General features: G+C 40.9%; 2 protein-coding genes across 12 annotated transcripts; both read right to left on the bottom strand.

Moving 5' to 3' along the window:
* Positions 1 to 10,687: 10,687 nt before the first annotated feature.
* On the bottom strand, positions 10,688 to 178,285 carry BICD1 (BICD cargo adaptor 1). Of its 5 annotated transcripts, XM_059845911.1 has the most exons (11): positions 178,006 to 178,285; positions 93,371 to 93,583; positions 57,808 to 57,960; positions 54,267 to 54,704; positions 46,878 to 47,972; positions 41,115 to 41,266; positions 34,174 to 34,491; positions 33,013 to 33,203; positions 32,844 to 32,852; positions 19,440 to 19,515; positions 13,630 to 13,717 (listed from the first exon to the last, which is right to left on the bottom strand). In XM_059845911.1, exons 1-11 carry the CDS (start codon positions 178,216 to 178,218, stop codon positions 13,630 to 13,632), a joined length of 2,946 nt encoding a protein of 981 aa, XP_059701894.1. In that variant the 5' UTR covers positions 178,219 to 178,285. The 5 variants fall into 5 exon arrangements, with proteins under 5 accessions (XP_059701890.1, XP_059701893.1, XP_059701891.1 ...); XM_059845907.1 differs by lacking the exons at positions 19,440 to 19,515; positions 32,844 to 32,852 and having other exon boundaries at positions 10,688 to 13,717; positions 178,006 to 178,284; XM_059845908.1 differs by lacking the exons at positions 32,844 to 32,852; positions 33,013 to 33,203 and having other exon boundaries at positions 13,582 to 13,717; positions 34,284 to 34,491; positions 178,006 to 178,282.
* A 25,052-nt stretch (positions 178,286 to 203,337) lies between these two features.
* On the bottom strand, positions 203,338 to 232,860 carry RESF1 (retroelement silencing factor 1). 7 transcript variants are annotated; one of them, XM_059845902.1, is made up of 6 exons: positions 232,647 to 232,794; positions 232,206 to 232,296; positions 217,318 to 217,402; positions 206,493 to 211,791; positions 205,650 to 205,724; positions 203,338 to 204,516 (listed from the first exon to the last, which is right to left on the bottom strand). In XM_059845902.1, exons 4-6 carry the CDS (start codon positions 211,750 to 211,752, stop codon positions 204,374 to 204,376), a joined length of 5,478 nt encoding a protein of 1,825 aa, XP_059701885.1. In that variant the 5' UTR covers positions 211,753 to 211,791; positions 217,318 to 217,402; positions 232,206 to 232,296; positions 232,647 to 232,794; the 3' UTR covers positions 203,338 to 204,373. The 7 variants fall into 7 exon arrangements, with proteins under 7 accessions (XP_059701885.1, XP_059701886.1, XP_059701887.1 ...); XM_059845903.1 differs by lacking the exon at positions 232,206 to 232,296 and adding an exon at positions 223,916 to 224,093 and having other exon boundaries at positions 232,647 to 232,793; XM_059845904.1 differs by lacking the exons at positions 232,206 to 232,296; positions 232,647 to 232,794 and adding an exon at positions 232,839 to 232,860.
* Between the last annotated feature and the right edge of the window lie 11,264 nt (positions 232,861 to 244,124).

Raw genomic sequence — 244,124 nt, 5'->3', positions numbered from 1 at the left:
CTACAGGGTGAGGATCCTGCTGAGTCTTTTCCAGGAGGCCTTCTTGGCATGCAGGACAGTAACACACCACCTGCTGATGTCAGGGGACCACCTGTGGGAAGCACCAGCAGTGTCTGACCCCTGGGAGGCACGGCAGGAGAGAGAGGATGTGGTGGTTTTCCCATACCACACATGAAGTAGAGAAGGATCCAAATGAGTGAATCTTCTGCTTTCAGTGTCAGCAGTGAGCAGGGGAAGGAGAGAACCCGTGCAGCTGGGACATCTGCCACCATGTGCCAATGATCTCACTCTTTTGGTCTCTGTAATCATTCTCTGCCAGAAGAGGCTTGATATCTTACAGCCACCCCCTTCCAGTTCCCGATAGAAATGAAGCAGCCAGATCACCTCCTAGATCCTCTTTGTCTGCTTGCAATTGCAAACATTAGATTTGACTTCTGCAAACATTCAAAAAAAAGCACTGGCTCAGAGATAAAAGACTGGTTTATGTCCTGACTTCAGTCACCTGACTAGGGCTGGGCTTATGGACATGCATGTATCACTTATTACTGAACTTTGTACTTACCTCTTTAAACACAGAGCTTTGCTCCTGGGAGGAAAGCAGCTAGGGAAGCAAGGGCAAACACACCCTACAAATCTTATCCAAATGGTAGAACTGTGCTAATTTGCTAATTTTGCTCTCTGAGATGTTATCAGTGACTGGTAGCTTATTACAGTGTGATTCTGGAAAATAAAGGTCACCTCAGAAAAGAGACTCGTGCCAACTCCATGGAATCGGAAATTTGGTCACAAAAGCTCCTTTTCTTGAGAAAATCCCCCTGAAGCACATTGACATATTAAAAGCAGTGAGGCCTGTGATAGAAGAAATCCAGGCAGACAGCAAATTCACAGTAATTGCAAAGCATTTGTACTCTGCAGTGTGGTGCAGGGTTCCCAGAGTGGCTTACTGTCTCTCTCCTTTTCAGCGAGTCACACACAGACCTGGAGCAGCTGGTTCAAGCTGGCTCTGAGCTGCTGTACACCAGCAACTGCTCTGTTCCGCCTGCTTTGACAGGGTAAAAAACTTCCGCCCCTTTTGGCACAACCTTCCTCCTTTTCTGTACACTCTCAATCCCTCTTGTTCTCCATCTCCGGGCACAGACAGAGTCCTTTGGCAACGTCAGCAAAAGGAAAAACACTTTAAGTGTAAAAGGTCAATCAGAGATAAGTATTATCTTGGAACACATCACACTAAATGATTAAAAGATTAGTGTAATAACTGGAGAAGGGATCTGAGAACAACCAAAAAAAGATAAGTTTACATGTAGACAGTACTGTGAATGCTGCTTAAAATATATCAAGGTCAGAAAATGGCACTGCTTGGCTTAGAGCCTTGCAGCACACCTCCCACCCCGGGAAAAGTGCAGGCGGAGTTTCACACCCCTCTGGTACCTGGTCACCAGCAAGCCACAACCAACCCAGCGTGGGCAACAGCTGGGTCATCCAGCTCCGAGGCTTTTGTGGGAGCAGTGAGAAATGCAGAGGTGCAGACTTGATTTAACTGTACTATTTTTGCATGTGGGAGCAACAACAGAAGCCCTGCAGAAGCACACAGGGGTGGAGAAGGAGAGCAAGGACAGCTGGCAAGACAGCCTCAAGAATAAGTTGAAAGAGTGCTTCTGGTGTAGGAAAGTCATGGAAGCATTCATCTTGTGCTGCTGGAGACCCAAAGCATTCAGGGAAACAGGACTTTATAGGCAATCTTCATTTAGTTTGTGAGAAAACAAATGCAGCACTTTGAATGTAAACCATTGTTTTTCCAGTAAACCTCTTTGGATTAATATTTCACTAATGGAAGCAACCTTCAGACAAATTGATTTTCACTAGCTCCTCAAGAGAGAACATTTCTGTTGTTGCCATTGGTCAAGATTGTTTTTTTCTGCTGGAATTTAACTTTACTTTCTCCATAGTTGCACTATAAATCTATTCCATGATTCAGTTCAAGGCATCTAGCTTTGATTTCTCTGAGTACTACCTTGTGCTGTACCCCACAGAAAATCTGTGTAGTAACATATTTTTAGAGCATTAATCCACAGGACCCTGAGAGAGAAGATGTATGAACTCAGCACAAGAAGATTTCTAAAACTTTCTAAACATTAAAAACATCAACTTGTTTATAATTTATTTTGTACTGATTTAGACAGGAACTTCTCAGAGGTCTGAGAGAATGCTGCCTTTCTGTTAGGTATGAAACTCCAAATAAAAACTGAATTAGAATATAGGCTACAATATAGAAAATTCATATTAGATAATGGTAACCAAGCCAAGTCCTGCCTAAGTTATTCTTTAATTCATCAGACAGTTTGAATCTTCTGTGAACTGCATTTAAGCCAACAAACCAGTTCTGCCAGCAGGGAAGTATAATGAAGAACAAGAACCGGTAGAGCAGAAGATTGAGTAGGATACTAATTAGAGAAGAATTTCACTCATCTCAGACCCTCATGCACATTCCAGATGAAAAGTCTCTTCCAATGGCAGCAGCAGCTACAGTGCACAAAGCCACTGCAGTGTGTGACACTGATACACTGGCTAAGCAAGAGAATTTGAGGCAGATACTTGACCTCCCCCCAAAATTGTGATGCAGGCAAAGGCAGCACCCAGCACCCAAAGCCACAGTGGCACTTTCAGCCTGAGGCTGCAGGCTCTGCTTCTTAGCCTGGGGAGTGGCTCACTCAGAGGAGAGGGACTGAGAGCTGGTGCTTGTTCCCTGCACAGCACCCAATGTGTGTGTGTGTCTCAGAACAGGGTGGGGAGCCTCAATGTCAGGCATTATGCTGGTTTCCAGCGTTAAAAAATGCACTTGGGCTATTTTGTGACTTACTGCCATATCTTAGGAAGGAGCTGCAGGGTCAACAGCGGGAATTGGGGTCAAACATCAGAAGTAACCCATGACAAGAAATCTAAGAGGGGTCAGACAAACCCCAAGTATTAACTGCTGGAACAAAACTGCATGGGTAGATAACCCTCAGAAGAAAATCCCTGGCAGGCTTCTTTTGTCCAAACCATGCTTCTAATACAATATAATACAATACAAATCTCTGTACTGCCTTGCTTGACTGGGTAAGAGGGAACAATATTGTGTTTAATCTCTTTCTCCCTGTTGTCATTTTGGGCCCCATTGAAGATAATGATGGGGACTATCCAGCAGCAGGTTTTGTCCACTTCTAGCTACTGCAATAAAGAATCCTATTTATATCCCCCTAGAGCCAAGATTTCTCCCTCTATCACACAGATGGGTGCTAACATGTACCTTTGCAAGAACAGCAGTATGGTAATTAAAGGAAGAAACATCCCTGCTAGATATTGCTTTGTTGGTAATTTTGTCTCACCCCTTTTTTTGCAGCACAGAAGCATTTGGTATATTGCAAGCAAATTCTTGGAATTTACTGAAAATAGGTTGAGTTAAAGGTATCAAACACATCCCTTAGTTTTACTGAAGGATTGCTGCTTAGAGGGAGTAATTGCTCCCTCTAATCAGTTTTGTTAGGGAAGTCTTGCAGAGCAGCACTCATTTAACAGAGACTGATTGCTTTTAGAAGTTGGAATATTCTTTATTATCATTGCCAGGGATTAATGAAATGTGTCTCACTGTCCAATTGATGTCAGTCATTTCGATTTCATTAGCAACAGGGCTTTAGCTTTGACTTGCATTAACTACAGGCAAAACCAAACTTCCATAAGGTCATGTTAGCAGAAAGGAGAGAGAAAGCAAGCTATGCTCAAGAAAAGCAAGCTATGCTCTATTTCATCTTTTATTCTGTAGTGACAATCAACAGCCAGGTTGGAAAAAAAAGGGAAAAAAAATTTAGAAAGACCTGGTCCTTTGAGACACTAAGTGGGAAGATGCTCTAGGATTTCCTTGGAGCCTTCACTCCTCCAGGCTGAACAAGCCCACTTCCCTCTGTCTGTCTCCATAGGAAAGGTGCTCTGTTTGAAGAGTCATGTACTGCTAAGGTGCTGGATACATTAAATATTAACCACTGTCCCTCTGTGAATGCTTACCTAAAGAGTCAAGCAAAATGTTTTGGTTCTCTGCTTAACAAATCAACAAAGGTAGAGCATATGGCTGATAAAACATGTTGTGAAAATAACTTCCAGCTCTGGAAGAAAATATACCAGTCTCAATACTGCAATACTGCCCTAACATTGGTGGGTTTTTTTCTAGTTGCAAAAACCAAGCTGTCAGGTACTTCGTTTTACTGCTAAAAAGGCATATGGTACAAGCACAGGAGTTTCAGCACACTTCTTAATAATTTATGGTGACTTAAAACAGAAAGACTTCAAAGCTGTGGCTGCATTTGCAGACTCCTCTTAAGTTTTCCTCCCTTGTTTTCTTCCATTCTGTTCTGCATTCCACAAACTCCCTTGGATGTTTCTGGGATAAAATTTTATTATATGACTGTGAAAAGGACATAAATGTTACTCGTATACAACTTCAACTTGCTGTTTTATCCTGAATTTTAAAAAATAACATTCTATTCATACTTATAATTTTTAACTTATTTTTACCCCCAGTATCTAAGGTTGTCTAATTTTGGAACTTAGTACTTCAAACTATCTTTATAGTGTATATCTATGCTGGACTTTCTGCACTGCAAATAGCTGTACCTTTCCATAATGAAATCCATGTGTTTATATTCCAGCAGAGATAAACTAAGCACAATTGCACAGATGAGGGGTCTGAAACTCCAGAACCTCCATTTGTGCTTTGTCACAGATTTATATTCATGGTTTTGAGCACCCTTTTAATGAATTATAGTCACTTAAAAGGAAATTCATGTTCTTTAGCAGAATGAGATCATCTATATTTTACTGTGCTATCATTGTTGGGGAAAGAAAAGTTTTCCCATGTTCAGGCATTATTTTTGTCTTGGGTCTGGTGAGTCAAATTGCCATTTTGGTTTACAAGCCTGGCAGACAGTCAGAAGGAGAGCATAGGTCTACAGAAATTAAAACCAGCAAGAGGATGTTAAACTCCAGCTATTTATAGTGAATCTCTGTCAATACTAAGCACTGCAGAAATAGAAAAAAAAGCTCTGAAGCAACTCCAGCCCTTGAACAATGCAGGTTCTGGGGCAGTGTATGTACCACATGGAGTAAATAACTCACCTTCCAGCCCACATCTAAAACCACTTTGGTATTTAGTGTGTGCAGGGTGAGGTATGTGGAGAGGTGAAAGATTGCAGGTAATCACTTTATTAAGTGTTGATGTCTTCCCATCACACACTCTTAATTTGCCTATCTGCAGGTGAGAGATAACAGCACCCAATTTGCAGAGATGTTTTGGGAAAGAATTAATATGCATAGAGTGCTCTGAAGATAAAAAGAGTTACCCTGCATTTGTCTAAGATAACAAAAACCTTTGAAAGCCATGGTGGCTTCACAGAGGCATTTTCCTTTTCAGAAGTGTAGGAATTTGAGATTGTTGGTATTTTTATGGAGTGCATTTATGTAAATTCTGATGTTATGGTTTGCAAGGCTGAAGTTGAATCACAAACCGGTCACCGAATATTGGGCTCACATCCTCTCTCTACATTTGGAATTTGCTCTTCAAGGAAGCTCTGCACTCAATGTCACTTTCCATAACATGTTTCCAATCTGAGTAAATAGCCTCAGTTTTAATACTTCAACCAACATGACAGTATTGAATAGCAAAAATCAATTTCCTTGAGAGACATAATCAATGCTTAAAAACATTAGAACCCTCCACAGGTAGGAAATCCTATGAAATAACATAAATGGAAACAACTGTCTCATTATTTATTTCCAAAGTTCCCTGATAACTCAGTTAAAGATTATGAAGTTCCTTCTTTCCTCCCCTCATATAGAGCTTTCTCAGAAATAATATTTTCTCAATCATAAATTGTTATTACAATAAATTAAACTTTTTTTCTCTAAAACCAGCCAAGAAATCATATTCTTGAAGTTAGATACTTCCACTGTGATACAAGAGAATATATAAATAATAATGAAGGAAATATGTGTTTTCTAATATACCACTCTAGTCAAGAAGGAAAGAAAATCCATCTTGCAAAGGTCAATATGTTTTACTGGTTTATTAAGCTTCTGCTGATTTGACAACTATAGCACTGAGCCTTATTTTTGTGCAAAGTTAAGACTTTCTTATTCCATCCAGGCAATCACTCAAACCTTCTACTGAAAAGAAAGCTGTTGTGCCTGTGCCTTTACCATAAACCAATAGATGAGAACTGGCTTTATTCCAAATAATTTTTCCCAGGATGCACATAATTATGACAATCTATTTTAGCTCAATTTTTCCCCTCCATCTTGCTCTATATAAAAAATCTTCCATGTCTGTCATTCATGAGCTGCTAGAAGATGTGGGTGTCAGGCCCTCTCCATAATTAGTATCTCTGTCCTTATTATTGGTCAAATGAAGCCAAGGTTTCAACATTGTTCAAAATTATGGTGTGATCTTTTTCCTGCATACCTCACTTGCCAGTGACCTCTCAGTGTTTTATAGTGTTAGGAGAGTCAAACCACAGCTCCTGCTGCATTTAGGTACAACTGGAAGTGCTCTGCATTTCTTTATGCAGGATTTATTAAGGGAGGTAGCTAGAAACCAAGACTTGCTGCCACAGTCCCTGCAAACTTTAGCTTCAGGATCTTTCCCATTAAAATCTGGTGTGTATGTAGCAGAAAACCAACAGTTCGATGGTCAGAAGTTACCTCCTGCTCCAGAATATGGAGTAATGCTTCTTCCCAAGGCAGAAATTACATAGATATTATCTTTGGAAACAAAAGTGACATTTTTTGAGGGTTTTTTCAGTTTGTTGGGTTTTTTCCCCCCAGTTTATTTCAGTGACCTTACTCATACCATTGCCTCTCAGAGCCCTGCACAGGACCAGCTGAAGGGATGACACAGAAAAAGGAGAAGGAGCAATATGGATTAGAAGTTTCTCAAACCATCTTTGAAAACAGAACAAGGGGTAGTCCTCTGTGAAACTGCATTCAAAACACACTGAAGAAGAGAAGCCCACTTCAACTCACAGAAACCCTTAACTCAAAATTGAAAAAGAGGAGTAGCCAGTGTAAAAAATTCTAGCAGTCACACTTCTGCTAAATCATAGTGGAGCACTGTTGCCCAAGGCATTTCTGCAATGAGAAAAGGTAATGTGGGAGAACAACCCCTGCTAGGTGAGAAAAAGGAGAGACAAGTGGGAAGAACCCAGCCAAACACAGCTCTTGGACTCCATTTCTGTCACCATGAACAATCTGTGTTTCTATCCAAAGCACCTCCCCAGGCAGCCAAAAACCAACCCAGCTGTCCAACAGCTCCCTTTGAGTCAAACACCACAGCGAGCTGGGAGATGCAATCCTTCCTCCACAATCTTCCTGACCCACTTCTAAAAGCTGGACATTTTCTACCCCTCAGGGACCCTAAGGGCAGCAAGGTTCACTGGAGGAGCTGCAGCAGCCACCCTCCTGCCAGGGCTGAGCTCCTGGATCAATGTGGGGGGATTTTCACCTCTTTGCTTTCAGAGCATGGCTCTTCTGCAAGGGAAAAGGATGTTTCTTACTGTAAAATAGCAGGTATGGTGCAGCATTCCCAAGCAATATTTATGCTGACTTCAGCTCTTTTGCTTCATCCCCTGAGGATGGAGGACTGCATCTTACTGTGTGTCCTTGTGCTGAAAGTTTGTGCAGACGTTGCAGCATTTCAGAGATCACTCAAATCTGCTGGAAACACTACATGGGGACACTGTATTTTAGTATCTGCCTCAAACTCAGAAAACAGAGGAAGCATCTTGGCTTTAATTCTGATTCCCTTTTCCTTTAATGTTGATTTCCCTTCTTATCCTCTTTGATACCTTTGATTGATCTCTAAGAATGAAATGATTGTGAAATTCTAAGTCTAAGCACTGCAAACTGCTGTAAATAGAAGTAGACCAGACAGAATGGTGTTAAATGAACAAAAATGGCCAGTTTATTCACTGGAACAGTTATGCATTACACTGTAATTTTAATTGGAACATAAAGATGTAAGAATCAGTATATCAGCTTCTTTTAATTATTTTCTTCAGCACTAGAGTGTTTTTCCCAACCATTTGACTGCATGATCATATTACACATGTACAAGCACAGACTTTATGAATCCCTCACAAGGTATTAATCTAGGATTGTCTACAAGGACAAGGAAAAGTTAACATGAGAATTACTTCAATTTTAAAAATAAATGATGCATTTTTGGAAACAAGAATTATTTAACTTTTTTGCTTTTAGCATAAAGTAGCAACAAGAAGAGTTTCCAATATTCAGTCTTTAGCAAATGAACATATATACTTCTATATTCTTCACCACCTAGAAACACTTCATCATTTAACCCCAAGAAGGCAGGACAACATAATGTCAATTCAACATAGGAGTAGCTGAGTTATTACAGCAGTAAACATACAGTATACAAATTTGTGTTTGTCACAAACTCCACCAATGCTAAAACTCTTGAAAGGAACACAGCAATCTGTATGGTTCATTAAATACAGAACATCATGCAAATGGAGACATTCAATAGATTACAAAAATCACAAAACATCGGTTTTCTTTTTTTTTAATTGTTTACAAAGGATTAAGTTAATTAACCCTTTAACAGTCAAACCACAGGGCTGAAAATCAATAGGGAAATAAGTAATAAAATGGACTTAATTTAACCACTGGCATAGCACACATAGCCATATCTGTGAACAGGAGAAATGATAATAAAATAAGCTAGATTACTCTTATTTCTTGTTCATAGCTGATAAAATACCAACTAGCTATCAAGCCAGTCTACTTGAAACTTTTATCAAATGCTTCTCTTCATTGATTTTCCAAAATATTTTTGAAATCAAGCAACCACGTATTCAGATTAAAATTCCGATAAAAACTCAGATTACTAGCACTGAGAAAAAACATACACTCTTATCCACTCGTTTACAGCAAATCATGATCATCAAAACAAACAGCTTTGTAGAAAGACACTTTTGAAATACAAGGCTCTGTCACCCAGAGTCTGCCCACACATTAACTCCAGTAATGAAATATTGAATTTTTCCTTTACCTTTTGTCACATTGTCACTTGGTTGCCATTACATTTCACAAAGGGGATTTTCAAGAACTCCACAGGAAACAGATTAAAAACCAATAAGGATTTAAGCTGTGCACCTCCAAATGAAAGATACAGACTCCCTGTGATAGTTCTCTTGCCCTATTAGCAAGAGGAATATGCATATCACACAAGAAATAAGAATTTTCTAGCTTAGTTATGGATATGGAGAAGCTACATGATGTTAACAATGTCATGCACACATTTTCCATTGCATATTTTGATGTATTTGTGCCTGAAGGCAAAAGGCAATTGCTTTTTTATTTTTTTGCCACAGGATGCTTAATTACACTAAAAAAAACCCTTAATGGTTAAAAAATGTCTGAAGAGTATCTATCCCTTTACAGACTCACTGCACACACAGCAAAGGAAAACTGAAGAAGAAGTGATGACTGGAATTTTTAAAGAGGTAACTATAGCAATTATCATACTTCAAAGGTAAAACATCAGTCCCTGCCATTCTCAAACGAAGATTTCCGAGGAACAAAAGAAAGAAATTTTCTGTAACTTCAGTGGATATGCATCTTCTGCCAAAGAAAGGAACAGACCTCAGAAAGGCTGATGTCATCTATACCTTATAATGATGATGGTCAGTCCAGCTATCAGTGGAGCTGGCAGCACAGCTACTGACTTTGGGAATGCAGGATGAACCATAAGGTTGGTACCAAAATTAGGGCCCAGACTCTGGGTACTGTTCCCAGTGGGATAAGGACAGGGTCAGATTTTACTAACAGCTTACTTAAGTAATTCCAACATAGTTATGGTGAGCAGCCTTCATAGGTGAGGTCTATTTCATAAGTGAGGTTATATTTCATAACATAATCTCCTTTATGTACACAAATTAATATGGTAAATGGCTTAAACAACTTTGTCCTTGTTTTTAAAATAAAAAACAAACTGAAAATCCACTTGGCATTAAAACTTGCAGCATTAACTACAGTTTCATTCTATGAACTCTGCTGTACAGCTATGATTACATTAATTTACTGTGAAAAATGTGGATAGAGAAAGCACAGAGATGCCAACCTGTCAACCAGATCAATCAGAAAGAATATCACTACTGTCCCCATTTAGAAGGCAGAAAATTCTATACAATTAGCATGAAAAACAGGTATGTCTTCTTTCTTTAAAGCCCCCATATATGTTCTGACTGATAGAAAATATATTTTTCCATACTATTACATTTTACAATTTATTTTTCATCTTTTTCTCCTTTTATAATATTTTTTTTCTATTTCTTTCATTTTCTTCTTTTCCTCACACATTTCCTATAAACTGGATTTCCACAAGCAGATCATTTCACTGAACAAGGAATAATTTTTCACTACATCAGAAAATAAAACCCAAAGCAAAATGCTCCTGTTTTGACCTAAATGACCCTATTTTGAGTAGGCTATTTCAAACCCAAAGAAATTTCAAGGCCATCATAGAGAACAAAAGCTGTGTTTCAGACACAAAAGTCAGAGCAGGATTTGAATTGCCTCCTTACTGAGTAGAACACATAGTAGTGTTTCTAAGTATACTCAACCATTACAAATATATGTATCATTTTTCTTAATCCTTAAAAATCAGAATAGATATCAACACAACATAAATTAATTTTAAATGGGCAAAATGTAGTATTTTGCAACCCTTAAAAAACCCCAGGCTTTTGTTTCTGGATTTGTCTGCATGTAAATATTTCCTACAAAAATCTCTCACAAAGTTTTATATTATCAACCAATATATAACAAAGAAGAGGTTTTCATCTTAAGTTCAAGGTATGTATTTTATTTTATTTTATACTGGTTAACTGACAAAAGTTGTCCCAGGGACCTACAGAGTTTTTAAAGTTACAATGCAATAACTACAACCATTTGTACATCAAAGTTGATTTGTTTCTAGTTCTCTCACATTTCCAACAATTACATTTTATTATATATTAAAAAATGTAACTTGAAAACTTAGGAATTCAAAATTTAAAACTTAAGAGAATAAAAACATTTATTTCTATAAAACAGAGCCACAACTTCTATACCACTGGATGTTCTTTCATAACTTTTGATCCACATGGACATGCATATGTTTCTAAAGTGTCTTGATACCATTTTTTTTCCCCAATAAATTTGTATCTATATAGAAAGGAAATGTATTTCACTGAACTACTGCTTAACTAAAGTTTAGGAAAATGCCTTTGATTTGGATATGAAAATAGGAAAAACTATTCCAAGTGCAGTCAGTGGTAACTGCATTCAAAGTGCTATGCAAACTCCTTCTCTTATTAACAGTATACAGTAGCTGTCTTTGTTGGACACAGACATTCTCACACCAGTCAGACAAGGTCAGGAATCTGGAGATGCTTTTTGAAAGCTGAATTTGCCTAGGACAAAATACTGTGGGGATTTTTTAAAAAAATCAGAATAGCAGCTAAACTCAGTGTCAGACATCATGATGGAGCTGAACAAGGTTGCACTTGACCCTTCTATGACAAGACAACAGGCAGTTTAATTATGATACTGAATAGAGATGTAAAGGTGTATGAGAAGAATCACGTGAACCCCATGGAAACCAAAGTCAAGACACTGCCAAGTGTTATCTGTTTGATCTGATCAGGACTGGGGATCAGTTTGTTCCTATTTTCTCTATCTCTGAGTGTTTTGTTACTATAGCTCAGCTGCTTTGCCAAGGTTACACGACAGACGTTGTTGATGACATAAAATATTTCTATTTACAGCACCTTTGTTCTTGGTACTATGGTAATAATGATTTGTTAGGCACACTGAGTGGTCACTGATTCTTTCCTCTGCTGATGTTTTCTGTATTGTAACATTTGGTAAGCACTGTTACTAAAAACACTGACTTCATTTCTCAGATTCAGGCAGAATTTGAAAGAATTGTTCCAGCCACACCTGCAGCAATGTTTTTTCCCCAGCTGCCCCATACCTTAGGCTGTACTGCGTTTCCCACTTGTTGGTCAAACATGTGCTGCAGAGAAGAAATAAAGACATGTGGAAATATCCAAGCCTCTCTTCTGTAAATAAATTAAGGCCACCTAACAAAACAAGGAGCCTGCTAGTTACCAACAAGTAGGCAACACTGCAGACTCATTTCTCCAGCTGATGACCGGATGGGAAACCCACAGATGCTGAACCCTCTGTTTAGCCCCTTCCCTTGCTGCCAGGTACTGTGCAAAATAAATTCCTCTATCCTTGATTTTGTTCTGAAACTCACTGCTTTTAAGAAAAAAACAGGCTTACTCAGCTTTTACAGGAAAGAATCTTTAACTAGGAACACTGTGCACTGTTGCGATAGAGTCTGTGTAGTGTTGATCACCTGAGTATTTGTCATAAACTGACATGAGCTAAGGTTCTGTGTCTGTTGATTTTTGGCAAGGAAAAATGCACTACAGTAAAGTCCTGCTGACTTTGATCCACACCATCAACCCTACCTGCAGGAGCTCTTTCTCCACAGAATACTTCACAGGAAATGCACACGACTTCCCCACTCAAACTAGCCTTTCCTGGTAAGGCCTCGAGCTAGGATCCTGAATATGGGAGTGGGAGGAAAGAATGTTCTCAATCAGCACACAGCATTTTACTTATTTTAGATTTTCTTTCTCAGATACCAAATAGAAAGTAATCCCAAAAAACAGCACCAATTCATGATGCGAGAAGTATAATTACAATGCAAGCAAACAACTGAAAACAAACCAGTACATTATCCTTTCATCTCCTTCTTAGGCTTAATAATTATCTTTCAGTGAAGAGCTAGAACAAAACCAGAAGCTAGTGTAATAGGAATTAAAAAAACAAGTGCATAAACAATATCAGTGCAGCAGCAAAATATACAGTCATTGTTAACATTCCAATTCAACCCATTTCCAACATTTTTGTGCAATAAAAATTGGCCATATGCTGGCCAATGCAACAAGCCTTTTTTTAATATTAACACCGTCATTCTTCACTGAAGCTATTTCTGCTTGGATTTAAAAAATAAAATTAGTTAAATACAACTCTCACAAAAAAAAAAAAAAGACTGTATTTTATAAACACAAAATTCTGGTGCAAATAAAGTAAGAAATAAATATCACACCCTTGAAGACAAAAAAAAATTTGAGCTGGTTCCTATGGCTGAACTTAGAGGATGTGAGGGTAGGATTTTTGTAACATATTTTTTTAACATTGGCTTAAGTCTCTCATCATTTCAGAGGTAAAGCCAAGCAGCTGGGAGGAACATTTTTGTTGAGATGTTAAATTTCACTACACTTCAGTTGTGATAGCACAGTCTGAGTACAATCAGAGGAACCATAAAAAGTCTTCTTGATAGGTTGGGCTCTGTGCTTTGTGTTCTTCTTCTCAACCTTCCCTCAGTTGCCAGAGCAGGGGATATGAATCCAGACTTGCCAATGGAGCAACAAGGCAGGATTGTCCACCCACTTGCCGGGAACAACCCCAACCTTTGTTGCACGAGCTTCACACTGTTTGCATTTTCTCTTACGTTGCATATGAAGATTAGGGGTAAGGAGGAGGCTTAGAGAGACAGTTGAGAGGGGCACACTGAGAGCTGGAATGTGGCTGCTCTTCTGGAAGAGCATTAGGACTGAAAATTAAAAAGAAAAGAGAAAAAGTGCTTAAAATACAAGGCAAACTTTTGACAAGCATGTAAATAGTACAGGGCTGGAAATGAACTTCAAAAGGGGGTGAAGCCTCATCTCTAAATCCATATCCTCAGACACACAGCATACATACAGAAAACTCTGAGTGCACAGCAAGTCAGTGAGACCTGGATGTGTTTGTGAGGTGGACCAGATATCCCACTTCACAATTCCTGTACAGATTGCTGTTTGCATGCTGGGATGACAAAGACTGTGGAGAAAAAAATGCATCTGTGAAACGGGAGAGCAAATTTGAAGGACAAGATGCAGGTGCCATCTTCACATGAGTATTAAAGATTTTCTATATGCAGCTGATTCACTTTTTGAAATGAAGGACAGGCTGGAAATCAGGTTTCATAGCTCTGTGAAAATCTGATGTCTTACTGAATTTGACCTATTTACTAGTTCATTTGTACAAATACAGCGTAGCCTTCTTCATCAGGCCCCTCAACCATTACATATTATGTAATTTACACTCCTGAAGTGTGGGGATTTCTTATGTTTCTTTTTATTCAGGGTTTTGTGCTGTTCAAATCCTTTTCATTCTGTCATATATTTCTGTAATTTGACTGTTTTTCATGTACAATTTGTCTGATAACAGCATTCACCTATTAATTCATCTGTCTAGAGTGCATTTATAGCACTCACTGGCACACAGTGCAGAGAGGTCTGAACCATCCTTACAGGGGCTGAAGTAGCAACAAAGAAAAGGGGCAGCTAACACAAACACACCCCACTTCTTGGGGCAGAGCTGTAGAAAAACAAGATACCAAAACAAAATGCAAGAAAATTTCATTTGTAAAGAGAAGGAAAAGGAAAAAAAAGGAAAAAAATACCAAAACTCCAAGTTCTTTAATGCGTCTGGGAAGAATTTTTTCCCCTAATGCTTCAAATGTTCTACAGCGTTGAAGTTATTCCAAGCTCAACACTGTGATGTATGATAAAGCACCATCATTTATGTCTCTGTCTTCAAGAGATTTTGCCTTTTCTGTTTTCCTCCTTTAGAAACTGTGCTTTTACCTATTATCTCTGCAGCACAGACTATTGGAATTCTGGCTGAAGGAATGCAATTAGCCTATTGCTGGAAATGAATCAATTTGAAATGCCAGAGGTGTTTGGAAAAATGCTACTGGAAATGCCAGCAGTACTGAAAATGTCTTTAGTTTCCACACACAGCATTTACTTAAGGAAACAAAGAGGTGACATTGTGTTTGACTGAAGAAAGAAAGAAGTGTGCACTACCACCATTAAGTAACTTGATGGCAATGTCCACATTTTCAAATCAGACAATCTGGAAGGCTTTGACCACAAATACCCAATTCTACAGGAGCTACAGTTCTTGCACCTCTGGGCTTATTTGAAGATCATAAAAATGCATGTTTTAAGTTAGATCCTGTCTCCCAGTAATGCTCCTGAAGATGAATTTCCCGATTGCAAAATAGGTGGTGAGAGGGTTAGAGAAGCTCAGGATCCCACAAGCTTTGTTTTATGCTCAGCTGTCTAACAGTTCAGTCCCAAAGTGTGTAGTGTTATGGACTATGACCTCTCAGAAGAAGTAATTCTTTCCATGGCTACATCCATCCTTTCCTTCTGTCATATTCTGCCACATGTAAATGCAGCACCCACAGAGAGATCTCATTGAGATCTTCACCTGCTCCACACCAGCGACTGTGTCAGGAGTGATTGCAGATTGACCCAAAGGCTCTGTATTTATTCTCAAACTTATCCCCTCACCAAGAGCCAGCTCCTGGCTTCAGCACCTCCTAAGTTTTCAAGATAGGCTTAGGAAAAGCACTGGCCTTAATTCCTTCAGAGACAGAAAACTGAATTAGAATGTTAACATCCCATTTGGGGAAGACAAGCAAGGAGGTGATTGCACAACTCCACAAAGACTGGCTTACTCTTCTCCCTTGCTGCCTTGTTTCTTTTCAAACAGGACTCCTATAATTGCCAGAGAGGAACAGAAAATCAACACACACATTCCTTGCTCGTTAGCAGAGATGTGTTTGTCTGCTGGGGCTTCCTTCCTAACTTTAAAAATAAGCAACAAAAGATGCTCATGCTCCAAGTGAGAGGACTGGTGAGGAAATGGCTGTAGTTGCAACTAGTTATGTACAGCATCAGTGGCCTGAAAGAACCTCCTTGAGACACATAAGATTCTCCTCTACACAAATATAAACAACCATAATAACTCTATGGCATGACCTTCAGTACAAAGCCAGCCATGACTGTAAAAACTGTACTACAGACTATCCCAGGCTATGCTCAGATTAGTAATTCTAAGCCCTGTGCATGAAGTTATATAATTTTTTTTTCCCCTGGTAATTCTGCATTGATTCTTACTTTGAAATACAAGCACACTTTGTGCACAGAAGAAATTGAAAAATTTGTCTCGCTATTTCCTTTTCAACCAATAATAAATATTAAGGGCACTAGGAAGAGAAACAATAAAGTCAAGGCTATTAGGCACCTTTATAGCAGCATATATAACCACATCACCAGCAGCTTCAAAAGATTCAAATATTTTTCTAAAACTCTGCTGTTATACCTTCCTCTCTTCAGAAACACAATCCATCCAGTTCATTAATGCAGATTGCTGTAGCAGTACATAAACTAAAAATACATCAGAATCAGGAAGTGACACATGGCATTCAATGTGCTTTTTATGGCAGTAGAGGTGCTGCTGGCAGCAGGTCCTGGAGCTGAGCTATCAGACACACAGAGCAGAGGATGGCTGGGCAGATTAGTAACACAAAGCAAGACAGAGACATGGAAGAACTTGAGTTTTTGACTATAAATAGAGAATAAGGAAGAACATTGCTACATTTACCCAATGGTAGATGTGTAGTTTTAAAAACATTTGGTTTTTACAGAATTTTCGTGAACATCTCTTTAAATGCTGATATCATTTGGGATGTATTCATTCAACTGATGAATAAAGTCTGTGCAATTTTTTTTGTCTGGCTTTATGCAGCTCTTTTATTTTTTTTCCCTGGCACACAAAACACTAATCACTTATTTCTAAAATTAACTGGAAAATGGTGTGCAAAGCCCTTCAGTGTTTGTAAGTAGTCTGTTCTGGCTTAGAGATGTCATTCACATGCAACATTGTCTGGCATTGATTGTAACAAATCAGCAAAGGAAAATATAAACAGACCTATGATATCTTCAGAATGCAGAAATTTTGCATGTGTTAAGCTGCATGTTTTACCCTTTTAAAATGTATTTCCTACTTTATATCAATAAAAGCATTATTTCATATTAAAAGGCAATATTAATTTAATTTGAGGTACTGGGGAGTTGTGGTTTGTTTTTTTTATTAATAGATAATTTGGGCCTAGAGTTTTGGCCTCTGATAATGAAAATGAGGTTTTCAGTGCATTCAACAGAAACCTGAATACAATCCAAACATTGGTATGGTCTTTTTAATATTGGATAATGGCAATATTTTAGTCTTGTCTAATACAGTCCATCAGACAGGTAGTTACAGGTGCTGGGAAGGGGAAGAGCATCCAGAAATTCTCAGGGCAGGCCTGGATTTGGTTGCTTGCCCCATATCCCTAGAACTAGAAACTGAGGTGATGCATGGAAGGCAGAGTGAGACTTTTGTGCACTGTTGCATCAGTTTAATTTAAAAATATCTCTTAAGGAAAGTTCTCTGCAATCAAGTTTCAATTGAAACATGCAGATTTAAGCAAAAAGACCACTGTAAAGCTAAAATGAATTGACTACATCTGCCCTGGAGTCCCATTTGGCTTGAAACTGCCTTGCTTATCTAGAGAGCTTTACCAAAGCCTGTGTGCTGGAATCACAATTACTAAAGATGCCAGAGTTATAAAGTCCCCCTTAAAAACCACAGTATAGCTAATGAATGAGGGAAAACTCTCTGTGAAACTACCTGTGCTATGGTCAGGTGTAATAAATGGTTTGAGTACAATTAGACATTGCAGGATGTAGAAAACATCTGTGTGAAGCACAAGCCTTAACCAGCTCTTCTTTAGTCCTGGGTGAAATGCCACTCAGAGGTCACATTACTGCAAGAATTGTGTTGGAGACTTTAAAAAGCAAGCACAGCTCTCTCTTAAAATGGGTGACTTCAGATGACAAGGAATGGTGGGACAAGCTCCTGGCTTCCTTCTCTGCTGCATTTAGAAAATCCAAACCTCAGTAAGTCTAATTGATCCTTAAATGCCCTCAAATTTTACTCCAGATTTCAACTACTTTATTTAAACAACTCAACAATTTATGTCATCATGCTGACTTGCATTAAATCTGTTGTTATGCTTCACTGCTTTACAGAGCTGGGCAGGTGATGTGGCTGAGGCAGGCAAGGCAGCAGTGTGACTATATCAAAATCAGAGTTGCTTTGGCTTCACCACATGGGTACAAATCTAGTGGTAAAAAACAACAGCTTGACCTGAAAGTCAATTTTTCAGCTAAGTGTGTAAGATGTGTGCTGTTTGTAGGGTGACTGAACTGAAGTTTTTAAAATATTAACCATATTTTAAATTATACCTTAGAACAAGGTAACATTTGCAGATTTCTGAGAAGAATAATTTTAAAATTACAGAAGCAATTGTTGATTCACATTTAGAGAGGGATGGTATTTGAGCATATTCATCACTAGGAGAGTAGCTCTGGAAGGAACAGAATAGCCTTTAATTAAATTGAGTTAAAATAAGATTTGTTGATGTTAACCATCCACGTTTCCAAAGCACTAATTGCTAATCTCAAATTGCTCTAACACCTAAAATACAGCAGCATCATTTTACTGCCATATTAAGGACTTTAAATGTAACTTGGAATTTTTTTCAGTGAGTTGTGAAACTCCAAACTGCAAATCAGTAAATTATATTTTCCAGTTATAACGAGTTTACACCAACTTCTCAGTAAAATTTTCATATTCCTCTTACATAGTGAAGAAGATAATAGTACTTCCACTTTGTAGGCAATAAAAGAGAGGCACTAACTTGGTCACTGCAGTTCAGGCAAAGGCCTCAAAACAATGTAAATTATTTCAAATGAGAGCATAGACATAAGTGAATATTAGCACAGAATGTGCCATGAACAGATAAAATTATTGTAATGTCCTTTTGCTTTGCTTAGGTTTGGGGTTGTGCCTTGATTAATGCACCCATCCCAGCAGCATGATGTGGCCTTTGCACCACCTATAAGCAAGGACACCAGGAGTTTACTTTTAAATACAAGAATAAAAACTGATTGCCTTAGGTCTGAGCTTCCAAGTCAGGGAGAACTTAGAAGTGTCTGCTAAAATCTCACAAATGCCTTTAAAATCCACCTTACAAAAGAGACGTCTGCACCTACCCCTGAAATTAAAAGTCCCCCATTTAAGTAAACCTTTCTAGCAACAAAATAAATTCATTACTACTTTAGCATCATTGAGAAACTGCATCAAAATATCAAATGAAGGCTGCAAGATTCAGCTTGGCATTTTTTCCATATTTTTACAGGGAAGTAAGTGCATGAATGCTGTGACTCATGTTGGTACTGTCACTGCAGAAATTATCACTGTTCCTCAAGCTGTTAAAGGTTTGCTGTTAGAGAAAAAGTGAAGAGCTTTTGTCTGAGGAGGAGGAGGAGGAGGAGGAGGGGGTGGCAGGCAGGCATGCAGCTCTGTGCAAAGAGAGGAGAGTTAGTGGAGTTTACCTGACAGTCTGGCAATCTGGCCCCCTGGCTAGTTGTGAGCCGTGTGGCGGTATGGAGGCAGCAGGCTGCTGACAATCTACAAGAAACTGATAAATTAGACATATATACAGAGAGATTACAGAGCAAGGGTTAGTAACAGCACTACACAGGCTAGGCATCTCAGGGAGAGATTTAGTGAGGAATGTGCTCTTGGTGCCTTATCTGACAGAAACACCTTTTTTCTGATAGCAGCGACATTGGCTGTTGCCTTTTTCTCCTTTTCAGAAGAAGCACTGCAAACATTTTGGTTTGTTTTCCCTTAGCACTGACAAATTTTTGTTTAGGCAGACAGCAGTAACAGGCTGTATTCAGGATCTGGGTTTAAACCTTGTACTTCTCATTCTTCTGCTCATATCTAACGTTAAAAGCGTCAATAAAGCTACTCAAAATTTACCCAAAAAACTCATATCCAAATAAGAACAATTATGTCATCTCATTGCAACAAACAAGAAAGAACTGTAAGAAAATATTTTTAATTTCTGAACAATGCTTGTGAGATTGGGGTTTTTTTGTAGGAAGAAGGGAGAATTTGATACAGTCAGTTTCATTGTTTTGTCTCAATTATTTTATCAATTCCCTGTCAAAGAAGTTGCCACATTAATCACTTGCAAAGCTGTATTATGGTTCTTAATTTATTAAACAACAGTAAAGCCAAATAATCCTTTATTGCTATGTTTTCCTGTGACATTCAAAACATGAAGACAGCTTTAAACTGGATAATACTTGTGGGGCTTCATGGAAGTAGTTGAACAAGGCAACCCTGCTTTCTAAGTCAGTGTTCACTGAGATTTCCAGATCTCAAGATTTGCTCTTTTTCCCTGCAGCATTCTGGCCTTTCATTCCACTGTCAGTGGAATGATTCAGATTGTCACACAACAGAGACATCAGGATCTTTTCAAACATTAGAATCTATGGGTGAAATTCTAACCCTATGAAAAATTACTGGAGATTATTTTTTGTTTCCAGTAGGACTTGCAGACCTATCATCCTTCCTGCCTGCTTCAACCTGATTCTCCCTGTTTGATGGAACAGGGTTATTTTCCCCTAAACCTTAAAAACAAGACAAGGGAACTCCACATACTTGGAAAGAAATTGATTTTTTTTTTTTAATTGGCTGCTACTTAAAGCTCAACACCAATATTAATTTCTCTTTACAAGGTAGATATGTTTCCAAACCCCCTTCTATTCTTTGCCTCAATCAGTGGAAGAACATGCAAGTAATTTGCTGTCAAGAGTGTTGAGATTACATCAGGTACTGCAGAGCAACACATCTTCATAGCACAGTGAGCATCATATCCACTGTTACAACATTTCCCTTCCATACCAGCCCACAGGGCTCCTCCCTAGCTCCTGTGAAGATCTGTGCTGACCTCCAGTGGGTAAGAAGCAAGTGTACCCAAATCACTGGTTTCTTCCTGCTTCAGCACAGAGAAGAAGTGCTTGGACCTATTTTCTAGAAAAATAAGTGCAGAGTTTGTGCTGGCACCATTGTGTACAGAAGCAGAAATGGAGTAAGAAAGAATACTCTGGCACTCCCATTTACCAGGATTGTCACTATAGTCCTCACTGCATCTTTTAGCAGAGGAGTGCAAGAGCTGGCAATGTATTGGAGTCATGAATAGAAGGGCCTGTCATTTCAGCACAAAGCTCAATTAAAATAAGAGGTGTCTGAGGAACAGACAGATCAGGCTAACTGCAGACAGAAAATGATGGCAAAAAAAAATTAATTAATGCTTTATTCTAAAATAGTTTGCAGAAGTCCAAAGTAAAGTCATGCCTGACAGGGTATACAAGGTCATCAGTGAGGAAAGAAATACAGAATAGAATGCTGTGTGATGAAAAGGTGCAGAAAGGTTTCACCAATACAGAAGAAATTGTTCTGACAGGTTTTTCCAGAACAACACAAATGCCTGATTTATGATCCTGTTCTAATATCTCAAACAGGGTGCAAATATTCTATGATGCATCTTGATCTGCTACACTTGGCAGAACGCTTGAATAGTGAGCCAGGCTCTGGGAGGATTATGCAAGCTGGGTAATAACTATTTCAGTGAGCATACTCCCTTGGCTTTGTGTGAAACACTATTCTAGCTGGCATCAGCAAAGCTCTTGCAAACTGGCTCACGTTTACATCAGGACCAGACCTAGTGATCCACATGTCTTAAGATGACTGAATTGTCCTCCCACATCCTCCAGCAGTGAAGTTTCTGAGGATTATGCTGGGAAAGAGCTAAGCAGAATGCATATGGCTTACATAGACACATTTCAAATTCAAAGGAGCTTCTTATCTACTTATGTCCAAGTAGCTGTGCAAGAGCTAACTTTATTCCTTCTATATTTAATCCTTTTAAATATTTTGGAGGATTTATAACACCCTTCTGTAATGTCATGACAATCATAAAATTACTTCTTTCTACTAAGGAATTCCTGCCTGTATTAAGTAAATGTTTCTTTCTGAAATACTCTACTGAAGGTTAAAAGTCTCAAAAAAGTCTTTACTAATTCTAATGTCACATCCCATAAAGACAAGGTAAAAAAGAAATGTTCATTTTTTACTAAAAAAAAGTAAAAATAAATTTTAAAATCACATTGAAAGACCCCTGTTACTTGTACTTTTCAAATATCAGGGCCTGTCAGTCAAGCTACAGAGTGAAAGGACAGTCTGTCATTTATGTAGAAGTTACTTGGGGTACAGACACAGATTACACTTTTTTCTGTGTCTTCTGACACTACCACCAAGAAAATCATCAATAAAGTTATTAAATACAGACTATCTTATTTCCCCATCATCTTCACTTGCTGTTAGGAAATAAACCATTTTGGAGCAGGGGATGAGTTGGCTGATCTCAAGTCCTTTCACAATTCCATGAACCTATAACAAAGAAATTCATTTTAGTGCTCATTTCAACCAGAGATGGCAAAGAGGAGCTATTGTACACAGAAATTCACATGCCAGTTTTCACTGAATTCAGCAGGACCTGTGCCTGCAGAGTCTTGTGACAGTATCCAACAACACCTACCACTGGCTCTATTGGAAATGTGAGCTTTGACTTGTGCTATATGTTAGTCCTGTTTCAATTTTTTCAGTTCCTGACATTTTAGCCACTTGTACAAAGATGATGTAAAGGGCTCAGAGATTTCCTCTCTCACAGATTAGCTACTGCTGATTTTCCTTTGGAACCTAATGCCTAGTCCTAATCAGGCTAATCAGCTCCTGATTAAGAGCATTTAAAAAAAATTAGGCGCAGAGAAATTACATCTGCTCACATGAGCACTGAATGTGCTGCTATAAATTATCTGCTGAGAGCAAATCTCACCAAAAAGAGAGTATTTTCCTGTGCTTCCCTTTGGCTCAGCCACAAAAACAACACAGTTCCCTGGTGTCACAAGATGTGCTCTGCCCTCCAGTCTGTGGACTGGGTGACTCTAACCAACACAGGTCTGCTTTATTGGGTTATTTCTATCTGAGATGGGCTTGCCTTCTGTTGACATCAGCAATGTCCTCAGTGAAAAATCTACGTGCAAGCATTTCCAGCCCCACCTGCTCAGGACCCAGCTCACTGCAATGAACATTTCAGCACATTTTGACTCTCAGTAAATTCCTAATCTCTACACAGGGCTCTCAAACAGCAAGGCTACTCAGAATCCCAAGATTTTAACTGCACTTTGTTCAGTTAATCAATGAAATTTTTTTCCTCTTTTATCTGAAAGGGTAAAATTGAGAGCCAAACAGTAAATCAGTCAACAGGTACTGTTACATATTTTGCATTTCTGATATGAAAACATTGGGAAAAATCTATTATTGATAAATGAATATCTGTCAATATATGTTTATGACCAAATGTGAGACTGAGGCTTTTTCAGGATGTTAAAACAAACCTTTCCTAGCATCCCACTGATCACTTCAGGCCAACAGAAACACCTTCTTTCTTAGGTAAAAGTTTTCAGGCTATCTGACTTTGTGTCAGGCTACCCAATGTCAATTAAACTTGCTCCACCAAGTCTGAGGAATTTGATAACATGTCTACGAAGCTCTTATTGAAAATCTACTTGCAAAGAGAAGCTGTCTCCATTAATATGGCCACAAATTGTTTTCATCCCTGAAATGTCAATTTAATGGAAAAGAATGAAGGGGTAATAGCATGAGTTGAAAGTACTGGGCAAAGAACAGATCAGCAGCCTTCTAGTTGTGCAGATGTAAAAATGTGTCACATCACAGAGTAAGACCTACAAAGACAATCAATCAATCCTCTCTGCTCAAAGGTGAGAAACAAGGAAAATTTCCAAACCGAAAGACAATATGTGAGATATCAAGAAGAATAGGGCAGAGGGTATTAAGATGCTTGCCCTTCTTGCTGAGATTTGTAGAGATGCTTTCAAGCTGCAATCTGACAGGATGAGGAAAGTCCTCCAACTGTTTATATACAAGAGCGACAAGGACATAGTTTATACAATTATTTGACCACTGTTTTCACTTATAATTTAGTTTCATTTTTTCTAATGAATGCCAAGAAAACTTTGACCTTCCTCAAGGCCAAGAGGAACTTTAAGAGGCAATAGTTATCACAAAGAACAGCTGGTGAGAGGACAGCTGTGACTTACCTTCAGAAAAAGCCACAAACAATGGCACAGGTCAAAGATTAGAAGAGAGTCTCCCTTCTCCTGCTTCCAGGGTCAGTTTGAGTCTGTAAATAACACAGTTACCTCTGCCCTACACACAGCCTCAGCAGATCAGTCTGTCAGCTGAAAACTGGACACAGCTCCATGTTTCTGCAGGCTGCCCTGGAAGGAGAGGGCTCTGGTGGAGCAGCCCCTGGGGTTCCATCTGGAGCCTGGCTGGCCTAACTAACTCAAGCTTGCTCAGAGCAGGATTGACTCAGCTTGTCCTGTGAGCCAAAGGGGCAGTGCAGGAGGACTGGCCCTTGTGCAGAGCCATTCTACCACTCCAGGAGGGCCAGCCCCATCCTGGCACTGCTGCACACTGGCAGCCAAATCAAATTCACCAGGTGCTGCTTAGCTCCTGCACACTTTCCAGCACCCACATTATGTGTGATTTCCCACTGTCTCAATTCTACCTCAGTTCCATTAAACTGAATAATGGATTACAGCTTGGAGATAGAGTGTCAACCAAGTGTCTTTTTCACCTTTCTTCATGGTAAAGATAATCTACTATGAAATTCCTGTGTTGAGAGTGCAAGTACACAGGAAACCCACATCTTAAGCTTGCTATTCAGGAAACTTAATATATTAGATTACTTTTAATTGGAGAAGTTGCAACAACAATTAATTCTTCCACTACTTATTTCTTAGTCTTCTTAAAAACTATTTGAAGAATAGGAGATATGAGCAGGCTGCTGAACTCCCATGAACTACCAATATCTATACATTGCCCTAAGATGCAGTAGGATGCATGTAAGATCCTCATCTCCTGTCATCTCCCCATGCCCATTTTCTTTTTCTTGCAAAGCAGGCTCAGGAATGTCCCACTGTTTCTACAATCACAAGCTCCTGACACAGACTCTCCTTCTGCTCCTCCTCTGAGCACTTTAGGACAAGCTCAGGCAGAGTTAACCCAACAGAGGGCTTGCTGTTAAATACTCTCAGGAGTAAAAGCAGGTAGGGAGTTTAACTGCTATTTTCTTCTGGCATTTAGGGAAATGCTCTCTGTCTTGGTGATTTCCACAGGCAGACTCATGGAGCATCACTAACCCCTTCAGGCCCTGCCTGGCACACAGCACAGACAGCCCTGGCTTAGTAGGTCACTGCTTCAGGGGTTTTCCAGAACACGTCAGGTTTCTTGGCTATGTCCTAGTGAGTTCTTTCATCTACACAGCAGCTATGCTATATGGAGTGCTTTTACCCTTCATTTCCTTATTCTGCTTGACTTCACCTGTATTTTTTTTTTAGACCTGAATTATCCAAAATCTAGAGAGCTGTTCCCCCATCAGTTCACTTGCTTCAGTGGTAATGTGCCTGCTAGCTCAAAGTATAGTGATAAAGCCATATCCCAGCCTTGCCTTTTCCTGTAGCTCATATTAAGAACAGCTTTTAAAAATGATATAATACCTCATTGTTAACAAAATTAGTGAAATGCATTTTTCTCCAGTTACAGGCTCAGAGCATTAAGAGGTTTCTTGCCAGCTCTGTAGCCTTTTTCACACTTTCTATATCACGACGTGCTTATGTTATTTCTCAAATGGTTTCTGTGAATGCTTTAAATAATTCCTCATTAAATCTACTGAGAAGCTAAATAATGGGTTAGTAAAACAGCAGAAATGGAAATGGCATAAGCTGAAAAATATATCTTCAGTTCCTTTCTTTCATATACAGTTCATAAAAAGCACATTTAGAAAGGTCTGATGATTCACAAACACTTACTAAAAGACACACATTTTAAACATTTCAAAAGAGGAAAAGAAAGGTCTTAACATTACATAAATCATCACATTTCAATCTTGTTGTTTACCATGGAAACATAAGGACACATTTCAGGTCACAAAATCATCCAGAGCAAAAATACTTGCACTATTATATGGATAAAGAAGGGCCTCATCCAAAGTTTGAAGTCGGGAACAGTAACTTTAGTAGGCTTTGGAAGAAATAACGTAAGTTAAGATTATAAGGTTCTTATACCCCTAAAAAATGCAGGCAGGGAGATACTTACAATCAAGGACACTAGTCTAGTTTAAAGAATTGCTGTGAGCTGCCTCCAAACACCACAACATCCCAAGGAACTGCTCTATTAGAGAGCTAAAATGTCAGCACGTCTAATTTAAACAGACTCGCTTCCCTTTTGCCTAATTTATGAGACAAAAGGCACAATATTGAATATTCCTGTGTATTTGATGGCAAAATTCAGCAAGTCATGAAACCACAAACCTTGTCATAAAAGAAGATAGAGATAGATGACTTTTGTCACCAACATTGTAAGGATATTTAAATCTCTGTTTTAGTTAATTGATAGGACTGGATTCCAAAGCCTAAAATTTTCAGAGAAAGCAACAAATATCTGGTGAAATGCCTTAAAGATTTGATGTGTCATCTGTGTACTTGTTTAGCTAGACAAAAAAAAAACCAAAGAGAAGTCTAAATAAGACTTCACTGGAGAACTTCAACAAATGATGCTAATGGAAATCATTCCATACAGCAATGATGTCATAGCTTAGAGAGAGAGAGAGAAATGTCAATAACCTTTTAATGAAAATATACAGCAGTAAGGCATGGATTTCACTGCAGTCTTTTATTATTATTATTATTATTACTTAATGTCTTGTCAAACAAATTAGGGCTTCTATGAAAAACAGATTTTATTTCAAGATTGCTTTCTTTATAAACTGAAAAAACATAAATAAAAAATAAACTAAACTTGTAGAACTGCAGTGAATTCATGCCATAATAGCTAAATCATATTGAAGTAGCTAAATTATATTGATCAGCATGAAATGTATGGGTTTGGTCTCATCAGTGGCAACTGGAAAGCTAAATGCAAGAGAGGAAAAGCACAGAGTGAAAAGGTCCTGTTCACAGTGGCACCAAGAGGTAAAAGTACATTTAGCCAGCTGAATTCTTCATCAGTTACAGCCAACCAATGTCCTTGGCAAGGACACTGTTCCTCAAATTCAAAAATGGCCTCCACAGGGACAACACACCATGCCTGACGTGGCATAAATATGCACTGCTCATTAAGCTGAGCTAAATGAGCATATCTGATGCAGGACATGGCCCTGAGAGCAGGAAGATATATACATGGATCTGTATATATGCACTGACACTGCTCATCAAACAATGAACACACACAGACACAAATATGGCATGTTTACAGAACCCACAGAAAATAGGACAATGCAGAACAAAAAAGAGAACATAGATAACAAGTAAGTAATGATTGAATTATCCCTTTTGTGAAGAGCATCATATTCAGGTTTAAAAAAAACCCCTTACATGTGACTTTTTAAAAACCCTATTTAAAAAAAAACATATAAAATCCATTTTTCATGAAGAGCAGAGACAGATTAAACCAATATTTCACGAGTCTCACAACAGCCAGTGGCCTTTCTGGTTGCACAACCTCAGAGAGATCATCATCAACACAAGTACATTTCCAGTAGATAAAAATACAACATACTTTCTTAGGACAATTGTCCATGGACCTCTAATGAAGCAAAGGGCAATTTGTACTCAGACTAAATTTGTGTTACCAGAAAAAAGCTGTGGATTTTTTAAAAAAATAATGGTTCTGAAGAACTTCCATGCTTTGGATTGCTTGGATGAAGGAAATCAAACTTTCCTGAGAGAACAATTCAGAATAGACCAGCCTGACTAGTTAAATATTATATGGCTGCATATTTAATATAATAGTAGTGGTTTGGTTAACCACCTGTTCTGCTTTTCAAGAATAAACTCTTTCAATTAATGTACAGAAAAATCCACATTCTTAAGAGCTCAGTATAAAATTATCTGACTTAAAATCAGCACAGAAAGGAGTATCTAGATCCTAATCCTGTTGTTTTTCCTCTTCATCAATCTATAAAATTCATTCCCAAAAGAGAAGTAAGAAATCTTTAAAACTCCTCACTGTGTGACCTGAGCAATCACAAAGATCTACAAAGCACTCCCCTGGCAAAATTCATTTCTGAGCTGACAGTGTTCCTCAAAGGACTTCCTCCACAACCATTTATAAAGAAGTGTGCTTTCTGTGTTCAGATTTCTGACAGTCCTGCTGTTTCAAAATTGAGACATGCATAAAAAAAGCAAAGTTGAGATATTGGAGCAATGCCTCCAGCAGCAAGGCTTAGAAATCTGTGAGGCACTTTCATTGGTACTTCAGCTCAAAAGCAAAGCTGAAACTGTTTTTGGTAAAATATTCCTAAACAAACAAAAAATGTGCACAGCTAAAGACCTTGAATGTAAACCCTTTTCATCACACAAGGAAAGTAGACATAAACCTGCTATCAAAAATGTATTTCCCTGACCTTTACACAGGCACACCTCTCCAGACAGCCTCCTCTATGCAGAGAGGTGGCAGCCTGAAAATCTCTGCTCATTTTCCCAACCCCTGCATCCAACAGGGGAGGGAAAGGGAGCTTGTACTCACAACACCCCTTTTGAAGAGGATTTCCCATATCTTCACACTACTTAAACAAGATGAAGCAAGAAGGAGGGGCAAAACCAACAATCTTGTCCCGCATGTCAAGTTCCACTTCTAGGTTATTTAAAGAAAAATACAGAAGGAACATGAACTTCTGATTACACAAAGGATAATAATTTATAGAATATTTTGGAAAGTCACACCTAAAACACTGCACTTTAAAAAAGCTCAAAACCCAGAAAGAACAAATATTTTAAAATAGCATGAGAGTGTACCTCATCCCTTGAGCCAAGAGGTGTTAATGCCTCACATGGCCAATCAAAAGCCCTTAATTTCCTATAACACTAAGTACCACCCTACTCAGAAGACCCTCTGCTCCTTGTTGTGTTAAATTGTGCTTGTGCTACATCAAACAGATCAATGCATTCCCAGGTTTCTTACCTATTCTTCACATTTTAAACCACTCTCAGTGTAAAGCCAAGTAGCAAAGACAACTCTTAAGCAATTTCCCTTGAGCTCCAGCTTAAAGATTTCATTATAAGACTTCCTAGGACCTCAACATTTGGGTCATTGAGATTTTTTATTTTCATTTTCCTTGTTAGATTTAAAAAATACTTTCCACCTACAGATGCTGTAAGTTAGTTCTTGGTGACACTCTAGGAATTGCCATTGGGATAGAGTTTTTACAAATGAAGTTAAATTTTATGGTAAGAATGCAAACCAACAAACAAGAGCTAGTTATTTGTATCACATTGTGATTCATATTTGATCTGCTGTAAGTATAGAGCTACGTCAGAAATTAATCTTGGATTATTTTTTTCAGTAAGAGTAACTATTATATACTCTTAATTATGTATGGTAGGTGGTGAGCTCAGTGCCTGAGCAGTTGCTATACTATTATGTGGCATTCTTTGTGCTGTCTTTATCTTCCACATCAGTCTCTTCTTGTGGGAATTAAATGCCAGGCTGTAAATCACTCTTGAAAGACAGCTGAAAAGCAAGCGTGCTTTCAGGTTTCATGTGCTTTCAGAAATGAGTGACCCTATAAAACCACCTAATTTTTCAGATTTGTTCTTTTTTGGGTTTTTTTAAGAGGTTTTTAGAAGAGGCATTTTATGAAATGGTTTGTAACAATGAAGAACAACTAATCTAAACCTGGAAAAATACAAAATTTTGACCATAGCCAGCTAGCATAGTTCTGTTGAAATCCATGTGTCTATCCTGGCTTGGGTCTAACAAATATCTGACCTCAGCTGGGCTTGGAATCTGAGGAAAATGTGTAACAATTAAGGCTGCTACGTTCCTTTTTCTATTGTGATTAAATAAAATAGATATGACCATACAGATTTCTCTAAAAGGAAGGATTGCTCATTTTGATCTCATTAACTGTATTCCTTCAAAATACGAAATACTTTACTTTTTACAGTGTTTTCCTGGGTGGGATTTTAAATACTAAGCATAAACAACAGGGGAAAGAAGCATCCACCACCTTTGGTTTGTAGACCGTTCCAACAAAGGAGATTCTCAGGTTTGTCTGAGTGAGGACTGCAGCCTTTGGTAACTTCTCAAACCTTTTACTTCAGGTACATCTTCTACATAAGGATCTTGAATTAATTTTAAGCTAAAATAGCAGAACTTCATATTAAATTTTTGGAACTGCCATGCTAAAGTGTCTGCCAGAGGAAAAGAGTGCTGTCGAGGCAGATACTACAGGAGACCTTTTTAGTCTTGTTCTTTCCTTGAAGAGGTTGAGAGAACCATATTTCATATTTGGGACTGCAGCATATTAAGAGGCACCTAGTGACTTCATGTTCAAGGAGTTTAAACACAACTGCAAAGGAAAGGTCATTTTTCAGTGTTACACACTGCCAAACCTAGCACTAGGCTTTCTATATGCCCCGACTTTTTAATGTAGTTAGGAAAACAAATACAAACACATCCAAAGGTGGGCTGGAATTGTGCTGGGCACATACTGGCTGTTATCAGAAGAACAAAGACTTGAAAGAGTAAAAATACATGTCAGCAGAACAGAAGCAAAGAAGAAACAAACAACAAAGTTAAATGCATGCCATTACCTAGGAGAAACGGAACATGATACTTTGGAAAAGCACCGAGTGGTATTTTTAGCCCCTACGGCAGTTAAGAGCCATTAGTTCAATTAGAAAGCCCAGATCAAATCGTCTGCCGCAGCTTTGTGTCAGAGGTACCTGCATGCTGATCTAAAGCCGAAGGCATTCAAGTGGAAATGGAGCGGGACATGACAATCTCTCGCTTAAGAGGTCTTCAATTCAGCTGGTCTTCCTCTGCCAAAAGCATCTTTCCCTCTCCAGGTATCCAGCAGCAGTCAAAGTAAAGGCAGCCTCTTGAGCCAAGCACCAAGTCCAGAAGAAGGAGCAAGAGGAACACAGGCACAGCTCGCTACTGCACGGGGCTCATGGGGCAGAGGAACCTGTCCTGTTTGTCCTGCCACCAACTTCAGGTATTTTGGCTCTTGGTCTCCATCTCCAACCAAACACATTGCCAGTTAAAGCCTCCCAGTCCCCACATCCCTGGAAGCTCATGAAAGGACAGGGAAGCTCTCACATTACACAGGTGAAAAATTCTTGTGAAGGAAATAATTCACAAATTTAAAAGAACAAAACCAAAACGTGTTTCTGTTTAATGTAGGTTTGATTAATTCTCACTCTGCTCCTTGGGACTCAGCCTCAAGCCAAGCTACACTTTGCTCTACAGTGTTTGAGTTTGCATGCTACTTTTTTGCACCCTCACTGATGAAGAAGCAGGTGTGGGTTGCTACACTTTTTGCTGCCTTGCTTGACTACAAAAATCGTCTGAGAACAGAAGCTCTTTGTGAGAGAAGGCTTTTAAACATTCTCAATAAAAGCAGCCGAATAACATTCTTCACTGTTCCTTACTTTCAGGAAACAGATAATTAGACAGATGGTGAAAAAATCCTACTTGGTGCATCATTCCTTTCATCTGTTAACAACAGTAAGAAATCTTCCAGAAACTGGTAAAAACAATGATGAATAATTCCCTGCCTAATCTTGAACTAACCTTGTCCTGCCAACACTGGAATCTGAGTGCTCAGAAAAATCTCAGGTTTGGACCTGTCAGTTTCATGGGCTGAGACTAAAGCATGTGATGATATAAAATTCTGACAAATGCATTCAGAAAGCTGAGATTGTTGCAGATTCATAAGGACAACTGTAACATAAATCAGTGACCCTGTCTCAAGACCTTTATACTTTAAATATGTAGAGATGTACCTAAAGTGACAGGTAAGACTCCAGACAAACAATTTTCTGGACAATTCTACCATTCAGGCTGCTTCATCCTTTGGTCTTTGTTACTGGACAAAAAGACTGTGTCAGCATTTCTCAGTCTGTGGCCCATGTATCTGTGATGTTCCATGAGATATCAGATGCTTCTTTCCCCCCACTCCCACATTTTTCTCCTCATGAGAAAAAACTCAGCTCTTTGATTTATTTACTGCAACACACCCTAGGAGAATGTCTTGTTTAGACTCTCTGCAGTTTTACACTTGTCCTCTGAGTGGGTGTTACTTGCATGGCACTACTCAAAGGCAGCTCTGACACTGATGGCACTAGGTAAGAAATATAACCTACTACAGGGTACTGCTCAGCTTCCCAGAATAAACATTTACTCCAGCAGAAACTACTTTTATGGGTTTTAGCTTTCATATTTTCTACTTATGCTTTTTGTGTATAACATATTATAAAACCAAGAATTAACAAAATTACCACCAGACAAGACTGTGCCCAGTTGAAATCAAAGGGTCTTGCTCAGGTGCAGAAGACAAGAAATTATTAGCTGTTCGCTCAGGAGAAGAAAGCTATCACACCTTTGAAATGTCATCCCAGTTTGCATTTTCCTTCTACGCCTCATTCGAAGCAGATGCTACATTTTGGCAGGAAATTAAGAGCAAAACCTTCCTGCACAGATTAATTTCATGACTCAATTTGTATAAAATAAGCCTTCTGTGAGTTGAACACCACCCTTTGGAAAAACCTGACTGGATGCTCCAGGGTGAGAAGAGGGGTGCTGTGGAGGCTCCTGCACACTGCCAGCCGCTCCCTCGCTGGCCCTCACACATCTGACTGCTCTATCCCGTGGGATTTGTGTCTTCCAGGGGGGGACTACCAATGCCACCACCAGGCTAAGCTCCACCCAGGCACAGGGGGGCAGCCTCTGTGGATGCCAGTGGGACTGCACCCACTATACCACAGCAGGACTTCCCACACTGCATCTGAAACCACTTTGGGCTGCTGCGGGCAGAATGTCATCTCCTGCCACCCGTGACCCAGGAGGAGACATTTTGCTTTTCAAGGAGGTGCCCAAATTAAATTGCATCTGCAGTGCTGGGAGGGTCCCCTGCTCTGCTAACCACTCAGCACCACATGCACCCAAGGAAAAAATGTTTACCTGGTATGGCCACGGTTAACCTTTTTTCCTTGCTGAGACGGTGCCCATGGATGAATTCACTCATGGAAGGGGGGCCCCTCAGAAGATATGATTCTGTGGAGGCGGGATGAGGGGGGGCTCTTAATAATTTCTGGAGGTAGGTCCCTGAAGTCCTGGGATGGCTCTGATCACAAAGGGAAGGTGAGAATAGTCTTGCAGGAGATCCAAGAAAAATACATATGGAAACAAAAGAGTTTTACTTTAATTACCTTTCAAAGCCTCACGAATGACAATATCATCTTAACTTGCTTAACAGGTAAAAATCAACTACAGTTGACACCCCGTGTCATTTCCAGAGCAGGACACCTTGCCTGCATTGGAAATCCTCCTTCACCTTAGGGAAGGAGGACATGAGGTTGGGTTGTATTTCAGCATCCTCAAGCCAGCTTGTACAAGGTTTCCTGATTGTTCTCTTGGTTTTGCATTGTGATTAGAGCATACAAGAAAAGGGGATGATTATCTAGGACTTCTCTACAGAGTCCTCTTTATCTTCAAAACCATGGAGATGCCCACACCTAGAGAGTTTTGGCAGGGGCAGGCACAAGACATGACTTCACTGCTTGAACAGCAAAATATTTGCATTAGGTTATGAATGGCAGCCATCCCTTTGAAAAGGTTTCTTGCTCCCATGTAGAAAAATTGATCTGAGTGAACACATTCATATTCTTTTCACACTGATAAAGAACAAGCGAGCACCAGAGCTTAACAAAGAAATGCAGCTTCTTTCATGTTAAGCACTAAAATGCTCATAGAGCACAATCCTTCTTTTATTTCAGATGCTCATTATGGAAAACCATAGGGAAAACTTAAAGAAAACTTGGTAAAGAAAATACAGTCACACTTAATATTAAAGACATACAAGATGCACCAAGACACTGACAGAATATAGTTCAAAACACTGCATTCAGAAGGAGGAAATAACAGTGAGTAGGTGGATCAGAACCACATGTTGCCAGCCTTTGAATTTCATACTCATATTCTCCCCACCTCCTTCTCCCCAGTCAAAGGACGGAAAGAAAAAAATAAAAGTAAAAAAAGGAATCATTATGCTTATAATTCAGTGAACGACTTTAATGCAAGTCTGGCTACTGCACTGTACTGTAAAGATCACTGCATGCATACCTTTTCCTCTGAGTGCCACTGCTGACCAGTAAGTTTGGTTGCTGTGGGCCCTGACTATGCAGGAGGAAAGTGTCTATGCTTGGCACGGTGGCTGATGCCTCCTCACTTACTTTAGGGCTGCCGATCTTGCTCTTTCCCAGCTTGCCTTTGCTGCGGCGCGACTGCTCGTGGTCGAACTCTAAATCCTCCAGTCGCTGGGTCAGGGCAAGCTTTTGCTGGATAGCCATGCGCAGCAGAGAGTTCAGGGTCTTCTTCTCATCCTCCGCAGCCGCCAGCTGCCTCTGCATCTCATCCAGCTGTGTGACATACTCATCACACCTGCAGAGACACAGGCAGAGATCTGGGGAAATGGCCCAAGAACCAACTCTACCAGTGAGCACGTTACCAGACTTCTGTTACAGAGCCAGACTCAGATCCCAGCTTTTGCTGCCCCTAATCCTGGCAGCAGGCAGCCTGAATTCTTCTGTTCCCACTCTGAATCAAGGATCTGAACGTCAACACTTCCCATTCAGCAATGCAACCTGTGCTTATAATAACATAGTCTATGACAATGTAACATGTTTCTGATGCAGATAAAAATCCCAGGTATGGGATTATTTCCAGTTCAGACCACAAATAACAATTTTGGGTGCTCCTTCTACCAGTAAGTAACCATAGACAAGAATGCTACCAATTAGAAAATACTATCTTCCACAGGCAGTAATATCCACTTCAAGAGAGTATTACAAAAAAGACTGCAAGTAGTTTGAACACTTGACACATCAGATTTTGTGAAATGAGAAACCTTCCGTTATTTACCCTTGTTAACCACTTACTACCAGGATTACCATTAGTTACCATTGATTAAAAGGATACTGTTAGGAAACCCCACACCTGGAAGATATTTCACATTTACTGTTGAATCTCTTGGAGGTGTGTTCATCGCTACTCCATTTTAATCCTCAGCCTTTTTTACCCACATGAAAAATTATCTTTTCATTTGCTTTAGATCTCTGAAAACTAAAACCACCTTTCTTATGATTTTGCTCGATTTAAGACCAAGTTTGATTTATTTTTGCTTTTAGCAAAACTTCCCAAAGTTAACAGGAAAAGCAAGGCATTTCAAAATTGTCTTGAAACACTTTTTGAAGTGAAATAGCTTCAGCTTTATAGCAATAGACCATCTAATCAGTAAGACCAAAGAGCTATAAAAATAAATGTATCCCAGCAGTGAGATGCTTCACAGACAGCAGTACTGCCTGACCATCAGACATTTGTGGAAACACCCAAGGATTTTTCATGTTGAATGATGCAGCTTTCACCAGATCTCCTTCCCACAAGATCTGGGTGAATCTAAGTAGCTTTGCTGTGTAATTGCAATTGTGTAATGGATGAGGATGTAATTTTATCAGTATCACTTACAGAAAGCAAGCATAGAAAACTATTTTAGTCTTCCTTATCAAAACGTGTGATGCAATAAACCCTTGAATTATTGTGAACTAAGGGATGAAAGTAATTTCTCTGAAATTTTAGTCTTCCCCTTGGGAAAGAGAAACAAAGTATACTTGAAAATGTGTAGTTAGTTATTCTTCACACACAAATACTTACATATATATTGCACTTCCCTTTTGAACAATTCAGGCACTGCAAGCAAAATTACTGTGCCAGATACAGCTTCCTCTACAGTTTCAGTATTATCTTTCTTCTACAGGACCTTAATAAGCATGATTGCTGCTATCCAAGCCTTGAGGAAAAGAGGTACTTATGAAATTCCAGTTGGCTGAAAGCCAACTTGCACACCTATTTCTGCTCCAAACTGTGAGACGTATGTCGATGCTTAAGTCAGTTTCCTCGACAGAGACATGAAAACAGCATTCTAAATATTATAGTAATTCCTATTTCAAATTAATTTACTTTAATGTCTATGTTATCAGAGTTTTAAAGCCTCATTCTTGTAACCAGATGGGGCTTGTATCATTGTCCTTTATTCTCTCCTGCCTTCCTCTTTGTCCAAGAGACCTTATTTGTTTCCAAACACGTTTGCTGTTGAGAATTTTTAGATGTAACAACTGCAGCAACACCTGTGGCACACTGCCCCTAAAGGAATGAATTGCCTTCCATTAATATGCCAATATATCAATTTTGGGTTTGGAAAAAGTTTTTCTGATTTTTCTTAGGCATTAGAAGGTGGGTTTGGTATTTGCACATCTGATTTGTAAAACATCCCAAATGAACAGTTAAGAAATATGTGCCATGAAGGTGGATATTACTAATGCAGTCTTAGATGAACTTGCTATAAACTATATCAAGCTGTCTTGAGAAAACTGCATATACTAGATGCTATTAGCTGGTCTCATACTTGAGACAACACCAATCTCATGAATATATTTTCCAGCTGTTCTGATTAATTACATGTCCTCATGTCCTTCCTAGAAGTGCCCCAATAAGAGCAAGCCCGCTTTTTTTTTTTTTTTTTTGAGAAAGTTTAAAAGAAAGGTTAAGCCTAAATCATGCAAGTAAAGGCTTCAATTAACTTTAGAAACTGCTGAATTAACAGCCTCAGATCTCCTGGAATTTTGCAGCAGAGAAGGTTATTCTGTTTAGTGGGAGGTAATGACTGCCTGCAGCCATAGCATTTCCCTTCACTGAGATAGTCCCAGTCATGTGCAAGTGTGGGATAAAAGGAGAAGTGTTTCCAATTAAAAAATAAAAAAGCATTGCACACATCTATATTGCCCTTCACCCACACATTTAAAAAACATTCATCAAGCCTCACAGAAGGAAGAAAAAGGTTAAGGATCTCCTAAGAGAAAAAGATAAAGAGCTCCTAGGAAAGATGACTTCTGGCATGGCAGAGACCATTGCAGGGCTCCAGGATACTCCAGGGGTCTGAATGGGTGTTTCAGGAGGGCTCAAACAGAGATAGCAAAAGTTAGGTTATGTCCTCCTGAGCCAGAACTCTTCCCCAATTTCCCTCTTGCCCCAGGACAAGTTGTAAGCTGCAAGTGACTGTTAAATAAACAGCACCGTTTCCTTGCTGTCTGCTGGTGTACTCAGAGCAAAAGGCAAGGTTTCACCTATTTTTCATTTCTCTCATCTCAGAAAGGAAGCAGACAGACACATAAGCCCACTTATTTTTTATGAACTGATCCAAGAAGCTTATATAGGATTTTAAGGGATTTCTGGTTCCATCTATCCCTCTCGTCTAGGAACATAAACCAAATACCAAATCAGGCTTATGTGTAATTTAGATAACATAAATCATAGCAGAGCTTCAGCTAAAACCCAGTGACACTGACAGTGACAGGTCCTTGCTCTAACTAGATAATCATAATTCTCTTCTGTTCAAAAATGTTTTCTCAGCTCCAGGATCTGTTCAATCTTCCTACTCAGTCTCTTCAGCACACATTTTTCTTTTAAAATTATCATAAGAAAATATTTTGATGGATAAAGAATAAAATCCATGCACGCAGTGTCAGGACTATGGCAATATTTCCTGCTCTCTCCTGTTACACACCTCTGTTTAGGCTGGGAAAGCAGGCAGTGTAGGGACTCAGTGAAGTTTGCTTCCTGAACAGCTTGAGGATCCTATTTAAAAGTAATTCCTTCTCTCCTTCAGCTCAGGACTTTCTCTCTCAGGACCACACCTACTCTAGATTGGAAAACTAATGTTTTAAATAATTATTTATTGTTCCTCTGGATGAGTGCTGCTCACTGCTTCACAAACACACACCACTATTACCCTGGGTCAGAACTCAGGGTGAGAGTGAGGGGAAACAACAGGAGGGGCAGGAAAGGCTTCTTTGGGAATTCCTCATTTTCTCTGGGAATACCAGAAGCAGCCCATGACAAAATAAGCAGGTTAAAGGCTGCACATGGCACTGGCATCTAACAGAAACTTCAGCTCTGTTTTGCCAACCCCTTCAATCCCTCAAAAGTGGTTTTATATGCTGTAGTTTTCTTTTTCTAAGAGAAGTGTTCCAGGAAATATTCTTGACGGGTCTGAAGCACATAAATCTCAGAAAGGGATCACAAGACTAATGAAAAGGGAAGGAGGAAGCTGTAGAGATCAGAATCTCAGAGATTTTTTTGGGTCAAATAAGCTGCTCTAGAAGGAAAAAGGGCAAAAGTAGAGGGACAAGCAGGACAGAAAGACTTTTGAGACAAAGAACTGAAAAAAGAGCTTAAGGAATTAAGGATGAATAGGGAAAACAGAAAAAGAAGGTTCCTGCTTTCTGCACAGAGGGGCTTTGGAGGAAAGTGTCAACTTAGCTGTTCAGACCAGAAACAGAAGTGCTGTGCTCTCCTTATGACGTGTGCTATGACCTTTATCTGGTGTATTTGAGGAAGGAAACACACAGCTCCATACAGCACCAGATGAACATCCACTAGGGGACCAAAATGATGCTTTATGGAAAGAGAAAGGATATTGTTCTATCAAACAGTATCAGCAACCATTTTCAGATCTATAATACAATTCTACTATCAGAAGGATGATCTCCCTATGGTACAAATCCAGGAGTAAGTACCATGTGATGCACTATAACCATGGAAACCACTGTTTTATTCAACTAAAGACTAAACAATTGCTTTTTTATGCTGAGGGTTGCTACTGCATCTAATGTTACTGCACAAAAATCTTACAGCCTTGTATTTTCAAACAGATTTCTCCTCTTCAAAAGACTTGTAGAGTATATCAACTCTCTGTCATTTAAACAAATGCTCTTCCAAATGGACTATTTGGAATGAGTCAATGATTTGACCATTTAGGAAGATTGATTTAATTATAAAGACCATTAAACTCCATGCTAGGGAAGAAAAATGAATGTTTTACAACAGAAAAATCTATAGGAGTATAATGATGTGGAAGACCTTGTAGTGAATAATTTTTTATAACTGTGCTCAAAGAATACTAGGCAAAACTTAGGATATCAAGGGCAGGGATATGTCCCATAGGCCATACATTGAGTGTTTAATCACTACTATATGGAGTTTACCAACAGCAGTAAATTCTTTGGGATTTATCGCTACTAACATTAGAAATTTTTAAACTAAAAATGTGTAACACAGCAGGTCACACAGACTCCTTTAATAGCTCATAGAAGAGGAAGAGAAGTTTCTTTACATCCTACACACAAGACATCTAGAAAAGATACCTGGATGAGTGGCATCACTGAAACCTAATTCTTGTGGAGGGGATGCTGCTTGCCTCCCATCAGCTCCAGGATATGCCTCGAACCCAACTGAAGCCTGCACTCAGGATGCCCAAATTGGGTAAGGAGCATTCAGTACACCAACAATCTAACATTCCCTTTAACTTCTAAAGCTTTGCAAACTACTTTTATCTCACATGTTGATGATTTATGGCCCATTCAAGACCCTTGTTTTGCTTTATGCTCACGATGCCACTCCTCTGCTCTGGAGTTACCTGCCTTCCATGAGCTCTTACAGAGTTAGAACATTTCTGTGTCTCCTAGAGTAAGGAGCTTGCACAGAAAGGTCAACACATGCATTTCCAACACACACACACACACACACCTCTCCTTTGTGGAAGAAAACCTTTAGATGCCAATGAAATCAATCAGGCTACCTTGGTTCACACCACCTGCTGAGCTGGGTCTTCGTTTCCATTATGTCGCTACACGCGCTCCTCTGACGAAGGACCTATGATGAATTTGCACACAGCACCAATGTCACGACATAGAAATGCCCCTTTTCTCCTTCCTTCCCACTTCTCCCAGCTGCTGCTGCCACTGTCACTAAGCCAAAAAGCACCTTAGAAGGCTGGAAGTGGTGAGATGTCACTGCCAGCAGCACTGATGAGATGGTGGCAGAAGGCACAAAGATGTCTTATCATTTATGGACTAAAGCACAAACAAGAAGTCTGTACTGTGTTTGACCAGAAGGGGGGGGGGAGAAAGTCTTTGTGTATTTCCAAAACAAGAACTTATTGATGAAAATGCTGAAGCTTTTAAAAAAAAAAAAAAAAGATTTTTAGGTAACCTTTTAAAAAGCAGCTAAGATGAAAAGACACAGGCTTAAGCTGTGCCAGGGGAGGTCTAGGTGGTCATTAGGAAGAATTTCTTCACAAAAGGGCTATTAGATATTGGAGTGAATTGCCAGGGAGGTGGTGGAGCCACATCCCTGGGGGTGTTTAAGGAAAGCCTGGACTTGACTCAGTGCCATGATCTAGATCACAAGGTGTGTTGGGTCATGGGCTGGACTCATTCTCAGAAGTATTTTCCAACCTAGTTGATTCCATGTAAAACCAAAAGCTCTTCTGAAGAAGATGTGGGAGAAGGAAAGATGAAAGTTGATTAATTACTGTCCTGCCAGCAGGAACTATGTTACAGAAGATAAGTGAAGCTTTTATCCTGTGAAGGAGAAGATAATAAATTGAATATCACAGTGGAAGAAAATAAGAATTTATGCTGGAGTGGGAAATTACAGTGGCCTTACAATTATTAGCACTGGATTATAGCATAGGCTGGTTGATTAAATAGATTTTACTACTGGTAAGTAATAAATCTCACTGTAATGAAAATGTGGGGTTCTGAAGATCATCATTAACCATACGATAGCTTTACATGACAGAATCACTGCGTACTTCTGAATGGGAAAATCAGCCACATAAATCCACTATTTGATTTCCACTTTAAAAAACCCTATAAATGCAAATATTCTGTAGCTATATACGCTCATTTATAACACTTTACTCAAGGTTGTATTGACACTGCTATTCTTCAGCTTTATTTTCCAAGACACACATCTCAGCAGCACTTGAAAGCCTGCAAGTTTTGCACAGTGTGCATTCTAGGACTCATTCACCTTCATCCAAGAAACCCCTGACCATGCAGAAAATAATTTCTCTATCCTCCTAAGCACCCAACAGACACAGCTAAGTGTGTCTTAGCACACACATGTTTACAGTGCTGGGCCAGATGGTGACACCTTTCCCTTACCTGGTTGCAAACATTGCTCTCAAGGATGAGAAGGTTGCTGCATCTTCCTTCAGAGCCTTTAGTTCATTCCGTAGCTTGGTCATGGTCTCAGTCACCATTGCTTTTTCATTTTCATATTTGTTCTTCAAATTGGCCAGTGCCACTTCAGCTGTCTAAAATCACAAACAAGGATAGGTGCTTATGAGACAGAGATCTGAGAACAGCTAAAATCCCATGCCTGATTTTGAATTTGATGTCCTTCATTCACACTGTAAAAGAAATTAAACCTGATCTTCACTGGACTGCACACTTTAACTTCTGCTTTTAAGTTGCACTCCATGAAAGCAGGAAAAGGAGAAAGCAGCTGAAAGGACAAAGCCCATTTCAATGGCAACTGGCAACAACTCAGCACCTCAAGTATCTCTGCAAAACTGTGCAGCTGTATGTGGAGTAAAGTTACTACAGGAGCTGCTACCACCTTGTTTGACCTGCAATAAACAACCAAGTGTGTCCCCTGGCACTTTGCAAACAGGACACAGAGCACATGAGGCTCAGCCTCTGCAGCCATGTTGTCAATCACCGTGTTTGGCCTCAAGCCTCCTGCTGGCTGAGGCTTTCCTTGGGCACAGGGATGGCCAGGACCTGGCAGCCTGATTTATGCCTGAAAACTGGCAATGTTCACTGCTGTGCCAACCGGCATTATTTTAGCAGTTTTAACCACTAAAAAAAAAAAGTGTAAATTACAGTTTTCATTTGACATGAAAGAAAATCTTTGCATTTGTCTGATTCCTAAATTTTTGCTGCACCCTTCTTTCTGTTTTCAATTTCATCCATTAAATTTCTTTCATTTATTATTGTACTGTTTTTGTTACATTTGTCTTATATCAGCAAGACTTGAACATTCTGCATTACTTATGAATTTATTATCATTTTGAAATTATTCAAAATACATAGTTTTAGAGAGGCTTTATACCTGCTGCTGCTTGAGACATTTAAAAATATTGCCTTTGAATAAAATGAAGAAAAGTTTGCTTTCTTTTACATTTATTCAGAGGGTGTTATGGTTTTTTTTTCCACTTCATTTAGTGCATAATAAGTTGCACCAATTCACACAGGCAATCAATTTCATCTGTTGATCTTATGGGCTCTTGAGCCACCACCAGGAGAGAGAAGGTTAGAAGAACATTAGGTTGAAGCAACTAGCAAGGGAACAGGACAAAAGATGGCAATGACCAAACAGTTGGAAACCTATTTCAAACCCAGTTTTCTGAAACTCAATACATTTCCCACTAACAATGCCTCTTAACAAAAGCGCACATGAGAATCTCCTATAAATTAAAACTTTATTCATTTGTGTCTTGTTAAATAACAGTGTTAAAATAATTAATTTTTAATTGTATACTCACCAATAATATTTTCTTACTTTCACACCAATTTATATTAAGAGAACAGATTTTTAAAGGGTAGTACAACCACCTATCATTTTAAATAGATGTGTTTTTCCAATCCAGATCTGAAATCATCAGCAATACATGTTAAAATTCTCAATCACTTAGGGATCTATTTAAATCAACTCTGCTTTTTTCAACCTTGCTGATATATGCTTTGGTGCAGTGTAGGATGTTGGACACCAGCCTAGGTCTTGGCAGGATAAAGCAGAAATAATCAGCTTTTTGTCTGTTTTCAGCTGTGACCAAAAACATTGACTCATATATTACAATAATTTACACATCACTGAAACTGTGCACAATGATCAGACAGACCATGATCCCCATGTTTTAGTTTGGATGTCAGGGTAAGTTAATGGATGTGCAACACTAGAGATGAAAATATAGTTTGCTTGGAGAATAAAAGTAACAGAGGAAGGATTGGGTCAAATCTTCAAACATTTTTTCTTCCTATTAAAGTTTCCTATAAAACAACATAGAGAAAACAAAGCATAAGTTTCAAATCCTATGGGAAATACTTCATGTCTCTCCATGCACCAGCCAAGCTGCTGAGGATCTCTCTCCTGAAAGTCTCCTAAGTGAAGAACAAATGGGCACAAGTGCTCTGCTAGAGAAGCAAATAAAACTATAAAAAAAGGTGGGTTTAGTAGCAAAAGAAAGAAGGGGAGCACAAGCTGAGGAAGCTTCTCTTGGAAATTTGGGGAGCCTGAAGAGACAGGAAACTTGCCTGAATCCTGAGAACACCCTTAAGCCTGAATGTGTAATGGAGAGTGAGAAAGGGGATAGAAGAGGAACTCAGCCTCCCTGTATCAGAGACACTTAGATTGTCTGGTCACCTCAGCTGGACTGTCACACTGTGCCAACCTAACAGGGACAAAATGAACTGAAGACACAGCTTCATGTTATTCCTCCTCCATTGCCAGCTCTTGTTGAAATTATTTCTATTTGTTCCCCACCTCAGCCAATCCCCAAAATTGTACCCATTGAGCCATATATGCCTGGTGATGCCTGGTGCCAGTTCCATAGGATTATCTAGATTTAGGTAATCTAGAACAGTGTATACAGAGCGTTCTCTGAAAGGAAGGATGGGATAAATAAAAGCCTTAATCTCCAAGCAGTGGGTGCCACAAGGAAGCAGATGCCAGGACCTGGCATTTTTTTAAAGCTGCAGTTAAAGAAAAAAAAAATTGAATCAGAAAAATCAGAGAATTTTTTTCCACATAAAAATGCAATCTCACAAAACGCAAGTAGATGGGGAACACAAGAAAAAAGATGAATGCACAGGAAAAAAAAAAAGCATGAATATTCTTCAGTGAAGTAAATAATCCAACAAGACAGCAGAGGTGCTCATGACACTCTCTTGTCAGACCAGTCATGCTGAGGAACTGGGCAAGTGAAGTGCCCAAGCTCTCAGCCAGCCACCTGCAGACATGGGATTGATGGCTCACTGTGCATTTACTGTGGAGAAGAAGCCACCTGGAACTGATGGCTCACTGTGCATTTACTGTGGAGAAGAAGTCACCTGGAATTGACAGCAATGCCAGGAGGGAACAGAGAACTCCAAGGCCTGGACTCCAGCAGGGTGTGAAATAGCAGTGGGGAAAAGAGAGCTGGGGAACACACAGAGCTCAGTTCCCTCCCCAGCCCCAAAGCCCAGCCCTGGAGGTGAATAGGTGAGGTCAGCACACACCTGAGCCCAGGACCTCAAGCACTGCCAGAACTAACAGGGTCCTTTCTACCCTCCTTTGTATCCTTACAGAAGAGATGTTTGCCCAAACTCAGCCCAAAGGTTGCCATGCTCATCCTGAAATCTGTGAACAAATCTCATTTTCTAAGGCAGCTTTGTATCCCATTTACTTTTTATCAGCAGTGTGAGAAGCAGACCAGCTAAGATAATTATTAATAAATATTAAATCCTGCACTGATAGGATTTTTATGTCACACGTGGAAGCAGAAAACTAGCCTGTATTTTTAGAGCAGAAGTTGTACATGGTACCTTGTCTTTTCATCAAGCCTCTCTTTCCCAGTAAAAATTCTACTGTGATCTGTCCATATAGCATCAGCATTAGTTTATAGACAAAACTCTGTATGTCTGAGGTTATCAAGGTATTTTTTCTGAAGGACTTTAATGGGTATTGCAGTTATGGAAGCTGCAGACACCATAGTTAAAAGCTAATGCAGACATGAAGTTCCTGCTGACTCCATTCTGTCTCATTGAACTATTTATCTTTGAAAACAACTGATCAGCTTTCCATCAGAACTTCAGGGTATTAAATTCCCTTCATAGGCAACTTTGCTTTCTGATTAGAAATCAAAATCAAACCCATTATTGAACCAGTCCTGAAAGTTACTGCATCATTAATTTGATTTTACTTTCTCATTTATGCTGCTTGTTAATGTTTATTCCAGCAGTCAGGTGCAGACACGGTAATTTGGGCTATGAACAAATGGATACATAAATCAAGACAAGGTAAGCAAGTAAGCCAGCAAGACCTATGTGTCTGGCTTTCTTGAGCTATTGATTTAATAATCCATTTTCATGGACTTAGGTTTGCACCTTCTTACACCAAATCTTGCTCTCTTTCCTGCTAGAGCTTTGTGATAATAAAATAATATTTATAAATAATATTTATTTATAAAATAAAAATGCTTATTTGCAAATTCTACTGACCAACACTACATACCAACAGTGCTTCCCTAGTTAAGGGTGTTTCTTCACTGAAGCACAGTCCAAATACCAGACCCAAGAAGAGTCCCATAAGGGACTCTTTTGCTGCTTAGAAACTTCCTCTTTTGAAGGGGAAGACCTCAAGGGAATAAATTTTAACTTCTCATTTTTTGAACATGAGTCAAAACATGAATTTGGGTTCTGGGATACACTTGCAGCTGGCACATAATGAATGACTCTTCCCCTCTCCAACATTAAATTTCTCCTTCCCTTTATGTTATTATGTCTTTTAGCTTGAAAGTTTGAGGAAGCTGATATCAGGTTTGCATGAACAAGTATTGCAAGTTTCTGTACCCAGTTGTACAGTTACCAATATCTATGCTGTTATCTAATAAATAAAAGATTAGTTAATAGCAGCTCCTTAGTCAGCAAATCTATCTTTTCCATTTCAGTGAGCATGCCTTAGGATAATGCATTATTTCTGACAGCAATAAAAGAGTGAGACTGAGATAGATCTTCTGGTAGCAGCAAAAAATAAATGATAGCTCTATGCTAATGGGAAAAATCTTTAATTCGGAATCACAGAATGTATACCCACATACATCAATTCCATCTAAATTACATTTTAATTACATGGAAAATTTACATATAATTGCTCAGAGCTATTATTTCTTAGCTAGAGATGGTATTTAATTACTTGAGTTAATATTTAACATGTGTTGTATCGAGGGGGGGGAATACTATAAAAGACTCAATATGTGTTGAAATATTGCTGCAATTTAAAAATCCCCAGTACCCTGTGCAGTTACAGATACACCAATCAATTAAACTTGAAATTGTAACTTCAGAATAGTTGACTATTGGGAATTTTAACACTGAAATCCCATCACTGTCAGCAGCTAACAGAGTGCCAAGCTGTTAACCAGGATTCAAGCCCCCATGTGGTGATCACTATACTGTTTTCAGATGGGGAAAGTGCCAGGCTACCTAGAACGAAACCACTGCCACTGCAGCCTTTTAGCATTCAGATTTAATTCTGGGCAAAAGGAGATGCATCAAAGTAAATAAAACTGTTTGCATGTTTAAATTTAGATTTTTTTACAGTGTTTTCAAACCTGGAATCTAATGGATACCAAGTAGGTATACTACACAAAGAAAATTGACAGTACTCTTGAAAAACATAGCAATAAGATGGATTTCTTTTGGGATTTAATATCAAGTGCTGTAATTTTTGGATTCTTTTCATTGGTGAAACATCAAAAATAAAATGGTTGGATGAATTCCTCTTAAGATTTGAAAAATTCCTTGAAATAATTCCTTGAAGATTTTTATTTTCCTAAATAGAAGAGCGTGCCACTGAGAGCCTCTCCAGGGATGTTCTATTTTGTTTTCCAACCAAAAGTTTGTGATAATACCAGCAACATGCCTGGGCAGTAGCTGATCCCTACCTACACCTCTGATGAGTGAATGGTGGCTGCCGAGAAGGCAGAACCGAAATGTTTAAAGAGGAGGCTGGGAGGGGAGGGAACAAAGGCGTGTCCTTGCTGTGAGTGAGTGAGTGGCTAAATAACCTGTGAGTAAAGCCTCTCCACCAAAATACCCCTGGGAAAGCTTGTAATTGACCTGTATAGATAACAGGCTTTCCTGAGTGCTTTAGGAGCCCCTTACCTGCTTGTTGGCTTTCAGCACCGCCCTCAAGGTCGCGATCTGCTCTCGCTTTGTACTCAGGAGCGACTTGAGCTTCAGGATCTCCTCCATTAAGGCCTCCTTGTCCTTGTCGATCATGGGCGCCAGCTCGCGGGCCGCGGCCCGCTGGCGCGACAGCTGCAGCGACCGGTCCACAGCCTTCTGCAAGTGCTTGATTTGGTCCCTTATTATGGCATTGAGGTTGTAGATGTTCATAGGCTCTTTGCGGATGTCACTGGTGTCAGAGACGGGCGAGGAAGGAGGGGCTGTGATGACAGGAGAAATAGAAGGTGTTTTTGTGGGGCTCTGCTCCTTGCCGGGCTCTGCGGCCTCTTTTGTCACCTGCTCGGTCGGGGTCCTGGCTTCCACGGGCGATGCCACCCCCCGCCTGGCAAGTCGTGGGGAAAGGAGACCTCGAGGGTCATCGGGCCCCTTCAGGCTCCCGCTGCGGGTGACTCTGCTCTGCCTGTAATAGTCCAACATGACCCTGTTGGGCGTCTCGTTGTTGCACAGGCAGACGTGGTGGTAGAGCTGAGCCAGCTCCTCGCTAAACGTCACCAGCTCATCCTGGGCAGTGTTAAGGGTATTGTGGTTTTCGTTTGCTATGCTTGTCATCCTTTGTAACTCCTTCTCCATGTGGACCACTTTTTCCTGGCTTTCCTTGGTCGACTTCTCCAGGCTTGTCACCTGCTCGTCATACGTCTGGATTCTGCTCTCATACTTGGCCTTCTCTTCAGTGTAGTTTTCCACATACTTATTATATTTCTCCTTTAAGGCTTTGATTTCTGCTTTAAGGTCTATCACCTCAGTAACAGCTACTTTGTATTTACATTCCAGGATCTCCAAGCCATTGATGTCCACTTCGTAGTCATGTGCCTCCTCGCCGGAATCTCGGCCCTTCTCACAGTCAAGCTCAACTTTCAGCTCCTTGTTGCTCTGCAGGCCCCTCATGGCGTTGACGTGCTCCGTGAGCCTGTGAACGCGCTCGTGCTGCTCTGTCAGGGCTCCCTTGGTGTGCTCCAGCTGCGTCTGAGACTCCTGGAGGTTGGCCAGCAGAATGGCCTTCTCCCGCTCCACCTGCAACACAGCCAGAGTGAGAAACCCAGGATCTCATCCTACCCATGCTGAGCACCAAACTCTGCAGTCCCACTCACCTCTTCCACCCCACCACTGCCTGCAGCTTGAGGGCTTCTGAGAGATTTTAGCCATGTACACCTAAACCACAAAATTAATTTATAGAGCACCGTGTAACTCTCAGAGGTTTAGGAAGTCCCAGCCTCTGTTACAACTTCCAATATCACTAGATCACAACTTTATATGTTGCCCAGTGAAGAATTACCAAGTGCCCAAGCACTGTCTCATCAGCTAGAGTGATGATACAGGATTTATTAGGATATATGTTCCCTGAACACAGAAACTGCATCACTGTCAGCTGTAAGCCATTTCTCAATAGAGTTTGAATTTATATTTCCCTTTAACAGTTCTACCAACCTTTCACAATACCCATTTATATCTTTGAACTGCTGCACACTTCCATTAATGCAAATGCAGTAAAAAACTAGCTGTGCACATTTCCACAGATTGAATAATCTACTGTATGGAAATGTAGCACAGATCACACAGTTAACACTGAGCACAGGCAACTCCCAGGACTGCCCATCCCCAGCACTTATCTGTAAGCAAAATCCATCTACTTAAATGCAAGCCAGAAAAAGTAGGACTTGTAGTGTAACTAACAACCCACTGGTTGTGACCTAGTAAGTTTCCTTCCAAATATCCACATAGAAAAGTGGACATTGAACAACAGAAGATATCATGAAGGACACCTCTAGAAGTTTTAATGCACAGCAATTTTAAAGCAAGTGAACAAGACAAATGTACAAGTTTGATCTGCTCAGGTATTTGCTACTTATCATAACACCCCTGAAAGACTTCCAAGTTCTAAGTGTAATGCTCCAACTATTTCCTGTGCCTTTGTCCTGTTCTGAGGTGTCAATTGAGAAGCAGAGGAATGCTTGCAGAGATAAGATCCTTCTTCCTGTCATGACTTCTACAATAAGACCCTGAGCCTACCAGGTTTACTGACCTTCTCTTCCCCTGTTGCAGTATCTCAGCATACACAGTGAAAATAGCACTTCCCTTCATAAATGCTGGAATTATTAATTCTGAGAATTTAAAGTTTTCAGTTAAGAAGAAACCTTTAAGAAAAAAAAAAAGAAGCAAACACAAACTTTCCTTCCCTATCAGTAATATGTGAAGAGAATCAAATTAGCCACCACGAATCTTAGTAAAGGAAAAGAAAAGCCTTTGAGAAACTGAGAAGGTGTTAACACCATCTCAAAAAAATGTTCTGAGCAGTGCTTCAAACTCTTGTTTCCTCTTAACCAGGCTTTTGAGCCATGGCTGCTGCTCAGAAGTACTAAGATACCGAAGCACACAGTGATCCCTTGGTTTCACAGACAAGTTCTCAAAACGTGGCCTCCACTAGGATCTGCAATCAATTGCAGGCAGAAATGTACAAATAAAAATAGAAGCCATGATAAAACATCTAAAAAAATCAGCCTACTTTTCTTGTATACAGGGGAGTGATGCCTTAAGAATTAAAAAAACTGGGCCAAACCTCATCATTATTTTATGATCCAGGGAGAGTTTCTCTCTGTAGATATGAAGTATTCCACTTTTGGCACTACATCATCAGTGCAGAAGAGGACAGCCAAGAACTACAAGTATTTTGGCATCCTTCTCCATTTTTCTTTCCCCCAGTATGTCTGCCACCTTCATTGTTGCTCAGCCCCCATTTCAGCCCACTCTTGTTGAGAAAATCCAAAATAGGTTAAACTTCCCTTTTGCCAAGTGCATCTTAAAAGTGACCACTTTCTACAGATCTCCTGGTCAGGCCCGTCCTGGGGACCCTCAGAGATCAACCCAGCAGGAGTCTCTTTACCAGCTTTCCTCTTTTTATCCACCAAGCTGCCTGCCCCAGGTCTGCTTTTCCTAGAAACCTTCAGCTGAACTCCAGTTGTTACCACTTGGAATTGCAAGCTTCAGTGTTAGTTACACTGCCCTCAGCAGATAAAGGTATTTATTCCTTCAGGCTGGTAAGGTGAGCTATGCATATGCACAAAAAAATCTGGTTTTTGGCTGATGAAAGGGGATCATCTCACCTGATAGTGAGAAATTGTAGTGATAATAAAGAACCACATAATATTACACACCAAGGGCAGTTGGCTTATTAAAGTGTATGGATCCACTGTGGGCATGTTCACATCAAAGAAGCCAATTCACTGTAGATTGCACCCATGTAATAAATATTTATTTATTGCACCCATGTATAAATATTTTTTTTTAATACTATTTATTATAATAAAGCCTTTTCTTTGAGAAAACACCTGTGTGTTAAAGCAGCACAGTGCTTCAGTGCCTGCTTAAATTAATCAGACAGAATTGATCCTGCAGGACTACTGATCTGAGCCATTATACTTTATCGGGAAGAAAAACTATAGCAGAGCTAATTTGGATCTTGATGATAATTTCTCTTCTGAACATAAATGTGTTCTGGAAACACTCATTTCAAACAGAAAGGATTGTTTCCAAAGAAAACATTTTAAACTTTTAAAACCCATATATCAACTTGCACAGCAAGCAAAAGGAAATACACAGACCTACTCAATTTTATTCATTCTGGACCAGCAATAATGGATTAAGCTAATCCCCTTCTGTTTAAAACCATAAATACATGCTTCTACTGCCAAGAGAAAAACCCCAAAGCTCCAGCTCAGTCCTGAGCACACCTTTTGCATATTAATGACTCTGCTGTTCCCAAATATGGTAATAATATTTCCTGTTCTAGACAATTCTATACTCTTATTTCCACCACAGCAAACTTATGGCAATTCCAGGTATTTCTCAGCCCAGTTGGTGCATTTTTTGACACTGGAACTGGTAGCTGCAGTAAGGATTTTTATCATCTTAAAATGAAAATAAAAGCAATTCAAAAGTAGCTGTCTCCTATTTTGCGATGCATCCTTCCCTTCAGAGATTTCAGCTTGAGGAGATTTCCTTCCCAATTTGCATCTATAGTTTGCAATTATGGAAAGCAATTTAACCATAGCCATTTATGTCCTCACCTTTTTTTTTTTCCTTTTTTTCAACATCAGAATTTCAGTGAACAATTCCTGGGGGAGACTGGAACAAATTAACATGAGAACTCATCTCAAGAACCCTGAATTTCAGCTATAGCATATTTGCTACGGAAGTACAAGGCAGCTGAAGAAGAGTGTCAGAAAGTGAGCTGCAGTTTTGTTTTTCTGCCCTTTTAAAGAGAATTTTATCTAAAGTTTTCTAAATATCATACTGGCCTCAGAAAAAGGGAAAGCATGACCATGGGAAGAAAAGAAGTCCTAGACTTCAAGGATGAGATATTTTTTTTCTACTCGACAACAAACGGGAAGGAAGAGCACAAAGCCCTGAGCTTTTCTAAGAAAATCTCAGAATATGAAATTTTTCAGCAGGACATTTGTTATACAGAAGATATATGTATGGAAAGGGGATAGGTGCAATTAAATCTCTTCAAGGACCAGCACAGCCCATGAAGCAGCAAAATCCAAAAGCTGTAGAAAGAATTTTATTTGTCATGCTGTTTCAGTGAAGTCTTCTTTATAAGATGGAGCAGCAAAAACAATTTGCCAGACACCCTTACAAAATGGCAAATCTGAGGTTTACTTTTATCCTAAAAAGGAACCTGATGTCCTATAGTCATAAAAATAGTTCCCAATAAATGATCAGTTCCTTCAGAAACTGTCCTAGCGCAGCCTCTTCACAGAAAACAGGAGGAACTCACACCAAATACTGAGATACAGCTGAATGAACACCAAATGGCAAAGACACTGTAGAGGGGAAAAAAAAAATCCAATTTTGCTGATGATTCACCTCTTGTCAGCTTTTTAACCTGATTAAGTCTCACATCTACCACACGGAAAACTTTTGGCGGAATTTTTCACATTTAATTTGTATGATCCAAATTTAATTTGCGTGACATGAACTGATGGAACTCAACAGAGGAGATCACTTTGTAAACCATCAGCATTTTGCAGTGACTCTTTATGGTATCTAAAGGAATCAGGCTTTCACTGAGGTCTAGTCTGTCTTTTTAAACCATGAACCTTTTAACAGGATGTAAATGCCAAACAATGGTGGCCACCATTGGCACAGATGTGCTGGGGCCCAGCACCAAAAAATGCTACAACCAAAAATAGTTATAATTTCTTTTATAGGCTCCTAAGTTTGTTCCTAGTGACTGTGAGAAGGCTGCTTCTTTGTTTAAGAGATATAAGTTTTTAACTCAGAGAAGATAAAGACAATTATATATCCTTAAAGCAGAAATTTGGTAACTCATCATGCTCAGTATTTAATTTAATAAAATGAAATAAAAGCATAATCAAAGCAACCTTTTTTTTTTCATTTCTAAGCAGTTTTCACTCAAAATTTACATTGCATATAAATTATATACATTATATGCAGCATTGTAAATTGTGGTTTAAAACACAGTGTTTTGAAATGTGAACATTTCAAAGCATTTCTTTTGAAACTATGTTTTTAAAAATTTAACACTGTATTTCTGAATCAAATTAGAAGCTGCATATAATGTATATATTATGTATACATACATATATGTGATATTCACATTTTCTGAAAAGAGTGAGACATAATTCTTTCTCCCTGGATTTTTCCTGGGGAAGGCAGTGAGAAGCTCAGAGAAGAAAACAATTCTTATCTCTACTTGCTGCTCCTGATATTTGGCACATGTGGAAAGTGTTATGGAGATTGTTTACTGAGAGTGATTTGTTAATTGGATTTGGCTGATGGTTGTTTGGACTGATTGACCAATTAGGTCAAAGCTGTGTTGTGACTGTCTGGAGACAGTCACGAGTTTTTCTTTAGTATCTCTTTAGTATGGTATATCTTTAATATAGTATGGTATTAGTGCAATATAGTATAGCTTAATAAAGCAATTGTTCAGCCTTCTGAAATCATTCCCTATATTGGGGTCGCCCTGCATCAATACATATATATATATATATATATATATATATATATATATATATATATATATATATTAAAAAAAAAGTATCTATTATATATATTCAAGTATATGTTCTTCCAGGTGCATATATATATACAATATACACTCCGTGTTTACTTTAAAACTGGAAAAGTTTAACAGAATTTGTCATGTAAATGAAATCCTGTATTTGAAGCTTTCACCCTCAAATTATGTATGCTTTGTGTCAAAGTTATTGGTGCAAAGCACTAGATATCATCTATGTTCGCCATGTCACAGCTCAGATCAAAACATCCCACAGTGAATTTGGCAATGAGATAAATAAAACAATTAACACTTCATCAAACAGGACAGACCACATAGGGATTTGTTGTTCTCTAGCAAGCACTGAAAATTGGTTTTGCTCTACTTCACTTCCAAACAACCTTACACATTTCAAGCAGATTTCCTCTCTTGAGAAGAGGTGCTTTTCAGAAGCCCGAAGCTAGAAGATGCTGGGTGTTTCCTTGACAGTGCCAAAACCTTTCAAGCTGCTGTGGCAGATGAGATGCTCACCAGCTTGGGCAGCAGGACCCTTTCTCTGCACGGCACCGCACCCCTTCTGAGATAATGGCAACACTGGGGCTGGCAGCTTGCGTTTTCCTCTGGCACACATCCCAGGCTCCTGCTCTGGCTGGGCACGGATGAACAGGGAACAAGCGCTGGCTGGCCCGGCCCGAGGCACCCCCTGCAGCCCGCGCATCGCCGGGACTGCCAGCGGGACAAGGGCGCTCTGTGACAGCCCACACGCCACATGCTCCCGGAGCACGGCTGCGGAGAGGAGCGCTCCCCTCCTTTTGTTCTCCCTGACCGCCTGCCAAACCTTGCTCGAGCTGAATTCAACAGCAAAAACTCCCTCTGACTTGCAAGGGACCATAATCAAACCTGTAGATGCAGGTATTGTAATGAGGCTTCTTTCCAGGCAGCTTTAGTCGTATTGAAGAATACCTTATTTCCTTTGCAATTTCAGGGACATTTACCACTATGAAAGCAGGAAAAAAGGAATCCAACCTTCTGTAACTCCAGCATCTACATCCCTTTCTCCCCTTTGCACTAAATATCTGCTCAGGTCACACAGACTTTTGTGCAGGCATGTACTCTGTTTACTAGGTGTATTTCTGGCAATACCTGGATATAAAAGAACACCAAAGCAGAAATCTGGAAAATGGACACATGGTCAAGAACATCACCAGGAATGATCACTGCAAAACTGGCAGGAGGGTTCATAGCTTGGGTCTGAACACTCCAAGAACATTAAATTCAGCCCTTACCTGCATGAGCTGCTGCTTCAGTTTCTGTATCTCTGATATGTTGAGCTCACTGAAGAGGTCAGAGACGGGGTGCAGAGACTCTCCTTTCCTGCTCGTGGGAGTTCTGTAGTCACCATTGAGTTTCACGAGAGGCCCGTGGATGTGTCCGTTCATTTTGTCATCATTGTTGGGCTCACCCCCGTCCTCTGCAAACTTCAACCCATCTACTGATATATTAATATGGTTATTATACATACTATCATTGAGGTTGATATACTGGGAGAGTTCCTTTCTCAGGTTGTTCTTTTGCTCTCTTTCATTTTTTAAAGTTTCCAGAGCTTCCTCCAGCTGATGCTCAGCAATCTCCTTCAGCCGGATGGCATCTTCTAGCTGGCTATTAAGCAACACTGTCTCCTCCTCAAAGCGTTTAATCTCATGCTTTAAGCCTTCGTATTCAACCTGAATTAGACAAGACAAAGAACATTCATAATACTAAAACTTGAGTTGTGGAAACCTGCCATTTATCAGCCCTGTTGAGATAAGTGTTAGAGAAATTATGGTTTGGAACACCAGACATTGCCTGCTGCTGCAAAGAACTGAGTGAGCAAAAAGTGCAAGTGCAGCTCTCTCTGTTAAATACTCCAGTGCTCACTTTTTCAGCATGTGATACTCAAGAAATAGAAAACCTCTTTCTGAATAACTTATGATAAGCAATGAAATTTCATGGGAAGAAGGCTGTTTATTAGCAGATGTCATGGTAATAGCAGATTTACTGTGAATTGCCATAAGCAATGTTGGTATATCATGGTATTCATACATCTTAGGTTAATATAGCCTGATATATGATTTACAAATATTCTGATGATGACCTCATATCTCAATTCCTACTGGATGTAAAGTCACTCAGGCACAGCTAGTCTCAAGTATCTTGGTAGTTTTCAAAAATACAGATGGAAGGTACAAAACCAGTACAAGAGCCTCAACTCTCTTCTCTGTACTTTACAAGGTTCTCCATTACCCCAGAGGTATTTAATTTTAAAAATTTAACAGGAATCTATTTGTACAGTCAGTTTAAACTCTAAGATGCCCCCAAATTGCTAGAGATTATTAAACTACCAGAAGAATGCAGCAAACAGCTCATGCAGCCCCACACAGTCCCTGCACTGCATGTAGGGCTGTCCCTCTGGAGCACACAGGAACCTGTTGATCCGACCACAGGGCCTGGAATGTGTCCCAGTGACACCCCTTGGCAGCACTGGAGGGGCTCACTGTTCTGTCCTGCTCCACACCAAGGTGTGGTATTTTATCAAGGTATTTATGGACATTGTGAGCTGAGCTAAACAGCAGCTTCTTCTCTGTCCTTTACAGGCAGCTCCCTCATTCAGACCTCTCCATTTCACCTCACAAGAAACAAAGCCTGGAAAAACCGAGCCTAGTTCAAAACCAGTTCCTCAACAATACCTAGACAGTGCAGGAGACCCCCACTGCAGAAAGCTTCCCCTTTGCTGTCCTTCCTCATCTTCCTTTTCACTGTTGGAAAACCTCACAGCAATGAAAAGGAAGAGCTTTGTTTGTCATCGTCCATGTCTACACTTGACCAGCATTCCTGGTAAAAATGATGACACTTGGATTTTTTTCTATTTAATTCTAATCACGTTAGTTATTTGCATCTTAATAGCAAAATGAAAAAAAAAAGCCTTATTATCAGGTGAAAGAATTCAATGGCTTGGTGAAAGAGGGGAAAAAATACCGAATTTTCATGTTTCCATAAAAAGCCCCAATTTTTTGCAGTTGATACTTTTATAATTCAAACACATTATCTGCAAGCTTAATGCATTGTATAGAATATTTTTTTGTTTGACATATATGGATTTTTAATCAAACTAAAATTAGATAATAGCAAAAAAAAAATATGCACCATTCCTATTGAAGTAGAATATCAGCCTGTCAAAAGTCTTCGACTCATGAACCTTTGGAAAGGCAAACTTAAAAACCAAAGCACTAATCTTCAAACCCAGGAACTGGAAACATATCAAACAACAAAGAGAGTCCCTAAGTCATAGTGGGCATTCTTAAATAGAAAAGGAAAATCCATGAGAGTTTCAAATCTACATCTGTCAATTTAATACCTTTCCTTACTGGAGGAACAAGTCCATCTGGAAAAATTGTGAAATGCAATCAAGTAGCTATGTTTATAACTTAAATACATGAAAAAAAGCCAAACCCATCAAAACAACCAACACTTTTTCAATTTTAAATACACATGAAAGCTAGAGGTCTATATCTCTATCTCTACCTTCTCATAGACTCTTACTTTAAAAAGCTACAAAAAACCCCAACATGTAGATAATGACATTTTAGCACTAAGATTTATAACATATGGTTTTGTAAATTGAACCATTAAAATATAAAATGGTCTTAAAATTTTATCTTGTAGATTAAAGTAATTTTAGGAATCATAAGTGCATGGATCTGTGATGCAAAATGGCTGATTTTTAAAGCCCTTCAAAACGTGGCAATGCTTTTTCTCTCCACAGACTGTTGGCATTTGGTTTCAGTTAGAATGAAATATTATGACAAATATTAACACCTGCAAACAGATTTCATTTTGGGGGGAAACAAGGACAGTCCATAAAGGGGTCGTTTACTTCCTGAAAATGTGAAAATGTCTCCTATGAGGTTAAGGAGAAAAAAATCCATGCCTCAAAGGAGGAATTTGCTGTCTGGGTAAATAACTCTGGCAACAAAGATGATCTGCTATGAATTCCATTTCAGGAGTATGAAGGACTAGGAATCTTCATAAATAAGGAAATTATGCACCCATTTCTATTACCTGTGTATTCCCTGCAGCACAGCTCTGTTGTTTTAAGTGTTTCAATCACATTTGTGCTGCAGCAGTAAAAAAGCAGTAAAAGAGAGCTGAAATAGCACTGCTTATTCCTACAGGAATAAGGCAGCTTTGTTCTCAGGCTGCCATCAGAAACTGTGACAGGGCTGGCTCTTCCACAGAAGCCCCAAGAGCACCAGGCAACAGGTCAGGACACAACCAGGAGCTGCAGTGCAGAGTGACACTCTCAGGGCAGGTGAGGAGAGGGTGTTATGAAGTGCAATGTTATGATGGCCTAGACAGCATCTAAAAGGCAGGAAGTGTTATACCATCCAACCTGGATATTTTGATTTTCATCAACACAAGTTAACTCTTCTGACAGGAGACCGAATCTCTTTTGCTCACTTTAATTGACAACTGGCTGCTGGACATTGAGCTCCTGAGAGACAGGAAAAGCATGAAGTAAAAATATATCTCTTTTAATAATTCCTCTGTGATTCCATAGTTCTGCAATGAAGTATTTCAGTTTTTCAGAACTGAGATAAGAGCCTGCCCATATTTCAAAAATGGGCACTAACATCATTTTAGAATAAGTGATTAGCAAAAACCCAGCTGGAAAAAAACCCCAAACATAAAAAGGAACTTCTATCAAACTGCCCTACGGGATCACATAATAGAAACTGGAGAAAATAGTGACAATTTACAGTACAGTGCCTTGAATCTTTCCAGGCTTACTTGATTCTGCTTCAGTGTGGACACCAGTTTCTGTAAAGTGATGTTTTCCTCTTCCAGCTCAGTGTAGTCCTGCAGCAGCCTCGCCTCTCGGAACTTGTACTCTCGAATCTCATCTTTCATCCGTATCCTCTGCAGCTCCACCATCTCGTTATTCTGGCAGGAGAGAACACAAGGACATTACAGTCCACACACAGCCACTTTAATGCTGAACACTGCCTTCAGAAAGGGCCAAACAGAAATTAATCCTGAAATAGAAATGATTCAACAGTGCACATCAAAACACCATCACCTATTAATTTGAGGCCAAGCAATCATTTCAGGTGGGTGCTGGCAATGCAGAAACGAGAATGTCTGATAGAGAAGCCTGATTAAAAGAGTTTCAAGATTAGAGGCTTATTGAAATGGAAACCCTGGAAAGGCTGTAGCATATCTCATTAGTTTCATTGCTCTCCAATACAGCAGGATTTAAATAAAATTACCACCTGTTTTCCACTGTAGGATGCATTTTACAATCATACAAAAAAGCAGTGAGCACTGACATCTGTTCTCAAAAGACATCTGCCAGGGAGCAAGGTGCACCCACATTTGCATCTGCAGGCATTAGAGAGGCTCAGGGGCAGGCACAGGGTGGAAAGCACTTGTCAAAAGCCTGCCAAACACCTGGCTTGCTGAGCAGGATCACACCCAGCACTCTGGCAACGCACAAGGTCACCATTTTATCTTTCCCATTAGCACATACAGAACCCAGACAGAGAGAGAACATGAGGGATCAGTTTCACCAAAAATCGATTCCATCAGATTCCAGCTCTGAGTTTGTCATCAAAGGTCAGGTTATTCTGGAAAGACTCTGCTGGCATAACCACGATGGAATGGGCACTACAGGAAGGTGGAGTTAACACACAGCTGGTTGGGAGGAACAACCTCCTGCCCTGCTTTAAAGAGAAGCCTGCATTTGTCTGATTAAGAGAATGGGCATGGTCAATCACATCTCCTTTCCTGCAGGAGGATTCTGAGCATTGCCATAGCAGAGAGACCTGACTGATGGGGCAGAGTCCCCTCACTGCTGATGTGCCAAGAGCACACCTGGGAAGCAGTAATGAGTTTCTGTAAAAGATTCCGGTGTGGAGAGGGTGAACCACTGGCCTGACAGATACCTGAAAAAAAGTCAAAATTTTAAGCAAAAATTGTAGTCAGGGAGCTCTAAATCAAGAAATCTGCACCACTCACTCTGTGGTACATGAATGATAAAACCCTACCTTCAAGGATAAACAAAACTTCACTTAGCATCTTGGTTAAATAAGTACAAACCCCTGGAAAAGAACTCCGCAAAGCATGAAAAAAAATATTTTGATACAAGACGTGACAAAAGAGTTTTCAAAACTGAAAACTTTTTGTTAGAGAAAACTAAAAACCATCACCCTCCTCCTAGCAGCTGATTAAGAAGAAACTACCTGATTTCTGAACTGAAAACACCTGAAAAGATTCCCAGCAAAGAGTCACAGAGCATTAGCTAAAAGTAAATATTGCTGCATCCATCACTGCCTAATAAACTCTGAACAAATTGTAAGAGCAAGACCACAGATTATTTCAAAAGGTGAAGGCATTTTATACCCCCAGGCTGCCTTTATACCTTTTGTTTCTGCCAGCCCAGCTGCATTCCCAGCTGTGGGAGTGTGTGTCACTCTGAGGCAGTATGGGGACAACACCAAATGCTCAACTCCACTGTGTCAAGGGTAAATTAAGCTGCTCTGCAACTCTCCCAGTGTTTGAGGATGACCAGCCCAGGGAGTGAGCTGGCTGGCATCCATCCAACACTGCCAGGAGCCCTGGGAGAGGGAGCATCCTTACAGGATCCCAAAAGAGCTCAGCCAGCCATTCCCAGTGGCACTGCCTGCACCTCACTGGGCTGGGACCACCACCACCACCACCACCACCAGCAGCCAGGACAGATCCGCTCATGATCCAAACTGCCTCTGCCATCAGCACTGCTGAGGGAAAGGAGGACCTCCCCAAAAAGCCAGGCTGGATGGAGCCTTGAGCACCCTGGTCCAGCAGAAGGTGTCCCTGTCCATGGTGGGGGGTGGTGGAACTACAAAAGATCCTTTTTAACACAATCTACTTTCTGATTCTGTGATTCTAAAAGGGAAGAACAAAAGAGGTGGCCAGAAACGGAGGACATGAACAAGGAATTTTACACAATCTTGTTACAGTAGTTCCCTGACAGACTACAAGGTGGGGTAGTTTGAAAAAGCCTTGAAAATTAATTCTGTAAGATAGGAGTACTCCTTTGTCCCTCCTGTCATAGCAAACTGCAACAGAAAACATGAGCTATCACCTTGCTGGAGTGCACCACTATTTCTTTAGAAGAGATACCACATTTCTCCACCATTTATAACTGCTGCTTCCTACATAATCTTCGAGATATAAACAGAACCTTCTACTGTTCTCCTCTTCTTACACACAGAGAAACTCTTTCTGCAGTTCAGCCTCTATTTGTCCTCACTCATGGCATTTCATCAAGGAAGAAAGAGCAGAAAAAAGGAAGACTTGCCTGTTGGAGCATCCCATGTGCCATGTTCTGCCCAAACACTCTCTGCTACACTTCCATGGCCAGGGCCAAGGCCTCTACTGGAAGCAATCCCACTGCTCTGACACAGGGGTAAACCAACTCAGCACATTACAGAATAGAGCATCACCTTTTCAAAGCAATATAAAATGTGTATTTTGTCACTGCAAACACCCAGGAGTAATTCTCCATGCTTCAGATCCCTCTCACTACTTGCAAACATCTGCATTATGCTGGCAAACACCCAGTTTGCCAAAGCAGTCCAGGGCTCTCTCTGCCTGCCAGGAAAGGCAGTGATTCCACTCCACAGGCCCAAAACCCAGTGTTTCTGTGGTTTATGAGTGAGTAGCCACAGGGCATGTGGAGGGCCATTCTGATTTCCTTTATGTAAGACCTCTGTGTATTTTCTGGAAGTGAATTAGCCCTGAACCTATTTAAAAAAAAAAGAACCATGTTGAGTTTATTCTCTTTTACTGTTGGTATGAAGGATATATTTATTTTCATCAAATGCTTTGATTGAATATATTAACTTCTCACAACCCTATTGTTATTTTGAACAATTCAAAATACACATTTATTAAGCAAAACATTTGCAGTTTTAGAGGACAGTACTTGCTGTACTGATACAACAGCAAGAAGAAGCAAATTTTTATCTGGTGGACTTGTATGAAAAGAATATGAAAGGATTTAAAAACACAAGGCAGAAGGATTTTGCCAGCAGGGCTGTTATCGACATGAGCCACTAGAGGACAATGTAACTCAAGTTATCAGCAAAGTAACTCGTAATTAAACTTTGCTGCTCATCAAGCACTGAACTTGCAGGACAAAGCAATTGAGCCAGATGCTTTTACTAAGGCACTGCCTCAGGACTTTTTACATTCCCAGAGAGAATTCCCCTAAGAACTATGTACTGGGTCTGCAAAAGCCAAATTAATCCAAGAGGTGGAGCTGATGACACACGAGCAAAGTTTTAATGGCTGGAAATTATTTTCAATCCCAGCCGCGCAGCTGAACATGGTGCAACAGCTTTAATGGATTGGTGCCAAAGAAGAAGGAAAAGGCCTCTCAGTGAAACTATAGAAAACAAGAGAGTCCTTGTCAGCAATGCATCTCATTATACATGAGCACTAATTGTGGAAGATGTCAGCCCCACAGCACCTCTAATGAACGTACACATCACAGAGCAGACCATGGCAAAGGAAAAACAGGAGGCTCAGTCGAAACAAAGTCTGTTCAGGTCACTGCTATTCGGATATATTTTCAGAATTGCAATACATGAAAAGGGAAAGACATCTCTAGGTTTTGCAGAGCCAAGGACCATGTCCATATACTACCAGCCATCAATCCTGACAGGTCTCTGAATATCACTGGAATATTAAATGAAACAAGTTTGTACTTCTTAGCAAATTGAACATAATATATGCTCAGAGAATATTAAATAACAGAAGTTTGTACTTCTTAGTCAATTAAATGTACTATATGCTAATATATTATTCATTTTTGATTCAGCCTAGACTTTCATATGCCACATACAAAGATTTTCATGGCTTTATTTCAGATGCCACACACAGAGCACGTTGGATTTATCATGTGTGGATACACTGCAATACAGTGTGTAATATTAAATAATTGCAAATGAGAAGATACTTTAAAATGAAGGAATGGAAGAGGCTAAGGTTGAAGAGTATGAAAAAACATACAATTTTCATGTCAGAATACTCCTAAGTGCTACCCCAGGAAGCCACTTGTGCTCCTTTGGCCTATCAATTCACCTAAAAAAAACAAACTGGGCAAGGAAGAGACCCCTAAAGCTAAGTAAGTACGCTCATCTCCAAGGTGAGAAGTGAATTGTGAATTCCAATGGTTTCTGGTTTCCTGAACTATGAAAAAATACACTGAATTTCTTGGGAAAGTGGTAGCCTTCTTGCCTTTCTTTTTAAGCCTTTTTTTTTAAAGTGAATGCATTCTCATTAACTATTTTGGTTCCCCCTAAGCTGAAATACTTAAAGGACTTTTTTATTACTTTGTTTTTATTTTGCCTACTGCTTTTTACCCCCCACAAAAATTTGTGGAAGTAGTGTTCAGGCTTTTTCCATCCACTCTGTCCAAACAAATCCACTCTGTTCAAGCAAATGTTCAGAGACTTCAGGTCCTTACTGCAGTAAAACATACTGGTTTTCACACTGAAAAACAGCCTTATAAATCATCCATTAATTATACACCCTGAACTACCCAGACTAAATCCCTGCTTATATATTGGAACATGCAAGCCACAGCATGATGCTCTACATAACTTTTTAATTTTTGGAACTCACAAGAGAGCAAGAGAACAATGATACATGGTATAAACCCAAATCGTCCCCTTCCAATTTAATGGCATTGTTTTCTAGCTGATGCAGGATAAAAACCCATTTGATCTGATGACAGTTTTATTGTACTAGTAAATTGAATATAAGAGAATAAGAATAGTAAATTGAATATAAGAGAAAGTTTATGCTCAACCTAATACCCATGATCTTATGTGTTTGTTGACAAGTCTCACTGTAAATTTGTCTGCCATGTTTACTTTATTCTGCAGAGGAAAATAAAATATGTATTTTTTATGAAGAACAGCAAGAATGATAGAAAGTTTAATTTAACAGGGCTTGAGAGAAGAGAGAATGAAAGTGACAACAGAAGAGCAAAAACATTTTCTTTGTCATCAAGCATTTTAAGTCCCCAGAGTCCTTAAAGTTTCCCTCCTTCATATACAGAAAAACTCAACTTGAACTCACAGAATGGTATTTTCCATGCTTCCAGATATATTTAAATACATAAATGGATTTTGTGGATGACCTGAAGTGACCTTATCTGACCCTTTTGCAGAATTTGCACCCCAATCCTCCTGATTCATACATGCAGATGACCAGCTAAGCAAGGCTGGACCATCTCTTACAGAACTAATTTTGCTATTTCAATACATCTCAATCTCTACATCCAAAAATAAATTATTTCAAAGATATTTTCATGACTGTCAGAAATCTGCATCTTCCTTTTGAACCTGAATTTTTCTGGTCTCATCCTTCAAAAAGCTTCATTCGGGTGGCTTTGTTAGACTTCATGATATTGTATCTGCTCTAAGCAGCTGTATTGGCATCCTACTTTAAGAACACAAATTCAGCTCCTATTGTCCAAACCCAGAAATCACTAACTTTTGAAATTATATACAATTCTGACATTCCTTGGCTTTAGATATGTCACTCACTGTCTAAAAACCAGGAAACCAAAAATGTTATTGTGCACAAGATATTTTTGAAAATGTATCTGTGGCATAGCGTAAGTACTTTGATAGTACTTCATTCTATAAGAATATCCACTTTCTGTGGATATTCTTATAGAATGACAGTACTATCAAAGGGAAGGATGAAAAAAAGCCTTATATCTGTTGGCTATAGCATACAGATTAGAAGCCAGATTATGATAATGTAAATTTCAAGTTCCCTCACCAGCAACAAATATCAAATAAAGCATTTAAACATACATCTAATAATTTATTCATCTGAAATGCTCAGTGCATTTAATTGGAATAGCTAAATCTAAAGAAGTAGGGTGAATTTGTATCAAGGGCAATTAAATGGCCCTTTTATGTACTTATCACAGAGTTTGAAACCCATCGTATTTAACATTGTATTTAATCATCATATTTAATATAAATCCTGCCCCATCTAAATCCCTACAAAGTAGCTATTTTATTGACTTTCATGAATAATTATATACAAAAAGATAGCAATGCTCTGGTGGTTCAGGTATTAAATTTTCCTGCTGAGTATCATGGCCACATAATATTAAGATGACTTCTTCATAAGATGGTATGAACCACAAATTATGCATATTATCTGAAAAATAATGGTTTGATTTGACTGCATTTATAGCAATTAATGCATTACTCTTAGTATACTCATTATACATAATGAGTAATACTTAGTATTACTCATTATACATAAATTATCTTTTAATGCATTAATTATATTTATAATTAATATCAGCAATCTGTTACAAACACTGCTATAATATTCTTCATTCCTTCAAAAAATGAGAAACTTCACCAAATTAAATTTTATTAAAACAGTGTGAGAGAAAATTCATACTCCAGGGTTATAGCACTGTTCAGTTAATATGACTCTTCTAAATCTCTGTGGAATAGCTTCATGCATGAACACATGATCACTGCAAATAGCAAAATATCAATTAGCTGGAACAAATTTTGCCATGAGGAGGACATTGTGGATGCTACGTGAGCATCCAGACAAGTCCTCCTCCTGCAATTCCCACCTGATGTACTCAGAATAAACCACATGGCCTGTCAGGGATAGCAAGGGAGAGAGCGTGCTGGAGGAGGGAGGATGCACATGAAGACCAAAGATCTGACAAGATCCTGTTCCATCACCATCGCATCAAGCACTGCCAAGGCCTCTGCTACACCACCTCCATAAGTGCAACATTCACAGATCTTTTAATAACCTCCAGCATTTGTGACTCAACCACTTCCCAAAGCAGTGTGTTCCAGTGCTTGACAACTCTTTTGGCGAAGAAAATTTTTCCTAATATCTAATCTAAACTGGTGCAACTTGAGGCCATTTCTTCTTATCCTATCAATCTTTAGTTGGGAGATGAGCCTGACCCTCACCTAGCTACAACCTCCTTTCAGGTAATTCTGGAGAGCAATGAGGTCTCCCCTGAGCCTCCTTTTCTTCAGGTCTGCACACTCTGAAGCAGGGGCTGGTGCTTGCTCCACATCACCTTACAGAAGCAGGATGTGTAGTACTATAAAAACACCAAACCTAAATTGCTCTTGACAGATTAGTTAAAAAAAAAAAAAAAAAAAAAAAAGAAGAAGGGGTGGATCTGGGGCATTTTGGACTGAACGGATTTTTTTTCCCCCCAGTTATAACCTTTCCTATTATGTTGTCACTTTCTATATACAATTTAAGAAGCCAACAGCAGTGATTCTACATGACAATGCCTCAAGGGGCAGGCTTTTTGATGGAGAAGCTGCACAGGCCTTTTCAAGCTCATCAAGAGGCCAAGAGCTGGTTTTAAAGCCTAACTGATCACTTAGGAGAAGCATCTGCCAGTTACATGTATCTATCTCTTTGAGAGGCCATCTGTCTGGTCCAAAATGCCAAATCTCCCTCCCGACCCAAAAGGGGCACTGGCTAACCAACAAAAGAAAAGTTGTGCTAACAGGGTGTGGGGCTGTGATCAGTTTAAGCTCATCAGTCCCACAGGCTGTTCCCAGGTCCTGACCCTCCCCTGGGCCAGTGCTACCTTCCACATCACCAGCCAGACCAAGGGCAGCCACTCCAGAAAACAAACAAAGACAGTTTTAATGGTGCTCATAGTCCCTGACTTTGCTGACAGGCTGGAAACACAGGCACTGGTGTTAGCAGGAGGTAGGCAATAGGAAAACATGTCATTTCTAATTTGGGTATGCTGGCTGCTCAGCAACAACTGTATGACCTGGTCCAAGTTCCAGAGGTGGAAACCTGGCCCTATTGCTACAGATTATAAAATTTTAGGCTTCATTATGCTGGGCTGGTATGGAAAAATGCATCCTTGCTTTCTTCTGTCTTTCCCTAACTTTTGCTGTCATGATGGACTCAGAGCTCCCTGTGGTAACCTGTCTCCACGTGTGAGAAACAAGGCTCACTCCTTAAAATTTTTAAAAGCTTAATAAGGGATAAAAGGGACAGTAAGCAGCATGCTGGGTGCTTGGCAACTACCAGAGGCATGTCACTTTGTTCTTCTAAGTTCTTCTAAGCCTCCTGATGTTTACATTCTTGTAATAAACTTTCTCACTCAGTTTTATGTAAATAATTATTGTTTTAAATTCTTTTCTGGAGGAGGAGAAATTTGATGGACTGTTGGTTTGTCCAGCGTCATTGGAGAGTTGGCACTGTCACCCTCCAATCCACTGTCACTTTTGAAAATCTATAAAGGTTGGAGTCAGAAATTAAACTTCCCTTCTTTTTACCTTGGAGGTTCCAGTGTCTGTGTTGTTTTATTTTGTGTCCTACAGCGACATCAGCACATCAGTTAGCTTAAAACAATTCTCATATATTTTTTTTTCATTATATTGGTTTAATGTCTATTCATGCAGATAATACATAGTCAAACATTCTTTTGAGTTTATACATTCCAGGAATTCTTTTGCTTGGTTCAGCCTTTGACTTGTCTTCTTAAAGGACATGCCATACTGCAGATGAAATTTATATCATTTATTTCTTCATGAGGCCCTGTTCTGTGGTTTGACAGTTCTTGATAACCAGAGGGAAGGCGGTAAATTCCTCCTTGCATGCTTTCTTTCGTAGTTTATTTTCCTAGTTCTTGTCAATGTTATCTTATCATACAGATAAGATACTTCACAAGTACATTAAATCAATATTATCTAATTTATTCTTATCATTGTCAGTCAGGCAAATAAAAGCATTAGCTACTTCTGCAAAAGTAGCAGAAGTAGCTAATGCTTTTCCTAATGCAAGCTAATGCTTTTCCTTTCTGCAAAAGTTAACATTTCAATGCACAACATATTATCTCTATTTTAGTATTTTGCAAAAGCCTAAGCTATAATATATGCTTATCACACTAATATATCGGCCACAAAAGCTGACTAACTATACTATATTAAAGCAGTTAAAAGTGATTACAAACTGTACTAGATCAAAATTATTGTGATTAATAATAATTTGCAAAAGCCAATACATAATAGCAAAAGCCAACAACTCCAGGGTTATTTATACCACAGGCATGCTGGGCAGTGGCTCCACTGTCCCATGTTTCAGGCACAGAGCTCTGCTCCTTGCAAGTTTTCCATTCCCCACAGTGACTGCCTCTCCTCCTCAGGGCTTGGAGCTATTTTAGCTCCAGCTGGCTGCCAGCTCAGTCCTGCCTTCCCTCTATTCCTCACAGCAGTAATCAAGCTGTGCTGCTGAGGGATGCAGGTGCCAGGTCAGGGCTCTCAGCTCAGCCTCCCCAACCTGCTCTGCCTTGAAGTACTACCCAAGCTCTGCTTTTCTCAATTTACACACCAAGCCAATCTTTGGTCTTGTAAACACCAGCTAGACATTGCAACATCCATGTCTGAGAGCAAGTGCCTCTGCTCTGCCCTGCTGTAGGCAGTATGTGCTGCAGGACTGGGTGAGAGCACAGAAAGATGAGAGAGGTGACATGCAGAGCCAGGGCTGACCAGCAGTACCAATAAATTTGGTCCCTGGGTCAGTACAGGTAAATTAGTAGAGGGCTGAGTTCAAATTAATCAGATATGTAACTAGTCCTGATCCTCAGCTTACCAAAGATCATAAAAGTAATAAAAACTGGATCTCAAAGGGGCATCATCTAGTAGTCCATCTTTCTCAGGATAAGAGCAACAACATCTATGCCATTCCTGATATCCATCTAATCTCTTGTTAAAGACTTCCAACAATCCCATCAACTTTCCCAGACACTTGCTTCCTGGCTTTACTTTTGCTTTTGTCACAGATCTATTCTGAATTTTGAATCTGAAAGACAAAAACAATATTTCTTCTCCTACCCACAGAAGGCAAGAAATAAATGCATCTGTTCCTCTCTGCAGGAGACTTCCATTCACCTACTCTATTCATCTTCAGTCATCTCTCTGTCCTCTACAACCAGAAGAGCAGGAAAGAAATGAGGATTCCAGATAGTTCCCACCACAGAGCAAACTCTTCAGATGCCCTTGCATGACATGCAGGGAGATAGGCAATGATCTACAACAAAAAGTAGATATTGGAGGGGGGAAAGTAGAGGAGACCCCAAATAACAGAGTATTCCTTCACTGTTCCTCACACTGGAGGAGAAATACATTGAAAGAGAGCAAAAATCTTCAATACTTTATAGAAAGTGGAGTGGAAAAGTGGCTAAAGGAGATAAAAAAACCTCTTCACAGGTACAAATATATTTCAAGGGGTCATCTGCTGGCATATTCTCTATTGTGCTGCAGAGGAGCTGTGAGAGCTCAACATCAAAGGAGCTCTGTAAGCCCATGCTCATAGCAGAGCGTCCCTCAACAGAATTATTCCTGCAGATCATCAGCTGCAGAGGTGTTTTAAAAGCTCTGTGAATCAACACCCACCACCCTCCCAATGACAATAGGCTCTTTCAAGTTCTCCTTGAAAAATATCAATACAGTATAAAGGGTTGCTATAAAAACAGGAACAACAAGAAAGTTAAACTTCACTAATTATTTTTCTCCAGATGGGCAAAGACATGGCATCTTTAAACAAACACATCTGAGCCACGAAATTTAAATATAATTACATGGCCAAATCTGTCATTATTAAGGGAGAGTACTTCCTCAAAGTCAGGAGCAATTGCAGTAATTAAAGTCCATGTAACATTACCCATCTGCTGCAAAAAGCAGCACAGCATTCTGCAGCCTATTTGACCTTGTGTGCAGAGCACCCACCCCCACTAATTCTTCTGTAGCATGAGCAGAAACATCAGTTCAGAAACAGCAGCTGATTAATATTAAAAAGATGAACATGGCTTGATGACTAATGGCTTTTTTTTCCATCAGAGGCTTACAGTTTTTATTTTAGAGCATATATTTGAATGACCTAGGTAGCAAATCAAGTAAAAGGTAAGTACCTCATCTCTGTAAACCACAAGTTTTAGAACCAAATTTTACACATAATTTTTACTCATTACAACACACATGGTGATCCATGAATACAAATACCCACATAAAATATTTGGTAAAGTAAATTGCACTGAAGGTTACTTGAATTTATTTATGGTCAGTAAAAATACCTGTACTCAGGAAGTGTGGCTGTAACAGTGTAGTACTCTTTACTATTGAATATAAATTGGTTTGAAACCCAATCTTGGCTTTTATAATCTGCCCTTTTTTTTTTATTCTAACACAGACCATAAGTTTCACACTCTTATTTATACATATGTGTATGTGTACATATCTTACAGTCAACAGTAATCATTTTCAGGCTGACAGTTTTCTATCTTTTCCTTTAAAGGCTGCACAAAGAAGATCTTGCTGCTCAGCATGCAGGACAAACACAGATGTAATACATGCCATAAGAACACAGTGCAAGGACTGACTATTAATGCTGCAGTTCTCACACAGATTATTGAAGTATGTTGCCTATGGCTGCACAGCCTTAGAATCAAATTATTCCTTTAGGAATTGAATAAATACTGAGTGTCATTAACTTCCTGTAATGCATCAAAATGGAAAAAAAAAGCCATAAAATCTGTATTTGCTCAGGGAGTAAAATATCAAGCAAGTTATGGGACTGTTTAGCAATGGTTATAAAAATTACGTTTAAATCTATTTTTTTCTACTCTCTTGTGCTCCCCCTTAAAACCACTGCTGTTTTCCTTTCATCATTTGTTTCTACTAGACTTTCACCCAGCTCACAATGGGTGTTAGCAGAAGCCTTCTGCTAAAACAGATCATTGATACAGTAATAAAATTCAGATGAAAGAAATAACTGGGAACACCCAGAAAAAACCCCGGCAAACAGCCCTTCAGAAATCTAAAGATAAATCCACCTAAAGCACTGATCATTTTCTATAAATACACTGTGGCATGAGGAGGACAGTGGCAAATATCAAGTAATCTTGATGATCATTATAGCACATGTGAGCAGAGAGACTCAGCAGCTCTGGGGGCTCAGCTGCAGCAAGAAAAGGAAGGCGTTTTCTTGTCCTTGCTGAAGCTGTGCTCAAGGACCTTGATAAATGAAGAACTACTTTCTTTCCAGATTTATGGAAATCTAGAAAAACACATCCATATGAAAAGCAGAGGGGAAAACAGGGAATTTCAAAGACATGTTCACCTAAGCCTCACCTATGTCAATACCAGTGTTTCCAAATTCTGAACTGAGCCTTCTCTCAAGCCTTCCAGCCTGTCAGTGACAGCTGGGTGAAATGGGGATGCCACACTGGCCCTGCTGGTGGCCCTGGCAGCTCGGTGGCCTGGGGAGATGAGGGCAGTGTGACAGCTTGGCCATCCAGCCCCCAGCCATGCCCCCAAGGTGCAAGGGCACCCATGGATAACAGGGGAGTGCTGGACTGTAAATCTCCAGGTACTGCTCATGAACTTCTTGGCAGTGAAGGATTGCAGTCCAAAGTCTTAATGACTCCCTGTGCTTCCTACCCCTACCATTAGACAACTGCTGATTGAAAGCTTAAGCTCCCTTTTTTTTTTTCTAACTTATTTTTAATATAAAACACAACAAAACATTAGAGGATGGCTCCAAATTCATCAGGGCTCTTAAATTTCCTCTAAGTTCTTAAAGCTCTCAACCATGGCCTCAACATGCCATCATTACTAATGAAATTCAGCACCAGTCTGAGCAAATAACTATTTGCATGCAAGTTTTTTAGTTCTGATTCTGTTGTATGCCCACTGGCCTGATATGGCACAACTGAACTCAGTTACACACTGCAAAAAAGTGCAGCAGAATAATCAACCTAAAAATGACAGCAACCTCAGAGAGAAAAAACATCACACTTGAACCAGGTCAGAATTTAGACAAGCAACAGGAATTAGATGAAATTTATGAAGTCCCCTTTGTTAACTGATCAATATATTCAATCTCATACCTACACAATTGTGGCCTATGGTCAGGTTTTTCATCACTGAAATACTGCTACCAGTGTCTATAGGGAAAACAATCCAGGCTGCAACAATTCCTTGGGCTCTTAATTATTACATTGAGGGTGAGTTTACCCAGCATATCAATCAGAGAATTGACTTGGCATCTTCCTGACCCTGTGTGCCTCCCTACAAATGCATGTATGGATCATGGGATGCACAGCACACCTGCACCATGCTCTCTGTGCAGGGTAATGTAGGACATGGCCAAATACAAGGGCAGAATGGGAAAAATCCCCCAACAGAACTTATAGTGTAGTCACAGCTTTTGGCAGTGCATTACCCCTTGTTTAATAGTCTGTGCCTTTGATCACATCAGAACTTCCATAGCAGCTGTTTTTTCTTCAGCCTGTACAGGACCTCTTGTGAAAGACAGAAAAAACAAGGAGAAGAAATTAACCCTGCAGCTACATCTGTCTGTTCTTTTCCTTCATCCTCCCTCAGTTAATGGAGGCTCCTTAAACTCAAGTGGCCAAACTGCCCCAGTATATGAAAATTAAGTGCTACCCATTTTTAATATTCCAGAGTAGGGTGGCCATTGCTTTGCAGCAGTTTGGTGTCTGCTGCAGGAGTGCTGTAGCTGCAGCAAGCACAGGGAAGAAAGCTGAACTGCTCTAGGAAAAGAAAATCCCCACTACAAATCAGAGACAATGATTATGCACCTTGAGAGGTACCAAGTCAAAACCCCTGCATTTCCATAAAGTAAGGAATTGTTTCTATGTGCAGTTCAAAGCTTCACGTTTAAGCTAAAAATCCATTTCTGGCCTTGGTCCTCAGAAAGTGGGAACCATCACTTTCCCAGAGGACCTTCCCAGCTATCCATCCATCACCAAATGGAAAGCTTTTGAAGACAGCTCTCTCAGAGCAACAAAAGGACAAGACATGAGCCTTTGAATCCTAAATTATTTCTCACCCCACACTCTTGAGTCCCTCAGAGATCAGCTGAGATTCAGGAGCATCTAGACAGAATGCAGATGTGCTATTGTTAATTGGCCCAGCACACTATGGTATCACAACCTCTTCTACCAGGACCATTTTTGTAAAGAAATGCAGCAGAAAGCCTGACTATTTTCCTCAGTCCATCCCATTAAGAAACTGGAGCTGCTGTTCTGACTTTCATTTTCTTTTTTCTCATTTTCTCAGGGATGTGTTTGGGTGACCCAGAGAAATTCCAGTAAACCTTTTCTTAAATCTAAACATTGTAATGAAAGCTTTTCCTGCCCAGATTTGTTCTAAACTCAGTAATAAAAACCTACCACCCTGTTTAAAATCACCACCAATTCCATTTTTGCTCTCACTACCATTTCTGGTCCTTTTCCTTCCCACTAAAGACTGTCAAAATGTTTTCTTCTTTTGCCCCTTCAACCTTTACTTCTTATTCACCATTTTTTCAACAGAGGCATCAGTGTGCTAACTTGCATCAAATACTAATTTCTCCCCAATATCTGACAGTTGGGTTAAACAGTGCTTTAATGAAAAACATACAAATAATGTTTAATAGCTAAATTCAAAGTTGCAAGGAAATAAAAAAGGATTGCTAATCTTGCAAGCTGATCCTTTACCAAACCTGATCAGCAAAATGCATTCATATCTCAATCTGGACAAACGTTTAAGCTGTTTATTCATTTGCTAAAACAGAACAAAATATCATGCCCTAGTAACAAAGACCAATAGCAGCAGTCTCTGTCACTGTTGTCTGTCCCATGGGCAGAGAGACAAACCATTCTCTAATAATCCTAGTGAACCTCAGGATATCTTGTGGCAATGAAATACCTTTTTTTTTTTTTTTTAAATTAAAATTTTCTCCCAAGTTCTCCCTTCATTTTAAGATCATGGGTGAGAATACATATTTTTAACATATACCAGCCAGTGTGTGTTAATCAACCCACATTAAAAGCATACAATGGAGACAGTCAATCATAATATCATATATATGACATATGATAGATATCCTTTATATATATTATAATAGGGTTGGGTTTTTTTACAAGGCTCTGAATGTTCGCTTCAGATGAAGGGTAATAAATCAAAACTAGTCAGAACCTGACTAGTCACAAACAAATCTTATTTTCCCTTTATTGTAGAGCTCCCTCCGCACATTTCGCTTCGGTGTGACCAACTAGGGTAAGAGACACCCCATGCCACCAGCACCATCCCCTTTCTTCTACACAGAAATGCTAAGTTTGACCCAAATCCAGAACAATCAGGAGAGGAATTCAAATAGGAAACTTTCACACACTGTTGTTGCCCTGTTCTTCTAAGTTTTCTATGTTTACATTTTTGTAATGGAGTTTCTCACACACTCTTCATGTAAATAATGATTGTTTTGCATTTCTTTCTGGAGAAGGAGAGAATTGATGGACTGTTGGTGTGACCAGTGTGGTTGGAGAGGTGGCAGTTTCATCCTCCAATCCATGGTCACTTTTGGAATTCTATAAATATCAGAGTTTGGAAATAAACATGCCTTTTTTGCCTTGGACATCTCAGAGAGTGAGTGTGTTCATTTCATGTTGTATTGTGACATCTGGATTACAAAAATGTAAACATCAGAAGGCTTAGAAGAACTTAGAAGAACAGGGCGACACAGCATCAGTTTGGTGAGCTTTGAACAGGATCCTGCATTTCTGATGAGTGCAGGACAGGAAGGGAAGGGAAGGGTAGAAAGGGCAGCAGGTCTCAAAGCCTACACCAGCCTGGGCACAGCAACTTTCCTGCACTGGCCCAGAGGTCAAGCACCAGCTCTGTGCCAGGCTCTGCACAAAGCCCAAGGGCTTCTCCCAGCCCTGGCCAGTGGCTCAGAGATGGCCCCACTGGTGGCAGTGCCATTTATTTCATCACCACAACACCGGGGCTGAGTGTGAATCACGTTGATAAGGGCAGTCAAGGCTCTGTCCAGAGCTCAGCACAGCTCTTTGAAAACACTGAAATGCCACAGTATTTGTTTCAGGCAGGAACTCTTCTTTGTTTTCCAAGGTGAAAGGGGACTGTTTTATATAAGGCAGTTTCCATTAGTATGGGCTTTCACAGGAGAACAAAAGCCAATGATGCAACTTTTCCTGCCGAGAATCTCAATTAGAAACTTGGATTTAGCATGGGTACACAACTTTGGAAGTAAATGGGAAATGGAACAGAAGAGCTTATGTAGAAGGGCTTTCCTAAAGTGAAAAAAAAAAGTCTTTAAAGAGAAAACAGTTGTAATAACCTGTAATTGAATAACAAACAAAAAAAAAAGGATGGGAGATTCTTTAAATACTCCATCAGGGAAAGTGCTGAGTGTTGCTAGTGATATCCATGTTTAAGCACACAAGATACATGACAGAGTTTGGGTCCTCCTTTGCAATACATAAAGAATAAACAAACAGATTGATACTAGCTCTGTCAAAAGCTCTTCAATATTAGGAACACTAATATTGAAGAAAGAAGATTACAATTTTTGAACTTTGGATAGGGTAGGCAGTACAGTTCAGTTAGTGTTAGGGGTACAAGAATCCCAAGAATTTCGGAGTTTTAGGATCAACCAGCATCCTCTTCATCCAAGCTTCCTCCCTCATCTCACATAGATCACCAAGTGTCAGAGAAACCAAAAAATCTAAGAGGGCAGCCACTTACTAAAAATGGACATCAGTGCCTCAACATCCCATTACAGGAAAAAAATCACCTCATTTTTTTTATTATAACAAATCTGTACAAATTAAAACCCTTTCAAAACAGTGCAGATTTTCTATTATCAGTCAAAACAATGCATGCACTTGTATAAAGAGGTGAGAAATTGGCAAAACATGTCCTGGTTAAAAAGAAATAATATTATTTAAACAGAATTTATTTCCACAGTATTTTATCCCTCAAAAGAGTAAGAGAAGTGTGTGCTATAGGAACAGATTGGTAAAATTATCTCACCAAGCAGGCAGGGAGCTGAACAGATGGCAGCACCAGGCATCACTAGACCTCACTTATAGAGATGATCTTTATCACTTCCATAAGATTAGAAAATTACTCTCCTATGAAATACAACATTCTGAGGGTGAGGCAAAAATATTTTTTTGTTTTCCATGGAATCAAAGATTATGGACTGCCCACCATGATAAAGTCAGTGGTTCTAAAAGGAAATCCCATACAGAGACAGCTCATTTCTGTTAATTTGTCTGCTGGTAGCAACTTTGAGTTTGGTTTCTTTGTAGGCAGGGTGTTCTTTTGGAGAAGATTATCTTAAGCTGCACATACACCTTCATCTTACCCATAAAAAAGACAAGTTTAGAGCATGCTTTACGTGCCCAGCCACAACATTTGTGACAGCATTCACAGGGAGCAAATCTCTTTTGTCACAGACGGGAAACCATGGCTGGGTTAGGCACTTTTTGAATTTATAAAATTGCTTCTCTCTCCAACCAAAGCACTTTTTCCCACTGTGTGTTTCATACAAAGCTTCCTTCTTCCTGCCTGTTTATCCCATCCTGCCATATGTTGCAAAGGAGAAAGGTTTTAATTACAGCAGTTACTGAAGCACTTCCCTGCCTACAAAGCACTGCAGAGTCTTTTCAGAAAAAAAAAAAAGGGTTTTATCACTATTATCATTAACAGCTAAAAAATGTTAATTTAGAGCTCCATTTGTGAGCTCTAAATGAAGTGCTGCACATAGATGACAAAAAAATTCATTCAGTTCTATAGAATGGAAAAGAGAAGCACTGAGGGTTTGTGTGAGTTTTTAACTTTGACTTAGCAAGCCACCATGCAAATGGTTAAACAGCAACATGGAGCAATTTTCAGAAGCAATTTCCAAACAATGAGGCAAGTATATGCTAGATATGGTTCAGCTGATGCCAAACAGGAAGGGGAAAAAAAAGCACAAACACTTAAAGTCTCAAAAACGTATCTCTCACATAAACACTAGAAAAGTAGAAGTCAAATAAGACCACAGACTGGAGCAGAGCTTCTCAAGTCTGGTCTGGCACCAAGACGCTCCCTATAGCCAGCTGGATGTACCTTAAAGGAAAAAACACCTTCTGGGGTAACTCTCACAACGTAAGGAGGCTGGAAATGTTTTCTGTGCTGCAGAATTTTAGACCAGTGCAAATCTTGCATTCATTTTTTGACAATAACCGTGAGGTTTAACACCCTTGAATCAGGGGAAGTGCACAAAGCTGAGGGATGGTGATTTTTCTATAATGGCACAGTGCTGGAGGGCATAGCCACTGCATTCCTGGAATAAGGAGATTCTTGTGAAATACAAAGCTGTGTTTTGTGTCAAGTAAATACAGCAACGTGTGTATTTGTGATTGTGATTATGTGTGGAGAGCAACCATGGGACAATTACAAAGATGAATTCTAATAATAACTGAGGAAGGTAAAGCATGGAAGAAAGCCTTTGAATCCATCCTTTGTTCGCAATTAACCTTTCTAAGTTTTGAGTTGATTTAGGAGCATTTGAATCAAAGTTTTAAGATGTTGCTTTTTGCCAAGAACTTTCTGCTTGTAGGTAAGCCTTAAAGAGTTTTGCAATCATAACCTTTTGAAGTATAATTTTAGAATATTGCTTGTAGTAAGGATCTTTGAAACTATAGTTTTGGAATATATAAAAAGGAAGCATGCTTATCTCAAGGCCCTAACAAAACAGTGAAAAGCAGCTTGAGAAAGGGAAGATGAACATCAACTCAATGATTGATAGTTTCAACCAAGGGAAGCTGGACATCACTATCATAAGATAATAGTCCTTGAAATTAAAAGCTGGACCCACATCTGGAAGCTGGACACCACCAGCTGGGATACTCATTTCGGGATGTACATCCTGAGAAGATTAAATCTCAATAGTGTATGGAACTGTGACATAAAAATTGGGAATAGAAACTGCTGAGAAAGCTTATGAGTACCCCTATAAATACCTGTAAGCCTCAACCATCGGTGTGCAGTTGGAGGGAAAACTGCCCCCACTGTACCCAGCGCTGTATTGCTCATACTTTACCATATTAATTAATAAATTGATTGTTGCTTGAATATTGGCCTAGTCAAGTTCCTCATTTAGAACATTCTTAATGAAGTTGAAGATGCAGTATGTAACAGTACATGCCCAAGTTTGCCTTCAGGCTATTTTTACACCAAAAGTAGTTGAAATGCACTTATCTGGCTGAGTAAGGCATGAAATTATTAAAAGTATAAGGCTGTAAAATACACTGAAAGTCAATAATGCACAGGTAAAGAAAGGAAGAGAGTCCTCCTGGGAGGGGATGAACAGAACAAATGTTTGAGTCCACAAGAGAAGGTAGATATATAGCTCTCTCTTTACTCAGAAACAACAGCAAGTGACATCTGCAAAAGCCATCTCCTGGCTGAAAAAAATACCTGGAATCAGCTTTAAATGTTGTCTGTTTTTTCCATTAGCTCCCCCTAAAACAATAGCTCCAATCCTACTTACCTTACACAGCAGCAATCTTGACAAACAAACAAAAGCCTAGCATTCCATCAGTCCAGAAACAGGGCCCAGATACAACCTCTTCATGTTCATTATCCTCATCAGCAAAGATGCTCTGTTAGTGCTTTTGGTTTTCTTCATATCCATGTCCCCTCATAAGTCAACTGCTGTTCTGCTTATCCACTCCCAGAAAAGCCACTCTGGAGCCACAGGAAATTCATCCATCTCCTCTGGGAGAAAAATCCTCTTCAAATAAGTCCTACACGCTGCCAGTCAGCCACTCAACAGCACAGGAAACCTCTGCTAGCACCACATTTCTGACAATCAGTGCTCTCTGAAAGCCCAGCCATGCACTAGGGAGCTCAGCATACCCAGCCACATCTCCATCACCACAGGTAAACCTCTCAGGACAGCGACATCTTAAATCTGGCTGGATTTCAGGGGTGAGACATGGCTTGGACTGTGTGACAATGATATGTAATGAACAATTTGCTTTAGAGGCAGTTTGAGGCCCCTTTTGAGAAAAAATAAGTAGGTAAGTACAGAGAAAATGTTCACCTTGGGAGAACTATCACTGCTATTAAAAGCATTTGCTTATTCTTTATCTAGCTGCAGAAGTTCTTGAAAGAAGTTACACTTTTATCTTTCAGCAAAGCTTCTCTCTCCAAGGTATGTGAAAGTTCTGGATACTGGTGCTGCAATGGACTTGCTGTCCAGCTGGCCCAGTGCATGAACATCACTCAAATCAGCAGGAGCTGCAGCACAGGAGGAAAGCTGAGGGTGAGAGACACTTCATAGCACACATGCACTTTGCTGATGGCTCAAATTACTGCTTCAGTGCTTATTGGTATTTTCTAAATGAAAAGTAGTTAATTTTCTATGAAAATACTAATTTTTTTTTTTTAAGTCTATCCTCTGAAGAACAAGAAAGTGCTTCCTAAAACCAAAATCAAAGGTCTACTTCATATACAATCTCTCTCAGACCAAATTAATTTTCCTCACCCTTGATTGAACAATAATAGGCTATCAAGGCTGTGCAATAAAACCCCACATGAGAAATTGAAAATTACAGCAAGAAAAAAAAAATCTCTATCTAGCTGGAGAATATCCTAGCTGACAAAACAGGTTCCATCTCTGTATTCATGAGAGAAAGCAGCAATAAATCATGTTTAGAAGTTAACCCCAATCATGCTGAAATAATGAAAGTCTTTAATGGATTACAAACTGGACATGGAAAGAGAAAGCCAGAAGAGGAGAAGGCACATGGCTCCTCAGCCCAGCCGACCCTGAATTATGTGCTTCAGTGGAGGAAGTGACATGTGTGTATTTTACTTTACTGTTGTTTTCACAACCCATTTTACCATCCCATTGAATTACACTTTTATAGAGCCTGAACTGTTTTTCAGCTGCAGCACTAGATTTAAAAACAACAGGACCTTCCAGCCCTCAGATGGGAATGATGCTTGGAGCTGCCTCCACTATTACAATGCACAGGTAAAAGAAGTGATTCCCTTAGAAAAAACAGCATTTAAAAAAAAAAAAACTGTTAAAGAAAAATGCTTAAACACATGTTACAAAAACTGACTGTGGTTATAGGTTTCAGTAATAAGACAAGTATTGCAAGATGGTTAGCTTACAAACTTTGCTGCAGTGTTGGACAGAAAAGAAACAGTCATGGCTAAATTTCCTTAAGCAGGGGCATGTAATAAAGAAATCAGCCTATTTTGGTTTTAATGTCCTGGAATTGCTTACAACCCCTGACAAGAAGGTCAGTGCAAAAAATATCTGGTTTTGATATGAAAAACAGAATGATAAACCAGACCTTGCATTTGCTTCTTGACAGAAAGAAAGATTACCTATCCAGTTCACTCTGAGTTATTGCCAAGATTTTTAATGAAATGACAACAAGGATGAAAACAATCTCCAATATATTTGCAACCTCACAACTGGAAAGCAAGGAGCTTTCCAGCTGCAGTCAAAACCCAACATTTTTTGCTAACTATCCTGTCTTTTAATATGTGATCATGGCTCTTTCTGCCTCAAGGCAGAGTTACAGAGGCTGTAGCAGTTGTTCTGACTGTGCAAAGAATCAGTATTTTTGATATTCCTGAATGCAGCTAAGAACAAAAATATAGACTGTGGTAGGGTAATTCAGCATTTCACCTTGCAACAAGCAATTAAGAGGCATGAAAAGGAAATATGATTCCCCAAACTATATGGTAAAAGAATGATTAATTTACATAAATGTTGCTGAAGCTGAGCTGATGGTGGATTTGCTTTGTCTTTCTGATAGCTGCAGTGAGAAGCTGGGCAATAGCTTGCATTGAATTCCTGAAAACTGGTCCTTAGCTCACCCAGGCAATCCACAGCCTGAACTCAGCACAAGGCAGGTGGTGCAGCTGCCCTGTGTTAGAGCTGACCACAGAATAAGAGTTCATTACTCTTGATAACATGCTAAAAGATGGAGGTTTTCTTAAACAGAAACATCCCCAAGGCTGTGCATCTCATTTTAAGTTTAAAGACCCACCTAGTTTTGTTTTTCCTTTCTAATACTCTAAAATTTTTCACTTTTTGAACTTCAAAACATATACAGTCATTACTTCTTTCCCTTGAAAATGCTAATATAATTTCAAGTGAACTAACAATAGAGAAGTGTTTTTAAATTCTATTAGCAATTTAAGATTAAATTTTACTTATAGCCAATAAAGTGATTTATTTTAAAACAGTTATGGCAGTTATGAGACTGGCATAAAGCTCCACCTCACAACAGATTTGTTTGGAAGAAATTACGTAGGTTAAGAGGAAGAAAGAATAATTCTAGAGGGCAAGAAAAGTGGCAATGCAAAACTCATAACTGGCTTTTTAAAAGTATTTATGATGGGTAAAAACATATAAATGCAAACAGAATACACGAAAGCTGTTAATGGGCTGACTTCAAATCACCACTGACATTTACAGAGCACTGGCAAACCAAGTTGCATAAAAACCAGCTGTACATCCTAGCCTCCAAAACTCAAATATTCTGATAATGACTCAAAGATCTTCAATAAAATCAATATCAAGAACACACCAATCATATAAATCTACATCTCTAGCTATGTCTTATCTGCTTAACAACTTACTGTGCAATAAAATGGCAATGAGAATTGCTGCCAAAGTAAGGTCAGCTCCAGCTCTACAAAGTTCCCGTGAACATCTTGCAAAGCGGTCTGCAGATTCAGAGCTTCTTCCTCAATGCATTTCTGTCTTGGATAACAAACCAAGGACATAATTTTCCTCTCACATTTGTGGAGCACACCAACAGAGCGAGCACACCGGCAGAGTGACTTGATATTGACCAAAATATCAAGTTTTCCCCTTTAATATATTCCCATTTATTTGACAACTGACCCCCATCCATACCTATCTCTTGCATTTTTTACTCATTCTTCCCTACTTTTCTCATGTGTCTCTGTGTGCCTTGTTATAGATGGATAATAAGACGATTGGCTTTTATAATTAAGGGATAACTATTGTGTGAATATTAAGAAAAGCTTTAGTGACGTATAGCTACGTTATTGTAGTTTAGATGTCCTCTGTTCTCCCCATAGTTCCCTCTTCCCCTCTGTACTGTGACCATCAGACAGCCAGGGCTGTCTAGGACAGGTAGAGAGAAGGCTGCACATGTGTCCCTTACCTGGGGCAGCTGGGAATGGAAAAGTTCAGGGGGTGCTTAGGGGGTGCTTAGGGGGTGCATGGCAGCACCTGACCTCCAATACAGTGACAAGAAAGCAATCTCCACTGATAAATGGCAAAGAAGAGCTGACTGACAGACTTTGGGAGGGGCCAGGGCTGGCTGATGCAACCCCCAGGGGTATAAAAGGCTGAGCATCCAGCTTGAAGATGAACTGGCCACGTGGTGTACACGAGGAGCAGCTCCCAACACTGCAGCTTTTTCCTTATGTAGTCCTTCGCTGTATTTTTGTTAAGTTTTACATTTTCAAAGTGAGCAGTTGTTTCTCACAGCCTTATTTGGGAAGGGCAGATAGTCATGGCATATGAGAGAAGCTGCTTGTGAAAGAAACACTTTCCTCCCTCCACACTGACCCAGGATTTTGCCCTTGCCACTTTAATCACATCCAGCTACCAAGCAAAGAACCAGAATCCTGTATCTTCTCACTGCTGTTGTGTTGTTACTTCCCTTAGGAAAACAAGACACGAGGGACCCAGAGAAACAAGTGCAAAACCCCTGTACCATGAGCCAAACCTCACAGTGTTGCACTAGTGAAGAACAGCATTGCCTCTGGATGTCCTTTTCGTGACCAGGTGTGCAGGACTGCTGGGAAATGACCCATTTTTAACCCACCTCACTGTGAGCTGACTCTGAAATGCCACAGCCACTCTTCAGGGAGAGTTCACAGCGAGTGTCAGCGCAGACAGCCCGACCATTTCACTGAAGTGAAAAATCACAGCTCTACCATGCCTTCAAGGCACATTTAGCTGAAAGAGCCAACACACTGTGCTTCAGGAGGAGAGGAAAGGCCACACAGGCAGAATGAAAGAGCAGGGAAGGCAAAAATTGCATTCATATCTAGTCCTACCTATTTGATGGGGATTTTTTTAACAATAACATCATAGAAGCAGACAAGCTCTGATTATGTAGGAGCATCTGCACGTACACATCTAAAACATTTGCCAGCAAAAGTGCATTTCTCTCAATCCTGAAGCTTAAGAGTGGATTTGACCACCACAATGAAAGGGTGATAACACTGTCTGACCTCTGCCTGACTTGCTGCCCATCTCCTGGATGCTGACTGGCACTGACTGTTGAGAAAAACTAAAAATAACCAGCTTGTGTCATATATTGTAATAAGGGCAAAGGGAAAAAAAGAGGTGGCATATTTGAGGCTCTTGCTGTTCACCCTTCTGTCACCTTCCTCTTAGAAAGTCTCCCCTTGAGAACAGAGTTTGTTGTAGAAAGCACAATTAGTAAAGATGATGGGAGCCAAGAACTTATTAACGATTTCATACCAATGACAAACTGGTAATGAGTTTGAGGTTTGGAGGCAGAAGTGGGAAAATGAAGAGAAGAACCTGCCCCACAGAGGACCACACTTAAGGATAGCCTCAGGCTGCAACATAGAACAGACCTCAGTTTTGTAAGATGTACTCTGAATGAATCCAAATGAGAAAACACCAGCATAAAGAGCACAAAAATATAAACCCCAAAGATGCTGACTTTCCTCATATTTTTCAGGGTTTCATAGGTTTTGATTCTACATGTTTCTTTTTGTTGGTGGAGGATTTTTGCTAAAAGTCACTTAGTAGTTGCTTACAATGTAAAGGCCTAATTTAGACGTGTTTTGCTCCATCTCACTCTGATAGCACCTCACAAATCATGCACTTCTGGGGTCAGGTCACAAGCAATGCTCCATGCCCTGGCAGCCAAGACATATCCCCATTTCCCAAAATTACCTACTGAAATCCCAGGACAAACCCTTACAAATAAATCAGTATTGATTAAAAGACAAGAAAAGAAAAATGGACTGAAAATAAACATGGTATTAAACAAATAAGAGCAAATGCTGAAGCTCAAGCACCTTGGCTGGTAATTATTGTTCACATGGGATTAGACCCTAAGGTCCAAGTAACTAATCACAGCTCCAGTAGAGATCATTGGGTTTATTCAGTTTTGTTTGGTGGATCTCATCTCTGAACCAATGACCAGTCAGTGCCATCCTTTCTGTACTGCTTAAAAATGAGCAAAAAAGTTCAGGAGGAAGGAGAACAGGCAGTGATGCATCCACATGCAGGGAACAGGAGAAAATCAACAACAGAAGGTGCAATCATGCAGGGCTACAGTGCATGTGTGGATTCCCAGGAGAGGAGAAGTGTGACCACACCACTTGTGTACTGATGGCTGGGAATACATCCAGATTACTGGTCTGTAATCCCAATGAGATCCCAATGAGTACTGAAGGCACTCAACGATTGCCAGGCACATTCTAACACTGAATGACTGGGAAGAAGTCTCTTAGGGAAGCTTTAACTATCTTTTTTTTTTGAAAACTGATCAGGATATTAATTTTTAAAAAATCAAAGGAAACTAATTAGAACAAGAGCAACAAACATACCTTCATTTGTTGTTTAATATTCTTTATCAGTGACACATCATCACAATTTATGCCCTCAGGCAGTGAGGGCTTCCAGCAAAAATTTATCCTTTTCCTTATGCCTTTACTTTATCTGAAAGGCTGCTTAAGCTTTTGGACTCGAGTTTCAGAAAGTCTGGCACCCAGGGTATTTTTCTTTTCTCATTTAATCCCAGGCTAATGAATGAAGTCACAAGGTACAAGTCAACACAGCTCCTGAGCTCTTGCTCCTGAGAATCCAGATCACATTGTAAGGATTCTGTAAAAACTGGCAACACAGCTAATCCCAGCAATGCCAAAAACCATCTTACTCCACACCAGTTGAATAGACAAAAGCCCAAGTTATTTTTAACCAGCAAATTAGTATTGAAAAGAATGAGTCAGCACAAGAAGTTCTTGAGAGGGCTTCCTCATCTAGAAACAAAAGCCGGCCAGAAAATTTACACATTTTAAAAATGTAGAGGCCACAAGGAAAACCAAAATGTTTTGAAAACTTCAGAGAGCTGCTAGTCCAATATTCAAGCAGCCACTGGTGTGTGATACCAGGGAAACAGGGATATTATATGAAGATGATTTCCCTGGCACCCCCTACCAGCCCTGAGCACTGGGACTGGATCTTCAGGTGGCAGGAGTACTGATGGCCCAATCCTCCATGAAATGTGCCTCCCTCTTCTTTAAACCCAGGTAACACCTCTGGCTTCCAGCACGTGCTCACTCAATACCCTGCACAAAGGGGGACACAAAGGGCTTGGAAACACCACCAAGGCACAAATAAGGGGTCATTCTTCCTAAGAACTTATGTAAGACCCAGCACTGCCAGATCCTGATTTGATTAATTACTGCCCAAAGATTACCAAGGGCAGCTGAAAGTGCACCCTCTTTCATTTGATATTTGAGGCCCCTTTTCTGAAAGAAGGAGCTGGGAATTTGAGTATTTTCAATACGGCACTCTGTATTTATGCAACAGTCCCTTGGTTATGCTCCATTATCCCACTTGGCCTTTTTTTGACCTCCCTAGTGTCCATTGTTTGACTCTGCTATTCCCAGCAGAGCTAAACGCCTGAACCTTGCCAAAGAAAACAGTGTCATGAATGTGTCAAATCCCAAACTTGTATCCAAAATCCTTCTTTGGGCTCATCAACTGGAAACACAACCACCCAAAGATGCTTTTGGTGGCTTGCAAGTATATTTGAGGGTAAGAGGAGCAAAGCAACAAGTTGGTTACCCTAAGAAAACAGTGCCACAACAAAGTGTATTTATCCTGAACTCTTGACCTTCCTGTTCTATTACAGTTGGTGCTTATGAGGAGTATGAACTTGGAAATACAACCATATTATGAGTGATTATGGCAATTTAGGATCACAAACTGCATTTCAGGAAACAAAAAGGTGAACCTTACCACAGCCACCTTGGGTTTCACCTGACTGGTTTGTCAGCCAAATTGTGAAGCAAGAGCCCAAAGAAAGCATTTGGTGGTAACTAAGTCAGAAGATGGAGCTGAATGGCAGATCTGTAATTAAATCTTTGTCTGTTAATCGGAACACTCAGAAGCAGTTGACAGTGGTTTTGCTGCCTATACTCAAAGCTCTTTCTCTCACAGAGAGACAGCATCAGTTTATTAGTATACCCATTAATTTCACAGCATGAAGAGAGATTTGGTAGGATTACAAGTCACAGCTTGCTGTATTTTTTTGTCTCCAAGGCAAAGAAAATTATTTTGTTTCTTTTCAGAAGTCCTGTGAACAGGGAAAGTACATGTACAGAGCAGAGGAAACCATTTAACAAGCTTTCAAACTAAGCCCCTGAAATTTTTCCTGAAAGCAGATGGAAACAATATGTTTTTAGAAAATTTTTCAGCCTCTTAAGGCAAAAACATCACCTATTAACACTATCAGCAAGGAAGAGAGAAACATTTTTGAGGGTGGCCTGGCAGAATCTCCCTGTGGCAGACTTTTCTTAACACAGAAGAGAGAAAATAAAAACACCTCTCAGGGGGCAAAATAACACACATTATAAGCCTAATTTAGAGCTGGTTCCAACCAGTTGACAGTAACTTCCAAAACAAAGGAATGTAAATACTGTCAACTCTACTGATTATGCTCAAAACACCATAAACTGAGATGTGAGCACTCTCCTGACAGGAGGAACAGTTCTGCCATCTCTCTATCACACCTAGCTCCACTTTGTTTCCCAGACACCTGACACTCACCCCAAAGTCATGTCCATGGCCTGCTGTAGCAGCCCTAGAGCTTGCTCTGTCTCACTCCTATAGCTTCTTTTCAAAAAGCAGTGCTTGCATTAAGGTCCATTAAGACCAAAACACCATTAACAACATCCATGTTGAATACTTCAGCATATTTTCTTAATTATTCTCCCTCTAAAAATCATAGAATCATTCAGGTTAGAAAATACCTCTAAGAGCATGAAGTCCAACCATTAACCCAGCATGGCCAGTGCACCATTAAACCACATCCACAAACAAAACATCTATGTGTCTTTTAAATGCCACCAGGGTTGGTAACTCCACCACCTCCCTGGGCAGTCTGCTCCAATGCTTGAGCACTCTTGTGCTGAAGAAATTTCCTCTTCGTATTCAATCTAAAGTCCCCTGCCTGTTTCCTCTTGTCCTACTGCTTGTTACTTAGGAGAAGACATCAATCCCCCCTCACTACAACTTCCTTTCAGGAAGTTGCAAACTGTGATAAAGGCTCCTCTGAGCCTCCCTTTTATTCACACTAAATACCCCCAGCTCCCTCAGCTGCTCCTCACAAGGACTTGTGTTGCAGACCCTTTTATCAGATCCGTTGCCCTTCTCTGGACTGGCTCCAGCACCTCAATGTCCTTCTTGTCATGTCCTTCATGTCACAAAACTGGACACAGGAACCGAGGTGTGGCCTCACAAGGGCTGAGTACCAGGGGACAATCACTGCCCTGCTCCTGCTGGCCACACTGGTGCTGACACAGGCCAGGTGCCATCGGCCTTCTAGCCGGCTTGGACACAGCTGGTTCTTGTTCAGCTGCTCTCAACCAGCACCCTCAGGTCTTTTTCCACCAGGCAGCTTTCCAGCCACTCTCCTCCAGGTCTGTGGTGATGCATGGGGCTGTTGTGGCCCAAGTGCAGGACTTTGCCTTGCTGAACCTCATTCTGTTGTCCTCAGCCCACCAATCCAGCCTGTCAAGGTCGCTCTGCAGAGCCTTTCTCCCCTCCAACAGAGCAACATTTCTGCCCAGCTTGGTGTTGTCTGCAAACTGGCTGAGGGTACACTTGACCCCCTCGTCCAGATCTCCATACAAGGCCCTTGCTGCAAGTTCCACCTTAATATTAGCAAGCAGATAAATATTTATAATGCAAGCTTTCTTTAACTGGTGTAGATGCCAAAGGAAACTTCCACTCTGGAGTAGATTGAGTGGGATAAGGCTGTGGATGCAGACACTGGAAAGCAGGGGACAACACCACAAGGGAGCAGATGAGATCATGTAAGGATCTCATGTGTGAAAAATGCATATTTTATGATTGGCTTTTCAGAAATATTTAAATTAATATTATATGTGTTATGCTAGAAAGTTATGCTGTACTAATTTTTTTAAGTAGTGTGTTAAATATAGTTTTAGGTTATGACATAAGGTTAAAACAGAAACTATGCTATGTAGGATACTTTTTTCTAAAGAAAGGACTCGCACCGAGATAGCAGCCACAGGACACCTAAATCTTTCAGAGAAAGAGAATTTATTGCTCCCTTATCAGAAGAAACAAACTTCTTCCCACCTTGCTCAGCCACAATGACACTGTCAGGATTAAGAGGAAGAAGCTGACACTGACCAGACAGAATCCTTTGTTTGAATGGAATTTAGGCATCATGTATGAGGTGTATGAATATGCAACAGGCTATTGCTTTTTAAGGGTTAACCCTCTGTTAACGTGGGTCCTTTTTCGGGCTTATTTTGCCTAGGAAAAGGTACCCGGACTGTCTGTAACTCTTGGTTTCTATTGTCTCACATTGTCCTAATCCAAATTGTCCAAATTATTATTACTCTAATTATATTACTATTTTTATAACCATTTTATCATCATTAAACTTTTAAAATTTTAAAAAACAAGTGACTGGCGTTTCTCACATCACCTCACTTGGTTGCCCAGAGTTCCCTCCCTCCAAGAGCTCAGCAGTCAGGGCACCCACCATGGGAGAGCCAGGCTGCAGGCCAGGCTCTCTCTGAGGGATGGGGACAGCCTTTGCTGAGGGCTGCCACCTCACACAGGAGAGGCTGGGGTTCTGCTCTCTGACCCAATTAATATTTAAGTATTTCTTACCCAACATTAATTGAAAAAGGGACTAAAACTTGTTCCCTATTGCCATCTGAGTGGCTTAGCCTTTAGGCTACAGTCGTTCTCATCAGCCTGCTCAGTCCCGCAAAACACCACCTCCCAACAATGTGGAACAGCTTCATCTGCAGGAACAAAGAACCTGCCAAACAACTGCTAGGGCACTTCCTTCAGAGAAAGAATGGATTCACAAATCCTAGGACAGAGAATAAGCTGGAGCCCCAAACCTCGCCGCAATCACAGAACCAGAGAGTGGAAGGACATCACTGGGTGAGGTGGCCAGCTGGGAAACCTCTCCTTGGAAGACCCCAGTAGCTCCTACAGCAGTGCCCAACATGCAGCAACAGGGTAGTGACAGACCTCAGGCCAAGCCAGACCTTTATATGGACAGAAAACTTGACAAAAGGTAGAAACTGAAGCACGTAATGTGTGCAGAAGCTCCCAGCAGTAGATGACAACTCAATGTACAAAGGACATAAGGACAACTGTGGCATTCACATTCCATGAAAAAATCCCTTTGCCCAGGATTTTTCTCCGGGGAAGCTGAGAAGCCTGAGAGAAAAGGAAAACAATGATTATCTCATTTGCTTCTCCTGTGTTGTGCTCACATGTGGAATGTGTTTGGAGACTGTTTATCCAACAGGTGATTGTTTCATTGGATTCTGGTGTGAGCTGTTTTGTCTCATTGGCCAACTGGGGCCAGACTGTGTCAGGACTCTGGAAAGAGTCACAAGTTTTCATTATTATCTTTTTAGCCTTCTGTAAGTATCCTTTCTGTGTTCTTCAGTATAGTATAGTATTCTTTAATATAATGTAGTATAATAAAGTAATAAGTTAGCCTTCTGAGAACATGGAGTCAGATGCATCATTCTCTCCTCTGGTTGGTGGACCTGCATTTACTGTGTACTCCCTACATTGTACAGATGCACTATGTACCCAAATCTAAACCCAAAGCAGCAAAACAAGAATCTGAAATTGGTGTGTTTGCCTTGGTTACGCCATGACAGGGTTTTGGCTACAGGTGTTCACATTTAAAGGTTTTAGGTTTTACTCAAAATTGTAAAAGAGAAAAACCCCTAATGTTTCAGATTGAAAAAAATATAATTTCTAAATAGGAAACAGCAAATTTTGATTTAAACCATGTTTAATATAGAAAGTCCAGTTCTTAATATATAACTTTTTAGATGAAATCCAGCTTGAAGACAATGACTGTAAATTTTTTCTGATTTCAAACATCAGTTCCCCTCAAAAAAATCCAAGCTACCATGCCCACACATTATCCAATTAGCATGAAGTGCAAGATTTTTGTACTGCAGAAGCAAATAATTGTTTAGCTCTTGATTTCAAGGGCAGCACAACTTCACCTTAGACATTTTTTTTCACCTGCTTTCAGAAATAATACATCACGAATTTCTATTTTTCTCTACCCCCACTCTTCCACTGCCCTCTTCCCTGTTTTTGCCCTCCAGACACCCAGGTACGTGCTGTTTCCATGGCCCATTAATATTGCCATCACATCAACCCCCCTGTTCATCTGTTATCTCATGGGCTGCAGGTACCCAGGTGCCAATTTCTTTGTGCAATCCCCACAGCTGTGGCTTTTTAGTAGGGAGCCTGTGAGTTTTAACCCTTTTCTTCCTGGCTTTCTCCTTGTCACTAATTTTAATGGGAAGAAAGAGCTGATCCATACATGCCAGCCCCTTCAGACACCAAGACATTCACCTACCCACTCCAAACAACTCATCAGCCTATGTTGAAACACCTACAAACCTTGAACCATCACTCATCTCCATTTTCTACACTGTCACCTGCTTCAGTCTTTGCCTCATTCTCTTTCCCCTCCATTGCCACTTGTTTTTAGTCAGATGCTCAGCTCCAAGGTATTCAGCCTTCCCAGGATGGAAGAGTATATACAGACATCACCTCTATATGGAGATTTCCTGTTTCTGGGCATGGAAAACTTTCTCCAGCTTCTGAGCTGGGTCATCTGGGCTTTCATAACCACCTCTGCCAGTTATCAGCTTCTCAAGGTGGTGATTACGTCTCTATATACCAATAAAATACTTATGGTTATCATGAGAAGAGATTTTTCTCTACTGCTACAAATGAGAAAAAGTTATACATCTTCCAACTGTAAGTGAACAGTGCTTTTAAATAGGCAAAAAGCAGACTCTGGAAAATTAGAAAAGGGTAAAAGATTGTTTTTAAAAGATTTTTTTACAGAAAAATATTTTTTAAATATTTATAATAAATGAGAGCTATTTGTACACTATTAGAGAAGGTTATATGATCTAATAACCATAATGATCTCTCCATACAGAGAGGCCACCACCATGAACTGTATGATGCCTAATACAGAAACTTTGTAAATCTAGTCTCTGACTGCTAAAATATTATCTCTCTGGTCTCAGTTTTAAAATCTGTATAGTTTTGGTTCAAACTAAACAGCCTACATTTCCTATCTGAGGTCTTGGTGGGAGAAAAAATTCTACCAGCTTTTCAAAATGTATATTTTATTTAGTTAGGTGATAGTTAATAAGATTCCTATCCAACTCTAGGGATTTTTATTACATCAAAAATAAAGCTGGTGGTGTTTTACTCTTTTAATCATTTTAACATGAAGTAGAAATCTATCTATGTTCAGAGACTGCTGGTTCATTAATGCCCGTGAGGGTAAAGCACATGATCAAGTTCTCAGAAAACCATATTTTCCAAGATAGGGGTACTGAAATCAGTTTGTTTGGTTTTGCAGTCTGAGGTGCATAATTCTGCAGAGATCTGAGCCTGATACATTCCCTTTTATACCAAGGGAGATCCAGGTCAAGCTGCCCTGCAGACATCAGCTGTGACTGCAAGGCAGATACTTGCTAAAAGTTATGAATTTTTAAACTCCAGGACTATGGAATTCCCAGGACTGCTAAAACCCATCAGCATTCATGGGAGTGTATTTTGCTGGTTCAGAAAATGCTCATACACATTCACAGGACTATGGATTTCTGTGCAAATTCAGAGAGCACAATGAATTCATCAGATAACTCCCAGGACAGGCTGGAGAGTGGAGAAGCACTGAGTGTTATTATTTAGCAGTGTGATACCAATAACAGAGGTCATTTTTTGAAAACTCACCTATCAGTCTTCAGTATCCTAAGTGGATGAGTGCATGGAGAAACTACCATACATTTGTGTCATCCATGCAAAAACTGTTCCCAGAACCACACAGCAGTTATTCAAAACCTTTCTATTAAGACTGAAGGTGAAAGGAATTACTTTTTTGCTTGTTTGTTTAGTTTATAAAATATTTTATTAAGGCCTAAAATCAGCCATAAAGCATGTTTTTCTTGAGGGGAAGACATATAGGGCAGAAAGGGGAAAAGACAGGATACAATCAGGTAACTTCTGTCCAGAATCTACCCATCTATCTTTGCATCATTCAGTACAGAGGCCCACATAAAAATTATATTTTTTCTTCCTCTTCCTTTTTTTTCTCTAATTAGATTCCCAGATTTACTGCCTAAAGAGACAAATTGCTTCCTCATTGTAGCAATCCACCCACACAGCACCTAATTCTGGTTTTACCCCAAAACATACCAGACACTTCATACTTTTTTTCCCCTCACCTTTGTAGCTGTCAAGAATTGGGGTAAGTTTAGTCTGCTTTTTCCTGCTTGCAGGAGGCAGAACCAAGCAGACAAATTCATAAACACTTACAGGAGAAGGTCATGTCCTTTCAGCAGGCACTTGGATATCACAGCCACAGGACCAAGGGATACCAGGCTGAGCGCAAGTGAGAATCCTTTGAGCACAAGGTGAAATACCAGCATAATTCAGTGTGAAAAGGTCACAAAGAGACTGAGGTAAATGCCAATCACCCCCTATCTCTTATTACTATTCAAGTAATTAATCATAATAGCATGTGGGGGAATCAACTGACAGCACTAATTCCATGTATGCTTTGTACATTGATTGTAGTAACACAAAATTAAAGTTCCACCTAGTCAAGGACTTGATACTTGGGATACAACATCATCTTAGTAATAACAATCAGTTTCTCAGCCTTATTTTTACTCGAGTAAATTCCTTTATTGCACTTTAATTAACTACTATGGCTTGATTCTATTTAGCATTAGAGCAGGAAATAATTGCAGGTGGCTTCACACTAGCAGTTACCATTATCACCAAGGAAACGAGGACAATCAATATTCCAGGGAGGACAGGTACTGAAACTGCCTCCTGAACAAACTGCAGATCAATAACCACGATGGAAAATGGAAGGGAGATTTGCATTTGAAGGAGTCCCAGAGGAAAAGAATGGAGTACAAAGACAAATATGCATTTTTTTCTAACTTGGTTGTTCATTTGTGTCTGAACCCCAAGTCATCAGGGCCTGCAAGCTAAACCAAACAGGTAGGGCTGTCAGCAGCTCCTTGTCTAGCAACAAAAAGATTTTAGGATAGGATTTTAGGACAAGCAGATCAAAAATAACTAAAATTAGATTTGATTTTCTTTTGTTAACAACTGCAATAGCAATCACAATCACATATTTTAATTGGAATATGGGAACAGCTGGCACTTCTTCCTGAAACCTGACCTGTATTATGGGCAAGTGCAATAAAAATGTTCAATGGGATTAAAGGCCTCAGTTCCAGGGATACCCTGTTCCAGGGCTTTCTGTAGGCTAAAAGGATGCTATTCCATCCAGCTACGAAAAACATGTTAACTGTTAATATTAACGAATTAATGCATTAAGTAATCACTTTCCAGATTCACATAGGAAATATCTCTTTCAGCAGCTGGACAGTGGGGAGAATCCCTATGTCTAAGTATTCCCAGGGAATGCAGGCAAGATGTGGGCTCATTTCCAAGTGCTGCCTTCCCCTGCATGTAGTTGTTCTGTTGCATTCCATAATTTCGAGATTCCAATGGGGAAAAAGGCAAGTTATTAAATGTTACTTAATTCTCCATCAAAATTATTCAATGTCTCATATGGTCAATTATTACACCTGACTTCCTTACTGTTACCCATTTTCTAAGCATGAGCATGCATTTTAATTTTGCCTTACATTAGAAGAAAACCAGCAAAAGCTTCATCTAATTCTAGGCAGTCCAGAATACCTGAGAAATTACATAAATGCTGAGAAAGAGAAGAGATGCATGAATATTAGAACAGTGCAGAAAACGTGTTTATGTAAAATTCGGTACTATAAAATACAATGCAAAATGCTAAGGGTGCTTAGGAATTACAGCTTCTTGAATTGGGTTTTATTATATTTTTAGGGTGGTGGTGGTGTTGTTTAAACCCAACAAAAGTTATATTTTATAACATAACTAAATTGTAGCCTTCCCAGGCCATGTCTCTGTTTCTGGGAATATCATAGACTGGGAGGTGAGCATTTTAATTTCCTGTAATATTTTGTTTACTCAGAGCCATGTTATCTGTGATACCCTAAAGAAATTCAGCCCCATTTACCTCTTTCAAGTCTTGGACAATAGCAGTGAGCCTCTCATTCTCTGCCTGAACGTTGGTGACCACAGCCCTGCTCTGCTTGAGCTCGTTCTGCATCTCCAAAATCTTGCCCAGGTAGTAGGCTTCCTTTGATGCAGACTCCTGGAGAAGAGTCTCTTCCCGCGTTTCCCCATCTTCAGCCACTTTGCGGTGAACGGAGAAGGACTGGCCAAAAGCCTGCAAGGGGAAAACAGAGCACAGTAAAAACCTCCTGAAGCAACAATTATCAACAGTAGAACAATTAGAACAATTATCAACAGTACAGAGCAGCTGCACAGCCAGCAGGAACGGGATAGATCTGCAAATCCCAAACTCTGACCTAATAAACACTGTCCCAGCAGCTGAGGCCACCATCCTACCCAGCTGGAATGAAGCATCTTGAGGCTGCTCCCATTTGCAGTCTAGATTTATGGCCCCCATCCAGTTGACCACCACTGAGCTCAAGATGGTGCTCTGCTAACTGGCCATTAATTAGTGCCAGTGTTTAATCCTCCTGCACAAGGTCAGCCCCTAATTCATCAACTCCTTTCCTCTCTGGTTCCGCAAAATAAACGCGTGGTTTGTTTTGGCTTCAAGAGCATAAACAGCTGACCAATCTCACTGAATTGCTTTCCATTTCCAACAGCCTTTTCCTATAGGAGCTCATCTTCTGGTATGGAACAATGTTCCTGGAAGAGCTGAGAATCAAGCAGTGGCCATCTACACCTCTGGGATGCTAAACACAGACTGTGTGAGCCCTTTCATCTCATTTATACTCAGTGGTTTTTGCTTCTGTTGGATATTTAACTGTTTGAGAAGTGTTTAAATAGAGAGAGAATTTCAGTGCTTGTCTTCATGTTACTGGCTTATACTGATCGATTTAATAAGACAGTATTCCTCAGTGACCATTTCTGATGTTATTTTTGACAGCTCTGGAGCAACCTGGAAGAAAGCAAACTACAAGCCATGATAAAAGACATGATGGAGGTATCATTTAACTACAAAAAATGGGGGGAAAACCCAGCAATAATACAATAACATTAAAAAAATGTAATAAAATAATAGACACAAAAAATAAAAATAGCAATAAAATATAAAATAAAATAAAAGCAAAACCAGATTTGAGTCTATTACCTTTTTTAAAAAGACACTTAGTTGAAAATGATGCGACCTGATTCTGGAGAAAGACAAAAAAGGGCTTCTAATGTGAATAACATTTAGCCTAACACAGGCAGAAGTTCTCCCACGTATCTTAAATCCAAGTGAACACACCCGAAAGACCACCATTATTTTTTTTTCTCCTAATATGTGAGAGAAATTTGAGTCATGGTAATATGCTATTTCAGTGAAAAATTATCCCTAAAAGCCTCATTTCTACCCAGTTCTCCAAAACCACAGCACACATTTGTACCCACTGTAAGCCGTGGCCTCCTTTGCCTTGCCAAATTAAATCCATTGTTTTACTGCTGCTATTTATAGTCTTTCAGAACATGTTCTAAGCTTTACTGGCAGTAGAAGTGAAGCAACCCTTAGAAACTTCAAAGTAAAACTCTCTTCAAAAACTTCTCAGCTTTTAAGTCTACTTCACTTGGAGAATCCTGTGAACTCAGCATTAAAGGATTCTAAAAATATTCAATAATGTATTAACCCAGCTGTCTTCTCAAAAAGCTGTAAGTGACTGAAATAGCAAGCATCAGCAACTTGCCAAATAGGATTTTCCAAATAACAAGAAATTCAATTAAATGAAACTTAAGCACTGATATCTGTGGATCTAAAACAACTGTTTTGGGAACACTGCTAATAAATTATCTTCCTCTACATACTTATGGCTCACTTTTCCTACTTTGAGACTGAGCAAAAAGCACCAGTCAAACAAAGACCCTACAAGACAAATGTAAAAGGGGTAAAATCAAAACACAGCAGAAGAGCAGGACTTGCAGGGGTGGAGAAGCTCATGAATAAATGTTACCTGGAGCCCTCCCTCTATCAGAGAGCTACAGTTCAACACCAGTACACAGCGATGACAGCCTTCCAGATGCAGACCAGGTTTTCCCTAATGTACTTTGAAGGTGTACTTTTAGCATATGTGATGTTTGAGAACAGCTATGAATATAGATTTTGGGGACAGTGCACAACATCGTGGAAAATTACTGTGTACCTATCACCTTCACATTCTCTGAAAAATCCCTTTACCCAGGATTTTTCTCCTGAGAAGCTGAAAAGCCTCAGAGAAAAATGAAAACAATCCTTATCTCATTTGCTTCTCCTGTGTTGTGCTCATGTGGAATGTGTTTGGAGATTGTTTAATTAGATTCTGGTGTGAGTTGTTTTCACTCATTGGCCAGCTGGGGCCAAGCTGTATTAAGACTTGGGAGAGAGTCACCAGTTTTCATTATTACTTTTTAATCTTCTCTAAGTATCCTTCCTGTATTCTTTAGTATAGTTTAGTATTCTTTAATACATTATAGTATCATAAATTAATAAATTAGCCTTCTAAGAACATGGAGACTGATTGATCATTCCTTCCTTCATCTGGGGGTAACCCAAATACAATATGTAATCCACATTTCTTTCTACCTATGACCACAAAAAATATATAAACTTTTTTTTTCCTATGAAACCAGTTTGAACACTACTGTATCACAGAATGGGTCAGGTTAGGAGGGAACTCTATGTGTCATCTAGTCCAACTTCCCTGCTCAAGCAGGGTGATCCCTGAGCACATGGCACAGGATTGCATCCTGATAGTTCTTAAATAGCTCCAGTGAGGGAGACTCCATAAACTCTGGGCAATCTGCCCCAGTGCTAAGTAACCTGTGTAGTAGAATTTCTTAATAATTTCTTTGATGGTCAAGCCTATCCCAACTCATCCATATCAGAATATTTCTTTCTTAAACTGCTATCAAGATGTTAAAATCAGAGGAAGGAAAGCAAGCAAACATAGTTCACTTTTGATATTGATGGTAATTATGCAGATCAATGCAACAAGGAGATGAACATGAAATACCTTTTAATTATAAGCAAGCAAAAAGTTCAGCTTCTCTATTTCATAGCCTGGACAGAACACCAAAAGGTTTAAACTTTCCAGACATGTCCACTTAAAGTCTTCCATGAGATTGATCACTTTTAAATTAAATCACATATCAATACTTTTCAGCTGGTAGCCAAATATTTGCTCTATTTTGATTTCATATTTTAACAATTTGCTTAATACATTTACTTATCTATAAGACCTTACAACCTTGTTATGATGTGAAATATTTCAAGTAACTGTGCTCACATGAGAAGGTGATGACCTGGACTGCAAGTTAAAGGAGTTCACTTGGAATTGGGTCACGTGCTGGATACAAAATGGTTGGCTGAATAGATCTTATAGTGCTGAATATGTGGGAATACCAGCCTGCCATGGAAGCCTGAGTGGAGAAACAGCTTTCCTGTGACATGACACCAAGGGAGAAGAAAAACAATGCAAAAGCAAAGCAGATGCTCCCTGCATTCACCACTGAATTAGGTCTTGGTATTTTCATGGCATGGACTCAGGTATTCTGAGTAGGTGCTGTACTATGCAGTGCAGATGTATCAGTTAATTACCATTGCACTTTTCAGCATGGTACTGCTTGCTGGGACTCCCCATTAAAACCACTCAGAAATCACTATTGGTCCCCTGTTGGCTGTTGGTTTCAGCAATCACAGCATGGGGATTTCCTGACATCTTCCAGATTCAGGTTTGGACCCAGAAGGGGCTGTGTAGTCCTTCAGGGCTTCTGATTCCTTGAGAAACCCCCTCCCAGAGTGGGCACAACAGCTCAAACCATAGGCAATCAATAGCTCAAAGACTGAGGCAAGTTTACTGCTTCAACAAAGACTGTCCTAACAGAGGGCAGTCAGATTTTCACCTTACACTGGTCCCATCACTTCTCTCAAGATTTCTGTTTGGAAGGATGCTCTTGATTGAGTTAGAAGATGCTTTTTTCAAAAATCCATTGTAAAAGACAAGTAACAAGACGCCATTAAACTGTATACACATGTATCTCCTGAAACCTCAGAACTGTGTAACACTACCATGACTTTCTAAAGGCATCTTAAAATTGGAACTTGGAGAACAATAAAACAGTGATCACTACTTGAGGTTGTGATAAAGGATGGTAAAAGTGAGTGCACACAAGGAAGAGGTCAAATTTGATCATGCAGAAAGGTGTAACTTTGGAAGAAAAACACCATTTACTGTTGAACTCTAAGTAACCCCAGATAGAAATTCCAGTGTCAGAAGCAAACAAGTATGACAGAAATAATGCTGTGAGCAAAATGGGCACAGATCTACAAAGGAACAACAGAAAACTGACTGCTCCAGACATGTCATTGTTATGTGATAAATATAAACAGCAGTATAAAGCTAATGTGCAGTGACATAAAATGATGTCTAAAACAAAAATTATATTTACCACTTCAAGAAAGAAACTAAAAAGAGAAGCTAGATTTTTAATTTAGGTGTAGAAAGCAGCACACATGCAAAAGATTAGTTTAAAACTTAGGTAGGTAATGAAGGCTGCTATTTCTGAATTTCACTTTTATTTTTACTAATAACCTCCTGGGGCTGGAATTCTGAAATGCTTAACAGAAATCCATTCTTCTACTCTGGGATAATTAATAAGCAGTAAACACGACCTGACTGCTATCAGGTCAAGCAGGCAGCCTGCCTTTATGGCTTTGACACTGACTGTAGTTTTTTCTGATGCATAATGCAACAGCACAGAACTTGTTCCGATGATGACCTATCTGAGCTGCTGACTTGCTGCAAAGCAGAATCATGTATGTATTATGTATTAGTTACCTCCACATTCATAGCACAAAAGGAGGGAAAAATTATCCAAGAGGGTAGCATATTTCCTAGTCAAATGTTAGTATGGCACCACAGATGGAAAGTTTTGCTCAGGATGCTATGGGTTAATTCCAGAACAGGCCTTATTTTGTTGCACAGCTTGAATGCCCATTTATACACGAATATTCCTACAGTCATTTGCAATCCTGTGTCCCTACCTCAGACTCTTTTTTAAAGTTTACTACAGATGGGTATTTTTCTAGTGGGTTTTTTTTTTTCAAAATTCATTAACAAAAAGCTCAAGATTCTTTGAATTTTTTTTTCTGCTAAGGACCAATCAGTGGCAGACAGGACTGTGAGAAAATCCCCTCTAGAAAAGGCTGAGCAGCATCTAAGCAGGATCTGCTCCTTCCCTCAAACTCAGTTGGTACAAAGCTGCTTCCTCCACAACTTGTGATGCGGCACTGAATCTAAACCCAACATGTTTCTCAGCGCTGCAACAGCAAAACACACCCTTGCAGAGGTGACTGATGGGTTCTAGTCAGAAAGCAGATTGTATTTGCTTTCTTAAAACTTTACCAAGTTTTAGACCTCTAAATTTTGTCATAATGTAGACTAAATCTTTATGCAGCTGGCATGACCTTCTCATGTTAGCATATTCATTTAAGATGGCTGAGACAGGTCAATAGTTTCCTTTTGGAAGCCAATACTGAAGTTATTAAAGCCCTCAAAAGCAAATACTTGGCACATTGCAATCAAAACACAGGCAGATGCATGCTTAATGATGACAGAAGAAAAAAATTAATAGGCATTGTGTGGATAGTGCATGTGAGATGGACAGCACATGCAGGGAAGCAGATTGAAAACTCAAAACCAGATTGAGAACACAGCCTGAATCAGCATGGGCTTATAAGCAAGAAAACTAGATCATGAACTTCTAGGTTGACAGGCTAGCTGAAAACAGCTAATTGCCTGATTCCTCCTGTGTTCAGCAAAGCAGGATACTGAACTCTTCTGCAGAGGCAGAAGACTGAGCATCTACCTCATTGCTAATTTAGCTTTCAGCTAAGAACATGAAACAAGGTTCCTAGACTTAACCTGTTCCCCAGTCAAAAGGAATGAGACAATTGATCAAAATTCCATTGTACCCAAGCACCTGGCTAAGCACTGGGAGTTTCAAAATTTCCAGACTCAAGATGATCAGTTTTATGCTCTATGGAACAAAAGATGAATGGGATTTTTGTGTGTTTGAGTTTTATTTTCTTAATGCAACAACATACCTTTGACTTCACAGACCCCATCTTGCAGAAAAAAAAAAAAAAGTTAAATATTTTGCAGTCAATATGAAGCAAGTTAAGAAACTGGGGGTTTCTTATCTGTTCTCACACCAGCAGTCTGCCTTTTGAAAATGGTGAAAATTAAAATTTAAAGGACACTTTTTTCAATTCATGTTTTGCTATAGATAATTGAGGAAGCTCAGGTTCCCATTTGAAAAGTGTAGAGGGGAGTATCTGCTGCTGAGTGAAAAGGATGTTGGAATAGATCCATTCATGATCTGAAATAAAAGATACTATGGTTATGATAGGACAAGAGGAAACCACCCCAAGCTGTGCCAGGAAAGGTTCAGATTGAACATCAAGAATGTCTTCACTGAAAAGGTGGTCAGGCATTGGAACAGGCTGTCCAGGGAGGTTGTGGAATCACCACCCCTGGAAGTGTTTAAGAAATAACTGGACATGGTGCACTCAGTGGTATGGTTTAGTTGACATGGTGGTGTTTGGTCAAAGTTTGGATTTTACCTTAGAGATCCTTCTCCAACCTCAATGACTCTATGAGCATGGTACAGGCAACTGAGAAATCTATAAAGGATGCTTGAAGAAGCTACCACCTAAAGGCAAAAAGCATTTAGCTTTATCTCCAAATACCAGCTAATTAATTCAACTCTATGCAATAAAAATGCAAATGCTGTTGCAATGATAAAGTCACACAAGTCAATATCTGCATAAGAGATTTCACTTGCAAAAGGGACTTGCAAGCCAAGGTGATGGAGGTTTTACCCCTGCCAGAAATGCTAAGGAGATCAGATACATGGAAAACATAACTAATCCTGAGTCTATTTACTGATGTAGAGCAGTAGGACAAATGTCAACAATTCATAGGCTTCTCCCCAAGGACTATTTGGGTAAAAGAATGAACAGCACAGATGCTTCTGTTTGTTCTCAGTGGATCCCTTCAGTATCTACAGTCCTCTTGAAATTCTTATATCAGATGCTAATCAACAAAGCCTTCAGAAAACACAGAGAGATTTATATTCAGCTCAGCTACAGACACAGCCATGCTCCTGCAGTCCCAGTACACAGTGTGCTGATTTCCATCAATATGTGAGGCCTCAGGCAACCACTCTGCCTTTTTATAAATAAGGAACAAAACCACTCCTAAATGTGATGGTTAGGAAATATTTATAGAGAAGAAGAAATCTCTGCCATGAAAATGAGCATTCAATGCCAATATCCATTGTTCACCTGCAATCCAGCAAAAGGGGGAGTGAATAAGAATTTCCATTTAATTGCCTTTAACTGCACTCTAGATGAGGATTTCAATTCCCCAGCCCTAAGCATTCCCTCCAGGCACAGAAAACACAAGAAGAGGGAAGCTTGTAACAAAGAGCACCACTTATCTACAAGGCAACAAATTAGTTTCATGCTGGTAATTCTAAAGCAGCTCTGTTCAATATTCCTATGGCCAATAATTAAATTATTTCTATAAACAAAATAATTCATATCTTGTTAATGAAACATAAGGAGGCTTACAATTTTGCACAAATTACTATCAGACCAACATCCAGCTATTACAAAATTTCAATTAAAACCAGTAGAAGCACTACCAGAACAAGCATGTAACACTATAAAGAGATTTTTAATTTTTTTTAAACAAAATGTGCCCAAAGGCAGAGGTAGAAACCAGCCTTCCACTGAGACCTTATTACATTTGCACTGAGCACCAAAATCCCATTTTTACAAAACCTTAATTTTTTCTTTTCTAACCGATTTTCTTCTCTTTTTCCAACTATGAAATGACTGAAATAATTGCAGTTCTCTCTCCCGTGCTTGCTTGAATAAAGCAGCAAAGAATCAATGCCAAAATGCAGTTCTTTAGGAGTTGCCAGCCTGCTGGGACATTCCAGTTATTTCACATTAGCTCCCCATATGTAAACTTACATTCCATAGTCAGACCACATTAATGGAGCATTTCAGGAATGGTCTAAGCAAAGTCATGCCAGTAGTGAATAACAAGAACAACCCAGTTGCTTGGTGAATCAACTGAAGGGGGACAGAATAGAGAGGCAAACCCTCCTCAGCAGTGCACAGGAAAAGGGCAAGATACAAGGTCACAATCTGACACCAAGGAAATACAGTGAAAACAAAGGAAAATCCACCCTGAGAGTGGCATGGCAGCAAAATAAGTGCCCAGAGCACCTGTGTACCCTCCATGCTTGGAGACTTTCCAAACTCAGGGTCTTGTCTTTGAACTTAACTTTGAACCTCAGTCAGGTGATGGACAAGATCACCTTCAGGAACCTCTTCCAAACTAAATTCCACTCTGATTCAGGGAGCAACTCTCCGTGCTGGAAGGACTGGCAGACACTGCACTTCCCATGGACCATGCAGCTGAAAGAGCCATGACTCACAGCTGGCCATTTCCTTAGGTATCTTCAACACCAGCCTAAAACTGGAGATGACCAAAAGCAAGACCAATGTGGTTTTACTGTAATAATCAAATCTGATTATTTTAATGGAGCATACAGATATGAAGTTTTAAGGCCAAGAACACAAAGGAACCTGGAATTTTAACTACTTGTGCCACCAGCACCCTCAACAAATTTTATTGCAGCAATCATAAAAATCTGACCCTGAGAATAAGGCTCCATCTAATCCAAATTCATAGTAACAAGGGAAGATGAGTCTTGGGCCTATAGCAGTCAGGGCAGAAAAAGGTCTGAAAAAATTCTTCCAAAATAAGAATTTCATTAACAACTATACTTACAGAATACATGTTTTCTGTATATCCTACTAAAGTAATCACACTCATTAAATTTAAAGCCTTAATTTGCCTGGAAACCCTTACACTCCTATTATCTGCAGCTCTTTGTGTGAATTGCCAGCACAGCAGTTCTGATTACTCCATAGGCAATTAATAAGAATTAACTCTCTCCTTGTGATCACACATGACTCAATGTCAGCATGTGGAAATCAGAGTTGTGCTCAGCAAGTACCTTGGACAATGGAACACAGGGAAAGAGCTGCACATTCCCATTCCTGGAGATGGAGTGTAAGCTGGCAGGAGGCACACATTAACTTTTGGAACAATAATTTTTTAAACCAAACGTTTGAAAGGAAAAGGACTATCCAGAGATTTCTGCTGCTTCAGGCATTTACAGAAACTCCTAAAAAGTTAAGTTGGAAAAACCTCTAAATAAAAGCATGCCATTCAGAACAAGAAGCCAAAATTACAGACCTATCACTTATTTTCAAAGGAAGGTTTAGTTAGAGTGCTGCCAGCCACAGAATTACCACAGGGAGCCTTATGCTTCCATTGGCATTGATCAATGCAGTGCACACAGCTGTTTCACAGAATGCTCTTGCAGCTGGGTGCTCACTGCAAGTTCTGGATAATCTCATGTCTCCAGAGCAAGTGAATTTTTAAGGTACACGGTGATACCAGGTACTGATAATCATGTTACAACAAGAGTTTGCCTATTCAACCCCCTCAAAAATGTAGGCTCAAAGAATGGGATTGCCATAAATTGTTCCACTGCAATGCTCAGAGAGCTTTAATTCATTTTGCATGGACTAAGAAGAAAAAACACTAAACAAACACAAAATACCCAATTCAAAAAAAACCTGTCCATTTATCCAACCATAGCTAGGACAGCAATGAAAGGAACTTGGTGCACACTGCTGGCCAGAAGATCTGTTCAGGAGGAGAGAGGGATGTGTGTGACACAGGAGGCTGCGTGAGAAGGTGGAATGCCTGGCACTGCTCCAGGCACTGCTGCACCCACACGTGTCTGTCTCAAGCCAACCCAACGAGAAATTGAAGAAGACAGACTGTGCCCCACGCTGTGCATTTGTAAACCTACATGTCCAACTACAGCAGGGCTCCAGACTGATCCCATTTGTCAGCCCAACACAAGCAAAAGGCAGCCATCCAACAAAGATTTGGCTTTACAAGTAAGAAATCTGCAACCCAAGCCATGTGTCCAGCCACAGCTTCCCCAGTGCTTTTGCTCAAGGCTCAGCTCTCCCTGCACTACTTGCCTTTTCCTGCATGAACACAGAGGAAGTCATCTGCAGAGAGGATGGGATTTGAAAACCACACACAGAACAATGAGACCAGGAATCAGAGGCAACATCCAGGGTTGCAGCCATGTTTATTTGGCTCCTGTCTTAGGTCAATTAAAATCTTAAGTAGTTGCCAGCCTCATTCCCTGACACTGTCAAACACATAACACTGCCTGAGGATGAAAACTCTTGTTTGTGAAACATTGTCTCTCAGTGAGCAATTTGCAAAGGATAACAAGTTTAAGAGGATAATATGCTTTTGCTTTGTCAGCAGCTTTGTCTCAGGGTGCCCTATCTTCCCGACAGCAAGATAACCACAGAAGCCTACACAAATTGAGTTTCCATAGCTTACCTAGTTCTACTGAAAGAGTGACCAGAGATTTCACTGGCTTCAGTGAAACCCAGATTTTCCCCTTGGGTATTTATTTCTGGATGATATATTGTATTATGGCTCCTGATTCACTGCATTTGCTCACGTAGAAGTTGCCAGCAAATTACAAACCTTTTAAACAACAAACTTTTGAAAATCAGCAAAACCTGTCACTCTGAGCTCTTTTAGCAGCCACTTTATCTTCACAGAGGCTTTCAAAACCACTTCAGCATCACCAGGATTTTCCCTCTAGAATCTAGCTTTTTCACAGCAGCAGTTTTCATTAAATAGGAAGGCTTCTCTCCTCCCTTGACACTCATCCACGGGAGCGTGGCTGGTGTATCAGTGGCACAGAGAGAACACCACCTCAGCCAGCAGCCAGCTGGGGGTGCTTAGCTGGCTGCCCAAAGCTGTCCCGCCGGGATGCAGGAGCTCTCCCTTTCTTTTCCAGAAAGGAAGGTTTCACACATCCCTGAACCTGATACTTAGCACGCATCCCAGCAAAGGGTGATGGCCATTTGCACAACTGCAGCAGCAGAATGCAAATATCAACGCTCCCTACAATGGACATAGATGGCTTCCTACTTTTCTAACGAGATGTAAAGCAAAACAATTAACATCAGCGCCAGTGAAGTACAAAAAGATATTTATAGGTGTCTGCACATGTGCTCACATGCACACCAAAGGAAACAGCAGAACAGGGGTTACAAGGAAAGTTTGCAATTATTTGCTACAATATTATAAATGTGATTTCACATTAAAGAAAATGATGAACAAGCCGACCCAAAGATATGGTGCTAAGATAATGAAGAAAAGGAGTGAAACCATAACATATCCAGATAAAGACAACTGTGACACTCTTCTGGAGGAATGAAATAAAATATAATGCATAATACCAAACCTGCCATACACTCCTAATGCACAAAACTAGTTTGTCATAACCAGTCAGAAAGACGCATGCTAAGGACCTGATGTCCCTGTCCCTTATCACAGAAATGCTCCTGATGTGACCACCTGTGCACACACACATGTGTTCTTGAGAGTAAGAATGCATAGAAGTGTGAAAGAATGAAATCTGTAAAAAATAGGAGTGCAGGTAGATGGAAGTCAGACATCTGATTCATTCTGCAAAATCAGCAACACCTACACACTCCATAAGGTCTCCAGAAGGACAAATAGTTTGCCCCACTTGGGATATGACTTTTTTGTAAGTTTATGGTTAGAGAGCCAAAATATTTTTAAAGACCCACTGTAAGACCTCTTCATATTACCAGAAGTACACTGGCTCACCGGGCAGGTAACACAGTGAGTACTTTGTCAAAAGCACACCTCACAATTCACAAGTTTTAATTCATTCTCCAATGTTGTAGTGAGTGGTGAAGCTGAAAAACTGCAGTCTGGAGTCAGTGACACACAACTTTTCTTCCTTTTCACATGTGTGTGGTCCCTGTAGCACATCACACCAGCCTGCCATGGCAGACCAACCACCACTGCTGCTCCTGTGCATGCCTCAGATACTGTGTGGCTGCTCTACACAATATTATAATCAGGGCACGCAAAATCAACGTGCATATGTATAATATACACTCAATTGTAAGTCTGTGTAAATGCACTGTCATGTTCTTGAAATATTATATGCACCCTGTACAAGAGCTATCATTCCACTGATAGAAAATAGTGGAGCAAATCATCCAAGAGAATTTTCAAAGCAAAGCCCATCTTCCAAATTTGACCACTATCAGCGATTGATGAACATGTGTTATGATTGAGACCCTCTAAGAATTCCAGGTGAGCAGAAAGGCTGGTGACACTGACCATGGATGGAAGGGACACAGGATGCTCTGTGCCATCCTGGGCTCACCCAATGCCACAGCAGGCAGGGTCCCAGCATCAGGAGGGATGCAAGATTCCTATCTCTCACTATAATTCCCATCTGCCATTGGATAACTTAGATACCCAATGGCTATTTATATTTCTTACCCAGATCCCAAAAGAACCAGGATCACCTCAGTGCAAAACAAACTGTAAGCAATTTCCATTTATTGTTAGCCTCTCATACCCTGAGTTATGAAACACTTCCATTACTGAAAAAGCATTTCTAATCTACATGTGTAATCTATACTGTATCATATCTGATGACTCTTTAGATTAAAAAATACTATTACAACATGACACCTGACAGGGATGCAGCTTGCTATAGGGATGCTCATTTTCAATTCATTGCTTTACAAAGAGCTTTTCAAGAGAGTCAGACAAATCCACATTGGAAAGATATGTCAGTTAATTGAAGTATTTCACATTTGAGGGGAACAAAGAGCTCCCTGTTGACTCCCACTTTGAGGCAATTCCTGAGAGATTTGATGGTTTCTTTTCTGTTTGTCTTAAACTTGAACCTCTGAGCTGCTGCACGTCTATGAGTTAATTTGTAGGGAGCATACATCATTGGAAAAAGAAGCACTAAGTGAAAAAACAGTGTCATCAAACAACAAATTTCAGAGATATGAGTGGATTTTTTGGATTCATAGATACTCCCTTGAGTCAAAATATCATTGCAACCACTTTTACTATTGGGAATCTTAAGCCAGACTTCTAAAAACAGTGGTAACTTCATACAAAATCTGTGCAGATGACATTTCAGTCAAACTTCAATCAGCATAGCTTAGAAGGAAAAAATCAGGGAACAAAGAACAGAATTAACTATTTCTCATAAATTTAAAGTATAAAGTTAGCATACATTTCTGCCCTAATGCAAATTTAAAAGGCCATCAATATGGAGAATTCAGACTTAAAGTGCTAGATCTCTGAAAATAAAACAATTAGAATTCCAAGGGAAAAAATGAACTCAACACATCATGACTCTGCTGCTTAAGACAGAAATAGCACAAGGACACTGTGCTGTGTACCTGCACATACACCTAACTGCACACCAGTGCTGGTGATTCCAGAACACTCCAAGATGCAGATTGATTTATTGCCAGATGAAGAATTGTTTGCACCTGCTGGGTTAATACAACAATCATTTTGAAAAATCATTAGCCTGTGGAACCATACTTATCATACATCAAAACTATGATAAACACTGACCACGGAAAGGAGTAAAACTACACTTCATTGATCTAAGGACCCACAAATTAATGAACTACACCAGTTATGTCAACTTTTCTCCTAATTTGAAAAGCAGCACTGCGTTCATGGGGCTGTCAAAGTATAAATTCAAGGTCACCAGCCACCAGGAACCACTGGAGGGATCCCTGGGAAAAGGAACACATGTGCCAATGGGAGGAAATATATGCTAATAAAATTACTCTGAGGAAATGGTTATCATAGGAATCTTTCTTCCAGGAAAACCTATTGTGAAAAATGCCAATCACTTATTTTCAATTTTTAAAAGTTTAATAGTAATAAAATAGTTTAAAAATAGTAATAAAAATCAGAGCAATAAGAATTTGGACAGAGTTCAGACAATAAAGGACAATAAAAAACAAAGAATTATGGAAGTCCAGGTGTCTGGCACTTTGCAATAGAAACACATTCTGCTAACAAAGGATTAACCCTTAAAAGCAATAGCCTGTTGCATATTCATATATCTCATACATGATGCAAACATTCCTTTCAAACTAGGGATTTTTCTGTTTATTGTCAACTTCCCCCCCTCATCCTGTAAATCAATCACCTTGGTCCCCACGAAGTCTGGCTTTTCCTGATAAGGAGGCAGTAATTCTTCTCTTAGGATTTTGGTGTCTTGTTGCTGTTATCTCTATGCAAAGAACTTCTTGGTTATCTTATCCATTCCTTGAGCTAATTACAAGAAGTATCTTACATCACATAGTTTCTATTTTAATATTATGCTATAGCCTAAGAACTATATTTACCACACTACTTAAAAAGATTAATACAACCTAACTTTCCAACATAACACATACAGTATTCACTTTAACATTTGCAAAGAGCCAATCATCTAATAATCCTTTTTTCACACCTATGAACACGTATGTAAAAACCAGCACAGGAACAGGAGCCTTTTCTGTCCTCAACATGTACAATATTACAGAGGAAATATTCCCTCATGCATCCAGCATTGAATAAACAATTCCCGCTTTTTAATGCTAATTGGTGTTAAGGAATTCTTTTTACCAATTTTTGGTAACTATTTTTTTTATTTAGAAGACTGTCCAAGATTCTAAAACTGCTTTGAAAATAGCAACTCATTGGGGTTTTTTTAGGGTTACTCAATCCATTTTTGCTAACATGCTCCAAGTAAATTCATGCAGATCTGTTTGGTAGAGCATGTTCCAGCACTGCCATCTCACAGCTGAGAAACACAGGCATGTGACAAAAACATGCCCAGAGACATCACAGGAACAGCCACAAAGGAGAGAGAAATCAAGGATCCAGAACCTCCTCACAGCCATGTCTAGGGTAAAACCCACCACGTATTCTAATGACAGAGAGATGAAAAAGTTAATGGAAAACGGGCCAAAAAAAGAAAAACCAGCCATGTAATATAGCAGAAGGTATTTGAACTCCTGCCTTTAAAAATTCTTCTAGACAATACCTGGCATGCTGCAATTTATGACTCTAAAACTCATGGAGATACTAAGACTCAAACTGAACACATACAAGGTTTATTAGGCTGTGCTCAAAAAAAACCCCATCATGTGGGGGGATTAAAAGAAAAGCAAAATGTTCAAGTGTTTAAAATATCTGACTTCTTGGAAATACAGCCAACAATTGAGACAGCTCTGCTGTCTTAGCAGTATATTTATTATGAGGCTAGTCCCAAGGGGGTGAAAAGGTTAAATGTCTGAGCCACTATGAGAATTACAGGAGGCAGGAAACTATTTCATTAGATCCCAAGATAATCATGTTTCATTGCTGACCCTGGCAATGCAGCACAGAACACAAATATTAGAATGACAGCACACAGCAACCCTCACTGACAAATAGGTGCATTTTGAGAAAAACAGGGATTTGAGCTCTGAACTTCAGTGCAATGTAAGAGAGAAAAGTCTGGGGTTTTGTCAAGGTCAGAGTAAGAAGATAATATATTTTTTTGTGTAGAAATACTATAATGCCATTTGTTGAATGTTCTGTTGGGCTGGGCTTCACATAACAAAAAACACTGAAAATCACAGAAAACGTGGCAAGATTTCATCTTGTGATACCAGCATAAAATTTGCTTCTATTCAGGCTGAGATTACATGCTCAACATAGAGCAAGGTTTTATATGCCCCATGCTATGCAGAAGATTAGACCAAACTTTTGTGACAATTATTAAAAACTGAATGATTCTCAGTTGTAACCTACATTGCTGGAAGTATTTCCTACATAAAAAAATTCAAATGGTGGCACAGAGAAATGCATTTCTAATTAAAAAGTCATTTATTAGCTTTCTTTTAGAGGGATCACCAGTGACAGCAAGCCTGTCTAGCAACACTAATTCCTTGCTGTGGAAGAAGGTAAGTTAAATACCTTTGAACATGTTACTCAATCTAAGAAACAGCAGCACTGCACAGGAATTACCAGCCTGCTTCAGCAGGGACCTGGCCAAGTCCCTTAAATGGACTGAAGAGGCCACTCAGGTCCTGTGACAGGCCACCTTCTTGGTCCATCACACCTCTGAAAGAAACCCAAACTTTTCAACTATATTGTGACTACCACTGCGTGAAAGAGGGAACATAAAAAAAAACAAAAAACAAAGAAACAAATAAAGAAAAGTCCATTTTTCATTTCTGCTTTGATAGAAGTAACTATTTATAAACTTTTGCTTGCACTGTTTCACTGCAAGGTAGTTGGAAACATTCAAGTCATCTATATGATTGAGAGCTATGAAATTACCCAGGGGATGGTAATCTGACCAGTAATACCCTGAAAACACAGACTGAACGGTCTCCATCCTTTCTCTTGTTGCCTCAGAAAATGAGCAAAATAAATCCTCAGTTAGAAGCACAGCCACAGAAGTTGAAGGAAATTCAAAGAGCTAGATAGCAACACCTGTACATCACATCTTGTAGGACTTTAGAGCATACTTGTTCTCCTCACACTGGAACAAATAACCCAGATGCAAAAATTTTGTTACAGAGCATATTATTAAATACAGAGAGCCAGGGATCATGAGCAAAGCAGAAATGAGCAAATTACTACTGAAATGAAATTAGATGCCAATCCAGTTAAAACTGTACCAAATTTTGTTAAGCATTTAACAGGGAGACATGAGTGATCTGCAATGGAAGGGTAAAATACAGATCAAAATCAAATTGCTCAAGGAACCAGAATAATTGATGACAGGGTTGGGCTCAATTCAGAACTGCAAGCTAATCTAATAACTAAAAATGAGCTAATAAGATGGACTTGATGAGTCCTGCAGTGCTTTAAAGGCTTGGCTATAATATCAAGATTGCCTTAATGCTGTACATCCCTCAGATCTCACATTTTCTTACTGCTCTTCACAAAAAAGTGACTGCTGGGAACTGTAGCTGCATTTGTGCTCAAGAACAAGTGGGATCATGATTAAAATGAAGACAGCTTCAAACTAACAGTGTAAAAAGGATGAAGTCACCTTTTAAAGGTGACCATTACCCCAGCAGATATAAGGAGCCCTCTTGGGTGAACTTGCAGATAATTTCTCAAAGATTGAAACATTTCACAGGAAGACTGAGATGAATTTTTGTATGCTTTTTTCAAAAGGATGAAGAAGAGCTAGTTCAAGTGATAATCTACTATAACAGATACAAAAGATCCTGTGATTTACTCAAATTGGGCAATAATAGAGCCCAACCCAAAAGAAACACAAAGGTGGGAGTGTCCAAGTGGATATATACTTATCACTGGTTATACCCCACAGGGCCACTACAGATACCTGACAGAGCTGGAGGGACTGCAGTTCAGCACAGAAAGCAGCTCAGGATCACACACAGCTCTGCAGTCTGGTCAGAGCTGCAACAGGCAGGAGACTGAATCCTAAATACACACAATAGTCCCAAATCCAATAGAACAAGCCCTAAACCTTTCCACTTCACAAACAGTTTGACTTGCAGCTAAATCACTATGACCACATTAGCCAGACATAAGTTTTTAAATTCAATAGAAAAAAATTACCATGAAATTTTATTGCCTGTATTTGATAGCAAATTGAGAAAATTGATACAACAGTCTCTTCCAGCCTACAGATTGCTTCATCTCTGAGCAGTCATGGCCTTTGAAAAACATACCTGTATAAAGCTTATAAAGCTCATTAACCTTTCTCTTTTTACAAATTTAGCACTGAAGAACCTATACTGGTAACTACTGAGTTGATCCCAGTTAACTGAAAGTAACAGTCTAATATAATTATTCTGACACTGTTGCTATCCTCAAAAGCCTATCTTAGCTGAGATATTAAGATAATTCAACAGCAAAGAATGCTTTCCATGTAGAAATCAGTTGTCCATGATTTTCACAGAAGAGAGGTAAAAGACAGGAGTTACAAGTTCAGTAAAAAAGAAATATGAACTAAACTCTAAATGCAGGAAAACTTCCTCTGTAACCACACTCATTTTTCATCACCTCTGTGCATCAGTCCTCTCCACTACTCAACTAAGTTAATTATTCATTACCTAACAAAAATTCTTCTTCCTCTTCAGATGGCTGAAACTTACAGATACCCCTTCAGTATGAATAAATGATATTGACAGGAATGTGGTGTTCACAGGGCCAGGAGGATGGTGGAGATCGAGCAGTGCCTAATTTATACACTAAGTAGGTACCACAGCAATCATGGCTTTATACATCCCCACATCATTTTGATAATGGCTTTCAATACTGAAATGAAGGCAGTACCCAACATTTTCCAAAGAGCAGCAAGTACCTACTTTGTGCCTCAAAGGCCTTTGAATTTTAAAGCCAGGCAGTCAGTGCTTTCTAAATATCAAGTCCTCTGGAACCTGGTTTCAGACTGGGCACTCATAAGTAATTCATTGCTGTTGTTATTTTGGAAGCTTCCTGGAAAGGTTAATGCTAGTTAATATTTCCCCTCAAAAAATGGAGCAGAAACCCTTCTCTAATCTAGGACACTTCATTCTTTTAAATGTGAAAAAACACATTAACCTTTCACTTTGAAGAGTCTGGGATCTGATAAAGGGAAAAAATCCAAATCCTTTCCCCATGCTCATTTTGACAATCTGTGGCTGTGTAAACATTTCCTCAGTTCTCAAAAGAGGTGATACCATTATCATATACTTGGATTTTATTGTTCAATTTATCAATTAGGATATGGCAGGCATGTTTGCAACCTGGTTGCCTTATTTGCTATGGAACTTCTGTAAAGGGCAGTCCCAAAACAGAAGTTTTTAGCCTGTTTTTAACTAGACACATGCTGTAAAGATTATTAACAGCAGTGACAGCAAATTACAAATGTTTACACACTAAAGGAATAGCTCTTTTTAAGTGGGATAGCAAAAACCATTTTGCTTAAAAAGAAAAGAAGCCAGAAACTCTATGTTCCCTCTAACTACAAAAAAATTTTACTTTGTAAATACTTTGTGTGCACGTCATCAGTTGATGCTGCAATTGTGTATTTTTACTGACTTATCAAAATGCCTCAGAAAAATCCACAAATCTTTGAGGGTAAATCACATATCAAGAAAGACAGAAATGCTATTGTGAGTCTCTGCTGAAACAGCTGTGGTCCCAATAGGCAAGCAAAAAAAAAAACCACAACAGTAAAATTATACAGTCAATTTTAATGCTGCTGAAATAGCCTCACAATTTGCAGAAAATATCCCTGATTTTCCCCCAAAGTACTGTGCATGTCATCTGTGATTATTACTCAAACCATAAGGGTTGGTGCATTTCTGTACACAGAACTTCAACTGGCAAACCCCTACTACAGAGAGCAGTTCTGAGATAAACTAATTAGATTTTAAGCTGTTAAAGCACTGACAGTAAGTGATGGCTGGGGTGCTTGCCCTATTATTTCTGCTGAACCAGAAAAAAACCCTTATGTTAATAACAGTACATTACTACAAGTGTTTTGAGATAAGACAGCACCTGTAATAAGGAGGTCCCATTAGAGCAATCGCAAAGTGCTTTACAAAGGTCCCTGAAAGATCAGAAGATGTCAGTGTGTGTGTTAAAAGCCAGCACTGGTGACATTCACTCAGTTTATAGTGAAGGACAGCACTGAAATTACAAAGCTTCCCAAAAACTAGGTAGAAACTGGTAGAATAAGCAGAAATCAGTTTCCATCACTGACCTTTGGACATTATTCTATAAAATAACACAGTATCTTATTCACTAAATTTCTCTTGCATTAAATTGCTGTATTTTCATTTCAAATTACAGTTATGAGGAAAGCAGAATGAGGCAAAAATAAATTCTATTTCATACTTAAATGTTTTATCAAAAGTCTCTGCCATATCTTCAGCAGTTACAAAATTAGAGCCTAAAAAACTATCATTAGTTTAAATACTAGACAATGCTACTACAACATTGTATTTATATACACACACCCCCACGTAAATATATTTCTATTAGGCAAAAAAGATGTTAATGCCAAAAGCCTGAACCTATTAACAGGACAGAGTTCCAGAGGTGGCAGCTACAGATGTGCCTCACTTTCTTTACTAGGATTGCAAATAAATTATTTAAAAAAAAAAAAAAATAGGGTGCTTGGCTGAATAGCTACATTTTGACTGTTAGCTTCTGTCTCTTCATGGACAAGGATCAATAGCTTTGGCCCAAATTTTTCCCAGCACATGTGACCATGGCAAGAGAACCCAGATCTCCTCATCCCATGGGAAATTATTGGTATCAGCTGTAAGGTAGCAGGAAGGATAACAGACAAATCAGCAGGAAATGCTATGGGAGATGGGAGAGAAGAGAAGAAATGAACCACAGTACGGCAAGACAGATCCTCTCAGACCCTTACCATTCCCACTCCTGTGATATCTGCTCTGAGCAAGACTAATCCTAATTTTGGAGTCCCAAGATACACAGTGCTGTTAGAACCCCAACTGAGCTTTGACTTCAAAAGAAAGGTGCACTGAATTTATAGAGGTCAGATATTTTCCCCATTTTCTCACTAATAGCACATCTAACACCCATTTTGTGAGAAGAGCAAGCTGCTTGTCCAGGATGCACAGGCTCTTTCATGGCAATAGCAATTAATCTCCTGACATGGCAGAGACAGCAGCATATTTGTGCATCCTAACAGCCTGATCAATGTTATTGAACAAAGATGCTGCCCCTTCCAAAACTGCATCTGAAGGAAATATCCTGAAATGCTTCTTTACACCAAACCCCTCTTTAGCATAGGTCACACGTGATTTTTGAGGCAAAATAAGGAATGAGGCTCAAACATTTAAAGTCACATTTCTTCATCCACAAAAACATCTCAACACTTCAGAGAGATGGGGTGCTAGGCAGCTTCTTATAAGCACAAAAGTTGCTGACACAGATAGCTAAAGGAAATTCAGTTTCAAGGCTGGTTAGATTTCAATTTTGATTTTAGCCTATTGAAAAGCACTGCAGAACTACATTTCAGAAAACACCAGAAGAAAAAAAAAAGGAGAAAAACACTGAGTAATTCTGAGCACATTTCTAACAATTGCAGACCAATTCTCTGCTTTTACTGATGAAATGCCACTCAATTCCTGCATGCCAAGGACTTCGTATGAAGCTGAAACTTAAGTCTGGAATCTCACAGCACTCTAGGTAAAATGAAAAGCTTCTACAAAGATGATCATTCCCCTGCATTAAAACTGCACCTGCTATGTGGGTCAGGTGGAAAACACATGCCCGCACTGTCAGCATGGTGGGCAAGTGAGCCTGTAATCTGTCATTTTAACACTAAAAATCAAAATGTCTTTGACAAAAATTAAAAAAGAAAAATCAGGTATTTTGCTCTCCATTTACTGTCCCTTCTTTCCTTGCTAGGAGACAGAGACCCATCAATTATATTTTCAAGCTGCTTTGTGATATGTGTACTTTCACACCTAATTACTCTGCTTACTCTATCAGCCAGAAAACATCTCATTTCCTTTTGCAGGTACCCTCTGGGTTTATTCACAATATCTTCTATAATGGTCTGGGACTGAGTTTATCTTCCCTGACTAAACAAGCTGGTTTGAATCACCTGTGCATTTCTACCTATTACTTCAAAATGTCTTTCCTATTATTCCATGGAGGTTTCATGCCTGCACAGCCTGTATTTTCTGAGCATCAAATTGACAGCATCAGATTCTTCAAGGTTTAGGAATATTTTTTGGTTTCCCTGTATACATCAGCAGCATCCAAAAAAAAAAAAAAAACCAAAAAAAACCCCACAAAACAAACAAACAAAAAAACAAGCTGAAATGCCATAGCTGCTTTATGACAATGGTAAGGAATACTTTTCAATATTCATAGATAGTGTTATGCATGGATATGTATGCATCTGAAGCAATTAAAAATAGGGATATTTACTGCAGTGAGAGCGTGCAAGCACATTTTAAGTAGTTGGATCTTGTACTTCATTGAGATGGGGGAGGGAGGCAGGGGAAGGGCTGCTTTTAAGAACTCCCCTCCCTGCTTGGATTTTGTCCAAGTTGACAGCCTGTAATATAAAGTAGCCTAATGAAATACTATTTTCCATGCATATATTAAGCACAGATCGCTTTTAACTTCTTTTGGAAAAGAAAAAAAAAAATCATATGGCTTATCTACAGAACAACCATACTTGGATATTATATCCTGCACATTTCAAGCCCATTCTATAGTTGGTGCTGCTCACTTCCATAGTTATTTGCTTTGCTACTTTAAAGAATACATTTTTCATTAAAAAAAAAAAAAAAAAGCCACAACAAAGAAGAAGTGTTTTCCCTCCCACTCACTCCCCTATACAATTTATTCGTTCAGCAGTCCTGGAAATTCAGTGGGGAATTGTAAGCCTTCTGTTCAGCTACAGACCAGCTCTAGGGACACAAATTGGAGGGGGGAAAAAAAAAAAGCATTTGTGAATTGTGGCTGCCATCAACAGCAAACCTGACTGAATGACCCTTCTGACAAATTGCAGAAAATAAGGTAAGAACAAAGAAAATAATTTTCTTTACTGATAGATGCTAAAGAAATAAGATAACAAAAACAACCTGATACTTCAGTGAATTAGGCAGATCAATGAAAATGAGCCCTGTATGAGTCAGGAAATCAAACCAATTGTTCTGAATCGAAAATGCTACAAGTGACTACTGTACACATCCTTTTGCTAAAGGAAGAGAGGGCACAGCCTTCCATCTGCCAGGGGAGGAAGGCCAGCCTGTGACATTTGCCAGTCCCCTGCTGCTTGGCTGCTGCCTTGGCCATGGGTGGAATAAGAAGCCCACAGGGGGGGTACTGGCTGCACTGCTTACATCTCCAACAAGAATGTTTCTAAGAAGAACAAGTGACTGAGCCTAGAGGAGCTCAGAGAGGTGCCTCCTCAGGTGGGCACAGGAGACCCATGGTCCAAGGAGCAGACTGACCCTCTGCACTGGCAAGAGCTGCAGACCCCAAGAACATTCTCCAGGCTCCAAGGGAAGAGTGAGCATGAAGTGCCACCCACAGATAAAAAACTGGCACAACACCAATATGCTCAAAGTACAGTTTCTTAGCTAGAAGAAGTCTGGGCAAAAAACACTTGCCTTTTTCTGCTTTGGGTTGGGTGTTTCATTTGCTGTTAGTTATGAGATTTTATATTTTTTTACATTATCCTATGCCAAGATAAAAGCTACCTTGTGAAAGACACAGAGGCCTCTCTGACAGCTCAAAGAGAGAGGCTGTCCTTGTATCAGCAAATATGTATGACAATATCACTGACAGCACATAGCAACGTGAGATATAAAACACAGCTCAGTGTTTTAGATGCACCCAGTTAGGTGGGAAAGAGCTAGCTCAGGCACCAAACTGAGTGTGAGCTTTGCTTGGTATACTGCTCCCCCTCCAACTCTCAGATGTTTGCAGGTTCTTGGCTAAATTAGGTTTCAAGTAAAAGATAAATCCTACAGTTTTTCATACCTACATCCTGCATTTACAGGGCTCAGGGTAAGGAGTACATGGATTTTGAGATGCCTAACCTTAGAAAAGGAAATGCATCTGCCCACCTGAAGTCATCAATGCTACAGAGCAGCTGAAGGTAATGGGAAGGAGAGAACAAGATAATTTCTAATGATGTTTCCAACAAAGCTTTTCCAGCTCGTTCCAGAAAGCCAAGAAAGGAGGTGAGAATTAAGCTAGGCAACTGTTGTTCCTACATGAGAAAATATCCCTGCCAAAAAATGGATTTCATAGTCATATGAACTTTATCCAACATGAGAAATTAGAATAGCTGCTTTTGTTATATCTTCATTGCTTATTCAAGATTATTTTTACAATCCCCCATATATTGCTGTCTTGGAACAGAGATTTACCCATATGGTTCTGAGATTCAAGAGAATCAGTTTAGATAAGCAATTTCCTGCATTTCTCTTCTTCCAGGTACCTATAAGAACTTTACTGTGGAGTGAATTTAAGTCAATTGAGAAAAAGATTATATTTAGGTTTGTTACCCACTCACCCATTAAGAGAAGTAATTTCAGAGCTGTGAGGCATCCCTACATCATGCACTCAGAGCCATTCATGGCCTCTCATTTAGGCAGTTGAATTATGTAAAACATCATTACGTAAATCTTTAAGAGTTACTGGGATCCACAGATTTTATCATGCTATGTTTTCCTTTAGGTCACGAAACAAAGTTTGATTGAGTAATTGCTAAGGTCAGGTAACACAACTTAAAGAAGGATTAATTCTATTCCAGAGGCAGGGTCTCCCAGCAGGGAAAGATCACCTTTACATCACCCCTTCCAAAAACTCTCCAACCACAAACAAACACACCTCCCCATCATACAACTTTCCATTGAAGATGTTCCTTCTGTATTACAGAAACTGCTAACAGCCTCTATTCTATAGATATGATTTACAGATACATGTTCTGTGATACAAAAACCTCATTCCTAAAGCAAGTCAGATGCAGCAATTATTACACCCACTTACATAAACACATTGATCAAAGTCTTTACAGGAAGCTGGATTCAGCCCACTGCCTTGGGCCCAGCATTAATCACAGGTGAGGTCACATACACTGTTCAAAAATCTTGACTAGGAACTCTACTTATGCTTTGAATTTGCATAATGAAACAGCTGCTCAACTCCCTAGCAGCTCAAGAGATAAGAATAAGTATATACACATCAATCTTGTAAAATGTTGTCCTTCAGAAGCACATTAGAAAACAAACATTCATTCTTTTCATGTGTCCCCCCTTTTCCTCTGCCCCAAACACAACTAATGTTTCTGTCAAACATGATTTTTATCTTTACCTGGACCTAGAGAATGACAACTATCCTGAAGCATCTCAGGACTAAAATGGATTTTAGAAATTTCAGCCCTATCAAATTTAAATGGAAGCTCAAAACATCTCAGCTGATGTTTTAAAATGCAGATTTACTCTCCTACCTGATAAAATATACAAACTTAATGGCCATATGAAGGGGTAGTGATTTTATTCAGCACGTAAGATGAATGTAAACATCACAGAAGTTCCCTGCACTAACACTGTCAGCAATATCATTGTTCTTAAAGTGTAAGCAAAGCATGTCACCCTAAAAGGATAGAAAAAAATAGGAATCAGGTTCACTTCAAGTCACAAAGAACAACAAAAGCAGTGCAAAAAAGATTGAGCATTAGTAGAGCAAAAGCAGTAGCATTGCAAAACCTGTTTTAGGAGCCAAAATGGCAACGAGATTGATCCAGTTGTTTTTTAAGTGGATTTTCAATAAAGATGCAAAAGAATTCTCAATCCAGGAAATCACTTCACACGAGATAACCTTAGCATTTAAATAGGCCTCCAGGTTTCCACGGCACTAATAACAAAGAAGATGTTTCATTGGATTGGGACAGAACTCCTTATTTCCTCCTTGCAGTTACTCAAGTAGTTATTTCAGGCTGAATGAGGCCTGGGTTATTCACAGACAGATTCACTATTACTTGATAAAAAGACCAGTCAGAAATACCAACCAGTCTATTATCCTGGGTGGTTTTCACAACCCTAAAACTGGAAATTTCTTAGTTATTACAGGGGATAATAAAGCTTTCAGGGAAACTCACATCATCTCTAAATACACCAGTAATGCAGTATCATCTATAAACAATCTTTTTTTTTTTTTTTAATAGACATTTTAAAAAAGGTGGTATAACACAATTCTGGGTACTTCTATTATATTTAATCTACCCAAGCAGTATTTTGGAAGAATCAGATAATGGGTGACTACTTTCAAAACAGCCAATCTTCCAGCAATGTTTTAGAGACAGTAATATGCAGAAATGACTATTTCACAGAAGAAATGGGTTCTTGGTCTGTTTTACCCAGTGAAGCTTAGGGTTCAGTTTAATACAGAGAAACAAAGGCATGTCTGCTTTGTAACAAAACTCCATGCTATTAGGAAATTAGGGAACCATCTCAAAAGATTATGGTATCTTTTCTGACTAATTGAGTTTTATTTGCCATCTGCAGCAGTAACAAGAGCATAACTTAGCACAGCTCCAATGAAAGAACGAGCTGAAGCCATGTAAGCATAAAAATTCAAAACAAGCTAATTTGTTTTCCTCCAGCAGCAGCAACAAATTTAGGAAGCATATAATCCTGAGCAAAACATGCACTCAAGTTTCTACCCACTCTGTCCTACTGTGCCATCACAGCCAAAGCCAAGCACTGTTTCAGGGTCCTCACTCTGCTGACCAGCTCCAAAAACTTTCCCTCATGCAGTTCTCTCCCAAAAACCCACCCAGGTAGTTTTTATTGCCATATAGCATATCTGCTAAATGGAAATAAAAGTGAAACAGATTTTCTTTAAAAATTTTATCATGAGCTATGTTTAATTAGTCAAGGAACATTTGAGTGTTATTTTAGCTGGTTTTGATTTAGATTTGTGTTTGCCAAGTGTCAGTAGAAAACCCTGAGAAATTGCCTCACTGTGCCTGCAGAAAGGAACTCCATGTACCCATACCCCATATTTAATATTAATTTATAAATATATTAATTTCTAAATACTTAACAGTCAAAGAACAAAATTCAATAAACAATTGTTGTCATTTAACTAGAGATGAATGAGATATCATAGAACAAGAGAGATATCTGGAGACAGATGGAGTCTATACACCCAGAAAACTTTATTAATACGCTGCAGGTACAGCAAGAGAGCCATTTCATAGGCTTGCACACCTCAGAAAACTTAATCAATAATAATTGTCTAATCAGGACAGCAAATTTAATAAAGCACTGTTCAGCTGGATAAAACTTGTGATATCCATTAAACAAAGATAGATGAGATATTCTGGTAGTAACTAAAAGAAACACCTACACCATGGTGCAATAAACTGCATGGACTTTGGGAGTGTCTATTAAAGAATCTTGGATGTTACAGTGTGTATAAATACCTGTAAATTGTTTCTTTGAACATGGGAAATAAATTCCTGCTATGTTTCCAATCTTGACTCAAAATTGTTATTAGGAATGTTCACCTGACAGGTTTTTGCTGTTGGATTTAATCTAAAACAACTTCTCTTCAAATTCACAAAAGGTTATTTTAACCTCTGTACTTTGCTCTCAATAGAGGAGAGAGCAGCATAGGATTTCCTCTATGGCTTCTTCCAGTGAAAACAACAAACAAAATAAAGTATCTTGAAGCACTGTATGTAACAGAAACAATTCCAAACATTATCAAGAAAATATCTTAATGTGAGTATTATGTATTTACTGAGGGGATCCAGAATAAACCCCTAAAAAAAGCCACATCAATATAGCCAATGAATGTTTTATATTTCTGATGCAATCCAAGCTTGTTTATCTCAGTGAAACTTCCTGTTTTCCATGCATAACCTCAAATCACTTCTCCTGTTAAAAAAATACAAAATAAAATACATCAAGTTCCTTATTTTAGTACATTCATCCATTTACTCCTCCTACAGGCCAAACTACAGCAGATTCAAAGTGAGCAATGTGGAAAATGTAATAGCTCTGTGAATCAATAAGGGTGAGTATAAAAGACAGCCACTGCCTGGAGATCGTGGTCCAAGGATTCTTTCTGCTGCACCTCTCATTTATCTAACACCTACCTGTGATGAGAGCTTTTCCCTGGGCCAATTTATTCTTTTGTACCTTCTCTGGTGTTACAGTCAGCTAAATTACAGAAATGGAGGCTACAAGAGAGAATGGCATGAGAAATATATTTGCATTGATTTTGCTAATACACATCCAGCAGGATCAGAGAAAGCCTCTGGTCAGCTGGCAGGATGTTTCACCCAACTCGCATACTTTTGGCACATGTCTACAATTCCCCGTCTCCCTCCTTGATTAAAAAGGCAGAAAAATACATGAGTGAAAGCAAATTTTTTTGCAACGTCCTTCAGGAGAGACGCAATATGTTTGACAGTTACCTAATCTGAAAAGTTTTCTCTTCAGAAAACACTTAATGAATCACCATCCCTCACTTTATCCAAGGAGGCATATGCAGAATAATTTTCATCTTTAATTCAGGAGTGTAGAGCAAGTAACAGGAGAGTTGCAGCTGCTGCCTATGCACCCATTTCTCTTATTTAGAAGTCACGTGTACTCAAAAAGCATCTATTGCATTTCAAATACTCTCGTATACTTCACCACAAGACTCATGTTAATCTGATTGCAAACATTTTATGCCTTTATTAACATAACTAATGTTCACTGTATTACTGCTATGGCTCATGGAAGGGAATAAAAGCCTATACTGCTGTTCTTAACCCATCTTTGAATTCTGACCTAGGGTTACAGCCAGCCACTCCAGCAAAGGCAATGGGTTGGCCCCCAAGTCCAGCCACAGCCAACAGCTGCGGGATGACATTGTTGAGACATATGAACAACTGAGATCCTACTACTTGCCAGTAAGGAGAAGTTTGGGGGGTTTAGGGGGTAGAATTAATTTCAAAGTCTAGAACACAAGTTTTTATTAACTCAAACGTGTTAAGCCTTTATATGGAACCAAAACCTTCTGTACTTCAAAGTGATACACATCTGTTTTAATAGTCAGTTTAAGCAGCAAAAGGAAATGATATCCAGGTAATCTCTGGAAGATGATGCTAGTAACATGAGATTATAGAAAAGCACCACAAAAGAACCCCTCCAGTGCCTACAATCTGTTTGTGGAGCTACCATCCATGAGACACGCTCAGTATGACACCTGTCGATTACAAGGAGTACAGATTCTTTTCCATCAGTTACTTCATAAGGATATAATTCAATTACAGCCAGAAAAACACAGCAGCAAAGTGCCCTCTGCCTGTCAGCTTCTCTCTGTGACGAGTCTAAGCACTAGACAAAAATAAGGATGGAAATATAATTCATTCTCGTGAAGAAAAAGGATTTGATTACAGCACCCAGAGCCCTGTACCAGCTCTACACATAAACCTTGATTTAATTGGCAGAAGTGGAAGATTTAAGAAGTCATTATGGTAAGTACAGAGACATGAAACAAGAAACTCCTAGGCAGTGCTTCTGTCTAGAAGTAAAAGGAAATTAATACACAGAATAATGAGCTTTTCTGTTACCAAGGTTTTGATGGTGACATAAGGTTATTGCCTTGTCAGATATTTATCAAACTTGAGTGTCCAAACCCACAGACAGCAAACAGAAGGGAAGCAGTGCAGTAAAGGTCCTTGGGTTAGCCTGAGCTAGCACAAACATGTAAGGAAGAAGCCTTGCAGTCTTTGTCCAGGGCACAGATCTGCCACAGCTGCTGGAGTGGCTGATCAATATTCCCTTCTTTAATTGGGATTCACATCTATAAGGACAGCACTGATGGGCTCATCTCACACACAATGTCTTGCAAAAACTCCTGCCTTAAGTGGGTTGCAGCCCAATCTATCTTGAAGTTGAAAGACAGTCCTTGAATACTTAAGATTGGAGTAATACAGATGAAAAAATAAAACAAGCTGTTACCTTCTTGCACAAAAATCCCCCAAGTAACTCTTATTGCAGTTAGTTTATGGATGAGGAGCTGGGTATTTAATTCCTCCCTCTTCTACATGCTTCAGGGGGCCATGACAATGGAATACAGCTGAAGTTACTCTCAAAGCCTGTTGTTTCCTCAAACTAATTCCTTCCGTCACAATACAGACATGTTTTCAGCCTGTTGGTAGGGGAGAGGGCTCCATGTTCATTATCCTCATGTCTAAACTCTTAGTTAATATTTCTGAAAAAATTCCTAAACTATACTATCGGCAGCTCTGACAGCTCTGTTTTTCTCTCACTCTAAAGACAAAATTCGTATTTCCTTTTTATCCTGAACATCCTCTCAGAACTGGTATTTCCAGTACCTTGACTGAGACACTCAAAGGCTTCAGCAGAAGTTGATGATTTTTACGTCTTGCAAACAGAGCTGATAAAAATCACATTTAGTCAGAAGAGCCACAGCACATGGATCATATCGGATGGATAGCTCTCAGCATGACTGGAGTTTTCAGTAAACACAGCAAATGACATACTAATAAAGCAGATGATAGATTTGGCACTCAGAGGGCTTTTTTTTTTTTTTAAAGTCCCTTCTTGTTCTGCTGGAAATCTTTTCCTCTACAGCACATAGAAATCAGACTAAGGAAAGATAAAATGCTCTCCCAAGGACTGTTCAATGACATGGGCAGGCTTCCACCTGGCTCTTCACTGATCCCTCGGCTAAAAACATTAATTACTTCCAAACACCATCATGGAAAACCATCTTGAAGTCCAACCTAAAATCCAGCCATTTAGTTCTTTAGGAAGTATTTTTATTTTCTCCTGCACACCCTCCACATCCCAAGTCCCCAGCCATCTTCACATTCATAAGGACTGCAACCCTGCAATCTCACTGAAGACAAAATGCCAATCTGATTTCAGCTCCTGAGGCTCTGCACTGATGGCTTATGACAAAGTAATCCAGGCATGGCATGATCTCAGGACCTTAGATCTGAGCTGGCAGCCCTGGGTGATGTTAGGTCTGCTGCTCCAAGCATCTCCAGACAGAAGGACAGAAGCATCCCTTGGGTGCTTCCAGTCCTACACTGCTCCTGCCCTCCCTTGCCCTTCCCCTTCCTGGAGCTGCCAATATCTCTTGCTTGCTCTGTTTGCAGATCTGTCTCTAGCTCCTACCTGAGTTTGAACCCTGACCTGCAAGTTCACCAATCCTCAGGACTTCCCTTGTCACAAGAGCACCTCAAGTGCTGCTGCTGCTTCAGGGATTGCTCCCCATGACACTCTCAGTCCTTTGTCCTCAGCCTGACCCTTTTGTCCTCCCTTTTGTAAAAGTGTCTCTGACTGAACTCAGGCAAAAATAATTTTGATTTTAAAAGGCAGGAGAGATGAAAATCAGCTCTTTGTACTCACTCATTATCGGATTGTGATGATAATCTGTTTGCTTCTCTTCAGATCAAGAGATTACTTTTTCCTTTTCAGGCCATGGTAATAAAAATGTTTTCTCTTTCTTTTAACCATTTGAAAAACACTAGTAAAATTTAAAATAAGGACTCGGCTACAGAACTTGTCTGTTCAATTTAAAAGCAGACTGGACCCAAAATCTTCAGTTTAAACAGTATTGAGACATGCAATAGTATCTGTGCACATGTACACATAAAGACACAAAACCCACAAATCTCAGCCATACAGAATAAGGTGCACTCCAAAACGCCACTGAAACCACTGATTTCACCTAAATCTAGAGCACATCATATATCACTACCACTTGCATAAACCCTGATGAAGAGATTGTGGATGCCAGCAGGAACCCTTTGATTTACTCTGGAGGATTTTAACTCAGGCCTCAGTGTTGTCCTTGAAATATCCTCATTTTCTGCCTCTGGCCAGCAGGTGAGCTTGAAATGGAGATATATGGACATCAGATGACAGATAAAAACATCTACACCAAAAAAACCCGGAATTTATTATGTTTAAAGAACATACACATGCAAAATGCATAATCACCTACAGTTAGTCTCCTGTAACTCCCAGCTTCTCCTGAAAGAATAATTTCCATCTGCTTTAACAATATCTAAGATCAAAGACTGGCTTGATTGCATCTTCTCAGCATGAGAACATTGTGACACACACAAGAAAGTCAGAAAGTCAAATTTGGATTTTAAGCTCAACATAACTGTCAAAGCACTAAATCCTGAAAGGCAGCCTTTACCTCAGTCCCATCACCTGAAGCTGTCCTCAGAGGCAGAGCCAGTGAGAGTGGAGGGTGAACAAAGCTCAGCCAAGCACTCCCACAGATAGAGAGGAAGGGAAGCAGGACTTTTGTTTCCCTACTCGGCCATAACTTACCTGAAGGCATGGGATAGCACTGTTATTGATCCAAAAGATAAACCATTCCATCCTTGACAGAAGGAATGAATTCCCATTAATTTTATTCTTTGCCATTACAGTTTTAAATCTAGGACTGGGTCACAGTTTTACCCCAGACAGCAACAAAATCCCAAACTGCACCTTTCTCACTGCCCTCCAGTGGGATGAGGGAGAGAATTTGAAGGGTAAAAAGGGAAAAAACCTCATTGAGATTGAGATAAAAGACAGTTTAACAACTAAAGCAATATCCATACACACAAGCAAAGCAGAACAAGGAATTCATTCACCACTTCCCATTGGTGGCAGGTGCTCAGCCATGCTCAGGACAACAGGGCTCCATCACATATAACTGGCTCGGGAAGACAAATGTCATCACTGTGACCATCCTCCCCCTCACAATGCTGCTGCTCCCCCCTAGTTTATACACTGAGCCTGATGCCATATGGCCTTGGGATCAGCTGCCCCAGCTGTGTCCATTCCCAACTCCTTCTGCAGCCCAGCCCACTCACCAGTGAGGGTGGGCAATAAGCAAAAAAAGGCTTTGACTGTCTGTCAGTGTAGGGGGATACACTATAAGAAAATAAAGATAGTGTAGAAAATAGTCTTACCCCTAAGGAGCTGCAGCAGGGCCAATTATCAAAGATTAGGAACAGGCCTGACTTTACAGGCCACAGCTGTAATCAGTGAGAAGAAGAGTGCTATAAAGAGTGGGGTGGCTGGTTGAGAAGGGAACTGGAGTCAGTTGGCTGCTTTGTGAAGAAGAAAGGGTCAGTGCTCTGAGGAGCTGCCCACGAGAAGCACCAAGAAGGTATGAAACTTTTGCAATAAGGAGACAACAGTATGGAACCCCTGCAATAAGATGACAACATGTCAGCCCTGCTCAGCAGTAACCAAAACATCCCTGAGTTATCATCACTGTTTCAGTCACAAACACAAACAGCCCCAAACCAGCTACTCTGAAGAAAATCTGTTCCAGCCCAAACCAGGACATTCTGTTTCTGCTTAAAAGGGAATTAAGGACACGCATTAAGCTTACTAATAGAACAGTTAATTGCCAAGAATGATACTAATGAACTTTACTACTGAAGAAAGAAGAGGAAAAACACAGAAAATTAACATTTTAAACCTTATAATTGCAAGAAGAACAAATTCTCATGTTTAACTGAGGATACAAGGTTTGAAGTAGCAGTAGAACATTATCATGAAGTTGAAATAACAGCCAGACTTCCTCCAACCACATGGTAAAGCACAGTGATTATATCATAGATGGCAGAGAACCAAGAAGCTGTACCTCACCAGCAACACTTACATATAGATCCTTAAACAGGGTAAATTTCTCATTCTACCTCTCCCATTAATTGTCTTGCTATATTCCCTCATCTTTCCATAGGACTCAGAGCACTACTTTAGGAAATGTATCAAACAGATCCTGACATTAAATTCTTCACAACTTGCTTCTTGAATATGCTTGCCAAAATCAATTATCAATAAAAGTCAAGAAGATGCAAAAAGTCAAGGAGGTGCAAACACAGAAATTTTCTGCTTATGAGCTTCATCCTCTACTTGCTTTAGTGGATGCAGAACCAGCCCTTATTTTCTGTCAGGACCCAGGACATCCCTCTGACTGTCCTGAGCAGCCAAGACCCCTGCCAGGGGTCTCAGAGACCCTGGCACAGAGCCCAAAATTCCTGTGGTTTTGATTATGACCTGTGGAGCAAGTTACCAACCTTAGATAAAGATCTGCAAGCCACAACAAATTAAGTAGAATGAAGGTGAATTTATCACGGGGTGAAAAATAGATTTTTGGGTTTTTAGAATGGGGATTCAGGGGAGCAAGATGGAGGGATCTGGGCATGTCCAGCCTTACTACTTCTTTTTCTTCTTGGCCTCCATCTTCTGCTGTGATGTTGGCACTTTTAGATTGGTTTAGAGTAGAAGCTCACCGACTAACATAGGTGATAAGTATCGGAAAGTAATTGTAAACATTGTATATGTAGTTTTTATACTAGTATAAAGACATAACACCGCCCGGGGCAGGCAGAGTGCCTCTGACTGTCTTGCTGAGCAGACCTCAGCAGGACAGGAGAAAGAATTTTATAGATAAGATGCAATAAACAACCTTGAGACCAAGAACTGAAGAACTCTGACTCCTTCTTCAAGCGTCGAGCTGGGAAAAGGGACTTTCAAACTTTTCTCAGGGTCACTCTGACCAGCTGGAGACCCCAACAATTTTCCAGGAATCTCTTGAATCATTACAGTGAACAAGTTACAGACACGAAGTACTGAAAACAAGCTGATCAATTTTTCTTTAATGATTTGCAGAACCATGTAGAAGCATGCAAACCTTCAAAGTGCACGTTCCCAAGACCTATTAGAATGCTTAAACCCAGATCTCTGGCAGTTCAGCATCTGTTTTTCCTCATCTTGCAGCACATCACTTTTTTGCTGTTAAAAGATCAATAGCAGAATTATTAGATCAACACTGTATTTCCTACATAATTTCTCTTCTGCACTATTTCAACAGAGGAAGTGCTAGACAGTCTTTTAAATGGGAGACTACTCAACTACCTAGATCTTGTCCCAGTCAACCTGGAGGACTGGCTATTAAGACAGTGTTATCCCTAAATTCATACCAAAAATCACCCCCCATGGAAGTGTTCTTGCAGACTGCAGTGCCCATGACACACATGATGTCCTCCCCAGTCTTCCCAAGAAGGGATTAAGTACCCCAAAGCCTGGAGAGCACTTCACATAAGAGGAGTAGCACAATGCAAGGACAGATGTAGGGAAGCAGGTTCTTAGCAGGTTCTTGCACACACAGGGCACCAGCCCTGTAACCCTAATAAGGCGGGGGGGGAAGTTAAATACACCTTTTCCCCTTCCACAACCTCCTCTTGTTTTCTAAAGAAGCAGCTTTGTTTTACACACCTTAAACAAAACACACACCTTTGCTCTGCCTCAAAATCACCCATTCACATCAGTGAGGTCTAAAAAGATGTGGCTAAAGAGCATCAAAAGAGTGCAATTAGGAGGAGGAGACAACAGGTTCTGTTTCACTTGACATGGCACTTGCTGCATTTAGGATCATCTTTAGAAACAGATCAAAGAACAAGGAAAAAATTTGTAAAAGCCCTCAACTTCATCCTCCAAACTCACATAAATTCTGAGCTATTATCACATTTTTGAAGTCTTATTCAAATTCCCTTTTTTACTGCAGTAGAAGCAAAAACAATAAAAGGGAGAAAAGCATACTGGTATCTTCCAGAAAACATTCTTTTCAATATTCCAAGTAAAAGTTTATCCAGCTGCTGAACACAGCATTACATCCTCTGCATCAATGAACTCCAATTTAACTTTTGCTCCACATCTAACCAAGGAAGGAGAGCAAGACCACAGCATCTTAGGTTCTTCGTTAATGCATGCAGGGAGCTGCAATGCCCACAATCATCTGAGAACTGGAGAGTGGAAACAGACTCCTACTAAAGCTGTCACTGAAGCACAATATATTAGGTGTTACCATGAATGGAGTGTACATCAAGAGAGAGTTTCATTTTATATGACATGATAAACTTCCATCCTAGTGAATTAATATGGTGTTAAAGACGGTGTTATAGAGCTCCTGCATCTGCATCTTTCCACAAGAAATTCATTTACAAAACCATCTGAATATCATCTGTCCCTAAGAAAAGAAGAATGAAAAAATATTCCAGCAAATAAAGTTGCAGGCTTGGCAAAAGCAAAGTATGAAGCTTGCATTTATTAAAAAGAAACAGCTTTTCTTTCTAGTACTTACATTTCATCTTCTTCAATTCTGCATCTCAGAGAGCAATAAAACAAAAACCAAGTATTTTCATTTTACCAGCTACCCACAGTTACATGTAGTAAGTGAAATGAAACTTCATTAACATTAAAAATTGCCCTTCATTAAATATTAGCTTAGAGATACTGATACAAAATCTTCAAATTAACCATATCATGGTATACTGGGATGGAGTTGAGTTCCTTCACAGCAGCCCAGATGCTGCTGGGTTTTGTATCTGTGACTAAAAGACTGTTGGTAATTCACCAGTGTTTTGGCAAATGCTGAGCAGTTCTTGGAGAGCATCAAGTCTGCCTTTTGTTCCCCAATCCCCTCCTCAGTGAGAGGGCTGGGCAAGAAGCTGAGAGGGAATACAGCTGGGACAGCTGACTCCAACCACCCAAACTAGTAACCACAGAACACCAAACTGGGATTAAACTGGGGACAGTCTGCATCACGTAGCCATCACTTACCAGTCTAATGCTGGGAGGTAGTGAGTGATTTCCTTTGCATCCCAGGTTTATTTTTCTCTTCCTAATCAGAATTCAGTAAATCAGTATTCCTTTTCAGTTTGTTGTCTGGTTTAATTCTTGTGGCAGTGTACAAGAGGCCACAGAACTTTGTTGTGCCATGGAATAGAAGAAACTCACAGGGCAGTCAAACAGGAGCATCTCCCAACACTCCCTAAAACCATGCCCCAGGAAGTTAGGGAACATCCATTTCAGGGAACAAAGCCTGTAATTTAAATCAGAGGAGCCAGCAGCTCATCTGCAGACAGACTGAGCAGGGCTGCTGCAGTTCAGCAGTCACAGCCCAGGCTCTCCTGACACTCTTCATGCCAAACCAGTGAGAGTTTGCCTTCACACAAGGCTATCAAACAATTCATTCCATCAGACCACGTATCAAACTGAGCTCCCAACTATTCCAAGTCCTCATCAAGCTGAAGATTCCTAAGTGAATGAGACTGAAAATTCAGTTTCCTTCCCAGCTCTGCCTCTGATCACGACATAAACTGAAATCCAACAGACCAATTAGCAGAGGAGCATGCATTGCCACAGCCCAACTGCTGGGTTCCACCTCCAGCACTGCTCCACCTCCTGATGCAGGTGTCAAACTGCCTGGGCAGGCTTTAGGTCTCTGCTTGGCTACTACCAGCTATCAGATCCCCACAGCACAACATAATTCCCATTGATGTAATCTTTAAAGCCAGAACTAGCAGAGTAACACATACTGCTCTCCAAAACCACATCAGCAGGGTTTTTTTCTTTACTGACAGGCAATTTTAAAAAAACAAACATCCCTTTTACTACAACAGAAAAATGTTAGTAAACAATTGTTACTTCATATCAACATACTATGCTTTATCTTGATTTTAGGAAGCTAATGCTCTTACCTACAAAAATAAGTAATTGTAAGCAAAGTACAGCAGAGTCCAGGTCCTCCATGCCTACTTCTCCTCTGCCTTCACTTCACCTCGTTTATTCCATTTCTCTCTTGAAGAGATTACTATCTATTTTATACAGCACCATAATCTTGCACAGAGATTACAGGACCCAACAAAAATAAAGGCATTATTAATAATAAAATAATAACTTATATCACAGTCAATCTTCATCTGAGCAGTTTTTTAAATCTCTTCTGCACAGAATTAAAACCTTCTAATTATTTATATACAGCATATGTACATACATATTTGCATAACTATGCATCTGTGTATTTAAATACTTCTATATATACACCCCAGACACATTTGACAGATATAACCTACAATTTTATAGATATTGTATATTAGAACTTTAAAAATTTACATAGATATACATATGCTTCATATATATTCTACATATATAATGGTGACTGGTCACCTGCTTCCTCCAGACTGTAAAATCCATTTCTCTGTAGAAAAGCAATTCCTTTTTCCAAAGGAAAAACCCCTAAGGGTGGTGCCAAAAGCAGAAAGTGACAGCAAAGTCCAAGAGGTGAGAAGACAAACAAGCACACTTGCCAGCAGGAGGGCAGAAGCAGCAGGAGCAGAGGCCCAGAGTGCTGGGAGTCTGTGTGGATGCCACCCCTGCACCTGGGAGCCCCAGCCCACACCCTCCCTGTGGAGGATGACAGCAGTGACTGGAAAGCCCATAGAGAATGCTCCAAACTGAACAGCAGGAAAGAGTCCAAAATGGACTGTTCCAGAAAGGAAATTCTGCCTTAATAACTTTCCCACCAGCCTTACTACCTCCCTTTTCAACATGCTGCTTTATAAGCCAAGGATGAGGCACTAAAATGGTGCATTTATGGACTTGGTGGTGCTGCATAAGCTTATAATTCAGCAGACTTTATGACTGCAAGTCATTTGTATTGATTTATTTACTTCATTAGTGAGGGGAAGATGTAATTCTGCACTGATGGAGAATCAAATTGAAGGAGGAATAGCTGATTAGGCGTTTTAAAATCACATTCCGTAGTCAAGTTTTATAATGGTGCATCCAAAATTAAATACTAAGAGTATAAACAATCTAAATCTAAAGTCAGAAACTTAAATCATTGATCTGATCTGTAGACTAAAGAGTTATGCAGCTGCTTCACAAACTCTCACTTCACCTCCCCTTCTTGACCAAGTTTTTCAAGATGTGCTAATGTAATTATGAAAACTCTTTAATTGCATGAACAACACTGCAAGTTTTAACTCCTGGGCTTTGAAGGTACTTTGTTGATTGAGACCAACAGTCTCCTATAAACATAGCTGGGAAGTCCCTTCCTACCAGCCACTGTACACAATACAGTAAAAAACATTGTGCCTTTGTATCCCAAACCATTTTGGCATTTTCCTTTGATGCATGTTGGAGTAATTATCATTAAAGCAATGATTTGGCAAGCATGAAATATCACCTTTAAGTGTGAAATTCATCTTCCCAGACTAGGACATGTAAATATTTAATTCTAAGTAGCCAAAGTTAATACAAGAAGTTGGAAAAAGATGCGAGTCTGTGAATAACAATACTCACCACCTTTCTGTTGGGTGCCTCAAAGTAGCATAAAGAGATAAAGAAGCATTATTTTTTTGATTTAGCTATGGGGAAAGTTGGGTGCAAACTGCTCAAGGCCACAGAGAGACAGACGTAACTAAGGAGCAAAGCTGAGGCTCTTCAGTCCCACCCCAGTACTCTGCTATTGCACCACACCTCATCATGCAAATAACAGAGGCAACAACAGAGAAATCCCCTGTCCTTGATCTCCCCGGCATCACCCTTCCTCTGCTGGCTCTCTCCAGACCTCTTACCCACCTACCTTCCCCTTTTTAGCTCACTCAGCCACCTGGCAACATTGTCACCGTATTGCAAAAGTTCCATACCTTCTCCATGATTTCTCATGGGCAGCTCCTCATAGTACTGACTCCTCCTTCACAGCACAGCCAACAAACTCCAGCTCTCTTCTCACCCAGCTAACCCACTCTTTTATAGCACTCATCCTCATTGGACACAGCTGTGGTTTGTTAAGGGCAGGCCTGTTCCTAATCTTTGGTGATTAGTACAGCTGCAACCCCTCAGGGGTGAGATGACCTTTTGCAGTATCTTTATTTCCTAACATTCTATGCCCCAACATGGCAAGGCCAGCCAGGAGCATCCCAGGCAGCACCATGGCCAGGGCAGAGAGCAGTGCCAGGACACCCCCATGGCTGCAGCCTCCACCAGGCAACAGCACTGCTGGGGACAGCACCATGGCAGGAGATCTCCTGAGAGACTGAACTTCTCAGGAGGGCTGAGTCAGCCCCACCACTACCTCCTGGAGATCCAGGAATGGACACAACCAAACATGATGTCAGCACTCAGGGAAAATAATCTGTCACACCAACCTAATGCAGCCTGAATCTTTAATGCGGTATTGATTTCGCTAATGTTCCTCCGTGCTGCCATCTGGAAGCAAAACACTTCTTTGTTATATACTAAACTACACTCAGGGTCATGCAGGACAACAACCAATATCATTACGAAGGTTTTGTTTTGCTGCTAGGGTTTTTTGAACTTTGTTGTTGCCTTTTTTTTTTTTAAGGAGCAAAGATATTTTAAATCCTGCAATCAAAGGCAGTCGCTAACACTACTGGCACTAAGAAAACAGCTGGTCATGCCTAATTCCAGTCATTGGTCTTCCATCATCAAAGGAAAAGACACCTCCACATGGCAGGCATGTCCTAAGAAAGAGGGCAAGGAAGGCTGGCAGAGCTGCAGGAGTTACAGAATGAGGTGCTGCAACACTAAATCAACATTTCAGTTCTCACTTCAAGGGCTCTTGTGGTCAAAATATTTGTTCTTTTTTTCCATCTTTTCTCACTGTGCAAGTTAAATACTATTTTTCCCATCAAATGGCTAGTCTTACATTTTAAGCTTGCTCAATTTAAATATGCTGAACATTTACCACTTTCCACTGATTTGGGGAGAGGTGAGTTATTTCTGTCACCACACTGCAGACACAGGAAGCTCAGAACTAATTGCAGAGATCCAGCAAATTCTGATGGCAAAAGGTTTTGCTACTCAACTCCTTCACCAAAACCCAAACCCTTCTCTTCCCAATCCCCTGTAGGACCAGGACAAACTTAAGCACAATTCCTTTCCCTCCCTCAAATCACAGCCAACTCTCAGCCACCTTCTACCACCATTATTAAACAAAATTGTTTCTAATAAGGAAAAGAGAGGTTAAACTTTTTTTGGATGCAACCCTGTCAGTCTAAATAACTGTCTTTTGCCTAGGTCTTAAAAACAGCAGCATTTGTGGTTATTCATCTTTGCCTTTTATGCTGTAAGTGCAGGCAAATGAGTTTGTTATTCACCTGTTTTCTGCTAAATCCCACCCATCTCATTATGATGCATTTGGGGCTGTTCCCTACTTCCTTCCCCACATTTGATACTTGCTTCCCCTCTCATTAACCTTCTCAGCAAGCAGCAGAGGCCACAGCAGGCTTGGAGCTATAACAATGCACCCATGGTCCACCTGCCTCTTTTTCTGACATCCAGAGCTGCCCCAGAGCAGGATCCCACTTAAACTGGGGCAACTAGTCCTTTAAGTGCTGAGAAAAATCTTCATCTGGCAGACAGTTGTGATAACTCCTGTCAGTGAATAAATTATGAAATGCCTTTCAGAAAAGTGTTATAACTATAGTTAGAACTTACAAGATGACTCAATGCTGAAAAATGATACCCCCATCTGTCAGAGTCAAAAAGCCAGGAAACTTCATTTAGAAATCATACAACTTTCCTGCCAAATCTCTTCTAAAATTGTACCCTGCCTTGTTCTACAGCTCAGAACACTATTTTTGGATGATGCCTCACTACAAATTCAGATTACTTTGTTTTCTTTACACTTTACCTGGCTGCAAACAGGTAATAGCCTGGGGGATAAAAGTAATTATCAGTCATCAGTAGAGGGACCTCTGCCAGATGGCCAAAATGAAGGATGCACTGGGTTAAACACATTTCACCTCTGAGGGAAGTTAACTATGTTAATGTTCTTCTACTTCTGTGTACTTAAAAAAACTATGGCATTCATAAGCTGTCCTATTTTCTTCAGAAATGCATGCAGAAAAAGAATTTTGAAGAATAATGATCAGGAGCAGTCAAATTTTAACATGTTCTCTCAGAAGACATGCTTTTTTGGGTATCCACAGGGAAGTTTTAGAGGGTTTTTTGCTTCTTTTTAAAGGTGGCAAATGCTTTTCAGCAAAGAAATCCTTATGGACACCCAAGTCCCACTACTCCCAGGAGTTCCTGCTGTAAAAGGATGAACATTGATACAGTACACTTCAGAAAACACTTCAAAAAATAGCTACTTTGCTGTTTAAATGCAATCCAAATAGTTACGTTATCACTGAACTGAAGATGCTGAAGAGAAGATACATTTGAGAAAAGTTTATGCTGCAAGTATAAGACCTGAAATGTTAGGTATGACAACCCCAGATCCTCTGTGATGTTCAGAAAAAGTGATTTTATTGAACCATTTTACTCTTTCCCCCCCCCATGGAAGAAAAATTTAAATTTCAAAAACATCCTAACATTCACAAAGTACTGTCTCTGCTTCCAGGATCTGTGGTGACCTGAAAACAGTTTAGTGCTTTGATTTGGGCTGGGTTTTGTCACAGCTGTGCAGGAGACAGCACCAGTGGGTCCTCAGATGCCCTCCACCTCTCCATTTTAGTTAGACCAGTCAGATTTGCTCCTCCTTTGTATCACAACTCAAGTGTTTCAAAGAGACCATTTCTTTTTCACTGAAGTGAGCACAGAAAAAGAAAAATAATTGGAATATTTTGCACAAAGGATTGTCTGGGTCATAAGAGTCAGCACACCTAGAGGAAAATGAAGCCACTCATAAAACAAGAACCTTTATTCAAGAAGATTCTATAAACAAATTCAATCCTTCATAGTTTATGAAGCTGAGTCACAGGGTTTCTACAGTAAAGAAAGTTTAAGTCTAACTTAAAAATTAAAAAAAAAAAAAAAAAAAAAAAGAATCCATGTACTGCAGTACCAGCCTTCACTCCTACCATTTAATTCCTCAGAGCTTCCATTGCTTCCAACCTTTCAAGGGATCAGGTAGCTGCTGTCTCACAGTACTTAGATTTTTTTTTCCCATTTTACATGCAACCAGATTAATAATAATTTCTTAAAAAATCACAATTTCAAGGGGAAGCAAAAAGCAAAACTGAAAACATTTCCAGTAGTTTCACAGGACAACCTAAAGGGAGCAAGAGAGCTTGGATAGGCAGAAATGTCAGCAGTGTAATTCAATCAAGATGTACTCTGCAGCACAAGTAATGTGTTTCAGGGCACCTTGCAGTAGTAAAGGAAACCATTTTAGAAAAGTCTCCTTCACATTCCAGCTCAACAATATAAAGAGCTTCATAGACCTTTGCCATGGGTAGAGTTGATAAAAGAAATTGAATTAACCATGCTAGCTCAATTAAATATACACAGAATTAGGCTAGAAGAAGTAGTGAAAAACCACTACAAAGCTGATTATATGTCAAGCATTAGCTACTAAGAACATTAACATCATTAATTACTAGAATGATTATTTTAAATCTGGACAATTAATATTTCCTTCTGTAGGTCTCCATTATTGGCACTACCTTGAAGTAAATGCTATCAGCATTAATACATTACTTTGAGAGTTCTGCTTTTGAAGTGTTATGTATTATTTTAAATTGCTTTCTTTTAAAGAAAAAAAATATGGTGATAAGGTTAGTTCAAAACCAGGGTTTTTGACATGTCCATTTTGCACATACATATCCTGTAACAGACCAGTTTCCAGCACCCTAAATTCCCACGGGCCATATGAGCAGGATCAGACTTCTACCACATGTTTGAGGGATGACAACTTGTTTTTCAATGCTGTACTGGAAAACACTTTGCTATAAAAAACATTACTTCATATGCTACCATTCCTAATGAGCTGCTGGCAATATTTGCATTATTTAATGCAAATTATTTAATGCTAAGCACTATGAGGTTCAGCAAATCATGCAACTTTGGGCAGGGGGGGGCTGACAGCTGGTCTGTGAGCCAAATTAGCAGAAGAGGAGGTAGATAAAAATTCATGTTTACCCCTGAAAAGAAGAAGAAAAGGTCACTCACTTATCTCTGTTCTCTTGTTTCCTATGTAAGTTTTGTTTCCCTAACTGCAAATATCTCTAACACGTGCTTCCAGGAGTTTTGTAAATTCTTGCCCAATATGTTCACGCAGATTTTGCTTTGTACCAATGAACATAATGAATTTTTAATTGTGACCAATGATTTAATTGCACCCTTTGTCAAGAAACACATTTAGTTAAGGAATGTATAAAAAAGGAGAAGAGGCAGCAATAAAAAAGCCTTTGCTACATTGCTCAGTGTATCATTTCTGTCCATCTCAACTATGACACAACTTTTCTTTAAGCTCACCACTGAGCTTCCATTACCCAGCACCCATCCTCAGATGAGCTTCTCTGCTTCCCAGCCACTTCACTCCCTGGGAGATGCCCATTTCACACCCTCATTCCTCTGCAGCTGATATTCTGGGGCACCCAGAGCTACCCCAGGGCAGTGGGGAATGCTGACCTATTTTGTATGAAGTAAAGGGCCTGTCTCTTCCTGTATTTCCTGGTGCCAGCCTTTTTCTTCTGATCTGCTCTGCAAACACCCAAAATAGAAATCATTTAAAGAGTCCAGCTCTTTAAACGGTTGCTAGGTCACATTCTCAAAGAAAAGGCATAAAAGATTTCTAAAGTCTTCCTGAAGCTTCTGAGCCCTGTGGCAATACAGACACAAAGTGTTTGCAACCTAACAAAAAAAATTACTTATTTTAAAACTCCTATTGTAAAGCTGCTGCAAAGCCTCTTGTCATTAATTATAATTTGGGGTTTTTTTTAGCCATGTTTCAGAGATATTATTTACTAATGTAAGCTAAGCCAGTAGCCAACAGGTTCACATAGGTTTAAGAAATCCTGCTTGTTATTTCATACCAGTTTTCAAAAAAAAAAAATCAAAGCAATTTTGATTGAATAAATACAGCTTTTGAGCAAAGATGGTGTGTTTGTACCTTCCACAAGCAGGCCAAGAGGTGCAGCTTAACAGAATAAACCAAGCTCAATCTGCTTCCATGAAGAGCCTTCCCTGGTCCTGCTCCTTGTCTTCCCCTGCCTTGCACAGCCCCACCATCAGCTGGATGCATGGAACTGTGCTAACTGCCAGATCAGGGATCCCAAAGAGCCAACCCAGTACACAACTCAAAAAAAAAAAACAAAAGAAAGAAGCCTTAAATTCCCTTTTTAGTCACCAGTGATCCTGTCTACTGTTTGCTGAGGTCAAATAAGCTGGATCTAGAGCCCTACCTGCTTTACCTATAAAAAAGCAGAGCTCTCACCTGTTTCTTTCAAGGCAGCAGCTCTAAAGTAGCCCTAGAAACATAAGGGATGGCAAGAGGATTTGTTGGCCATTACTACTGTAAACCACAAAGTCTACAGAAGAGCAGTGTAATTCACAGGTATTTGTCATACATTCACTTGTTTTCTGCCTTCAGTGAGGTATGAAAAGCTGTACAAGCCAGGCAAGAACCCTCTTTTACTCTCCAGGAGCCAGCAACAGCAGAGCCCCAGGGAATCTGCTCATGAAGAGGCAAAGCATGCAGCACCAGGTCCTCAGAACACACTCTAGCTGGTGAGGCCAGGGCTTTGAGCCAGAAATACCCTTTCCCTATTTAACAGCCTTCAGTAGATGTTCCTGAAACCAATTTTGTCACTGTGTGAACCAATGCAGAGAGCCATGTGACAGCTACACAGCCCAACTACCCTGTGCAGAAAAGCATTTCTTCCCTGTGCTTTAAACCTGCAGCCAACCAGTTACCCTGGATGCTGCCAGCTCTTCTGCTGGAGAGCACAGCAACATTCACTCCCCAGGCACCCCCTGCCTGGCAGCCACAGACCTCCATCATATCTGTCACTGCAGCTCCTTTCCAGCCTGAAAAATTATACTCCTGACACTTTCAGGAGCCATTCTTTGCTTTAATCACCCCTGTTGCTCTTGTCCACATCTCTTCCAGTTAGGCTGTCATTTCAGAGATGACCACACCTCTTAATTTCAGGTTTGGGGTGGGGTTTTTGCCCACTACTGAGGGGCTGTTTTCATAGCAATGTCCCTTACAATCTTAAGGCATTACTGCTGAAGGTAAACTGGCAGTTCAAATCAATACATAGATTTTCCTGTGACCTTCTGCTGCCCGGTTGCTCAACCTCATAAAGCCTGTCTGCAATTTCTCAGACAGGTCCCATCTGACTGCCCTGCATGCTTAAGTATCAGCAGCAGCTCATTCACTTCACTGTTCCTGTCTTTTCCAAGTTACCCATCAATACATCGAGCTGCACAGGCTCCAGCAGAGACCTCTGCAGCCCTTGACTGGTGGCTTGATTTCCACCATGAGATTTGCCCATTTTACTGATACCTACATTCTGTCATTTTCATCCATTATTAATTCATTTGAAGATTTACCTTGCTGGTCCACTGCAGTGTTGGGTTTTTTTTTAGTTTTGGTTTTTTTTTTTAATGAAGTGTGGTTGGTGATTTTGTCAAATACCTATGGAAAATCCCAATATATCACCTCAGCTGACATCATCTTTGTTCACATGTGCACCATGTGCTTCAAAGAGCTCCAATAAATAAATAGGGCAAGCCCTGCTGTGGCAAAAGCCATACTGACTATTCTGCCATCTATTATGCTCACCCAAAGGTGAATTCTGTTGTTAAAAGTAAACTCAGTCTCCCAGATAAGGACAATGGGCTTTCTGGGCTTCCCTGGAAACCGCCTCCCTCTTGCCCTTTACCATCCTTTTAGTCTTCTGAAAGTGCAAAATCATATTAAGTGAATCATTGAAGTGAGCAGTTACATATCACAAGTAATTTTTTCTTTCCTTCAAGGCACACCACACTACAGTAATGACATGTCATAATCTATTTTAGTTATGTTATTCCTCCAGTCACCTTTTCTACAGGCACCAAGACAAATCCTTTGGTACCTGCCTCCCTCCTAGGGGAGATTTCGGGGCATTTAAAACTCCCACATTGTCCACTGGGATGGCAAAAGGGATAAAATAATTTGATTTTACTGTTGTAACTTACTTCTTTGGATGTGTCTGAAACAACAACAGATATGCACATCACAGAAAAGGGTCTGTTAGATAAATTATTTTCCTTGAAGTCTCCTGCACTATGTCTTTAAACCACCACAAAGATTTGACCCTTAACTACTCCTTTCAGTATTTGTTTAGAAAAACCAAAACAACCAACCAAAAAACCAAACACTGCTAACCAAAACCAGCCCCCACAGCAAATATTCTCCTTTTCTGCTCTCTGAGTTGTCTTTAACTTCTGGTGGGGAGTCTTCTCATTTCTGGTGCCCCTGCAGAGATGCTGAATTTATGCACCCTGTAGCTACTACAGGGCAGCTATACTGTGACATTTTGAAATTGCTCTGCATGCTCAGGAACCAGATGCTGCCTCTCCCCTTACAAATCCCCTCCCTAGTTCATCCATGCAGCTGCCACTGACAGTGTTTAAAGCCTATTGGCAGCATCCCATCCCAATATGACACAGCTGTTGTGCCCCATCCCTTTACAGTCTCCCCCATTTTCCTCCACAGCACTGATGGTGATAGCACAATCCTATTACCATGTCTTTTCTTTCCTATGCCTGAACTCACTGGGATTTTCTGTTGCCTATAGCAGGCTGCTGATCTGATTTGACTTTAAACTTCAAAATACAGCACAGCTTCTCTGCCAGCTCAACCTCCTCCAGCTCTCTGTGTACTTTGACACTGCATCATCCCAGCATTTGTCACCCTCCTGCTACATTTAAGATGGATTTTATATCAGTATCCTCTTTTAAAGAGAAACATATAGTTGTGCATTTTAGTACTTCAGTTTATGGGATTAATGCAGAAATACATAGGAAATGTATCAAAATAAGTTGATTTTGTTTTCCTCTGGGCATGTTTAAGTAGCACTTCATTGGGTTCCACCCTTCCCTCCTGTTTCCTACCTAGCTACTGATAAAGGACAACACAGGACCTGCACAGAGCAGGGCTGAGGAGTTACTGCCTAAGGTTTGTTTCCAGAACCTCTGGATTCACTGCACCATGGACACAGGCAAGATGCCTTTGCCACTGAGTGCTCCTCTTCCCTTTCCCCAGAACCCATCCAAACACCTTGTCATGCCCACCACCACCCCCATGCCCAACAAGCACCTCACCAGGCAGTCCTTACTTGAGTAACATAAGTTTAATGTTTTCCCCTTAATTTAGCATGTCCTCCTACTTCCAAAAGCCTGGGACTATATTTTCAGTGCAATGGCACATGTTACAAGAAGAGCTCATGATCACACTCAACTGCCTCACCAGCCTCCTACTGCTACTAGGGCTGCTGCTTTAGAGATAGGACTGGCATGCCTCAGCCCTGACAGGTTCCTAAATGAGCTTCTCTGCTTCCTTTCCCCTTCCCTCAGGAGCACCAGCACTGCTGACCCAAAAGCAAACTCCCCCCAGAAAGAGCAGTGTCAGTGAGCCCCTCCATTCCCCAGCTTTCCTTCACAGCAGCCACCCTTGGCTCAGGAGAGCTTTGGCTCCCAGAGCCCTGAGCTGTTCTGAGAAGCAAAGATAAACCATGTTTTGCAAAGTCAGAGCAGGAAATTGAGAAGCACAAACATGAAAGTGATAAAATATCCCTACTTTTGCCTGGCAGCAGATACTCCTAAATCCCCAATGACACCCTACACTGAGCCTTTCATAAAAATTACAGTGGCATTCCATCGTTGTGAACAACATAAAACCAACCTAAAAGTACACAGCAACACATCCTCTGCTGCTCTGAATGATGTGTAATGTACAGACAAGGTGCTGTGAGAAAAGCCACAGCTCTCCACTGGCACCAGAACTTGGAGGAATAGGGAAGGGAGTGGACTTGACTGTCACTGCACTTCTTTCTCCACAACACTGGCTCTGCAATGGTGCCACCATGAAAGACAGACATCACCTGTATGTAAGTCTTGGGGTGCAGCAGGAAAGCCCAGGTATCAAGAGTAGGAAGTGAATGTAAAGGAATCTTTGAAAGCAGTTCTTGCTGACATTTACAAATAACTCAATTATTCATGCCACTGAGTGCAGGAGGAGGTGCTGACACAGGTGATTGCTTGGATGAGACATTTTCCAGTCTCCACTGAACCTCTGCTTTTAGATCCATGCAAGAGGCCTTACCCTTGGATAGATGGTACATGAAGTGCTCACTTATCTACTCCATATCTAAATTGCTTAAATTTTTTTAACTCCTCCAAGACTCTTGTGTGCTTATCTGATAAAAAGAGCAGATTGCCAGTTGTTAGAGAGCTCTTTAGTTCATCTCTGATACTCAGTAACATCCCTCCAGGTACCAGCAGACCCATGCATACTGAAGGAGAAGTTTCCTTATTGATTTATCCCAGACCTCTGATCCAATAAGCCATTTATCACTGCCAAAAGGACAGGGACAAATACATTTAACATGATGTGCTAAACACCAAGGCTATAAAATGATTGAACCTCATTTTCCAAGGGGCTTCTGCTCAACCTAAGAAATGTGGAAGCACAAGCTGCACCTGTATGACAGCCATACTACAGTTCACCTATCACTTCTCCACACAGGAAGAAGTTGCAGGCACAGTACCAAAAAATTATTTTTTAAAAAGAAAAACAGTTGGGTTAAAGTCTCTTGGTAATGTGCTTCCAGCGTTGACATAAAGCCATATTTTCTGAGGTATATGGCTCTTTTGCAGGTGGCTGTAATACCCTTGGAAAGCCTAGGAACAGACCTAGTGACAAATTTGGAATTTCACAAATTACATGTATTTGTGGCAGAAATGTAAGCTAATGGAATTTTAAGACATCTCTAAAAAAAAACACAACAAAACATTAAAATACCACACCAAGAACACAAACTATGCCTTGCTCTCTGCCCAGGCTTTATTATATACCTGTAAGCAACAATGTTTTATCCTAGAAGCCCATTTTAAAATAAGTCCCTAATCAGACCAATCATGGGGTTCCCCAATTAACTACATGTCTAAGCATAACATTATCCAATTCATCTATGGACATGGTAAAACCTGCAACAAATCTAAAACTCTGACAACTTCCTAGGTATATTAGAATATTTAATTTTATTAAATGAATGTAATTTAATAAATTCACCTATTCTTATAAAGATATTACATGAATTTCAAGGCCACACAAAGGCAGTCTACACTGGAGTACAGCACAGCTCCTGATTTTGCCAGAGCACTACAAAATATTGCCAGATGAAACAAGCATCTTTCTTGCCTTGGAAAGCTTCTTTACTTTTCACCATTTGTTCTTCTACTCTTTAATTAGAGTTATCACATTTCCTTCCTCACCTCACTTCTTACAGCCTTACTAACATAACCATTACTTTGAAAACCTACTAAAAGTTCTAAGCTTTTTCTTTTTTTTTTGCAGCTTCCAAATCCAATAATACTGCTGTGGTCAGGATACAGAGTGCACACGTGGCTGATGCCAGAAGCATAACCATCACTCACTCTGGAATTACTTATTTTTCAAGACTACTTATTAAGTTTAGCTTCACAGTAACAATTTCTTTGCCACACTTCCTGAAAATCAGAGGAATTCTGTGAAGCTGCATTCAGCTATTACAATTCTTAAATAAGTAATTGAACAGATGCACAAACAGATCACATCACCTGCTGTGTAACGACACTGCAGCAGGATGCTCTGCAATTCTGATTAACACATTTTAGTCTAATCATTATCATACTCAATTGAAATAATTTCTATAAATGTATTTGATTTGCCATCCTTAATCCTGCAGGACAAAGTTGTATAAAGGTTCAATTATACTCCATAACTCCTCAGATATAAACATTGACTCAGTCTGGAGCTAGGATTGGATCCAGCTGCACCCAGGCTGCTCTGTGAGGAGGAGGTGTTGAGAAAGCAAAAGGGTCTTTCTGCACCTCATGACTCATGGGAGGCTCTCCCTGACCAACCTGTGAAGCTCCCACTCTGCCTGCCACGCACCCATCCCCCAAAAAAGCATTTGGAGTTCCATACACAGCTGCACTGAATGCAAACCATCAAACCTCAGCCAGTTTGGACCAAGCCCTCCATCCCTGACACGAAATTACCCAATTCCATTTTAATTGGAAAAAAACCACAACCACTTTGAAGAGAACAGGAAATAAGAAGCAGAGAAAATTTTGCCATGGAAGGGTTTTTTGGCTGGTAACACAGCAAGTAGCTCATTTGGGAAAGTCAATGCACAACTAAAAGTATATTAGGTATGCCAAATCACAATACAAAGCTTTAATTATTGTTTCCAAATATTTTTTTCGCCCTTCAAATGTTGTAAAGGTCACTTCACAATAACCCAAACATGCACAACTTGGGATGGATTAGTCACAGCAGTATGCTTCAGATTTAGCATTAATTAGATTCTCCCTCTTAGTTGCTCCTTATATGTTCTGTCTTTTAGTTTAAAACACCAGTGTATATCAAACCTTCAAATCCCAACTCCCAAATACTGCAGATATTCCTATTTAGACAGCAAACTAAATCCCACCCCTAAGGTTCCTGCCTTGCTCTTTTCTGATGGGCAGGTATTCCATATTCCAGCTTGGAAAAGCAGTTATTTATCCAAGAGGAGCCAAGTGCAGATTAACAAGTCAAGAATTGTTTCATCAGTTTATTTTATAGCCACAACAACAACAATTTACTCGTTGCAAAGGCATATTATATTAAGAATAATGGAAGAATGAGCCATAAATGAGTTTTTAAAAGGCACAGTGTCTCAGGGCATTTGGAAGAAGGAGCTGGGAAAAACCTCAGGAAGTTTTATTAATTGTTACTAGCTGGATCGCTGTAACACAAAAGCTCTTGCTATGCTAGATACTCTTTAAAAATACTAAGCTACAAAGCATCCCATGTTTCATTATGAATTATCAAACTATATAGGCTGACAGAGAATAAAGCAACAATATTACATCCAAGAAGTATCATTAAATCTTTGTGTCTAAACCAAACAACGTTTTCTGACCACTGAAGCCCACAGTTCTCCTCACTGCACAGAACAATACCCAATTTCAGACATGCTGATTCTTGACCATGAAAATGCCTAAGAGCAAACCTGCTCTGCAAGGGCTGAGGTTTAACTATGGACAGAACACAATAAGAGTGGAAACATCTTGAAGTGGCAACTCCTGGAGATTTCTAAGAGATTTTTCCAAAAGACAGAGGTTTCCCTGACAGCCAGCATTCTCAAAGATGCATTTTCTAAATTAATTCACTAACTGAGCTGTATCTTCCCTCCTCTCTGTCCTTTCAGCAAGGTTTGCAGGCTAAGAGCACAAAGGCAGTAAAAGCACTAAGCAATCAAGAATCCTCTTTAGAGCTAACAAGCATTCCTAGAGACCCTCAAAGCCTTTAGAAATGCTGAGTTCAGCTGAAGATGGTTCAGCAGGGTTTATTTTGGCACATCTGAGATGGCTGTGGAGCAGACTGAGCTGAAGAGGGCTACAGGAGCAGCTGTGCAGCTCAAACCACACTCCAGCACCTCCTCTGCAGCACCAGGCTCATCTCAGGTACCACACAAAGGAAACCCCAGCTCAGGAGGAGATCACACAATGCAAGCATCTGGAATTTTCCAGAGAACACAGGTGCTGTGCTGCCTGTGGGATTCTGAGGTTCTCCAATTGTTCTCTCTTTACAGGTGTTGTCAATAGCAGCAGGTAAAGGATTCACAGGACTTGGAGGCAGAGGATCAAATCCCATACAGGCTTTTCCACGAGAGCTTTTAAATTTACAATTACAATTCTTGTAAACAACTCCAAGACAATTTAAAAATGTACTGTGGATAAGACTGGGCTCAAATTTTCAGCTCAACCTTCACATACCAAGACCTAGTTTCCTTTTTCCAAAACCCTTATCAGAAAATTCCTGCAGCAATCAGGTGTTACTTCCAAACAACTTGGATTTTCACCTTCAGATCAGCCTGGAAGATACAGGTGATAACAACTGTGGGTACAAACCATCATTAACTATCCTCCAGATCAGGTACACAACAAAACATCTTAGAGGGTGACTAGAATTCAAACTATCTAGTATAACAGGCTTTTGTAGAGGATATAAATTAGAAGTGAGGATGAGCCATTAATTTCTGATATTGCTTAAAATTCTCCTAAAATATCACACAGTAAAGAACTCCTTATTGTAATGGCTGATGCTGGAAAATTATCTAGCACTGTGGAAGAGCCAAAACTACTGAACAACAAGCTACAGAAAACCCCACCTAATTAAGATCTGTACTTCCCATTCAACCCTCCCAAAAGCATTGATCCCCAGAAATACTATTTTCCATCAGCTCAAGATACTCATTCCTCTGACTCCCTGTGCATCTCTCTCATTAGGTCTTGGCACATTTGTCCCCTGGCCTCTTATTTGGGAATGAGCAGCAAGTGCACACAACACCCATCCTGCCACAAGCATTCCTTTCTTGCATTGAGGTAAAAATCAGAAAGCAAGAAGCTCTGCTTCTTCAGGTGGCTTTGGTGCAGAGACCCAGGCTAAGAAGCAACATGCAGCCTTTGCTCCCAGCCACCCTCCTCCAGGCTCATGGGGGCTCTGTTCCCAGACCCCATTTCTCCCTCCTGGGATCTGAATATCAACAAATTCCAGCAGGCACTCCATGGTGTCTCCCTCTGCCTCCATAAGCACAGACAAGTTGGTTACAGCAGCAGCAACTGCTCTGATGCATGCTGGGATTTTACTGTCATCCTTTGTGACCAAACATTCACTAGCACAACTACTTCTGGCAGAGTTTTAAAGCATTGACAAGTCAAACCTTTAAGTAACTGAGCCCCTAAGTGCCCAACTCTGTTGATGCAAACAAGTACTTGCAGATATCCTGGCTGTATCTTCAAGGCTCAGGCTTAAGAAGTTGTGTTTTGTCACTAAAACCAGGGTAAAGACTCAATTTAAAAGAAATAAATGAAAAAACCTTCACTGTTGCAAGATGGGGAATATGTAAAAATTTTCTTAAGAAAGGATGTTCTTTGATGTTTGATTGGTGCATACTTTCAAGCCTGATCAACAAGAATGGAGATCTAATCCATGAAACAGCAGCTAACAAGGAAGCTCTAAGTGACTTCCAGGTGTTAGAAAAACAGAATACTTGTTGGAAGACTTGCCTTGATAAAGTTCTGGGCTTGATATGCTTCTGTGATCTCAGACCTAGGGGTAGGTTAACAAACCTTGGGAAGAAGGATGTCCACTGACAGCAGACAGGAAGAATGCAGAATTTATGGGCCACAAAGTCTTCAGGCAGAATTCTCAAGATAAGGAAGAAATTGATGAACCCAAGAAAGCAACTGTGCTGAAATCAGCTTCAACAGAGTAAAAGGTAATTCCAGCAGGAGGAGATCAGGACCATCAGCCCAAGAGGACTGAAAGACTGAGCATGTGGGCTCATCAGCAGGAGAAGCAAGAGAATCAGTAACTGATAGAAGACAGGACTTACTGTTCATAGGCTACAAGTTACATAGCTCTCCTAATAATTACTGGTTTTTCCTTGCTAAAATGCAGAAGTAGTAAAACATGTTGATAGCCAATGTGCTTAATTTGTGGAATTCCACCAAGCACCTTGGATTGAACAACTCTGAAATAAATAATCCATGTTTCTCTCCAGTGTATATTTGTTGGCTTGTGCCACACCACAAAAAAAATCAGATTTTTGCAGACAGCACCATCACTAAAGACTTTAAACACTTTTGATAGCATCTTTAATTTTAAACAAACATATTATTTTCCCACTTGTCAATCGTAAGTCACATCCTAGTATCCATTGCCTAAGAACTAATTAAGTTCCATAAAGTTTTTTATTCCTTCTTATGTGGATAAAGACACTTGAAATAGTGAAGAGAAAAATCAGGTATTCTGATAAACATGCACCAAAATCTCATTATTTCCCAAAATGACAGGTATGAAGTGAATCTTACACATGGATTTACATAAGGACTTATGAGCTTCAGAAGTTCTGACTCCTCATTGGTATTCCAGCAACACTGCATTGTCTGAGGACAGAAATACTAACACTTCAAGAGAGCAGCAGAAAATAATGTTGACATTTCAGTGTGGTAAACAAGATTCAGCTGGACAATGTGGTTTGCATACATTCATCATCCTCCTTTAAGCAACTCATTCACCAGATTGAGTCTAAATGGCTTAAACAACTGGATACACAAATCCTTTTTGGTAAACCAGGCAGTCATTGCTGAATTCTCCTTCCCACAAGCAAGTCTGTAAAAAAGCAGAAGGCACATGCTTCAGGGAACAAGCTCCTGCCATGAGACAGAAGCTGCTTTTTTTCCTTCATGTAACCCTGTGACTGGCTCAGCTGGCATCACGGGACCAGAGTAACTGCTCTGTTCCAGACTATAGCTTGGATTGCAGTGTCATGGAGCCATCCCTTTGTCTGGCAAAGGCCTGCTGAAAGTGTGGGAAGCAAGGAGTCATCACTGAGGACTCCAGTGCCACCACCACCACCACTCTGGTTAATTCTAAAGTGCTTGCTTAGGGTAGGGCTCCTTTCCAGAAGCATCTCAGCAAGAGAGTTGGAGGTGGCTGGAACAAAACTGGAAGCATTTTCAGGAAATCAGCTGTTTGGATGATGAGCAAAGAGATCCAGGCAGAGCTAGTGAATTATGTAGGAAACACAGAAAAAGAAAACCTACTGCCAGGGTAGGCTGCCATGGCTGCTTTACCTTTCTCCATTTCCTCATGCAGTCAGACAGAACCACTGGCTCCAGCATCACACAACCATCTGCTGCTTGATTAAAGAGTTGTAAGCAGATTTGTTCTCCCATCTCCCATGAATTCAGGCATTCCTCCTGACTTATCCCTTCTGTATCATTTGCATGGCTACAGATAGAAAGGGGGGTGCTTCCACAGAGGACATGGGAGAGAGCAACAGTCTTGGGGAGGAAATGGAAGAGTACAGCTAAGCTGGAGAAATAAACCATCCATTGAAAGGCGTTCAATGCAGAATAAGCTACAATAAGATATGAGGTTTAACTGGCAGAGATTGATTCCACACATTTTTTTCTTCATCTCTTTCGTATCTTGCTGGAAGGAAAAATTATATTTCAAAGAACAGCTGTTCCAGTTTCTGCCTTTTCCATAAGAAATCTGAAGCACTCAATTCCCACTATGATCCATTAAGCCAGTGTCTGACTGGAGACGTACTCATTAGAGCCCATTTCCTCTGCCTGGATGCACGAGGACTTCAAGCATAGAAATGATACAATATCACCCACACAAAAAAGAGCAACTTAATCATCTGTCTTGATTAAAGGAAAAAAACCAATAAACTAGTTAAAGCATTTGTCAGTCCTGTTATCTTCCACTCCATTCACACCACCCTTCAAAACAGAGTCACTGCACAGCCTCACAGACCTGACTCTTTCCTGGTGCTGACAAAGACTCTCACCTACATGATGATGGCATGGTCCTCATGGGCTAAAAGCTTTGAGTTTGGCCAGAGCCTGAAGAAGGAAGATCTGGAGTTATGTACAAACCTGTTTATTCAGGTACTGCCACCACGACCACACCAATGTGCAATTCTCTCCTTTCACAGTACCAAAATCTCTATTTGCTCTGCAGACTCTTTTTTTTATTTTTATTAACTTGCAGTATACAATCTGGCATGCAGATGCTTTAATACTTTATTTTTGTAACAGTTTATAGTCTGCCTCAAGATTATCCAACCACAGATTTCAATAAAAGCCTACCTTTAAGCAGATAAACAGTCCCAACAGAAGAGCTTGCAGTTCTTTGTGGAGGTTTTGGCAATGCTACTGAATTCATTTGGTCAAAGCAGGGCAGCAAGAAAAAGCTCACAGTAGTTTTGCCTAACAAGTATTTGTAAGATCAGCCCTGCTGATGCAAACCTGGTAAATAATCAAGTTCTCTACTTAACTGCATAGTGGATTGCTCAATAGGCAACATATGTCTCCATAAAAGAAAATTGAAAGGAAAAATAATTGGAACTGCAGAAGAAAAAAATATAAACTATAATCACATGGTCCAGTGTTATCACTCTAATAGACTGTGCAATGCTATTAGTCATTGAAATAACCATGTTATTTTAAGAGCACTACAGAAAGTTGCTTGTTACTACTGGCAAAACATTCCATCCCCTAAAATCAAAACTAAATCAAAATATTGTGAAGTTTTAAATCAGCCAAGGTGAAACCCCCTTTTGCTGCAGCTGAACCAAACAAAAACAGCAAATGTGCTACTTCCATTTCAGATAATCTCACCTGAAGAAGCTAATGCACCTCTTGTTTGTCACAACAAAGGAGTTACAAACATATCAAGGTCTCCTGTTTGCACGGCCAGTAAAGTCCTTTGAAGCTTTGTGGTACATCAAACCTCATCACCAAAACCCACAAACACAAAGAGTACTTTTCCACACAACATTATTTTTTTTTATTAAAGTATGTATGCAGCACTTACATGTAAATGATGTTTTAGGAACAATGGATACATTAAGAACTACTGGTGCAAAAAGGTGTACCCTGGGTCACCTGCACTTCATCTCCAGGACATCACTAAACTAAAATGTAGAGAAATAGCAGCACTTGGATTGCCAACTGATCAACTAGTAACTAATTAGTTTCCAATTTGACTGTTTACATCCTTACTGAAGCAAAACAATTGCAATATTTTATCTTGTTTTAGCAAATAACCATTTACAGGCTATACAGAGCAGTGTTCTAGTTAACATGCTATGCTTAAATTAATGACAGATTTGAATGCTAGATTAAAAAAAAAACAACCAAACAAAAAGAATCCCACAAAAATACCCACAAGACAACATATTTATGTGATTTAAATTATGGTCTGATTGCAAAGCTCATTAGCTACAGAGTTCAAAACATACCAGCATTTCTGTGCTGTGTTAACAAATCAGGCAGTTATCTTCAGACTCACAGGCTAAATTGCACCTGCATACAAATTTAGTGGGTTGCACTGTCAAAGCTGAGCTACCCCCAGTACAGAACTACCAGTACTCAAAGGGGTAAATAACCAGGGGGCTCATAAACTAAACAGATTTATTCCTGCTTCTACCCCCTTCTACAGCTCAGGCAGGGAAGCAATTGCTCCTCTGCAAACAGTCACTTAGAAAAGATCTTCCCAAAGGGCTCGTGGCACTTTCCAATTAATTCCTCCCTCTCAAGCCCCTTACAGGAAAATTCCCCTGGAATCTGAGCCAAATTATTCCAGTCATTCCTTTCCAGCTGTGCAGTCCCTTGACAGGAAGCACAATGGAGTTGTTATGCCTACATTCTATCCAAATGGGAATTCCATGAAGACTGAGCTTGTTGTCCCCTTCACCAAGTACACTTACACCTTGACTAATGATGGCCACAAGCCTTTAGCCCCAAAAAATTGTCTTCTGAACTTACTCAAGATTCTTCCTCTCTTTCTTCCTTCTGCATCAGATTGCACAGCACTTTTTTTCATTTGTAAGTTTCCTAAGTATCAAAGTAGATAGTACAAACTTCCACACCCCTCTCTGGACAAACAGGACAGATGCCTCGATGAAATTCCTGTGATAACAAAAGAAAAACTACTTTCTGATGACCTGCAAGGTCAGGTGATTCTCTACAGCCCTCCGTTCACTTCTTGTGAGAAAACAGTATGGCTAGGGAAAGTGATACTGGTGATGGGTAAGCAGTGACACTGCAACTAAACTATCAATTTGAAAAGGTTTTTCAACAGAATTCCTACCCCAACACCTGTGTGCTTGCCTGTAAAAATATATTTATTTTGCTGCTAAATCAAATGTATACTTGAATTTGTTTCCAAATGAAAGCACATTTTTCTCTTTAAGTGAGACTCCTCTTAGCTTCCAGTTTATCCAACATTACAAAAACTATTTCAGCAAAATTTAAGTGTTTTCATACAAAAAACCTGAGCCATTAACAGTTTCACCACTGGTTCATAACCTGAAGAGCCACCCTGGTGAGGCCCCACATGGGACACTGCATCCAGCCTAAGAAAGATGTGGATCTGCTGGAGCAAATCCAGAGGAGACCACAAAGGTGCTCGGAGGGCTGGAGCAGCTCTGCTATGGAGCCAGGCTGAGAGCTGGGGGTGCTCAGCCTGGAGAAGAGAAGGCTCTGGGGAGATCTTAGAGCCTTCCTGTTGTGCTGTTGGGTCCCCAGGATGAGGTAAGAGATGAGAATTTGACTCCATGTTCTCAGAGGGCTGATTTATTATTTTATGATATTATATTAAAAGAAAATTATACACTAAAACTCTACTAAGCTATAGAGCAAGGACACAGACAGAAGGCTGGAAAAGAATGAATAATAAAAACCCGTGACTGACCAGAGTCCTGACACAGCTGGCTGTGATTGGTCATTAAGTTAAAACAATTCACATCCTGGGTGAACAATTCTCCAAATCACATTCCAAAGCAGCAAAACAGGGAGAAGCTGAAGCTTCCCAGAAGAAGAATTTCTGGCGAAGAGATTTTTCACAAAATATCACAGTGACACCTTCCAGTGTCTAAAGGGGCTACAAGAGCTGGAGAGGGACTTTTTACAAGGGCCTGGAGTGACAGGACAAGGGGTTGACTGCTTTCAACTGAAGGGAGGGTTGGATTGGATGTTAGGAAGAAATACTTTGCTGTGAGGGTGGTGGGGGCCTAGCACAGGCTGGCCAGAGAAGCTGTGAATGCCCCACCCCTGGCAGAATATTTCAGGCTGTAAAGGGCTTTAAACAACCCAATCCAGTGGGAGTCAGAGCTGGGTGATCTTTAAAGTCCCAACCCAAACCACTCTATGATTTCAAGGACATGAATGATCTCCTAGCCCTGTGCAGGGTTTAGATCAGTGAGGTGTTACTCACCTCTGGTAGAATCCTGACAATCACCTGAGTTACCATAACATTGATTGGAAGTACACAAGCTGGCTGGGGGTAAAATTAGAGGAAGCTGAAAAGTTAAATTGCACTGAAGGAGTTCAGTGCAAATACAATGCAAGTTGTACTCCTGTTCATTTCTTCTCAGAAAAAGGCTGCTTAAGAAAGTGTGATTCAATTACCATCATTTTTACCTTGGCAGGCTTGATTTGAAACAGATATGGTGCCAATGAAAAATGACTTTTGCATCTTAAGAGCACTGAGACATCTGCTCTTCACAAAGTTGCTCATTAAAGAACTGCCAGAACTTCTTTCAACCCTCAGCCCATCTCTGCTCCTCCTCATTAAAGGTGATTCCCACTCCCAAAAACCACAAAAATACAAAACAACAAACAAACAGAGAAAATGAAAGAGGATAGCAACGGCACTTTGCTTAGTTTTGAAGTGTAGCACTCCAGGCTTTTCAGATCACCTGGGAGTGATAAAGCCATGACAGCATTGGCTCATTTGACATTTTCTATCCCAAATGAATAAATTTAACTGCTCAGAAAACTCAGATTTGTTCGGATTTAAGCTTCAGTGTTCCCAAAATGGAATTCTTCTGTCCAAGATAATGTTCATTATTTTAGACTGACATTCAAAGACATTATATGAACACACAGATTTAGATACACACCACCACCCCCATCTTAAAGGGGATTTGGTTAAGAAGTACATTAGTACCCAAAAACTGTTTCTCTTCTTAGCTTAGTTAATTATCTTAGTGTGATACACTGCCAGTGATATAATGGTGTAGATAAATACACCATTATTTTGGAGGAGGTTAGAGGGTTGGTTTGTGGGTTTTTGGGTTTTTTTTAATTCATTGTGTAGCTTTACAAAAGTAACTCTGCAACCTTTTTACAATACTATTTAAAAAAAATCTAAAAATCCTTATCTGCAGCTATGGAATGAGGAAGAATGAAGATATGGAATCAGTCTTTTTCATGCTGCTCTTTGAAAGATTTTACTACAAGATTCATACCATTATATCTCAGATATGAAGCAGTTCTGTTCTTCATAATTCAGTCTTTTGAAAAACAACAAAAAGATCTTGGAAATTAGCTATCAAAAAAATCTTCATTTTCCCTCAATTTTACAGTATTATCCAGGGAAAATTGCATAACTGCAGGCAGATGATATACAAGAGATGAAACACAGGGTCAGACATGCTTTTTCATTAAACTTTCACCATTTCCTATTGAAGGCTACAGGCTGCAGAGGCTGTTCCTAATTAACAAGGCACAGGTCTGGTGCTATTCAGTATTTTTATGAATAATGTTAGCAGCTGCAAAAGCTCTGAAGAGAAATGAGACATAGCAGAGGATGAGCAAGTCAGCATAAGTCTCTGTATGGTTCTTTGTCAGGAAAGAGCAAACATAATCCTCAGATGTATAGAAAGGAATTAGGAAGCAAGAATGCAATTTTTCTCCCCTAGTAAGGTATTAGCTGCACAGATGTAGGATTAACCAAGAGTTCCCATAACTCACTTAAAAAGGACACCAAAAATCAGAGATGATGCAGAGAATTACAATTCTGTCTCAAGGTTATATGAAAACTCAGCATTGAGGGTAAGGAGCTCACTCTGTTTTCGAGATGAAAGCCAATAGCTGGGTAACATAACTACAACATCCAGTAAAAAGAAAAAGGAAAGAAGAAAATCACCTCAGGCAGAAATTTAAGTGTCCTTGAGGCTTTTTATTCAAGCAAAGAAAAGCATAAGGAAAGGAAATTTTCAGCTATAATTTAAAACCAAACACATTGAAATCTGAGATTAGGTACAGAGTTTTTAATCAGAGGGAGTGAACTACTAAAATTAATTGCCAAGGAAACAACAGTCAAGCCTGCCTTTTAATTTCTTCACATGCAGACTGGATGCCTTTTCACAAGATGCCCACAAGACAAATGCAAACCATAGGGTTCAGCACAAAGCTAAAGCAGAGTTACACTCCAGCTCTTACTGCCCAGGCTACACAAGCCCTAAGCACTTTTTAACCCTTGCACTCCATGAATTTGGTCACCCAGCCAAGAGCAAATCTGAATGGTAAGTACTTCAGATGGGATTTATCTTCCCCAGCATGAACTCATCTCAAAGTCTGCTGCCCACCCCAAACAAGGCAGGAGCTCCTCACAGCAGGAGCACTTCCAGAAGTGACCTTGCAGTCCAACTGTCTGTCCCTCCCTCTACCTCCATTAGGTAAGGGGGCACCCCAAAGGCTACTCATGTAACATCTGGGTGGAAGAAGGTGAGCCAGATGAACAGAAGCTTTGATGACAGGATGTAACACTATTAAAGACAAACCCATTAATTGGTTACTCATTTCAATCAGAGCTCGTGAAGACAAACACAAAAATTCAAATACCGCTTTACATACAAAAAATTAGCTAGTGAAGAAACATTTCCTCTTCTAAAACAATCCCATTAATTTATTTGCCACTTAAATAGTCTCTGAATACAAGCCAAAGAAATATTTTGGAAAATCTAAATAGCTGTTCATTTAGATGCAGTTTTCCAGAGATTTACTCCAGACACTTGAGAGAGAAAATCCTAGTAATTGGAAAAAGAGGATAAAGGCACTAAAGAACAGGAAATTAGAGAGACTAAAGTGGCACAGCAGGAAGGACAGACAGATACACATGCATCAGCAATGTTTTGTGATTTAAAACCATGCAAGAAGCATGTTTTGTATGATCTTTAGAGATTATATCAAAGGACAGACACAGGGTATTACAAGTTTGAAAAAGAGCATGCTAGAGGTCGCTCTTTGGCCTGAGGAAGTTACACAAAGCAAGGTTTGAAACATGAAAATTACAGTTATCCATTAAGCCCAGTTCTGTTAACAGTCCCCTGGTTTTGAGGGCACATTTCTGCACTCGTGCAGGGAAGGCTCTTGAATTCCAGTCCCTGAGCTTTGGAACACATCTACAATTAAGGAAAAAAAAAAGCCACCCAGACGATCTCACACCCACAAAAATCCACATATTCCTTAGAGTCCTTGAAAATACATTTGTAGCTTGAAAAGAATGACAACATGATAAGCTGACACTGAGCACACAAACTCTCATCTTCTGAGAGGCAGTAAAAAATTCAGACAATGCAGTAAACAACAGTGAATACTGTCACGCCCATGACTAGAAAAATTGCCTGCAAGCTGGTGTTTAGAAAAACCTGCTACAATGGAAATTAAACCAGTATGAAATTACTTTTAATTCATACCTCCAGCATTAGTGGCCTCCATAGTGCCCCCTGACATTTAAACCTAAACGATAATTTGGAACAATCACATTTTAGGTTTCTAGGAGTAGTTTGATCCATCCAGGCAAGCAATAAGGACGTGACTAGAATTTCAAGCTTCCCTATAGACTCTCCTAAAACACAGGTCTTTTTAATGGAAAATAAAACAAAACCATAACCTGGCAGTATAACTTCTACTAGGAATGCCCTGTCTCACCAAGAATTCTTTTAATAAAAAAATGTGTTAATATGACTGCAGAAAATCATTCTTTTCAGCACAATTTCCATTTAATCAGAGCCAGTAGCACAAGGACTTGCTGCTGGGCAATAACCCTAAATATGTGTAAGCATTCAACCCTGTTTTATTTCATAGAAATCATCATAAACTTAACAGCCTGTGCTATCCTTAAGGCAAACCTTACATATTTAATATATACACATAGGCAGAAACAAATGGCACAGAACATAAAAGGTTGAGGCCTAAAAACCAGGCTGCTTTATGTCTGTAACAAATTTTGCACCTTAAACTATCACTTAAAAATCTCTTTGAAGACCATCCATGATGAACTGAGAGCTGCATCCAACAACTTCTTCCGGCAAGGGGAGGTACACAACACAAAACCCTTAACACAGAACTCAAGTCCTTTGACCAACCCATCCAGTGCCTTACAGAACACAGAAGCCTCATCCACCAGATCAAGGCAGGAGGGAAAGGAAACACCACCAAAATATTTCATTTCATACACTCACTCCTGTAGAGCAGGCTACAAATGTTCACATGCATGCACTGCCTGACACAGAAACATCACTAAATTGTCAGCTAACAAGCAGGAAAGTCAATCTCTATTTCAATTCTATCACATATCTGACACTTGGTTAGCCCAGAGGATGAACTCAGACTGCAGCCAAAATAAAAGCACAGTTTTGTGCTGAAATTACTAAGTCCTCTCTTCCACTGTTGTCTTTCTTTCCCTCAGAAAAGAGGATAAAAACTTTGACATTTTAGGATTCTATGCTTAGAATTTTATGGGAGAGCTTAGAAGAGAAAAAGGACTCCTCTAAATACCATTCCCAACCACTCACCAACAGATAAGAAAGTCACAGAGTTCACCCCTTCCCACACAGCCTCAGAAAACCAGGATTCCAGAAGCTCAGTTACCACCCCCAAGTTACAGCTCCACTGCTGAGCTACTAAAGCTGTAGGACAGAAGAAATAACATTATTTAAGCCCTTACTTACCCGACCAGGGCTGAGAATATTCTGATGCCTTTCAGGAGGCATCAGAAGAAGCAGCACAGCCAAAACAGATACACAGCAAAGAGAAAGGCTACACAGGACCAGGCAGCTCCCACAGCCAGCATTCCTGACCACACAGGAAACAATGCAAAGCCAGGTAAATATACACTGATAAAAATGCAGAATCTCCTCCCAAGGTAAGCAGGACTCACAGACCTGATGAGACTCCCCAGATATCCCATCACAGCCAAACCCCACTGCTCTGGCACTCACCCAGCTGGCAAGCTTTGCCAGGCCAACTCTCCTTGGGTGCTCTCCCTTCTTCCCTGGTGTGGCACTCACATTCTCTGAAAAATCCCTTCACCCAGGATTTTTCTCCTGGGAAGCTGAGAAGCCTCAGAGAAAAATGAAAACAATAATTATCTCATTTGTTTCTCCTCTGTTTTGTTCATGTGGAATGTGTTTGGAGCTTGTTTACCACAGGTGATTCTGGTGTGAGTTGTTTTCACTCATTGGCCAATCAGTGCCAAGCTGTGTCAGGACTCTGGGGAGAGTCACCGGTTTTCATTATTATCTTTTTAGCATTCAGTAAGTATCCTTTCTGTATTATTTAGTATAGTTTAGTATAGTATTCTTTAATATATTATAGCATCATAAAATAATAAATTAGCCTTCTGAGAACATGGAGATTCATCACTCCTACCCTCGTCTGGTGGCAACACAAATACAATACTCTGGCAGGGAAATGAGCCTCCATAGGACAAGCACAGCCAACCAACACAACCTCCCCAAAAGCCCCAGGAGCCCTCCCCCAGGACAGCAGAAGGCACAGCCCCCCTGTCAGTGTGAATCCACCTCCACCTGCAGCAGCAGCAGCCCAGGAGTGCTGCTCCCTGCTCGGCAGCATCACTCCAGCAGTGGGAGGCTGAAGCCAAGCAGAGCAGGCAGCTGGGGAGATGGTCCATCTCATTTCTTCACTGCAAACATGGCAGGGTTGTTTATTTATTTGTTTCAACCTCCCTGAAGCATCAGAAACCTTCAGAACAGCAGACCCTAAGCCACAGCTTAATGACAGCTCCTCTGCTGGCCCTTATTGAGCTGGCCCAGCCTTCAGGGACACACAGCTGAAGCAGACAGACTGCCTGAAGCTCTCAAACCCAGCTGCTCTCCACTTTGCATGCCACTGAAAACATACAGATCAAAGCACTAGTTACCAACTCTGGTATGAAAACTAAGGCAGGGAAATAGTTCCTTGAATATTACTTAGATCAGTCTGTAGCTTTTTAATCAGAATCCCCATGACTTCTCTTTTGTAACCACAGGACATCTCTGCCCCTCGAGACCTACCTCTTTTCCCTTCTCCTTTATAGCCTATTTTATTTTGCAGCCAATCCTGTTGCTAAGCCATGCACCAAATAAAACCCAAAAATTAAAAAAAAAAAATCCCCTACATATCTCTTTTCCACACAATATTACTGAAAATTCTTAGTTAAGGACTGGAGACTTTCCTTTTCACATGATGTTTCCAGAATTGCATTAAAGAACAATCAGCAGTGGGCAATGAGGAAGACCTCCATAGGTAAGGGTGAGTAAGTAAAGGCAGTAATCCCTTATTTTGGCAAAACAACAGCAGGAATAATGTGTATGACTGCAGGCTTAATTATTCCTGTGCTCTCATGGTGGGAGAGTGAGACTCCCTGGTCTCTTTGAATTGCTGTAAATTCATTCCTGTAAACACCAAACGTGCAGGAAAAACTGGGTCAGCCTGGTTTTCTTCAAACACTCCAAAGAAGCCTCTTATCCTGAGGTGCTCTCCCTGGAAACAATGCTGTCAAAATTCAATGTCTCTTTAGTCATTTCTGCATGGAGGAGATGGGGGACCCAGCCCTAGCAGCACACAAATGGTTTCACCTCCAGTAAGGCACCAGCAATGCAGCATAAGCCCCCAGCAGATTTCATGTACCCATGTGCAGAAATTCTCCTGTCTCATGGCATGTTTGGCACTAAAACTGTCACCTCACTCAGTACTGAATCCCTGTGAATTCAAAATGAGCTCCTTCTTGCCTGTGTACAGCTCAAATCAAAGATGTTAGCACTCAGGACTTGTGGGAACATCTGTGTCATTCATAAATTATGAACTAGACTTCTTTAAGCCGTGGTAATTACTACAGGTATGCAGCACTGCACAGAAATGTGATGTTCACAGAGCAATGCCTCACTAAAATGTCAATATTATAAAGCCGGTAACTGATTAAATTATTCTGGAGGAGAACTTTAGCAGATATGAAACAAACCAGCTTTTTTTGATGCTGACAGAGGCAGCACAATTTACCAACTGTAAATTACAGCTATTTTTCTGCTGCTTTCTTGCCCTCTGTTTCATCCATTACAGAGCATGATCACCTGGACATCTGATGAAGACTATTCTAGAAAACAGTCTTGCAATGCAGTTCACTTTCCTCCACAACTCTCTAAAGGTATTTAAAGACAGGAGAAATATTTTGGGAATGTGTTACATTATTATGGCCAGAAAAAAAAAACCCAACCAAACAAATAAAAACTGTTGCAGAAGATAAAAATAATAGTTTCATTTTCAGAAGAAATATTTTGGGAATGTCTTACATTATTATGGCTTCAAAAAAAACCCAAACAATCAAATAAAAACTGTCTCAGAAGATACAATTAATAGTTTAATTTGAAATTAATACCTACTGCAACCTTATCCCCACCCCATATTTTTTCAAACCACTTTGTACTGCTATTGCAAAGAAGGTAGAAACCCACCAACTCCAAATGACAAATATATGTGCACAAAATTGATACAGCCTGGGAAATAAAAAAGGCTTCCTTTGGAAATGAAAGGCAAAACCACAATTTATTTTAAATTGTTTTAAGCTTAATTTTGACACTGTTTCATTTCAGTCAGTTACAGATGCAAGCCTAACTTGGAAATTATGGCCAAAGTTATTGTGACCACAAATACAACAGCAATTGCTGCAAATGAAGATTTTTACATTTGTTTGAGATGCCGCCTCGTTCCAGTTCCTGCTGACATTTACAGACTTCTACAAATCAGTGTGCATAGAGGCAGGGAGGACTGGGGACTTGCTGTTTATTTACTGCTGCTTGTTGAGGGAAGAAGAACCAACATTGTCCATTTTCTCTCCTGGTAGTGGTGGCTCACAGCCCTCACAGAAGAGCCCAAATTACAGCCACAGCAGACCCAGCCCTGTGTGTCTCAGGAGGCAGGATGGCCATTTTAGGGATCCTGCTGGTCCATGAGTATCTATCTGCCCTCTGAATGCTGTTTGTTCCTGGAGGATAAGAGGCCTGTATACATCCAAGTTTCACATTTAGATTACACTTATTACTGCATAATGAGGAAAAATGACACCCTCAGCACCCTCCATCAAGATATGGTTAAACAAGCCTTTAGCAATGAGCTCATAAAAACAAAACCAATTCATTTACTGTGCTCATCTAACACCAGTATCCAGTTCCAGCTAGTTCAGGAGGTCTTCCACAGCTATTAAAAGTTAATTCTGCTAGGGACAATCCAGTATGCAGCCTTGTCTGGGCAGATGCTCCTTTTGTAAATCTGACCTCTTGTTCTACATTCCTTTACTTCACCTTTTTGGATGGGATGAGGGAATTCAAACAGAGAAGCAAAGATCCTCCATAGATTTCACATGTAGACAGTGAGTTTTGAAGCCATTTTTAAGAACTCCTTTACTCAGACTCACACACCAGTTGAAGAGAAAAGGACATCTGGAGGTCATCTGCATTTCATCATGGAAAGTGAGCCAAGTTCAGAAACACAAATTTAGGCCTAACTGTGCAGGGCAAACAAGGAGCAATTCTTACCCTGTTTCCTATGGAGACACTTGAAACATCTTGATGGCAAATTATGATCAAATTTGACTAAAGGACACAGACTGCAAAGGTGATTAATCTCTCCTACCAGCTCTGTAAAAACAGGCAGCGAACAGTAGCTATCTTGATATTAAAAAAAAAAAAAAGCATAAAGAATATTAATTTTCCATTTCAAAAAGTAAAATGCAATAATTTCATGAAAACAGAGGGGTTTACATCTCATAAAAACAACAAGAAAACCAAACTACATACTGCAGTGCCAGGACACCAGGTCATTTTTGACTCAGAAGACAGAGCACTGTGCACTGAGTCACCAGTGCTTCCAGTCTGCTGCCAAGTCCTCCCATCCAAACACCTTATAGTTCTGGGAATGCCATAATGAAGTCACTGTCAGAGTTGTGTGACTTGACACTATGAAGAACCAAGTTCTTTGCCAGCATAATTCTGTTGATTTCAGGAGAGGTGCTGCAGCAGAGAATACAGATCATAATTCACAGTGCTGTCATGCAGTCCAATACTTTTGCTGAAAAAAACAACCTGAAAAAATACTCACTGTAACTGGCTCTGCATACCTAGTGAGAACAGATAAAAATCACATTCTGTATTAGCATCAGTGCTTTTGGCTACAGGCCACAACATGACCTCTATAAAAATAAAGTAACCACCAGAAGAGATTTTGGGCATGAATATGTTAAAACACAAAATTCCAGTGCAATTACTATGGTTACCAGAGTAGAAATAGAACATTAATTTAAAAAAGCAATTCAGGAATGAATCTCCTCCTCATTAGATACAACCTACCAAGGCTACTTGCATTCTTGCATTGCTTAGTGGGAGCCCAGTACTCTAAACCCCTGGATCATGATTGACATTGTGAGATTCTCAGTCAGTCATCTTCACCATCGTGGCACCAGCTGTCAGCTTCCTGAAAATGTCAGCTTTGTGCTCACTGAAGGAAGAAGATTCTTTTTAGTCATAGTAGAAAATCTGGAGGAATAACGTACCCTTGGATACCTAAGTTTAAATGTCAGAGTCATTGCCATCTTTTTTGGCAGAGGTCTGGCAAAGAATAAAAAGAAAGTTGTGAAAGAAGCCTCTGAAGGCCTCCACAGTTCAGCTTCCTTAACACCTGGGTATTGTTTTCGTGTTCCCCCCAGACCAAGGAAGGAATGATGAATCTGACTCCATGTTCTCAGAAGGCTAATTTATTATTTCATTATACTATATTATATTAAAGTATACTATACTATACTACACTAAAAAATACAGAAGGGATACTTACAGAATGCTAAAAAGATAATAATGAAAACTGGTGACTCTCCCCAGAGTCCTGACACAGCTTGACACTGATTGGCCAATGAGCCACAGCAGAAACCAATGGAACAATCACCTGTTGGATAAACAATCTCCAACCACATTCCACATGAGCAAAACAGAGGAGAAGCAAATGAGATAATTATTGTTTTCATTTTTCTCTGAGGCTTCTCAGCTTCCCAGGAGAAAAATCCTGAGCAAAAGGATTTTTCAGAAAATGTGAATGTGACTTCTGGGAAAGATGGACAAGAGGAGGTTTCAGAACTGGATGAGGTGTGTGGACAGGAGGATCTGTGTCACACTATTCCTGGCACTGTGCTGCCACCACTCACAGCCCATCTCCACAGCCAGATGCCACCCCTGCTGCCAAGGGGATGAGGAACAGCTGTTGAAGGACTGTGATGTGACAAAGCAACCAAATGCTTTATCCCCCCTCTGGGCTCCAGATGGCACATGGGTGAAGGCAGGGTTCAGATCCACCACACATGCAAACAAGAGCCTCTTGCAGCTGCAGCAGCTGGATCACCCTGGTAGAGCATAGCACAGCTGATTCTGTGTGTGCCACACATGAATTGGGTGAAGAGCAACCAGGAGATCAGTAGTTTGCTTTGCTTCTTTTTCCCCATTATTAAAAATCTGGTCTGTTGAAACCCACTTTTTGTGAGAAGAGTCTTTAATCAAACAGGGGTCCATTGCATAAGAGCTTGATGTTACAACAAAAGATGCACAAACCAGTGAACCATCCCACAATTTAGTTTTGTGATTTTCCACCACTGCCTAAACAAACAGAGCTAAAGGTTTGTGACAGCTGCTTGTGTTTCCACTATCTCTTTCAGGATCTCAAAGTTCAAAACCACATTCTAGAGAAGCAACTGGCAGAAGGAAATTATTTCTAACAGCCCATCCACAGAAGAGGCCCCATTTTATTATTAATTACTCGTATTGCCATAGAACCTAATTGTCCAAGCCAAGAATAGAGGCTCCCTGTGTTCATTCAGCACAAACAGGAGGGCAAGGGCAGGCTTTGCCCCAAGGACCTCACCCTCTACAAACTCCTGCTCCAAGCTCCACGTTAACCAATGCCAGCTCTGTGAGAAGCCTCATCTAGTGCTCAACACACCCCAGGAGATTTTAACTGGCCCGAATTCCCAAGGAACTGCAAAAGTCTTACCTCACAGATTTAAATGATGATTTCCCACGTATTCCCATTGTAAAGGTCACCCCACATGCTGGATCTCACTACACTAAAGCCTGTCACTTAACTTTTCCCCATGCAGCAATAGCAACAAGGGGTACTTTGTGGGGTGAGGCTACCCACAGATAGCAGGCAAGGAGAGGCAAGATGCATTCCTTGCAGGGAGAGGAGGCTGGAATTCAGTTTCTCCCACCAGCAATCAACAACTAAGTGTATGGAAAGAGCAAAGGAAAAATTAAGGGTTTCCACCAGCTGCTGGGATTAGTAAATGCTGATGTGAAAATCTCAGTCCCAGCAGAGAAGAGTTGTGGTTCAGGAAGAGATAAGTGGGAAGGAGTAGGAAGACTGTAACAAATTGTGGGATGGCAGCCAGGAGCAGCTTCCAAAGGGGGAAAGAGCAAAGCAGAAAGGGCAGCTGGGGGTGAGAGATGGGGATGTATTCCCGGACCCCAGGTACTCTACATGTGCAGAATATGTGGGAGAGGGACCTCAAAGGGACCCTACAGCCCACAGGGGACTGCATGCCGATGATCTCTAAGGACAAGGGCTTTTGCCACTGAAACACTGCCAAATAATGAACTGAGAAACCAAAGAGGTTTATCTGAGTTTTTTTCATCCTCGTTTTTCCTTTAGCTTTGATTGTGATAAAGTAGCAAGACTACCATACCACCATTCCTAAATGGCCTTACTGGTCACCCTGGCACCAGTGGGAGACACTGCCAGTGCACACCCTGGTCAGTGAGCACAGGGCACTTGACTGCTCTTGCTTTCTGTTTGACTGGCTTTTTTAAATGAAAGGATTTGGAGGATAAATGATTGGACTGAATCTGAGAAAAATCCGTGTTTTCCTTGTGATTTAGTCACAGATTTCCTTTGAAATTATGGCTGAACAACCTATCCCATCACAGCTTCTGCACCTCTATTATTTGCTGTAAATCCCCCTTATTATTCCTTAATACCAAACCCCTGACAAAGTCCTATTTCCACAGTAAAAACTTTATTCTTCTATTTATACACCTGCAACTCCTTGTGCCAGGCACTGCAGAATCCCCAGGTGTCACTGTCATGCAATAAATAACAATTTATCCCACCCTGCTGGGACTCAATGTGCCAAACTGCAGCTCACTGAACGAGCAGCACTCTGAATTTTCAGGCTGTTTCTGCTTCCCCGGAGTGCAGCCTGTGCTGCCACAGGGTAACAAAGAACTAGACCTGCTTACTAACTAAACCACTTTTGAATAACTACAGCTGGCTTTAGTTGATAGTGTTTTGCACACTACCCTGTGCAAGTGGCACTTTTCAGACACACACACGTGTGGCATGAACATTCTCTGAAAAAATCCCTTCGCCCCGGATTTTTCTCCTGGGCAGCTAAGAAGCCTTAGAGAAAAATGAAAACAATTCTTATCTCATTTGCTTCTCCTGTGTTTTGCTCATGTGAAAATGTGTTTGAAGATTGTTTACCCACAGGTGATTTTTTTCATTGGATTCCAGTGTGAGTGAGTTGTTTTGGCTCACTGGCCAATTGGGGCCAAGCTGTGTCAGGACTCTGGAGAGAGTCACCAGTTTTCATTATTTTGTTAGCATTCAGTAAGTATCCTTTCTGTATTATTTAGTATAGTATTCTTTAATATAATATAGTATCATAAAGTAATAAATTAGCCTTCTGAGATCATGGAGTCAGATGCATCATTCCTGCCTTTGTCAGGGCATTCCCTGCAAATACAAAACACACCAGCAGTGGTTAATTATTGCAGTGGACTTTATTTCATCAGAGTCACTTTCCACTAAAGACCCCAACCAATGTCAGCGCCCCTGGAGGGCTGGATGTGATACCCTGGCAGCAGCCAAGGTCATGCTGACTCACTCCCTCTGGCTTTTCCCTGCATCCATCCAGTGCCAGTGCTCTGGTAAGTGCTTGACTATTCATTACACTGCCACTTGCAAAGCTGCAATTCCTTCCTCCACAGACAGCAGAAACCATCGGACTGCAGGCTCCTAAAAGTGTTGCTTATCAGATTTTGGATGCCTTTTCAAGGGGTAGATTACTTTCTGCTACAAAAATAACTGATGGCAGGAGAAGAATCTCTGCTGCTGTGTTTTGGAGCAGAATTCAGGATCCCCTTTCCCAAACCTGCTTCTTCAGACTGGAATATTTGACAAGCACATCCTTGAGGGATGGCAACAAAGCAGCAGCTCTCAGTACCCAGCCCAGCATCAGATGGGGGTGCCCACCTCAGGTTCTCACTGGTTAAGAAACCAGGGCCCACATTTCAAGAAACATCTTACAACTGAGAGACTTTTATAGAATAAAAAGTGAGCACAGCATGGTCTCCACCTGCAACTCTGCCTGTTATACCCAGGGAAATGGTTATGTATACCCAAACAAGGCTCATTTTAGGTTTAAGTGTTTTCCCATCAGTCTCATTTGCTACAAAAGCAAATTCAACAACCATAAAAACACAGGCATGACTCTTGAGTGTCTCTAACGTCAGCCCAGGGAACTGTGAGTAAAGTACTTTTCAAACACAAGTGCTAAAACTATGATCAAGGTATCACTGCATTTCCTGTTCTTGAATCTTGACTCTTTCCACAAGCAATTAGACAGAAAATACTTTAAATTACAAATCATGATGCAGTATTAAATAACTACAGCAAAAATATTTAAAGCCAGGAGCCTATGTGTGTATCACAACAATCACTCAGGTATGTGATCTGTAATTTCAAAGTATGTGGGCAAAAAGAAGTCTAGAAATACAGGTTTCAGTGCAAAGCTGCTCAGCCTGCTTCACAAAGCAAACTCATTGTTTTCCAATACAAATTAAATACAGACTTTGGGGACAAATTTCCAAATCTGATCTAAACTTGATAATTCAGTTCTGTTACTTTAATGTGGATTTTATTTTGTGAGTGCAAAGCACCTAACAATCTACAGCATCACTGTAACATTAAATTCAGCACATTTGGAAAAAATGTTGTCCCTCAACTGTGTTGTTCCAGGTTTGCTACTATTTTTACACAGCTGAGCTTACAGCATCTTAAAGTTTTGTTATTATCAGATGGCAACTATCAGCCCTTATCTGGCAGAGAAATGAAAAGCTTACCTAATGCCCAAGAAATGGAATTACCTCATGCCCAAAGTAATGTACTCCTAACAATGCCACAAGACTCCATCTCCCTTATTGGTACACACAGACAATTATATTCCATTTAAATTCTGTTTCTCTTCTCTAATGTTATATATCATACATTTTATTTCACAGAGGAGTCCTTGGTATTATATCCTTACAATTTACTTTAAAATTTGTCACCAAGCACCCAGATTTCTGACAGAGATTTTATGGATTAGTAATTGATCTAGTGCACATTTTTAGCTTACTGCAGATGGAAGATCCATGTCAGCTGAAAACTCTTTCCTTCAGATTTCTGCTGTGTTCTGTGTTTGGCTGTGGGGGTTTTTTCACCTTGTTCTTACACATTTGGGGCTGGTCAAGTGCATGCACATGAGCAGTCACAGAAGCTCAGCAGAGTTATGACAACTCATTAAACTGCAAGAACAAGATCACATGCTTGAGACACAATAATTATAATTATGCCAGTTCTTCCCACTTTGGTGGGAAGAAATCTGAATTCTCAGTTTGTAAAACATTTTATCCCATGCATCTTGATGACAGTGCTGTTTGCCAGCAGGTGGTAGGCAGAGATTCAACAATAAATCATTGCCCTCTTTTATCTTTGACTTACCCACAGAGGAAGGACTTCAGAATTGGTCTTGGAGTCATACCTGTTATAAATGACCCTTAGGCAGAGCCCTGAATAGAGGGTATATCGTTAGACATAGCATTCTTCACATGGGATGCTTAAAGCCAATCTTTCCTCACTGTTTGTGGTGGGAATTACAAACAGCTATCAAAGAAAGAAAGGATAATGCAAATGTTCCCTTCAACTAAACTTAGGTGAGTTCTGCATGTTTGCCATTGCTGTGCAGTCACCTGGAATTACCTAGAACCAAGCAAACTTTTAATGCTTTGTAAAAACTCTATGAGGTATTCAGGGTATGAGAAAAACTTTTCCTACTCACCTTAAAAAAAAAAGCCCCACAAACTTGTCTTTATTAATACTATTTATTATAGGAAAAGCTACAAGCTACTGAGAGCCCATATTTAATAAAAAAAATCACAGATTCAAGCTGGACAATACAGTTGTTAAGCATCTTGGCTTAGCCATCAAATTGAGAACCAGAGGCAATACACAGGCACTTTAACCCAACTGTGAACTCTCCATCTGCCTCCAGACCAAATGCTCCAGTTCTCTTAACACCCAAATGCCAGAAGGTTGAGAGTTCTACCTTTCTGGGCAGGGCCAGGATGCAGTGCAGTTTGGCATCCTGCACCTTGCCTTGTGGGTGTGAGTAAACAATACTCCAGTCCTGAGAAGACAAAATCCAAATCATGCTGTGTTCATGTCTGGCCAAGAGCCAAGCTTTTATAAATTAATTGTTCCACCAAGCCACCTGTTCCCTTTGCCTGACCCAAATTCCTATCTTTTTCCTTAAAAGTCTGCTTTTGTCTTCCCATCTGAGCTTTACAACTGCTAGGAGCTGGGTTTCCCCCTCTAAGTATCCAAAACAGAAGTTAAAACTGCAGCTATTAGCAGCTTCCAGCTTCCTCCGTGGCAATCAGTCATCAGCCAGTGATGACAAACAACAGCACTGTGCAGCTCATTCTCAGTACACTGACATTTAAATCCATCCAGAGTGACTAGGGCATCCAAGGAACGCCTGGTTAGTGCTGACAGACTACAACATTTGTACTTCCCAGAGTACAAATCAAATGCACAGCACTGCCCCTGCCAGCTGTGTGTCACCTGTGAGCTCTGAGAGAACCCAGAATTAAAAACAAACAAACACAGAGCAGAAAAAACCCAAACCACTGGGAAGTAAAGTTTATATAATTTAGCTGAAACATCCCCAGAGGTGACTGACTGAAGTGAAAGGTGACCAGCTCTGCTAACTGAGGATGTCTTTGATGCTTCTTGGCTCAGCACAGAGTTGTCTCTATCAGCTGGAGAACTACTGGCTGTGTAGAGGGGCTGAAGACAGTGCAGGGGTAACTCGGTGTGATTCAGGGGAGCAAGGGTGTGGAGAAGGTATGGCAACACCATGTGGATAATGGACCCCATTCCCATGCTGATCAAAAGGTCTGAGTGTGTTATCTAACCTCACTGGGCATCAGCTGTCTTGTCTGGGCTTAAACAAATAATTCCAGAAACCATACAATTTTATTTTTTTTAAAAGGGGGTTGAGTTTCCTAAAGCCTTATGGAAAGGTGTCTTCTTCCTTTGCATCCACACAGCCAATCTGATTTTAAAGCTGCCCTAAAAGTGATCTTTCCAAAGATGATTTTAATGGTGAGGCTGCTACAAAGCAGAGTGGACAAATCCTCGGTTGCTTCATTTTCAGTCCATTCTAAAACAACAATTCAAAGTATTTCTAGGAACCCCTCATGTGCTTACAGTATCTGAGCATAGTATGGAAGGTCTAATCTGCCAAAAATGGCCAGATTTCTTACATTCACACAATGACAAAAAGGCTCTTCAATATAAAGAATTCAGTTCCACATCTTAGAGAGCAGCAAATGAACACCAAGTAAGATATAGGGCAAAGATTGAAAAAAAAAGTGAAAGTACATAAACCATGATGAACAAGAGACAAGCACTGTACAAGAATGAGAATCAGGCTGCAGACAGAGAGGGAGGAACCCCAAGAGAGATGAAGAAAATGGGATTGGACACATTTCAGTCTTAGTGAAAGCCTTTTGGTGTCTCATAGGTCTGTCCCAAAACCATAGATTTAGGACAGTGGCCTGCTCCTTCTTTTAACTACCAAGTTAATTAAACTTTGATAGTGAAAGAAATTCAGAAGCATAAATATTATAATCTCAAACTTATTTTTAATACTACTCTCTGCAGAGAAGTAGAGACACCAACAAAACACTAATCTGCAACCTGGCTTAATTTCTACCTGCCTACCTCAGCTTTAGGCACTTGCCCTTGCTCAGGCACATTTTTCACCTTCTGACTAGTCCCAGCTACTTCCATCTGTAGCTGGTCTGTACTCACAGTCTGCATCCACAGTACAGTACAAAAAATTGCTGGTTTCTCCTCATAATTATCTGCTGTGAGAGATGCAAGTGATAAAGGGACAAAGGGCACATTCATGTCTCCACATGCTATATCAATTCCTCTAAATTAGGCAAATACTCTCTCTCCTCCCACATAAAATGAGTGGTTTTGATTTCTCAAGGAAATGAGGAAAGAGGAAGGCTATGAAAGTCACAGAAGGAATGTAAGACAATTCAGCAGAAATGAATACATGCTTTTCAGTCTCTGTCATTATAATTTAAAATCATCCCTCCCCCCCCCAGAAAAAAGTACAGTACAGAATTGTACTGAATTAAGCATTATTCCCTCAGGTATCAGACAAAGAGGGAAGGGAAATCTGTAACAGAGGCAAAAGGGAGGCAGGAGCAAGTGGTGATTTGGATTTTACTCTCATTGTCCATGTGGAGAAAACACTGATGCAGAAACATAAGAGAGAATGAGGTACTGAAGAAAAACCACATTCAATCTCAAGAAGATTCTTCTAGAAGCCTTCTTCTAGAAGGCCTCAATACACGAAAACACATGATCTTGCATGTATTTTCCTCCAACTGCATAAGGTATATAAAAGTTGCCCAGGTGCAAATTCACTCTCTCTGACTTTGAGAATGCTCCTCATTTTACCATGATGAATGCTCACAAATTACTGTTTTATGCCAAATCCTATTTTCTCCACCATTGTTTTGCCCCTCTTGCACTTTCAATAAAGCCAGGTGTTCACCCTGAAGGCTGCTGTGCACACAGACTGCACACACACACCCTGAAAAAGAAAATCCATTAGGCAACACAGAAGGGAAGGGAAAAGTATTTCACCTAAAGGAAGGTCAAAAGATGGTAGTAAATTATTTATTTTCTAATCCACTATAAAAAAGCCTAATTCCAAACAGATGGGGACCTTCAGATTAAAATCTCTCCTGTGACCCCCAGTTTTACATTCATAAGCCTTACACAGGAAGTAGTTCATAATGATAATGTGTGGCTCACCCATTAACACCTCAATCAGTCATATTAGATTTGGTACTAATCCGATATTTCCTAGAAAATCTATGAAAAATTTACTTTTCCATGACATAAAATCCAGTCGTAACTTCTGCTTATCTCTGAGGAGTTCAACCCAGATGACTGATTCAATCAGAATTGCTCAGATTAGAAACAGATTTATTTGATGAAAGAATAAAATGAAAAAAATAATTAAACTATTGGGAGAAAACAAACTGAAGATTTAGACTTATTTTGTGAATATGTGAGCCCCCAGTGTTGAAAGCTGACCATCCCTGCTGAAGGGCTGGCTATCATAGGAGGACTAATATTGCATGTTCATCTGTACTGGCTGCTAAGGATAAAACACAATTACTGAGAGCAACTGGGAATACAGGTTCCTGGAAAAAAACCCAAAAGCTTCATCTACATTTTTCTTTGCGTGCTGCCAAAGCTCCAACAATAGTTCCAATTTCCCCTAACATGATTCCAGCTGCTTATGTTTTCTGTAGGCTAATGCACAGGATTCATTTCCTCTTGGAGGAAGCAATCCTGATGTAACTTGATGTGCATCTCTCTTAACATCAGCACCCCCTCTTCCCTCTGCATTCACTCCTCTCCTCGTGCTGACTTTTAGGCAAAGGTAAAGCAGTTCCCTGGGAGGTATTGGGAATCAGATGATGAGCCCAATCTGGGTTACAGGCAGCAAGAACCCCTCCTCAGTTATTTTTAACTGAGGCTAGTTTCCTACCCTGCTGTGACGGTATGAACAGTTGCACAGCTGAGAGCCAGAACAGGGGCAGGAGTGGCAGAAGGAGATGTAGGATTGTCTTGCTGAGAGATGAGCACATCCAACTGCGCCCTTGGTAACCCCAGGTCACTGGAGACTTAATAACAAGCAAGAGAAAATGAAATTCTACCACGAAGCGATGTTGTGGGCCTGCTGACAGTCACTGTTTCCAGGCAGGACATGGCTGTGTATAGGCTAACTCAGAGCAACTCACCACTCAAATTTAACTGCACAATGGACACCCTTAAGAAACTTTGCACTGCTCAAAGCCCCTTGCTGTGAGCCCCCTTTCTCCCCTAGTGCAACCTCCTCTCACAGCAGGACCAGCCCTGCACCCAGCCCAGGCTCCTCAGGGCTGCATCCAGCTGGGGCTTGAAAAGTTCCATGGAAAGAGACTGCATGACCTCTGTGGGCAACATCTGTGGGACTGCCTGGGCTCACAGGGAAACAGATCTACCTTAAATTCAGTCTGAACCTCTGTAGTTTCCATTTATGTCAGTTATCTCTTGTCCTCCCACCCCTCACAGAATCACAGGATGGCTGGAGTTGGAAGGGACAGCTGGAGGTCAGCTACTCCAACCTCCCTTCCGCCAGGGAAAGAGATTCCACAACCACTCTGGGCAACCTCTTCCAGTGCTCAGTCACCCGCACAGTGAAGAAGTTCTCCCTCATGTTAAGGTGGAACTTGGTGTGCAACAATTTCTGCCCATTGCCTCCTGTGCTATTGCTCAGAACCACCAAGAAGAACCTGGTCCATCCTCATGACAGCCTCCCTTTAGATACTACTGACATTGATAAGGTCCCCTCTCCTTAGTCTCTTCTCAAGGCTGAACAGCTCCAGCTCCCTCAGCCTACCCTTCTAAGAGAGATGCTCCAGTCCCTTCATCTTTGTCACCCTCTGCTGGACCTGCCCCAGGAGCTCCCTGTCTGTCTTGTCCTGAGGATCCCAGAACTGGACACTGCACCCCAGATTTGCCTCACCAGGGCTGAGTAGAGGGGCAGGATCCCCCCCCCCCGCTCAACCTGCTGGCAATGCTCTTCCCAAAGCACCCCAGGAGACCACTGGCCTTCTTTGCCACAAGGACACATTTCTGGCTCATGGACAGCTTGTTGTCCAGCAGGACCCCCAGGTCCTTGTCTACAGAGCTGCTTCCCAGCAGGTCAGCACTCAGGGTTATCCCTCCCCAGGTACATGATCCTTCACTTGCCTTTTCTGAACTTGAGGAGGTTCTCCTGTGCCCATCTTTCCCAACCCTGTCGAGGTCCTTCTGAAGGGCTCACAGCCCTCTGGGGTATCAGCCACTCTTCCCAGCTTTGTGTGAGCAGTGAACTTGCTGAGGAGGCAGCTGCCCCTTCATCTGTGTCACTGATGAGTTAAAACAGTACTGGACCCAGTACCAACCCCTGGGGGACACCACAAGTGACAGGCCTCCAACTAGAGGTACAGGGCACTTCCACAAAATGCCTGGCTCTGACATCTCAATACACTTTGTGTCCATGGACAGGCTGATACTGAGTCCCTCACAGCCCTTTCTTTTCTAGGCTGAAGAGCTCAGCTCCCTCAGCCTCTCCTCACAGGGCAAGTGCTTCAGCTCCTGACCATCTTGGTGGTCCTTTGCTGAATGCAGTCCAGTTTATCCATGTCTTTCTTGTACTAAGGGTGCCCAAGATGGATGCTGTTTTCTAGATGTGGTTTAACAACTGCCAGTTTGGAAGTGATAATCACTTCTCTCAATTTACCAGCTCTGCTTCTGCTCCTAAAGGCTCAAGATGCTGACAGAATTCTCAGTGCCAGGACATACCACTGTCCAACATTCAGCTTACTGTCCTCGAGGATTCCCAAATCCTTTGGCACAGACCTGACCCCCAGTCAGTCAGTCAGTCAGTGAGTCCCCAGCCTGTAATGTCTGAATGTCCTCATCTCAGAGCTGGGTGCTGGGCAGCACAGCCTTTCTGAGTGACACAACATGAGCAGGCACCAAGGACAAAGTGGTGAGATCAGGATGAGTTGCCAAAAATGTTTCATCTCATCCAACACAAGCCCACAGAGCTGCCACTAGAAGGAGGTGTAAAGATATACTGAGATGGTAGCAGTTCACAGCTCCCAAGCTCCCATATTTGGAATACATTCAGCTTTGGGGAGAATTTAGAACATCTCAGTGCAATTTATGAGCTGCTTCACACTTTCCTAAGCATCCTGTGATGTAGACAGGTGTGTATAAGAATCCACATTTAAGAGGGCTGTATTTGGGATGCTTTTTGGGAGGAGTCTCCCTCTCCTCCAGCCTTTTTGGATGCAGAGAAGTCCCACCAAATGTACACTTCAAAGATGGGAGAGGCAGAGGTGATTCAAGCAGCAGGAGGGCGAGAGGTTCTGGAGAACAGTGGGGGAGCTGGAGGGGCAGTGTCACTTCAGAAGAGGAGAGTCACCTGTGCTGAAAGAGTGCAAGGAAGAGCAGAACTGAAAAGCTGCCAGAGAGACCTTCAGCTCTACTCCTCAAAAACTCTTTCAGACACAGACCAAGAATTACTCTTGGAAGCCCTAGTAAACCAAGTAAGTAAGTATTAGTAAACCAAGTAAGTACTTCATGATCATTGATTCAACATTTCTGTGAGGCAAAGAAAACAAACACCTGCCAAGGACAGGGATACTCACCACTAATCTGGTTTCCAAGCATTTGCAATGGATAATTTGCTTTTAAGTAAAGCAAGCACCAAACTGCCTGGAAATTTGATATCCAGTGCCCTCTGCAACCCAGAAGAGTTTGTCTCCATAGAATGAAATACATAAAAGCCAAGAAGCCAAGTGAGATATTGCCTAAATTAGTCAGTCAGAGAGGGAGTCAAGGAGAGGAACAGCTGCCATGTTCATGATTTGACTCCCAAAGAGAAATCTCTGCTAGGATTTCCCAGGCTAAACTCTTGCAGAGTTGGACACCAAAGCCTTCCATCCCCATTTAATCATGAGCAAATGTGGCTGATATTTCTCTGCTTTAAAAACTTTATGGACCACCAGTGTCCAGTGGCTGATCAGAGAATCGTGGAATGGCTGAGGTTGGAAGTAAACAGGCAAGAAGATCAATATCATTTTATACTTCCATTAAAAGAAATAGAACAACACACATTACTCTTACAGTAAATGCAATGTGAACATGTAAGACCAGATATAATGAAACCACTGGAAGATGCTTTACATAATTAAATTCCCAGCTCAGCAAGACAATGAAAACAAGCTACCTTCAATCCCATGGCTAATAGCAAGTCCTAGTCTCTGAATTTTCATGGACTGCAGATTAAAAGGCACATCAGCTAAAGTAACATTGGTAACAGGGGCCCTAAAATGACAGTGTTTCACCAAAGATCCAAAATTCTACTAGACTGAGATGTAATTGACTAGAGAAACATCATTTTCAGACTGGAAAAAAAAAAACCCAAACCCCTATGAAAATTAATAAAGCTTTAAATAATAATAGCGGTTTTGCAATATGAATTTATCTCATGGTCCAAAACATCAAAATCTTGGGCTAAAGCAGAGACCTCTGAACACAGCAGAAGAAACATCAGAGGTTACCAAAACAATTCATATTGCAGGGTGGATAGCATATATCCTGTATACAAGTATTAATATTTAATGTAAGATATGGTAATTTGCTTTTACTTCAACATCCTATAATGGCCTTAGTTTCCCATTTCATTCTCCAATGATGGAAATTATTGTATAGCAGAGGTATTGCCATTTATATGGAAAAGGACTGCTGAAGTCCACTGGAGTTTTAGATTGCCGAGGAGAATGGGAGAAGACTTCAGATCCCTGTCTGCCAAACCATGGCTGAGTAAAGTTAAAGATAGGCAGCTCTTCAACTGAGTAATAAATACAATGAGGTCCTAACAACAGAACACAAGCAATCAATAATAAAACTGTTAAAAAATTAAGACTTGTCTCAAAAAAAGTCAATCTCAGTAACTGAATCTGTTCAGAGAGGGTCTGCAGAAGGAGAGGAAATGTCCTAACACAATCCTGGCCAACCACTTGCACCTACTATTCCTTGGGAAAGGACAAACTGCTTATTCTAGCACAAATCTGAGGCCCAGTTTGTATGCCCCAATATGGCTTCAAAGAGGATGCAAATGCAGTGAAGTAAGAGCACAGCACAGATTTCTGTCTGTCAGTCAGTCTTGGCACTCAATGTCCCACCACTGGGCAGCACGTTCTTGCAAGGGCCTGTGGAGGAAAGACACAAAAACCCTCCTCCACACATTCTGGATGGTGCTTTACTAAACTAAAAACGTGTCTTTGGACTTCTCTGCCCCCTTAAGAGCTTTCAAACAGAACCCTACAGCCCCACATGTACACTCCACAGGACAATTTGCCTGAACTACCTGAATTCTGCCTCACCGGTGTCATCAGACGCACCATTTGCTTGTGTCTCACCATTACAGGTCTGACTTGTGCTGAGGGAACTGCCATAATGGAGGTGCTAACACAGAAGCAGAAAATAGATACAGCAACAGGAAGGGCTAAGAGAAAATTCTCCTTCGCAGAGTGCATGTGCAGTTAGAATCAGTGTGGTTTCTGCTAAAAAGGTTAAAAGCAAGAAAAAAAAATTGCTTGCGGCCTTGGTGAGGGATGGAAATGCCCCACCTGCTGCTAAGGAGAGCTCTGGAATTGAGAGCCCTGGGTCTGGATTGGAAACTGGAGAAGCTCCACACCTGCCTGGCATCAGGCAGGCTACGGGGTTTCTCCTGTTCCTCCCTCTGTGAATATCCCCTCAGTATCCATGCTGTGGCTGGCACAGCATGAAGGCATGGCCCCACAGGAGATATTCTGGGCTGCAGAGCATGCACTGACTTCAAGGAGAGGTAAACAGGAAGTCAGTGCCCATCTTTGATTTCAATTAATTGCATTGACTGACTAATCCCTCTAGTTTCATAATTTCAACTCGATTCCTTGCACTATCTCTTCTATCCATGGCCATGTGCACCCACGTGTCAGCCTGGCTTCTCATCAGTCTTCTTTTGTACATGATCATAGTGGGATAACAGCGACCTGCAGCTTTGCTTATCTCCTCCTTCGTCTTCTTCTTCTTCTTTTTTTCCCTAGAAACTGCACTGCACTTTCCCCTTTTAATTCTGTTCCTCTCTTACTGTCAGGTCATTTCAAACAGAACTGCCTTCCCAACAGTGCCAAGTTATGCATCTCTATCCCTCACTCTGTGATTACTGGTTTCAGAAGTCCTGAGCCTATTCCATAGGCTCAGGGGGGCAGGGAGGCAGAGATCAAGTTTAAGGAGACCAATAGGTTTTTCTGAAAAACAGCTTTATTCTTCATATTGAAAATAAAATGTTCTCAACTCTTCTGGACACTGAACCAAGTCTGTAGCATAACTCATTTACCTGCAAGTAAAATGAAACCCTTATTTTATTAAAAAGACTTCTAAAAGGGCATCAGTCAGTAGCCTAAAGAATAGAAAGAGAAATAACCTAAGTTTTTTAAGTGTATTTCCTCCATATGGAATACATTCACAGTTTCTAATAAAAATGTCATGAATTCTAACAGAATTTCTGCACGTTCTATAAAGCAGGGGGCTTTTTGTTTTGTTTTGGGTTTTTTTGTAGAACAAAAAGATACATTCTAAGTTTGGGAGAATACCTGTTTGATGCTTTACCTTTGTTTACAAAGCCTAGTCAGTTACATTTTGGGATGGTATAAAAACAGCATGAGGTGCAGAGCTGTGAGTGCTGCATACGTGTGCACACACAGCCCTCCCGTAGCTCCCGTGTACCTGCACTGTTCTCAGCCTCAAGTTACTTCCCTTAAGGATGAACACAGGGACGGTGATGATTTTTCAGAGCCAGAGTCATGTTTAGCAGAGCTGAAAGGCAAGGTGTAACACCCACCTACTTCATACTTTGAGTGTTACAAAAACACATTTGAAAGATGACCCCAAATCACTCCTCCAGTCAAATATTTCACCCTTTCAGCATGACGCAGAAGTTTAATTTCCACTGATGGGTGACCTCGAAGAGTGCTGTATACCCGCCCCCCCCCCGCCCCCCCAATGGCAGCGGTTCCCCTCACTGGCAGACTAAAGCGGGTCTATAAATAACTTCAAAAGGAATTGTCTCTCTCCTCACGCACTGCAGACAGCTGTTTACAGAGATCCCGACTCCTTATGCACTGCGTTGGCCCAGCTCTCATCCCACTCTTTCCTTTGCTCTTCCCAGACAAGCCCTGGGCGATGCGGTGCAGGTGGGACCGGGAGACCCTCCCCTGCCGCAAACGCCTGTTCGTTCCCACAAGTTGAGGGAGACTGCCGGCGGCAGGAGCCGGAGCGCGGCCCCGGGGAAATTTCTCAGGGCAAGGGGGTTGCGATCTCGTGTAATCCGTCTTTAAGCTTCACGGTCCAGGCTGATCCTCGGCCCCGGGAATCCCCTCCTCCCCAGCCCCGGAGCAGAGCCCGCAGCCGCTCCGGGCCCGCGCGTCGCGTCCCCGCTCGCCCACCTGCAGGGCTGGCGCGGGGCCGGGCGGGGACACGCGTGGGGCACCCCGCACCTGCCCGCAGCCCCCGGCGGCGGGCCGAGACAAAAGCCCGGGCTGCCTCACCTCCTTCAGCTGCTCCAGCTCCTGCTTGAGGCCGTCATACTCCGCCTCCAGCTCATCGTACTGCTGCTTGAGGGTGAGCTTCTCCTCCAGCACCACCAGCCCATACTCCGCCGCCTGGATCTTCTCGTGGGTCGTCTCGGAGAGCTCCCGGGTCAGCCGCTCGATCTCGCTCTTGTAGTGGTCTGCGCCCTGCAGCACCTCCTCCGCAGCCATAGCCCCGCCGGCACTGCCGCGCCGCCGAGCAGGCAGCCAGGGGGCGGGCGCGGCCGAGGGGCGGCACCGGCCCGGACCGGGGATGGGGGTCGGGGCCGCCTGCGGCAGCCGCCGCCGAGCGCGGTCCGCCCCGCCGCAGCCGCGGCCCCCTCCTCCCCCGCCGGCCGCCCGGGACGCGCCGAGGCCGCGCTCGCCTCCCCCGGCCCTGCGGCGGCCCCGGCGGCGGGGACGCCTGGGCTGGCGAGCGGGCGGGCGAGCCCCGCTGCCCGGGGAGGCGGCGGCGCGCTGGAGGCCGGGGCGGCGAGCGGGGCGGCCGGGAGCGCGCCTTCGTGCGGCGGCTCCCGCGGAGATGCTGCTGCTGCTGCTGGCGCCCGCCTCCTCCCGCGGCGCCGGCACCGCCGCCTCCCTTCCACACGGTCCCTCCCCTGCGCTCTTTAAGATGACAGCGTCCTCGGGTCTGGCATTGCCGCCGGGCGGGCGGGGAGGCGGCGCGGAGCTGCTCGACCGGTGCGGAGCGGCCCCGGCGCGCCGGGATGTGGGCGCTGCGCCTGCGGGGCTGCTCCCGCCCGGGCCCCCTCCCTGCCGGTCCCCTCCCGCCCCTCGGCCGCCGTGTCAGCGCCTCTCGGTTCTGCCCGGCGTGCTGCTGCAGCGGCGGCGGTGCGGGTATAAGTAGGAAGGGAGATGCAGCCCAGCAAACTGCAGGAGCGGGGGGGCGGCAGCAAGTATTCCCCTGCTATTTCGGGAAACTGGGAAAGCAGAGTTAGCTCTGCTCCCTTCCCTGCCCCCGGTGAATGAGTGCGTTTGGTTCTGGTCAAGGCAACCTGAATGCGAAACAGCAGCGGGGTCGGGACATTGGGCTAGGGCTGCTCTTCCATCACCATTAGCACAAGGTCTCAGTGCCACTGATTAGACAGCAGGACAAAACTGATTCAGCTCAGATGCGGTCACACCATTGTTTCTCTGTCAAATTAACCGGGGGACCTGATGCATAGATTATGTCAGTTTTATGCTGGCTTTATGCTGACTGCAGAAAGACAGATGCTACTTGTCCAGCATAAAATTGGAGTGGTGCAGACAGACAGGAACTGATCTCTTACAAAGCCTGCCAGCAAAAAGTTAACACACCAGATTAGGCGCATTTTACATATTTGAACTGGAAGAGTGATTTCATCCTGGATCAATGTCACAGCCTTTTTTTATACTCAGAGTCTTAGGCTTCAGTTTACTGTTTCTTCAAACTATGGCCTGCAAATAGACTTGAATTGATATTGGTCAGTTTTTGCTCCAAGTACTAGGGGGACCTGTTTTTCACGTTTTACTGACTTTTTTTACTTTTACATTTACTCCTTTAAAGGTTGAAAACTGGGTTAGAATTTCCAAATTGAGGTGTTTGTTTTAAATAGAAGTTACCTGTAAGAAGATGGATGTCACTGCCCACCAATGCAGCGCTGTATTGGAAATCAAAGGCAGAGATTTCCTTTCTTGCTGACCTGATAATGTTGTTTTAAACAATTCCCTTTCCACCATGGCTTCCCCATGACTAAGAAATAGGTAAAAATTATTAGACTGCTCAGCAGAGTTCTTTGAGATCTGCAAATGGAAGCACTAACACTAATTATACAATATATGCATACAATATATGACATATATCAATTTTGTAAATATATGCGCATGCATACATAACCAATACATTGTAATCCAGCCTGCACAAACACTTCTCATTGCCTAGAGAGCATTCGTGGAAGAAGCAAGCAAAGTAATGGAAGTTCTGTCAATTTTTAGCTTGAAAACCGCTTCCAAAATGCACATTTTTAATAAATTCTACTGTAGAAGCAAGTGTGAATATTAATTGGAAAGAAACAAGTGTGAATATTAATATATGAGAAGAGTGAGTGGCTCTCATTAATGAGTGGATGACAAAAGAGAGGAGAACTCCAGTATCCCAACTGTAATTCCCACAATATAGCTAACCTCAACACTCTTCTTAAAAGACAATGAGGGATTCCACAAATCAGAAGGGGACAAAAAAAAAAAAACCACCCGATTTCAAAGGAGAAGCAAAATGTTGTCCCAAGAGCTTTCACAAGTTCTAGTCTAGTTGCCTTTGTCAACTTTGCGCCTAGGCCACTGTGCATGGAAATGTTATTGAGCACAGGAATGGATCAGAAAACAAACATCTTTGAGACCAGTGCTAAAAATGAGTGGTTGGGTCAAGGATAGTGTGGAAATCGGCTGAAGCAACAGGAAGCCTACAGCTAATCAAGCCTTGGTGTAACTCCACTTAGCATCATTTGGTTGACAATCTCACTCACAAGCCAAGGGCAGCCTCATCTCTTCTGAACATCTGCACCCCAGAGGGGAAATCTGGAGTTTTACAATGTGCCAGTGTTTCTGCAACACCCCAAAAGAAAGTGCAGTGTGAAAGGCAGGTGTGGTGCCCTGTGCAGCAGTGTGTGGCATTCACATTCTCTGAAAAAATCCTTTCGCCCAGGATTTTTCTCCTGGGAAGCTCAGAGAAGCCTCAGAGAAAAGGAAAACAATTCTTATCTCATTTGCTTCTCCTCTGTTTTGCTCATGTGGAATGTGTTTGGAGATTGTTTACCCACAGGTGATTGTTTCATTTGATTCTGGTGTGAGTTGTTTTGTCTTATTGGCCAATTGGGGCCAAGCTGTGTCTGGACTCTGGAAAGAGTCAAGAGTTTTCATTATTAACTTTTTAGCATTCAGTAAGTATCTTTTAGTATAGTATAGTATTTTTTAGTACAGTATAGTATTTTTTAATATAATGTAGTATTATAAAGTAATAAATTAGCCTTCTGAGAACATGGAGTCAGATGCATCATTCCTGCCTTCTTTGGGACATTCCCAGCAAATACAATAGCAGTGCACAGTGACTGTGAGGTCCTCAAGCTACTCTGAATTGAAAACACCAAGATGCCCATGATTTTCTGTGACTAGTGCCCATTTATCCCTCTTCTTGCCTCCTAAATGTAAACAATATCAAACCTGTATTCTTTGGTGATATTTGTCTTTGTTTTAAAATTCTACTTCTTTAAAAGTCTTCTCTGAAAAGTCCCCAGTTGTCAGGGGACTTTTGTTGTCAGTTTCTCTGCACTGGCTGGGCTGGGCAGCACACACATGGATACCTTCAGACATCCATATTTAATTGAGTGAATCCCACCTTTCACTTCTCTGTCTTTTCTTAGGCCTAGAATCCAGCACCTACATTCTATTGTCAGGATCCTCCACCTGTATTTATAATGGACTACTAAGGTCACCGATGGACCTGGAAAATATTCAAGCTCCTTTCCCTGTTTCCAGGAGCTCTGATTTTGCCTCATTCATGACTCTGTGGAGATGAGAAAAGATGGATGATCTTACAATAAATAGCATCTAAGTTTTAGCCAAAGTCTTCATTAAAGAAGGGGGTGCTGCAGCATGACTCAAAGGTGGTCATTCCCCAGGGATTATCCCATAACAGAGGCAGTGGGACCTCCTCTGATGCAGATCTCTGGCTTTCTGGAGTGCCTGTGATAAACTATGGATTTGAGTTGCTGCACAGTGGTGCCAGCAAAGCTCTGGTCTCAGTCACAGATCTGGTACCTTTAGGAGCCCACTCATGAGTGCAGATAGCCCTAAAACAATGATATTGATATTTTAAATAATTCCACTGCCCTGTTGTGATCATCTCACATTGGTTTAAGGCCTGCTGCAATGCTCTTAGGTTTTCTGCCTCCCCAAGTGCAAAAAGCATACCCTGATCTTATTGAAGGTTGGCATATCACCCTGCATTGTTATGTCTCCTTCATTTTGTCCTGTGCACCACCTTCACATGAATATTTCAAACAAGTCTCAAGTAATTTCATCTACATGTCATTCCACATACTTTAATAAAACAAGCTTTCTTCTGACTGCATCCATTTCATGGGCATGAAACTGAATTCCTTTGGATTCCTGACATGTGATACTCATGGATTCCTAAACCAAGGATAATAGGTTTCAGTACTGATTACACATTTCTTTAACCAATCAGATATTCAAGGACAGGGAAAACGATATAATTCAAATCTTACTCAAGAGATTATTAAATTTCAGATCATTTAAGAAGCATTTAATGACCTCTATGAAATGAATGATTGGTTCTGTGCCTTAGTGACAATGCAGCTGTAAAAGCAGCCTGTACTGTATGGCAGAAGGCTGAATCTGCACCTGCAGCCTGCACAGACATCCCTGTCAGTCCATTTATATGGAGAATCTCAGAGCACCAGAGCCCAAACCAGCTAAGCAACTGCTAATTACCAGTGTTTGGCAGGCTCACCAGAGTGGCCAAAGGGCAAAAATAAACAACAAGAAAAAGAAAGGTATGAGGACCAATCTGTCATTGTCAATGCAAATGGCACTGATTTCCTGAATGGGAAAAAAGGGAAAAGCACTGAGAGAAGTCTCTATGGGAACTGTGCTGGTCTGGTTTGGAAATAAACAAGTAGCTGTTGCACTGCCAAAGCTTTATCTTTCTCCAGCACTGAATATAAACATCACCTTTGTAATGAATGGTCAGCCTAGAGATAAAAGGGAGACACTGGGAAGAAAATGAAATTTAAAAAGATATTATGAGATCCTAGTCCAATAGAAATGGTAATAGGTTTTAAGAAAATTAGTTTATGGAAAATGTTAAGAGAAACTAAACACAGGAGCTAATAAACAATAATGTATATAATAGAAAGTAATGATGTTTCTCTGATTAATGAGTGTCAGCATTCAGAAGAGAGGCTTTCAAACAGCTGTGTCCTTGTGTGAGTCCTCTGTGAACTGCCTATAAAGGATCTGCGAAGGTAAATAATTTTAATTTTTGTAAGCCTGTTATCAGATGGAGTTAAATGTGATAGACAGGAAACTGTAATTTCACCAGAATAATTTTGGGCTGCAAAAAGCTGGAGGTTGAAAACCACTTGTGTAGAACATATGGAATCTGAAAGGAAAATGGAGTAAAACAGAACACTTCAACAAGGAAACCAGGGAAAAGGGCTGCACAAAAATGGTTGGCAGGATGCTTTGTGTGTAATGAGCAGGGGTTAGAGACTCAAAAATGAGTTTTACAAGAAAACTACAAAAAATTATGTGTAAGAACATTTAGAAAATACAGTCAGCAATAACTAAGCAGCCAACTGATACTTGCATATAGAAAACTTACAGACTGCAGCAGAGAATGTGAATTATAACTGTTATATTGAATAAATCATTTCAGCCTGAAAGGGTGTTGCTTTCAGTGAGTGTAGCCCATGGGTCTTGGTTCAGCTCCACAACTGTAAGCTGAGTCTTTTCATTGACAGCATTGCCCTCAGGCTCAAGATCCAGGACACTGCTCTTCCACTCTGTGCAGAGACTCAGAACACAAATTAAAAATGGCTGAAAGGAGCACAGAAAGGATTATTACGCCTGTTTAAACTACCATGCACTTTCCTGTGACACAAGGAAGACCTGCCCACCAAGAATCCTTTGTCCAAACAACTTGTCAGCAATTCAGCCTAGATAAATCAGTGTCAGAGTGTTCCTTACTGAACAGATGTAAACCTTGGAGGAGAAGGGAGAACACAGTTTATCTCAGATGCACAGCAGAAATACTCCAAAAACAGCAAGCAGCTGGAGTGCTCCTCGGGGCTGCCTGCTTGCCACAGTCCCTGCTTTGTAAGGGCCACTCCCTCCCACTTCATCTTCCCTCAGTCCCCATCAGCCCAGCTACAGCCTGGGGGCTCTGCCCCACTGACATGCCCCAGAGCAGTGACCTGAGTGCTTGGGGGCCGCCAAACTGTCCCCCCTGCTCCCCAGCACCCTGGGCACAGCTGTCACACTGCGGCCAGGCTGTCAGCCAGGACCCTCCTGAGGCAGGTACAGCACCTGTGGGGATGACCAAGGGAGTTTTCTGTCTGAACACCTGGTCCCTCCACAGAGCAGAGGCTTTTTGCTCCAGCAGAGATGCTCAAAGCCTCTCATGGCTGCTTACACCCCCAGCCAGCTGCTGTCCTCAATGCCCAAAGGCACAGGACAATGCCCTCTTTTCTTGGCAGCTCTATTCTGGCACTTTTCAAACCCTCTCGTGTTGTGTTTTTTCCAGACTCTCACAAATCAATTTCTCAGTCATCTTTAGTGTGTTTCTGGGAAGTGAAATGAGGTTATACATTATTCCTCCAGTCTCCTTCTTCCTTTTATTATGTCAAGTCAGTGCCAACAGCTTTGGAGTGAGTGGATGGGCAGAGCTGCTCAGTTCCTCAGCTTCCTCCTATCACCACAGCATGGGCAAAAGCAGCTGGCAAAACCAGCATAATAGGTAGATGCCACATTTGAAATGTGATCTGACTCTAAAATAAGAACCAGACTGCAGGTGATGATCCCATTTTGACTAGTTTTTCTCCTCAGAAGTCATTAGTGTGGAATAACAAATTTCTCTATAACAATGTGCCTTGTCTTGAAACTGACAGCCTAGAATCTGCAGCGCACCTATTAAATATAGCTTCAAAAGGCACTTAGTTCTGCTAAAGCTAGCATTTGCCTTACATTCCTTATCATGCATCAATGACTAAAAACATTTACAGACAATGATCACTGAGAGAGAAACTGAAATCTTTATGTGGAATCTGATTGTAATGCTGTGTTGATAATGTGAAGAAAATTTGATTCAGATACTATAAAAAGCATATGATTTTGTGATTTCTTCAAGAGCTCTAAGCTAATATTTCATCACTCAGCTGCTAAAAACACATTACAATGAATGCAGAACACACAACACAAAGAAAATCACATTGAATTTCTATTAAGTGAGTGTGGCATTTGGGAAAGATGCCAGGTTTATGACACTATCCGATAAACTTGGATTTTGTTAGGTTTTTATCAAAGTACCTAATACAGAATGGGTGGTATGTATTCAAAGCACTAAAAACAATGGATTACAAAGAAGGCATTTGGATCAAAGCTACAATTATTTTCCTCAGCTAAGAGAGGAGTCAAAGTCCAATTAGGAGATTAAGATCTTGAACTGGAGACTGACTTCCGTGGGAATTTTCCCAATCACTTTTGGTACATCTTGGATTAAATGATTGTTCTATCACAAAGCAGGGTACTGCAAACTTAACTACTTTAAAATCCTCTCTAGAACTTTTTTCAATAATTATACTAGCATTTATACTATAAATGCTTCTTCTTATACTAATCACATTATTCAACCTACAGACACAGATGGCAATAGCTGAAACAGGTACTACATAAAATTATTTCATGTGAATTCTGTATTGTGAAATCTAACCCTTTAAAAAAAAATTGAAACCCATAAAACTTTCTAAGGGTATTTTCTTCATGTTTTGTTTTGCTGTAATATTTTGGGCTCTTTTCATTTGCCTTATGATTTCTGAGCCAGATCAAGACTGGCTGGTACTTTGTTCCAGATTTTCTTACAATCAAGAGCTTTGTTCTTACAAAACAAAACAAAAGCAACCAAACAAACAAATAAAACACCCCACCACCTCCAACAAATTATTGAATGAACTTATGAACTTTTGAGGTCCAGGAGAGATGGACTCTAACTAAACCTGCAAATTAGAAAAACATCATGAGCATGAAGCAGTTTCCAGCCCTCACCTTACAGTCCCCAAAACATGACTGAATTCCTGGAGGTCTCCTGGAGGAAAACATGGTAAGGTTTTTTTGGGTAAAACATTTTTCTTTCAAAAGAAAGTCTCATCAATGCAGATATGTAGGAAGGTTGTGTTGCATTTTAACAATAGCTATCTGAATGTATCTAGCCGGGAAACATTAATACAGTGCAAGATGAGAGTAAACCAATCCTGTAGTGCCAGAGCCTTTCCTGATATGTGCTACCGTTTGGGAGGGAAATAAAGTTAATTGGGAGTTTCTGTGAGGTTGTCTTGCTAGGCTTTTTTTATTCCTTTTCAATGATCAGGAGATTCTGAAGGCACAGCAGATGGAGCTTGGCGTGGGGAGTATTTGAAGTGGGGATACAGCCACCTTTGGGTGCTGGGTGCTACCCTTGCTCACAGCAGTTCCTGCTACAATCAGGGGAAAAGGCAAGAGGGATGCTGCTCTTTGCTTACCTTTGTTTGCCCAGCTGGGCAGCAGAGGATCAAGGGAGAATAGGAGAAGCCGTCAAATTCTTGCCAGCAGTGCACAAAATTGAGAAGAGAAATAACAGATGGCAATTCCTTTGATGCAAGGAACCCATCTGCTACTGCTCCCCCTTACGAGCTGCTGGAGACACTGTGTGGAAAACTTCAGAATCAGGCTGTGAGAGGCAAATGTGAGTGTGGGTTGCATAGGAGAAGATGGAAGAGAGAGTAGCTCTGCTTGTGGAAGGGGACATTACAAGAAGAGAGCTGTCCTTCTGCTCAGCTAAGTCCCAAAATAGGCTTGTGAAAAGTTGAAGCAACTCAGTTATATAGGACAAGATGCAAAGCAGCTGCTCCCTGATGTCCCACATTGAATGCACCAGTGAGAGTAGCTTGTGAAAACCTGGCTGCAAGGGAAGTCCACACGACGCTCATGCAGTAGCTGTGGTAGCAGGGTGCACAGTCCTGCAGAGCAGCTCACTTCTGCTACTGACATCATCTCTGATCACCTCTCACTCTTGTCTGCTTTGATGAGCAGAGGTAATATATCTTGATATTACATAACATTGATGCCTGACAACTACCATTTATTATTCCTTTTAAAATTAATAAGTTCATGAATCTTTCTGCTTTTCAGGCTGTCTGAGAACACAGGCAGCTGCTATCATCACATTTATCAGTGTGTGGGATATGAATGGAACAATGTCTGCAAATATGGGGACATCAACTTCCCTGTAAGAAAGATGGTCATCTGGAGCATTCGGTACAACCAGAGAAAAATAAATGTGGGCACCTGATTGCCTTCCTGCTTCTTCCTGACTGACAGCTGCTGTGCTGTCAGCTGCAGATCACCCAAGGCTGTCACTGACAGGCAACGGAAGAGATAGGAAACACCTTCCATAAGAAGGCTCACCACCATGGAGAAGAAAACATAAGTGCCCAGCTAAAAGGAGAAAATCAAATACTAACCCTCCTCTCCTTCTTACTTTTCTTTAAGAGCAATCCCTTTCCTTAATATTGTGAGAAAATGGCAGCTGCTACATTTTAAGGGATTTGACAATTTACTGATAGATGCAGAGGGGAAGCTTGATTTGCAAGCTTGTCACAGATGCTCTCTGCAAGAGAGAGAGTCACGTCAGAGTAGAAACATGTTTTGAAAGTGAATGATCAGGATGAGGGAATTGTTCTGAACTTTGGAATAGTTAGGGCAGTTAAGTCTCTTGAATGACTTCTGTTGCCCATAGCTGGCATCCTTGGACACCAATCCACAGAAAGCTGGAACAGACATGCACACACATGCACTTCAGGGTTATCCAAAGAAAAGGGCAAGCAGAATATTTTTTTCATTGTCTTTTACAAAAAGCAGTCGAGATGTGATGTTAAGAAATATAAAACAAGACTTAAACACCCACAAATAAACATTTGTCCATACACTTGTTTATAAATACTGATATTACAGGAGAATCATGACTGCCTTGATCGAGGCCTGAGTTACTGAGCATCATGGGCTGTGGTTGGTAGGATAACACAGATATAGAGAGATGAGCCTTGTTATGGGCCATGGATCAAAAAGCCATGAAGAACAGTATCTGAAACTGCTGAGAAGGTGGTATCATGGAGAGATTTGCTGGTGGCCTATGTTGGCATCCAGCCAGAAGTCCCTGAGTAGTGCAGATTCCATTGCTCTGAAAACATCCAACATCTCATGGAAGCAGATTTTTCCAGGTGGAACCATCACATGTTAGCACTGAGGTGCTGCCCATTGCCCAACAGAGAGACAGACTGGGCAGAGCAATTTCATGTTCCTCCAGGACTGGCTGTGCCAGCTTGTGGCAGCAGCTCTCTTCATGGAGAGCAGCAGGCACAACTTCCCAAGGATTTTTCCTGGGGAAGGCAGTGGGAACCTCAAAGACGAGGAGAAAACAATTCTTATCTCCATTCATTGCTCCTGTTTTTACACATGTGGAATGTGTTATGGAGATTGCTTACCTAAAGTGAGTTGGTTATTGGACACAGGTGAAAGTTGTTTTGAGTGATTAGTCAATCACTCAAAGCTGTGTCTGGCTGTCTCAGTCGGTTATGGGTTTTCTTTAGTGTAGTATAGTATCACTTTAGTACAGTTATAATGCAGTATTAATGTAATGTAGTGTAGTTTTAATGAAGCAATTGTTCAGCATTCTGAATCATGGAGTCAAAGCACATTATTCCCTACATTGGGGTCAGCTGGCATCAATAGCAGCTCACTGTGCATGGTGAAGATCCCAGGTAATTCTCATGTGTGAGCCCTGTATGTGCAGTTTTTCCCTGTGCAGCCTGTCCCTTGCTTGAGGAACTAAGTAGGTTGAGGTTAACAGTATCACATTGGTGTTTCTCTTCCACCTGTGGTAGATGGGAACTAGAAAAACAGGGCTGATGGGGGGAAGAAGAAGAGGGATGGGAGGATATCTTTTTCAATACAAGAATAAGAAAAAAAAACAAAATCAGAAAGTGTATGGGAAATGTGTGAGGCTTCAGTCACTGGGTGAGAATTGTCAGTGCATTGGGGACAGAACCAAGGGTGAAAGGAATTGTCCTCAGAGATGGCAATCTGCCATCTGATCCTTGTCAGTAATGTCTGGGGATATGACCACAGAGTGAAACAGGTCCTCCCTTCCTGTCCCTTCGGAAAACACAGCCAACAGTACCTTGCTGCTGCCATTCTCATGGGAAATGGATGTCAGGGAAGGAGCTGCTAGGGATGACAAGCCAGCTGCCTGCTCCCCTGTGCAGCTCTCTCTTCAGTCTGGGTCTCTGTGTGCTCCAGATTCTGCTGTCTTGATAGAGAAGCTTGAACAAAAATATCAGAAGAAAACTTACTTGAGTGACTAAGCACTAAAAAATGAAGTAAGAGACTTGTTATTGCCAGCCTGATAGATGAAATTATGTTGAAAAATGAGATTATATATGGGAAAACTGTTGGCAGCCTAAGGGGAAAAGAAACCTCACTATTAAGCAAAGTTTCTTTTCAATTATTGCTATTAATAAGCTGTGGTTGTAATGATTGGATACAATAAATGTAGGTAGAGGTTACATTAGCTGCTCTGCGACTCCTGATTTTCCTTCTAACCAGTGATCTGCTTAAAGAGAAAAGCAAAATGTATTACAGGTGCCCAAAATTTGCTGGTGGATTACTTCCCTGACCCTATTCCGTGCACAGCATCACAGCTGCCAGGCTGGCTCGGGGAGCCAGCAGGATGGGGATGCTGGGACACTGGGATCAGGCAGTGCCAGAGGCACAGCTCCCCAGACACCCTCCCACCTCAACTGACAGGCTGTCCCAATTCTGGATTAGTTTGAGCATGGCTAAACTGCTTCCTCTGACTGCAGTTAACCTCTACATGAATAAATGCTTCAATCTATGGAGCGTGAGGGACTGACTGTTAGTGGGAATTTAAAAAAACCCTTCAAAGATAAAGGTCTCTGCAGTCTTTTGTTTCATTTTCTGCACATCACGCAGATCTGTTTTCAGTGAATGCCTCTGAATTAATGGTGTTTATTCCTTGAGTTAGGAATGAGATCTGGAATAAATGAGTAGGTCTCTAAACAATCCTTCTTGCTGAATGTTGCAGACCTGCCAATACATGTGGAAAATCACATTTACCTGCTCCACAGACTATTTCATCATCTTAACCACTAACACAGCTCCACACTGACACACAGGGACAGCAGAGCTGTGCAGTGCTCAGGGTGTTTGGTCTCTCAAAGGGCCAGGGCAGGTTTCTGTAGTACATTCCAGATGTGTTCCTGCACTTCCCACTGCATCATTTGCAGACATTTCTGAACAGCAGGGAGCAGCAGGCAGGACCAGTTCATCCCTACTACAAGAATTATTTGCCATAGGCATGGATGTTCTACATTTCTGCTCTCTGTTCTTCCTCACAGATTTATATGTCAGTAGTTCCCAAGAAGCTTCAGTTGGTTCCCTGGGAGTCAAAAAAATTTCTTTTTTTCTTTGAGTAGCTTTGTTTTTCTTAAATGCACCTTCAACACTATGTAGCATTCTGTTCTGCATATTCTTCTTCTTTTTGTCTTCTCTCCATTCCCCTTTATATTCTCTGATTTCCTCAGAGAATATAAAGGGGAATTTTTCCCCTGCCACCCTACCACTGATACTATGAAGGTGCACAACAAAAGCTACACTTCTTTACATGATTTAATTTCATATTTATACTGCATAGAAGACAAGAAGTCCTGCAAAGCCATTAATAAAGTGAAAATTCACAGCATATCTATATATTAACCCTAATCTACATAATACTGTCATTGCTGCTGGGCTCAGCTGCCATGTGCTGACAGAGCACTGATAAAATACACATGTGATGTATCTCCATCCTTAAAAACACATATAAAAGAGCTATATACCAATGAGACCAATTATTGTTCAGTCTGTATAATGAAATGTGCCAAAGCCAGCAAGGACTCGTTGTGAACAAATTGATCCCCCTGTCTCAGGCTTTTCTGGTTGCAGCATCAGAGGAGTTCTCAGACAGACCTCCCACTCCCAGCAGTTATTCTGCCACTGCTTGCAGAATATTCTGCCACTCCTTGCACTCCTTGTTTTTATAGCCTGGTCTTGAAAATTTTGCTCATGAAGACTCCACAAGTAGATCAGGGAACCTACCTTTAGTCTCTGCCTTCAGTTTATAACTGAAATGGTTTGCCTGAAAATCTGGAAGGCAAAGTATGTTGGAAAAAAAGAATTCTTATGTTTATTTTTGTTTCTTTCGCTCTAGGGCACTGAACAACTGGAAGCAAACAGAAGGAGAGCACAAAAAAAAACCTTCAAAGAGATGTGGCATGTTAACCTTTAGAATTTCTGGGTTTGGGGTTTTTTTCATCCATGAGGGCTAATGCTTCAGAGAAACAGCATTTAACTTACTAGCCAGGAGTTACAGAAAGATCTGGCAGGACTGCCCAGCTAACAAAGCAGCAAGAGAAAAGCAGCACAGATGAATGCAGAGCAGTGCACACAGTGAAGTGCCCTTAATTCTATGTTCTCAACAGCTTTTGTCACAGGCGTTCTCTGCCGTCGCTGCAGTCAGTGTTTGCAGGATGAACCTTTCTATCCCCTGAGCAGAAAAAAGACAGCAAGGGAATTAAACTATCTTTTGGTGCTCCATAAGGCTGTGGTGTACCCAGGCTTCTGAGAGGCTCTGGCCACTGCAAAAATGAGATTTTCCAACTAGAAAGGGTACAGAGATTGTTTCCTATTTCTGACTCATCTCAGCTATAGAAGAAAGTAAAAAGATTTGGTTTCCTCATTTTGAAAAAAGAGATTAACTGAGGACATGATAGAGGTCTAGAAAAACATAACTGACATGGAGCAGGTAATGAGGGAATGATTAGTCATTTTTTTTCATTAGATGGAACCATGGGGCACTCAATGAAACCATCAAGCAGCAGGTCAAAGCACAAATGAAAAAAAAACCACTGGCATAGTGCCTAATTGTATTGCAGGACATAACATCCTGTTATTTTATAAAATCCTGATTTGTTTGGATGCCCCAAGTATAAATAAATTCTGAAAGCTACTAGATGGCTTCCTAGAAGGAAAGGTCTGTTAAGGACAGTTTGACAACATTATGCAGATACAATTTCTAGATGAGAAAGCTTCTAAACTGAAACTTGCTGGAAATGGGAGAAGTATCTTGCAAAAAATATGAATCCAAGATTGGTTTTATGACTTTTTCTTTACTACCAGTGCTGTAGTAGAAAGACAATGCATCAGATGGGGTATATGTATACAGTACAGCTGTTTGTCTCCCATTTCATCAGAATTACTATTTTAAAAGGCTGTATATAGTCAGAAATGGGAAATTATATTAGAGTAATTGGTACTGATTGTTTCCATGAGAACATCAGACATACAAATCTCAATCTATGGATCTTGAATAGTAAAGAAAATGCAAAGTTTTAAAGTTGGAGGAGTGGAGACATGAGAACAATAGAAATTTATACAAGTGAGGGGAAAAATGGAGAACACAATGAAGTAGCCCTCCTGTGATGTTGATATCTGATCTCCAGTAAAATTGTGAGCTTTTCTGTTGTTTGCAGCATTGTTTTCATTTGCAGGATTAAATTCTGCAATGAGTCCACAGGGCAAAATGATGACATTTTCATATTTGTCATTTTTCTCCCTCATCAGGGGTAGGAGGAAAAATTAGACTTTTTTTCCAAAAGCTGATTGACCTCAGAATTTAGTAGTCAAATCATATAAACTCAGGAAATGCACAGAAATAAGAAGAATAAAAAATGGAGCACTCGTGTACAACCAGTCATTTTTCTTCACATTGTTTCTAAAGGTGATGCCAAGGAATTTAAGACAGGCTTAAATCAAAGTGTTGCTTTAAGCATCAGCACTTAATTTCCTTCCAGCTCACATCACAGCCAGTGCCAAAGATAGATTAGAAATTTGATCAACAAGAGACCCAATTTCCATTTTGATAAGGAACTATAATTACTAGAACCATCTTGACAGATAGGTACTGTAAGAAATTAGTATTGCTGGAAGAGAAATTTGTTTCTTCAGCTACAATAATGAACTGGTTTCACTGGTTATAGAGGCACTGGTTACCTCAGTGCCTCTTGAACAGATTTTGAGAAAAGACTCTTCAAAGTATACGTGCCCAGGAAAGATGACAATTTCATCTCCAATGACAGGTCAACTAGATTAATTATTTCAACCTAAAAATTATTGCAGATTATTCAGGTACATACTAGAGATTCTTTATATCCCCACTGAGTCTTGCAACTTTAGAATGTTGTTGTTTAAAAGTGGTGTTTGTTTGTAATTTTTGGTATCACACATCTTACTGAAATTTAAATCACATTACCAGATATGAAGATCTAATTAGTGTCTCAATACAATGCAGCATCAAGTTAATTGGCCCAGATACAATGGACAGTGTTGCTTCCATTTCATGTCTGTATATCTTTAAATCTCTTCAGAGTCTAAAACTGAGGCATAGGGGTCGATATTTTATTTGGGTTTCTTTCAGCATATTTCAACTGAAATGTTTCATATTTTTTTTCTTGGGGGGATGGGCCGTGTATACCTTTTTTTTTTTTTTTTTAAGAGGGAATCCTAATAAATTCCATCAGCTTTTTTTCATGGGATTTTTTTGTCCCCAAAGACCTCTGTCCTGGGAGAGAGCTTCCCCTGAGAGTTCTCAGCTTTTAACCCTCCTGTGTTCTCAGAGGTGTAACCATGTCCTCAGTGGCCACACCAGGTGCCAATATTCAAATCTGAGCACCTATTGGTTTGACTACAGCATCCCAAAAAACTGACTTCTTCTCAAACCACAACACTGTGCCCAGACAGAAGGGTGTATGTATATACTCCTTGGAAAAGGAAGAAGTTCTTCTAAAATAATTTTTTTCAGCTGCATTTCTCTATATTCCTGTGATTTGCATTGTTATCAGACCTCACTTGTGTCAGAAAAGCAGCAGGAATAGCTTTTATTTTCCAGCAGAAATTTCCATATGGGTCAGCCCTTTTGATCTTGTAATATTCTGCAGCACTGGAGAACAAATTCAGACAAATTATCATCAACACATGGAAGCTGGAGATAGATGACTGGAAGTTTTTTGGCCCCATTTTTTCTCTTATTCAGCCCAAACTCCTTTATTTTTAGATTATGCTACTTTGTACCCCTTCCATAAATACTCCACTCTTCCCTTTGATTGCCAGTTCATAATTAATTTATATTAACACATTTAAATCCAGAGCAGGCACTCATATAATGATTTGCAGATTTTAATAGTTCTTTGCCATCTCCTGTCTCTTCCTCCATTGATCATCTACCCCACTGTTTCTTACCAGAATTAATAAACTTTAATCCAATTGGTAAAGCCCTAGATAAGCTTCATGTGCAAAAGTTATAGTGCTGAGCCCAAACTTCCTTTTTCTTGTATCTTGTGCTAAGATACAAGAAAATAATAACTCATGAACAATACTTGTTCATGAGTCCTGTGTCCTTCAGATCCAGTGCTCTCAGTTCCTAAGCCAAATAAATGCTCTGTAGCCACCAATTTGATGTATTTCATTTGCCTGACCTAGAAAACAACTCCTAGCTCATCCATAAACCTGCAGTTTCTGCACAGCCCAAGGGGGCTCCAGGCTGTGAACACAGGCTGGGTCCACTTTTCTTGTTCAGGGGGGATGTGACAGAGCAAGTTGCTCACAGAGCCTTCAGAGGAGTGTCTAAACACCACATTTACTCTAAAAAATTATCAGGAAATTATACAAAGCTAAGGCTTGCTAACAGCAAGGGCTGCAAGCAATTCCTCTCCTCAGCATTTTTCCACATTCCACCCCACCAGTCCTCAACTTCTGGGCAGGCTGCTTCAGCTTTGTTCCACCCAGTTCCAGGGCAGATCTCCACCTTCTCACTCTCTCCAGAAACTGGTCATCAAACAACTCCTTTTTTAAAAAAACCCTGCCTTCTTCTACCAGATGGCTTTCCTTGAGGACTTCCATGCCTTGCCAAGTAATGCAAGGCTTGTCACCTGCTCCTCAGATAGGAGACAAAGTTATTCAGATTACTTTAACTAAGGCTTTGTTGATTTTCTCCACAGAAAATATTAAAGCAACACCCAAAGATCCAAGGTTCCAGTCAAAAGTAATTTATTACAACCCTTTCTGCTTTTGCAGGTATGTATTTTTCATCAAGCACCATCAAAGTGGCAATTAATGCATTTCTGCCCTTTTTTTGGCCCATCAGAGCAGCACAGTTACTATATGCTAGTTTCCAAACCCAGATGCATCACTTTGTCATACCAACCTTACTTTGATTTTCCCAGCTCACATGAAGAAGTAGCTCTTGATAACTGGGTCAACAGGAGGACAACATTTAATTACAGTTCAGAGTAGTCTTGATCATGTGTTTCCCTCTTTTTGATGAAACCCAAATAAGATCAAAGACTACAGGTCTTCTTTTCTGCCATATGGACCCTGTACTGAACAGTTGATTAAAAGTCTTCTTGGCATTAAACAGTTGGCTCCTTTCCGAATATAAAAACAACTTTTGCAGAATCAAAATTTTCCACTAAGAAAACTTTCTGTTTACAATTAGAACAGTTGAAATATTAGCTTCATTGTAATCAATGAAGAATATACTGAAATTCATGTTCAACTTCTTCCAAGTTACCCAAACTGTTTCAATCTGAAGGACTTCTACAATTAACTGCAAATGCCAATTGTCTTGTATGATACAAACTAGAGTGTCAATCTCCATTCTTTCTTAATGTCTTGGTATCTGTGACATAATTCAGTGCATTCTTTATTTTAAAAAACATGAATGTTTCATCATGGGAGCCACAGGATTTTCATAGCATTATGGAAAATGTGTCTGACCAGAAAATTCTGCTTTATAGTGAGCGTCAGGTTATTCAAAAGCAACATCCAAGATGCAATGCACAATGCTGGAAAAGCTTCATGTGACAAATCACGCTAAAGTATTTTTAAAATTAAGAATTATTTTTCAGATAATATGACTTGGTCCTGTGAAGTTATTAATATGATTATTGTACAGTGCAGCAGCGTTCAGTGGTTACAGAATCAAGTTCTGTTAGCAGTCACAACAAATTGACTCCAAGTGGGGTTGCACTACCTCATTTAAAACCAAAATTTTTCTGTGTTACTGTAGATTCACGAGAAGTTAGAGCAAACTGTGTTTCCCTTGCTCAATGTCAAGCTGCTTTGTTTTCATAGAAATTTTTAGCACTTCCAGAACAAAATCTTAAAGGGAAAACACTTCATATTTGTATTTTTAAAAGTGCCTAAAACTTGTATAAAGATCTGGTGTATGTTTAATATGAATATTTTTCTCTGAGAAGAATATGCAAAATGAGATATTTCTTTCAAAATCAGGATTTTTCCTGGTTACTTATTTAACTCTTTGTTCTGATGGCCAATTGCAAATTATTTTGGCAGCATCACGCAGTCAAGTATTTGTAAGCTTATACTGCATCACAGTGCAAGGAGTTTTTTGTGCAAGTACCCAAATTAAGCACTTGCACATTCAGGAAGTACTTACCATGGTAATTCTTAATCCATAAGTACCAAGAGATTTTACATCATGGAATTTTATTCTGTTAAAGGGTCAGATTCTGTCCCTGCCTACAAACCACTGAGGTATGTGTGATACCAAGCTTGGCCCAGCTGAGCTGCTGTGACTGATGCACTGAAAAATAAAAGCAGATAAATTTGATTATCAAGGTGATGAGATGTTTGTCTGATCCCTGGGCAGGTGAGCTTTTGCCCTTGACTTTAGGAACAGGCTACCCAAGAAAGTGGCTGGGTCACCATCCCTGGAGATATTTAAAAGACATGTAGATGTGATACCTGGACATGGTTTTGTGGTGGGCTGGCAGTGCTGGGTTAATTGTTGGATTCCATGATCTTAAAGGCTTTTTCCAACATAAATAATGCCATGATTCTGTGACTTCAGATCTCTGATGTACAAACCACCCCCCAATCCATGCCCAGCACAATTTTAAATGTCTCCTTCATGGCGTCCCTCAATTTCTACTTCACCAAGGTAAGACCAGGCTAGCTGAGAGAAGACAAGCATTTTTCCTGAAGTATCCGCCATAACCTTATCCTCTCCAATGAGGACTTTCATCATCACTTCAACTCTGATATCTTGTAAAGGGTCTTTTGCTGCTACATAGTTTTATGCAACAGGCACATAGACTCACATGCATTGGTCAGAGCATCAGCAATGGCTTTCCTGGGGCCTGACACCTTCTGACAAAATGAATTTACAGCACAGGCATTTGCAGACATCTCCCTGGAAAATTAAGAAAAGGGAGCCAGCCATGTGACAAACCCATGAGAGAAGCTGCCCCAGTCCCAGGCTGTCCATCATCCCATCCAGAAGGAAGCAGTGCCACTCCAGAGGATTGTTTCTGGCTTTGTTGGGCTGGCGTCAGAAGCTCCCCGCCCTTCTGAGTTTAAGGGTTGCAGAAGCAAAGCCCAAATGTTTGACAGTTTATAAAAACAAGGTTACTTTGTTTTCCATCCTAATTTTTCATTGCCTCGGCTGCTCTGCTGGCAGGCAATTCCATGAAGATACGGTCTGATAAACTGACTTTGAACACTGAATCAATTGTGTGATTTAAAGCAAGAGCCCAAACTCAGCCAGCAAGTCATAAAGCAAAAATTTCATTAGAAAGGGAGCTGCAGTAAGCCACTCTAATAAGGGGCATCCTAATAGTTTTATGTTCAAAGCAGCCTTTAATGATAAATAATACTGTGTTTGAGAAGTAAAGAGACTGAAATAATTGTTCATGAAATTGCAGTATATGGTTAATTTAGAAGAAAAGAAAGATTCGCAGACAGGATGATTTTTAAATCCTTTTCCACAGAGCTGCCTGATACAAAGGCCATGAAAGACTGGTTGTTATTAAGTGAGATCACTCATGGCATTTCTTTTCCTCTTTCTAGCCACAGAAAAGGCAGTAAGGAAAATTAGACTGACAAATCTTCCCCTACATAGAAAGAAAAAGCAGAGCAAAAGAAAATCCATCTGTTCTCACTTGTGGAATTTCATGTTATCCCATATAAGGCCAAGTTTATGCAGCGTATGCATCAAAAATCCTAAAACCCTGAGTGTTATAAAATCACCAGGACAACTGCCAAATGCCAGTTTCAAGGCATCTGTAAGAGGCTAAGACAAAATTCAGGGCACTTTGGGATTCCAGTGCATGGTAAGCTGCACTAGAATAAATGGCACAACAGATTAATATTTCATGTCTCTCAAACTAAGGCCTCTTTTTTAATAGGGGAGAGACCCAGCAGAAGGGAAGGGCTGATCAGCTGAGCCTCACTGCCAGCAATGGGATGGTTTAGTGCCCTCTGACCAGTGTGTGCCCCCCACAACATTCCTGCTCTGGGCAGGCCACGACATGAAGACCAGGAGACTCAGGGCCCCATCCAACCTGACCTTGAATGTTTCTAAGGATGGGGCATTCATCACCTCTTTGGGCAACCTAGGCAAGTGTCTCACCACCCTTATCTTTTCCTTTTATCTTGTCTGAATCTACCCTTTCCTCTTTTAAAACCATTGCCCCTTGTCCTGTCACAACAGGCTCTGCTAAAAAGTCTGTCCCACTCCCTCCCTGGTTGCAAGGCACAGCAGAGAGGTGGCAGGTGTCCCTCCATCCCTCAGACCACTTTCCATTACCATTCCCCAAATCCAAGTCCCTGGACCTCTAGGCTTTGTTAAAAACAGCCAGTGCCAGAGAAATTATGATCTTTCATGCCACTGTTACAGTACTGACCAAGACAAACTTCTCTCCACTGACAAGGCTGAAGCCCCTGGGTGGGAGCAGAGGCACACTGCAAACCTTGGGTTTCTAGCAGCAAGACAGGCCCTTATAGAACAGACAGATGTTGCTGCAGCGCTGAATGCAGTCTCCACACTGTCATCTAGTGGATTTAGTGGTGATAGCCAGAGCTCAGTTTAATACTACCCTGTAATTTCGCTGAACGTAACTGCAGCTTAAACTTTATATTTTTTGGCTGTACACTTTCTGCCTTTTCTCACCCAGTTCTCCTGGGATTTCTCCTTTCTGAATCCTTCTTTTACAATAATTTTATTCACATCATTTTAAACTACAACAATGCCTTTTTCTTTGGGTTACTGTAATTCCCAGGCAGGCTATTTCCCCACTGCTAGCCAGCGACTACAGAATGTCTTTCCCTTTCTTTTAAGAAACTCTATCTTTTCCTTAACTTAGGGTAGAAATAAGTTTCTTGTGTGTGCAGGGCAGCATAAATGCCCTTAGATATTTATTAGGAGTGATGTACTTATATCACTCATAATAAATATCTAAGGGCATTTATGCTGCCCTTACCCCTACCCCTCCAGGCTTCAAAGACAGCTCTACAGGCTGAACACACTGGGTGTCTGTGGCTACACAGTGCCTCTGCCTCTCCAGGCTCCAGCCCCACAGCTTGCAGGCTCCTGCTCTGAAAAATTGCCCGATAAATTCAAGTACTACAAGCACAAAGAAAACAAAATTAAACCAGTTATGTTTGCCTAAACCTAGCCTATCGTAGTTCCTAACAAGTATGGAACTATGATAAACCTGGCAGTGTGGGGGGATGATAAATATTAGCAAAGTGGAGTATGATGGGCACCCCAAAATCCTAAGTTCTCACAGTTCAAGAGGGTCTGCAAGATGCAGCTGTTGGATCCATGCCCATGAGGGCATGATGGTGTGGAGGTGTTTGTCTTTGTAGCTGCGGATTCCCAGACAGTGGGATTTGCAATGCTGATCCTGTTTTGCTAAGCCTACCTCTTGGTATTCGATTTTCCCTTTCATCCTCTAGGTTGTAGTGACCTGTGACTTCTGTACTTGCTCATTTATGGAGCCAGATTGCTCCTCATTCCTAGGAAATCAGCTCTGAGTCTGTCCCAGAGGCAGCCCACTATAGGATAAGCAGGGCCCCCAACACAGGGAAGAATGATGAGGACTTTATGATATCAGAAGGTTAATTAATTACTTTATTATACTATATTATTCTATACTATATTACACTTCATCTAAACTGAAACTGCACAAGCACTCAACAAAATTTCTTGACTGTCTCCTGACCGACCGTCAGGACAGTTTGTAGAGATTGGTTAAGAAAATAAAATATATTAGAATTTATTTAAGTAAATTTTTTTAGGCAAATAATTTTCTAACACATTGTGCATGTTTCAAAACACAGGAGCGGTAAATGAGATAAGAATTGTTTTGATCTCTGCTTCTCTCACTGCTTCTCTCAGGTTCAGAGAATGTGAATCCCACAGCCCAGCACTCCATCCCCATCCCACAGCTGCCTTCCTGAGGAGTCAGCTCCCCAGGCTCACCCAGAGACAACTGATCCCTTCTCTCTCGCTCTGCAGCTGGTTCAAGCACTGGGATTTTGCAACATCAACCCTGTGGTCTTACCAGATGTTAAATCAGCAATTAGCTTAATATATTACCTCCAGGTCAGCAATTCTCTCACTGTTTTGCAGTTATAGTAAGTCTGTGATTTGGCCACTCTCTGTCCTACAGAAGAAATGCTAAATATGTTTGTGCTGCTTTGGCAATTTTGTCACTGGCCCATCTCAGCTCAATGGTCCCTTTTCTATGACCCTCCACTGCCTGCAGCTTCTTACAAAAAACTGAGAAGGGAAAAGGATTTGTCAGAAGTTGTAAACAAAGAACATGAGGCCATTGACATGCAGCAGAAAGGAGAATGCAACTTTAAACATTCAGTTTAACAGTTTACAAACCATGCTCCAGACCAACTTTTCTTCTCTGCATCTGTGCTTTGGCATTCAGAGGCTCTATCAAAAATCTCTTGGATGAGTGCAGAGGTAATTTTTAATAAAAAAAAAATCAGTTTAATAATCATTTTAATGGGCCTCTGGGAAAAAAAAAAAAAAAAGGAGAGGTATCTTCCACAGGCCACAGTATTGCTGTAGCAGGGAAAGAAACCCATTGCCACATTCATGGCTGACTCCTCAATAAAAGCTGGGAGTGCAGGAATCAGTCAACCTCCTCTAGAGAAACTTGGATTGGCTTCTTCAGCAATTAATTTTCAAGAATTGAGATCATCTCAAATGATTATAAGCAAATGAAGAACATGACACAAAAAGGACAAAGAATTAGGAGCTAACAACTGCTGGAAATCAAGTCTGTGTTAGACCTTACTAACAGGTGGCCACTCTCTGGGAGATGACAGCTAATCCACCCTGTCAAAAAGCTTTTAACAGAAACCTGTCCCTGCTGAAAGGGCCACTGGAGTCACAGAAGCCAGGACAGGAGAACAGTTATTTCAGAACAGAATTCCCCTTCCGTATCTTATCATGAATACACAGACTAAGTCTCCAAGTAAGGAAGTAGATATACTTACTTTGGTACTGGTGCTTCAGCTCATTTTTTGGGGGGGAAGCAATGTGACACCCTGTTCTTCATTCACCACTGAGAGCTCTCCAAATAGGTTTGAATTATTTTACCCCCACTCCAGGCAGAGCATCCTGCTACAGGATGATACTTGCCTCAGGGAATTTTGAAGTTAAATAATTTCCAATTATTAAAAACATTTGAGTAGTGATTTGGATTTTTTTGAAAAAAAAAATTATGCACAGGTAACCCTTTTATATTTAACATTACTTTAATATTTATAAGAGGTAACCCCCATTTCAGGCCCAGCTTCTCTATATCACTCCAGGCAACTCTCCTCCCCATCTTGCAATCACTGCAGGGTGCAATACACTCAGTTCTTTCATTGAGGCAATGGACAGAGCAGGGCTACAAAAAGACAACAAGGGATTTCTTCTGCTGGAATCCCAGGAAGACCTCTGACCAGCTCCATATAGAAAACAGCACTTGTGTATAGATAGCATCCATGTCTAGTCCTCATTTGGCCCTTCTCCTGTCCCCAGCACACAGAACAATGGAGTGAGTGAGGTTCTCATCAAAACACTGCAGAACAGCTCTCTGCAGTTTCTTATCTCCCTTGCCACAAAGCCTCCCAGGAGTACAGAACAGCTGAAAGCCCCTTGCACTAACCCAGAAGAGTGCCTCCCGCCCCAGCAACAGTGGGGCTTCTCATCTTACTGCACTTTCTAATCCCTGAGAGACTTTCCTTACGCTGTGTATGGAAACTTACCATCACAGTACTGAATGAGTACAAGTCCACAAAACCAGTGAAGTTTACAGAGCCATTAAACCCTAAGCACTTAATGTGTGTATTGAATAGTCACCTCCAAATGTTAAACATGTCCATTTCATCCTGTCCTTTCCCATACTCTTCTTATAAAAAGTATATTTTTGTCAACATTTTAAAATTTAAGGTTTAGGGACTCTTGTCTGTAGCTGTTTAAGGTCTTATCAGGGGAGAAATTTGCATTGGATGTACTTGCACATCAGAACAGGTTCAACCACAGTTAGCTGCATGAGATGCAGAAATGCTGAGAAGCAGCATCAGGCTTCCCTATGGAAAGTTTTTCTTGTTGGCTCCTGTGACTGCCCATTTATCTTGCAGCTGCTGGAGATGCCCACAGGTGAAACAGGCAGTGTTAGAGACAGTTGTATCTGTCTGTCAAGCCAGCATGACCACAATAAGGCCTGGTGTTTACATGTGACATTTATGCACATATCCACAGTGCTCATTCTGTGGAGCAGATGGTCTCCAGGCTTTTCTCTGTGGGTACTCCTTGCAGCCCTACCACTGCTCCTTACAGATGTTTTCCTTCCAGCAGCTGTCTGAATGGATAGTGGCCAACTTATGAGCCACAGCAATTTACCAGGAAGATTCCAGCATCAGCAAAAAGTCTATCCCAAAGATCCCAGCCATACCAAATCAGTGCAGGCACAAGTCACCATGTAAACACTGTCACAGAGCCAAGATGCACTTTTTGGTATAAGGGAGGAAGGGGACACAGCTGCATCCACTGGGACTCAAAACTGGCATTCTTGCTTATTGGATGCACAAGATCAGTGAGAAGACTTCTCCAAATATTTAGAACATAAACATCATGGGTCAATGGATCAAATAATTTCTTACTGAAAAGAATTCACTCAAGCATTTATGTCAGCTTCATGTATCATTGTGCAGAACAAAACTCAGATTAAATTCTTGATAGGAACTCTGTTTTGTTTGTACTGGGTACAGTTAAGTCTGCAATAAATCTTCCTTCATGCAGGCAGTATAATACAGGCAATTAAACTCTCAAGAAAATGAAAAGCCTTTCCAGAGCTGACAACATTACTACAAAATCCTCCAGTGGCAACATCCCCCACAGACTAATAGTTTGGCGTCCAGAGAGAGAAACAAACTAATAAACTTGCAACTACAACAAGGAAGATCCATCACTTATTTTAAAGCTGCATTTCATCTGCAGGAATATCTTCAATTCCTATTTAACTAACTGCAATAAGCACAACTTTGTATTTTTAGGAAAAAAAAGACAAGGTGTAGTCCTCAAAAGTTTATTTCAAGTATAAAAATTGTTCAGTAAGGTATCTACAGGTTTCTTGTTCAGCAAAAAGGTTTAATAAGATAGAAAGAATCAAGTACCAAATCTCTGTAAAAATACGATTTTAAATTTTGAGTAACAGTGAAAAGGCACTTAAACAAAAGATAGCCAATGACAAATACAACTGTTATGTCACAGTGAATGTGTAAGCAAACATAATCTAACACTTTATGAACAAAGAAATTAATCACAGTCTAGCTGAACTCAGCAACATAATCCAGACAAGAGTGAATTTGAACTCCCTGCACTTCAACAATAGAAGTGCTAAGAAAGAGAGAAAGAAAAGCAGAAGTCTCCAGTAAACTGATGTTCTGCAGCACTGTGCTCAAACTGTGAACTCAGAGCTCAGTTTATACAAGCTCACAAAAAGAAATGTAACAAAACTGGGTAGCAGCATGAATACTTCATAAATGCCCCTGATCTGTATGCTCGCATTGAGGGGTTTATATTTCTATTCCCAGTTTAGAAAAAAAAGAAAGTTTCTACAAAAACAGAAGCATAACCATCAGACTACCCTAAGTGGGAAAATGAAGTGTAATGCTTGGGAATCCACTGCAGTCCCTTTGCAGCAGAAATATTCTTCCACTGCCAGCAATGGAAAGCATAATAAGTAGAAGTTTTTGAGAATCAGGAAAGAAAACAGGCTCTGACAGTTTAAATGAGTTTGTTATTTTTGGTCAAGATTCAATGAGCTACTCTATCTTAAAAAAAAAAAAAAAAAAGGATCAGAAATGCCAAAAGAAACAATACGTTTAAAACAGAATTTACAGCACCAAAGAATATCTGGACAATAAATACAGAATAAGATGTAATTATTCACAAATATGAGGAAATAGGGAAGAAAATTTTCAACGCCCACCAGAAAACTGTGAGCCTTTACAATTATTCAGCAACATGAAGTAAACAGAAAAAAAATCATCTTAGTGTTGGCATTTTTTTCTCAGTGATAGTAAGAATTTTGATACAGGAGTGCTATCAAGACTTTTGCATCTTTTTTTCCAGATACATTTTCCTGTAGGTCTGAAACATCTCTTTTGAGTCTTTGACAGGAATGTGAAGAGTCTCTCCATCTCCTTCCAGGATCTGTATAGCTGTATCAAGGGGAATACTGTCCTCAGCTGCAAGACAGACAAGCACGTTAAAGCAAGAGCCTCAAAGGACTCCACTCCTTATACATGTGGTACCTAAGACCTTCCAGTGTCAAAAAAGGATGCCATAAACTTCCTTCCTAAAGCACCAGGCACTTCAGATTTAAAATAATCTCCAATGCATCTTTAAGCATAAAATGGCTATTTGGGTGTCTTCACAGGAGAGATTTCTGGTGAGTATCAAGAAAGGTATGACAGAAAGCATGCATTTGTGAAAGGAAGAGAAGACGCAAGAGGAAGGGCTAAAATGATGGCAGACACCAAAGCCCAAGGACACAGCAACAGCAACAAAAGATACAAAGGATGCAAACTATGTTACTTGCAACACCATAAGTACCAGCATGCAAGCCCACTGTTCTAAAGCTAAGAAGCAGGCAGCAACAAGGCTACAGAATGCATTCTGTTTCCTGTTAGACCACTAGAAAAACAAAACTAGAACTGGAGAGGCACCTAAAGCAAAGAAACAAGGACAGCTGGGAGCAACCTCACCCAAGATTTACAAAGGATGGAACAAACAAGATCCTGAGATGAAAGTTGCCACTGTTGTGACAGTTGATTCCTAGAGGGTATAAAAGACCATCCAAAAAGCAATTTGCCATTCAAGAGAAATGAGGAAGATGTCATAGTGGCCCCCCTTTTCCTCTGGGTGTCACACAGATTATCTTGTCCAGACTACTGGGACACACAGGTCCTGGAACTTGCGAGCACAGGTGTTATGTGTGGACAGCAGCAAAGTACTGTGAAAGCCAGATTTATTTGAAAAATCACTTTCTGTTTTTGGACTAGATTCTGCTACATCACTTTCTATATTTTAAAGCATGAAAGAGTCTTTATATACAATTGAAAACTGTATTGAAATGTTAATAGTGCTACATCCAAGCTAATGGCACAGGAAATTTTCAACATTTCCAACAACATATTCATAAAACAATAAACAAATCTTTGAGACTTGTAAGTCTATTCTATGGTATCCATTTAATCAGGAGAATGAGTATAATAATTTTAAATGCTTTATTAAGGTTTACTACTGTAAAGGAATATTTAAAACCAAGCAAAGAGGATTCAACTTGTATTTCAAATGGGACATTCAGAAGTCACTTCACCTGTAGAGATCTCTTCCAGTTTCTTTTGCTTCACTGGTTCACATTTTAACCAATCTTCTTTTTTACTCTTGACACCTGAAAAGAAATTTTCAAAAAATGTTTCTGAGGTTCCTTTATCACAAGTTATGGCCTCTATTCAGCATTAAATTCTAACACGTATACTAGCACACGCAAAAGGAAATTTCCTTTGGGTATGAAAATGACTCCAAGTGCTGATATACACAGCTTGAGAAAAATAAAATACAACATTTGACATAAATACGCTTCAGAATGCACCATGTAAAATGTTGAAAAATGGGGCAGAGAAGAAGGGAAGGAAAAATGGATGTTTAAAGCAAAGATGGCAAAGATTGTGGGGACTATGGGCAGGATACATCTGGCCTAAGCCCACTCTATTCCTCAATGTCACAGAAGATCTCTCCCTCCTCTGCCCAGCCAGACTGATGCACAAGCAGGTGAACAATGAATACAGATCACATCACCTTTGATCAGATCACCTTTGATCAGATCACCCTCACTACGCCAAGGGAATCTACTTTCCACAACCAAGCCAAGCTAACTTCTACAAGTACTTTAGAAAGCCTTCTCAAAAGTTACTTGAAACTGCCGTGCTCTAAAGTACTCTAATTTCATTCTCTAAGACTTACAGAAAATTGAAGGAACACTCCTATGTTCTTTTTCAGCTGAAGACACAGCTGTGGTCTGCCAGAGACCAAGACAGGATATCTCAGCCTTCAGCCTCTACTGTCCCCTGTTTTCACTGTCTGTAGCTTTGTGCAACATGAATTTAAAAATGTATACATAGTTTTTATTTACAAATGAATATTTAAGAGACCATCATACCTTCTACAACGACTTTATCTCTTTCTGGAGAATTCTTTGCAGCTAAGCTTTCTTCACCAGGGGCTGGATTCCCGAACAGTATCTCTGGACACAGCTTGAACTCAAGGAGTTCCTGTTTGCATGATTTCTCAACTGTTGAGACAGCCACATCTTTTTTTGAGTTGCTGCTTTGTGACACTTTGGTGGTTCTATGCCAGACAGGTCTGACAGGTGATGTCTCTAATTTTGTCAGAGAGATGCGCTCCTGTGCCGTACGTTTAAATGCCACTCTGTTCAGGTAGTGTTTTTTTGGTTCCTTTTGAAGATGCAGCTTTAGTCTGTTATTTCTTCTGTTTAGGTATAGAAGATTTTTATCAGGAAACATTTTCTCAGAGCACTTGTCTTTGTTTTGACCATCGAGATGTCTTTCTTTGCTAGAAAAGAAGTTTTTAGACATGCTAGAAGATCGAGCCCTTTTTCTCTGCAGTTTAAGCACAGAGCAATCTGCTAAGGAACTCCTTGGTTTCCAACCATTTTCTCCATTCAGTTTTTTAGCTTTGTCAGCATTTAGCAAACAATTGTGTGCAAGCTGCTTAGAACTCTTTCCTTCGGATTGTTTCAGTCCTTCCTCTTCTAGCTTTGCTTTCTTAAATTCTCTCTTCCCAACCATATTTTCCTTCATCTTCCGTTTGTATGGCTGCTCTTGCAAAGGATGAACTTTCACAGATTTATGCTGAGAATATTTTGTGTGTCTTGATTTGAAGTCTACAGTGCTACTACTATCTGAGAATTTTACAGCATCAGCTTGGTAACTACTCAATTTTTTATGTTTTATTTCTGCTGGTAATTTTGCTTGCACTTTGACACTAATTCCTACATCTTGCCTAAGCACCTCCTTTTGTTCCCTACAGTTTTGTTCTTCAGCTGAGTTCTCTTCACAAGTTACAATTTTTTGTCCTTGACTGACTTCAGAATGCTTAATTTCAACTGTTTCTGACTTCACAGATTGGTGAATGTCTGTTTTGGATTTCATGGTCAGATCTGATTTGGTTGTATCTTTTGAAAGGGACTCAGTTTTGAAAACTCTCTCCTTCTTTATGGACGACTTTGCCATGTTGTCTGCATATGTATGATCAGTCTTTTCTGTTAACTCTTGGGAGACTGTCTGGTGCTCTTTTTTGAAAGATTTAAATTCTTTACTTGACACTTGGATTCCTTTGTCAATTTGCAGGTGTTCCTTCAAACTGCTGCTTTTGCATTTATCAGCATCCTGATTTTCAAAGGAATTAACTGGTCCCATTTTTTCCTGCTCTATTGTAGACAGTTTGTATTCATTATCCACCTTCAGCCTAGGTTTTTTGTTCATTTCAGAAGTGTATTTGCAAATATCCTTATTTTTGCTAATACTGTCTGGGATTTTTTCAGAAATTGTCAGGTCTTCTCCCACTGCACAGTTTTCCTTTTTCAAGGCATCCAGTTGACTGGTTTTTTCTTCTGTCTCTGCAGAGTCAGTATTTTCAGCTTTTGAAAGCTGACAATCATTTTTCTCTGAACCAGATGTTTCTAATTGAGATGGACAATGTGATGTTTTACATGCTACAGCTACACCACCCATTAAAGAATGATCTTCACTTTTTTCACTGGGGTTAGAAGTTTCTTGTGGGGTTTTTTCCTTCTCACATAGCTCCTGACTAGGCTGGACACTGCCTTCAAGGTTGTCCTTGTCGCCTGAAGCCTCTTCTGACTGTTGACTCACTTCTCTCATGCTGTCACTAGAGGAACACTGGTTGTGCCCAGGAGACAGTTCTTGAACCTGATCAGATCTTAACACTGCAACTTTAGTCTGATTTACTGGGTCCTTCAAATGAGAATTCTTGTCACAAATTTTAACCTCTTTTTGAGATTGATTCTCTGTCCCTTCAGCCACTGAACGATTTTGTGCTGCTTCTTTTGTTAGCATATCAGCACCTTCAATGCCATATGGAAACTCATTCACTAGAGCAAGCAGTTGATCTTTTAGATATTTACTCAGTTTTGCTCCAAAAAAGTTCACATCCTTTTCCATGCTATTTTTACTGGGCATGGAATTTTGTTTACTGTGGTCTCCTGGAACAGCGGGTGCATTTGTTTTAGCAGTTATGCTGATAGAGGAATCCAGTGAATTTTGAGCTAACTTTTGATTTATATTAGCAAGACTTTCTAAGGAATTTTCAGGATGCTTGGAAGATGCCTTGAATGACATGTTTTGTTCAGAGGTAGAAACTGCTTTAGGAGGATTGCCACTGCTTTCCTTCTCCGAATGACTTGATGATTCTTCCAACATCTTTAGCAGCAAGCTCTCTTTCTGGGCAGTGTTATTGCTCAGCTCAGTTTTATTCAAGTCCAGATGTTGTTCCTTTTGCCTTGCACCAGATGTATTTCCTTCTGATGCCTGTGTCTCATAGACTGACTTGAACATGCCTGCTATTTGTGGGTTATAGAATTTATCACCTTCAACAAGAGAGCATACACTAGAAATACAAAACATGTCATTTTCCAGCAGAGCTGTGGCTGTATCTCCTGCCTCTAACACAGCCTGCTTGTCTTCATGGTCTCTTGTACCTTCCTGGGAGATTTGACTACAAAAATTTGTGCCTGATTCAGGAAGAGGAACCTTGTTTTGTAATCCAAGCTCCAGATTTTTTCTCACATCTTGTGCAGATTGACTAACTTTCCTTTGGTTTTCATCACCTACTTTGATCTGTTGCAAATGCGACTCCACTATTTGTTCCAGAACACAATCACTGGGTGATGACCAAGCATTTTCTATTGTTCTTCTGGCAGGACTTGCCAAACTTAAACCATTTTCCCCATCTTCTTGCAAGCTACATGTGCTCCCTGAGTTGATCACTGGATAGGTTTTACCTTCAGGTGTTGGGATCTTGCCTGCCTGCTCACTTAGTGCTCTCTGTTCACTAAGTACTAAAGGAGAGACAACTGCAACTTGAGGTTCAAAATTTTTCATCAAATTTGAAGTCAACGTATCAAGTTTTTGTCCCACAGAGGTAGTTGTTACAGGCAAAACAGCCTCATCCATGCTATCTAGCACAGTATTTTTTTCTCCCTTCTTTGTGTTTTGGTCAGAGGGTGAAATCTGATTTGCTGTGGAGCTTTCATTTGACTGTTTATTTTCCACACTTACAGATTCTGGTGGGTATTTCCCCCACAGGCGCAGGCATGCAACCAGCTCCTCCATATAGTAACTACAATTGCTCTGGCTACAGGATGGATTTTCAGTAAATAGTGTTTTTTTCTGAGCTACCTCAGTCTGCAATTGAGCATCACCAGATGCAGTTGTTTCTGATGCAGCAGAGTTTGTGTGAGCCACAGATGCCTGCTCGTCTTTCAGACTTTCTACATTCTTCTCACTGGTGTCTTTTAGCAAGCTTCCACTCGAGACAGATGTATCAAGCAGTGGTTTTTCACTACACAGGAGATTTGTCAGTATTTTATCAGCAGTAGCACCAGCTGTCTTCTCTTTCAGGGCATTTGTGCTGCTCAATACAAACTGAAGAAATGATGAGTTCTCAGGGCCAATTTGCAGAGTCTTTGATGCAGCCCTGACAGAGCTCCCTGCTGGAGTAAAACACGAAGCACTGTTTGAGGAACTCACAGCTCCTTGAGAAGAGGCCAAGGCATGCACATCCCTTTGTTCCAAGGTGCTCTCAGGATTATTAAATTGAGCTGGGACTTTGCTGTGAGAGGGAATAGGAGTGAAGCTTGATGAAAGACTTCCCTGCTTCACCTGAGAGCTACTTTGAGTCACCTCCAATCTTCTGTTATCAGCACTGGCTAGGTTTTTGTCATTTCTTTCTTCATGTGAAACCATGAAAGTGGGTCTCTCTGTCCTCACTGCTTCAGATGGGGGAGGCTGTACATTTTGTTTGGGCACACATGGAAGACAATTAGGAGGAGAACATGGATAACTAGGAGGAAGAGAATGAGTACTTTTTTCATGATAGATTTTTTTTTTATAATTATGAACCGTTTCAAGCAGGACAACCCTTTTTTTAAGACATTTCAGCTTTTCAGCTTCCCAAGCAAGTCTTTCCTTTGTAATTCCTACTCCATGTCTTGCTGCTGCTGAGGAAAGCTGAGCATTAACAGGCCCATTCATCAAACTACTAGTCTGGCTCTCTGGAACAGAAGCAGGATCACTCAGGGGCTTTGAAGAAAGAGCTTCTATTTCTTTCACAACATCAAGCAGTTCTTTGGGAATGCCAGGAGATGACACAGAACTTTCACTAAAAGACCGATTTGCTGTCACACTTCCACTTGGATTACAGACATTCCTGATGGATTGACTGACTTCTCCAGATTGCTGCTTCTGACAGTGTTGCTGAATACTGTTAAACCCAGGAGCATTTTTTGGATCCAGCGGGCACCTCTGCTGGTTAACGTTGTATCCACTGGGTACATTTTGCATTTCGTGTGGTACACCCATTGAAGATTGTGCTGCAGGCCTTGAAACACAGTTGGCAGGCAACAAAGAGGGTGCTGAACATCCTCTAGGAGCTTCTGAGGCCATCTGACTCTGCTGAAATGGTGGCAGCTGTACATTTGTCCCGGTATTTTGATTCACTGAATACAAAACTTTACACTGATTATTGGAATTAAATATTTGGGGTTGGACATGTTGCCCGGAAGTAGAAAGAGGAAAAGAATTATTCTGGGGATGAATGCCACCTTGATGCAGTGTTGCAAGTCTCAGGGAATTATGCTGCAGCATTTCTGGCTGTGCCATGTAAGCATTGGTGTTGGTGTACTGGGGCTCCCCAAGCACGTTCCTTACATTATTCCCTGTGTTCACTTGGGAGGACAGGGGGGGTACATTCCTGCAGGGATAACTGTAGGGATTAGAGACTGGCCAAGAAGTCGGAGTCATCTCTGGTCGCAAAGCGGAATTCTGAATGGGAGGTTTCAGACCTGTTCCGTACATCTGCTGATGTCTTTTAACTGAGTATTTTGACATAAAAAAATTATTACCAGTAACAGATGCTCCTGGTGAGGTTTGATCTGAAGTTTTGAATCCTTCAGCATTTACAGCAGGGAAGGCAACATTTACAGTTGGCATATACATGATCTGGTTATTTTCAGCATGAGTGCATGCATTTTTAGAGGAGTTGGCATTTGTCTGAGGAAAGCCATGTCCATTAGGAAGTAACTGAGTGAAACATGCTCCTTCACTTTGCAGGTTTGTATTTGCATCAGCATTCTGGACTGGCCTTACATTCCAGTCCATCTTTTCTTGTTTTCTTTTTCTTCAAGCAAAACCAAAATGCTAAAAAAAAATTTTACAAAAATTAAAACCTTTTGATCAAGACCTATTTCACTTACTAAGAAGTGATTTATAATGCATCATGAACAGAACTGCTGAACCTAAATTACTGGGTAGGAGAGCAACCCCACTAGCACAACCTGTGGACATCAATGCTGTCAATGTCAATTTGCATAAATTGTTTCCCAGAACACTGTAAAATATAAAAAGAGAAGCAACTAACAACTCTATTGACTATCTAATGACTAACAAAACCTTCACATTATTCTCCTAATTCTCTTATCTATCAGCCTTTTAATTTAACAAGAGATTGCTGTATTTGCCTTCTTCATCCAAACACAATGGGAAAAACCCCCAAGGCATATGTATAACACCATACAATAAACAATACTTAAGAGCTGAACAAAAGAAACACCTGTAGAATAAAATACAGACCAGGGTTTTCAGACAATAAGACTCAATTTCAATTGTACCTTTAAATACAACAAAATTAATGGAAAAAAATCAATTTTGGTTTAGTAAAAATCTCTCATAATAATGTGGCCCACTAGTTTAATTTTGAGAAATATGATTGTGCCTCTAGTGAGCTACAAGCAAAGAGCCCCTAATTCTGTTGGTAGCATTAACTTGCTCAGCTGGGAGAAGGCATGGAGAAGCATGGAGATTACATCTCCATGACATGAAGCATGGAGATGACAGCAACACTTCGGAAGCTGACAATGTCACATAACCCTAAGTCTTCATGTGCCATATTCCAGAGTGCACATGGATTACCAGCTGTAGGATATGGGGTTATAATTATCAGAGTGGTTAAGGTTTATGCTCACCAGAAGGCCCTGTGGAGAGGCACAGCTGCAGGCTGGACAGGTGGAAGTCCATGGAAGGCCGAGAGGAAGTTAGGAGCGAGGAGAGAGCCAGTGAATGACAGTTGGGAGAGAGACTGTGATTGGCTGGAGGAACACGTGAACAGCACCTGAGCAGGAAGGTGATTGGATGGTAGAACACATGGACAGCAGCAAGCAGCTGAGCCAGCCAATGGGTGCCTTCTTTCTGTTAAGTTCTGTTAGGTCTCGGTTTGGTTTCAGTTATGTCAGGTAGAGATTAAAAGTATAAAAAGGGTGCGATTTCTACAATAAACTGATCTCCTTCAGATGCTTAAGGGAGTCTGTGTCCCTTTGCTCCCCACTGCTACAAATGGCTGGCTCAAATTGGGACATATAAGGTGGTGGAGGGTGTGCAGATCGCTCCAGCAGCAACTCCCACTAAGTCAAGGAACCGGCCAGGAAGAGTCCAGAAAAGGATCTAGGGAAGGATCTGGGAAGAGTTCGGGAAGGAACTCAGGAATTTGAAAGTGTGCACACCTCACCTGGAAGGTGAATAGACTACTGGGAGCAAATACAGGAGGTGGATTATCCCAGGAACAAAGCAGAAGCTTGGGCCAGGTACAGTGGCTCTTCCATCAGCAATCTATTATTATGGCTGATGTGAAACTAAGCACCCTGCTGGACTGGGTGTCTAATCATGTTAAAGATTTTCCCTTTAATGGACCCCTTCAATCAAAAACCTGGCAAGCAGTAGGACAGAGACTTTTCCCTACATGGGGGACAACCATGGCAGGCATTAAAGGAAGTCACATGAATGTTGGCTATTACACGGCTTTGGAAGCTGAGTCCCCTGAACCCTCAGTGCCACCGGAACCCATATATGACCCCAAGAGTGACCCAAATCCTGCAGAATTGTCTTATCCTGAGATTAACTCAAGCCCTGCAGAATTGCCTTATTTTGATAAAGATCCCTGCGTAGCTGGCCCCCTTAGGGCAGAAATCTCACATCACAAGCAGGCAGCGGGCTCGCTCCCTGCCCAAGACAGCGACACAGTAGTCCAATGATGGCAAAAATGCCAAGAAGCCATCATGAAGGAGGGAGAATTGGCAGTCACTACGGCCTGCCCAGTAATATATGTGCCAATCCAACGACCAGCGTACTGAGAACTGGACTATAAAGTAATCAAGGAACTGAGGGCGCTATAGCTGGACTATAAAGTAATTAAAGAACTGAGGTAGAAGAAAGTGGCTTATCCTCCTATCCATCATGCTAAACTGCCTAGAATCCATCAGCACTCTGTATGTCCTCACACCCCACAACTGGATGAGCACAATGAAACCAATAAATGGATGTGATTTGTGCCAACAAAATCATAATTATATCAATATTTTTGGGAAAATAATTGGAAAGTATATGTGATTAGTGAAGCAGATGGGTTTCTTTGTAGATGATACACGTGGGAAACAGTATATAAGGGCTGGATTTGGCCTTGGGAATGGATGAAGTCAGGGAGACTCCCAAACCAAAACTGGCATCAACTGAAGTTAAGACAACTCCCAGAGCAGGGACTGACCTTGAATATGAATCAAGTTGGGAAAATTCCAGACAGGGAGTCTAAAATAGTGGTCTTATCTATGAAATAAATAAGGTTTAATTGGAACATAATGCTTACTTGTATAACACAAAGCTTAATGCACCACCTGCCAGGTTATTGAAAGGACAGTGAAGAAGATGATGAGCCTTCCTCTGAAAAGACCACTGAAGAGCCAGAAGACCGCTTGGAAACAAGTGGAGCATGCACTGTGTAGAATAGTGACATAGATATCAGGAATTGAAAATAGGAGTTTTACAAAAAGTATTAATGAATATGTATTAGCATACAGTATATAAGTTGTTTTTGGATCCTTTTGTACGTGAGGCAGGGCGGGAAGGCCTGTTGATGGGTTTTGCTTATGCTTTATCCGAACCACTGCAAATTTCTTTTTGTAACTACTGGAGTATATTTGATCATATTATATTATCTCAATTAAAACTGCTGCTAAATTTTAAGTTTGTAGTCTATTAAATTAGACATATGGAGTCATTCATAACAAAACTGATTCTAACAGCGAGGCAGTTTGCAGTCTGGCTAACCAATCACCGAGAGCTGTGTACAGCCCAGGCAGAAGCACTGCAGGACAGAATTTCACCAATCACCACTGTGCAGCTGACCAGAGAGTGCTTTCGCAGTCCCCGCAGTGCAGGCAGGCTACCCGCGTGGTGCATGTGATATCATTGCTCACCTAGCCCTGCAGGCCCTGTGGTGACTCCTAGAAATGGGTATCAATCCTAATCTTCTTTTGCTGAGATTTTACAGGGTTCAGCGGAGTCGTTCGTGCAGTTCCTGGACAGACTTCAAGCCACGCTCTCCCAACAAGTCAACAATGATGAAGCCAAAACTATTCTGTTGCAGCATCTTGCTTTTATAATGAATGAAGATTGTAGAAAAGTATTGCTTGCTGTTCGTAACCCACATCCTTGAGACATAGCAGACATTGGTTAGAGCATGCCAAAATGTGGGAACTGCTGCTTGTAACACTAACTCTCTCTTTAGCCATGCTCTTCCAGGTTCCAGACACACATGCAGGGGTCAAGGCGGGCTGGCCCCAGGATGGGGTATGGGGCAGGTGTGGGGCAGGTGTGGGTCACGATGGTTCTGGAGAGCACATTGGCAGCACTCAGCTCACTGCAGGTGGCCCACAGTGCTGGGAGCCTCCCCGAACCAGCCTCTGCTTCAGCCCTACCCCCACGGCAGCACAGCCACAGGCACGTCACGGACTGCCAGGCCTGTCAAGTACAGCAACCTCACGCACAAAGCGTGGCCCGGTGACAACAGCATGGCCGGCCTGTGGCTGTCAGCAGAACGTTCGCCTCACACACCCACCCAGAAGCGGCAGCGAGAGCACGGGACCGCCGGCAGTGAAAGTGGCCGAGCCGCACTCGGCCAAGGGAGCCGTGCGCTGCCAAGGTGTGGGGCCGCCGGCAGCAGGTGGGGGCTCCCCCAGTGCAGGCACTGCCATAGCGCAGCTGTCACTGGGGGGCCAGGCCTAGCAGGGGGATAGCACTGCCAGGGCAGCTGAGTGACAGCTGGGAGTGAGATTGTCTGTGGCCTCGTGTGTTTTTTAAGTGTTATTGTTGGTTCTGTTACTAAAGACAGTTATTTTCTGTTAGATAGAAAATTATTTGATCCTCTGTACCCCCATTTTGGTCTCTCAGAATGGTTTCTCCCTAAGTTGCTTACTCCCTGCTTTTCCCGCCACCTGACTGTCCCTCAGAGTGACTGATCCCCTGCTCCTCCCCTTATGTCCTTAAATGCCTATGTTAATCCTAGTAGTACTACCCACTGCCCCTGCCTGTCATCATAACCACCGCCCTTTTCTTTTGAGAAAGCTGTGTCAATCATCCCCAATTCAGTAGATGATTCAACTCCAGGGCTTCTTCCCTCCTCTGCGTAACTCCCATGGTTCTACCACGTTGTACCCCTCCCCTTGCCTTCGCTCTTCGGTTGCCTTGTGTTTCCACCCCTCACGCCCACTCCCTTTATAAGTGCTCCCCAGACCCCTTTTCTTTGGCACTTGTCCCTGGCTCCACTTGGGAATAAAGCTTCCTCAGTATCTATACAAGTGTCCCTTCTTTCATTCCTTTATCTTGGATCCTCGCAGCCTGCACCTGCCTGCGTCACCCACACCGCAGCCTTCACCACTACCCGGGCAGTCTCCGTGAGAGCTTGGGAGTGGCCGCTCTCATGGCCCCCAGGTCACTCCAGGAGCAGCTAGCCAGCATCTCTGCTCCTGTGACCGCAGTGCGAGCCACAATTGTCATTGGCTGGAGGCATGAGTGGACAGCATATGAGCAGGAAGCTGATTGGATGATAGGACACATGGACAGCACACGAGCAGGAAGCTGATTGGATGACAGGACACATGGGCAGCAGCACAGCAGCTGAGCCAGCCAATGGGTGCCTTCTTTCTGTTAAGTTCTGTTAGGTCTCGGTTTGATTTCAGTTATGTCAGGTAGAGATTAAATGTATAAAAAGGGTGTGATTTCTACATTAAACTGATCTCCTTCAGATGCTTAAGGGAGTCTGTATCGCTTTGTCCCCCACTGGTACAACCAACAAACCCAAATGGGTGAGCATGTTACTCTGTAAAGTTTTTAGAGGCAGTGCTTTCAAAGCCAAACACTATTTTAGCCCTCAAAAATGCACAAAAAACCCACAAAAGCCCCCATGACAAAATACAAGAATGAATGCTTGTCTCCATCTTGACATGCTCCTCTCAGTATGGTCATACCCAGCTAGCATAGAACAAACACCTTGCTTTGTGTAGAGCGTTAGACAGTCTCTAAACAGAATGTTTCATGCCATTTCTCCCAAATCACCAAGGCTCCTGACTTTCCTTTATGGGGTCTTTCAGATTTTAAGATTCTTTTGATTTCAAATTTGAGAATGAAAAGTATCACTCATATCTAGCCTATAAAAGAATAAAAGATCCAGTGTTATAATTTTATAGGTGTTAATTTCAAGATTCAACAATGGCTCTATCTTTCTTCACTCTTTTACTTTCTCTGCTCTCGTAAGACACCAATAACAAAAGAAGACAGGAAAACAAAGTGGAATATGAAATTCCTAAAAAATATCAACATCAGTGTCCAGGCAATACTTACAGTGATGCAGGAATCTTAGCAAAGAAAACAGGTTTTTGCATCCACAGTAAAGCTTTCAGGCTGCTAATGTTTCACTGGGTATTTCCTGAAAAATGATTAGGGATAAAACAAAATCACATCCTTGAATTAGACAAATGCTGAGGAAACTTAAGATATTTACATTTTCTGGGAACGTAACTGTGAGAGAGGCAAACAAGATACCAACCACTTGTAACTGTAAAATCCTTGCTAGAGGAGGAACTTTGACTACATGCAGCACACAACTTCACTAAGAGTAAAATCCAATCATTGTCGCTGTCAAAACCCAAAAAAATTAGGAAGCCCTTGCTGAAGCCAGGATGGAGACAAGGGGAGGGGTTCATTGCAATGGTAAGTCCTATAACCTATCCAAACGGGATCAGGTGGAGGTCGTAATGGATATACCTTGAAATTCTTGTAAGCCATGATTTGAGTTGTGTGTAACAGGAATTACTATTAGAGGAACAACACAGGATCATCCCCAAGAATCACCTGTTATTTTGAGATAAACTACACTAACATATGCACAAAGACGAAGGCCTTGAGATAACCAAGGTCCCCTGACTGTTTCCTGGGGCAGTCCCAGAAATTTGGGATTAAACAGAAGTAGGCTGTTTTTCAATCATTCATGTGCCAGATAAAGTCCTATGAGTTTGTCTTCCATCTGAGGCCCAGCAGCACCCGCTAGTTAAAGAGTCCTGGCCCACTCAGAGCCCACTACCACACAGTCCCAACTATGGCCTCAAGTTAGAGACAGGAATGAGATAGACGACACACTCGTTTCTTTGAGCAGAATAGCTAAATCTTCATTGCACACAGCTCATTTTATCTGGTATCAGAAGGCACCATGTTGGAATCCCATAGGTCAGAAAATCATTTAAACTCAGTTCATTGCTTGGTAATGGCGAGTGTACGTGTCCATCAAACTTTTTTCTTTCTAGGTATGTTTACATTTTTTCTTCACTGACTCTGATGAGATAGACTCCTTATTTTTGCAGGTGCAAACTGTTCTCTCACAAAAATAGATTGTTATGCAAACTGATTTTCATTCTTATGATTCTTTTCTCATGAGAACTCAACAGGCCAGCTTAGCCAGGATAGCAAGGCCTAAACCATGTTTTACAAGGCCTTTATTTTATAAGGTTTTACCTATATGTACCACCAACTGTTTTCTGCTATGCTCGTTCTGTCATTCTGCCTCCTCTGTCAGGATGCAGCCACAGATACCACCAAACCCCTTGTGTCAAGGTAGTTAAAAATCTCCTGAAGCCTGTGCTAAAGGGTCCTGACCCAAAGAATCCTGAAAGCCTCTTCAGACCCAGGAATCCAACCAGGCAGCACACAGAGCCCCAACACTTCTTTCACCAGCTTTTGCCAACAAGCCCTTATGCTGCACCTTTTCCCACCAGGGCTTGAGCAAGTGCCCTAGTGCCCCTCCCATCACTTCATCAGCTGGAAACACCCCAGCCCTTGGTTACCCAGACTTATGAGACACACAGCACCCTCAACAGAACCTGATGATCCTTCTCAGGTGCCATGGAGGGCACACCTTACAGAGACTTCTCATTTGGAGGTAGATGCCACCATCAATGGCATCATCATCTGTGTGTCCCCATGGACAGTCAAAATTCTGCCTTCAGTTGATCACAAGGGAGGGGAACACTTCTCTCACTCTCCAGTAGTCCACAGTTTACCGAAGCCCCTTCAGCCCTTCCCAAGGTCAGTCAAGTGTGACTTCCCTAAGATCCAGCCAGCCTGAGGATCTGTTTCTGAGAGGTTCTAACCTCCACTGTGGAGTAACTCCTATACAATTCTAGTCAGGTCTGCACAGCAGCAGTTTATCACTGCATTTAGCTGCAGAGCTATGCACCACAAAAAGCGGGCAAGTAACAGCCGCTGCTGAATTGAACCTTGCCCAGCTGGGTCACTGACATAGTTTATATTTATATACCTCTGAGTTTTTTTTTTTTCCACAGGATTACAGGTACATGTCAGATAAGCAAGATGCAGTAAGCTACCAGCAAGAATGGTAACATACAGATTGCTTCAGATAAGCTCCAGACAGTATGTTCTTTTACAAGTATTCCACTCCAATAATTTGGCCACTCTCACTCAGTGAGACCATGCTACAGATATGTCAAACTAGAAAGGCCTACAAAGGCATTAGCTTTTTTACTTCCACAGACAGAACCACTCATAGACCAGACCTTCCATGATGCTCCAGGGAAGGTACAATCTCCTGGTACTTCTGAATCCAACTCCCCATACTTTGGGGGATTCTGAAAAGCACCTCCCCTACCTCCAATGACCCATGCTGTTAACACCCTGTGATGCTGCAAGCCCCAAAATTCATCATGTCTCTGTAGAAGGATTCTTAGCAGAACAAGGCCATGCTATTCTCCTACAGGAATTGGACAACCCTGGCTTGCAGATTACCGAGTTACTTTGAAGACGATGTACTATCCTCGGAACAAGGTAGACCATGTACTGTCCTCGAATAGATACAACAAGCAAGAATGGGCATTGTGCCAAGATGAGACCAGATACCAAGCACGTTGTGGGAACTGCTAATTTGGCACACCTTAGTTAAAAATGCTTATAGCATGACAACCAATCAATAATTAACATTTATATGTGAATATAGCTATTTAACCAATGAGCTTTAAGCATTAGTGGCATGAGAGAGTGTATAGAGAAGGATAAATATGCCAAAGTTGCTGAATAAAGTAGGATGACATGTAGCCACATTGGTGTGATTGTAGTTACTTGGCCGACTTTCCGGACAGGACCCTCTTCATGGTTTTTTTTTAGAGAACTAAAAAAACAGTGAGCATTCACTTGCACCCACTTCCCCTTTTAACAGCCCAAGCCAGTCAGCTCACAAGTCCAGTGGGTCCTGGCATCTGACCAGGGATACTGGAGCAGGACACTCTGCCTCCATGGGGGTAAAGCAGCTCGAACAATACCCTGATTGTAAAAGTTGTCAGTGATGGATGGAGAAGGGGGATCATGCTGCACTTGGTGTAGAACAAGGCTGAGGCCAGCCTGATTCAATAATCCCAAAGTTGAACATTCTGAGGATATGAAGAACAATGTTTCCTTGCAGAAATTGGCACAGGTGAGAATGTAAAAAAGTTCCTGATAAAGCAACAAAGAAGTGACAGTATTGATAATTTACCTGACACTGCTGAGCTAAAGGCTGCTGAGCTGGAACAGTTGGCCCAGAAACATCTGACTGACAGTGGATCACTATAAAAACCCAGTCCCAATTTTTAACAGCAGAGACTTGTTATGAATACACAGCTAAAGGCCTGGCACTGGGTGCTCCAATAGTCTATTTGCATTCAAAAGAACCAGCCAGGTTCACAAGGACTATGGTTTACTAAATGCAGCAGACATGGCTCTTCTGGAGTGCCAGCAGTATCTGCATAAACTGCAAAGAAGCTAAATATAGCCCTGACAATACAATGGCAATCACAAGCTCAATTTCTCATGTCAAAACACTCAGCACAGCTGAGGACACAAAAGGTCTTACCAAAAGGTGCCCCTTCTGCAGAGGGCGAGGAAAATGTGTCCCTACAATTTTCATGTCAAATTCTCATCCCCCAGCCAAACACAAAATCAGGGTCCTTTTATACCTTATTAGCCATTATTGTGCAAAGTGCTGTGGGTGGTCAAATTTTCTGCTCTTAGTGGTTGTGTCGTATGCAGTATTTCTTGGTAGGAGGTATACCTGGTAGCAGTTGTACAAAACATTTCCTGGTATTGAGACTGCACTGCTCCTTTCCCACTTTACATTCCTACCCGATGCCATGGCAACAAAAACCTCCATCAGGTTTCCATGTCTGCTCTGATCACTGATGCTCTGATGTGTGGGGCCCATCTCATATTGAGCTTTGCTATTTTCTTCACTGTTTTATGGTTCCCATACTCTTAACATACCCCCTTCTAGAAGTGTGTGTGGAGATTCCTCCTCTGAGTAGGGACACCTCCAAGGTTATTTCCTGAGGCTGAGTTAAACAGCTATGCCCACAGACATTAGTATAAGTGAGCAACATCAATCTCTACTTGATTATTTTGCCAGCTTTATTGTCACTGTAATTATAGTTAACTATCAGTACTGTGTAGTAATTAATTCTGATTAAGGTCCTTTAGCCTAACTAGTATTATGATCAAGATCATCAGTATTAGCACCATATAAATAAATATTTTTTTTATATTGGCTTGCCTTCCTTTATCCTGTGGGATGAACTTGTATAAAGATTCAACTACACCTGTGGAATTCTTCAGACATAAATCTCTAAGTAAGTCTGGAGCTAGGACTGGATCCAGCCACACCCAGACTCCTCTTTGAGGAGGAGTTTAGAAAGCAACAGGATCCTTTCTGCACCCTGTGACTCAACAGGAGGGTACATGTGATAAACCTTGGGTGAAACTTCCATTCTGCCTATGACAGCTACCTAGGCATAAAATTTGCCCCCCCTCTGCCTCATACTGCACAAAAGCTGCCAAAACCATTAATGCCATTTATCTTTCCTCTTATCTATGCACAGTCGGTTTGGACATTAAAGACGTTATGCCAGTGTCCCACCCACCAGGCCTACCAAGCTCACTTGGCTTGTACTTGGAATGGCATTAATTATACCTTTACTCATTTACCTGCAGGCTATGGCTATAGTCCTGCCATTGATGCTAAGGTAGCTCCAGCAGTATTAGCTGAAACTTCCCCCACTCCTGATGTCTCTCATGACCATTATCTTGCTGACTTTCCTACCACATACAGATGGCAATCTTACACAATAAATTATTCCAAATTTCAGCCCTTAAAGAACACCAGGAACTTTTTATCTTCCTGGTAAATGCCAGGATCCTGCCCAGAATGTGAAGCGTTGGGGTAATTTTTAAAGGAATCCTTTTGCATGCCAGTACCAAAGGTATTTCTGAAAGTGTCTTGCAGTCTTTTTTCTTTACTCAATCTACTCCCTCCTCCAAATGCAAATAGCAAGTCTTCTAGGCTCTAAATTTTTGTCATGAAAGGCCCAGGTTTTAGTCAGCTGAGCTACTCTCTCAATTCCTTGCTGTGCATACATTCCACCTGGGACTGGAGTATGAGCCACTTCCAACCCTTCTCCTAAAAATATTCCATGATATCACTATCTGTTTGTGCAATGGTATACAATAAGCAATAATTGTAATTATTAAGCAAAGCAACTCATGAAATAACTGTACCCTCACCACTTATGTGCAATGCAACACACACTGATGACAGAGGCAAGAGGTAACCAGTCAATAAAGTGGATTGACTGTAGTCACAGGAATGAGCTCAACTCCTTGACCAAATTATTGACAGTGTGGCTCAGGCTCATAAGGAGGTAAAGGCCTAGGCCATGACCAGGTCAAGCACTTTGCTAGTTCCAACCTATTCTTTGAAAATCCACATAGGAACAGGGAGACACAAAGAGCTTTGATGCATAAGAGTTGGGAACACCAGCCAAGTGAATAAGACGTCAATAGAAGGTAGTTCTTCCAGAACTAATTAGTAAGGAACAAATGAAGTTGTGGGTGCAAGGAATTTCATGGAAATTCCATTGCATTTGACTGCAAGCCAACCACTTCATTCCATAAATATAAAAGCCCAGGTGAGCTTTTTTTTGATCTCTCCCAGCTGCACAATTGTAACCTCTCCTTGAGCTGGGTCACCTCTAAGTTTCTCCTCGAGGAGAAACTTAGATCTCAGGTGATTGATATTGTGCATAACTTTGTTTCATAGAGCATTAAGATAATGTACTAATACTTCTGAATTATTATTGTTACTGTATCTGTACAGTAAGATTAAACCTCACCAGGGCACTTTCCTAAGCCTCACTTTTATCTCATTTTACTTCAATGTAAAAAACCCACTTTTCCAGCTATCTGTGCCAGTGGTCTAAATCTCCTCTGCAACAAGTGTAACTGAGGCACTCACAATAGCTCTAAAATATTCTTATTCATTGCTAAAAGCTCCCTTTAATAGAGTCAAAACCCTATAAAATATGCATTTCAGTGCCAGCCACTGTGATCACAGCTATTTTGTACCTCTGCAGAATGTAGTTCAGCAAACAGAAGATTCTAAGAACTGAAAGGACTAAAGTTCAGCTGCAGGCCAGCAAAATTTTGCTCTCTCCTCTTTCTGCTTCTGGACTTGTAGTGGCATGTCCCATTTAACCTAAAGTATTTAAATCTAATTCAGCATGTCTGATTTATGGTGTAATAGAAAAACAGCCTGAATCAACTAAACACACACAAAGAAAGGAGTACATAAACATCCATAATTCTCATTTCCCTCTCTTTATAACTGTATTTTAGATACATTTTAGATGTGACAGTTTGGATGTCACAATAGCACCAGCACACAGGAGTTTTCCTGTCCCAAAATTCTTTGCAGTTACATAGGAGGTAGTTTGTTGGAAATCGCCTTAATCTCAGATTGCCAATCAATCCCAGAATGTTTACAGTAAACTTAAGCACCTGTAGACCAGTAGTCACTTCTCTTTTCAAATTCCCATTCCACCATTTCCAACAGGCTATTTCCCCCTTTTACCTATTGACTTCTGACAAATCCTGATGGGATTCATCCAAAAGTCTTTAAAGAGCTGCCAATGTCATCACAAAGACTCTCTTGATGGTTTTTGAATGATCTTGGAAGTCTGCAGAAGTCCCAGCTGACTGGAAGCTGGCAGACATGTCCCCAGTTTTCAGGAAGGGCAAGAAGGAGGACCCTGGAAAGTAGAGACCTGTCAGTGCCACTTCAGGGTCTGGTAACATCATGGAAAACTTCTTTTTCTGAAAGGTACTGAAAAACACTCAGAGGACAACAATCATTAGTCACAGCCAGCACGGCTTCTTGAGGGGAAAATCAGCTGGTCACACCTGACTTCCTTCTACAACAGGGTAACCCACCTAGCTGACCTAGGAAAGCCAGTACACTGATCTTTCTGGACTTCAGTAAAATGTTTATAGGATGGTTATGTTTTACTCCTGTAGCCTTCATGTTGCATCAGGCTGTCCTTCCCAGCCTTCCTTTTTGTTTTTAGCATTGTCTCCTCCCAACACCAGGACTCTTAATGTGATTTTATTCAGTGTTATCCAATACTGAATAAACAGTATTTCTCAGTTTGCTAGTGGGGTTTTTGTTTGGAGATGAAGTGAACACACTTCATTCCCACAAGTCTTTAAAAGTCGAGGAGCTCAGGCAGAGCTTTCTCTTGTCTTTGGCATGCCTTTTGGCTCTACTGGCAACAGTGGACACTCCAGAAGCTGCATTTCCCAATCAAAAAGTGTTTGAGTGAATTTTGCAACATCTGCCTGCAGCCACGCTGTTGAGCCCAGAGAAGCAGAGCAGCCCAGCTCCCTGTGTATGCAGGACATCCCTCCCTACCACACATGGCTCTTCAAATGGAAGAGAGAACCCAGCCAAGGCCAAAGGCCTGGCAGGGGGTCATCGCTGGTACCAGAAGGGCTGAGACCACAACTAAAAATCAACATCTTGGTCTGGAAAGAAGATGTGGGAAGAGATTAAGAAAAGTAAATGTCATTGACCAAGAGACTGCTCTTTACAACTATAAAAGCCACACAAATTCTTACAGAGATGGAAACCTCTCACACACTCCCTGGAAATGTGTAGGGCGGCTTCTCCTATGAAGCTTGGATGCATTTTTGTAGATACTTTTCCAGGAATTGAGAGGAAGGATTTGATGCAAGATTCAGTGTATCTTACCATCCAATCCATCAGCAATTGGATGGTAAAGTACATTGAATCCTAATCTATATTATTTCTTTGCTAGCTGTAATATAGGTACCTCAATCACACAGTATTGTCTATCTACTAGCAGTGTCTCTTTGTTTATCCTGTGTGGTAACAAGTCTGGTTTAAGTCTTATGTCTGCTTTCCTTGGTCTATTCAACAAATCATTCATTTTGTAACAGACCTCATCGGCCATTTTTAAGAACTTGCAAAACGAGAGTGACTTTTGGGGTGTTGGCCAACTCAACTGACTTACTGTCTACTGTCAAGGGCCTGGGCAGAGGCAGGCCTGGTTAAAGTCCCCTCTCCACTGGTAATAGCGTGGTGACCCCAGCCCACCAGCAGTGCCTGGCCAAGGCCAGAAGGCTCCGAGTCACACCAGCCCAGAGGCTTCGCCTGGCTGTCTTCTGCCCAGGAGAAGGCAAAGTCCCTCCACAAGTTCCAGCCCTTGACAGAGTACCAGCCACCAGAGAGATGAAGGGAGAGGAGGGGGCTGCTGCCATTTTCCCTTTGTCTCCCTCGTGGTAGGTATCACCTTGGGGAGGCCACCACTCTGACATTTTGAGTTTCTCTTTGTTCCCTGGGAGTCTGGGAGATTTCAGCAACTTCCTAAAAAACTGGTGCTCTTACTGATATGTTTTGTATTTTGGGGTTTTTTTTTTAGTAAAATGTTATTTTTCCACTTATATCTCCTCTACTTGTTTCTCCTTATTGGTGGAAAGGGATTGGTTAAAACTAAGGGGAAGTAACTCATTTTAGAGCGTTCCCCTAAACTGTCTTAAACCAAGGTTGGTCAAGAAGGACCTGCCTTTCACAAGCTGGCTGGGCCTGATTCCCTGGTTGTCCTATAGCTGCCACATGATGTCATTCAAGATGATCTGCTCCATGACCTTCCTCAGTACAAAAGGCTGTAACTGCTATTATGGTGCACTATTTATTAAATTGGTATTTTCAAAACTAGCTTAATAATTGTCAAGAAGAGATTGGTTTTGGTCATCCACCAAAACCAATGACCAAGGGCAAATCTCTTCCACTCAGCCCCAAGGAGTTACCACAAGAAGCATCCCCACTTAAAGGAAGAATGTCCATGCATTCTCCTAAAAGGAACATGCTATAAATCCCTACCATAAAAAAGAGAGCTTGGGCTTTTATACAATAACATGATTGACTGTCATGACCTACATTGCTAGGCTAGCTCAGCAGAGCATAATTCATTTAAAATACATGATTAGTACTACCACTCATTGGTTCCTTTTATCAGGAAACATCTGTCTCTCACATCAATGCCAGTGCCAGATCCCATCAGGAAACACCAGTTTCTTAACATCCTCTTATTGTTTAATTTTGAGATGTTTCAGTCAGGCTGATATTAGCATTCTTCAACATCAAAAGCAACATGGCCACCCTCCCTCCATCACTGGTGATTTTTGCAAGTAGGGTTAAGTTCAAGCTGTTTCATCCCCACTTATACATAAAGAACATCCTGTTATGCTCACATATTTTCAGTTTTAGTATTTATGTGAAAAAGTTTTGAAATTCCATTTCAATAAGGATGTTTGATGCGGGACTACAGCTGCAGATTTCTACTTATTACACTTCACGGTAACAACAGCAAAATGTTGAAGCAGTAAGGCCTGAACAACAGACCTTGAGCCAAAGCTGACCTCTAGATGAACCTTCCAGCCAAATGTTATATGTATCTGCTCATTGGCAAAACATGGTTTCAGTACTTAGAACCCAGGCAAGGCCAAATCTAGCCTTGGTTGGGAGTATAGGATCAAAGACAACCCCCTTGGTTCGTCCTTGAGCCCTGCCAGGCTTTGGAAGAAACCCAGCAGAAGAAAAAACCAGATGTTCCTGCACTATAAGTTATGGTAGTGGGTATATTTAGCAGAATAAAAATGGGACTCTCTCACAGCTAAGTCGGAAGCCTCGTTTCCTGTGGGTGGAAGCACCTGGAGGATTTCCCAGTTACCAGGAGTGGTTCTCTTCCCCTAACTGATGCTTATCCTATCTTTTTATTCTTTGCAGTTTTGTATTATATTGAAATACCCTTATTCCTTTAAGTTGGTGTCTGTGTCTTTTCTGACCCTGCCCACAGCAAAACAAATTTAGAAAAACAATGAAATGAGCATCAATCGTGCCTGAAATCTTAGTGGGAACACAGAAATTCTGCAGTTGAGAAATTACAGTTTTGTAATTGCATTTTAGGACTTTTTCAGGGAATAGTACAAAAATCAAAAATCAAGGAAATGCATGCCATAGCATCTGGCAATGGTCCCAATCCACTCTCTTAAAGTTAGTAACTGCACCCAGCAACTCTAAGTGTCAAGGGAACTGTGGTCATAGTCAACAGGTCAAGAATAAAGAAGTCATTCTTCTCACCACAAATGAGCTAATGGAGATAAACACCATTCCACATATCAACAACCTCTAGATACAGAAAAATCTGAATTTGTCATAAACAACATTTAAACTCAACACCAAGAGGTTATTCTGAAAGGTAAAAGGGACTCTTCTGCAAGCACTGTGGACACATCAAGCATTTGGAGGAACCATGCTTCACAAGGAATTTTAACATTCAAGTTCTCCATGGTACCAAGCAACACACCAACATCAACAAAAGCAATGCCACTGTTCAGAACAAAATTAAATCTTCAGGATTGTATTTGATTGCTTCATTGTATCGACCAAGCATGTACTGCTTTTGAATAATAGATGCAAGCCTGAGAAAGCAATTTTCAACAGAAAAGATTTGTGGGGAAAAGGCATTAATAACAGAGACTGGATTCATCAGACAAATTGACATCACCAAATATTCCATTTGGAATCCTACAGATGACAGCTTTTCTAATGGTAGCATCAGACTCCTTTATACAGGAATATCATTGCCTCTGCAGAAAAGTTCATGTATATAATGAAACACATAGCTGTAAGTATTATCTATAGCTCATGCTTTTCTAGTTGTGAATATTACTATGATGGAAGAAGATGATGGAAGTAGATTACTATGATGGAAGAAAATTACTATGATGGAAGCTAAAGATGAAGCTGAGTCCTAAGCTGCCTTGTCTTGGATGGAAAAACATTTTTAGAAAATACCTACACCCCTACACTTCAACTGCAAATTTCTATTTACCATCACACTGGTCTGCCAGTGGACATGGTCAGCACAAAAGACACAAACACCAACTTTAAGAAATCAGTGTAATTTACTACAGTTTAAAACAGCAAAGAATTACAAAAAGACAAGCTAAGCAATGCACATAGTCACTACTACAGAAGATTGCCTATAGTAATTAAGAAAGGTACATCACCTAATATTTTATTATCATCCAGATCTGCACTTCAGCTGGGGAGCTCCAGCCATAGCAAGGACTGGAAAGCCACTCCTGATAACTGGGAATTTCTTCAGGCACATCCACCTGCAGGCAAGGTCTCCATCTTCGCTGTGAGAGGGTCCAGATTTAATGCTGGTGAATAAACAAGCTTCCATACCTCCTCCTGCAGGAACATCTGGTTTCATTCTCCTCCTGGGTTCCAACCAAAGCCTGGCCAGGGCTCAAGGGGGAACCAAGGGATTTGGCTTTGACCATGTACCTCCAAACAAGGCTGGGTATCTGATTTCATGGCCCTGACTGGCCGCTGAACACAGGAAGAAATACACTAGTTATCACACTACATGTTTCACTGATGATCATGCATCTTTCAGTAATACATGAATACAAATATTAAACAGTGTTTGGCTGGAAGGTTCATTGCCAGTCAACTTCAGCTCAGGGCCTGTTGGTCAGGCCTCAGTGCTTCACAGAAACAAGCAAAATGCAAAGAAACCATGAACATGCTTCAGCCTCTGAGGAATTTCCCAATTCCTTTCAAGGTTTAATGGACATTTAAAGAACTGTCTTACATCCCCAGTAGTTGTAGACATCTCCTTCTAGAAGTATTGTTCCCCAATCATCCAAAGCCTAATGACCACTCATTGGAGACAAGCTTGCAATCTATGTACAGGATACTGACTGAAGTGCAAATTAAGAAGTTAACTGATTTTCAGTCATTGAAATCTTTCACAAGCACATACTTACTAGATGAGCTCTTTGGCATATCTGCATTTTATGGAGACCATTTCTATCCAGCATGAAGGCGTAGCGCTACCTTCAAGATCACAGGAGTGTTTTTAAGAAGTCTTTTTAAAAATCTTCTGATTGGTGAAGTTTTCTGCCAGCTATAAGTTATAATATCAATGCTTCCATTAAATTAGCTTCCTTGAAATTCCTCCAAGAATTTATACAGCATTTTTGCTGTACAAATTCATAAATTTGTACAGCAAATGCTGTACAAGTCCATAAATTCGTACAGCATTGTTGCTCTACATTTCCACTGCTCTATGCAGTTTTGAAACTCCTGAGAACTTGAATTGCTTGTGTTTATCACAAAGACAAATAATAGTCAGAAACATGACAGTAGTGTCTAGCAATCAAATGGGTGAAAAAATAAAAATCCATTCCCTGTCAGCAATGGAAAATTACTACAGTTCTTTGAAAAACTGCATGTAACAGTATTGAATATGGTTTAGAAATGCTTTGAGTAATGAAGACAAGTTGGTAAGTGTGTATTTTCCTTAACCCTATTTTCTTCCCCATTTCTACCTCTTCAGTCGCACTGATGCTGCCACTTGTGGTGCTTCAGGATGAACCAAACTAGACAATAAAATGGCATCCACAATTTCACTTCAAAAAGAAAAAAAAAGATCACTTCAGCAATCTTGTGTGTCTCTTCAGACAGATGTGGAGTGCTCACTGGAGGAACAGGAGCTCCTCACTGGTCTTGGCTCCTAGAAGGGACAACAGTCAAAAAGCTTAAAGTGCTGCTTTTACCAAAGGAGCAATGAGCCATACCAACAATACCACCAGAGTCTCCTATGTCCTGATTACCAGTGATATATCAAAATCTGCCAGGGGATCTTTTGAATTTCAGTTTTCTGTGCAGCACCAGCCTCCTTTCATCAGTGCACTTTACAGTTTTAAAAGGCAAAGATTAGCATTACCTAATGCTAAAAACCATAATGGGTATTTTCACCGTTTTTCCTTGCTTTTCTTTTTCTTTCTTTTTAAGTCACCAGCAGGCTCTAAGGTTCTTCACAAGCTCTCATAGCTATGCTTAGCAAAGCAGGAGCTCCTCTAGGAATCAAGAGAATTGAACTGCACCTTCTTGGCTGTCTGCTCCCTCTTTTACTCCTTTTGCTGTGTCTTTATCCATGCCTTTTAATTTAAGTGGTGGGGAGTACTGCTCTGCCTCTGACAACTGTTAATCTTCAACACAAAGAAGAAAGGCTCAACATCAAACTAACAGGTTAATTATTACAAGACCACAAATCCTATGACAGTGTCACATCCCCAACCACTGATATGTTGTTCATGGCTGCAGCAAATGAAACCGAACAAAAAAAGGCAAATAAAACAGTTGGGAAAGGCTGATTTGTGTAAATTTTAGAAACACATCAAAATATTCTCCTAGCGAAACACTTCAGCCTGCAAAAAAACAATCCAAGTCAGCAATTTGTTGGCTTCTAAAGAGTCTGTGTTTGAGGGACAGCCTCCAGCAAATCAGAGTATTTTACTGATTTACAACTATTTTTTTGAAGATTAGTAGGAAGGGGGAAGAGCGAAAAAGCATCTGTGTTTTAAATAGAAATCAGAACCATAACAATAAAAATAAAACTTCTAAAACATCTAGCAAACCAATGAACTGGAGAAAGTTTTAGTTTTTATTTAGAAGGAAACCAAAACACCCCGTAACAGACTTGACAAAAAGCATGCTGTAATGTTTTTTGTCTTCTGCCAAGACATCAGACAATCTATTATTTCCTAGGGAAAAAAATACTGTTTTAGCTTAAGCTACAAAGAGAGCTGGATCCTTGAACTCTGCCTCCCAACTCACTGCAGTGAGCCACACAAACACACTGAACTAACGGGTCCTGGTAAACATCTTGGGAACCACAGCAGTAAATTTTCCAAGACCTTGCACCTTGAGACCCACGGGAACTTTTATGCTGGCACAGGCGTCAAGAGTAAAGTGTTTAATTTTGCGGACAGTAATAAAAAAGCAATCATTATCACTAGTCTGTTTTCTCTGCCAGGAATATCTGTTTGAATGTTTTGGGACATCAGTTGGCCAGTTCAAGGGAACAGGGTGATAAGAACCCAGTAGGAGTTTCTGATGTTTGTAACAAGTTTTACTCCCATCATTCTCACATGGGAATATTTTCTCAGGAGAAAATATTTACCAGGAGTCATGACGAGCTGGATTTGTTTTATTCTATTTTTAGTCCTCCCAGAAGACTAGTTAAGAGCAGGGAAATGCCCAAAGTTACCACGGAGCTCCTAGAAAGAGTTGAGTCAGCCTCTAACAACTTCTAGGAAAACAACTGCCAGCATTCCTATGGGCTTCTGAAACACATCCAGTGCTCCAGCAGAAAATCTACTCATGTTCCACCCGATGCCTCCGGTTTTCATTGATGCCACGGACCAACAAAGTACATCTTCCAAAGCACAGGAAGAAAGTTGCTACACGTTGATGGGGTACTTGCACTTTTTTCTCACATTTCCATCTGCCTCTGCAGCTAGAATAAATAAGTTAATTCTATCAGCTACACTACTCAGGCAATCCAAAGCAGAAACAGCGAGCCTATACCTCTTTAAATACGTTCTGTTGTGGTTTTGTTTTTTTTTCCTTTAATAGTATAAACAGTGTTATCAGTTATACCGTAACACACGACTGCAGGTGTCCCTCTTACACAAAGCAGAGTACCGGCTCCTTACCGCACATCTTGTGATGCCAGAGAGGCTGAAGCACAAAAATCACTAACGCTGGACTTTCATCGCAGAATTTAAATACAGGACACTCGAAACAGCCAGTCTTCAACCCTGACAGCGATTATTTTCTCTTGTCAGTTTTGTTTGGGGTGGGGGGGGAGAGACAGAGGGAGGGATTTCCTCGTTTGTTATTGTTTCTCAGGTTTTTAGTATCTTTCAACCGCACCTCCCTGCTTTGTCATACCCTACGGAGAAACACAGCAAAAACAAACCTCTGCGTCCTTAAGGTGATCGGGGCGGGGGATGCGTTCCGGAGCCTGCGCATCGCATTGTCCTTGTTCAGGCACTCGCAGGACTCTCTCACTAATTGACGGTAATGGGTTCTGCGAGGCGAGCAGCGGGCGAGCCGAGGGGCCCCCCGCGCTCCGCCGGGCCCCCGGCGCCGCCGCCCTCCGCGCCCGCAGCCCCCACTGCTGCTGCTGCGGCCCCGCGGCCTCCCCGCTCCCCGGCCCGGCCACCGAGAGGGCTCCGCCCGCCCCGAGCCCGCCCCGAGCTCTCTGCAGGGCCCGGCAGCTCCCGGGGAGCGGCTCCTGGCAGCCGCCGGGGGCCGACCCCGCGATCGGAGGGGAAGGGAGGACAGGACGGCCCGGCCCCGCCGCCCCCCGCCCCGCTCCCTCCCTTCCTTCCTCCTCGCCGCCGCCGCACGTCCTCACCGAGCCCAGCCAGCGACTCGTCGGAGCCCCGAGTGTCGGCCCCGATGGGAGACGGAAGGAGAGCCCGGCTGCGGGCTGCGGGGCGGGAGCTGCGGGGCGGGGGCGGCGCGTCCTGCCCTGCCCTGCCCGCCCGGCGCGGCTCTGCGGGATCGGGGCCGCCGGCTACGGCCAGCGCTCTGCCCCTGGGCTCACCCGCGGACAGCGGCGATAGATTGAGCCTCCTGGTCCTCAGATCCCTCCAGGCTAAGCCCCTCCTCCCTGCCCCTTTCCCTGCCTCCCTTCCTGCCTTCTCAGCTCTCCAGAGAACTCCCACAGCTCCCTGCTTCGAGCGCGTCACGTTTTTTTAAGAAAAACAGAGTGGTTCTTTCACATTCCCCCACGGACTGAGGACCAATTGAAGCTTCAGTTAGAAGAAATGTTATAAATATTCTGATAAAAGAATCGATTTAATAATATAAAAGAGGTTGCTATGATTGCAAGTAGAAAATTGTGAAGTATATGGTATACCAATGTCAGGAGTGCTGTGTTTAAAATATGCAGCGGAAACCTCGCCAAGAAGCCAATGAATGTCTTCTGTTTTGTTCAAGAAGCTCTGGAGAATATCATGCAGAGCAGTTATGCTGCTTGGAAACCCCCTACCCTTCCCACCTTGACTGCAATAGCAAGGACTCCAATAAGTAAAGCTCAATAGAGATGCCCCAATTGTCTTAAAGTAGGAATATTAATTAAGTTATTTAACTAGCAAAACAAGTTACTGTTAAGGTTAAATTTAAGAGCAGGCATATTATGCATAAAATGTAAAAGGACTTATGTAACCATGACCCAGCAGTAATCAAATGGATGGATTTTGTTTACTAAATAGAACATGCTAGGAGGAGTAATTCCCTGTTTTCCTGGCACCAAAATAAAGAAGCATCTGCTTATTCACATTGTGTGGAAAAATCAGTGTCTGTAAAGGAGAGAGAGGAGTCCAGCAAATTCCAATACAGGGAGAGAGTACACTGGACAATGCCCCTGTGAAGTGTCTCTTGAGGGTTAGGAGGGTGCAGCCTCCTTTTATCCTGAACTCCTGACCACAGGTTGCCGTGTTCCTTTCCCCATTGGCTGAGGTACTAGGAAAGCAAGGACTTCCTGAACCACATACTCCAGATTCCCTTTGGAGCATGGATGTTCATTTTCCCCTCAAGTTTGGAAGTTCAGGCTTTCTGAGTTCCAAAACAGACTTTGTGCAGACCCATTTCTCCTATTACTCTCAAGCTCAGAAAATCAAACTGTCTGGGTTCTGTAACTTGCTCAGCTTGATGTTCATAGACATGAAGACCCATTTCCCCTAAAGGCCTCCACAGCCATTCTTCCAGAACCTGAGTGGTTCTTTCAGTCATTCCTGGAAACAGTAACACTCTATTTCTCCTATTATTAGTGAAGACCCACACCCATCGAGTTGTTTGTGAAGATATTAGTATACATTTTTCCTATCAACATGAAATTGATGTTGGATAAGTTTCTTTCAAGCCATTTGCTCATACAACTGGAGACTAATAAAAATTCACTGGAGTTTTCCCAGTGCATCCTGCACCATCATGAAGTAATGCCTGCTTCTTAAAACTACATTGGTGTTAGGGAGTTTTATTCCTGCATTTTGGGTGACAACTCGACAATGCTGAAGTCCAGCATTCCTTGGATGTGAAGAAGGAATGGCACAGGTGAGGATGTGGCAGGCAAATTTCCTTATAAAGCAGCCAACAAGTGATACTACAGATAAGGTATCTAAAGTTTCTGAGCTGACACAGCTGGCCTATGACTGGCAGTCAGTAACTTCATCATACAAAAGCCTGGTTCTTCTTTTTTTTTTTTTTTTTTTTTTTTTTTTTAAGAAGTTTCCTATCACAGTTTTAGAACTGCATTCCTTATTGCATTGCTGGTCACCTGGAGGATATTTCCTCTAATTAAGAACTCTAAAGTTCATGACACTTTACAGCAAAATAGTTATCCCACCATGCTCACGTGCATGGATTACAGTGTTCTTCCTGGCTAAGGCATGAACATGACTTTTTCTGGAAATAATTTCCATGCATCTGCCTCTTACTGGAAGTCCTCTTATGATTGTAGAGGGATCTGAAGGGGTTTCTGGTGGTCCTCCTCACCAAGTGCCCACAGTGTTACAGATGACTGTGTCTTGACCTTCTCTTAGGCCATGTGCTGTTGCTTCTTACTACATGGCTGTGCCACAAAAGCCACTATATCCCTCAATATGTGTTTACCCACTGGTTCCAGCTACATTTAGCATCTTGTGTGTATACTTTTACATTCTGTTATCTGCTTCTTTGAGATACACTGTTCCTTTCTTTGGACTAGTAAAGCATCGTTGTGTCCTGTTCCTGGCTAGGCCTGTGCAGAAGCCTGGGCACCAAGGAGTTCATGTTCTGCTGTGTCTGAAACAGCAGCAGTAGCCACTGTAGTGCCAGTGGGCAAAGTAGAACAGGATGTGGCAGGAGAGGAAGTCTGCATCTTCCTCTCCCCAGAAGCACCTTTCTGGGGCCCACTTCCCTGCTCTGAGACTACACCCACAAAAGGCAGTGCAAGTGCCAAGATGAGGTCAAGAAGCGGGCATGATCTGTTGACCAAAGCATTGAGACCACCAAAGATTCCTTCAAAATCCCCAAACCCACTTCTAGATATATCCTACAGAGAGATCTAGATTGGCTGGAGAGCTTTGGCAATCATCCAACTCCATGAATATATCAAGAGCAAGTGCTGGATTCATCACCTGGGATAAGGTAATCCTGGTTATGTGTGCAAATTGGGGACTGTAAGGAGTTAAAAAGCACAGTTGCCTATCTGAAATACTGTTTAAGGCTAGGGAAGGACTTGCAATAGGATAAACACAAAAAGAATGAATTTACAACAGGAAGGCTCCCATTCCCAGCTTGGTGAAGGCTTTATCTGGTTAGCACATCCTGGTCAATGCATCCAGACACAAATTTCTGCTGTGGCAAGCTGTGTGAAAGGAAGCAACCACTCATACTCATACCACTGGTCAAACAAAGATCACCCCACATTATGGACAGACAGTACCTGCGACCAACAGAAGCCCCTCAAAGCCTTGGAGGAAGCATTCTCAGAAAGAGGACCTTGCCTACCCTCACTTCTGCATGCCATGAAGACACACCCAGCCTCACTTTACCTGTAAATTAGGAGCACGAACACACCTCCATTGATACTCAGAACTTGGACTGTATAAAGGTGGGACCACCAAAAGAACAGGTATCACCCCACCACTGAGAAGCCTAGGGTGAGCAAGGACCAATGGGACACCCCTGGCTCCATGGGTGGTGGATCTGCTTGATCTCTCTCGCTCCTCCTCTCTCTTCTCTGTTTTCTAGTTCTTTTTCTATCTCCCTACCTCATGTTAAATAAAGTTCATGTAGTTGACTCCAGCATATGGTCTCATTTGCACCTTAATTCAGGCAGAGTCATCTCTCACTAGTAACGGGGATGTGAGGCTGAAGAAAAGGCCCATGAAAAGAGATCTGCTGATTTGGATTGATGGCAGGTTGGGTATGAGTCAACAGTGTTCCCAGGCAGCCAAAAGGGCCAACCACATCCTGGAGTGGATATCAAGCACAGCACTCTGCGCCTTTTGAGGGAGGTGATTGTCCTGCTCTACTCTGTACTGGTGTGACCTCACCTCTGTAGGGAGAGTTGTGTGTGAGTTTTAGGCACCTCAATATTAGAGTAACATCAAATTACTAGAGAGTGACCAGGAGAGAGTCACCAAGATGGTGAATGGCTTCAACTCTTTACAAAGAATGGCAGAGGCCACTTGATTTCTTCAGCTTGGAGAAGACTCAGGGGTGTCCCCATGGCACCCTACACTTCCTTGAGGGGGATGTCATGAATGACTATTTTGGCTGCTTAAATGTTCGTCATCATCAAAGTTATTAGTAAAGGAGGTTTTAATATATATTTGTGAAAGCGTGGCTTTCACACTGAAAGAGTTCAGTGGCAAAGTTTGCTCCCATATAGAATAAAGCATATAAAGAAAAACTGGATCAGAAAATGTTTAAAATAATTTTCAGAGACTCTAGGTTACAAAAGGACAGGAGTGCTTAAGGATAAAGGATACATTCCCATTGGGTCACCATGTTCAGAATGGATCCCCTTGCCAAACTTAGCCTCAGGCTTGCTCAAGAGTTTTATGTCTAAAGGATTCAGAAGCACTTAATCATTATTTTAACACTTACAAAATTATTCAATAGAGTTTGCCATAAGCAAAGTAACTGAACTATAAATCTAAGCTGGCAATATTCATACAGCACTTGCTTTAAGAGACCTAGAGCCATTCAGACTCTCAGACACAGACAGAAGGCAACGTGTACAAAGGTACCTACTAAAAATTCCCCCCACGCCGAGGTCAGTGAAATACTCATGTGGAATGCCTTTGCATCTCAGCAGGCTGAGCCTTGAAGAGTGGTGTATCAACACAGGCCCCCTTGTCAGCTTTTGGAGATGGTTCTCCAAGGATCAGTGTGAGAGCTGGCAGCTCTGGGAGGTGTCCCACTCGGAGTCAGAGGCTGGGACACAAAGCCTGCTGACATCCAGGAGAGCTCTGAGAGTCACACTTAAAACTGCTGCTCACAGGGTTACAAAATGCTTGGCTTCCATCACCTGTCAGTCTCCAGGATGATTCAGGCAGGTAACTTCCAAGGCTGTCAGGGCATGGCTGATTATCTCTTGTCCTTTGTTAGGCAGCAGGAGCTTCTGCTAAGGACAGTGCCTTCCCACCATAGTCATGCATGAGTTTCTGATAAGATTGAGGGAAGTTTCATTGCCTGAGTCATGCCTCAAGGCTTAGTCCTAAAGAGAATTGCTGAGATTGTAGAGCAGCCTGAGGAGGGATGGAATGCACCACCAAAGGGAGCAGTGGAGGAGGTGCTGATCTCCTCTCTCTGGTGACCAGGACTGGGAAATGGAACAAAGCTGTGTGAGGGGAAGTCCAGATGGGACATTAGGAAAAGATTCTTCACTGAGAGGATGGCCAGTCAATGAACAAGCTTCCCAAGGAATTGCTTGTGGCTTCAAGTCTGTCTGAATTCAAGGAGCACCTGAGCAACACTCTTTGTCATATGGCTTGGTTTCAGCAAGTCCTGGGAGGAGCAGGACTTGATGATCCTTATGAGTCCTTTCCAATTTGAGATATACTATGATTCTGTCATCTGAAAATCAGTTGCTACTGAGTTGAATATCCTTCTCAACATGCCAAACAGGTTTCAAGGGCCCGTGCAAATGAGGAATTAAAACTTGTTTCTGAATTAAAACAAACTCAATAGCATGCTCCCTTTCTCTTACCCTTGCACACCCTCACAACTTCCGATCACAGCACAGATATCAGGAGTCTGCTGCACCAGATGCACTTGGGATGCTCATTGTGTATTGGTTTACTTGTTGCCCAAGGCTTTATGCTTTCCTTACCAGCCAGTGCCTAATCTTTTGGGGATCCTTGACCTTGGCATTCTCCAGATTCCAAGCTGTCAGAGCATTCCTCCCAGCCTAGTGCTGTTGGGGTGGCACCCCTGCCCCTTCCTCCACTGCCAGGCAGGCCTCTGTAAAGTATGCACACTTGCTCAGTATCCTGAGCAAAACAGTAGCTGGAACAGGGTGAGGTGTGACCAGCACTCTGTGAGTCAAGGTATCTACCCCCCAGGCTGAATTTTCTTACCTTTTGTAAACATTACTGATGTTGTCAGATAACTTTTACAATAGAAGTTGCTTAAGGAAGAACTTTGTGGTTTTTGTAACTGCTAAGATTCACCCAAGTCACTTAAGCATTGTGTAAGATCACATCCCCTAATAGATATGCATTAGGTAGGCAGAGACTGTGCATTAGATGGGTTCATGTGAATTTTACTTGGTAAAAGAGATAACTTTTTGTCCATCTGTGTGCTTGATTTATGGAAACTTACACCTTGTAGTCTGCAGGAATTGGGTATACTGAGCCCTGGTGTGTGCCACAGCTGAACTGTGGACAGGAGGGCACTCTGAAAAAGTAAAGGAGTCCATGACACGTACCACCATGAATTAATTATTGGAAGGTGGTGTCAGGATGCTCTACTTGAAGGCTGATGCAGTCCAGCAATTATATGCATTACTCTGCATTGGGCCAAACTGTCAAGGTAAAACAGTGTTGGAAACACCAGGTTGAGAAGGAACATCAGCAGTAGCAGAATTAAGGTAAATTAGAAAGAATTACTATGGGGAGTGTTGGGTTTCTTGGGAGGAATCTGGGCAGAGACAGTCAGGCGTGTGCAGGAACAGTGAAAAGAGCAAATGGATAATTAGATATAATATGAGGTAAAAACCAAAGAATGGGATATTTGGCACTAGGACTGGGAATGATTATCAATGGTGGCATTTTAAAATGGAGGTACTATGGCCTAAACATGTTCTGGTTTCAGTATCCATTCTGTCTTGGGTTCACATGCAGTCCATGGCATGTCTTATTTGTATGTTTCAGCTCATCTACCTCCTTAGATTCCATTTCCATTGCTCTACATTACATCGATTTTTGACAAGATTAAGTCTGAATAAACTGGTCAGGTCACTATGATTTGTATAGTCCACACAAAGTTAATTTTATTCCAGTGAAAACCCACCATTAGTAACAGTATTGTTCCCTGCATCTTGGAACACAAAAAACATTACTGATCCATTGCACTGACTTTCCATAATTCGCAGAATAATGAAGGCACACATGAATTCTCAGAATAATGAAGCTCCCAGACATACTCCCACACTTGGTATTTCCGTGATATTTGCTAATAATAGGTGAAAATTCTGTTTTCACTGAAAGAAAAAGTGTTTCACTTGTCACAGTGATGCTGTCAAACAGTATCCATTTTTTATTATCTGCATCCACGTCATGGCCCTGCTTGGGTCCATCTTGCTGAGACACCCTGAGGCTGTGCCCAACCCGGCAGCCCTGCCCTGCCCCACTGGCCGTGGCAAGAGCAGACAGCTGGGTGAGGCATCCGAGGTTCAGCTCAGTGTTGTCCCTGCCCCCAGTTACACACTCCTTCCTTTTTGACAGCAGATTACCACACCCACACAGTTGCACTCAACCAATTCAATGTTGCAGGAATTAGAAGCTGGGGTCACTGTGGGCTGGTGGTTGTCAGCAGGCACTGGATGTTCATATTTGTGAGCTGAGACTGGGTCGTGCACACCAAGCCCTGTCCTTGACTCCTTGCCAATATTTCCAAGTCCTCCCCTTGCAGTGAATAACATGGCTATTGTCATAAACACTCATTATAATATTGGCTTTTCGCAGATATTAAAATGGATGCTATATGTATAATCTTAAAGTAACTTTGCTATATAGTTTTTATTTCTGCTATTAACTAAACTTAGACACAGTAGTGAAATAGCTGACATAGTTATGCTTGTGATAGTTGAACTGCCTGCTTGGTTGGGATAACATCCAATGAACGTTTGATGAAGACCCCTGATACTGATATGCCAACTATCAGCACCCACCATCTGTAGAAAATATGGACCAAAGCCCAAGCTGGAGGTGATAACAGGAATGGTGACAACTAAAACCACAGCCAAGGAATACTCATGCTCCAAAAAGGTGGACCAAGGAGGAGCCATGCTAAACAATTATTGGAATGTGTAAACTAGTTTGGGGAAAAGTCTAAATATGCATCATTGTTTATGAATATCTAATAGGCTGACACAATGGAAAAGGTATGTAAAGGGTGTCTCTGAAATAGCAGGTGTGCTCTTGGCTGAATGCCAAGCACCCAGCTGTTAAACTTTGCTTTATCATCTTTGTCTCCTACTATCCTTTATTAAACTTTTAAATTTTACCAGGAGAGTGAACCTCGTTTTTCACAGCTGTCAAAGGGATATAAACCAGCAGAATATTTTTGGTAGTCTATCCATTTTAACTTTGGTTCAAGTGCTCAGTTTTCATTATGGCCTTTCATTGATTTTATATGACAGACAACCCATCCTATTTATAGTCACAGCAGAACCTTCACCTTTATCCTTAAAATTGTGTTCTGTCAAAAACTTAAAGCTGCATATACACATATTCAAAAGGGCACCTCCACTTCCATCATTTCTATTCTTGCATTTTCCTATTTTATCATCTATGCATCTTTGACCATTCCTGATGCAACTCAGTTATCCAGGTTAAAATATCTCACTCTGAAGGAGTTTCTAGTGAAGTTGAGTGCATAATGAACAGCATCTGCATTGCAGAAAAGGGTTTCAAAGAGCTAAATCCCCAATGCCCATCAACCTGATTTTCTTTAAACTTTCAAGATCAGGGATAATTTCAGCTCTTCCCATTCATGTCCACTGTCTTGGTACCAACTCTGTAACAGCTTTTGTGCATCACTTATGCAGTCAGGGCAGCTGAAGGTCAACACTTGCTACTGTTGCTTCATGCTCAGTCCTTGGAGGCTAGTCATGGTCACTAAACCCTTGAAGCCAGGGCCTCCAGCTGAGTCAGTAACTTGCAGAGTCACAAACACACCCCAGATGTGGGGTGTATTTCCATTTTCCAGTTTCCTGTTTTCTTAATCTTCCTGTTTCTGTTGGGCACTGATGTTTGGTTTTACTGACCGCATCACACGCCCCAGGCTGGCAGTCTCTCTAACAGACATATTCACCATTCTTTCATTTAGTTTCCTAATCCTGTTCCTCTGATGAGCTTTCACATCTGATCCACAAACGGTTCCTAGACTGATTCACCCATTTATCAATCTCTTTACAGGGATCCTTATTGAAATAATCTTCCCATTTCCCATCTCTCCACCGCATTTTGACTCAAGCAAATATCCAGAATCATAATCCCTGCACTCAATAACCTGAATCTCAAACCACTCATCCATCCTTTTATCACCTCATGACCTCTAAAATCACTGTCAGGCCTGCATTCTGGGATCATCTGCCCAGGAGTTCACAGCTGCACATCCAATGCACTTAACACTGAACTTCCAACAGCCAGCCACATTTTGCTTGTGCTGAAATTATAAATTTGTGCTCCAAAGCCTTCTACCCACACGATATTCTTTCACAGTGGTTGTGCATTCTTGTTTTAGTCCTTCCTTTCTAAAGGCATGGAGTCATAACCTGAACAGAATCAAATTTAAACTCATACCAGTAATATGCCATAATGAGACAGATATTAAGGAGAAGCAGTTAAAAAAGGTGTTGTATGTATTTATTGTATTACCATTAATAAATGAAGTGAATTTTAAAGGTTAGGTGTGCTAAGACTATTAAATCTCTACACCCAGATAAACCTATCAAGATACAGTATATTAAAGCACATCAAGTTGTATCAGAGAAAACATGAGCAGTGCGGCCAGGGCATTGTATGTCAATAGATGTAAACTCACGGAGTCACAAATGGAAATGCTGTCAGGACACTGTATTTTGATGGTGTAGCCTTGAAGCCCAGGTAAGTTGGTGTTGTGTTTGCTGTTATGGAGGCAGGAGGCTGCAGTTTATTTCTGTACTGCTTCAAGGCTGAGATTTGCCAAGAGTTGCTTTGTCTGAGCTTGTTTTGGCCTGCAAGGGGCTCTGCATTTGTTTGTTTAGCTGTAAGAGCAGTTGCCTAACAATCACATTACATACAGTATTATCTAACTGGTTTTGACATTTGTGCAATTGTACACTAAACTGTATTAGAACTTTTTTAAATGAAACTATGGTTAGTGCAAATAGGTCATGATTCTGTTTCTGTGACCTAGAATTGCCTAGAAGAGTAGGAGTGCAGGATGATAGCAGAGTCCTTGAAAGTCCAGGCACATGATGATACCAGAGACCCCAGGGTCATAAACACATTACTGGCACTCAGTTATTGGTTACTAAAGGAATGTAACCTTGGGAGCTGGATAAAACCAGTTTTAAGGGGAGGGAAAAAAAGAGAGAGAAAAAAAAGGAAGTGTCTAACATAATATAAAATAAACCAGACAGTGAATTTTGTTATAATAAAAAATTGTGAAGCAATGAAGAAAGAGGAAGATGTGGTGTGTGTTACAAAATATATAAAAATAAATCCAAGCACAGACCCTAGAGAGAGGAAGTTTCCACAACCAGCATCAAATTTCTCCCAACGAAGAACAAGAGACACCAACAAATCTCCTATTTCATGGTCAACCTTTGGGGCCAGAGGGGTACTGGGAGAGTGATTCTGACACCCAAGAACACAGACCACTACTAGGAAGTTTCCATACTTCCTAGCTGTTTTAACTGGGAATTAATGTGGCTTTTTCAGTAAAAGTGTGAAATACAAAGTTGTGTTTCGTGTCAGGTAAATAAAGGTAACTGTGCAATTGTAGTTGTGAAATGTGTGGAACATGGCCATGGGACAGTTATAAAGATGAGTTCTGATAAATAAATGAGGAAAGCAAGGCATGGAAGGTCTTTGAACCAATCTTTTGTTTGCAATTACCTATTATAAGTCTTAAGCTGTTTTGTAGCAAGAGTATTTGAATTCTAACTTTAGAATGTTGCTTTTTGATAAGAACTTTTTTTCATGTAATTAAGTATTAAGCTGTTTTGTAATAAGACTCTTTGAATTATAGCTTTAGAATTTGCTTTGTATTAGGGATTTTTAAACTGTAACTTTAGAATGTATAAAGGATTTAAACAAAAGAGGGAAGTGAAACTATCCAAAACTCCTAAGGAAATGGTGAAAACATCCTGAAAAAGGAAGATGGACATCAACATTGCTGATTAATGATTTCAAAAAGGGGAGCTGGATATCACTGTCATAGATTAATGGTCCTAGAAAATAGAAGCTGGACCCCACATCTGGAAGCTGGACCCCACCATCTGGAATACACATCCTGGGATATTGAAACCTGGAATAGATCCCAATAGAGTATAGAAATTGGAAAGGAACCAAACATCACCATCATAGATTTACGATCCTGAAGTATAGAATTATGACGTAAAAAATTGGAAATCGAAACTGCTGAGAGAGCTCATGGATATGCATGAATATGATCAGTAAATACCAGCAAACCCAGCAATCACTGTGCAGTTGGAGGGGAAAACCCCCACCACTGTACCCAGCGCTGTTTTTGCTCATACGTTACCACATTAATTAATAAATGGAATTACTGCTTGATATATTGGCTGAGTCAAGCGTCTCATTTCTAAAAAAATTATATTATTTAAACTATTCATGTTGCTACCATTGCCACCCAACTGACAGCAATGCTTTGCTGGTAAGAGATTAGTTATACAAGCTGTAATAAGTAGCAATATGTTTGTTCATTAATTAAATCAATAGCTAAATAATTTTACAATATAGAAGCAATAGCTAAATAGTTAAAACCGCTTGTTCAGCAGGATACAATACGTAACTATGTGCAGCCACATATGGTAAAGGCTGTAACAATCATTAACCTCGCAAGAATTGCTTAGCTTGCAGAAAACGTATAGTGCCTTGGAGAG

This window comes from Haemorhous mexicanus, chromosome 5 (genome assembly GCF_027477595.1).
Source record: "Haemorhous mexicanus isolate bHaeMex1 chromosome 5, bHaeMex1.pri, whole genome shotgun sequence".
Classification (NCBI taxonomy): domain Eukaryota; kingdom Metazoa; phylum Chordata; class Aves; order Passeriformes; family Fringillidae; genus Haemorhous; species Haemorhous mexicanus.
This window is presented reverse-complemented; position numbering and strand designations above follow the sequence as displayed.

Coding starts and splice junctions, on each gene's coding strand:
- BICD1 (XM_059845907.1), bottom strand. CDS start 178,218: ATGGCTGCGGAGGAGGTGCTGCAGGGCGCAGACCACTACAAGAGCGAG. Junction 47,973..54,266: donor TGAAGCAGCAGCTCATGCAG/GTAAGGGCTGAA, acceptor GCTGTGTTGCAG/GTGGAGCGGGAGAAGGCCAT. Junction 13,718..33,012: donor GTTAACCGTGGCCATACCAG/GTAAACATTTTT, acceptor TTTAATTTTCAG/TCCTAATGCTCTTCCAGAAG.
- RESF1 (XM_059845904.1), bottom strand. CDS start 211,752: ATGGACTGGAATGTAAGGCCAGTCCAGAATGCTGATGCAAATACAAAC. Junction 205,725..206,492: donor AGATAAAGTCGTTGTAGAAG/GTATGATGGTCT, acceptor ATTTCTTTTCAG/GTGTCAAGAGTAAAAAAGAA. Junction 204,517..205,649: donor ACTGGAAGAGATCTCTACAG/GTGAAGTGACTT, acceptor TCTGTCTTGCAG/CTGAGGACAGTATTCCCCTT.